The sequence below is a fragment of the Nomascus leucogenys genome, chromosome 1a (assembly GCF_006542625.1).
Source record: "Nomascus leucogenys isolate Asia chromosome 1a, Asia_NLE_v1, whole genome shotgun sequence".
NCBI classification, from domain to species: Eukaryota; Metazoa; Chordata; class Mammalia; order Primates; family Hylobatidae; genus Nomascus; species Nomascus leucogenys.
In genome coordinates this window covers 93535709-93824066 of record NC_044381.1, presented here as the reverse complement: position 1 = coordinate 93824066, position 288358 = coordinate 93535709, and the positions used below count along the sequence as shown (strand labels likewise).

General features: G+C 44.4%; 3 protein-coding genes, 3 non-coding genes and 3 pseudogenes across 10 annotated transcripts; 5 read left to right on the top strand and 4 right to left on the bottom strand.

The window, feature by feature from the left end:
- Positions 1 to 17673: 17673 nt before the first annotated feature.
- On the bottom strand, positions 17674 to 18195 carry LOC100603071 (annotated as a pseudogene).
- Positions 18196 to 36836: 18641 nt separating this feature from the next.
- LOC115836033 lies at positions 36837 to 36940 on the bottom strand. Its single transcript, XR_004031035.1, has one exon. It is a non-coding gene; the product is annotated as a U6 spliceosomal RNA (small nuclear RNA).
- A 29485-nt stretch (positions 36941 to 66425) lies between these two features.
- On the top strand, positions 66426 to 134588 carry SNX6 (sorting nexin 6). 2 transcript variants are annotated; one of them, XM_030813313.1, is made up of 14 exons: positions 66426 to 66488; positions 66645 to 66692; positions 87041 to 87145; positions 88362 to 88472; positions 90791 to 90912; positions 93044 to 93167; positions 98544 to 98639; positions 103301 to 103406; positions 110060 to 110135; positions 114758 to 114797; positions 120124 to 120210; positions 127983 to 128142; positions 128225 to 128310; positions 132826 to 134588. In XM_030813313.1, exons 1-14 carry the CDS (start codon positions 66447 to 66449, stop codon positions 132877 to 132879), a joined length of 1257 nt encoding a protein of 418 aa, XP_030669173.1. In that variant the 5' UTR covers positions 66426 to 66446; the 3' UTR covers positions 132880 to 134588. The 2 variants fall into 2 exon arrangements, with proteins under 2 accessions (XP_030669173.1, XP_030669181.1); XM_030813321.1 differs by lacking the exon at positions 88362 to 88472.
- LOC101176340 lies at positions 126534 to 127325 on the top strand (annotated as a pseudogene). The gene has a single exon (XR_001115182.2). The product of XR_001115182.2 is annotated as a 40S ribosomal protein S19 pseudogene (transcript).
- Positions 134589 to 139845: 5257 nt separating the features above from the next.
- On the top strand, positions 139846 to 140009 carry LOC115836097. Its single transcript, XR_004031093.1, has one exon. It is a non-coding gene; the product is annotated as a U1 spliceosomal RNA (small nuclear RNA).
- Positions 140010 to 143012: 3003 nt separating this feature from the next.
- On the bottom strand, positions 143013 to 143176 carry LOC115836095. Its single transcript, XR_004031092.1, has one exon. It is a non-coding gene; the product is annotated as a U1 spliceosomal RNA (small nuclear RNA).
- Positions 143177 to 150032: 6856 nt separating this feature from the next.
- On the top strand, positions 150033 to 224953 carry EAPP (E2F associated phosphoprotein). Of its 3 annotated transcripts, XM_003263694.4 has the most exons (6): positions 150033 to 150234; positions 153803 to 153984; positions 155551 to 155646; positions 159910 to 160027; positions 164585 to 164695; positions 176974 to 177619. In XM_003263694.4, exons 1-6 carry the CDS (start codon positions 150161 to 150163, stop codon positions 177248 to 177250), a joined length of 858 nt encoding a protein of 285 aa, XP_003263742.2. In that variant the 5' UTR covers positions 150033 to 150160; the 3' UTR covers positions 177251 to 177619. The 3 variants fall into 3 exon arrangements, with proteins under 3 accessions (XP_003263742.2, XP_030669159.1, XP_030669155.1); XM_030813299.1 differs by lacking the exons at positions 159910 to 160027; positions 176974 to 177619 and adding an exon at positions 224748 to 224953; XM_030813295.1 differs by lacking the exon at positions 159910 to 160027.
- On the bottom strand, positions 206963 to 207738 carry LOC100592985 (annotated as a pseudogene).
- A 7198-nt stretch (positions 224954 to 232151) lies between the features above and the next one.
- SPTSSA (serine palmitoyltransferase small subunit A) lies at positions 232152 to 258812 on the top strand. The gene is made up of 2 exons (XM_003263692.4): positions 232152 to 232354; positions 256456 to 258812. Exons 1-2 carry the CDS (start codon positions 232243 to 232245, stop codon positions 256557 to 256559), a joined length of 216 nt encoding a protein of 71 aa, XP_003263740.1. The 5' UTR covers positions 232152 to 232242; the 3' UTR covers positions 256560 to 258812.
- The last annotated feature ends 29546 nt before the right edge of the window (positions 258813 to 288358 follow it).

Here is a 288358-nt window from a genome sequence, read left to right as displayed (position 1 = left end):
GCCTCCCAAGTAGCTGGGACTACAGGCATGCACAACCATGCCTAATTTTTTTTTTTTTTTTTTTTTGTATCTCTTTTGTAGAGACCGAGTTTCCCCATGTTGCCTAGGCTGATCTCCAACTCCTGGGCTCAAGCTGTCCCCTCACCTCCGCCTCCCAAAAGTGCTAGGATTGCATGCGTGAGCCACCACTTCAAAAGCTCAAATACTGCTTTTGAAGACAGCATGAGTTTATGGATGTTCTGTCTCCTTTCAGCCCATAAAGAAGTCTGAGGCTTTTCTTTTGCTCTGGAGCATCCAACTAATTGCTTTATTTCCCTGTAGAATTAGAGGAATCATCCCTCCACTTAAATTTCCTCTCATAATGCAATTTGGCAAATTAAATCTCTAAGCCTCAGTTTTTTAACCCATAGTATGGGAACGGTAATATCTGTTTACCATATGTTTCCTGAGCACTAAATATGGAAATGGTTTTTGAAAACAGGAAAATGCTATGTAAATGTAACAATCTGTTTAAACTATTCATTCTTAATTACTGTATGTAAGTAGATAAATATTAAATGTTTTCCTTAAAAGTAAGATGTATTACAAATCATTGAAACTCTATTTTTGTAACTTCCGTGTGTGTACATATATATATATACACACATACACACACATTTTTTTTTCTTTTTTTGCACAAGGTTTCACTCTATTACCCAGGCTGCTATGCAGTGGCACAATCATAGCTCACTACAACCTTGAACTCCTGGGCTCAAGTGATCCTCCCACCTCAACCTCCTGAGCAGCTGGGATTATAGACATGCACCACCATGCCCAGCTAATTTTTTTTTTTTTTGAGACAGAGTCTCACTCTATCACCCACGCTGGAGGGCAGTGGTGTGATCTCAGCTCACTGCAGCCTCTGCTTCCTGGGTTCAAGCAATTCTCCTGCCTCAGCCTCCCGAATAGCTGGGGCTACAGGCATATGCCACCACACCTGACTAATTTTTGTATTTTTAATAGAGATGGGGTTTCACCATGTTGGCCAGGCTGGTCTCAAACTCCTGACCTCAGGTGGTCTGCCTGCCTCAGCCTCCCAAAGTGCTGGGATTACAGGCATGAGCCACCATGCCCGGCCTTCCCAGCTAATTAAAAGAAAAAATTGTTGAGACGGGGTCTCAGTGTGTTGTCTAGGCTAGTCTTGAATTCCTGGCCTTAAGCAATCCACCCATCTCAACCTCCCAAAGCACTGGGATTATAGGTGTGAACCACTGGGCTGAGCCTATTTAGCGTATATATAGAGATGGGGTTTCAACATGTTGGCTAGGCTGGTCTTGAACTCCTGACCTTAGGAGATCCGCCCACCTTGGCCTCCCAAAGTGCTGGGATTACGGGCTTGAGCCACTGCACCAGCCCTATTTAGTATATTTTTAAAGTAGCATCTTTCAAGAATATTTGAAAAACAATCCTAAGATTGTTTTCTAAAAAAGCTCATGCTCATAAAAATCTAAAAAGTTGTATATTTCAAAGATGTTCTGAAATATTTCAGTATTGTAAACTTATGGAATCTGTGCCAAACAAGGATTGTATAGACACAGAAAGCTGGTGTCTCTTAATCCTTTTCCAGAAACTTGGATATATCCCTCCCCTACCCATCTTTCTAAGAAGAGATAGTACTTTATGTTATAGTGGTTAAGTCCTAGGACTTTGGCATTGGATTGCTTGGTTGTTTACATAGAGCCCTTTAACACTTAGTAATTGTATGGTCTTAGACAAATCATATAACTTCTTGGAAGCTTAGTTACTACATCTATAAAATGGGGATAATTGTACTCTATCTCATAGGATTGTGAGCATAACTGAAAGCACTTGGAATAGTTCCTAGCGCATAATAAGGGCTCAGTAGGATGATCCTAAGATTTACAGTCCAAACCAGAACACTTTTTGAAAATGAAAGGGAGAGCTATTAATTATGCCAAGAAAAGAGGCTTGAGATAGGCCAATCCCAAGCAAACCAGGAGGTGTTTTCCAGAAGTATAGGCTAATATTAAAATGTAATACTTAAATAGAATGAACTGTATGAAAGACTCAAGATCACCATTTATTAATTTTAATTATATAATGTATTAGCATACTGACTTGAGGATCTCACGAAGTATATGAGTGGTCTTAAGTAAACCTCGGAAAGATCGAATTTGGCTTTTTAAGACTTTTTAATAGCTTTCCTTCTGACTTTTTTTTTTTTTCGAGATGGAGTCTTGCTCTGTCGCCCAGGATGGAGTGCAGTGACGCGATCTTGGCTCACTGCAAGCTCTGCCTTCGGGGTTCACGCCATTCTCCTGCCTCAGTCTCCCGAGTAGCTGGGACTACAGGTGTCTGCCACCACGCCCGGCTAATTTTTTGTATTTTTAGTAAAGATGGGGTTTCACCGTGTTAGCCGGGATGGTCTCCATCTCCTGACCTCATGATCCGCCCGCCTCGGCCTCCCAAAGTGCTGGGATTACAGGCATGAGCCTCCTTTTGACTTTCATACTTGTAAACTGTCAGATATTATATTTTGCTACTATCAGTATGCTTTGTCTATAGCAGCTTCTGCTAATAGTTGCTTTTCATCTCATGTGGATTTGGAAAACCAGGTTTGTTATAATTACGTATAAGCAAATAAATAGGCCCAGAGTGAAAGCTTGAGAGCAAAATGCCTGAACACATGAACCTTATTTTTTGGGGCTGTTTGAATAACTTTGTGGTGTACTTTCAGGGTTTGGGTTGTTTTTTGTTTGTTTTAATAAAAGGTATGTAAAAGAGCTGAACTGTAAATAGGTATTACTGTATCTCAGGGAGGTGTCTGCAGTATTATTAGTATTTAAGGAAATCATACTTGCTGTTGACAGTACCTGTATCATTAAAGGCTCACAAAGAAATTTGTTCCTGTTTTTTTTTTTTTTTTTTTTTTTTTTTTGAGACGAGAGTCTTGCTGTGTCACCAAGACTGGAGTGCAATCTCACCTCACTGCAACCTCCACCTCCTGGGTTCAAGCGATTCTCCTGCCTCAGCCTAGTGAGTAGCTGAGTAGCTGGGATTACAAGCACCCGCCGCCACCCCAGCTAATTTTTGTATTTTTAATAGAGACAGGGTTTCACCATGTTGGCCAAGCTGGTCTCAAACTCCTGACCTGAATTGATCCACCTGCCTCAGCCTCCCAAAGTGATGGAATTACAAGTGTGACCCACTGTGCCTGGTCAAGAGAAGGTTTATTGATGTATTTTTTTTTTTTAGATTATTGAAACAATAAGTTATAAAACAAGAATTTGATAAGCTAAGTACTCTTAAAAAATTAAATGCCAGCTGGGCACGGTAGCTAACACCTGTAATCCCAGCACTTTGGGAAGCCAAGGTGAGTGGATTGCTTGAGTTCAGGAGTTCAAGAACAGCATAGGCAACATGGCAAAACCGCATTCTACAAAAAATACAGAAATTAGCTGGGTGAGGTGGCGCAGACCTGTGGTCCCAGCTACTTGGGAGGCTAAGCCAGGAGGATCACTTGAGCCCAGGAGAGCCAGATTGTGCCACTGCACTCCAGCCTGGGCGACAGAGCAAGACCCTGTTTCAAAAAAAAAAAAAATGCCAGTTGACTTTTTATTTTTTTCGTTTAGTTTATTAGATTTTCTTTTCCTTTCTTTTTTTTTTTTTTGAGACAATCTCACCCTGTCACCCAGGCTGGAGTGCAATAATGTGATCTTGGCTCACTGCAACCTCCACTTCCAGGTTCAAGCGTCTCATGCCTCAGCCTCTGGAGTAGCTGAGATTACAAGTGTGTGCCACCACGCCCGGCTAATTGTTGTATTTTTATTTATTAATTTTATGTATTTATTTTGAGACTGAATCTCGCTCTATTGCCCAGGCTGGAGTGCAGTGGCGCGATCTCAGCTCAATACAATCTCCGTCTCCCAGGTTCAAGCGATTCTCCTGCCTCAGCCTCCCACGTAGCTGGGATTACAGGAACGCGCCACCACGCCCAGCTAATTTTTGTATTTTTAGTAGAGACGGCGTTTCACCATGTTGGCCAAGCTGGTCTCGAACTTCTGACCTCAAATGATCCGCCCACCTCGGCCTCCCAAAGTGCTGGGATTACAGGCATGAGCCACCTCGCCCAGCCTAGATTTTCTTACATGTACTCTAGACATGTTCACCAGGAAGCAGCTTTGATTACCCTTTATCTAGACATTTTTCATTTACTCTTGACTTCTGACAGCTAATTTGATTATGCATACATAGCAATTTAGTAGTTTATCTGGCTTTAGAGAAAAATTTGAAACAGATTTTCATTCAAATGAGTAGTCATTTTTCCCTTACATGTGAAAAAGCACTTATGTTAATGGTATATTATTGGGGCACATTTTCTCTCATTTTGTGTGTTCTTAATAGTGGAATTTCAAATATTTCCCTTGAAACTTGATAGTTACTGAGTGAATTACAAAATTCTTGGGTATGTAGCCCAAAGCCTCCTTAATATGTGTTCCTGTGAGCTGATGGGGACTTCATTTTTTTTAAACTACAAACTAAATCACCAGGCAAAGAGAAAGGCAGTTCTCAAACTGGCATAATTAGACCTAGTTTTACTTTTAATTTTTATTTATTTATTTGAGACAGAGTTTTGCTCTTGTTCGTTGCCCAGGTGGGAGTGCAATGGCCCAATCTCGGCTCACTGCAACCTCTGCCTGCCAGGTTCAAGTGATTCTTCTGCCTCAGCCTCCTGAGTAGCTGGGATGACAGGTGCACACCACCACTCCTGACCTTAGGTGATCCGCCCACCTCGGCCTCCCAAAGTGCTGGGGTGACCGGCGTGAGCCACCATGCCCAGCCTAGACCTAGTTTTATAAAAGGTAGAAATGGGCCAGGCATTGTGGCTCATGCCTGTAATTCCAGCTACTCAGGAGACAGGTGGATCACCTGAGGTCAGGAGTTCGAGACCAGCCTGATGAACATAGCAAAACCCCGTAACTACTAAAAATACAAAAATTAGCTGGGTGTGGTGGCTTGTGCCTGTAATCCCAGCTACTCAGGAGGCTGAGGCAGGAGAATCACTTAAACTTGGGAGGTGGAGGTTGCAAGGAGCAACCTGGGCCACAGAGTGAGACTCTGTCTCAAATTAAATAAATAAATAAATATAATAAATAAACATAAAAGGTAGAAATGGCAGCAGAGTATTTTGTTCCAGAAATCATAAAACTTAACGTACTACACAAGAAATAAGATGATATGAAAGGTGTCTTATGTCCTGATTCATGGAATAAATGGAATAGAGTTTTATGTGAAGATTAATGTTTTAACCTTTTATATGTAAAACAGTAATAGATCAAACATGGAGAGAAAAAGTGAGATTCCCTTTACTCATGACTGCTTATTGATGACAATTATATTATGAAGGAATATATAGATATGAGAGAGGGAAAGGGATAATAGGCTAACAAAACAGGTGTTAACCATTTTCCTAATTTGAAATATATTCAGATTTTATTATTTTTGTTTTTTAATAGAGATGGGGTTTCGCCATATTGCCTAGGCTTGTCTTATACTCCCAAGCTCAAGCAATACACCCACCTAGGCCTCCCAAAGTGCTGGGATTATAGGCATGAGCCATTGCACCTGGTTATATTTAGATCTTAAAATGTGGCTGGGTGCGGTGGCTCAGGCCTGTAATCCCAGCACTTTGGGAGGCTTAGGTGGGCGGATCACTTGAGGTCAGGAGTTCAAGACCAGCCTGGCCAACATGGTGAAACACTGTCTCTACTAAAAATACAAAAATTAGCTGGGTATGGTGGCACGCGCCTGTAATCCCAGTTACCCAGCAGGCTTAGGCATGAGACTCTCTTGAACCCAGGCGGCACAGGTTGCAGTTAGCCGAGATCACACCACTGCACTCCAGCCTGGGCAATTGAGGGAGACTCCGTCTCAAAAAAAAAAAAAAAAAAAAGATTTAAAAATGTACCTGGGGACCAGGCGCAGTGGCTCATGCCTGTAATCCCAGCATTTTGGGAGGCCAAGGCAGGCGGATCACTTGAGGCTAGGAGTTTGAGACCAGCCTGATCAACATGGTGAAACCCCGTCTCTACTAAAAATACAAAAATTAGCCAGGCACAGTTGTGCTCACCTGTAATCCTAGCTACTCGAGAGGCTGAGGCACAAGAATCGCTGGAACCCGGGAGGCAGAAGGTTGCCATGAGCCGAGATGGCGCCACTGCACTCCACCCTGGGCAACAGAGTGAGACTGTCTTAAAAAAAAAAAAAAAAATTAAAAAGCAAAAAAAGTACCTGGGTTTCTTTTTCTTTAGGCTTAAAAGGAAAACAAAATTGTTGATTAATTATTTTAAAAAATACTATTATATATTGAGTCATGTGTCTACTTTCAATGTTTGCCATAGTAGAATTATTTATTATTAGGAAGTTGACTGCAATACTTCTCTCATTATTATTATTATTATTATTTTGAGACAGAGTCTAACTCTGGAGAACAGTGGCACCATCTCAGCTCATTGCAACCTCCGCCTTCTGGGTTTCAGCTATTCTCCTGCCTCAGCCTCCCGAGTAGCTGGGATTACAGGCGTCCACCACTACGCCCAGCTAAATTTTTGTATTTTTAGTAGAGATGGGGTTTCACCATGTTGGCCAGGCTTGTGTCGAACTCCTGACCTTATGATTTGCCTGCCTCGGCCTCCCAAAGTGCTCAGATTACTAGCATGGCCAGCATTTTTTCTGAGCGAGTCTCACTCTGTGACCAGCTGCTATAATTGTGATCTCGCCACCACCTGTCCGGGCTCCCCCCATAAGGTGGCTGGGGATTAACAGGCCATTGAGCCATCACACCCGGCCATCTCATTATTATTATTATTATTACTATTATTATTATTATTACTATTATTATTATTATTATTATTATTATTATTTTGAGATGGAGCCTTGCTGGAGTGCAGTCGCATGATCTCAGCTCACTGCAACCACCACCTCCCAGGTTCAAGTGATTCTCCTGCCTTGGCCTTCCTGAGTAGCTGGGATTACAGGCGCGCACCACCATGCCCAGCTAATTTTTTGTATTTTTTAGTACAGACGGGGTTTCACTATGTTAGCCACGCTGGTTTCAAACTCCTGACCTCAAGTGATCCGCCAACCGAGCTCGGCCTCCCAAAGTGCTGGGATTACAGGCATGAGCCACGGCGCTTGGCCCTCTCCTTATTTTTTTTGACTTCAAAGCAGATCCTGTTTATTTTTATTTTGAAAGCATTTAAATACTTCATTGTTGGCCAGGCGCGGTGGCTCACGCTTGTAATCCCAGCACTTTGGGTGGCCGAGGCGGGCGGATCACGAGGTCAGGAGATCGAGACCACAGTGAAACCCCGTCTCTACTAAAAATACAAAAAATTAGCCGGGCGTGGTGGCGGGCGCCTGTAGTCCCAGCTACTCGGAGAGGCTGAGGCAGGAGAATGGCGTGAACCCGGGAGGCGGAGCTTGCAGTGAGCCGAGATTGCGCCACTGCACTCCAGCCTGAGTGACAGAGCGAGACTCCGTCTCAAAAAAAAAAAAAAAAAAAAACTTCATTGTTTTGTTTTTGTCTACCTGCTAGAGAAAAATGTTTTATATTATATTTATCACAGTATAGCAGTTCTTAAGAAATACCATGTGACTGATTTAGATAGGTGTCTTATGCTCTGGCTGTAAAAAAAAAAAATGTTTTGGGATTAATTCAAGTGTCATTCAGTAACATTGCCACAACAAACAAAAAAGCTTCCTGTTCTGAGCTGGATGTTTTCTTTCTTTCTGATTTCCTCTTTGCAATATATTAAATAAGTAAATAGAATTCTAGAAAATGGGCCGGGCATGGTGTCTCATATCTGTAATCCCAGCACTTTGGAAGGCCAAGGCAGGCAGATCACCTGAGGCCAGGAGTTCGAGACCAGCCTGGCCAACATGGTGAAACCCCGTCTCTACTAAAAATACAAAAATCATCTGGGCGTGGTGGTGAACGCCTGTAATCCCAGCTAGTCAAGAGGCTGAGGTGGAAGAATCGCTTGAACCCAGGAGGCAGAGGTTGCAGTGAGCCGAGATTGCACCATTGCACTCCAGCCTGGGCGACAGAGAGAGACTCTGTCTCAAAAAAAGAAAAAAGAAAATGACCCTTGGGTTAAAAACACAGCCTAGGCCGGGCGCGGTGGCTCACGCCTGTAATCCCAGCACTTTGGGAGGCCGAGGTGGGCGGATCACGAGGTCAGGAGATAGAGACTATCCTGGCTAACATGGTGAAACCCCGTCTCTACTAAAAAATACAAAAAATTAGCCGGGCGTGTTGGCGGGCGCCTGTAGTCCCAGCTACTCTGGAGGCTGAGGCAGGAGAATGGGGTGAACCCGGGAGGCGGAGCTTGCAGTGAGCCAAGATTGTGCCAGTGCACTCCAGCCTGGGCCACAGAGTGAGACTCCGTCTCAAAAACAAAACAAAAAAAACAAAAACACAGCCTAATGATATTCTCATAGAACATCCTAAAAATGGGCTAACTGATATGATTATTATCATTAAGTAATATGAATGATATTCTTCTGGGTAACTCTCAGAAAATTGTATTTATTTTTTATTTCAAAAATAACATGTTTTGTAGGGAACCTCTGCAAAATATAGAAAAGAACAAATAAGAAAGCTAAATCATGAGTTAGCTTTAAACACTACAAATTACTTGTGTTAAGCTATTATGACTAATAGGAAGATTCCTGTAGTTAAAACTGGTTTTAAGTTATCAATATATGCTGGTAAGAGGGAAACTTTACTCAAATATTGTTTGTGCAGATTCCTTAGTATTTTTCATCCCAGAAAGAACTGTTGTGGCTCTAGTCACAACAGATTTGAATCTTGAAAATTATGCATTGCACCTACCTGAATGCTTGCTGCATGACTTAGTGCCATCTATCATTAATATCTGAAACTACAAAATTTTCTTCTGTTTATTGTGCCATTGGGAATTGATAATAGACATTTTTGTTTTTTGTTACATTGGGAATTGATAATAGACATGATTTTTACTGTTCCCCAAAGGAATTATTTTACAAAATAAAGTTTCCAATATATCAGGATTCTACTTTTCGCCTTGTATTTGTATGATAAAGTTTAATAGTTGCTAGTTCCTAGTGCACAGTGTAAATAATCCATCCTCTAATCTACTTTGTCCCTTTCATATAAAGATGTAAGATAAAACATAATGTATACATTTTGCACTAAGCCAGAAGCACTCAATCTATATTTGATGAAAAAGTGATATTTACTAATTTGACTCAAATTATGCAGATCATACATTGACTAATTGGCTCGTGGATATTTAGTCTTCATTTAACTAAGAGTTTACATTTTGTGTGCTGTTCCAGCAAAGTCTGGTAATCCTTGTGATTAAAGAAACATGATTTATGTTTGCTGTGGAAAAACATGATCATCCTGGCTACTATGAATCATTCTGGAAACATCCCATCTGTTTCCCAATTACTCAGCTCAGATCATTAGATCAAATTCAGTTCAGTTCAACAAACATGAAGCACCTTTCTTGGTCTCAAAAAGCTTTCCATGATATACGGAAGGCAAGTAAGCACATAAACAAATAATTATGATATAATACAATGTGATAAATACAACCATATATTACTACTAGATTTAGAAGAGGGAGTGCTTAACTTTGGAGTTGAAATGGGCTTGGAGAAGGCCTTCCAGAAGTAATGTTTGAGCTGGGTTGTAAAGGATGATAGAGTTCACCAGAAATCAGTATGAAATGATTGTCCTAGAGAAAAAAAAACTCGCAGATGCCTTGCAAATGTTTCATTACAGCTGTGGTTGAGTCAAGCATTAGGCACTGTGATGAGAGAAGTGCAGGAGAGGTGGGTATGAGCTAGATCATTGAGGACCATGGATACCATGTGAAATTGTGTGCTAAGGAGCTGGTGCAGGATTTTAAGCAAAGGAGTGGTATGATCTTTCTGAAATACAAACCTGATTGGTTTATGACCATGATAAGAATATGTGTGAGGAGGACGGCCTAGCGCGGTGGCTCAAGCCTGTAATCCCAGCACTTTGGGAGGCCGAGGTGGGCGGATCACAAGGTCAGGAGATCAAGACCATCCTGGCTAACACGGTGAAACCCCGTCTCTACTAAAAATACAAAAAATTAGCCGGGCGTGGTGGCGGGCGCCTGTAATCCCAGCTGCTCGGGAGGCTGAGGCAGGAGAATGGCAGAAACCCGGGAGGCGGAGCTTGCAGTGAGCCGAGATCGCGCCACTGCACTCTAGCTTGGGCGACAGAGCAAGACTCCTTCTCAAAAAAAAAAAAAGAATATGTGTGAGGAGAAAGAAATTGGAGGCGATTAAGAGGCCTAAATCAAGGCAGTGGCAAATACATTTGGGGTAGGTGGATTTGAGAGGTATGTAGGAGAAATGACAGGACTTGATTAATTTCAAAATTAAATGAAAGGATGCAGAGCTTTAATAATTATTTGGAAAATATTGACTACATTTTTAGTATTGTTGACATTTAGGATCATTTAAGCTTCAGAATTGGCTCAGGAAATTTATAAATGTGGAAAGAAAAATATATTAAAAACATTTTTTTTTTTTGAGACAGTCTCCCTCTTTCGCCCAGGCCGGACTGCAGTGGTGCTGTCTCGGCTCACTGCAAGCTCCACCTCCCGGGTTCACGCCATTCTCCTGCCTCAGCCTCCTGAGTCGCTGGGATTACAGGCGCCTGCCACCGCGCCTGGCTAATTTTTTTGTATTTTTAGTAGAGACGGGGTCTCACTGTGTTAGCCAAGATGGTCTTGATCTCCTGACCTCGTGATCCGCCCGCCTCGGCCTCCCAAAGTGCTGGGATTACAGGCGTAAACCACCGCGCCCGGCATTAAAAACATTTTTAATGAAGATAACATTTTGATAGCATGAAATAAATCATTGACTAGGAAAATCATATGTTGTATCTGAATTTAGATTTGTAAGCCTGCTTTGCAGCAACATGTAACAATGGTTTCAATAGGTAAGAAATTTTTGGCCAGGCGCGGTAGCTCACGCTTGTAATCCCAGCACTTTGGGAGGCCGAGGTGGGCGGATCACGAGGTCAGGAGATCGAGACCATCCTGGCTAACACAGTGAAGCCGCGTCTCTACTATAAATACAAAAAATTAGCCGGGCGAGGTGGCGGCCGCCTGTAGTCCCAGCTACTTGGGAGGCTGAGGCAGGAGAATGGCGTGAACCCTGGGGGCGGAGCCTGCAGTGAGCCGAGATCACGCCACTGCACTCCAGCCTGGGCGACAGCGAGACTCTGGCTCAAAAAAAAAAAAAAAAAAGAAATTTTTAAAACTACCATAGCTGGGCCGGGCGCAGTGGCTCACGCTTGTAATCCCAGCACTTTGGGAGGCCGAGGCGGGCGGATCACAAGGTCAGGAGATCGAGACCATGGTGAAACCCCGTCTCTACTAAAAATACAAAAAAATTAGTGGCGGGCGCCTGTAGTCCCAGCTACTTGGAGAGGCTGAGGCAGGAGAATGGCGTGAACCCAGGAGGCGGAGCTTGCAGTGAGCCGAGATTGCGCCACTGCACTCCAGCCTGGGCGACAGAGCGAGACTCCATCTCAAAACAAAAACAAAAACAAAAAAAAACAAACAAAAAACTACCATAGCTATAGCATCTTTGAAATGGAATATCCTATAGTTTAAAAAGTCATGGTTATATTTTCTGTTATTCTATGCTTTTGCTTTTACTGTAAAACTTGTCTGTCCACATATAAGCCATGGCCAAATTCCTCTATCAAATTTTTTTATGCATTTTTAACATCATGGAGGTTAATACAGATTCTACATTGAGATGAATACTAAATTTAACTAGCATATTGTCAGCATTTCCCCATCTGGTGAAATTTTCCGAAAGTTGATTTTTTTTTTTTTTTTTTGAGACGGAGTCTTGCTCTGTCACCCAGGCTGGAGAGCAGTGGCCCGCTCTCGGCTCACTGCAACCTCCGTCTCCCAGATGCAAGCGATTCTCCTCCCTCAGGCTTCCAAGTAGGTGGGATTACAGGCATCCACCACGATGCCCAGCTAATTTTTGTATTTTTAGTAGAGACAGGGTTTCACCATATTGACCAGGCTGGTCTCGAACTCTGACCTCAAGTAATCCACCCGCCTGGCCTCCCAAAGTGCTGAGATTACAGGCACAAGCCACCGCGCCCAGCCGCTGTATATCAAGTATTTTAGAAAGAACTTAATTTAGCAATGTTCTTTTATCATACAATCTGCTCATTAGAGAAAACCTGGCCTACTCTTCGCTGGTGATAGAAAATGGAATTTTCAGGTCATTTAAAAGATCACTTTCTATTAAAGAAGATTTTTAATCCTCACTAGTAAATACAAGCTATTTATAAACACAATGTTTACAACACAATGTTTATAAAAACACAATTCCTTTCGCAAGTACCATCCAGAATCAAAAGTTCCTCTTTTTTACCTCCTTGTAATTAACCATATTGTTTTTTCATCTTGCTTTTATGATAAATAAGTTCACTTTTCTGAGAGGCCTTGCACTCATCAGGAAGCATTTATTGAGTGTCTATTTGTAGAACACTGTCCTGGTCATCCTTAGAAATAAACTTCTCAAGGGCACTTTTATAATCCGGTTGCAGAGACAAAATAGACCTGTAAACTAGTAAGTATACAGTGATAAGCAATTGCATAAGCAGTAATGGAATGCAAGGAAAAAAAAGGATCCAAAAGAAGAGATTTTCTAGAAGTGAGTTTTATTTTATTATTTATTTATTTTTTGAAACAGGGTCTTGCTTATCACTCAGGCCAGAGTGTGGTTGTGCCATCACAGCTCACTGCAACCTAAAACTGGGCTCAAGCGATCCTCCCACCTCAGCCTCCTGAGTAGCTAAGACTATAAGTCCACCACTATGCCTGGCTAATTTTATGTTTTATTTTTTTAGAGATGGGGGTCTCGCTTTGTTGCCCAGGCTGGTCTTGAACTCCTGGGCTCAAGCAATCCTCCTACCTCAGCCTCCCAAAGTGCTGGGATTATAGGCATGAGCCACCGCACCCAGCCTAGAAGGGAGTGTTAAACAGCACTTAGAGGAAATAAATGGCATTTCCCTTCAAATATCGAGTATTTATTTATTTACTTATTTATTTATTGAGACAGAGTCTCACTCTGTCCCCCAGGCTGGAGTGCAGTGGCTACATCTTGGTTCATTGCAAACTCTGTCCCCCAGGTTCAAGTGATTCTCATGCCTCACCGTCCTGAATAGCTGGGACCACAGGCGTGCACCACCATGCCCAGCTGATTTTTGTATTTTTAGTAGAGACAGAGTTTTGCCATGTTGGCCAGGCTGGTCTTGAACTCCTGGCCTCAAGTGATCCACCTACCTTGGCCTCCCAAAGAGCTAGGATTACAGGCATGAGCCACTGAGCCCAGCCTAGAATTGTTATTTGAAATGTTCCAACAGGCTTTCTTCACTAAGAATCTCCTTAGTATCAAGAACAAAAAGGGCCTTTTTATCACCACTTCCATTAAATCTTTTGGGAGAAGGCCTAGGGCCAAAGTAAAAACCAATTGTGAGCTCCGTGTTCCACATGGGTATTGTCATGGACTCATGAGTTTCTACAGACCTTCCTAACCTTTTTCCAAAGATCCTTTGGCCATCTGGTAAAGACTATGAACTCCTCTTCAGAATAATGTTTTTGAATAATATATATTTTTATATTAATATATAAAACTTGTGATACCACAATACATATGTTTCTTTAACAAATTACATAATATTTAGTGGCAGTCTGATAACTACCATTAATATGCAGATGAACGTAAATAACACTTGGAGTTACTCTGCAACAACATAACATGACATGAATATGTCAGAGATTTCTTTTTTTTCTTTTTTTGTTTGAGATAGGATCTTGCCTGTCACCCAGGCTGGAGTGCAGTGGCATAATCATAGCTCACTGCAGCCTCCACCTCCTGGGCTCAAGTGATCTTGCCACCTCAGCCTCCCAAGTAGCTAGGACTACAGGTGTGTGCTACCATGCCTAGCTACTTTTTATCTTTATCTTTATTTTATTTTTATTTTATTTTATTTATTTTGGTAGAGATGGGGTTTCACTATGTTGCCCAGGCTGATGTTGAATTCCTGGGCTCAATCAATTCACCCACCTCAGCCTCCCAAAGTGCTAGGATTATAGGTGTGAGCCACTGCACCTGGCCTGTGTCAGGGATTTCTATCCATGAGGGAACCATAGGTACTACTGATAGCTGTGGCTTATTGCCTATACACATAATTTAAGGAAAGCTAGGTTTTGGTCAGTAGCTAATTAAATTAAGATGGAATTTTTGTGGGGTTTTTTGTTTGTTTGTCTGTTTGAGACAGGGTCTCATTCTGTCACCCAGGCTGGAGTGCAGTGCCATGCCTGGCTAATTTTTTAAATTATGTGTAGAGACAGGGGTCTCACTGTTGCCCAGGCTGATCTCAAACTGCTGGGCTTCAGCAATCCTCCTGCCTTGGCTTCCTAAAGTGTTGGGATTACAGGCATGAGCCACCACGCCCAGCAAGATGGAGTTTTTGATGTAATTATTTCCATGGATCCGTTGGTGGTCCAGAGACCCCAGGTTAAGAAACTCTGTGTCTTAGCAATTACCTGAGAAGCCCCAGAAAGTAAAAGACTGAGTGGATAGAGCTCAGGACCTCTCAAATCCATTTCAGTTTTTTAAAAATTGCTTTTATTTCATTTTATATATAGAATTCCATATATGATTTTATTCAGAATAAAAATGATTTCTGGAGCTAAATAATGTATAATTTTGAAAACAATCATAGGCCAGGATCAGCGGCTCACGCCTGTAATCCCAACACTTTGGGAGGCTGAGGTGGGAGGATCACCTGAGCCCAGGAGTTCAAGACCAAGCTGGGCAACATAATGACTCCCTGTCTCCACAAAAACTAAAAAATTAGCCAATGTGGTCACATGCACCTGTAGTCCCAGCTACTTGGAAGGCTGAGGTGGGAGGATCACTTGAGCCCAGGAGTCAGAGGCTGAAGTAAGCTAGGAGTGCATCACTATTCTCCAGCGTTGGTGACAGAGTGAGACCCCTTCTCTTAAAAAATAAGTAAGCACTTTTTAAATAGATATATGAAAAAAAAAAACTGATTCTCTGCTTACCTTGAAAAAAAAGCACCTTTAAACTGATTTCTTTTGTCTTAAGCACATTAGTGTACCATCAAGTTTATAACCCTGGAAATAGAGATTGGAAATCAGTAGTATATAGTTAAAACCGTGGAGCATCAATAAGACGCCCAGCAAAAATTTGTGAGTATCGTAGAAGAAGAGAAACAATCCAAGATGGGCAAAGGAAGAGAAGCCTAGAAAAAAGGAAAGAATTGTCAAAGAGGTAGGAGGAGAACATACCTTCCGTGATGTTACAAAGCAGAGGGTGCCAAATGTTGCAAAGATGTCACATACAATGGGGACAAAAAAAATACACTGAATTTGGCCCTACGAAGGTCAGTGACCTTTCCTGTGGTATTTTCAGCAGGCGAAGGGCAGATACCAGATTGAAAATGGCTTGAAGACTGAATAAGAGATGAAGCAGAACAGTGTGGTATAGACCAGTGCTTTTCAAATGTCTACGATGAAGCACATCTTTAATTTTCAATCTGTCATAGATTGACAACACGGTCCTACTGTTCATGACTAGTATGCAGCTTGCACCAGATGCAACGCATCCCTAGAGCTGGGCAACAACCAAATTGGTCTATAGTCTATTCAACCTGACAATTCCACTGGTTCCAGGTTTGGATGTCATGGCCGTGTCAAATGGCTGTAAAAGTTTCTAAATGCTTATTGTCAACTCTGTACAGTAGGAGAGGTTTTATTTTAAGAAGTTTATCTGTTGGGTTTTTTTGTTTTGTTTTGAGACGGAGTCTTGCTCTGTCGCCCAGGCTGGAGTGCAGTGGTGCAATCTCGGCTCACTGCAACCTCTGCCTCCCAGGTTCAAGCGATTCTCCTGCCTCAGCCTCCTGGGTAGCTGGGATTATAGGCACATGCCACCACACCTGGCTAATTTTGTATTTTTAGTAGAGACGGGGTTTCTCCATGTTGGTCAGGCTGGTCTCGAACTCCCTACCTCAGGTGATCCGCCTGCCTTGGCCTCCCGAAGAGTTTTTGTATTTTTAGTAGAGATGGTGTTTCACCATGTTGGCCAGGCTGCTCTCGAACTCCTGACCTCAGGTAATCCACCCGCCTCGGCCTCCCAAAGTGCTCGACTGAAGACATGAGCCACCGTGCCCCACCAATAAGCTTATCTGTTAGGGAAGAGAGAGCAACAGCTACCCTCCAGGGCCTTGGAAGGAAGAGATGTTTCTTTTTTTTTTTTTTTTTTTTGAGATGGAGTCTTGATCTGTCACCCAGGCTGGAATGCAGTGGCACAATCTCGGCTCACTGAAACCTCCACCTCCCGTATTAAAGTGATTCTCCTGCTTCAGCCTCACGAGTAGCTGGGACTACAGGCATGCACCACTGTGCCCGGCTAATTTTTGTATTTTTAGTAGAGTCGGGGTTTCTTTCTTTTTTTCTTTTTGAGACCGTTTCACTTTTGTTGCCCAGACTGGAGTGCAGTGGCATAATCTTGGCTCACTGCAACCTCTGCCTCCCGGGTTCAAGCGATTCTCCTGCCTCAGCCTCCTAAGCAGCTGGGATTATAGGCACCTGCCAACACGCCTGGCTAATTTGTTGTATTTTTAGTAGAGATGGGGTTTCACCGTGTTGGCCAGGCTGGTCTCAAACTCCTGACCTCAGGCGATCCACCCACCTCGGCCTCTCAAAGTGCTGGGATTACAGGCATGAGCCACTGCGCCCAGCTTTGAGACGGTGTTTCACCATGTTGGCAAGGCTGGTCTTGAACTCCTGACCTCAAGTGATCCTCCTACCTTGGCCTCCCAAAGTGCTGGGATTACAAGCATGAGCCACCACGCCAGGTGGCTACTTTCTCTGAGTATCTCCTAATGTTCTTCATGCTTTGCATTCTTTTCAACCCTTAATTTGGATCACCAGCGCCTAAAATCGTTTTTGGTACATAGAAGGCATTCAAATTAAAAGGTTTTTGCAGAAATGAATGAACTTTCATGTGAACCGTGGACGAAGAGGTCCTGTGTTTCTAGATTTTACAGTAGAAAATCCTGCCTCACTTAGCCTCTTTATTTTGCCCCTAGGCAGAGATTTCTCAGGGAGAAATCATCTGGGAGGCCCATCGTCTTTTCATAGTCTTTGAGTGCATTAAAGTGTTCCCCTCTGTTTTCAAAAAAAATTTTTTTTTTTTTTGAGACGGAGTCTCGCTCTGTCGCCCAGGCTGGAGTGCAGTGGCGCGATCTCGGCTCACTGCAAGCTCCGCCTCCCGGGTTCACGCCATTCTCTTGCCTCAGCCTCCCGAGTAGCTGGGACTACAGGCGCCAGCCAACACGCCCGGCTAATTTTTTTGTATTTTTAGTAGAGACGGGGTTTCACCATGTTAGCCAGGATGGTCTCGATCTCCTGACCTCGTGATCCGCCCGCCTTGGCCTCCCAAAGTGCTGGGATTACAGGCTTGAGCCACTGCGCCCGGCCAAAAAAATTTTTTTAAAGTGAAAATATATACATATATTTAGAATTAGCCAGCTGGACTCAATTTAGAGGATACCAATTTTTTGGCAACATCCAAAACATCGCAATCAGGAGCCAGTCAAACATATGCCTTCTTCTCTCCATCAGGCCGAGCCAGTCAAACATATGCCTTCTTCTCTCCATCAGGCCCAGGGTGACCTGGGCCGCATCAATGTCACAGACCTTCTTCACAGCCTGTTTGATCTGGTGCTTGTTGGTTTTAACATCCACCCTGAACACACGTGTGGTGGTGTCTTCTATCTTCTTCATGGCGGACTCAGTGGTCCGCAGAAACCTGATGATGGCACAGTGGTCAAGCTTGTTTCTCCTGGGGGCGCTCTTCCGAAGATATTTGGGCTGCCTCCGGAGTCGCAGTGTCTTGGGCCTCCGGAAGGTGGGTGACGTGCGGGTCTTCTTTTTTTGTGTGGATGTGGACACCTTTCAACACTGCCGTCTTGGCCTTTAAAGCCTTCGCTTTGGTTTCGGCTTTAGGAGGGGCAGGCACTTCCTTCTTCGCTTTCGGCGCCATCTTGTGAAAAGGGTCGTGTTTTCAAAAATTATATCCCTGACTTTTGCTCAATAGGAACTGTACTTTGAGGTTTTTCTTTTCTTTTCTTTTCGAGACGTAGTCTCGCTGTGTCGCCCAGGCTGGAGTGCAGTGGCGCAATCTCGGCTCACTGCAAGCTCCGCCTCCCGGGTTCACGCCATTCTCCTGCCTCAGCCTCTCCGAGTAGCTGGGACTACAGGCGCCCGCCACCACGCCCGGCTAATTTTTTTGTATTTTTAGTAGAGACGGGGTTTCACCGTGGTCTCATCTCCTGACCTCGTGATCCGCCCGCCTCGGCCTCCCAAAGTGCTGGGATTACAAGCGTGAGCCACCGCGCCCGGCCTTGAGGTTTTTCTTTCAAAATTGGTAATGGATTTGCCTCTGGGTTTACCTTCCTTTCCCTCTTCAAAGACATACATTAACAAAGGACTATCAGGTTTGGGACCATGCCAATGAAACAGAAAAAGTTCCCTTGTCCCCCCTTGCAGGGCGTGCAGTGGGGGTGTGGCTCGCTTCTTCAGTGCTCCGATACTCAGACTTCTAGAGGAGCATACAGATGGGCAGGCTGTGGGGCTCTGACCCCACAGCAGCGTCTAGGGGTGAATATTTACAGCTCCTGAAGCCCCAGTGGGCGTGTGTTACAGAATGCTCTTTTAGTTTTGCTATCTCTAGGCAGCTTGTGTTAACCAGCTCAGTTAGACCCTCTACCTTGTCGCAGGATAGAGGGCTTTCTGTATCCCAGGTTCTTGCCTTGGTGTACCTTCCGAAGAATCGGATCACAAATGGGCTTGGAGAATGAGTACAAGGTTTTATTGAGTGGCAGTAGCTCTCAGCAGATGGGGGAGCCAGAAGGGAGATGGTTTTTCCCTGGAGTCGGGCACGCGCTCCTTCGACTACCCCAGCTGAACTCCACGTTATTCTGCTGGTCAGTGGCTAGCCTGCATGCTGGTGACTGTTGGTGCGTTCCTCTAGATGTCCAGCTGCCTGTGTATTCCTCCACTGAAGTACTCCTCTCCAGGTCCAGCTGCTTCTGTCTCTGCCTTGCTAGCGTCTCGGGTTTTTATAGGCACAGAATGAGGGCGTGGCAGGCCCAGGTGGTCTTAGGAAATGCAACATTTGGGCAGGAAATGCCTGTCCTCACCTAGGTCCCTGGGGGTGGAGCCCTAGCCAGGGACTACGCCCTCCTCTCCGCAGCACTTCCCTTCCCTTCTATGTCATTTAAAGGGACCAAGCTCTTCCCTTCCCAGCACTCTCCTTCCGTATCACCATAACCACAGAAGAAAGAGGATTTACCTCCATAGAGCTCAAACCTTAATATTTTAGCATAAAATGTTTTAGCATAAAAGAACTCTAGTGGTTCATAAATCTCTTCACTTTCTTCTGTCTCTAACTGGACTGATTTTCAAACATCCCTCTTCTTTTCTCATCTAAAGCATTGCCCCTAGCCCAATGGACTGATTTTCAAACATCCCTCTTCTTTTCTCATCTAAAGCATTGCCCCTAGCCCAAACAGTGGAACTCAAATCTGTCCCTGGAAAAAATGAGAATGGTGACATAAAATGTGAGCAATGGCTGGACGTGGTGGCTCATGCCTACAATCCTAGCACTTTGGGAGGCTGAAGCAGTGGATCGCTTGAGCTCAAGAGTTCGAAACCAGCCTGGGCAACATGGTGAAACTCCATCTCTACAATAAATACGAAAATTGGGGCAACAGAGTGAGACTCTGTCTCAAGTAAATACATACATACATACATACATACATACATGCATACATACAGTGCGGGCAACATGATCAGGAGTCAAAGAAAAGTGGACAATTTCAGTCATTGATTGGGAAAACATTTGTTGAATACTTAGTATGTACCAAACTCAGCACTGACTCCCAAGTGTGTAGTTTCCCTCCAGGGACACATAAAACTCAAATCCAGACAGATGTGGCAGGATTGGTTTCTATGTTTAAGTGTTCAGAGGGACTTTTTCAACCAAAGCAACTGGAAGACTTTTTGCAGCATGTACCACTTACATAGCTAAAGCACATCCTATAGTAGATTTTTAACCTTAAACAGACATTGTTTAACAGGTTTAAAGAAGAAGCAGGAAAACAGGAAAATCCCAGCGGGGTGTGTGTGTGTGTGTGTTGTTTGGGAAAGGGGTGGTGGAAGGTGATTAAATGCTAACTTTCATACTTTTTGGAAATAAGTGGTGGTTGAATTTATGGCTTAATCAATAAGGGTTATTTTGGCTTTTTTCCCTGTTCTGGGGTAAGGAAGACCTCAACCTTTACTCTGCATCTGGTCCTTAGCATAAAGTACTTACTCTGGGCCGGGCGCGGTGGCTCACGCCTGTAATCCCAGCACTTTGGGAGGCTGAGGCGAGCAGATCACAAGGTCAGGAGTTCGAGACCAGCCTGGCCAACATGGCGAAACCCCATCTCTACTAAAAATACAAAAAATAGCCAGGCATGGTGGCGGCGCACGCCTGTAATCCCAGCAACTCTGGAGGCTAAGGCAGGAGAATCTCTTAAACCTGGAAGATGGAGGTTGCAGTGAGCTGAGATCGCTCCACTGCACTCCAGCCTGGGTGACAGAGCGAGATTCTGTCTCAAAAAAAAAGAAAAAGAAAAATGTATTGCCACATTAGAGGTGATGGTTGTTGAAGTGTGTGGTGTGCATATATTTGTCCATTCATTTAAAAACAATTTGGTGAATACATTCTCTATGTAGCATCCTCAACTGCCCTAAAAGAGCTTTCAGAGAAGAAACAAAATGCAGATGGTCCCAATTTAACCATGGTTTGACTAAACGATTTTTCAACTTTTACAATGGTGAAAGTGACATGCATTCAGAACCCTTCCAGATTTATGATGGTATTGCATCCAGATAAATCCATCATAAATTGAAAGTTTTTGACTTAAGATATTTTCAATTTATGATGGGTTTATCCGAACATAACACCATCGTAAATGGAGGAGCATCTGTATATGTCAATGGCCATAACACAAAGAGGAAAGTGTTCGTGCTGCACTTTAGATAATACGCTATGTGTTTTTGATGGTACAGTATTAATTCCATTAACTTGACTGTAAATAGCTCAAGGCCATTTAGAAATACCACATGAATAGAGGGAAAGTCCACTTCATTTACTTTTCACAAAGACAAATTGGGATCTTATTGATCCCCTTTGTAGCAAATGATCAAGCTAGAGAAATTGGGGGAATATTAAATAAATATCACTTTGGCATAAAAGGCTATGTCACATTAAAAGTGTATTTTTGTAGCATATTGATTTCTCACATGCAGTTACTTAATTCTTAGAGAACCTTCTGTGAAGGCTTATTATACCACAAAAGACATGTCTACACCAGCAGGCAAAATTACATGGTAGAAAAGCCTGGCTTTTGCCGTCAGATGTGTTATTAGAATGCTTGCTCCTGCTTGGCCAGGTGCGGTGGCTCACGCCTGTAATTCTAGCATTTTGGGAGGCCAAGACGGGTGGATCACGAGGTCAGGAGATCGAGACCATTCTGGCTAACACGGTGAAACCCCGCCTCTACTAAAAATACAAAAAAATTAGCCGGGCGTGGTGGCAGGTGCCTGTAGTCCCAGCTACTCGGGAGGCTGAGGCAGGAGAATGGCGTGAACCCAGGAGGTGGAGCTTGCAGTGAGCCGAGATCACACCACTGCACTCTAGCCTGGGCAACAGAGTGAGACTGTCTCAAATAAAAAAAAAAAAAACAAAGAATGCTTGCTCCTGCTTTATACTAGGTGCATAACCTTGGACAAAGTGTCAACTCTTCTGGGTGCCAGAGTCCTCGTCTGAAAACAGAAATAGTACTACCTCTAGGGTTGTTGGATAATCAACAATCAATAATAGCTTTTTAAAAAATTGACACATTGGCTGAGTGCTGTGGCTTACACCTGTAATCCCAGCAATTCAAGAGGCGGACTCTAGAGGATCACTTGATCCCAGGAGTTGGAGACCAGCCTGGGGAACATACAGAGACCCTGTCTCTATAAAAAGTTAAAAAGTTAGCTGGGGATGGTGGCGTGCACCTGTAGTCCAAGCTACTTGGAGAGGCTGAGGTGGGAGGATTGCTTGAGGCCAGGAGGTTGAGGCTGTAGTGAGCTGAGATGGTGCCACTTTTTTTTTGTTTTTTTTTGTGTTTTTTTTAATCAACTTTTTTTTGTTGTTTTTTGTTTTGTTTTTTGTTTTTTGAGATGGATTCTCGCTCTGTTGCCCAAGCTGGAGTGCAGTGGCATGATTTCGGCTCACTGCAACCTCCGCCTCTCGGGTTCAAGCAATTCTCCATGCCTCAGCCTCCCAAGTAGCTGGGACTGCAGGTATGCCCCACCATGCCTGGCTAATTTTAGTATTTGTAGTAGAGATGGGGTTTCACCATGTTGGCCAGGCTGGTTTCAAACTCCTGACCTCAGGTGATCCACCCACCTCAGCCTCCCGAAGTGCTGGGATTACAGGCATCAGCTGCTGCACCCAGCCCGTTGTCTCTTTTAAATGTTAAAAAATAAATATGGCCGGGCACGGTATGCAATTACACCTGTAATCCCAGCACTTTGGGAGGCCGAGGAGGGTGGATCATGAGGTCAGGAGTTCAAGACCAGTCTGGCCAACATAGTGAAACCCTGTCTCTACTAAAAATACAAAAAATTAGCCGGGTGTGGTGGTGTGTGCCTGTAATCCCAGCTACTCTGGAGGGTGAGGCAGGAAAATCACTTGAACCCAGGAGGCGGAGGTTGCAGTGAGCCAAAACCACTCCATTTATTTTGAGACTCTGTCTCAAAATAAATAAATACATAAATACATAAACAATGCTGTTATGAATCTTTGTGTACAAGTTTGTGTGTGTGGTTGTATGTTTTCATTTTTCTTAAAAATATATGTACTTATCTGTTATATGCTAGTAATATGATAATTATGTTCAACTTTTTTTTTAAGAGACAGGGTCTTGCTCTGTCACCCAGACTGGAGTACAGAGGTACGTACAATCATAGCTCCCTGCAGCTTCCAACTCCTAGGCTCAAGCGAGTTTCCCACCTTGACCTCCCCAAGTGCTGGGATTACAGGTGTGAGCCACCGTGCCTGGCCTGTTTAACTGTTTGAGGACATTATTTTTATTATGAAAATTTTCAAAAGCTGAAAGAACGGTACAGAGTACCTGTATCTCTCCATTTAAAGTCAATAATTGTTGACATTTTTTCAGATTCACATCCCCATTTCTCTCTCTGATTTCATTTTTTAGAGCCAGCACTCTTAACTACTAAATTACATTTGTCCCCAATTAAATGAGTGAACATAGGTAAAATAGTATAATCCTTGGCCAATAATGGCTACTCAATAACATAAATTCCCTCCTCTCCTCCTTTCCTCAATACTTAGAAATGTAGGATCTGGAGCTGCAAGCTCTACATCAAGATAAGAGAAGTGAAAACTGAATTAGATTCATGAACCTCCCTGTCCGCAGTGTTCCTGGACCAAGGTCAGTGAAACTAGGAAAGTGGCCATCCAAACTGTGATGATTCAGGGGTTCAACTGCTGGTTGATTTTACTAGGGTGAGATAACTAGGAAGGGCAAAATATATTCTATGAATAGTTAAATTAGCAGGGGGAAAAAAAGAGTCCAAACCATCACAACTGTTTTTTATTTCAAGGTAGCAGGAACTTCAGCTCACACATATGCAAACAAACCTAAAGCAAAATTTAAAATCTCATATGCTAATGCAGTCTTTTTCACATTCCTCCCACTGAGTGCCCGGATGTAAGGAAGGAACCATATAAGTGAACTGACCAGTGCTGAAGTTTTACCAAAACACCAACAGAAAGGGTCAGTTTCTTTCTGGACAGTGATATTGAGCAGGTGGAAAGTATGGCAGCTCGTTACTCTACTTTTCACTGATTTTTGAAAATAATCAACCATAACTTTAGATCCGTGGGGTCCCCAGAACAACTTTCACTCCCGTGAAATCCACATGCTTACAAGAAGCTGTTGGGCTTACTGGAATTTTTATGAATTCCAAACCTGCCAATCATAATTTTTAGGCATCAGACCTTTAGCAGCCACTTCTTATCCAGAGATATTCCTGTTGCAGAGGTTTTCTCCCCATTGTTGAGATAAATCTAGCGAGATTATGAATACTTTTGGTCTTGCAAACACCCAGTTGTGCTGCCTGAGTCCTACTAGATCCAGACCGGACATTCTGAACCCTGGCTGTGCATCAGAAAGAGACCACTATCACTTCTAGCAAAATTAACAATTTCTTAATCTAATCTAATACCTCATCTATATTCAAATTTTCCCAATTGTCTCCATAATGTCATTTTACAGCTCGTATGTTCAAACGAGAGTCCAGCAAAGTCCACACACTGTTTTTTATTCTTAAGTCTCTTATAATCTAGAACAATCTTAAATACCTCCAGCCCCCCCACTTTTTCTTAATGCCATTGACTTGATGAAAAAACTGTCAGTTTGTCCCGTAGAATGTCCTACCTTCTGGATTTGTCCAATGGTTTCCTGGTGATGGCCTGCCCCTGTTCCTCTATTTCTTGTATTTCCTATCATCTGGTAGTTAGATCTAAACGGTTGCTTAGATTCAGGTTACACAATTTTGGTAAGAAATTTTATAGGTTATGCTGTGTCCTTCTTACTGAATCACATCAGGTGCACAAAATATCTGGTTGCTCCACTGATAGTGAGGCCAAGATTGATCAGTGCAGTTAAATGGTCACAGTCTGATCTCTCCCGTTACGAAATTGCGTTTCCCCCTTTGACCAGTAAACTAATCTGTGGACTGCCCTTTGGTCCTTTTATTTACCACCACCATGTGCCATGCTTACAACCTGGAAGATTAAAGGGAAAAGTAACTAAATAAATAATTATCTTTTCTTTTCTGGTTTGAATCAGTAGATTGAAATCATACAATGTTCTCTGATCAACTGGAGTGAAATTAGAATAATAGTATGAAATTTAGGAAATTCACAAATATTTGGAAATTAACTCCTACTTTTTTTTTTTTAGACAGAGTTTCGCTCTTGTTGACCAGGCTGGAGTGCAATCATGCAATCTCGGCTCACCACAACCTCCGCCTCCTGGGCCCAAGCGATTCTCCTGCCTCAGCCTCCCGAGTAGCTAGGACTATAGGCCCCCACCACCACACCCGGCTAATTTCAGTATTTTTAGTAGAGACCAGGTTTCACCATGTTGGCCAGGCTGGGCTCGACCTCCTGACCTCAGGTGGTCCACCTGCCTCGGCCTACCAAAGTGCTGGGATTACAGGTGTGAGCATTCTCACCTGGCCTAACTCCTACATTTCTAATTTTTAATTAAACCAAGATTGAGGCCAGGTGCAGTGGCTCACACCTATAATCCCAGCACTTTGGGAGGCCAAGGTGGGTGGATCACCTGAGGTCAGGAGTTCAAGACCAGCCTGACCAACATGGCCAAACTCCGTCTCTACTAAAAATACAAAAATTAGCCCGGTGTGGTGGCACATGCCGGTAGTCCTAGCTACTCAGGAGGCTGAGGCAGGAGAATCACTTGAACTTGGGAGGCAGCGGTTGCAATGACCCAAGATTGCACCAGTGCCCTCCAGCCTGGGGGACAGGGCAAGACTCCATTTCAAAACAAGCAGACAAACAAACAAGATTGTAAAAACTGGACGAGGCATGGTGGCTCACACCTGTAATCCCAGTACTTTGGGATTGAGGCCAGGAGTTCGAGACCAGCCTTGAGGCCAGGAGTTCGAGACAAGCCTGGCCAACATGGCGAAACTCTGTCTCTACTAAAAATACTAAAAATGAGCCAGGCGTGTTAGCACATGCCTGTAATCCCAGCTACTTGAGAGGCTGAGGCATGAGAATCACTTGAACTCGGTAGGCAGAGGTTGCAGTAAGTGGAGATCGTACCACTGCACTCCAGCCTGGGCAACAGAGGGAGACTGTCTAAAAAAAAAAGATTTTCTAACCCAGCTTCATGACTGGACCCCCTCCTCCAAACTTGCTTCTCTGCCAGTATTCCTGATGCAGAGACTGTCTCTAGTCCTACAAGCCAGAAACCAGTTAGCATCCTGCCACCTCCTTCTTCCTCAGTCTCACCCTTCCTTAGCCAATTGATCACCAGTCCTCAAAATTTTATCTTCTGGCATATTTCAGACTTTTTACTTTTTTCATCCCCCTGGTCTGGGCTGCTGTCATCTCTCACTAGGGCTGTTACGGTTCTTACAGTCTTATCCACCTCCTGCTTGTTCTCCACACTGTAGGCAGAGAAATCTTTCCCAAGCTCAGAGCTCATCCTGTTTACAATCCTTCAATTGCTTTGCGTTTTAGCATAAAGATCAAGATCTTCAATGAGGTCTGCAGGGGCTAATCTGGAACTCCTTCTGCCTCCCAGCTCCTATACCCTCTTGCTTTCTGGGCTACAGCTGCTATAGCAACACTGACTGTTGCTAAAATGCCTTGTGATGTTTCCTGGCACAGGACCTTTGCACTCACTGTTCCCACTGCCGCCAATGCTCTTACGCAGCGTCTTTGCTCAGCTAACTCCTACATTTCACTCAGATCTCAAGCCCAGGATCATTTTCTCAGAGAGATTGTCCATAATCCCTCAGACCAGGACAGGTCTCTCCAGTGGTGTGTGCTGTCAGCATCATGTGCCTTCCCTTCTAATCACAGTATGGATTAATTTTTTTGTGATCAGTGGATTAATGCTTATCTCCCCCACTAGATTGCTCACCCACTGAAGGATGCGACTGTGCCTCTTTTGCTCACCACTCTCCTAGTGCCTAGCACCTCAGCTGACATGTAGTAGGAGCACTCTCTCTCTCTCTCTCTCTCTCTCTCTCTCTCTCTCTATATATATATATATATATATATATATATATATATAAAATTTAAATGTTATGTTAAATGTTAAGTTTAAAAAACATGATGAAGGGCCGGGCGTGGTGGCTCATGCCTGGAATCTCAGCACTTTGGGAGGCCAAAACGGGCAGATCACTTGAGGTCAGGAGTTCCAGACCAGCCTGGCCAACATGGTGAAACCCCATCTCTACTAAAAATACAAAAATTAGCTGGGTGTGGTGGCAGGCACCTGTAATCCCAGCTACTCAGGAGGCTGAGGCAGGAGAATCACTTGAACTCAAGAGGCAGAGGTTGCAGTGAGCCAAGATCATGCCACTGTTCTCCAGCCTGGGCAACAGAGCAGGAATCCATCAAGCAAGCAAGCAAACAAGCAAGCGAGCAAGCGAGAGAGAGAGAGAGAGAGAGAAAGAGAGAGAGAGAAAGAGAGAGAGAGAAAGAGAGAGAGAGAAAGAGAGAGAGAGAAAGAGAGAAAGAGAAAGAGAAAGGAAGAAAGAAAGAGAAAGAAAGAAAAAGAAAGAAAGAAAGAAAGAAAGAAGAATGTGGAGTAAAATTCTTATTTATATATCATTTCCACATATTTTTAAGAAGCAGGATTATTCAGTGTTGTCTTGTTTCCTGCTTTTGACTGAACATTCTATGCAAAAATGTATATCATTTATAGGCAAAAGATATATGTGCAGAGAAAAAGGTTGAACGACAATGTTACTGGTGATTGCTTTTCGTAGATAGGATTTCAGAGGTATTTGATTTCTTCTTCAGACTTTCCATATTTTCCAAATATTTTTACAATGAATACATATGTTTTTATAATTAGGAGACAGCTGTGATTAAGAACTTACACTTTGGTGTTAGCTAGATTTGAGTTCCAGTCTCGGCTCTACCTCGGCGCTGTATTAGCTGACTGACCTGGACAAGTTACTTAACCTCCTCTAAGGCTCAGAAGGATACCTAACCACAAGGTTGTTGCAAGAAGCAAATGACACAATACGTAGAAATCACTTAGCACAATTTCTGGCATATCATCAGTAGTAGCTCTTGTTATAGATTTTGATCTGATAAAAAAAAATGTTAATGTTTAGGCAACTCTGGGCTCACTGCCTACAGGTTAGCCCTGCTCCACAAGCAGCAGCCACTCTAAAAAAATTAATAAATCAAAATTAAAACAAATAAATAGGCTGGGTGCAGTGGCTCACGCCTGTAATCCCAGCTTGGGAGGCCAAGGCAGGCGGATCACCTGAGGTCAGGAGTTCGAGATCAGCCTGGCCAACATGGTGAAACCCCATCTCTACTAAAAATACAAAAATTAGCTGGACTTGGTGGCAGTGCCTGTAATCCCAGTTACTCGGGAGGCTGAGGCAGGAGAATTGCTTGAACCCAGGAGGCGGAGATTGCAATGAGCCAAGATTGTGCCACTGCACTCCAGCCTGGGCAACAGAGTGAGATTCCATCTCAAAAAATAATAATAATAAATTAAATAAATAAATAAATGAAACAAACAAATAAATGTATTACTTTAAATTTTTAAAATAGCCTTTCCTTGGAAAAGAAAAAAAAATGAAAACAAAGTTCATATCTAGTTTCAATTATATTTTCAAAAAAAAAAAATACCAGCCCGGCACGGTGGCTCACGCCTATAATCCCAGCACTTTGGGAGGCTGAGGCTGGCGGATCATCTGAGGTCAGGAGCTCGAGACCAGCCTGACCAATATGGTGAAACCCCGTCTCTACCAAAAATACAAAAATTAGCCGGGCATGGTGGTGGGCGCCTGTAGTCCCAGCTACTCGGGAGGCTGAGGCAGGAGAATGGTGTGAACCCAGGAGGCAGAGCTTGCAGTGAGCTGAGATAGCGCCACTGCACTCCAGCCTGGGCGACAGAGCGAGACTCCGTCTCAAAAAAGAAAAAAGAAAAACGAAAAAATACCCAGATTGTTGAAATTACTGGACCTGGAGGACCAACGGTAGGAAGTAAGGTAATTGAAATTTAGGAAATTAATTACTGAGTCACTTTCTAAAAATAAACCCAAACAACAACCACAACAAACACCTAACACTGCCAGCCTAGAGAGAGGTGAGAAAGCAAACACTGAATGGACTCATACCCTGAAGTGCAGCAGCAGTAGCAGTGCCCCTCACAAATCTTTAATACGGTGATAGTGAGCAGCAAACAATATAGCCAAACTGATTTGACTTGTTTCAAAAACACAGTGGGCAGCAGTGGGATCTGGACAACCCTCTAGTTGATGAACGCAGGCTTAGAGGACCTCAGCTTCTCCGTAGCAAATGGGCAAATTTGTTCTGAAACCCAGCTGATAGCTTTGTAAATTATCTGAGATTGACATGTCGTGTTTCAGTTAGGACGTGTGGAGTGAGACAGACCAGCTTTGTTACTGTATTTGTTAGGTTTTCTCTGGTGGAAAGACTCCATTGGAATCCCAGCTCCACCACTCACCAGCTTTGTGGCTTTGGCTGAAAACCACTCCTGGACTTTGTTTTCTCATTTGTAGATGGGGATGATAATTCCTCCCTCACCAGGAGGCTGTGCAGTTGGAATGTGATAACATATGTGAAAGTCTAAACCAGAGCCTGACAACTGGCAGGACTGACATGTTACTCCCCACCTCCTAGGACGACCCAACCCAAGAGATAGAAGCAACTGAACTGTGTCTGTACCTGAGCAGTTACGGCAGTGAGAGTCACGGCCAACTTCCTCTGTGGGGCCTGTACCCTGCAAACAGGGTTCTGTGCAAGTGGTGGAGGCTTCAGAGAGGGGATAGAGTCAGCCTCTGCCTTCAGGAAGCAACATCACTCACCAGCCCTTTCACCCACTAGACTGTTAATGGAGGTTTTAAATAGAAAATGATGTGATCTTCTTTCTTGAATGATTATACTGCTAAAGTTTCTAAATATAAACTTAAACTATGATATCCCCTACATACACACACACACGGTCCTTATGTCAGAGTGGTGACTGTCCACCTGTCACGGCTTTTTCACAAATTTTTATTTTGAAAAATTTCAAAGATAGAAAAGTTGCAAGTAGTACAATGAACACCACATGTCACCAGATGTTCACGCAGATTTATCAATTAAATTTTACTGCATTTACGTTCTATTTTTTAAAAATCATTTGCTGAACCATTTAAGAGTTAACTATAGACACTGTGACACTTCATCCAAAAATACTTCGGCATGTATCTCCTAAGAATAAAAATATTTATCCTATGTAACTATAAAATAAGTATCTCGGCCGGGAGCGGTGGCTCACGCCTGTAATCCCAGCACTTTGGGAGGCCGAGGCGGGTGGATCACCTGAGGTCAGGAGTTCGAGGCTAGCCTGACCAACATGAAGAAACCCCGTCTCTACCAAAAATACAAAAAAATCAGCCAGATGTGGTGGTGCATGCCTGTAATCCCAGCTACTCGGGAGGCTGAGGCAGGAGAATCACTTGAACCCAGGAGGTGGAGGTTGTGGTGAGCCAAGATCATGCCATTGCACTCCAGCCTGGGCAATAAGAGTGAAACTCCATCTCAAAAAAATAAATAAATAAATAAAAATAAAAGTATCTCACTCAGGAAATTTTACATTAATACAATAGTAGTATTGAAAATACACTCCATATTCAGAATTTCCCAGTTATTCCAATAATACCCTTTGTAGGTTTTTAAAATACAGGATCCAGAAGAAAAAATTAAAAAAAAAATCACACATTTCACTTAATTGTCATGTCTTATCCAGTCGATTTCTGAAATTCAGCCCTTTCCTTTTTGGAGCTAGAGCTGTTGTTTTCCCATTAATTTTATCCACTTCAGTGGGTCTCGTAACTAAATGCAAGCCCCAGTAATTTTACGTCTTCACTTTTGATCCATGTACTTAAAGAAAAAAAAGTGACTTGTATTTAATATAATCCCACCATTTCTCAGTTCTCAGCTTTAAACAATATTTGAATAGAATTGTAATGTTAACAGCATGCGCACAATGACAGATCTGGGCAGTAAAGGTGGGGGCATTCAGCTAAGGGCACATTCAACTCACAGTAATGACCGAATATTCAGGTTACAAGCTGTGGTTGGAGATGAGACCTGAATCTCTCCCTAGGTAAGGTCAAGAAGGATCTACAAAGAGTGAGAGGAGAAGCCGCAAATGGGTAACTTTTCCCAGAGGAGAGAATATTTTGCGAGAAGAACCCGTCTGAATGTTGGGAGACTTCCAGGCCAGAAGAGAAGCAGCAGGGTATGCTGGAGACCCAGAGAAACCAGGGGAGTGGGGTGTCCTCAGAGGTGAGGAAGCAATGGGGTGCACAGATAATGAGAAATAGACAATGAATTTCATCCCTGAGCTGCTTATGGTTTTTAATTCAAGATGTGAATTAGGTCAGGTGCCGTGGCTCACGCCTGTAATCCCAACACTTTGGGAGGCTGAGGCAGGTGGATCACGTGAGGTCAGGAGTTCAAGACCAGCCTGGCCAACATGAAACCCTGTGGCATATGCCTGTAATCTCAGCTACTTGGGATGCTCACTTGGAGAACTGCTTGAACCCAGGAGACGGAGGTTTCAATAAGCCAGTGAGCCAAGATTGTGCCATTGCACTCCAGCCTGGGCAACAAGAGCGAAACTCTGACTCAAAAAAAAAAAGAATGTGAATTAATTCCAAGACCAGGCCAGAAGAGGGGCATTGGGGCCCAGAGCTATGCCAGCTGGAGTCAGATCAGATAACTTTTTGAGGCAGGGTGGAGGCCAGGCCAGAAGCTCAAAGCCCCAGACCTCAGATCTCCTGAGGCAAGACTCCTTTAGGTAAGCAAACAGGAGTAGGCATTGGGAGCTGTGGAGAAGGAGAAACCCAAGCATAATCGTCAGGAAGAGAAGTTGCCGAGGAGCACATAAAGGGACAAACTGGAGGACAAAAGCCAATTTGGTTGGGATGATCAGGGAACAAATGGAAAGAATCTGTGTCCTTGACAACATTGAACCACTGAGTTAACCAACTGCAAAACCGCCCCACTGCTGTACTACTTCTTGATATATAAAATAATAAATTTCTGGATTGTTAAAAAAAAAAGAGGCAAACTAAATCAATAAATTAAGAAACTCCCTAAAAAGCACAGTTTAAAAAAAAAGTCTTAAGAGCCAAGAAAATGAAGTAAAAATATCAAATAGGTGAACATAATGTAGTTACAATAATTATAGCAAATCCACTCAACTTGTTAACTAGCTCTTAAACATATAATTAGATTTAAATGTTTATAAAGAACAAGGTTGTCAGTGAATAATTTGATTTTTATTTTTATTTTTTTTTTATTTTTTTTTTTTTTTTTTTTTTTTTTTTTTTTTTTTTTTTTTTGAGACGGAGTCTCGCTCTGTCGCCCAGGCTGGAGTGCAGTGGCGCAATCTCGGCTCACTGCAAGCTCCACCTCCCGGGTTCACGCCATTCTCCTGCCTCAGCCTCTCCGAGTAGCTGGGACTACAGGCGTCCGCCACCACGCCCGGCTAATTTTTTGTATTTTTTAGTAGAGACGGGGTTTCACCGTGGTCTCGATCTCCTGACCTCGTGATCCGCCCGCCTCGGCCTCCCAAAGTGCTGGGATTACAAGCGTGAGCCACCGCGCCCGGCCTAATTTGATTTTTAAAAGATCAGAGAAAAAAACAGAAAGGCAGGCAAAAGGAAAATCTGGCCGGGCACGGTGGCTCACGCCCGTAATCCCAACACTTTGGGAGGCCAAGGCAGGTGGATCATCTGAGGTAAGGAGTTCGAGACCAGCCCGGCCAACATGGTGAAACCCTGTCTCTATTAAAAACACAAAAATTAGCCGGGTGTAGTGGCAGGTGTCTGTACTACCAGCTACTCGGGAGGCTGAGGCAGGAGAATCGCTTGAACCTGGAAGTGGAGGTTGCAGTGAGCTGAGATCCTGCCACTGCACTCCAGCCTGGGCAACAAAGCAAGACTCTGTCTCAAAAAGGAGAAAATTTATATAACTCTCAGTTTCTTAAGACACATGAATATATATATATATATATATATGCCCACAGTCATGTATTACTTAACCATGAAGAATACATTCTGAGAAAAGCATCGTTAGGCAATTTCATCATTGTATGAGCATCATCAAGTGTACTTACCACAAACCTACTACACACCTAGGCTATACGGTGCAGCTGGCATTGCTTTTAGGCTACAAACCACGTTACTGTGCTGAATACTGCAGGCAGTGGTAACACAATGGTATTTGTGTATCTACAAATATCTAAAAACAGAAAAAATGCAGTAAAAATATGGTGTTATAATCTTTTATTTATTTATTTATTTATTTTTGAGATGGAGTCTCACTCTTGCCCAGGCTGGAGTGCAGTGGCATGATCTTGACTGACTGCAACCTCCGCCTCCCAGGTTCAAGCTATTCTCCTACCTCAGCCTCCCGAGTAGCTGGGATTATAGGCGTGTGCCACCACACCAAGCTAATTTTTGTTTTTTTAGTAGAGACGGGGTTTCGCCATTTTGGCCAGGCTGGTCTCAAACTTCTGACCTCAGGTGATCCGCCCACCTCGGCCTCCCAAAGTGCTGGGGTTACAGGCGTGAGGCACCACGCTCGGCCTATGGTGTTATAATCTTATGAGACCACTGTTGTATATGTGGTTTGTGGTTCACTGAAATGTTGTTACATGGCGCATGCCACTATATACACACACATACGTGCACACATACGTGCATGCACACACACATGCACACACACGTGCACACACACGCACACACATGTGCACTTATATGTATAAGTATATAGCTCTATATATTTATATATACATATATGGGCATATGTGTGTATATATGTGTGTGTATATGTATAGTATACATAATTTGCCCCGTGAAGGAGGCACTGATGAATTTGGAGGCATTCCTGATTATTCAGGTGGTGTGAGCAAGGGAAAGTAGAGTACTAACTGCTGATCATTGAAAAGAGGTTTGAGGTGCTCTTGCCAACTAACAAGAGGATTTTTGCCCGAATAACTAGAATGAGTAGAGCATTCACAATCCATGGTATTAACATGGTTTGAAAGCAGTGTGAGTGTGTCATAGCAGAGGGGGACGTGGCATGCAGTCTCTATTGTCTTGCATCTCTGTGGTAAACTCTTCTCAGTAGATACTGAATAATCAGGGTGAGATTATTAACCCCTTCTTCATCTCTGAGAAATTAACTCCACAGCATTCCAGTTTACCAGTACAAACCTTACTGTAGACTTGTCTACTGGACTGTGAATAAATTCATCGGGTTCTAATTTGCAAGTCAAACTCTAAAATTTCCATCTTCTTGCCTTCAATTTATTTTGAAAACAGTCTGTGCCTGAGTTATGACTAAGGAAGAGAGAATTATATTTTCACCCTCAAATTAATGGAATAACTTTTTTTTTTTTTGGAATAACTGTTTAAATGAAACACCCATATTCCACTTAGAGACTGTAGTATTGACTACTTTCCTATTCTTATGCCTCCTAATTCTTAAGTGGGGGTGGTGGGGACTTTAACAGCTGCACATTTCCAACACAGTCCTCCCTAAATGGTGTCAAATGACTGGGAATGAAGTTTTGGTAACTCTGGATGATTTATGCAGCCACTTAGTCATCGTTGTTCCATCAGGGGAAACAATGAGAGGCTTTTGTTTGTGTTTCTGTGTGTAGGGTGTGAGGGACAAAGAGAAGCAAATTTCATATAATGAAACTTTGGTCCTCTTTTTTTCCTCTCAACAGAGGTCTTTATATTCAAATTACTATAAATATAACATAAAAATAGAATATATACTGCACTGTGGCTCTTTCTACATTGTTTTCATGTATTTGCCTAGAAAGCTGCTTTTTTTCCTTCTCTCTCTCTCTTTCTTTCTTTTTTTTTTTTTTTTTTTTGAGACGGAGTCTCTCTCGCTCTGTTGCCCAGGCTGGAGTGTAGTGGCATGATCTCGGCTCACTGCAACCTCCGCCTCCCGGGTTCAAGAAATTCTCCTGCTTCAGCCTCCTGAGTAGCTGGGATTATAGGCACGCGCCACCATGCCCGGCTAACTTTTGGATTTTTAATAGAGACGGGGTTTCACCATGTTGGTTAGGCTGGTCTTGAACTCCTGACCTTGTGATCCATCCGCCTCAGCCTTCCAAAGTGCTGGGATTATAGGCGTGAGCCACCGCGCCTGGCCCCTTCTCTGTTTTTCAAAAAAAAGTAATGCATGAATAAATTCTAACCATAAAATAATCAAACATTATGGAAGTATGCAGAATAAAAAACCAGTCTCCCTTCATTGCCCTCACCGAACCTCCACCCCCACCATCCAGCCCCTACAAAAAAGATCCTTTTTTAAAAAAAAAGAAAAGAAAAACCTCCATTGCCCTGGTTTTGGGCAGTTTCATAAGAACAGAAGACATATTGCAAGCAACAGGAAAATTCTAAAATATGGAAAATCAGAAATCACTGCAAATGGACCCCACTGTGAAGCATACCCCAGCAAGTGCCAGGGAAAATTGTGGCAGTGTTTGAATGCAGGTCGAGGTAGCTCCTCTGAAGAAAAGGCATGTGGAGCCAAAAATATCTGGGTTTGCTTCTTTCTACCTCTGCCACTAGCTAGCCGAGTATCCTTGGGCAACTTTAGTTTCCCTAGCCATAAGATAGACATGGTCACAGAGGCATGAAATGAGATTGTGTGTGCTGAACACCTGCCAAATGCCTGAATACTAGGTCTTCAGCAAATATTAGCTTTCCTCCAACCTCCAGAAGAACTTTGCTGCATCTGAGGCACCTAACAGTTTATTCCTGGTAAACTTCTAGTTATTTCTCGATGTTTGTGGGGGAAATTATAATCCTATTTTGTACACTGGTGATAAAAGGTGAAAAAGAGCATGGTTTGCTGTCCTGCCAGGCTGCTCAGAGCATGTCAGTGTTTTGCAGGGTTAATTAAAGGCTGATGTGAAAATAGGTCTCCACTACATTTGAGTTCAGGCAATGAATGTGGATTCAGACAAGAGTGCTGAGGATTAAGAAATCCTGGTAGGCCAGATGTGGTGGCTCATGCCTATAATCCCACACTTTGGGAAGCCGAGGTTGGTGGATCGCTTGAGCCCAGGAGTTCAAGACCAGCCTGGGTAACATAGGGAAACCACCACCGTCCCCATCTCTACAAAAATTTTTTAAAAAAATTAGCCAGGTGTGCTAGGGTGCACCTGTATTCCCAGCTACTCAGGAGGCTGAGGTGGGAGGATTGATTGAGTCTTCAGTGAGCTATTATTGTGCCACTGCACTCCAGCCTGGGTAACAGAGCAAGGCCCTGTGTCAAAAATAAAAATAAATAAATAATAAAAGAAATCCTGGCCAGGCACAGTGGCTCATGCCTGTAATCCCAGCACTTTGGGAGGCAGATGTGGGCAGACCACCTGAGGTCAGGAGTTCGAGACCAGCCTGGCCAACATGGTGAAACCCTGTCTCTACTAAAAATACAAAAATTAGCCAGGTGTGGTGGTGCATGCCTATAGTCCCAACTATTTGGGAGTCTGAGGCAGGAGAATCGCTTGAATTTGGGAGGCAGAGGCTGCAGTGAGCTGAGATCACACCACTGTACTCCAGCCTGGGCAACACAGGGAAACTCCGTCTCAAAAATAAAAAAGAAATCCTGATAATCATGGTTATATTATCTCCTGGAAACCTGTATCACTAGGTGACTCATTAAAAGAACAAATTTAATAATGGGGAACACTGATACAAGAACATTGGATTCTCATTATTATTTTAAATATGGAACGTTTCACACATGTGCGTGTCAGCCTGGGCAGGGTCAGTGCTAATCTCCGTATTGTTCCAATTTTTAATATACATGCTGTCGAAGTGAGCATGGATTATTGCTTTTAATAGACTATTTTCTTTATCTTTTTATTTTTTTCTGAGGCAGAGTTTCACTCTGTCACCCAGGCTGGCATGCAGTGGCATGATCTTGGCTTGCTGCAACCTCTGCCTCCCGGGCTCAAGTGATCTTCCAGCCTCACCCTCCTGAGTAGCTGGGACTACAGGCACAAGACACCATGCTTGGCTAATTTTTGTATTTTTTTTGGTAGAGACAGAGTTTTGCCATGTTACCCAGGCTGGTCTCTAACTCCTGAGCTCAAAGCAAATCTGCCTGCCTTGTCCTCTCAAAGTGCTGGGATTACAGGTGTGAGCTACCATTAATAGACTATTGTCTAGAGCAGTTCTAGGTTCATAGCAATATTAAATTGAAAGTACAGAGATGGCCAGGCGCGGTGTCTCATGCCTAGGCGGATAGATCACTTGAGGTCAGGAATTTGAGACCAGTCTGGCCAACACGGTGAAACCACATCTCTACTAAATACAAAAATTAGCCAGCTGTGGTGGTTCACGCCTGTAATCCCAGCTACTCAGGAGGCTGAGGCAGGAGAATCACTTGAACCCAGGAAGCAGAGGTTGCAGTGAGCCGAGATTGTGCCATTGCACTCCAGCCTGGACAACAAAGCGAGACCCTGTCACAAAAAAAAAAAATACAGAGATAACCCATATACTCCTTTCCTAGACATACATACAGAGCCTTCCCCACTGTCAACATCTGCACCAAAGTAGTACCTTTGTTACAATTGATGACACTATATTTACACATCATTATCACCCAAAGTTCATAGTTTACATTAGCATTTAGGCCAGGTGCAGTGGCTCATGCCTGTAATTCCAGCACTTTGGGAGGCTGATGGCGGCAGATCACCTGAGGTCAGGAGTCTGAGACCAGCCTGGCCAACATGGTGAAACCCTGTCTGTACTTAAAAAAAAAAAAAATACAAAAATTAGCCCAGCGTGGTGGCAGGTGCCTGTAATCCCAGCTACTTGGGAGGCTACGAGGTGATAGGTATGTGGTCGTATCTCATTGTTGTTTTAATTTGCGTATTCCTAGGAGAATCACTTGAACCCGGGAGGTGGAGGTTGCAGTGAGCCGAGATCGCACCACTGCACTCCAGCCTGGGTGACAGAGCAAGACTCTGTCTCAAAAAAAAAAAAAAAAAAAAAAAAAAGATTAACTCTTAGTTTTGTATATTCTGTAGGTTTTAACAAATGTATAATGACATGTATTCATCACTATAGTATCATACAGTGTAGTTTCACTGCCCTAAAAACCCTCTATGCTCTGACTATTCATCCCTCATTTTTCCCCAACCCCTGTATTTCTGGTTTTTCCTTTTGTCTTTTTAATTTTTTTTAAGTTTTTATTTATTTTTAATATTGAAACATTTTCGGCCAGGCGCAGTGGCTCACGCCTGTAATCCCAGCACTTTGGGAGGCTGAGATGGTGGATCACCTGAGGTCAGGAGTTTAAGACCAGCCTGACCAACATGGTGAAACCCCGTCTCTACTAAGAATACAAAATTAGAAAAATTAGCCGGGCATGGTCTCGGGCAGTTGTAATCCCAGCTACTCGGGAGTCTGAGGCAAGAGAATCCCTTGAACCCAGGAGGCGGAGGTTGCAGTGAGCTGAGACTGTGCCATTGCACTCCAGCCTGGGCAACAAAAGTGAAACTCCATCTGAAAAAAAAAAAAATTCTTTCTTTCTTTTTTTTTTTTTAGAGACAGTCTCACTAGGTTGCCCAGGCTGATCTCACACTCCTGGGCCTAAGTGATCCTCCTGCCTCAGCCTACCAAGTAGCTGAGACTACAGGCACACACCATTATGCCTGGCTGCCTTTTCTAGAATGTCATATAATTGGAAACATACAATAGGTAGCCTCTTCAGATTGGCTTCTTTCACTTAGTAATATGTATTTAAGGTGCCTCCATGTCTTTTCATGGCTTGATAACTCATTTATTTTCAGTGCTGAATAGTATTCCATTATCTGGATGTACCACAGTTTATCCATTCACCTACTGAGGACATTTTCATATTGCTTCCATGTTTTGACCATTATGGACAAAGCTGCTATAAACATTGATGTGCACGTTTTCATGGGGACATAAGTTTTCAACTTATTTGGTAAATACCTAGGAACACAATTGCTGTATCTTATGGTAAGACGTTTAGTTTTGTAAGAAACAGCCAAATTATTTTCCTAAGGGGCTGTATCATTTGGCATTCCCAACAGCAGTGAATGAGAGTTCCTGTTGTTCCACATCCTCACCAGCATTTGGTGTCCTCAGTGTTGGAATTTTTGCCATTCTAATAGGTATGTGGTCCTATCTCATTGTTGTTTTAATTTGCATATCCCTAGCGACATATGAAAATCTTTTCATATGCTTATTTGCCATCTGTATATTTTCTTTGGTGAGTTTGTTCTGATCTTTTGCCCATTATTTAATCGAGTTATTTTTCTTATTCTTGTGTTTTAAGAGGTCTTTATATATTTTGAATAACAGTCATTTATTAGATAAGTCTTTTGTAAATAGTTTTTCCCAGTCTGTGGCTCATCTTCTCATTCTCTTGAAATTATTTTACAATTATTTGTAAATGTTGATTAACATGGCTATTTGTGAATTCAGAAGCTTCGGTTTTCATTACCAAGAAAATGTTCTACAGTCATCCAACAGGCGAGCTCTTAATAAGCTGAAAGTATCGGCCTGGCAGGGTGGCTCACGCCTGTTAATCCCAGCACTTTGGGAGGCCGAGGCGGGTGGATCACTTGAGGTCAGGAGTCCGAAACCAGCCTGGCCAACATGGAGAAACCCCATCTCTACTAAGAATACAAAAATTAGCTGGGCGTGGGGGCGGGCGCCTGTAATGCCAGCTACTCGGGAGGCTGAGGCAGGAGAATTGCTTGAACCTGGGAGGTGGAGGTGGCAGTGAAGTGAGCCGAGATAGCGCCACTGCACTCCAGCCTGGGCGACAGAGCGAGACTCCGTCTAATAATAATAATAATAATAATAATAATAATAATAAGCTGAAAGTATCTTTCTGGAGATAAAGATTAAGGCACTGACCCCCGACTTCTGGAGGGATCCACTTGCATTTTCTGCAGTCTATAAAGCCTAGAGTGCCCTCTGCTGGTTGCCTTCTGAAAACAAGGCAGTCGATGGTTTCAACTCATTTATTTTTGAAATATCATAATAACCCTTACTCTCCTGTGATTTCTTTATCAAGTGACCTTCTGAAGGCTTATCTCAAAGAGAAAAATCACTATTCTTTAGTAACAACCTGATTCCTTAGTCAGAAGTGTGTCTTATTCCACCCCACCAGCCTGTGGAAAAAGAAAAAGAAAAAAAAGTGTGTCTGATACATCTGCAGCATGTGCAGAATTTTTGAAGTGTGTCTAAGATACATTTTATCTTATTTTATTTTATTTGCTTTTTAGAGACAGAGACTTGCTCCGTTGCCCATGATGGTGTGCAGAGGTGCAATCATAGCTCACTACAGCCTCCATCTCCTGGATTAAAGGTATCCTCCCACCTCACCCTCCCCAAATCCTGGGAATACAGGTGTGAGCCACTGTGCCTGGCCAGATACCATTTGAAATGTGATCAATATGTCTGTTGGTTCCCAAAATCTAAAGTAATTAGCATTTTAGAAGAATAAATTAAAGTAGCCCAGCCCAGACATGGTGGCTCACACCTGTAATCCCAGTGCTTTGGAAGGCAGAGGTAGGAGGATCGCTTGAGCCCAGGAGTCCAAGACCAGCCTGGGAAACATAGTGATACCTCGTCTCTACTAAAAATTTAAAAATTAGCCAGTTTGGCTCTGTGTCCCCACCCAAATCTCATCTCCATGTGTAATCTCCATGTGTGGAGGGAGGGAGGTGGTTGGATCAAAGGGGCGGTTTCCCCCATGCTGTTCTTGTGATAGTGAGTTCTCAAGAGATCTGATGATTTTCCAAGTGTTTGGAAGTCCCTCTTCCTTCTCTCTGCTGCCACATTATGAAGAAGGTACCTTACTTCCCCTTCGCCTTCTGCCATGCTTGTAAGTTTCTTGAGGCCTCCCCAGCCATGCAGAACTGTGAGTAAATTAAACCTCTTTCCTTTATAAATTACCCAGTCTTGGGTAGTATCTTTATAGCAGTGTGAAAACAGACTAATACATGCACACATTAGCCAGGCACAGTGGCTTGCCCCTGTAATCTCAGCTACTTGGGAGGCCAAGGCAGGAGGATTGCTTGAAGCTAGGAGTTAGATCAGTCTGGGCAATACAGCGAGACCTCCATCTCTAAAAAAATAAACACACACACACACACACACAAAAATGTCCCACAGCTCACCTTTCCCTAGAATATTGGTAGCTGGAATATCCAGTCTTGTATACATCACCTCAGAAATCTCTATAAGCAGACAGAGCAAAGCTGTCCTGGTTGAAGTAGAGTTGGGATCTGTCTTTTTCTTCCTGTCCTTTCTCTACATCTCTCACTTCCCAGGTTGTTGGACATTGAGGTACCTCTTGGGAACTGTGGGGTTTTGTGGAACACAGATTGAAAGTCATTATTCTATTTAAAAACCTTCATTTTATACAAAAATTAGCCAGGCGTGGTGGCACGCGCCTGTAGTCCCGGCTACTCGGGAGGCTGGGGCAGGAGAATCACTTGAACCCAGGAAGCGGAGGTTGTAGTGAGCCAAGATTGCACCACTGAACTCCAGCCTGGGCAACAGAGCAAGACTCTGTCTCCAAAAAATCATAAAATTTAAAAATTAAAACCTTCATTTTAGAGATGAGAAAAATGAGGCCCTGGGGTAAACTGCTGATCTGGAATTCAAACTGAAATCTCCCAGTTTCAAACCCCCTTCCTCTCTTTGTTGCATTGTATTGTTTCTCTTTAACTCTGTGAAGATTTATTTGTCCTATGTCTCATTCCCTCTGAGTCCAACCTCCTTGAAAACCAGTTTTACAAACTAATTTATAATTGGATGTTTATGGCCAATAATAGCTTAATAATTTGCTTCCAGGGAGGTGTCTCTATCAAAGCCCCAGGAGGAAACAGATGGCACACCCAAATTAGTGTAACTCAAAGTGGGTTTAATAAAGGTACTATTTACATGTGCATGCAGTGTGTAGGAGAGCCACAAGGCACAGCAGTATCAGGGCTTTTATAATACCACCTTTAGGCCTGGAAGGATGATGGGAGGATGCAGATTCTTCAGAGAGCCATTGAGAGACGCCTTCCTTGAGAGAAGGACCCTTCAGTCAAGGGACCCTAGCCAGCCCAAGACAACCTTTTGGGAAAGAAGCTGGGCAATAATAACACCACCCTCACTGCCCTCTCTTCTTGATCTCTGCTGGGATCTTCATTGGTTGAACTCTACTGAAAGCCAAAGCTGTTGAAGTGATCCACACAGGACAGTGGCCCTACAGAGCAAGGTGAGGAAGGGTGGAGAGTAAATCTGGAAGGCAAATGGAAGATGCACAAAGTTATATACAATTTAGTAAGCAACTGCTGGAGCCAGCTAACGAGGACTCATCTTATGATGGAATCTCAGATTCTGCGGAAAAACAGAGGGAAAACAGTCTTTGAGAGGGAGCTTCCCCAAGTGTCAACTCATGCCACACACCCTATCCTGGGTGGGAGTGAATCTTCCTGTGACCTGTGCTCTATAGTTCTTTAACACAGTTCACATATAGGGACTTTCCAATGGAAGTATAATAGTTTCCTGGGTCCATACAGATGGCTGGGCAATCCATTAAAGCACTGCCCAAGCAAAGAAGGAGAGAGCCATGCTTAGTCAAAGCTGTAATCACAAACTTGAGACATACATTGGTTCCAAGGGTAGAATGGAAGTAAAGTGGTGTAAACTGGAAGGAATTGCTGAACTTCGGATAACTATTTCTTCAAAGTAAGAAAGAATATTTTCCAAAAGATTTCTGTGACGTTAGAAAGGAAAACATTTCAACACATAAACAAACACTTTAGGAGATTTTTACGGTTTTTTCGTAGCTGTTGTTGTTGTTGTTGTTAAGAGACAGGGTCTCTTAACAAAATAAAAGAAAATAAATTTAAAAATAAAATAACATAAATTTTTTTAAAAAGTTAAAAATAAATTTCAGTTTAAGGTATCAATTGTCTCTTTAGAATCAGATTATGAGCTGGGACAGTGGCTCACACCTATAATCTCTAGCACTTTGGGAGGCCAAGGCAGGAGGATAACTTTAGGCCAGGATCAAGATCAGCCTGGGCAACATAGCAAGATCCTGTTTCTGTATGAAAAAATATATAATAATAAATAAATGAATAAGTAAAATCAGTTGATGTTGCTAATGTCTTAAAAATATATATAAAAGTATATATAAGTACATATATGTGTGTGTGTGTACATATATATATATCCTTTTTTTTTTTTTGAGATGGGATTCTTGCTCTGTCACTCAGGCTGGAGTGCACTGATTCAGTCTTGGCTCACTGCAACCTCTGTCTCCTGGGTTCAAGCAATTCTGCTGCCTCAGCCTCCTGAGTAGCTGGGACTACAGGTATGAACCAGCATGCCCAGCTAATTTTTGTGTTTTCAGTAGAAACAGGGTTTTACCATGCTGGCCAGGCTGATCTTGAACTCCCGACCTCAAGTGATCCTCTCGCCTCATCCTCCCAAAGTGCTGGGATTACAGGCGTGAGCCATCATGCCTGGCCTCAGGCAGAGTTGTTTCTAAATGCAGGTCTATGGCTGGCTGCAGTGTCTCATGTCTGTAATCCCAGCATTTTGAGAGGCCATGGCAGGAGGATCACTGGAGCCCAGGAGGTCGAGACCAGCCCTGGCAACATAGCAAGACTCCATCTCAACAAAAAATTTAAAAATTAGCCAAGGATGGTTGTGTGCACCTGTGTTCCCAGCTACTTGAGAGGCAGAAGTCGCAGAATCACCTGAGCCCAGGAAGTCAAAGTTGCAGTGAGCCATAATTGCACCACTGCACTCCAGCCTGGGCGACAGGAGTGAGACCCTATCAAAAAACTAATAATAATAAATAAAATAAAAAAACAAAAACAAAAACAAAACAAAACAAAAATTCCTCGAATGAGTCACATCACTTCCATACCTTCTGTATCAGTAACATGTTATTCTAAAACTTACTGGGTTAGAAAAACAAAAATCATTTATTATTTCTCATGGTTTCTGTGGGTCAGGAAATTTGGAAGAGTTTGGCCTGGAAGTTCTTGCTCTGAGAAGAATGCAATCAGATTTTGGCCAGGGCTACAGTCATCTCAAGGCTTGAGTGGGGCTGAAGGATTCACTTCCAAGCTGACTAATTCACATGACTGGCAAAGTGGTGCTGGCTGTTGGTTGTGCACCTTCCTTCTTCTCCATATGGGCCTTCCTACAAAGGTTACTCAGGGTCCTCATAGGACTGTAGCTGGCTTTTCCCAGAATGAGTGATCCAAGAGACCAAAGCAGAAGCATCAGTGGATTTTATGACAGCCTTGTAAGGCCCACCATCGCTTCTGCTGTATTCTATTGGTCACAGAGGGCCAACTCTAATTCAATATGGGAGGAAACTACACAAGGGCATGGATACCAACAGGCAAGGATCACTGAGGGCCATCTTGGAGACTGGCTATTACAAAACCTAGGCTAACATGAAATCTCCTTAAAGAGTCCTACAAGGCCATTCACCCTTGTCATCAGGAACAAGGACCTGTCAAGTCCTAGCACATCTTTAAGCTTGCTATTTTAGAAGTAAGGCATAGTTCTTAATTGATCTATTTACTCCTAAGGCCCAATAATTAGAGGTGATGGCACAATTCCACTTGGCTCATTTATTTTAATGTTCTTAGAGAAGAAAGTGTTAGTGCCACTGAAAACTATAACATTCTGTGGTTAGGATTACTGACAAATACAAAATTATCTCTAAGTCATCTACATAAAACAATACACATTAAACTAAATATGCATACTTAGAGCAACATAACATACTTCGTAAAATTAAACATATTCAATAATTCAAGTGTGACATTGTCAATATTTAAACTTAAGATTTAGTTAATAGAATTAAATATATCCAATATTTGTCCTCTGCTCTCTCTTCCTAAAACAAGATAAACATACTTTTTTTTTTTTTTTTTTTTTTTCTGAGACAGAGTCTCGCTCCGTCGCCCAGGCTGGAGTGCAGTGGCGCGCTCTTGGCTCACTGCAAGCTCCGCCTCCCAGGTTCACGCCATTCTCCTGCCTCAGCCTCCCAAGTAGCTGGGACTACAGGCACATGCCACCATGCCTGGCTGATTTTTTGTATTTTTAGTAGAGACAGGGTTTCACCATGTTAGTCAGGATGGTCTCCATCTCCTGACCTCATGATCCGCCTGCCTCGGCCTCCCAAAGTGCTGGGATTACAAGGCATGAGCCACCATGCCCGGATTTTTTTTTTTTTTTTCTTTTTTTTTGGAGAGATGGGATCTCAGTCTGCCACCCAGGCTGGAGTGCAGTAGTGCAATCATAGTCTCAAACTCCTGGGCTCAAACAACCCTTCTGCCTCAGTGTCCTGGGTAGCTGGGACAACAGGTGCATGCCACCACACCAGGCTAATTTCTTTTTATTTTAATTTTTTATAGAGAAGGGTCTCATTCAGTTGCCCAGGCTGGTCTCAAATTTCTGTGCTGAAGCAATCCTCTGGTTTCAGCCTCCTAAAATGCTAGGATTACAGATGTGAGCCACTTTGGCTGGCCACAGCATTCTTTTCTATTTCCTCCTATACCTGCTCCCAGCCCAATTCTTAGCATAAAGTTGATGATCAGCTGGACGTGGTTGCTCACACCCATAATCCCAGCTCTTTGGGAGGCCAAGGCAGGTGGATCACCTGGAGTCAGGAGTTCAAGATGAGCCTGGCCAACATGGTGAAACCCCGTCTCTACTAAAAATACAAAAATTAGCTGGGCATGATGGTGCAAACCTGTAATCCCAGCTACTTGGGAGGCTGAGGCATGATAATTGCTTGAACCCAGGAGGCAGAGGTTGCAGTAAGCCGAAATCACGCCACTGCACTCCAGCCTGGGCAACAGAGTGAGACTCCATCTCAAAAAAATAAAAATAAAAATAAAGTTGATGATCATTAAATATTTGTTGAATTGGATTGAGTAATACCAGGAATAAATAATCCCCTAGTCTTCTCTTTGTGATTCCTTCTGAATTTCTGTGGAGTAGTCAACAGTATTATGCTTTAAGCATTACACTAAGCATTTTACATGTATTATTTCATTTCATCTTTATACCAACCTAATAGCAATGGTGCCTTTTAAAAGTCTATTTTAAAGACTACTCTGCATTTATTTAGCAACAATATTAGCAAGATGACTTTTTCTTCAAGATATAGAGAAATGTGCTGTAAAGGACCTAAACAAAAAGCAGATACGCTCTCTCCTTCCATGATATGCTTTTATTGTTCTCATTTTAAAATTCTGAAATGAGTATGTAACTTATAGTTGGTGTGAACATTTAACATCCTGCCTTTTTTGTTTCTCCCAAATGCTGTTGGTGCATTTTTAAATTGCAGAAACATATGATGTCAAAATTGTGGCCCATGTCTCTTACTTCCCCATGGTCTGTTAGAGAATGTGATGACTCTGACAATAAATATGCTTCATAAAGCTGGGCTTACATCCTGTTGTCATTCAGGAACTTGCTGGCTTGCTGCCATACAGATACATTTATCAAATGCATCTGCAGAGTTAAGCATTTTTATTTTTGAGAGCTTAAAGTACTTTAGAAACTCTAGTTTCTATTCTGTAATGAATAGGGGTATAACAAGAAATCTCTTACATGTCAAAGAAAAGACCATTTATTTTCCTGGAAAAGGGCATTGTTTTTCTTCATGTAATAACTTACACATATTGGCTTAAGGATTGTTGTCATCGTCTTCCTCACCACTGCCATCATCATGGTGTACATTTAGCAGGGGAAGAAAAAATCAAAACTGATCCCAGTGCTAGTCAGAACTATTATGGTTTAGGAGCACATTTTAAAAATTAATTATAAAAATGAGGCCCTTTGGGAATAAGTTTGATGGCTTGGGGCAAGTAAAGAAAGAGTTAAACTACTCTATAAGAAATAAATTAGAATCTAAGGGATTGAGACAAGTAAGTTAGCCAGGTGAGGAGGCACTGGGGCTGCAATCTGGCCATGTGTTGTGAGGCCTCCCGAATGTAGTACCCATTTTTTTTTTCTTTTGAAACAGAGCCTCTTTCTGTTGCCCAGCCACTGCAACCTCTGCCTCCTGGGTTCAAGCAATTCTTCTGCCTCAAGTAGCTGGGATTACAGGTGCCCGCCACCACGCCAGGCTAATATTTGCATTTTTAGTAGAGACAGGGTTTCGCCATGTTGCCCAGGCTGGTCTCGAACTCCTGACCTCAGGTCATCCGTTCGCCTCAGCCTCCTAAAGTGCTGGGATTACAGGCATAAGCCACAGTGCCCAGCCTAGGGTGCCTTTTTCTAAATGTGCACAAAGGCACTATAAGGACCAGTAGTGACCCTAAGAGGGACCCAGCACAATGCCTAGAGGCTACAGCGTGAATGGAAGAGACGCAGAATGATTTCTCCATAAATGGGAATGGACCAGGAATTTTTAAGTTAAGAAATGTTAAAATCCAAATTAGGTCAGTCTGCCCCAGAATGTCATCCCCTTTCTGTGGCTCTCTTCCTTCAACAATAATACAGTCTGGATGAGTGGTGCTTCACAGAGAAGAGATTGAGGCAGTCTCCAGTGCCAGTGAGAGGACAAGGTGACGAAAAGAAAGGAGAGACACGGAGCACCGGAGCCCTAGCATTGCTGGAAGCAAGATTTCAGAACCACAGAACGCCAAGAGGAAACTAAACCCCAGAGTATCCTCTGAGAAAACAGGTATTTGAACCAAATGTTATTTGAGTTCCAAAGGACTTGGGAACCTCTATGAAGCTGATATATGTATTATACATGTATAAATGTCATTTAAAATCATTTGAGGAAGTAAGGTCTAAGAGATTAACTAACTTGCTCAGGGGAAAAAGTAACATATCTGTAACTGGAATATGGCTCCTGGGACTTCTGCTTTCCACCATAATGGAGCAAGAGCAATGAGCTTGCCATCCTGGCTGGGCGCAGTGGCTCACACCTGTAATCCTAACACTTTGGGAGGCGGAGGCGGGCCGATCACCTGAGGTCAGGAGTTTGAGACCAGCCTGGCCAACATGGCAAAACCCCGTCTCTACTAAAAATACAAAAATTAGCCAGGCATGGTGGCAGGCGCCTATAATCCCAGTTACTAGGGAGGCTGAGGTGGGAGAATCACTTGAACCCGTGAGGTGGAGGTTGCAGGGAGCCGAGATTGTGCCACTGCACTCCAGCCTGGGCAATAGAGCAAGACTCTGTCTCAAAAAAAAAAGAAAAATTTGCCATCTTGCCTGTAAATTTTTTAAACTGGGCCGGGTGCGGTGGCTCACTCCTGTAATCCCAGCATTTTGGGAGGCCGAGGCAGGCTGATCACGAGGTCAGGAGATCAAGACCATCCTGGCTAACACGGTGAAACCCCGTCTCTACTAAAAATACAAAAAATCAGCTGTGCGTGGTGGCGGGCGCCTGTAGTCCCAGCTACTCGGAGAGGCCGAGGCAGGAGAATGGCGTGAACCCGGGAGGCGGAGCTTGCAGTGAGCCGAGATTGCGCCACTGCACTCCAGCCTGGGTGACAGAGCAAGACTCCGTCTCAAAAAAAAAAAAAAAGTCATTCTTTAACTTTTGTGCTCAAGGTCAGTTTTGCTTTATATCCCCCAGCTTTTTACTTCTTTTGTTGTTGTGTTTTTGAGATAGGGTCTTGCTCTGTTCCTCAGGTTGGAGTGCAATGGGGTGATCTCAGCTCACTACAACCTCTCCTCCCAGGCTCAAGCTATTCTCCCACCCTCTCAGCCTCCTGAGTAGCTGGGACCACAGGTGTGTGCAACCCCCATCTAATTCTTTGCATTTTTTGTAGAGGAAGGGTCTCACTATGTTGCTCAGACTGATCTCAAACTCCTGGGCTCAAGCAATCTACCCACTTCGGTCTCCCAAAGTGCTGGAATTATAGGCATGAGCCACTGTGACTGGCCAATTCCATTTTACTGAAATTCAATTAAAACTATTGTTGGGGTAGGCTGGGCATGGTGGCTCACACCTATAATCCCAGCACTTTGGGAGGCCGAGGCAGGCAGATCACGAGGTCAGGAGATCAAGACCATCCTGGCTAACACGGTGAAGTCCCGTCTCTACTAAAAAATAGAAAAAATTAACTAGGCATGGTGGCGGGTGCCTGTAGTCCCAGCTACTTGGGAGGCTGAGTCGGGAGAATGGTGTGAACCCAGGAGGCGAGCTCACAGTGAGCCGAAATCGCGCCACTGCACTCCAGTCTGGGCGACAGAGCGAGACTCCATCTCAAAAAAAAAAAAAAACTATTGTTGGGGGTGTTGGGGGTCCATTAAGGACTTCTTACTATGCTACTGCTATGGTGGAGTTATTCCTGCCCTTCAGGAGATTTAAATTCTTTGGGATTTCTGCTGACCCTGATTTCCTGCATTATCCCTACCTTCAACTTCGAACTTTTTTTCCTTGTAAATAAACCTCCTTGAATCAGCTTCATTTGTCATCTGTTTCCTATTAAGCCATGATTGATAGAAAGGATCTCCTTGAACTCACGTGGCAGGTGGCAGGTGGCTAGCTGAGGCATGTGCCCCTTCCAGCGTTCAGGGTTATTGCTGCCCAGATCAGGGGTTACAGTTCCCACACTCACTGCCTCAGGATGGGCCACAGGACCTATCTGGGCAGAAATGATGTTCCTGCTGCCAGGCTTTGGCCCACAAGACTGTCCATTTGATCCTGGTGCTCTCTCTGCTCTCACTCAACAGCATCTGCAGCTCTATGGCAAGCATTCTGAATCCTTTTGTGCTGTAGATGCCTGAATCCCTTCTCAGAATAATGCTTGTTTAAAAATAGGCTTTTTAGGGCAGGCACGGTGGCTCACGCTTGTAATACCAGCACTTTGGCAGGCTGAGGCGGGAGGATCACTTGAGGCCAGGAGTTCAAGACCAGCCTGACCAAAATGGTGAAACTCCGTCTCTACTAAAAAATACACAAATTAGCCACACATGGTGGCAGGCACCTGTAATCCGAGCTACTCGGGAGGCTGCGGCAGGACAATCGCTTGAACCCGGGAGGCGGAGGTTGCAGTAAGGTGAGATCGCGCCACTACGCTCCAGCCTGGGTGACAGAGTGAGACCCTGTCTCAAAAAAAATAAAATTAAAATAAGGTTTTTATTTTGCAATAATTTTAGATTTACAAACAAGTTGCAAAGATAGTAAGTACAGTTTCCATATGCTCCTTACGCAGTTTCAGTTTCTCCTAAAGTAGTCATTTTACGATATTATGGCACATTTCCTGAAAGTAAGAGACTAACATTGGTACATTATTATTAACTAGATGCCAGACTGACACTAGTTTTTCCACCAATGTCCTTTTTCTGTTCCAGGATCTAATCCAAGAAACCACATTGTATTTAGTTGTCTCCTCTGGTCTGTGGTAGTGTCTCAATCTTCCCCTTTTTTCATGACTTTGACAGTTTTGAGGAGTATTGATCAGGTATTTTGCAGGATTCCAGAAAAATGATTAAATGCATAAACTAGGGTTATAAAAGAAGGAAATCATATTAAAATATAGGTATTCAAGTTCTTTCATACCAGCCTAAGCAACATAGTGAGACCCTGTCTCCACAAACAATTTTAAAAGGCCAGGCACAGTGTCTCACGCCTGTAATCCCAACCCTTTGGGAGGCCGAGGAGGGAGGATTAATTGAGCCCAGAAAATAGAGACCAGCCTGAGCAACACAGGGAGAACCATCTCTACAAAAAATTTAAAAATTACGCCAGGCACGGTGGCTCACACCTGTAATTGCAGTACTTTGGGAGGCTGAGACGGGTGGATCACGGGGTCAAGAGTTCGAGACCAGCCTGGCCAATGTGGTGAAACCCCTTCTCTACTAAAAATACAAAAATTAGCCAGGCATGGCGGCACATACTTATAGTTCCAGCTACCTGGGAGGCTGAGGCAGGAGGATTGCTTGAACCTGGGAGGTGGAGGTTGCAGTGAGCCAAGATCGTGCCACTGCACTCCAACCTGGGCGACAAAGTGAGACTCTGCCTCAAAACAAACAAACAAACAAACACAAAAAGAAAGTGAAACAGCCTTATTGTTGATATAGAGAAAGTTTTAGTGGTCTGGATAGAAGATCAAACCAGCCATAATATTAAGCCAAAGCCTAATCCAGAGCAAGGCCCTAACTCTCTTCAATTCAGTGAAGGTTGAGAGGGGATGAGGAAGCTGCAGAAGAAAATTTTGAAGCTAACACAGGTTGGTTCATAGGTTTAAGGAAAGAAGTCATCTTTGTAACTTAAAAGTGTAAGGTGAAGTAGCAAGTTATCCAGTAGATCTAAGATAACTGATGAAGGTGGCTACACTAAACAGATTTTCAATATAGACAAAATAGACTTCTATTAGAAAACAATGCCATCTAGGACTTTCACAGCTAGAGAGGAGAACTCAATGCCTGGCTTCAAAAAACAAGCTCTCTTCTTGGGGACTAAACCAGCTGGTAACTTTAAATTGAAGCCAATGCTCATTTACCATTCCAAAATCCTAGGGCCTTTAAGAATTATGCTAAATCGGCCAGGCACAGTGGCTCACACCTGTAATGCCAGCACTTTGGAGGCCGAGGCAGGCGGATCACCTGAGGTTAGGAGTTCAACACCAGCCTGGCCAACATGGTGAAACCCCATCTCTACAAAAGTACAAAAATTAGCTGGGCATGATGGTGGGTGCCTGTAAACCCAGCTACTCAGGAGGCTGAGGCAGGAGAATCGCTTGAACCTGGGAGGAGGAGGTTGCAGTGAGCCGAGATCGTGCCATTGCACTCCAGCCTGGGCGAGAGATGGAGACTCCGTCTCAAAAAAAAAAAAAAAAGAATTATGCTAAATCTAGCCTGCCTATGCTTTATCAATGGAACGAAATGACAAAGCCTGGCTGACAGCACATCTGTTTACAGTATGGTTTACTGAATATTATTTTTTAATTTTTAAAAAATTTTAATCTATTTATTTATTTGGAGACCAGGTTATGAGACTGGCTGACTTTTGTATTTTTGGTAGAGATGGGGTTTCACCATGTTACAAAGGCTGATCTTAAACCCCTAGGCTCAAGTGGTCCACCTGCCTCAACCTCCCAAAGTGCCGAGATTGCAGGCATGAGCCGCAGCACCTGGCCAGTTTACTGAATTTTTTTTTTTTTTTAGACAGAGTCTCACTCTGTCACCGGGCTGGAGTGCAGTGGTGCCGATCTTGGCTTACTGCAACCTCTGTCACCCAGGTTCAAGAGATTCTCCTGCCTCAGCCTCCAGAGTAGCTGGGATTACAGGCACCCACCACTATGCTCAGCTAATTCTTTGTATTTTTAGTAGAGACGGGGTTTCACCATGTTGGCCAGGCTGGTCTTAAACTCCTGACCTCATGATTTGCCCACCTCGACCTCCCAAAGCACTGGGATTACAGGCGTGAGCCACCGCACCCGGCCAGTTTACTGAATTTTTAAAGCCCATTATTGAGACTTACTGCTCAGAAAAAGAGATTTCTTTCAAAATATTACTGCTTATTGACAATACCCCTAGTCACCCAAGGGCTCCGTTAGAGATGTTCAAGGAGATTAATATTGTTTTCATGCCTTTGAACACAATAGCCATTCTGAAGCCTGTGGATCAAGGAGTAATCTTGAATTTAAAGTCTTATAATTTCAGAAATACATTTCATAAGGCTATAGCTGTCATATATATGATTCCTCTGATGGACCTGGGCAAAGTAAATTGAAAACCTTCTGGAAGGGATTCACCATTTTAGATACCATTAAGAACATTCAGGATTCACAGAGGAGGTCAAAATACCAACATTAAATGAAAGTTTGAAAAAAGTTGATTCCAATCCTCATGGATTTAAAAGCTTCTTTTTCTTAAAAGTAATCAGAATCTTTTAGCAATTCAAGACTTCAGTAGAGGAAGTAACTGCAGATGTGGAAATAGCAAGAGAACTAAAATTAGAAGTGAAGCCTGCACCAGATGCTCACACCTATAATCCCAACACTTTGGGAGGTCAAGGCAGGATGATCCCTTGAGCCCAGGAGTTCGAGACCAGCCTAGGCAACATGGAGAGGCTCATCTCTTAACAAATAAAAATAAAAATTTAAAAATTAGCTAGTTGTGTTGGCAGACTCCTGCGGTCCCAGCTACTTGGGAGGCTGAGGCAGGAGGATCACTTGAGCCTGGGAAGTTGAAGGTCAAGATTACGGTGAACCATGATGATGCCCTGCACTCCAGCCTGGGTGACAAGAGTGACACCCTGTCTCAAACAAACAAGCCACCTACCTCTAAAAGTTAATATGATATGAATTCATTTTTTTTTTTTTTTTTTTGAGACAGAGTCTCGTTCTGTCACCCAGGCTAGAGTGCAGTGGCGCCATCTCGGCTCACTGCAACCTCTGCCTCCCAGGTTCAAGCAATTCTCCTGCCTCAGCCTCCAGCATAGCTGGGATTACACTGCACCCAGCTAATTTTTGTGTTTTTTTGTTTTGTTTTGTTTTGTTTTGTTTTAGAGATGGGGTTTCACCATGTTGGTTAGGCATGTCTCGAACTCCTGACCTCCTAATCTGCCTGCCTTGGCCTCCCAAAGTGCTGGGATTACAGGCGTGAGCCACCGTGCCCGGCAAAAAAATTCCATTTTTGACAGTGATCATAAAGATAATTTTTTAAAAATCTAGATTCCAAAATACAGGAAAAAGTGGAAGCGAAAAGTCTTCACACACACACACTTCACACATACACACATGGAAGGAAAAGGGGAGGTAACAACTCTAGAGAAGCAGTAGATGTTTTATTTGGGGGAAGTGTATTCTTTATTCTGAAGGCAGGAATTCTTTCTTCTTTCTTTTTAGAAACACAGTCTCACTCTGTTGCCCAGACTGGAGAGCAGTAGCGTGATCATGGCTCACTGAAGCCTTGAACTTGGGCTCAAGTGATCCTCCTACCTCAGCCTCCCAAGTAGCTAGGAGTACAGGTGCATGTCACTACAACCCAGCTAACTAAAAAAAATTTTTTTAGAGAGATGGAGTCTTGCTAGGCTGCCCCTAGCTGGCCTAGGCTGGCCTCTATCTCCTTGCCTCAAGTTATCCTCCCACCTAAGCCTCCTGAGTTGCTGTGATTACAGGTCTGAGTCACTGTGCCCAGTTGCTGTAATTACAGGTGGGAGCCGCTGCGCCCAGTCAAAATTCCTTTTTTTTTTTTCCTTTTTTTCTTTTTTTGAGACAGAGTCTTACTCTGTCACCCAGGCTGGAGTGCAGTGGCGCGATCTTGGCTCACTGCAACTTCTGCCTCCCGGGTTCAAGCGATTATTCTGCCTCAGCCTCTTGTGTAGCTGGGATTACAGGCATGTGCCACCATGCTCGGCTAATTTTTGTATTTTTAGTAGAGACAGGGTTTCACCATGTTGGTCAGGCTGGTCTTGAACTCCTGACCTCGTGATCTGCCCACCTCAGCCTCCCAAAGTGCTGGGATTACATGTGTGAGCCACCGCGCCCGACTATATGCCCAGTCGAAATTCTTAAAGAGAAATAGTGGATTACTTCCTGCACAGAGTCCAACAATTTTGTAAAATTTTAAAACATTCTTTTCCTATGATTGAAAAAAACACAACTAAGTCTCATATTGCACAGTGGGTGTATTCTTAGCAATATGACTAAAAATAGAATTTTGGGAAATGAAATATTTTAGATGCTTTTGTGACTTAAAAAATAGAGTTATTTCTGGGTATAATTCTTCTGAAAGGTAATTGAAGGGCTTTGGGAATCTTCGATTTGAGCCCCACCTCCTTTTTTTTTCTTGAGATGGAGTCTCACACTCTGTCGTCCAGGCTGGAGTGCAGTGGCCCCATCTCGGCTCACTGCAACCTCCGCCTGAGTAGCTGGGACTACAGGCATGTGCCACCACACCCAGCTAATGTTTGTATTTTCAGTAGAGACAAGGTTTCACCATGTTGGCCAGGCTGGTCTTGAACTCCTGACCTCACGTGATCCACCCACCTTGGCCTCCCAAAGTGCTGGGATTACAGGCGTGAGCCACCACTCCTGGCCATGAGCCCTTATATTAATTTTGCTGACCACTTATGAGTGTCATGTTTTAGGCTCTTTCTTTCCCACATTTTCTCCAGGTCTTATCTCTTGTGCCTCCACTGCAGCTGCGTGATGGAGGAATGAGGTCATAAAATCATCATATTGAAATGTAATTTAGAAATGATTTAATAGACTGCTGCTGTTGTTCTAGGCACGGGGCAAAATTAAACTGTCCTCTATGTCTCTCCCTTTAGGAATTTCCGTTAAAAATAGGCGAAAGTAAGTGTGTTACAGTTCAATAGTCTTTAGCTTCCAGATAGAATCCTTCCAAATATAATTAGAGGTACCGACATTAATCAATAAATCTACATGTGCCCAGAGATTTGGTTTCTGTAGAGATCATGTCACTTCTCCCCTTGGTCTCCAGGCACCAAGATAAGCTGTTTCACTATTGGCACTGATTCCTAGGTCTGAATCCCAGGGAAGTGGAAGTTGATTATTTCTCTAAGAGTGATTTAAATCTCTGGAACATTAGCTTTTCCACCGTCAATCTGCTGAGACATGATTTTTACTTTTTTGACCTTCCAGATATAGTGCTATAGTGCTTGCTTGCTTGCTTATGGATTTATTTAAATAAAATGTGGTTTGCTTTTTTTTTTTTTTTTTTGAGACGGAGTCTTTCTCTCTCCCCCAGGCTGGAGTGCAGTGGCGCGATCTCGGCTCACTGCAAGCTCCGCCTCCTGGGTTCACACCATTCTCCTGCCTCGGCCTCCCAAGTAGCTGGGACTACAGGCACCCGCCACCGCACCCGGCTAATTTTTTGTATTTTTTTAGTAGAGACGGGGTTTCACCGTGTTAGCCAGGATGGTCTCAATCTCCTGACCTCGTGATCCACCCGCCTCGGCCTCCCAAAGTGCTGGGATTACAGGCTTGACCCACCGCGCCCGGCCAGCTTTTATTTTTTAATGCTTGAATCATGGGGGAGATGAAGGAATGATAAGGTTGACAAAATTATTTTGTTCATCTGATTTGGTCCATTAATTGAAGTCAATAATGTTCAATCAAAAAGTTACTAGAAGTCTGGGCATGGTGGCTCATGCCTGTAATCCCAGCACTTTGGGAGGCCGAGGTGGGTGAAATCACCTGAGGTTGGGAGTTCGAGACCACCCTGACCAACATGGTGAAACTCTGTCTCTACTAAAAATACAAAATTAGACGGGCATGGTGGTGCATGCCTGTAATTCCAGCTACTCGAGAGGCTGAGGCAGGAGAATTGCTTGAACCCAGGAGGCAGAGGTTGCAGTGAGCCAAGATTGTGCCATTGCACTCCAGCCTGGGCAACAAGAGCAAAACTCCATCTCAAAAAAAGAAAAAAAATAGTTACTAGCAAAATAAACAGTAGGTAGTTATGTAATTTCGGAGTAGGCAGGGTCTTTTTAGGCATTATCACTAAAATAAGAAATCTAGGGCTGGGTGCAGTGGCTCACGCCTGTAATCCTAGCACTTTGGGAGGCCAAGGCAGGCAGATCATGAGGTTAGCAGATTGAGACCATCCTGGATAACACAGTGAAACCCTATCTCTACTAAAAATACAAAAAACTTAGCTGGGCATAGTGACATGCACCTGTAGTCCCAACTACCGGGAGGCTGAGGCAGGAGAATGGCTTGAACCCAGGAGGTGGAGGTTGCAGTGAGCCGAGATTGTGCCACTGCACTCCAGTCTGGGCAACAGAGCAAGGCTCTACCTCAAAAAAGAAAAAAAAAAAAAAAAAAGAGAGAGAGAGAAATCTAGGCTGGCTGCCATGGCACATGTCTGTAATCCTAGCACTTTGGGAGGCTGAGGCAGGAGGACCACTAGAGCCAGGAGATCAGCCCGGGCAACATAGAGAGACCTTGTCTCTACAAAAAAAGAAAAAAGTTTAAATTAAAAAAAAATCCTAAAGGAGATTCACGGATCTAACTACATTAACTTTAAAAACTTGTGCATGTCAAAAACATCTGTGGTTTTGTGATATATACATCACGCACAATTCCTGACTCGTAACTCCTATAGTCCTTGTTATAATGTTGGGGTACATTAGGCCTCAGGAAACAATCTCTTTCTGACCTTTTCCAGTCCTTCTTTCACTTGCCCAAGGCAGGACTCTAATCTGATTGTGGGTTAAAAGCCCTCATTCCAGAAAGAAGCCCCGCCCATACCCTAGAAGAAGGAATGTTACACAGTGAGGTCAAGAAAAATCTGGACAGGCCTTGTTAGGTTTCGATCATGTGCTTTTTGTCCAGTCACATTTCTACGTGGTTGTCAATCATCCCTATGTAATGAAGCCTCCATAAAAACCCACAAGGATAGGGTTTGGAGAGCTTTCAGATAGCTGAGGATGTGGTGGTTCCTAGAGGGTGGTATGCCCAGGGAGGGCATGGAAGCTCTTCGCCCCTTTCCCCATACCTCACCCTACACATCTCTTCATCTCTGTCCTTGGTAATATCCTTTATAATAAACCAGTAAACGTAAGTAAGTGTTTCCCTAAGTTTTGTGAACCACTCCAGCAAGTTAAACAAACTCAAAGAGGCAACTCCAACTTGAAGCCAGTCAGTCAGAAGTTCCAAAGGTGAGACTGGGGCACCTGGTGTCTTGGGGACTGAGCCCTCAACTTGTGGGACCTGACACTATCTCCAAGTAGATAGTGTCAGAATTGAATTGGAGAACATCCAGCTGGTGTCCACTGCTTGGTGTGTGAGGAAAAACTCAAACACCTTTGGTCATAGAAGTCTTCTATGCTGATTATTGTTGTGGTGATGTGAGAACAGAGGAAAAAACATGGCTTAAAAGAGTTTTCCGGCCGGGCGCGGTGGCTCACGCTTGTAATCCCAGCACTTTGGGAGGCCGAGGAGGGCAGATCACGAGGTCAGGAGATCGAGACCACAGTGAAACCCCGTCTCTACTAAAAATACAAAAAATTAGCCGGGCGTGGTGGCGGGCGCCTGTAGTCCCAGCTACTCGGAGAGGCTGAGGCAGGAGAATGGCGTGAACCCGGGAGGCGGAGCTTGCAGTGAGCCGAGATTGTGCCACTGCACTCCAGCCTGGGCGACAGAGGAGACTCCGTCTCAGAAAAAAAAAAAAAAAAAAAAAAAAAGAGTTTTCCTGAAATAACATCATGATCTAAAATTAAAAGGCAGGCTGGCTGCGGTGACCCATGCCTGTAATCCCAGCACTTTGGAAGGCCAAGGCAGGACGTTCACTTGAGCTCAGGAGTTCGAGACCAGTCTGGCCAACATAGTGAAACCCTGTCTCTACTAAAAAAATACAAAAATTAGCCAGGCATGGTGGCATGTGCCTGTAGTCCCAGCAACTCGGGAGGCTGAGGCAGGAGAATCACTTGAACCCAGGAGGTGGAGGTTGCAGTGAGCTGAGATCGCTCCATGGCCCTCCATCCTGGGCAACAGAGCAAGACTCCATCTCAAAAAATAAATAAACTAATTAATTAAAATAAAATATAACTTTATCATGCCTAACAAAGGGTTTCTTTGTTTCTTTTTTTTTAAACAAAAGACAAGGTCTTGCCCTGTCACCCAGGTTGGAGTGCAGTGGTGGGATCTTACCTCACTGCAGCTTTGACTTCCTGGGCTCAAATGATCCTCCCACCTCAGCCTCCTGAGTAGCTGGGACTGCAGGTGTGCACCACCACGCCCAGCTAATTTTTGGGTTTTTTTTTTTTTTTTTAAGAGATGGTGTCTCATTATGTTGCCCAGGCTGGTCTGGAACTCCTGGGTTCAAGCAATCCTCCCACCTCAGCCTCCCAAGTGCTGGGATTACAGGCATGAGTCCCCATCCCCATCACAAAGGGCTTTTATGTTTAATATATAAAGAGATTTCACAAAGTAACAGTAAAATATATAGGCTAAGAACAGAAATAGTTGCCAGGCACGGAGGTTCACGCCTATAATCCCAGCACTTTGAGAGGCCAAGGCAGGGGGATCATGAAGTCAGGAGATCGAGACCATCCTGGCTAATGCTGTGAAACCCCGTCTCTACTAAAAATACAAAAAATTAGCCAGGCGTGGTGGCGGGCGCCTGTAGTCCCAGCTACTGGGGAGGCTGAGGCAGGAGAATGTCGTGAACCTGGGAGGCGGAGCTTGCAGTGGGCCGAGATCGCGCCACTGCACTCCAGCCTGGGCGACAGAGAGAGACTCTGTCTCAAAAAAAAAAGAAAAAAGCAGAAATAGTTAATTTATAAAAGAAGAAATAACAAATATGAAATTAACAAACAAAAGTTCAAAGTCACTGGTCTTGCAAGAAATACGTATTTGGCAGGGTGCAGTGGCTCATGCTTGTAATCCCAGCACTTTGGGTGGCCGAGGCGGGCAGATCACCTGAGGTCAGACATTCAAGACCAGCCTGGCCAACATGGTGAAACCCTGTTTCTACTAAAAAAATACAAAAATTAGCCAGGCATGATGGCGGGTGCCTGTAATCCCAGCTACTCGGTAGGCTGAGTTGGAAGACTGGCATGAACCCAGGAGACAGAGGTTGCAATGAGCCGAGATTCTGCCATTGCACTCCAGCCTGGGCGACAGACCAAGACTCCATCGCAAAAACAAAAAAACAAAAAACAAACAAAAAAAAAACTCATGCTGGGCCGGGTGTGGTGGCTCATGCCTGTAATCCCAGCACTTTGGGAGGCCGAGGCGGGCGGATCATGAGGTCAGGAGATTGAGACCATCCTGGCTAACACTGTGAAACCCCGTCTCAACTAAAAATGCAAAAAACTAGCCGGGCCTGATGGCGGGCACCTGTAGTCCCAGCTACTTGGGAGGCTGAGGCAGGAGAATCTCTTGAACCTGGGAGGTGGAGCTTGCAGTGAGCCGAGATCGCGCCACTGCACTCCAGCCTGGGCGACAGAGCCAGACTCTGTCTCAAAAAAAAAAAAAAAAAAAAAACCTCATGCTGAAGAATAGAAATATACTTAGTAATATATATGTTGATCTTGATTACGCCAGAAAAATACTATCTGAGGCATAGGCACGGGAAACATTTAAGAGGATATTTGCCAAAACATGAAAAGTGATTTTCTCCAACTAGTGAATTATGAATTATTCATTTTATCAGGACTATCGCATCTAATAAATTTGGACAGTGTCAGATAATACGTCTTTTTTTTTTTTTTTTTTTTTTTTTTAGCCAAGTCTCACTTTGTCACCAGGCTGGAGTGCAATGGTGCCATCTCGGCTCACTGCAACCTCTGCCTCCTGGCTTCAAGCGATTCTCCTGCCTCAGCTTCCCGAGTAGCTGGGACTACAGGTGTGTGCCACCATGCCCAGCTAATTTTTGTATTTTTAGTAGAGACAGGGTTTCACCATGTTGGCCAGGATGGTCTCCATCACTTGACCTTGTGATCTGCCCACGTTGGTCTCCCAAAGTGCTGGGATTACAGGCGTGAACCACCGTGCCTGGCCAATATGTCTTTTTTGATTGCTATTGTACCATGACCTCCTGTTGGCCTTAAAAATGTTTATTTGGTATTTATAAGAGACATTGGTGCTTTCTACCCCACATTCCTTTCCCCTCCTTTCCTTTCTCACAACTCCAGTTTTATCCAGGTGCTCACATTCTTCTTTTTTTTTTTTTTTGGAGACGGAGTCTCGCTCTGTCGCCCAGGGTGGAGTGCAGTGGCACGATCTCAGCTCACTGCAACCTCCGCCTCCCGGGTGCAAACAATTATCTTGCCTCAGCCTCCCAAGTAGCTGGGACTACAGGTGCACACTGTGATGCCCAGCTAATTTTTTGTATTTTAGTAGAGACGGAGTTTCACCGTGTTGCCCAGGCTGTTCTCGAACTCCTGAACTCAGGCAACCCACCCGCCTCGGCCTCCCAAAGTGCTAAGATTACAGGTGTGAGCCACCACGCCTGGCCAACATTCTTCTTTTGGTTTGGGGAGGCTAACCCCAGTCGCAGGCCCAGAGGTAAATCTTTTTTTTTTTTTTTTTTAAGGGACAGGTCTCAACGCTGTCACCCAGGCTGGAGTGCAGTGGCAGGATCATAGCTCAGTATAATCTCAAACTCCTGAGCTCAAGGGATCCCTCCTGTCACATCCTCTTGAATAGCTGAGACTACCGCTCCTGGTTAATTTTTTCTTTCTTTCTTTCTTTCTTTTTTTTTTTTTTTTTTTTGAGACGAAGTCTTGCTCTGCCATCCAGTCTGCAGTGCAGTGGCACGATCTCGGCTCACTGTAACCTCTGCCTCCCTGGTTCAAGCAATTCTCCTGCCTCAGCCTCCCAAGTAGCTGGGGCTAAAGGCGCATGCCACCACGCCCAGCTAATTTTTTGTATTTTTAGTAGAGACAGGGTTTCACCGTGTTGCCCAGGCTGGTCGTGAACTAGTGAGCTCAGGTAATCTGCCTGCCTCGGCCTCCCAAAATGCTGGGATTGCAGGTGTGAGCCACCATGCCTGGCCAATTTTTTTATTTAAAAATTTTTATTATTGCTTATGTATTTATTTTGAAATAAATAACAAACATTTAAAACACAAATAAAACACTTAAAACACATTTATTTATTTTGAAATAAGTAAAAATTTAAAACACTATTAAGTAAAACACTTAAAACACTATTAAAACACACTATTAACTATTTGCAATCATAAGATTTTACTTTCATGTAGCTAAATCTATTACAAGGTCTCACTCTGTCACCCAGGCAGGAGTGCAGTGGTGTGATCGAGGCTCACTGCAGCCTCAACCTCCTGGGCTCAGGTGATCCTCCCACCTTAGGCTCCTGAGTAGCTGGGACTACAGGCGCACACCATTATGCTCAGCTAATTTTTTCTAGAGACACGGTTTCACTTTGTTGCCCAGGCTGATCTCGAACTCCTGGGCTCAAGTGATCCTCCTACCTTGGCCTCCCAAGCAGCTAGGATTACAGGCGTGAGCCACTGCGTCCAACCACAGGGGTAAATCTTGATTGGGCAAAGCCTTAGACTCTAAGCCAGTCATGGTTATATTAGTCCCCTTGCCAGGGATTGTTTAAGAGTGAGGAGGTAACCCATTTCTAGTCCATGAAATACGAGAAGTATATGAGAGGGAGGGGTCGCTTCTGGGCAGGGTTTTTTTTTGTGGGTGGGGGGGAGTTTTTTTTTGAGACAGAGTCTCTCACTCTATCACCCAGGCTGGAGTGCAGTGGTGCAATCTGGGCTCACTACAACCTCTGCCTCCCAGGTTCAAACCATTCTCCTGCCTCAGCCTCTCGAGTAGCTGGGATTGCAGGCATGTGCCACCACGCCCCCTAAATTTTTGTAGAGACAGGGTTTCACCATGTTGCCTAGGCTGGTCTTGAACTCCTGACCTCGTGATCCACCCGCCTTGGCCTTGGATTACAGGCATGAGCCACTGTGCCCAGCCTGGGCAGGGTTTTTTTTTTTTTTTTCTGCTTGTGGATGTTGTTATGTCAAGATGTAAAACCTGGAAATACTGAAGTAATCTTGGATCATGAAGAGAACCAGCCTTGGAATGAGGTTGTTACTGAAGGTGGCAGAGTGGAGAGTTGGAAGAAATCTGGGTCCTTGATGACACCCCATTACCCACTGGTTGTACTATGCCCAGAAACACCTAGTTTCTTGATTTTGTTGTTGTTGTGGTGCTGGTGGTGGTAAAATAACAAATTTCCTTACTGCTCAAGTTTATTTGAATTGATGTTATCTGTTACTTGCAGCTAAAGGCATCCTGATTGATACAGTACATCTTGGAAATAACAGAGTTCAGCAATCTTCCTATAGAGAATTTTACTGTAGCATAACTCCTGTGGAGTAGGAGGAAAAAATTAGGATCCACAGGTTATCCAAAACAAAAAGGGATCTTCTAGAATTTGAGGAAATGAGAAATTGGCAAAAATATGTTTTGGTGAAAACTTCTTTGATCAGAACATAATAAAAGGAAAGGAATTAAACATTTTTCTTCTATAACTAAATAATTGTCATTTTATATTAAAATTTTTTTCTAGAAAAAACTTGATTTTTGTTTGACAAAAATGTTCAAAGCAAGTACTATTTTTTATTTTTAAAATTTAAAAATAACATTCATTATTCTCTAAAATTTTACTCTTTTCTAAAATCTTTCAATACATTTGTTTTTGAAGCACACTATTAACTATTCACAATCATAACATTTTACTTTAGTGTAGCTAAATCTATTAAGTAATCAGACAGCAATTCAGCATAATTAGTTCATTACACTTGCATAGAAGTAGATAATTTCATAGAAATCTATCAAAACAAAATGAAAAATTGATTATTTGGTTACAAATATTAGAAGAGTGGTTCACCTTTAATATCTTCTTTATTTTATCAGTAGCAGAAAAATCTGTCATGTAAACTTTTCTTAACTTCTTTTCTTCCGAAATTCCTTAATTTCTATAACTTGGCCTTTTGACAGTTGTTAGAATCAGTTACGGACAATTCCTTTTTAACATTCACAAAATATAGCTGGAGACCTTTGCTCAGAAAGGAAAGCTCTGGTATTAATTAACAAGTTTATGGTTTCAAGATTGGGTTCTGTACTCGTGTGAGTTTTCAGCTATGAATTATAGCTGCAGTAATTACCATGCCTTTGTTGATAATTTTAGTTGAGTTACTGGTATTTTAGATCCTACCTCTTTTTTTCATAACTAATGATTTTAAAGTTTTGGCATTTGGGAATTACAATGTTTCTGGCCTTTGTTTAATTTTTTTTTCTTTTTTTTTAGATAGGGTCTCACTCTGTTGCCCAGGCTGGAGTGCAGTGGTTCGATATGGCTCACTGCAGCCTCAGCCTCCCTGGGCTCAAGTGATCCTCTCACCTCAGCCTCCCAAGTAGCAGGGACCACAGGTGTGTGCCACCATACCCGGCTAATTTTTGTATTTTTTGTAGAGATAGGGTTTCGCCATGTTGCCCAGGCTGGTCTTCAACACCTAGGCTCAAGCAGTCTTCCCACCTCAGCCCCCCAATGTGCTAGGATTACAGGGGTGAGTCACCACGCCCAGGATGGACTTTATTTAAATGTTGAAATTTAAAACCCTTGGTTAATGATAGGAGGCATTTCAGGTGGTTCTCTGTGGCACTTCTCAACCTTTGTCCACAAGGACGCACTTGGCCTTCCTATCAGTTGTATGTAAATCCCTCTCATTTATTGTAGCTCCACTTCTTTCTCTCCACCTAGGAAGAGCTTTGCAGACATTACCTTTAATCTAAAAACAAACCAATAGGAAATAGTGGCACTTTTAGTCAGTAACAAATTACTGGAACATTCCTCCTGACACTTCATCACACTACAATGACACCACATGATGCCTCATGACTCCCAGTGAAAAAGACTACTTTAGTAGTCACCACAATGCACTGGGAAACAAGAAACAAAAGACAAAAAATAAAGTCCCTCCCCCACATTTTGTAGAGTAACCTTTGTTGGAGCAGTAACTTAACCTTTCTATACTTCAGTTCTGCTTACATACAAAATGAAAGCTACAAGAAGTTCTTATGAAAATATCAGTTACGTGGTTTTTTAAATTTTAAATTTTTATTTATTATTTTCTTTCTGAGACGCAGTCTTTGTCACCCAGGCTGGAGTGTGGTGGCACGATCTTGGCTCACTGCAACCTCTGCCTCCCGAGTTCAAGCAATTCCCCTGCCTTGGCCTCCCGAGTAGCTGGGATTACAGGTGCGCACCACCTCACCCAGCTAATTTTTGTATTTTTAGTAGAGATGAGGTTTCACCATGTTGGCCAGGCTGGTCTTCAACTCCAGACCTCAGATGATATGCCCCCCTTGGCCTCCCAAAGTGCTGGGATTACAGGTGTGAGCCACTGCGTCCGGCTAAAATATCAGTTAAGTTTAATATTGTTTTGAGAGCTTCACTTCAATAAAATAGGATGGAGGGCCTAGCAGAGTAGAGAGGGATTCAAATGTAGAAGGCTTGAAATCGTAGGCTGAGGAATTGAATCGTTATGTAATGGGGGCTTGTAAAGATTACTGAACAGGGTAGTAGGATAATCATCAATATCTGTGTTTTAGGAGGAAAACTGGCAGCAGTGTGTAAAATAGGAGAGAGTGATGGAAAATAGTAGAGTCAGGAGAGTATTGCAAAGCTGTAGACAAGAGTTGACGGTGTTGGTAATTGCTGTGAGAACTGGAAAAATTAGACTAATTAAAGAGGTATGGAGGACAATCAATTGTAGAAGCCATAGGATTTGGTTGGATATGAGGAGTAAGGGAGATAAGGATTTCTTTTTTTCTTTTTTGAGACAGAGTCTTGCTCTGTTGCCCAGGCTGGAGTGCAGTGGCGCAATCTCGGCTCACTGCAAACTCTGCCTCCCAGGTTCAAGCGATTATTTTGCCTCAGCCTCCCGAGTAGCTGGGATTACAGGAACGCGCCACCACGCCCGGCTAATTTTTGTATTTTCAGTAGAGATGAGGTTTCACCATGTTGGCCAGGATGGTCTCGATCTCCTGACCTCAGGTGATCCGCCCACCTTGGCCTCCCAAAGTGCTGGAATTACAGACGTGAGCCACAGCGCCCAGCCCCTAGAGTACGGATTTCAATGGGTTAAGGGTTTCTGGTCTGAACATCTGAAGATGCCTTTCCTTAACTGAATGCAAGCTCAGGAACGTGTGGATTCTAGGATTAAGTATGATTTTCTCCTGTTATTTGAAATGCCTATGGATCCCGTGTGATGCTAACCACCTGGACAGTTAGAGTAGGTGTGGGGAAATTTCTTCGAACAAAGGAAAGGAATATTTTTGTAATGAAAACAGCTCATTTTTATAGTTCGCAACCATTAGTGCCCCAAACTCTGAGGTAGTTATTACCTCGCCAGCAGTAAAAGCTTGATTATAGTCCCTGATTACTGACTGTGTGAAGGTCCTTGTTTCCAGCAACTTCCATAGGCAAAATGATGTTAATTGTGATTAATTATCGTGTGGCATAATACAAAGACCAGATGATGTATTATGGCTTCCGGAGGGCGCCTGCATCGTTTTTCGCTGGAGCCCTCGGGGCAGGGGAACTGGAGAGCTTCCTGGGCGGCCTTTGGCCCTTCCCTGGTCAGAGCCCGCCAGCTGCGAGGTGCCCCCAGCCATGAGGTCTGGGTCTTCAGGCGCTCCCGACTTCGGTGCCTTGACCTTGGACGGAAGGCGGTATTAACCTTCCCTGTTCACGGACTCAAGCGTTCTGCGCCGGGGACGGGGCGGGACCGCCCTTAGGCCCCGCCCCTTCGACTCCGCCTCCGCCTCCGCCTCCGCCCCGCCCCGCCCCGCCCCGCTCCTGGCCGCCGGCTCCCTCCGGCAGCAGGGGGATGCGCGCCTGCGCCGGCCCTCGCCTTGGAGCAGCCATGATGGTGGGTGTTCTCCGCGGCGCCGAGTCCCGGGAGCGCGGTGGGGGCGGCGGGCGCGGGGCGAGCGCGGGGACCGCGCCAGCCTGGCACTAATGTCTCTTTTTGTGTCTCCCCCATCTCATCCTTTTCCCCGGCGCGCCGTGCCCGCCGACCCCACAGGAAGGCCTGGACGACGGCCCGGACTTCCTCTCAGAAGAGGACCGCGGAGTAAGTTCTGCCTCCCTTTGGCTCGCAGGACCCTCCTCCCGAACCTGGGTCCACGGGTGTGGTACGGGGAGGGGTCCCCAGCCGCGCGGCACTCCCTCCCCGTAGTCCTCCTTTCGGTTTCCTCGCTGCACCGCGCCCCACCCTCCCGCAGCCCTTCCTCCCTGGGGGCCGCTAGGTTCCGATTCCCGGGGACCCGCGGCGCTTTCTTGTCCCCCGCCGCTGTTCGGGCCTTCTGGTGGACCTCCACTCCCACCCGGGGCGGGGTGCAGGTGGCGAAGTGGAAGTGGAGGCGGGAGCTGGAACGCCCCCACCCTCCCTCGCCACTTTGGGGCCATTAAAACCCATTCTCCGACCTTCCCAGCGGCACCCTCAGTTTTCACCCGGTGTGGACATCGCGAACTTGCTCCTGCCCACCCTTCTGTCTCTCTCAAATAGTACGGGTGTAGTCTACATTACCATTTTGCAAGGATTTTTACAGTAGCCGAATCAACTCCTGACCGGTGCTCTACTAGATTATGCAAAGTGCAGGTAGCCCGTGGTATCTTTACTTTTTCTAATATCCAACAAATCCTGTCTTTGGCCGGATTTCCTTATTCCCCTTAGCTTCTTTGAGGTATATTGACAAATACTGTTGATAATTGTATATACTTAAGGTATACATTATATTTTAATACACGAATACATTGTGAAATGAGTACCACAGTCAATCTAACATATCCATCACATCACCTAGTTACCAGTTTTTTTTGTGAGAACATTTGAGATCTAAGCAAATTTCAAGTATGTACCTTTTGACCAACATCTACGCTCCATCCCCTCACCCCCCACATACACACCCCGCCAGGCCTTTGATAACCTCCATTCTACCCTTGGTGTTCTGAGGTTAGTTGCGTTCTACTTCAGAAAGAGCCTTCCGGGCTCTGATTCCTCCCTCCCACCCCACTCTCCACCCCCTTTTTCCTTGGCTGAAGGGTGGTAATCTTTATAGTCCCTTGTACAAGTGAGCACTTGGAAAATGTTGATATATGATAATTACCATTCAGCAAGGTTCCATGGTTCCTTCACATTTCACAGCCTGCACTTCAGTTTTCCCTTTTTCTTTTTCTTATCCGTTTTAATGTGAGAGAGACATCTGTTAGTGCATATTTGGTAGGTGATAAAATATTGTGGGATGTTATTGCTGTTTGTAATAACAGATGAGGTAGTTAGTATGAACTGATGACTTTTATAAAGCTTTTATTTATTTATTTGGTTTTATGAGACAGTATCTCACTTTGTTGCCCAGAATGGAGTGCAGTGGCATGGTTATAGCTCACTGCAGCCTTGACCTCCTGGGCTTAAGTGAACCTCCCACCTCAGCCTCCCAAGTAGCTGGGACTACTGGCACGGGCCACCATGCCTAGCTAGGTTTTTGTTTGTTGGTTTTTTGAGACGGAGTCTTGCTCTGTCACTCAGACTGGAGTGCAGTAGCGCTATCTTGGCTCACTGCAAGCTCCGCCTCCCGGGTTCATGCCATTCTCCTGCCTCAGCCTCCCGAGTAGCTGGGACTACAGGCGCCTGCCACCATGCCCGGCTAATTTTTTGTATTTTTAGTAGAGACTGGGTTTCACCGTGTTAGCCAGGATGGTCTCGATTTCCTGACCTCGTGATCTGCCCACCCCGGCCTCCCAAAGTGCTGGGATTACAGTCGTGAGCCACCACTCCCGGCCTGTTTGTTTTTATAGAGACAGGGTATCACCATGTTGCCCAGGCCAGTGTCAAACTCCTGGGCTTAAGTGATCCTCCTGCGATGATAGGCCTGAGTCACTGTGCCCAGCCGAGCTTTTAAATAGTAAGAAAGATGGAGAAGGTGCTGGATACTTTTATAAATTAATTTCTCAGTGTAAACAAAGGCATTATTTAGAATTTCAGGTTAGAGCAAAAGCATCATATAGAATTACTAGTTGGTAAGATTTTTAGTTTCGGCCAGGCACAATGGCTCACACCTGTAATCCCAGCATTTTGGGAGGCTGAGGCAAGAGGATTGTTTAAGGCAGGAATTCAAGATCAGCCTGGGCAACATAGCAACACCCCATCTCTACCTAAAATTTTTAAGACGGGGCACGGTGGCTCATGCCTGTAATCCCAGCACTTTGGGAGGCCGAAGTGAGTGGATCACCTGAGGTCAGGAGTTCGAGACCAGCCTGACCAACATGGTAAAACCCTGTCTCTACTAAAAATACAAAAATTAGCTGGGCATGGTGGCGCATGCCTGTAATTCCAGTTACTCCAGAGGCTGAGGCAGGAGAATCACTGGAACCTGGGAGGTGGAGGTTGCAGTGAGCCGAGATTGCGCCATTGCACTCCAGCCTGGGCAACAAGAGCAAAACTCCGTCTCAAAAAAAAAAAAAGAAAGAAAGAGAAAACAATTTTTTTTTTTTTTTTTTGAGATGGAGTCTGCTCTGTTGCCCAGGCCAGAAGGCCAGACTGCAGTGGCGCTATCTTGGCTCACTGCAAGCTCTGCCTCCCAGGTTCACGCCATTCTCCTGCCTCAGCCTCCCTAGTAGCTGGGACTACAGGTGCCTGCCACCGCACCCGGCTAATTTTTTTTGTATTTTTAGTAGAGATGGGGTTTCACTGTGTTAGCCAGGATGCTCTCGATCTCCTGACCTCATGATCTGCCCACCTCAGCCTCCCAAAGTGCTGGGATTACAGGCGTGAGCCACGGCGCCTGGCCAACAATTTTTTTTTTTAAACTTAGGCAGTCTTGGTGGTATATACCTGTAGTCCTAGCTATTTGAGAGGCCGAGAGCTTGAGAACAGTGAGCTATGGCTTGAGAGAGCCGGGGTGATAGAGTGAGGTCCTGTCTGTAAAAAAAAATTTTTAAATTGTATTTTGGATTTTAAAATAGGGGAAACTAGCAGAGTTACTTAATGAAGTGAGAGGAGTTGATTATAGCACAATTAAACTGATTATTCTAAATATAAAGCATATGACCTTTAGATAACTTTATGTCCTATTTTTGGGGTCTACTAGCGTAAGCAAACAGGATTTGCTTTCTTGGAGGATCTTAATAATGTTCATTAAAAATATTAATTTTTGAGTATGTTGATGATGTGAAAAGTGTTTTTTGGTGAATATTTGTGTTCATGGCTTTATGCCTTCAGGAAGATTTGCTCATGGAACTGGAAGCCCTTAAGTAATTTGTCCAGAACTAGGAGTCCGCGACCATGCCTGGCTAATTTTTTGCAGTTTTTTTTTTCAGTAGAGGCGGGGTTTTACCTTGTTAGCCTGGATGGTCTAGATCTCCTGACCCTGTGATCTGCCCACCTCAGCCTCCCAAAGTGCTGGGATTACAGGCGTGAGCCACCGTGCCTGGCCCCAGAAACTTTTTCATGTATTACAAAATTAAAGGGAGAGGAAGACAAAAGAGCACGCCTGACTGAGATGTTCTTATAGAATCCTGTAGATGAAAATTTTAATATGGAAATGGAAAAAAACATGAATTAGAGCGCTTTTAGAACATCAGGATGGATATGTACACTTGCCCAGTTCTTCCTTATTTTTTTCCCGTGGAACTGGGTGAATCATAATAATTATATAATTATAGGTGGGCACAGCATAATCATTGTTTCATTATATTTATATTTCATTATATTTCATCATCCCTGTAAAGCCTTTAGTATCCCCCTTTTTCTAATGAGAAATCCGAACTTCAGAGAAACTAAGTTAGTAGTCTGAGGTCACACAGCAACAAATGGGAGAGCTGGACTTTAAACCACATTTCTGATATCAGAGCCACTGCACAGGTTTCTCAAAATGGCCTCGAAATACTTGCATTAGAATTACCTGGGGCGTTTGAAAATCAAAGTGAAAGTTTCTGGGTGTCACCTCCTCACTAAATCAGAATCTCTTAGGGTAGGGAATATACAGTATTGAAAACCGTTGGTCACACTTTAATCTCTTCAGCCCCACCTCTACATACGGGCAGATAACTGCATTTTTTTTTTTTTTTAATTTTTTTGAGACAGGGTCTCGCTCTGTTGCCCAGGCTGGAGTGCAGTGGCATGATCTCGGCTCACTGCAGCCTCTGCCTTCGGGTTCAAGCAGTTCTCCTGTCTCAGCCTCCCGAGTAGCTGGGACTACAGGCACATGCCATCATGCCCAGCCAATTTTTGTATTTTTAGTAGAGGCAGGGTTTTCACTATATTGGTCAGGCATGTCTTGAACTCCTGACGTCAGGTAATCCACCTGCCTCAGCCTGCCAAAGTGCTGGGAGTACAGGCGTAAGCCACTGCGCCCAGCTGATAACTTTTTTTTTTTTTTTAAAGACAGTTTCACTCCTGTCGCGTAGGCTGGAGTGCAATGGCGTGATCTTGGCTCACTGTAACATCCACCTCCCGGGTTTAGGTGATTCTCCTGCCTCAGCCTCCTGAGTAGCTGGGATTATAGGTGCCTGCCACCACGCCTGACTAATTTTTTTGTATTTTTAGTAGAGACAGGGTTTCACCATGTTGGCCAGGCTGGTCTCGAACTCCTGACCGCAGGTGATCTGCCCGCCTCGGCCTCCCAAAGTGCTGGGATTACAGGCGTGAGCCACCGCGCCTGGCCGATAACTGCTTTTTTGACAAGCGCCCAAGGAGTTCTCTGTTTGTGCACTGAAATTTGATTACTGCTGCACAAAGTTATCCTGCTGTTTCCTCATTTTATGAATAGAAATATCTGGCCTGTTTAAATTTCCTTACATTGTGTTTGTCCTGATAGAAATAGATTACCATAATTAGAACTTTTAGGCATTGCATTTTTAGTTTAGATCATCTTGTTGAGCCTTTTAAGAAAGGGAGTTTTGGCCAGTCACAGTGGCTCACTCCTGTAATCCCAACACTTTGGGAGGCGGAGGCGGGTGGATCACGAGGTTGGGAGTTCGAGACCAGCCTGACCAACATAGTGAAACCCTGTCCCTGCTAAAAATACAAAAAATTAGCTGGGCATGGTGGCAGGCACCTGTAATCCCACCTACCCGGGAGGCTGAGGCGGGAGAATCACTGGAACCCAGGAGGCGGAGGTTGCAGTGAGCTGAGAGCATGCCATTGCACTCCAGCCTGGGCAACAGTGCGAGACTCTGTCTCAAAAAGGGAGTTTTGACAGAGAAAAAGCATGAAGTACATATTGATATGAGTTGCAAAGGGGACAGCACATTCAAAAATAATAACTAGCATTTCATGTAAAGCAGGAAGTAAGCAAATTTTTTTTTTTTTTTTTTTTGTCTAGACGGAGTCTTGCTCTGTCGCTAGGCTGGAGTGCAGTGGTACAACCTTGACTCACTGCAGCCTCCGCCTCCCAGGTTCAAGCTATTCTCCTGCCTCGGCCTCCTGAGTAGCTGGGACTACAGGCACACGCCACCACGCCCAGCTAATTTTTGTATTTTTAGTAGAGATGAGGTTTCACCATGTTGGCCAGGATGGTCTCGATCCCTTGACTTCGTGATCCACCCGCTTCAGCCTCCCAAAGTGCTGGGATTACAGGCGTGAGCCACGGCATCCGGCTACAAGTAAGCAAAATTAAAGGTAGTGTTTTTAAATAAATCTTTAAGCAGCCGTACATTTTCATCATGATATTTCGATTAGAACAGAATCTTAGCGCCCTAAGAAAACATTGTTTTGGCCTAGCGCAGTGTCTCATGCATATAATCCCAGCACTTTGGGAGGCCGAGATGGGCAGATCACCTGAGGTCAGGAGTTAAAGACTTGCCTGGCCAACATGGTGAAACCCCATCTCTACTAAAAATACAAAAATTAGCTGGGCGTGATGGCTGGTGCCTGTGATCCCAGCTACTTGAGAGGCTGAGGCAGGAGAATCACTTGAACCCAGGAGGCAGAGGTTGCAGTGAGCCAAGACCATGCCATTGCACTCCAGCCTGGGCGACAAGAGCGAAACTGTCTCAAAAAAAAAAAACAGGAAAATACTGTTTTGTGAGAAATTTAAAAAGCAGGCTTCAAGAATACATAGTATTGAAAAATATTGGTCACATTTTCTTCTCTTTAGCCCTACCTCTATATAATAGGTTTTTCTTCCCCAAATAAAGGACAGTAACATATTATTTAGTAAACAAATGAGCCCTTTGAATTGGACACATTTTTTTTCTGATGTGCTTGTTAAATAAGAACAGTGCATGCCAGAGTGATGGCATGGTTCTCTTTGCACTTGATTTCAATTCTAAATAATATGTTTATTGTTTTCAAGAATTACTTTAGGTGGAGTAACTGCTTGTTCTCCTGTACTCTTAGCCTTGCTCCTACCTCTGTATTCCTTATCTTCATTAATAGCATCACTTTCCAGTTGTGCCGGCAAGAAACTCTGAGTCATATCCTTCATTTTTATATCAGAACAGTCATTGAGGCCAGTTAATTTCACCTTGGAAAAGTTGTTTATCCCATCTTTCATGTGCATGGTCCGATTTAAGCTCCTTGCTTCTTCCTGCTTGGATTGTAGCAATACCTCTCCTTAGTCTCTGTCTTTAGTCTTTCTACTTTCCAATTCAGTCGTCAAATTACTTATATTACTAAAATGATTAAACCATATAGCACCTTAGTGAAAAGGACTTCCTTGGACCCCATTTTTTTGGGGGGTAAGGTCCAAACTCCTTAGGCTAACATTCAACTCTGTTCCTAACCTTTTCTCACTGGCTTCATTTCTTAATATCCCCTCCCCTATATTCTAGTCTACTCCCCATTGCCCAAGTACATCTACACTTGACTGTTTTATGCATGCATTTCAGTGTTTTTTTTTCCCCTCACCTTTTCTTTCACTTGAAATTCAACTTGAATTTGGTCCAGATGCTTGCATTTTGTTTTGCACCTGCACACTTTTTAGCTTAAACACATGCCACATTTATTGATAGTTATTTCACATAAAAATGTGACATATATTATGTTGGCTGAGGATTAAAAAGATGAATAAGACAAAGTTCCTGCCCTGAGACCATCACAGTGTAGTGAAGGAGATAGGGTTATAATCCCTTGTGATAAAGTGTATGGGAATACAAAGTAAAAGTGTTCAACTTTAGGGGAAGGGGTAGTAATAAAGACATAATGATAGTTACACACTTACATAGCATTCACTGCATGTCAGGGACTTTACATATAAACTCAATTCTCAAATCCCTATGAAATACACCTACTGTTATTCCTATTTGGGAAAGCAAAACTGAGTTGCAGAGACATTAAATAACTTGCCCAAGGTCATACAGCCAGTAGGAGCTGTGGTCAGATAGGCAATCTGGCTCTAGGGCCTGGCTCTTAACCACTGTGCTATTGGTCTGCTTTCCAACAGGGAGGATGGCATGTGTTGGTAATTTGGTTCCTCCTAGAGCACCTGTTCTTACTGGAGCAGAGGTTGCAAAGGTACATGCAGCTAGTACAGACAGAGTATATAGTGCATAGTGAAAGACTCCAGGCGGTGGGAAGTACTGAGGAATTTTTTTTTTGAGACAGAGTCTTGCTCTATTACCCAGGCTGGAGTGCAGTGGCGCGATCTCGGCTCACTGCAAGCTCCGCCTCCTGGGTTCACGCCATTCTCCTGCCTCAGCCTCCCGAGTAGCTGGGATTACAGGCGCCTGCCACCACGCCCGGCTAATTTTTTTTTAAATATTTTTAGTAGAAATGGGGTTTCATGGTGTTAGCCAGGAAGGTCTCGATCTCCTGACCTCGTGATCCGCCCACCTGGGCCTCCCAAAGTGCTGCGATGACAGGCGTGAGCCACCGTGCCTGGCCAGTACTGAGGAATTTTAAGCTAGGAAAGACATGCCCAGGCCGGGTGCAGTGGCTCATGCCTGTAATCCCAGCACTTTGGGAGGCCGAGGTGGGCAGACCACCTGAGGTAAGGAGTTCAACACCAGCCTGGCCAATGTGGCAAAACCCCAACTGTACTAAAAATACACAAAAAATTAGCCAGGTATGGCGGTGAGTGCCTGTAATCCCAGCTACTAGGGAAACTGAGGCAGGAGAATCGCTTGAACCCAGGAGGCAGAGGTAGCAGTGAGCCAAGATCACACCACTGCACTCCAGCCTGGGCGACAAGAGCGAAACTCCATCTCAAAAAAAAAAACAAAAGGGAAAGACATGCCCAGGTGAAAATAGCATTGTAGATTATTCTAATATAGAGGATAGATTGATGCTTCCTTTCAGAAAGCAAAGAAACCAGTTAACAGGCTAATGCAACAGTCCAGATGAGAAATGACAAAGGTAGAACCAAGGCAGTGGAAGAGCGATGAAGGAAGGGATGTAGTAAAGAGATGTTTAGGAGATAGAATAGACAGGACATAGTGACTGAATAAGTAATACATGGGCTGGGCAAGGGAGAAGGAGAAAACATAGAATATAGGAAGGAAGAGCAGGGTTAGAGGTTAGGTCATTAAGTCTGGTTCCAGGTATGTTGGATTTAAAGTGCCTGTGAGGCATCTAACCCGCCCCCACCAAACTAGAATGTAAGATCTGTAAGGTTGAGGGTTGTGTCTCTTCACTGTTGTCTCCCTAACATGTAGGACAGTGCTTGATACGTTGAGGGCACTCGGTTGTTTAATAAGTGAATACATCCAGGTGGCTATGTCTCGTTGGTAACTTGAAATTCAAATTGGGAACTCAGAATAAAAAGTCTGAATTGGAGATATAATTAGGAATTATTAGTTGAGAATGGCTGATATTTCCAACATTAGCTAGCACCCAAGGGAAACCAGCATTTAAGGACCAGAGCAAAGATGATTGCTTAATGGCGCTGAGAGGGGTAGGAGGCGAATCAGAGGAGACTTCAGAAGTTGAGAGAAGCTGGCGCAATGGCTCATGCCTATAATCCCAGCGCTCTGAGAGGCTGAGGCAAGAGGATCACTTGAGCCCAGGAGTTTGAGACCAGTCTGGGATCTGTAGAGAGATCCTGTCTCTACAAAAACTAAAAATTAGCAGGGTGTGGTCACACATGCATTTAGTCCTAGCTACTTGGGAGGCTGAGGCGGGAAGATTGCTTGATCACAGGAGTTCGAGGCTGTAATGAGCTATGATTGTATGACTGCATTCCAGCCTAGGTGACAGAGTGAGATGCCCGTCACCATTTTCTTTTTTCTTTTTTTGAGGGAGAGTCTCACTTTATCACCCAGGTTGGAGTGCAGTGGCACAATCTCAATTCACTGCAACTTCTGCCTCCCGGATTCAAGCAGTGTCTTGTGTCTCAGCTTCCTGAGTAGCTGGGATTACAGGCGTGCACCACCACGCCCAACTAATTTTTGTATTTTTAGTAGACACAGGGTTTCGCCATGTTGCCCAGGCTGGTCTCAAACTCCTGGCCTCAAGTGATCCTCCTGCCTCAGCCTCCCAAAGTGCTGAGATTACAGGCATGAGCCACCATGGCCGGCCCCATCTCCAGTTTTAAAAATAATGATTTTTTTTAAAAAGTTGAGATAGTTTTAAGAAAGGAGTGGTCAGAATAATACCAAGGCAGAATACTGCAGAGAGGCCAAGAAGACTGAAAAATATCATTGGTTTGGAAATTAGGTACTCATGTAAAGAATTTTGTTTTTGTTTTTGTTTTTGGACATAGTCTTGCTCTGTTGCCCAGGCTGGCATGCAGTGGCACCATCACAGCTCAATGCAGCCTCGACCTCCTGGGGCTGAAGTGATCCTCCCACCTCAGCTTACCAAGTAGCTGGGACTACAGGCATGTGCCACCAATGACCAGCTGTGAGGCAAAATTTATTTGTAAAAAGGTGTGTTGGTGGGCCTGAGAGAATAAACAGCTGCTGGCATTTATTTCTCTGGGCTGAAGGAGGCAAGTTCACTTGTTGAGGGTGGGGTGTAATGTGGTAGTAAAAGTTGGAATTGTTGCTGCAGGGAATCAAAAGCGGAGCTGAGCAGAGTTGAACAGGAGTGGACTGCTGAGTGGTTTTCAAAGAGCACATGCAATTTGGAGACCATTAATTTGAAATGGAACAGTACAAACAATGGTGACTTTTCTCTAGCCATACTCAGCAGCCCAAATGTAAATGTTGCAGATTATATTGATCTTGAGGCCAGGTGGCTCATGCTTGTAATCCCAGCATTTGAGAGGCTAAGGTGGGAGGATCGCTTGAGCCCAGGAGTTCAAGTCTAGCTTGGGCAGCATAGTGAGACCTCATCTCTATAAAAAAATAAATAAATAAAAGTAGATCCTGAGTATGGGAATTTGTGAGCCAGGTATGGTAAAAGAGCAGTGAGAGTTGAAGGGACCAGCAGGAAAGGTATTGGAATGGCATTCGTGGAGTGGATTGGAAAAGGAGTGAAGCAGAGGGAGTGCCGACAGACTGGAAATAAATGGAAAGATCACAGGACTGGAGGTGTTGATGAGGTTACATTGTACATGTGGTAAAAGTGGTGGGGAGAAAGCAGGAGGCAGTTAATTTTATATTATATAAGATTGATTGTCTTCTTCATTGCAAACAGATTTCTTGAAGGCAGGGCTTTTTGTTCACTTTAAATCTTCCACAATACCTGGGACAGTTGTTTGTGTATAAGTGCTGAAAAAAAAGTTTATTAAATAGCCGCATATTACTGTATTGCCTAGAGAGTCAAGCGTTTATATTTATTCTATCTATCTCTCTCTCTCTATGTGTGTATATATATATATATATATATATATATATATATTTTTTTTTTTTTTTTTTTTTTTGTGACAGAGTTGTGTTCTGTCACCGAGGCTGGAGTGCAGTGGTGTGATATCAGCTCACTGCAACCTCCACCTCCTGGGTTCAGGTGATCCTTCTGCCTCAGCGTCCCGAGTAGCAGGGACTACAGGCATGCACCACTGCACCCAGCTAATTTTTGTATTTTTAGTAGAGACAGGGTTTCACCATGTTGGCCAGGCTGGTCTCGGACTCCTGACCTCGTGATCTGCCCACCTCGGCCTCCCAAAGTGTTGGGATTACAGGCATGAGCCACTGCGCCCGGCCAATCAAATTTTACTTCTGTCATGTGGTTTTTAATTGATCGTACTGTAATTACCTGAAAATAGTTTTGTAGCCCAGTTGTGGTTACCACCTTTCTTTCCTCTTCCCTCCTTTACGTTCCACAAATATTTGTCAAGAACTTCCATTGGGAATATAGCAATGAACAAAACAGACAAAAACCTGTGTCTTCATGGAGCTGAATTACAGTCATGAAGAGACATTTTTAAAAAGTAAAGTATATTAGGTTTTGAATAAGCATTGTGAAGAAAAATGAGGGAGGAGTAGGGATTTTTGGGCTGGGAGGGGAGGATGGTTTGAGCTGCACTTTTAGATAGGGTGGCTAGGAAAGGCCTTCATGAGGAAGACTTAAGGACTTGAAGGAAGTGAGCTATGCAGATACGTATCTGGGGGCAGTGTTCCAGGCAGAGGGAAACAGCGGGTGCAAAGACTCCCTGAGACAGCAGCATGTTTGTGTGTTCAAAAAACAAGGAGGGCCAGGTGCAGTGGCTCATACCTGTAATCCCAGCACTTGAGAGGCCAAGGTGGGTGGATCACCTGAGGTTGGGAGTTCGAGACCAGCCTGGGCAACATGGTGAAACCTCATCTCTACTAAAAATACAAAAATTAGCTGGGCGTGGTGTCGCACGTCTGTAATTCCAGCTACTAGGGAGGCTGAGGCAGGAGAATTGCTTGAACCAGAGAGGCGGAGGTTGCAGTGAGCCGAGATCGCACCACTGTACTCCAGCCTTGGCGACAGAGCAAGACTCCCTCCCCCCTGCCCCCCCCCTCCCCGAGAAAAGGAGGCCACATGGCAGGACTATAGTGAGCCAGAGGAGTGGTAAATTAGATGATATCAGATGGAGATTTTATAGTGCCTGGTAGGCCACTGTAAGGTATTCAGTTTTTCTTCAAGTGGAAACTCCTTAGATTTTAAGCAGAGAAATGATTTCTAGTTTAATGATATCATAGTGGTGGCCCTGTAGGGAATAAATGTATAAGGGGCAAGGGCTAAAGTAAGAGATCAGTTGGGAGACTGTTTTAAGAGTCAAAGTTATTTTCTTTCTTCCTTCCTCTTTGCCCCATCCCATCCACTCATCCATCTCTCTACATTTGCTTTGCTGTCAAAATGTGAACAACTGACTTCTTAGGGGTGTTCTAAGCTAGATACTTCATAGTACACTAGTCAGTATAGTAACTAGTAGTGAATGTCTTCCTAAGTCTTTTTGGAGGCGGAGTCTTGCTCTGTCCCCCAGGTTAGAGTGCAGCGGTGCAATCTCAGCTCACTGCAAGCTCTGCCTCCTGGGTTCAAGCGATTCTCCTGCCTCAGCCTCCCAAGTAGCTGGGACTACAGGTGCCTGCCACCACGCCCGGCTTATTTTTTGTATTTTTAGTGGAGACGGGGTTTCGCCGTGTTAGCCAGGATGGTCTTGATCTCCTGACCTCATGATCCGCCTGCCTTGGCCTCCCAAAGTGCTGGGATTACAGGCGTGAGCCACCGCGCCCGGCCCAAGTCTTTTTTTTTTTTTTTTTTTTTGAGACAGGGTCTCACTCTGTCACCCAGGCTGGAGTGCAGTGGCACAATCAGCCCACTGCAGCCTCAGCCTCCTGAGTAGCTGGGACCACAGATGTGCATCATTATACCCAGCTAATTTTTAAATTTTCTGTGGAGACTAGATCTCACTATGTTGCCCATGCTGGTCTCCTGGCCACAAGTGATCCTTCTGCCTTGGCCTCCCAACGTACTGGGATTACAGGTATAAGCTACCGCGCCCAGCCTTTTACTAAGTAATTATATGTGGAACAACAGGTCACAGGTCAGGGTCTTTAAATTGTTCTTCTAATGATACTACATTTATGTTACTTAATCCATATTTTTTTTGTTATAATCTTTCTCTTGACCAGTGACACAAATGTTTAACCTAGTCAGCCTCTGACAAAAGACAGTCCGATGTTTATTGTTCCAGAAAAAGATTAAGCCATTGAATGTACTCTAGTTAGAAATTTCTTAAAACTGAACTCATTCGTTGCAGAAAGTTGATTAAATTTTTTTTACCTGAGACAGTCTTGTTCTCTTGACCAGGCTGGAGTGCAGTGGTGCGATCTCGGCTCACTGCAGCCTCTGCCTCCTGGATTCAAGCAATTCTCCTGCCTCAGCCTCCTGAGTAGCTGGGATTACAGGCGCCCACCACCATGCCCGGCTACTTTTTTTTTTCTTTTTTGTATTTTTAGTAGAAACAAAGTTTCACCATGTTGGCCAGGCTGGTCTCAAATTCCTGACCTTGTGATCCTCCCGCTTTGGCCTTCCAAAGTGCTGGGATGACAGGCATGAGCCACCACACCCAGCCGATTAAATTTTTATGAAACGCAAGTTGCTTGACTCCGGTCCTTAATAAAACCCTCTAAAATGACTGACTTTTTGCTAAACTGAGAAGAAAATCTGCCTGGACAATTTGTGTACATTTTATCTAATGAACACTAAATCTCACACCTGTAATCCCAGTGGTTCGGGAAACCAAACGGGGTCAGGGGGAGGATCACGTGAACCCACGAGCTCAAGACCAGCCTGGGCAACATGGTGAGATCGCATCTCAAAAATTAGCTGGGCATGGTGGTATGCGCCTGTAGTTCCAGCTACCTGGAAGGCTGAGATGGAATGATCGCTTGAGCCCAAGGAGTTCGAGGTTAAAATGAGCTATGATCCTGCCACCGCATTCCAACCTGGGCAACAGTGCAAGACTCTGTCTCTTTAAAATTAAAAAATCTATAGTATATTGTATCAGATTTAAGGTGCAGTTGATTGAAAGACTATCTTTTTTTTATGTACCACTAAGAAAAAAAAATGTTGCTAGTTAAATTGTAATTTGTCATCAATTGAAAGACATTCCTGGCTAGGCATGGTGGCTCACACCTGTAATCCCAGCACTTTGGGAGGCTGAAGCAGGTGGATCATGAGGTCAGGGGATCAAGACCATTCTGGCCAACATTGTGAAACCCCGTCTCTACTAAAAATACAAAAATTAGCTGGGTGTGGTGGCGCATGCCTGTAATCCCAGCTACTCAGGAGGCTGAGGCAAGAGAATCACTTGAACCTGGGAGGTGGAGATTGCAGTGAGCCAAGATCACGCCACTGCACTCCAGTCTGGTGACAGGGCGAGACTCCACCTCAAAAAAATAAAAATAAAGACATTCCTATTTCAGATATGTTATAACAAATATGCATCTAGAATTGATGAACCATGATAGCATGTTAACTTTTCAGTGATATTTTATACTGATGGTGGGGGGTGATTTTATTTTGGGGACTGGCTTTTCCATTATACATCTTGTTTATTAGAAATAGGATAGAAATAGGCCAGTCATAAGTCCTGTTGCAGGCTCACGCCTATAATCCTAACACTTTGGGAGGCCGAGGAGGGAGGGGATTGCTTAAGCCAGGAGTTTGACAGTATAGTGAGCAATTATTGCACTGCTGCACTCCAGCATGGGCAGCACAGCGAGACTCTGTCTCAAGGAAAAGAAAAAAGGAAAGGAAAAGACAAATGGTAGATTGAGTTAATAGCTCTTAAGGCAATATATAAATGGATAACATGCTTTAATAAGGTATACAAGAGAGAATTTAGCCAGGTGTGGTGGCTTACGCCTATAATCCCAGCAGTTGGGGAGGCTGAGGTGGGAGAATCACTGAAGTCCAGGAGGTCGAGAGCAGCCTGGGCAACATAGGGAGACCCTATCTCTTAAAAAATAATAATAATTAGCCAGATGTGGTGGTGTACACCTGTGGTCCCAATTGCTTAGGAGGCTGAATCAGGAGGATCACTTAAGCCTGTGAGTATGGTAGGTGGCCTATATATTTGTTAAAACTCTTTAAATATATGCTGAAAATCTGTATTTTATTGTATGTAAGTTATGCCTAAATAAGTAGAATTCAAGACCAAAACTGTTAAGTGGATAGTACAGGGATATTTTATATAGCTAAAAGTTACAATTTAAGAAACCAAGTGTTGTGCTATCAAAAAAAAAAAACTAAACAATAAAGGGAAACAGTATATTTAGTATAGAAGGATAAGGAAATGGAAGAGAAAGAACTGTTTTAATAACTTGGAATAATCTTAAATTGGAAGAATAAATAACATCTTCTCAAATGTAGATATCTGTGAAAGGTATGCTTCCAAACTGATAGATCAGTAGTTAAAAAAAAAAAAAAATCTGAAAGCAAAAGTGTACATAGAGATAGGAATCTGGAAAAAAAAATTTTGAAATAGGGTCTTACTGTGTTTCCTAGACTGGAGTGCAGTGGTGCAGTCATAGCTCACTGCAACCTCAAACTCTTGATCTTCCTGCCTCAGCTTCCTGAGTAGCAGAGACTACAAATGTGGGCCACCATGCCCAGCTAATTTTTTTATTTTGTAGAGGGACAGGTCTTGCTATGTTGCCCAGACTGGTCTCAAACTCCTGGGCTCAAGTGATCCTCCCACCTTGGCCTCCCAAGGTGCAGGGATTCCAGACATGAGCCACCTTGGCTGGCCAAAATATTTCATATAAATATTAAGAACAACATATTAACAGCTGAGAGGAAATTTTGACAGAATATAAAGGCAAGGAAAATCCTGAAAATGTCTGCTGGTGTATTCAGTTACAGATTTTAAGGGCCTTTGCCTGACGTTCCTGTTTTGATAGGCCTGGGATTCTGTTTCTGGTTTTGAAGTTTTTTTTTTTTGAGACGGGGTGTCACTTTGTCACCCAGGCTGGAGTGCATTGGCAGTTTCTTGGCTCACTGCAGCCTCAACCTCCTGAGTTCAAGCAGTCCTCCTGTCTCAGCCCTCCAAGTAGCTGGGACTACAGGTGTGTCCCACCAGGCTGGGCTAATTTTTGTTTTGGTTATTGTTTTCGGGTTTTTTTAGAGACAGGGTTTTGCCATGTTGCCTAGATTGGTCTTGAACCCTTGAGCTCAAGTGATCCAATCGCCTCAGCCTCCCGAAGTGTTAGGATTAGAGGTGTGAGCTGCCATACCTGGCCAGATTCTGTTTTTTTTGGTTTTGTTTTTGTTTTGAGACGGAGTCTCGCTCTGTCTCCCAGGCTGGAGTGCAGTGGCACCATCTCAGCTCACTGCAACTTCCACCTCCCAGGTTCAACCGGTTCGCTGCCTCAGCCTCCTGAGTAGCTGGGATTACAGGTGCCTGCCACCAGGCCCAGCTAATTTTTGTATTTTTAGTAAGAGACGGGGTTTTACTATCTTGGCCACATTGGTCTTGAACTCCTGACCTCGTGATCCACCCACCTCGGCTTCCCAGAGTGCTGGTATTACAGGCGTGAGCCACCACATGTGGCCCCAGATTTTGTTTTTTTTTGAGATGGAGTCTCGCTCTGTTGCCCAGGCTGGAGTGCAGTGGCACGATCTTGGCTCACTGCAAGCTCCACCTCCCGGGTTCACACCATTCTCCTATTTCAGCCTCCAGAGTAGCTGGGACTGCAGTCGCCCGCCACCACGCCCGGCTAATTTTTTTGTATTTTTAGTAGAGACGGGGTTTCACTGTGTTAGCCAGGATGGTCTTGATCTGCTGACCTCGTGATCCGCCCGCCTCGGCCTCCCAAAGTGCTGGGATTACAGGTGTGAGCCACCGTGCCCGGCCAGATTCTATATTTTTAACAAGCAACAAGGTTGATGCTTATTAGGTGTGTTTTGGGAATGCTAGACGAAGCAATGAAAACGTAAGAAGTGGAGAAATGCTACAGTTACTATTCCAAAACCTGTATGATAAATGGACTAGTTTCCTGCGGCTGCTGTAACAAGTTACCACAAACTTGATGGCTTAAAACTACATAAATTTATTCTCTCACAGTTCTGAAGGCCAGAAGTCAGAAATCAGTATCACTGAGCTGAAGTCAGAGAAGTCAGGATGTCAACCTGGCAAGGCCAGCTCTCCCTCCGGAGGCTCTAGGGAAGAATTCGTTGCCTCCTCCGGCTTTCAGTGGCTACCAGCAGCAGCAGTCCTTGGTTTGTGGCTGCATTACTCTAATCTACCTCCATGGTCACATGACCTTCTCATTAGTTATTGGAGTATTTTTTTCTGTGTCAAATTTTTTTTTTTTTTGGATAGAGTCTCACTCTGTCACTGGAGTGCGGTGGCGTGATCTCAGCTCACTGCCAGCTTCACCTCCCAGGTTCACACCATTCTCCTGCCTCAGCCTCCCGAGTAGCTGGGATTGTAGGTATGCGCCACCACACCCAGCTAATTTTATATTTTTAGTAGAGACGGGGCTTCTCCACGTTGGTCAGGCTGGTCTCGAACTCCTGACCTCAGGTGATCCGCCTGCATCAGCCTCCCAAAGTGCTGGGATTACAGGCGTGAGCCACCAGTGGTGCCTGGCCTCTGCCTTTTATATATAAAGATAACATCCTGGCTTGGCGTGGTGACTCATGACTGTAATCCCAACAACTTTGGGAGGCTGAGGCAGGTGGATCACCTGAGGTCAGGAGTTGAAGACCAGACTGGCTAACATGGCAAAACCCCATCTCTACTAACAATACAAAAATTAGCTGGGCCTGCTTGTACGTGCCTGTAGTCCTAGCTACTCGGGAGGTTGAGGCAGGAGAATCACTTGAACATGGGAGGCAGAGGTTGTAGTGAGCCAAGATGGGGCCACTGCACTCCAACCTCAGGGGACAAAGTGAGACTCCATCTCAAAAAAAGATGACGTGATTGCCTTTAAGGCCCACCTGGATAATCCAGGATAATCTCAAAGTCCCCATCTCAAAATCCATAATTGAATGACATCTGCAAAGTCATTTATTGACATATAAGGTAACATTTACAGCTCCTAGGAATTTGGATGTAGATACCTCCTGGGGAGCCATTATTCAGCCTACCACAGTAAACATCTTAAAAGTGGCCTGGCCTGGCTCAGTGGCTCACGTCTGTAATCCCAGCACTTTGGGAGGCCAAGGTGAAAGGATTGCCTGAGCTCGGGAGTTCAAGACCAGCCTGGGCGACATAGTGAGACCCTGTCTCTATTTAAAAAAACAAAAAGCGCCTGAATATGATTAAAGAAAAAAAGGAGGCCAGGCACGGTGGCTCACGCCTGTAATCCCAGCACTTTGGGAGGCCAAGGCAGGTGGATCATGAGGTCAGGAGATCGAGACCATCCAGGCTAACACGGTGAAACCCCGTCTCTACTAAAAAAAATACATCCCAGGCATGGTAGTGGGCGCCTGTAGTTCCAGCTACTCGGGAGGCTGAGGCAGAATAATGGCGTGAACCCGGGAGGCGGAGCTTGCAGTGAGCCGAGATTGCGCCACTACACTCCAGCCTGGGTGACAGAGCGAGACTCCGTCTCCAAAAAAGAAAAAAGGAAATAGATTTCTTTTTTTTTTTTTTTTTTTTTTTGAGATGGATTCTCACTTTTTTGCCAGGCTGGAGTGCAGTGGCACAATCTCTGCTCAGTGCAACCTCTGCCTCCCAAGTAGCTTGGGACTACAGGTGTGCGCCACCATGCCCAGCTAATTTTGGTATTTTTAGTAGAGATGGGGTTTCACCATGTTGACCAGTATGGTCTCAATCTCTCGACCTCATGATCCACCTGCCTTGGCCTCCCAAAGTGCTGGGATTATAGGTGTGAGCCACCGCACCCGGCGCCCCCCTCCCTTTTTTTTTTTTTTTTTTTTTTTCTTGAGACAGGGTTTGGCTCTATTGCCCCGGCTGGAGTGCAGTGGCATGGTCTCGTTTCACTGCAACCTCCACCTCTTGGGCTCAAGCCATTCCCCACACCTCAGCCTCCCAAGTAGCTGGGACTACAGGTGTACAACATGTGCCCGGCTAATTTTTGTATTTTTTGTAGAGATGGGGTTTCGCCGTGTTGGCCAGGCTAGTCTCAGATTCCTGAGCTCAAGCAATTCGGATGCCAAGGTGGGTGATCAGGAGTTCAAGACCAGCCTGGCCAACATGGCAAAACCCCTTCTCTACCAAAAACTACAAAAATAGCTGGATGTGGGGGCGCACGCCTATAATCCCAGCTACTGAGGAGGCTGAGGTGGGAGAATCACTTGAACCCGGGAGTCAGAGGTTGTAGTGAACAGAGATCACCACTGCACCCCAATCTTGGTAACAGAGTGAGACCCTGTCTCAAAAACAAAAAATAAAATTTTATGTATATAAATATATACATGTATATATATTTGAAATCATTGAGTAAACAATTTTGTATTTGCATTCAGCATTTTGTTCATTTACAATATAATTAAAATTTGAGATACTAATGACCAGGTGAGATTCTCTAAGTCCTAGGTTTTACAACTAGAGTACTGTCTTTGAAACAGTCTCTTTCATGTCTTTGCAGCTGGCTAAGACTTGTCTTTGAGTGTTTTGACTCTTTCCTAAGTCTCAAAATTACCCAAACAAGTTACAGTATTTATTGTTTAAAGAGTAAGAAAAACAGATGAAGTTTAAAAATTATAAGTAGAAGAGTCTTCTTATAGATGAGAAAGTGGAAGCACTAAATAGGGAATATGTTTATTTCTTCAAATGTAGTTTATGGAGTTATTTATTGAGTACTTACTGTATGTTAGTATTTTTCTTAGTGCTTTACATTAATATATTTAATAGTTTCATTGTATATTCCTGAATATAGAGAGGCAGGAGTTAAAATTGTTGCTTGATAGTCTTTTTATTTTTCTTGTGCTTCAAGGCAGACACATTCCTTAATTTTAGAGCACTTGAACTTAGATGGACCACTTTCTTGGAAAATAGGTTTTTTGTTTTTTTTTTTTGAGACAGATTTTTTTTTGAGATGGTTTTGGTCTGTCATCCAGGCTGGAGTGCAGTGGCACGATTGCTGCTCACTGTAGCCTTGACGTAGGCTCAAGCAAGCCTCTTGCCGCAGCCTCCTGTGTACTGAGACCACAGGTGTGCACCACCATATCTGGCTTTTTTGTTTTTTTTTTTTTTTTTTTTTTAATTTTTGTAGAGACAGGGTCTTGTTATGTTTCCCAGGGTGGTCTTGAATTCCTGGGCTCAGTCAGTCCTCCTGCCTCAGCCTCCTAAAATGCTGGGATTATAGACGTGAGCCATCACATCTGGCTGAAAAGAGTTTTCTTTTTGAAATAAACTGTAACTAAACTATAATAAATCGTGATTAGCTCAGTGACTTACGTAAAGCAGAATATAGTTGAATACTATAAAATGAAAATTCTAGAATTGAATACTATAGAATTAAGGTTAATAGCGTTGCCCAAAGCAACTGCTTCAAAATGTATATAATATGTATGTTAAATGGACATGAGTACCTCTTAGACTTAATAATCTTTTGTTATTTTTGTTTTGTTTTTGCATTGTCTTGTCTGAGAGAAAAAATGAAATTATATAAAAGCACATGATTTTCATTAAGATACTGGTTTTTTTCTAGCTTAAAGCAATAAATGTAGATCTTCAAAGTGATGCTGCTCTGCAGGTGGACATTTCTGATGCTCTTAGTGAGCGGGATAAAGTAAAATTCACTGTTCACACAAAGGTAAATGTGATTTTGTACTTTCTATTATTTTAGCCATTTATTATAATACGTATGTGATATGTTGACCGGGACTTGGGTTTTAAACATAATTGGAAAGAGACTATTTTAACAAAAATAGGTGTAGGAAAATGTACTTTTTTTAGATTAATGTTCTGAGAATCAGAACCTAGACAGAAGGCAAATTTAATTTTTTTCCAAATTTTTATTAGTATCTTTTACCATTCTTGTTACTTTCAATTTCATTGTTCTTTCTGTTAGTCAAATTACTGTCTTACAAATAATTATTATTACTATTTTTTTTGAGACAGAGTCTCTGTTGTCCAGGCTGGAGTGCAGTGGCGTGATCCTGGCTCACTCACTGCAACCTCCGCCTCCTGGGTTCAAGCAATTCTTCTGTCTCAGCCTCCTAAGTAGCTGGGACTACAGGCACAAGCCACCGCGCCCGGCTAATTTTTGTATTGTTAGTAGAGACGGGGTTTCACCTTATTGATCAGGGTGGTCTCGAACTCCTGACCTCAGGTGATCCACCCACCTTGGCCTTCCAAAGTGCTAGGATTACAGGCGTGAGCCACTGTGCCCAGCCACAAATTATTATTTTTATTAGATTTCAGTTCTTGAGCACATTTTCAGATTGCAGATTTCTTTCCTTTGTTTGAATAGTTGAGTTTGATATATATTAATGACATAACTTTTAAGTAACTGTAGCAGTACAATATAAGTCTGTCAACTTACTTTCCCAGCAGTCCGAAGATAATTTTGTCCAGATAGCTCAGAGTTTTATGGTAGACTTTAAAGGGCACTAATGATCTTGAAATAAGATGAATTTTTTTTAATGATAGAAAATATTTATTAAAAACTTTTTAAGGCCACAGTGGCTCATACCTGTAATCCCAACACTTTGGGAAGCCGAGGCAGGATGATCGCTTGAGTCCAAGAGTTCAAGACCAGCCTGGGCATCTTAGTGAGACCTCATCTTTACAAAAAATCAAATTAGCCAGGTGTGGTTCATACCCGTAGTCCCAGCTACTCAGGAGGCTGAGGTGGGAGGATTGCTTGAGCCTGGGAGGTTGAGGCTGCAGTGAGCCGAGATTGTTCCGCTGCAGTGAGCCGAGATTTTTCCACTGCACTCCAGCCTGGTGGCAGAGCAAGACCCAGTTTCAAAAAAACTTTTTAGTGTAAATTTGATTTTTATTCAAGAAAATCTCTATCTTTACAGAGTTCATTGCCAAATTTTAAACAAAACGAGTTTTCAGTTGTTCGGCAACATGAGGAATTTATCTGGCTTCATGATTCCTTTGTTGAAAATGAAGACTATGCAGGTTATATCGTAAGTATTGAGACTCCATTTTAATTCCATTTTCTAGGAGGTTTTAGGTACTTCATTATGTTTTGGAATCTTGTTCAGTATTTTTTGTGAACTGTTTGTTTTGTTTTGTTTTTGAGTTGGAGTCTCACTCTGTTGCCCAGCCTGGAGTGTAGTGACGCAGTCTCGGCTCACTGCAACCTCTGCCTCCTGGGTTCAAGCAATTCTTCTGCCTCAGCCTCCCAAGTAGCTGGGATTACAATAATGCACCAACACACCCAGCTAATTTTTGTGCTTTTAGTAGAGACAGGGTTTCACCATGTTGGCCAGGCTGGTCTTGAACTCCTGACCTCAGATGATTTGCCCACCTTGGCCTCCCAAAGTGCTGAGATTACAGGCATGAGGCACCGTGCCCGGCCCTGTTATGTTTTTTTAGAGACAGAGTCTCACTTGTGTCGCTCAAGCTGGAATGCAATGGCGTGATGTTTGTTCCCTGCAACCTCTGCCTCCTGGTTTCAGGCAATTCCCCTGCCTCAGTCTCCTGAGTAGCTGGGATTACAGGCACCCACCACCATGCCTGGCTAATTTTTGTTGTTGTTTTTTTAAGTAGAGATGGCATTTCACCATGTTGGCCAGGCTGGTCTCGAACTCCTGACCTCAGGTGATTCCCCCTGCCTTGGCCTCCCAAAGTTCTGGGATTACAGGCATGAGCTGCCACACTCAGCCTGATATGTTTTTTTAAATTGTCAGTTATCAAACGCCGCACTCAACCTGATATGTTTTTTTAAATTGTCAGTTATGAAACACGTTTGATTACCACCTTTTATCCTGAAGTGTTTTCTTAGGGCATATGGGGTATGTTACGTTCCCTCATTTAAACTTAATATCTTACCGTTTGTTAGAATTGAAATGGGCTTGTCCTAGGGATTAAGGAGATGTTACAAACCATAATGGTTTTAAAACCATGGTTGGGGCTGGGCGCGGTAGCTCATGCCTGTAATCCCAGCACTTTGGGAGGCCGAGGCGGGTGGATCATGAGGTCAGGAGTTCAAGACCAGCCTGGCCAAGATGGTGAAACCTCGTCTCTACTAAAAATATTTTTAAAAATTAGCCAGGCGTTATGGCAGGTGCCTGTAATCCCAGATACTCGGAAGGCTGAGGCAGAATTGCTTGAACCTGGGAGGCAGAGGTTGCAGTGAGTCAAGATCCCACCACTGCACTCCAGCCTGTGTGACAGAGCGAGCCTCTGTCTCAAAAAAGAAAAAAAACTGTAGTTGGACAGATACTTAAGAGTTGGAAGTCTCGGCCGGCCACGGTGGCTCACGCCTGTAGTCCCAGCACTTTGGGAGGCCGAGGTGGGTGGATCACCTGAGGTCAGGAGTTTGAGACCAACCTGACCAACATGGAGAAACCGCATCTCTACTAAAAATACAAAATTAGCCAGGCATGATGGCGCATGCCTGTAATCCCAGCTACTCAGGAGGCCGAGGCAGGAGAATCACTTGAACCCAGGAGGCAGAGGTTGCAGTGAGCCAAGATTACGCCATCGCACTCCAGGTTGGGCAACAAGAGCAAAACTCCATCCCCCCCCCAAAAAAAGAAGAGTTTGAAGTGTCTTTAAGAGGTTAACTAGGCCAGGCACGGTGGCTCACGCTTGTAATCCCAGCACTTTAGGAGCCTGAAGTGGGTGGATCACCTGAGGCCAGGAGTTCAAGACCAGCCTGGCCAACATGACAAAACGCCATCTCTACCAAAAATACAAAAATTAGCTGGGCGTGGTGTCGCGTGCTTATAATCCCAGCTACTCCAGCCTGGGAAACAGAGCAAGACTCCATCTCCAAAAAAAAAAAAAAAAAAAGAAAGATTAGATAACTTTTTTTATTTTGGAGACAGGGTCTTCCTCTATCACCCAGGCTGGAGTGCAGCGGTACGATTTTGGCTCACTGCAACCTCCAACTCCCGGGTTCAAGCAATTCTCATGCCTCAGCCTACCGAGTTGCTGGGATTACAGGCGCCTGCCACCAGGCCCAGCTAATTTTTGTATTTTTGGTAGAGATGGGATTTCATCATGTTGGCCAGGCTGGTCTTGAACTCCTGACCTCAGGTGATCTGCCCACCTCGGCCTCCCAAAGTGCTGGGATTATAGGCGTGAGCCATTGCGCCTGGCCTAAACTTAATTTCTACAACTAGTCAAGTTCTCCAATTTGAATTTGGGTGTTCCTGGTGTTTAGCTCATTCTGGATACCCTTAGCTTTCCCAGACACAGTGTTTTATGGTGGCAGTAGTACAATGCTTCAAGAAATGAAAATTTCCTTAAAATTAGTGATTTGGTCCTGTTACAGATTCCACCAGCACCACCAAGACCTGATTTTGATGCTTCAAGGGAAAAACTACAGAAGCTTGGTGAAGGAGAAGGGTCAATGACGAAGGAAGAATTCACAAAGATGAAACAGGAACTGGAAGCGTATGTGATTTTTTTATTTTTTTATTTTTTTTTGGTTGTCGTTGCCTTTGTTAATTGTGCCTGCTTTAATGCCTTTTTTGTTGTTTTCTGATATCCCATCATTTTAATTGTTTCACCATGGAGACCCTTTCTGGAAGATGCAGGTTTAAGTCATACAACCAGTATTAATGATCATGATCAGAGCCTACAGGAAAATTATAGAATAATTGTCTCCACTGTAAAATTATTTAAATTCATGTTTGAAATAGACCCTGAAAGTTGAAAGTGGAAGATCCAAAAGCTTCTTTTAAAAAAGTAAAAGGTCCAGTCTGTCTTTGGACTTAGGGGAAAAAGAAATAGAGAACATGACTTTTTAAAGTAGAATAGTCATTGTTTTTTTTTTTTTTCTATTTACAAAGCCTTAGTCACTACCAACCTAGTTCTCTTTTTTCAATATGGACATATTGCCATACTTCTCAAAAGAGAATGTACTGAGCAACTGCATATATTCTGTTTTCTTAAAAACTGCATATGTATGTAGTGTGAATTATCACAGTTTTTTCAAGAATCTAATACATTTCTAGTATATATGAAACTAATAGTCATTTAATGAAAAACAGTTTTTAACTATTCTGTAGTTACTTTGCTTCTATATTCTTTTCCCTTTGGGCAGAAGCCACAGGCAGAGAAAAGAAGAAAGGGAAATTATGTACAGGTTGAGTATCACTTACGCAGAATGCCTGGGAGTGCATTTTGGATTTTAATTTTTTTTTGGAGTATTTGCATTATACTTACTGGTTGAGCATCCCTAATCTGAAATCTGAAATGTTCTGATGAATATTTCCTTTGAGCATCATGTCTTTGTTTAAAAAATTTCAGATTTTGGAGTATTTTGGATTTCAGATTTTCGGGTAGGGATACTCAACCCATATTTCGTTTTTAGTGTATTTGCTGAAAACACAGAATCTTTCTCCTTTCATTAAACATTTGGAGTACTTTTGGATTTGCTGAATATGTTTCTCTATTTTGAGAGTTGTACAAGGAAATAATTTTCCTTAGTTATCACCTCTGTCACTTTTTCTGGTCATTTCTCCCCTTCATGCATTTCCTCTTCTCTCCCTCCGCTAGTTTTAGTTTTTAGTTATATATTCACACTGCTACTATACTCCTCTTCAGGATGCTAAACTCTTGAAAAGATGAATCAGCAAAGCAGGTCTTGGATGCAAGCAGTGGTCTGATAGCAGACAGATATATATTCAAAGTTTATAAGACTGAAAACTGGAAATGAGCAGAGCACATTAATATCAAAGAATCTGTGATTTTCCAGTGGCCCTGATCATGATTCTTTTGTGGTCTGGTTAGGGGTTGGATAACAGAGAACCTTGGGTTTATTCTACTGCTACCTCCATCCTCTGCATCCTTCTTTTTTGTCTTCACTGAATGACTACCCTCACAGAGATCAAACTTCTCCCAACATTGGTCCTGCTGGTTTGCTGGTATGTAAAACTTATCCTTCTTGCACGTAGTTGAAGCAAGAATATCAGGCCTTTTCCTTGAATGTTTTTTTTTTTTTTTCCCCCAAACTGACATGTGTTACTTTGTGATCTCTGGGATTCACTGCTGGTAGTAAAATATTTTAAACACATTTCTTTGGTGTAATGGCAAAAAAAATCAGTTTCTTCATGGTGTGTTTCTTGTATGTTTGGGTAATTAGATGAAAATAATTATTAACGTTGAAAATATGCTCACTGAGGTTTGGGTTTTAATTTTTTTTGTACTAAGTTGTTTAAAAGCAGTAATTAGATATTGAATCATTAAGATCTATCAAATAATTTGTGGCATACTTTCTGTAGAGCTGAGAACAAGCAGCCCTATAGTTAACTTTAACATCAACTCGCAAAAGTAAGAAAAATTTGTAAAACTTAAAAATATTAACATTTAGATATAAATATTATTAACTGGCATGAAACCTTTTTCAAAGCTGGGTTTTATGTATTAACAGTTCAACTAAAACCCTTGTTTACATGAATTGTATCTTTGTATCTCTAATTTTGCATTTGGAATAATCCAGAGTATTTTCTGAAAAAAATGGTTGCAGGTGACTTTTTATTTGATGGAGTTTTTTACCTTTAATTTTGTATATTGTTTCTAGTGAATATTTGGCAATATTCAAGAAGACAGTTGCGATGCATGAAGTGTTCCTGTGTCGTGTGGCAGCACATCCTATTTTGAGAAAAGATTTAAATTTCCATGTCTTCTTGGAATATAATCAAGATGTGAGTATCACATTGATTGGTGGTCAAGTTTTCTTTTCTTTTTTTTTTTTTTTTTTGAGACGGAATCTCGCTCTGTCTCCCAGGCTGGAGTACATTGGCATGATCTTGGCTCACTGCAAGCTCTGCCTCCCAGGTGCACGCCATTCTCCTGCCTCAGCCTCCCTAGTCGCTGGGACTACAGGCGCCCGCCACCACGCCAGGCTAATTTTTCCTGTTTTGTAGTAAAGATGGGGTTTCACAGTGTTAGCCAGAATGGTCTCGATCTCCTGACCTCATGAGCCGCCCACCTCGGCCTCCCAAAGTGCTGGGATTACAGGCGTGAGCCACCGCACCCGGCCCAAGTCTTCTTTTTAAAGAGTCATTGGAAAAGGCAAGAGTAGTTAGAAAAGGCTCAAGGCCTTTTTTTTTTAGAATGTTTGTGTTTTTCTTTTTTTTTTTTTTTTTTTTTGGAGACAGTCTTGTTCTGTCGTCCAGGCTGAAGTGCCGTGGCACAATCTCTGCTCACTGCAACCTCCTCCTCCCAGGTTCAAGTGATTCTCGTGCCTCAGCCTCCCGATTAGCTGGGACTACAGGCTCATGCCACCATGCCCAGCTAATTTTTTTTTTTAATTTTTTTTTTTTGAGACAGAGTTTCGCTCTTGTTTCCCAGGCTGGAGTGCAACGGCGTGATCTTGGCTCACCCACAACTCTGCCTCCTTGGTTCAAGCGATTCTTCTGCTTCAGACTAGCTGAGATTACAGGAATGCGCCACCATGCCAAGATAATTTTAGTATTTTTAATAGAGATGGGGTTTCTCCATATTGGTCAGGCCGGTCTCCAACTCCCGGCCTCAGGTGATCCGCCCACCTTAGCCTCCCAAAGTGCTGGGATTACAGGCATGAGCCACTGCGCCCGGCCTAATTTTTGTATTTTTAGTAGAGACGGAGTTTCACCATGTTGGCCAGTCTGGTCTGGAACTCCTGACCTCAGGTGATCCACCCACCTCAGCCACCCAAAGTGCTGGGATTAGAGGCGTGAGCCACGCCTGGCCTGTTTGTATTTTTCAAGGTAGTTTAAGTGACACTTTTTCAGTAGTAATGCAGTTATTTCAGTAGAACTTGAGTAGATTAATTGACAGAATGATAGTTAAGCATGTTACTAGCCAGGCATGGTGGCTCATGCCTGTAATCCCAACACTTTGGGAGGCCGAGCCAGGCAGATCACCTGAGGTCAGGAGTTTGAGGCGAGCCTGGCCAACATGGTGAAACCCCATCTCTACTAAAAATACAAAAATTATCTGGGCATGGTGGCGGGCACCTGTAATCCCAGCTGCTCGGGAGGCTGAGACAGGAGAATCACTTGAACCTGTGAGGCGGAGGTTGCAGAGAGCTAAGATCGTGCCGTTGCACTCCAGCCTGGGGGACAAGAGTGAAATTCCCATCTCAAAAAATAAAAATAAAAAATGAAAAAATCATGTTACTACAAGGGATACTGATTTTTTTTGTAATCCTCAATTGCAAACCTCTTAAGAAGTAGGGGCCAGGCACGGTGGCTCAGCCTATAATCCCAGCACTTTGGGAGGCCAAGGTGGGTGGATCACGAGGTCAGGAGTTTGAGACCAGCCTGGCCAATATCGTGAAACCCCGTTTCTACTTAAAATACAAACATTAGCTGGGCTTGGTGGTGCATGCCTGTAGTCCCAGCTACTTGGGAGACTGAGGCAAGAGAATCGCTTGAACCCGGGAGGCGGAGGTTGCAGTGAGCCAAGGTCATGCCACTGCATTCCAGCCTGGGTGACAAAGCGAGACTCTGTCTCAAAAAAAAAAAAAAAGAAAGAAAGAAATACGGTTATCACATTAACTAATGTTTCTTAAATTTGAGTTTGGAGTCTTCTGAAGCCTTGTAGAGAATTCCAAGGAGGTGATTGAGCTAAAGAATTCCAGATTTGGGTAAATTATTGACTCTGGATCTGTTTAACTGACCATTGGTGCTGATCCCTCCTTATTTTTTCCTTCCCTGCCTAAAAACTCTTTTTTTTTTTTTTTTTTTTTTTGGGACAGAGTCTCTGTTGCCCAGGCTGGAGTGCAATGGCACTATATCAGCTCACTACAACGTCTGCCTCCCAGGTTCAAGCGATTCCTCAGCGTCCATCTCCTGAGTAGCCACCATACCCGGCTAATTTTTGTATTTTAGTAGAGACAGGGTTTCGCCATGTTGGTCAGGCTGGTCTCAAACTCCTGACCTCAGGTGATCTGCCTGCGTTGGCCTCCCAAAGTGCTGGGATTACAGGTGTGAGCCACGGCATCCAGCCAAGGTGGTTGCACTTTAAAGATTTCTTCATTCATAGTGCTGGCAAAAAATTTTTTACTGAATGACTGATACAAATCTTCGAACCTGTGTTTGGATGACAAGATTAATTCATAATTTTCGCAGAAAATAAATACAGCATAGTGCTCATGTACAGGTTAACCTCAAGATCAAAGAATTTGGGCCAGGTGTGGTAAGTCACACCTTTAATCCCAGTTCTTTGGGAGGCTGAGGCAGGAGCATTGCTTGAGCCAAGGAGTTCGAGACCAGCCTGGGCAACATAGTGAGACCCTGTCTCTGTTTTAAAAAAAAAAAAAGAAGAAGAAAGAAAAATGCCGGGTGCGGTGGCTGATTCCTGTAATCCCAACACTTTGGGAGGCTGAGGCAAGGCATTCACTTGAGGCCAGGAGTTCAAGACCAGCCTGGGCAACATGGTGAAACCCGTCTTTACTAAAAACACAAACATTAGCTGGGCGTGGTGGCGCTTGTCTGTAATCCCAGCTGCTTGGAAGGCTGAGACATGAGAATCACTTGAATGTGGGAGGCGGAGGTTGCAGTGAGCTGCGATTGTGCCATAGCATGGGTGACAGAGTGATATGCTGTCTCAAAAGAGAAAAAAGAGAAAAGAAACTAAAGTTTTTGAGTAAGGGTGAGATGCTCAAAATTTGATTTTAGAAAGCTGTCCCAGGCAACAGAATGGATTGGAATAAGATGAGAATTATTAACTAATACTTCAGTCTAGGAAAGAGATGATGAAGACTTTTAACTAGGAGAGTAGATGTGGAAAGGGACAGTTTTAAGTCATTTGCTGTTAGAATTTGAGTTATGAGAAAAAGGAAGTTATAAAAATTTCAAGATTTTAATGAGAAGTATGGAATTTTAGGGAACATGTCGGAGTCAGAGAGAGTGTTCGGATGAAGGAGCCACAAATCAAAGAGGGAAGACAGAAATTTTGGAGATGAGATTTTTTTTTTTTGAGTTAGAGTCTTCCTCTGTTGCCCAGGCTGGAGTATGCTGGTGCGATCTCAGCTCAGTGCAACCGCTGCCTCCCAGGTGCAAGCGATTCTCCAGCCTTAGCCTCCCAAGTAGCTGGGATCACAGGCACGTTTCACCATGCCCGGCTAATTTTTTTTTTTTTTTTAAGATGGAGTTTCGCTCTTATTGTCCAGGCTGGAATGCAATGGCATGATCTTGGCTCATGGCAACCTCTGCCTCCTGGGTTCAAAAGATTCTCTTGCCTCAGTCTCCCTAGTAGCTGGGATTATAGGCGGATGCCACGACGCCCAGCTAATTTTAGTATTTTTAGTAGAGATGGGGTTTCACCATGTTGGTCAAGGCTAGTTTCGAACTCCTGACCTCAGGTGATCCACCAGCCTTGGCCTCCCAAAGTGCTGGGATTACAGGCTTGAGCCACCATGCCCAGCCCAGAGATTAGATTATAACGAGCACTGTGTTAGACTCAACTAATGTGAAGTTACAGTTACAGTCTCCATGTAAGGAAATGATGTGGGCAATTGGATATAACATATAAGGTTAAGGAAAGAGCTTATGGGTAGTATTCTAGTCTGTTTGGCTGCTATAACAAAATACCTTAGACTGGGTAATTTATAAACAACGAAATTTATCATTTACAGTTCTGGAGAATGGGAAGCCCAAGATCAGGGTGCTAGCAGATTGTGTGTCTGGTGAGGGCCCTCTGCTTCATAGGTGGCCCTTTGTGTTGTGTCCTCACATAGCAGAAGGAAGGGGCAAGAGGGTAACATTCCCTCAGCCTCTTATAAGGACTAATCCCATTTATGAAGGCTCCACCCTCATGACCTAATCACTTCTCAAAAGCTCCACCTATTTTTAAGAGGTGGAGTCTTGCTGTATTGCCCAGGCTGAAATGCAGTGGCTATTCACAGGTGCAGTTGTAGCATATTGCAGCCTCAAACTCCTGGCGTCAAATGATCCTCCCACCTCAGCCTCCCAAGTAGCTGGGACTCCAGGCACGAGCCACTGTGCCTGGCTCAGGCCCACCTCTTAATTATCATTACCTTGGGGGTTAAGCTTCAAGATATGGGCCAGTCGTGGTGGCTCACGCCTGTAATCCCAGCACTTTGGGAGGCCAAGGTGGTTGGATCACCTGAGGTCAGGAGTTCAAGACCGCTCTGACCAACACAGTGAAATCCCATCTCTACTAAAAATAGTCAGGCATGATGGTACATGCCTGTGGTCCCAGCTACTCGGGAGGCTGAGGCAGGAAAATTCCTTGAACCCAGAAGGCAGATGTTGCAGTGAGCCGAGATCACGCCACTGCATTTCAGCCTGGATGACAGAGGGAGACAGTGTCTCAAAAAAAATTTTTTTTCACCATATGAATTTTAGGGGGACACATACGTTCAGACCATAGCAGGTAGTGATAGAAATCTGTGAGTCATTTACATAAAGGTGGGCATTGAAGCAATGGAAGTATACGGGAATTAGATGGATTGCTCCTTTATGGGGCACCCTGATACAGCAAGTGCTAAGAGTCAAAGAGTTAGCTGCTGCTTGTTGGTTTTGCCCTTGGATAACCATTCATGTTCAAAGTCATCTTTTCTGTGTCCCTTGTGCTATAAATTGCTGACCCCAAAAGCCAGACAAGAGATATTTGGATGAGTTCAGAGTTCCAAATGTATAGGATATATATTCAGAGTTATTGCAGAATCATACAATGGTATATTATGCCGCAGTAAATTTCACGTTTAAAGGAACTCGTGAGCTAAAATTTTGTCTATTAAAATTTTATATAGCAGTGTTTGACAAAATATGGTGAGAGGGCTTCTTGCAACAGAATTATCAGATAATGCTCGTAAAATGTGAAATATCTAGGCCTTCTTGTAGACCAGCTGAACCTGAATCTTTGAGAGTCCTGAATATCTATATTATTACCGAACTCCTTTTTTATGCCCTAAAATTTGAAAATCATTGATGTGCATGATGAAATTGCCACTTTATTAATATTAAAAACTAGGATCCTTTTGAGATTGCCATTTAAATGTCAAAGAATAAAGGAGGCACTGCTTTCCATTTGTAACCTTAAAAAATGTTAAATTACCTTTCTTTCAGTTGAGTGTGCGAGGAAAAAATAAAAAAGAGAAACTTGAAGACTTCTTTAAAAACATGGTTAAATCGGCAGATGGAGTAATCGTTTCAGGAGTAAAGGTAAGATTTTATTTGATTAACTGTGGTATTAGTTGAGACTTCTTTTAAAAGGGAGATTGAGATTTCAGATGTGCAGAATTAGAGTAAAAGACATGTGGACGGTTAGAATCTTTAGTCCTATGAACAGGAGGAATCTCCCTGACCTAGATTCCTCTCTTTAGAGCATTCCCTTCTGCAACGGATGAGAAGTCTTAAGGCAAGGGAATTTGCCCAACTGGAGCCCACACCCCTTCCCTTCACATCAGACCAGGTTCCAGGTTTCTAGAATCCCCCGTTTCCCTACCCAAATCCCAAGCCTTGCAGTTCCTACGTGGGCAACTTCTTGAGTTTATGCCATTCATATGTATTCCATGAGTGGTTAAGGGGTTACCATGGGGCAGGTGGGTGGAGGGGAGGGACAGTGTGCAATTTGGAATGTCCACCCACATGCACATGAAGTCCTCCTAGATGCAGGACAGAGCTGCAGAGTATACCAAGAGGTACTGCTTCTGTTTTTACATTTAATATTTAGCTTTGGAAATGTTAGGGGCGGACCTAGGTTCAGCTTTGGAGTTAGAAGATCTCGATTGAGGCCGGGCACGGTGGCTCACGCCTGTAATCCCAGCACTTTGGGAGGCCAAGGTGGGTGGATCATTTGAGGTCAGGAGTTTTCGAGACCAACCTGTCCAACATGGTGAAACCCTGTCTCTACTAAAAATACAAAAATTAGCTGGGCGGTAGTCCTGCGTGCCTGTAATCCCAGCTACTCGAGAGGCTGAGGAACCTCGGAGGCGGAGGTTGCAGTGAGCTAAGATTTTGCCACTGCACTCCAGCCTGGGCGACAGTGAGACCCTGTCTCTGTTGTCCTTGAGAAAAGTTACTTTCTTTTCTTTTTCTGGATCTCAGTTTTTCCATTTTCTCTCTTTTTTTTTTTCTGAGATAGAGTCTTGCTCTGTTGCCCAGGCTGGAGTGCAGTGGCATAATCTTGGCTCACTGCAACATCCGCCTGCCAGGCTCAAGCAATTCTCCTGCCTCAGCCTCCTGAGTAGCTGGGATTACAAGCACATGCCACCACGCCCGGCTAATTTTTGTATTTTTAGTAGAGACAGGGTTTCACCATATTGGCCAGGCTGGTCTCGAACTCTTGACCTCATGATCTGTCTGCCTCGGCCTCCCAAAGTGCTGGGATTAAAGGTGTGAACCACTGCGCCCAGCCAGATTTTCCATTTTCAAAATAGGGTTAATAATACTACCTACCTTACTTACTTATTAAAAAGATTGAATGAAATAATATGTGTGGAAAACACGTATATTTGTCTTTTTTCTTTTCTTTTCTTTCTTTTTTTTTTTTTTGAGACAGTCTCGCTCTGTCGCCCAGGCTGGAGTGCAGTGGCGCGATCTTGGCCCACTGCAAAGTCCGCCTCCTGGCTTCACACCATTCTGCCTCAGCCTCCCGAGTAGCTGGGACTATAGGCGCCCGCCACCACACCCAGCTAATTTTTTTGTATTTTTAGTAGAGATGGGGTTTCACCGTGTTAGCCAAGATGGTCTCCATCTCCTGACCTCGTGATCCGCCCACCTTGGCCTCCCAAAGTGCTGGGATTACAGGCGTGAGCCACTGCGCCCAGCCAAAAACACCTATATTTTTCTTTTTTTTTTTTTTTTTTTTGAGGAGTCTTGCTCTGTCTGTCGCCCAGGCTGGAGTGCCGTGGCGCGATCTCGGCTCGCTGCAGGCTCCGCCTCCCGGGTTCACGCCATTCTCCTGCCTCAGCCTCCTGAGTAGCTGGGACTACAGGCGCCCGCCACCTCGCCCGGCTAATTTTTTGTATTTTTAGCGGAGACGGGGTTTCACCGTGTTAGCCAGGATGGTCTTGATCTCCTGACCTCGTGATCCGCCCGCCTCGGCCTCCCAAAGTGCTGGGATTACAGGCGTGAGCCACCACGCCCGGCCAAAAACACCTATATTTTTCTTAATGATGTTCTAAAAATGGTATGAGAGTTGATTTATCTGAAGATTCTTACGATTAAAATATGAGAAAAATGTTTATATTATCAAGCAAATACTAGGAAAAAAGGAATGCTGTTTTGTCATCATTGCCTGTTTTTATAGACACATCCATAATAAAATCGGTGTGTAGAGTATTATTTGATTTATACCCTGATTTTTCAGAAACAGGTCAGTGGATACTTGACAGTGCATGTTCTGTGGCTGCTTTCCAAGGACTCAGCTTACTTCCATTTGATGCTGCTTATGCATTAATAACCATTTTTCTTAGCCATTAAATGTAAACCACTATGTTGATTATAATTTTGATAATTTTATTAATAGAGTAATAACATTTTTGAACACTTATAATGTGTTGATTGGTAGCCCACATTTTCTTGTGTGATCTTCACAACAACCTTGCCAGTTAGTTTTATCCATATTTTTACAATTAAGAAAACTGTGGCCGGGCACAGTGGCTCACGCCTATAATCCTAGCACTTTGGGAGGCCAAAGCAGGCGGATCACCTGAGGTCGAGAGTTCGAGACCAGCCTGACCAACATGGAGAAACCCTGTCTCTACTAAAAATACAAAATTAGCCAGGCATGGTGGCGCATGGCTGTAATCCCAGCTACTCGGGAGGCTTTTGAGGCAGGAGAATTGCCTGAACCCCGGAGGCGGAGGTTGCAGTGAGCCAAGATTGTGTCATTGCACTCCAGCCTGGGTGAAAGAGAGAGAACTGTTACGTATTATGAATTATGAATTTTATTTTAATATTTATTTTTTATTTTATTTTGTGTTTTGAGACACAGGGTCTTGCTCTGTTGCCTTAGGCTGCTGTGCAGTGCCCCAATCTCGGCTCACTGCAACCTCTGCCTCCCAGGCTCAGGCGATCCTCCCACTTCAACCTCCCAAGTAGCTGGAACTATAGATACATGCCATCACACCCAGGTCATTTTTGTATTTTTTGTAGAGACAGAGTTTTGCCGTGTTGCCCAGGCTGAACTCCTGGGCTCAAGTGATCTGCCCACCTCGGCTTCCCCAAAGTGCTGGGATTACAGGTGTGAGCCACTGTATCCAGCTGAATTACAGATTCAGTGAAATTTTGTCAGTACTAACTCTTGCTGCTTGTGTTCTGTTGATATGGGTCTCCAATTACATCCTGTCAGCTGATGCTTTTTCATTTAATGATTGGTAATGTAGAAGGGAGTAAAATACTATTAATTTTATTTTTGTGCCAGGTGCAGTGGCTCACTCCTGGAATCCTAACACTTTGGGAGGCTGAGGCAGGTGGATCATTTGAACTCAGGAGTTTAAGACCAGCCTGGGCAACATGACAAAACCCTGTCTCTATAAAAAATACAAAAATTAGCTTGGCGTTGTGGCATGCACCTGTAGTCCCAGCTACTTGGGATGCTGAGTCAGGAGGATTGCTTGAGCCAGGGAGGTTGAGGCTGCAGTGAGCCATGTTTGCACCACTGCAGTCCAGCCTGGATTACAAAGCAAGACTCTGTCTGAAGATAATAATTTAAAAAAAAAGGTTGAAGACAGTGGTTAATGATATTGTTGCTCTCCGATAGTTTGGCCAGGTTCCTCAGTGCAGTCAGAAAGGGCCTTAATGACTAAGGCTAGACAGCCTTCAGGAATGGCCAGTAGAATATATAACAGGCTAAGAAAAATAGATTTTCACTTCTGTCCACCAGAATTGTTTTCTTTTTCCTTAAAAGCAATTGATCACTTCTGCTGGCAATAGTATGTTTATTGAAGAGCAAAATTGTAGAGGCAGATCATAAATAAGAACATGTTTCAGAGTACAATATGTAAGGCCAAGTGCAGTGGCTCACGCCTGTAATCCCAACACTTTAGCAATTTGGGAGGCCGAGGCGGGTGGATCACTTGAGGTCAGAAACTTGAGACCAGCCTGGCCAACATGGTGAAACCCTGTCTCTACTAAAAAATACAAAAATTAGGCTGGGCGTGGTGGCTCACATCTGTAATTCCAGCACTTTGGGAGGCCGAGGTGGGCGGATCATGAGGTGAGGAGTTTGAGACCAGCGTGACCAACATGGTGAAACCCTGTCTCTACTAAAAATACACACACAAAAAAAAATTAGCTGGGCTTGGTGGCGCTTGCCCGTAGTCTCAGCTACTCAGGAGGCTGGGGCAGGAGAATCACTTGAACCCAGGAGGCTGAGGTTGCAGTGAGCTGAGATCGTGTCACTGCACTCCAGCCTGGTGACAGAGCGAGACTCTGCCTAAAAAATAAAAAGAAAAAAAATTAGCTGGGTGCAGTGGTGCGCACCTGTAGTCCCAGCTATTGGGACGCTGAGGCAGGAGAATCGCTTGAACCCGGGAGGCAGAGGTTGCAGTGAACCAAGATCACGCCACTGCACTCCAGCCTGGGTGACAGAGTGAGACTCCATCTCAAAAAAAAAAAAAGAGAGTACAGCATGTGAACTTGGACCTATATGGGGAGCACTAAGCCTTCAGTTACAAAGTCGTAGAAGATTTCTTACCTGATAGATAGAAATGCATGTCTATTAAAGCCTTGTTGGTGAAATTAGTATAATAACGTCTGACTGAGGATAGCTGTGCTATTTTACTGATGATCTTTTATATTTATAATGATAAAGTTATTTACATATAAAACTAAAGCAAATAAGTGAAAAAAGTTTATATTTTCTTTTGATCTTATAGGACGTAGATGATTTCTTTGAGCATGAACGAACATTTCTTTTGGAATATCATAACCGAGTTAAGGATGCATCTGCTAAATCTGATAGAATGACAAGATCCCACAAAAGTAAGATTTTTCTGTGGCTAAAGCTTATATCTTTTAATGGAATAATTATAAAGTTCATATGATAGTTTGAAAAAGTCTTAATATAGAGCAGTAGTTCTCAAACTGGTCTGTTGGAGCCTAGGCTCCATGGCCCTTTTATAGTGAGCCTGTGAGGTCAAAACTATTTTCAGCTGGGCACAGTGGCTCACGCCTGTGATCACAACACTTTTGGAGGCTGAAGCGGGAATATCACTTGAGCCCAGGAATGCAAGACCAGCCTTAGCAACAGAGTAAGACCCTGTTTGTATTGCACCAGCCTAATATAAAAAATAAAATTAGCCAGACGTGGTGGCGCATGGCTGTGGTCCCGGCTACTAGGAAAGCTAAGCTGGGAGGATGCCTTGGGCCTGGGAGGTCAAGGCTGCAGTGAGCTGTGATTGATCATACCACCACACTTCAGTCTGGGTGACAGAGTGAGACTGTCTAGACAGCAACAAAACAACAACTTTTTATAATGATACTATGATAGTTTTTGCCTTTTTCACCATGTTGACATTTACACCAATGATGGATAAAGCTGCTGCTGCGTAATTACATACAAATCAAGTCAGTGGCAACAAACTGGACTAGTAGTCTCTATTCTTTCTGGCCATGCACTTGCATTATTATTATTATTATTATTTGTTTTTTTTTTTTTTTTTTTTTTTTTTTTTTTGAGACAGAGTCTCTGTCGCCCAGGCTGGAGTGCAGCGGTGCAATCTCAGCTCACTGCAACAACCTCAGCCGGCCGAGTTCAAGCAATTCTCCTGCCTCAGCCTCCCAAATAGCTGGGATTACAGGCACCTGCCACCGCGCCCGGCTAATTTTTGTATTTTTAATAGAGATGGGGTTTCACAGTCTTGGCCAGGATGGTCTTGAACTCCTGACCTCATGATCCACCTGCCTTGGCCTCCCAAAGTGCAGGGATTACAGGCATGAGCCACCGCACCTGACCACTTGCAATTTTTAAAACGTGACTTTCACTTAAGAATGCCCTTGATGAAAGAGTAAAAATTGATTGTAATCTCTACCCTTGAGTATACATTTTTAAATATTCTGAGTGATGAAATAGGAGGTATGTGTAAAGCACTTTGGCTACATACTCAAGTGTGATGGTTCTCTAGAAAAGCATTTTAGTGATTGAGTTGTGATTGAACTAGCTAATTTTTTCATAGAACACTACTTTAAAGAATGATAAACTGTTTATGAATATTTGGCAAATGTTTTCTCAAAAATCAACTAATTATTTAAATTACAGGAACCTGGCCAAAAATCAATCCGTTATTTCAAGGAAAACAAAGATAGTATTTGTTGCCAATGATAAGTCAAGCTTCAAGCAATAATTAGAATTTTGGGAAACTTTCTCTCTCTGACCACGAGCTTACTTCCCAATAGATACTGGACTAGTCTCTATGTTCTTCCCTGCCATGCACTTGCAATTTTTTTTTTTTTTTGAGGCGGAGTCTCTGTTGCCCAGGCTGGAGTGCGATGGTACGATCTCGTCTCACTGCAGCCTCTGCCACCCAGGTTCAAGCAATTCTCCTGCCTCAGCCTCCCAAGTAGCTGGGATTATAGGCGCCTGCCACCGTGCCTGGCTAGATAGGCCAATAAAGACCTATATAGAGATTGATGATGATACTAGTGAATGTGATTTTTTTACAAATTGTACATTGAATTGTGTCACCACTTAGAACATCTGCATAATTCATTGGACCAATGTTTTCTAAACGGCCAAGTGCATAATGCTACAAAACCATATATGTAAAAGAACCACTCAATGTGCAAAATAGACCAGTGAGGGTTTTTTTTTAAACAGCTTTGTTGAGTGTAATTGATATCAGTAAGCTGCAGTAATGAAAGTGTACAATTTGGTAAGTTTTGGCATGTGTGAAATCCTTAGCACAATCAAAATAATGAACAGACACATCACCCTCCAAAGTTTTCTTGTGGCCTTTTGAAATCTCTGCCTCCTGCCCTATCCCCAGGCAGCTGCTGATCTGCTTTCGGTCACTATAGTTTGTATTTTCTAGTATTTTATATAAATTGAATCATACAGTATGTATTCTTTATTGTCTGGCTTTGAAACGCAAAAAACTGTTTTGAGATTCATCCAACTTGTTGTGTATATCGATAGTTCATTTCTTTTTGTTGCTAAGTAGTGTTCCATTGAATGGATATACAACAATTATTTATTTCTAGCTTTGGCTATTACAGATACAATTTATGTGAGCAATTTCTATGTAACTTTTTGTACAGACATGCTTTCTTTCTCTTGGGTAATACCTAGAAGTAGAATGCCAGAGTCATGTGGTAAATGAATATTTAACTTTTTAAGAAACTACCAAATTTTTTTTCCACAATGATTGTACCATTTTGCATTCCCATGAGCAGGGCATGAGAGTTCCAGTTGCTCCACATCTTTGCCAACAAGGATAGTCAGTCTTTTTTTCCCCAGTGGAATTTGAAATCTTTTTAACTTATTCAAGTAGGTCAGTGGTGGTAACTCAGTGTGGTTTAGATTCGTATTGTCCTAATGACTGTTGAGATTCAACATCTTTTCTTGTGTCCTTCGTTCAGCTTTATTCTTTTCTTTTTTTTTTTTTTTTCTGAGACGACGTCTTGCTCTGTCGCCCAGGCTGGAGTGCAGTGGCACAATCTTGGCTCACTGCAAGCTCCACCTCCTGGGTTCACGCCATTCTCCTGCCTCAGCCTCCTGAGTACCTGGGACTACAGGCGCCCGCCACCACGCCCGGCTAATTTTTTGTATTTTTAGTAGAGACAGGGTTTCACCATGTTAGCCAGGATGGTCTCAATCTCCTGACCTCGTGATCTGCCCACCTCGGCCTCCCAAAGTGCTGGGATTACAGGCATGAGCCACTGCTCCTGGCCCCAGCTTTATTCTTGTTGGTTTTTTTTGTTGTTGTTGAGACAGGGTCTCGCCCTGTCACCCAGGATGAGTGCATGCACCACCATGCCTGGCTAATTTTTGTTGTTGTTGTTGAGGGGGTAGAGACAGGGTCTTGCTATGTTGCTCGGGCTGGTCTTGAACTCCAGGACTCAAGCAGTCCTCTCACCTTGGCCTCCCAAAGGGCTAAGATTACAGACATGAGCCACAAGACTCCATTTTTTTTTTTACCCTAGACAAAGTCTCTCTCTGTCTATCCAGGCTGGAGTGCAGTGGCACAGTCTCGGCTCACTGCCCCCCCACCCCCCTCTCCTAGGTTCAAGTGATTCTCATGCCTCGACCTTCCCCATAGGATTACAGGTGTGTGCCACCGTGCCTGGCTAATTTTTGTATTTTTATTAGAGATGGGGTTTTGCCATATTGCCCAGGCTGGTCTCGAACTCCAGGTTTGAAGTGATCCGCCCACCTCAGCCTCCCAAAGTGCTGGGATTACAGGTGTGAGCCACTGCGCCCAATCCCAACTTTGTTATTTATCAAAGTTGTTTTTGACCCTTCTTAGAATCTTTGTTTTGTTTTTTATTTTTGTGAGACAGTCTCATTCTGTTGCCCAGGCTGGAGTGAGTGGCGTGATCTCAGCCCACTGCAACCTGCACCTGCTGGGTTCAAGCAATTCTGCCTCAGCCTCATGAGTAGCTGGGATTACAGGCACCCACCACCAAGCCTGGCTAATTTTTGTATTTTTAGTAGAGATGGGGTTTCACCATGTTGGCCAGGCTGGTCTCAAACTCCTGACCTCAGGTGATCTGCCTACCTCGGCCTCCCAAAGTGCTGGGATTACAGGCGTGAGCCACCGCCCTCAGCCCTAGAATCTTTATATTTTCTTTTTCCTTTTTTTGAGACAGAATCTCACTGTGTCACCAAGACTGGAGGCTGGAGTGCAATGACGTGATCTTGGCTCACTGCAACCTCCGCCTCACAGGTTCAGGCAGTCCTCGTGCCTCAGCCTCCTGAGCAGCTGGGACTACAGATGCATGCCACCACACCTGGCTAATTTTTGCATTTTTAGTAGAGACAGAGTTTTGCCATGTTGGCCAGGCTGGTCTCGAACTCTTGACCTCATGTGATCCACCTGCCTCAGCCTCCCAAAGGAGGGAGCGATTACAGGTGTGAACCACTGCCCTCAGCCCTAGAATCTTTATATCTTCATATGAATTTTAGAATCACCTGTCTTTTTCTACACAAGTGCCTGCTAGGATTTTGACTGGGATTGTGTAGATTCTGTAGATTAATTTAGAGAGAATTGACATCTTAACAATATTGATCCTTCTGATACATTAATATAGCATATTTCCACTGAGTCAGGTCTTCGTTAATTTATCTCAGCAGTGTTTTGTAGTTTTCATTGTATAGATCTTATATGTCTTTAGTCAGATTGGTTCCTGATTATTTGGTTTTTTATGCTATTATAAGTGTTATGTTTTATTAGGCTGGAGACAGTGACTCAAACCTGTAATTCCAGCACTTTAGGAGGCTGAGGTGGGTGGATCGCTTGAGCTCAGGAGTTCGAGACCAGCCTGGGCAACATGGTGAAACCCAATCTTTGCAAAAAAAATAGGCCGGGTATGTTAGTTCACGCCTGTAATTCCAGCACTTTGGGAGGCCGAAGGAAGGGATCACCTTAAGTCAGGAGTTCGAGACTAGCCTAGCCCACATGATGAAACCCCATCTCTGGCCGGGCGCGGTGGCTCACACCTGTAATCCCAGCACTTTGGGAAGCCAAGGCGGGCGGATCACAAGGTCAGGAGATGGATACCATCGTGGCTAGCACGGTGAAACCCTGTCTCTACTAAAAATACAAAAAATTAGCCGGGCGTGGTGGTGGGCGCCTGTAATCCCAGCTACTCGGGAGGCTGAGGCAGGAGAACGGCGTGAACCCGGGAGGCGGAGCTTGCAGTGAGCCGAGATTGTGATTGTGGCACTGCACTCCAGCCTGGGTGACAGAGCGAGACTCCGTCTCAAAAAAAAAAAGAAACCCCATCTCTACTAAAAATACAAAAATTAGCTGGGCATGGTGGCGTGCCCCTGTAGTCCCAGCTACTTGAGAGGCTGAGGCATGAGAATTGCTTGAACCCGGGTGGCGGAGGTTGCACTGAGCCAAGACCCCACCACTGCACTCCAGCCTGGGTGGCAGAGTCAGGCCTTATCCCTCCCCTGCCAAAAAAAAAAAAAAATTAGCCAATTGTGGTGGCATGTGCCTGTGATCCCAGCTACTTGGGGGGCTGAGGTGGGAGAATCACTTGAGCCCAGGAGCTTGAGAGTGCGGTGAGCCATGATCATGCCACCGTGCTCATGTCTGAGCAACAGAGTGAGACCCTGTCTCCAAATAAATAAATGGTTGTTTTTGGGTTTTTTTTTTTTTTTTTTTTTTTTTGAGATGGAGTCTAGCTGTATCGCCCAGGATTTTTGTCTCCAAAATCTTATATGCCTTTGTTTTTTTTGTTTGTTTGTTTGTTTTTTTGAGATGGAGTCTCACTCTGTCACCCAGGCTGGAGTGCGGTGGCAAGATCTTGGCTCACTGCAACCTCCACCTCCCAGGTTCACGCCATTCTCCTACCTCAGCCTCCCGAGTAGCTAGGACTACAGGTGCCTGCCACCACACTCGGCTAATTTTTTTGTATTTTTAGTAGACATGGGGTTTCACCGTGTTAGCCAGGATGGTCTTGATCTCCTAACCTCATGATCCGCCCGCCTCGGCCTCTCAAAGTGCTGGGATTACAGGCATGAGCCACCGCGCCCGGCCTTGTTATGTTTTTTAAAATTTCAATTTCAAATTGTTCTTTGCTAATACATAGAAACACAGCATATTTTTTCAACATTGATCTTATATCCTGCAACCTTGCTAAATAAACTCACTTGTTAGTTCTAGTAACTATTTTGTAGATTCCTTAGGATTTTCTACATAGATGATCATGTCATGTCTATTAATGAAGAAAGTTATACTTCTTGCTTTCCAGTTTTTTTTTTTTTTTTTTTTTTTTTGAGACAGGGTCTTGTTCTGTTGCCCAGGCTGGAGTGCAGTGGTGTGATCTCGGCTCACTGCAAGCTCCGCCTCCTGGGTTCACCCCGTTCTCCTGCCTCAGCCTCTCAAGTAACTGGGACTACAGGCACCCACCACCACGCCCGGCTAATATTTTGTATTTTTAGTAGAGACGGGGTTTCACCATGTTAGCCAGGATGGTCTCAATCTCCTGACCTCATGATCCACCTGCCATGGCCTTCCAAAGTGCTGGGATTACAGGCGTGAGCTACTGCGCCTGACCTCCAGTTTGTTTTTTTGTTTGAGATGGAGTCTCGCTCTGTCACCCAGGCTAGAGTGCGGTGGTGTGATCTTGGCTCACCGCAACCTCTGCATCCTGGGTTCAGATGATTCTCCTGCCTCAGCCTCCCAAGTAGCTGGGATTACAGGCATGCGCAACCACACCTGGCTGATTTTTTAATTTTTGGTAGAGATGGGATTTCACCATGTTGGCCAGGCTGGTCTCAAAACTCCTGACCTCAGGTGATCTACCTGCCCCAGCCTCCATTACAGGCATGAGCCACCATGCCTGTTGTTTGTGTTATTTTCTTTACTAGAGTGTCTCATATTACACATTGTTTGAGAGGTAATTGCTCAGTAAGTATTTTTAAATCAATGAATAGGTATACTAAATTCTTAAAACTTTCTCCATAGGTGCTGCAGATGATTACAATAGAATTGGTTCTTCGTTATATGCTTTAGGAACTCAGGATTCTACAGATATATGCAAGTAAGTATTCTAATTTAAAACGTGAAATAGGCCGGGCCCGGTGTCTCACGCCTGTAATCCCAGCACTTTGGGAGGCAAAGGTGGGCGGATTAAGACGTCAGGAGTTCAAGACCAGCTTGACCAACACGGTGAATCCCTGTCTCTACTAAAAATACAAAAATTAGCCAGGCGGGGTGACGTACACCTGTAATCCCAGCTACTCAGGAGGCTGAGGCAGGAGAATTGCTTGAACCTGGGAGGCGGAGGTTACAGTGAGCTGAGATCCCACCTTTGCACTCCAGCCTGGGCAACAGAGTGAGACTCCATCTCAAAAAAATAAATAAATAAAACATGAAATATAGCTGGGCACAGTGGCTCATGCCTGTAATCCCAGCACTTTGGGAGGTGGAAAACCTGAGGTCCGGAGTTCAAGACCAACCTGGCCAACATTGCTAAACCCTATCTCTACCAAAAAATACAAAAATTACCCAGGTGTGGGTGGTGTGTGCCTGTAATCCCAGCTAGCTACTCGGGAGGCTGAGGCACAAGAATCACCTGAACCCGGGAGGTGGAGGTTGCAGTGAGCCAAGATCATGCCGCTGCACTCCAGCCTGGGTGACAGAGCAAGACTGTCTCAAAAAATATATATGAAATATAAATAAAGCAGAGAGAATTTTCTATTGGCAGCCTGGACGCACACAATACTTTTGGTTTTTATTTTAGTTTTTGTTTTGAAACAGTGTCTTACTCTGTCACCCAGGCTGGAGTGCAGTGGCACGATCATGGCTCTCTGCAACATTCTTCTTCCACGTTCAAGCAGTTCTCCCACCTCAGCCTCCAAAGTAGCTGGGATTACAGGTGCCTGCCACCATGCCTGGCTAATTTTTGTATTTTTAGTAGAGACGGGGTTTCACCATATTGGCCAGGCTGGTCTCAAGCCCTTGACTTCAAGTGGCCTGCCCGACTCAGCCTCCCAAACTGCTGGGATTACAGGTGTGAGCCACTTCTCCCGGCCAACAATACTTCTAATACAAAACTTTTGGAATATTTTTGTCAAAACACATTGATAATAAGGACCTCCTTTAAAAACTTGGGTTGAGGGCTGGGCATGGTGGCTCACGCCAGTATTCTCAGCACTTTGGGAGGCCGAGGCGAGCAGAACACCTCAGGTCGGGAGTTCGAGACCAGCCTGACCAACATGGAGAAACCCTGTCTCTACTAAAAATACAAAATTAGCCAAGTGTGGTGGCAGGTGTCTGTAATCCCAGCTACTTGGGAGGCTGAGGCAGGAGAATCGCTTAAACCCAGGAGACAGAGGTTGCGTTGAGCCGAGATCACAGCATTGCACTCCAGCCTGGGCAACGAGCAAAACTCCGTCTCAAAAAAAAGAAAAAAAAAATTTGTGTTGATATTTTTTCTCTTCCCTTTCTGTCCTATTTTTTAAATCTGAGAAATAAAAATCGACTTTACTCTCTCTCTATATATATATTTTTTCTTCCTCCTCTAACTGTGTTTTATTTATGAAAATGGGCTGATGTGTGTGTAAGAGAGTGGAAGAACAGAATTTACGTTAGTGTTCTTAAGTTTTGATAAAGCTTATAAATAAGAACTGCCATTTGGGAATTAGAATATATATGTATGTATGTATATGTGTTTATATATTTCATTGGAGGTCAAATTGATCCCGCCACCCGCCCCTGGCAAGATGGTATCTTGCTCTGTCACCCAGGCTGGAGTGCAGTGGCACGATCTCTAAAAACACAAAAATTAGTTAGACGTGGTGGTGCACACCTGTAATCCCTGCTACTTGAGAGGCTGAGGCGTGAGAATCACTTGAACCTGGGAGACAGAGATTGCAGTGAGCCAAGATCACACCACTGCACCCCAGCCTGGGCGGCAGAGCAAGACTTGATCTCAAAAAAACTAAAAATTAAACATATTTTTAAGAAGGAAAACTATTTTCATAGTCCATGCCTTTCTCTAAACCACATCCTTGACCTTTTGTTTAGTATATTCTGTCTCAGATATTTAAAAGTCACGCTTTTTGGCAAAGCAAGGTATGATAGCTTACACTAATTAAAATGCCACTGGCCGGGCACAGTGGCTCACACCTGTAATCCCAGCACTTTGGGAGGCCAAGGCAGGCGGATCACCTGAGGTCGGGATTTTGAGACCAGCCTGACCAACATGGAGAAACCCCGTCTCTACTAAAAACACAAAATTAGTTAGGTGTGGTGGCGCATGCCTGTAATCCCAGCTACTCGGGAGGCTGAGGCAGGAGAATCGCTTGAACCTGGGAGGCAGAGGTTGCAGCGAGCCGAGATTGTGCCATTGTACTCCAGCCCGGGCAACAAGAGAGAAACTCCGTCTTAAAAAACAAAAAAAAAGCCAGTTTCCCAAAGAGTTAATTCTTATCAGGAAGAAGGAATAAAAGTCAACCTTGCCATCTGTTCTCTTAACGTAAATCTGTCAAAGCAAGTTCTTTTGAGTGAAAGCAAAGTTCATAAGATTGTTTTTGCTTGGAGTAGTATTTGCCCTAATTCATTTATAATGTCATTTTAATTACATATTTTACAGAATACTTGAACCTGTGCCCTTTTTTTTTTTTTTTTTTTGAGAGTGGGTCTTGCTGTGTGGCCCAGGCTGGCATACAGTAGCTATTCGCAGGTGCAGTCATAGAGCACTGCAGCCTTGAACTCCTGTGCTCAAGCAATCCTCTTGCTTCAGCCTCCTGAGTAGCTGGGACCACAGGTTTGCACCAGAACGGGGTGACAGAGTGATAGCGCATCTCAAAAAAAAAAGAAAAAGAAAAAAATGAATAACCAATTTCTACTTAAGAATTTATTTTCACTTTTAACTAATAGTTTATCTGTCAAATGCTGATACCAACTAAAAAATATCCCAGCACCAGACTATTTTTTTTGTAGTTGTTGTTGAGACGAAGTCTCGCTCTGTTGCCCAGGCTGGAGTGCAGTGGTACAGTCTTGGCTCACTGCAAGCTCCACCTCCCGGGTTCACACCATTCTCCTGCCTCAGCCTCCCGAGTAGCTGGGACTACAGGCATGTGCCACCACACCCGGCTAATTTTGTTTTGTATTTTTAGTAGAGACGGTGTTTCACCGTGTTACCCAGGATGGTCTCCATCTCCTGACGTCATGATCTGTCCACCTTGGCCTCCCAAAGTGCTGGGATTACAGGCGTGAGCCACCGTGCCCGGCCAAACACCAGACTATTAAAGGGTAGTTTAATTACAGGATTACGCCACCGTGCCCCACTAATTTTTTGTATTTTTAGTAGAGACAGGGTTTCACTGTGTTGCCCAGACTAGTCTCAAACTCCTGGCCTCAAGTGAGCTGCTTGCCTCAGCCTATTTGCTAAAATGAATCTTGATAAATTTTGTTGACTGGGCACGGTGACTCACACCTGTAATCCCAGCACTTTGGGAGGCCAAGGTGGGCAGATCACTTGAGGCCAGGAGTTCGAGACCAGCCTGGCCAACATGGTGAAACCCCATTTCTATTAAAAATACAAAAATTAGCCAGGCGTGGTGGGCACCTGTAATCCCAGCTACTTAGGAGGCTGAGGCAGGAGAATCATTTGAACCCAGGAGGTTGAGGTTGCAGTGAGCCGAGATGGCGCTACTGCACTGCAGCTGGGACAAGAAAGCGAGACTCAGTCTCAATAACAACAACAACAAAAACACATTTAATGTATGGCTTAGGCTGTCGTCTTGAAGTGGGGCCCGGCACTCTGGCTCACACCTGTAATCTCAGCAGTTTGGGAGGCCAAGGCGGGCAGATCACTTGAGATCAGGAGTCCAAGACGAGCCTGGACTCAAGCCATCCTTCCACCTTAGCCTCCCCAATAGCTGGAACTACAGGTGTGTACCACCACACCTGGCTAATTTTTAACCAGGTGAAAACTTGTCTCTACTAAAAATACAAAAATTAGCCAGGCATGGGGGCAGCTGCCTGTAATCCCAGCTACTCAGGAGGCTGAGGCAGGAGAATCACTTGAACGCAGGAGGCAGAGGTTGCAGTGAGCTGAGGTTGCGCTGCTGCCCTCTGGCCTGTGCAACAGTGCCACACTCTGTCTCAAAAAAAAAAAAAAAAAAATCAGGGCCGGGCGTGGTGGCTCACACCTGTAATCCCAGCACTTTGGGAGGCCGAGGTGGGCGGAACACAAGGTCAAGAGGTCAAGACCATTCTGGCCAACATGGTGAAACCCCATCTCTACTAAAAATACAAAAATTAGCTGGGCGTGGTGGCGGGCGCCTGTAGTTCCAGCTACTCGGGAGGCTGAGGCTGAAGAATCGCTTGAACTTGGGAGGCGGAGGTTGCGGTGAGCTGAGATTGCGCCATTGCACTCCATTCTGGGCAACAAGCGTGAAACTCCATCTCAAAAAAAAAAAAAAATCAAATGAACAGATAGTCTATCTGTAAACAGATTTCAAGTAATCTGTTTTATTGGTAGAAGTACAGGGAGATTTTTGTCAAACTAAGTGAAGTCTAGTTAATAAGGCTATTGAATATAATTGCAATGAGACAAGGTGTTATTAATATGGTTTGGGAGCATATTCTCATACATTTGAAATGGAAAATTACTTTGAATGTAGCATATGATGAAAATATTTTCCTTTCCAGGTTTTTTCTCAAAGTTTCAGAACTGTTCGATAAAACAAGAGTAAGTACTGAATTACAGAGATACACTGCATAATATTGTGCCCAGAGAGCTCATGTTAAAGGTTTTTACCACAATTCATAAAATTTTTTTGAAAGAGTAATCACTATTGGCTGGGCGCGGTGACTCATGCCTATAATCCCAACACTTTGGGAGGCCGAGGTGGGCGGATCACGAGGTCAAGAGATCAAGACCATCCTGGCCAACATGGTGAAACCCTGTCTGTACTAAAAATACAAAAATTAGTTGGGCGTGGTGACGCATGCCTATAGTCCCAGCTACTCGGGAGGCTGAGGCACAAGAATCGCTTGAACCCGGGAAGCCAACGTTGCAGTGAGCCGAGATCGCACCACTGCACTCCAGCCTGTCGACAGAGCGAGACTGTGTCTCAAAGAAAAATAAAGAGTAATCACTATTAACTGTTTGGCGATTTAGATCTCTGCATGTGGTAATATTTAACTTGCTGTGGTTCTGTTTAACTCTATTGAGGAAGGTGAGTGTACTTCAGAAGGATGATGAAACATTTCGATTCCATTGGGAGTTTTTCAGGAAATTTCATTTTTTGTTATTGCCTTTAAGTATTTGTATAAAAGTTCATATTCTTCTGTATGCAGTGACTTAACACTTGTAATCTCAGCACTTTGGGAGGCTGAGGCAGGAGCATCTCTTGAGTCCAGGAATTTGAGATCAGCCTGGGAAAACATAGCAAGACACCGTCTCTACAAAACGTTTAAAAATTAGCCAGGTGTGGTGGTGCAAACCTGTAGTCGTACTTGGGAGGCTGAGGCAGGAGGATGCTTGAGCTCAGGAGTTTGAGGCTGCAGTGAGCTGTGACCGTGCATCTGCACTCCATCCTGGGTGACAGAGTGAGACTCTGTCTCTTAAAAAAAAAAAAAAAAAAGTACCTTCTGGAACAGATAAACAAATTAATTAAATACTATATACCAATAAGAATAAAGGAACCAGGCCAGGTGGGTCACGCCCATAATCCCATACATTGAAGGGTGAGGTGGGAGGATCAGTAGAGGCCAGGAGTTCGACCAGCTTGGGCAATGTAGCGAGACTCCCTCTCTACAAAAGTTACCAAAAATTAGCCAGGCATGGTGGCGCACAACTGTAGTCCTAACTACTTGGGAGGCTGAGGCAGGAAGATTCTTGAGCCCAGGAGGTCAAGGTTATAGTGAGTCATGATTGTGCCAGTGTACTCCAGCCTAGGTGACAGAGACCCTGTATCAAAGAAAGAAAGAAAATAAATAGAAAATTACCAGCAACCCAGATGACCTGCCTCCTCCTCATCTCTTCAGCTGCCTTTCAAGGCACTGCCAGTAGAGATTCGGGTTTTTTGTTTGTTTGTTTTTGAGACGGAGTCTTGCTCTTTCACCCAGGCTGGAGGCTGGAGTGCAGTGGCACGATGTCGGCTCATTGCATCCTCCACCTCCCAGGTTCAAGCGATTCTCTTGCCTCCTGAGTAGCTGAGATTACAGGCATGTGCCACCACGCCAGGCTAATTTTTGTATTTTTTAATAGAGACAGGGTTTCACCATGTTGGCCAGGCTAGTCTCAAAGTCCTGATGTCAAGTGATCTGCCTGCCTTGGCCTCCCAAAGTGCTGGAATTACAGGCATGAGCCACTGTGCTTGGCCCGGCCCCTTTTTTATTTTTATATGTGATATAAATGCATTTGCAACATGTATTATTTTTCTTTTTTTCTTTTTTCTTTTTTTTTCTTTTTTTTTGGTAGAGACAGGGTCTTGCTATGTTGCCCAGGCTGGTCTCAAACTCCTGGCCTCAGGTAGTCATTCTGCCTCAGCCTCCCAAAGTGCTGGAATTACAGGTGTGAGCCACTGTGCCCGGCTTATATTCTTTTATGTCTGTTTCATGTGCTCAACATTATATTCAAAGGAGTAAACCATGTTGTTGCACATAGATGTAGTTCCTTTATTCTTTTTGTTTTAGAGATGGGGTCTCACTCTGTCACCCAGGCGGGAGTGCACTTGCATGATCATAACTCATTGCAGCCTCAAAGTCTTGAGCTCAAGCATCCTCCTGCCTCAGCTTCCCAAGTAGTTAGGACTACAGATGTGTGTTACCATGCCTGGCTAATTTTTGTAGAGAGGGAGTCTCACTACATTGCCCAGGCTTGTCTTGAACTCCTGGCCTCTTTTGATATTCCTGCCTCACCCTTCAAAGCATTGAGATTACAGGCATGAGCCACCTGGCCTGGTTCCTTTATTATTCTTGTGGTATAGTAGTTTATTTGTTTATCTGTTCTACTGTTGATAGGCATTTGGATAGTTTCTAGTTTGGGCTTCTTTATAACAATACTGCTGAACACAAATATACAATTCTGTTGGGTATATATAACTAGGAGGGGAATTGATGGATCATACGATAACCATGTGAAAAGCTTCAGCAGAAACTGCAAAACTTTCCCATAATGATTGTACCAATTTGCATGCCCACAAGAATGAGTATGAACGTTTAGGTTGTTCTACAAGCTTGTTAAAACTTAGTATTTTCTACCTTTATAATTTTTGTCATTCTGGTAGGTGTATAGTTGTTTTAGTTTAACCTTTTTTTTTTTTTTTTTTTTTGAGATAAAGTCTCGCTCTGTTGCCGGGCTGGAGGGAGTGCAGTGGTGCGATCTTGGCTCACTGCAACCTCTGCCTTCCAGGTTCAAGCAATTTGCCTGCCTCAGCCTCCGGAGTAGCTGGGACTACACGTGCATCCCTCCATGCCCAGCTAATTTTTGTATTTTTAGTAGAGATGGGGTTTCACCATGTTGGCCAGGGCGGTCTTGATCTCTTGACCTCGTGATCCACTCACCTTGGCCTCTCAAAGTGCTGGGATTACAGGCATGAGCCACCACACCTGGCCCCTTAACTTTTTTTTTTTTTTTCTTTTTTGAGACAGATCTCACTCTGTCACCCAGGCTGGAATGCAGTGGCATAATCTTGATTCACTGCAACCTCCGCCTCCCGGGTTCAAGTGATTCTCCTGCCTCAGCTTCCCAAGTAGCTGGGATTACAGGTACACATCACCATGCCCAACTAATTTTTGTACTTTAGTAGAGATGGGTTTCACCATGTTGGCCAGGCTGGCCTCGAACTCCTGACCTCAGGTATTCCACCCACTTCAGCCTCCCAAAATGCTAGGATTACAGGCATGAGCCTTATTAAGGTGCCGGCCTTACTTTAACTTTTTATTTTGGCGATAATTTCAGACTTACGGAAAAGTTGCAGAAAATAGTACAAGAATTCCTGTAATGCATCACCCAGGTTTCTGAATATTAACATTTTCCCTTTTGTTTTTTTTGTTTGTTTGTTTTGAGACAGTCTTGCTGTCACCCAAGCTGGAGTGCAGTTGCACGATCTTGGCTCACTGCAACGTTTGCCTCCTGGGCTCAAGTGAGTCTCATGCCTCAGCTTCCCAAGTACCTGGGATTACAGGCATGTGCTGCCACTCCTAGCTAATTTTTGTGTAGGCGGGGGTTTCACCATGTTGGCCAGGCTGGTCTCGAACTCCTGACCTCAAATGATCACCTGTCTTGTCCTCCCATAGTGCTGGGATTACAGATGTGAGCCACTGCACCTGGCCAATATTAACATTTTCTACATTGCTTAAAGTTCTTACATTCCAAAAAGTCCGTCTTCATTCTGTTTTGTGTCCTTTATGCATACCTGTCTCTTTTTTTAGTATAAGAATTATTTTTAATATAGTCAATACTGTTACTAATGATTCCCCCTTAATGTCATCAAATATCCAGTATATACATTTTCCCAATTGTCTCATAAATGGCTTTTTATTATAGTAGAGGTTGTTTGAGTCAGGATAGAAACAGGGTCCCATGTATTGCATTTGGTTGATATAATAAATTTTTTTCATCCTCTGTCCCATCATACTGAAGAGGTATCTTTTTAGTCTGACATGGCTACTTCCCCTTCCATCTCACCTCGAACATACCACTTCTGGTTATTACTCTGTGGTGTCTTCAGGCACATTTTACTAATGCTTTGACTGCATTTTCTGGTTGTCCTCAGCAGGAGGATTAGATTGAATTACCTAGTCTGCCATTGCAAGCCTTCATTCCTTTAAAATTATGTGTACATATCAATTACAATTGAAATGAATAGAGGCTGGGCACAGTGGCTCACATCTGTAATCCCAGCACTTTGGGAGGCCGAGGTAGGTGGATCACCTGAGGTCAGGAGTTCCAGACCAGCCTGGCTAACAAGACAAAACCCCGTCTCTACTAAAAAAAAAAATACAAAAAAATTAGCCAAGTTTGGTGATGTGCACCTGTAATCCCAGCTACTAGGGAGGCTGAGGCAGGAGAATTGCTTGAACCCAGGAGGCGGAGGTTGTAGGGAGCTGAGATCATGCCACTGTACTCCAGCCTGGCAACAGAGCGAGACTCCGTCTGAAAAAGAAAGACATACCTAGAAAGTTTTTTTTTTTTTTTTGAGACAGAGTCTCACTCCGTCGCCCAGGCTGGAGTGTAGTGGCTCAATCCTGGCTCACTGCAACCTCAGCCTTCTGAGTAGCTGGGATTATAGGCATGAACCACCATGCCTGGCTAATTTTTGTATTTTTAGTAGAGACGGGGTTTCACCACGTTGGTCAGGCTGGTCTCGAACTCCCAACCCCATGATCCGCCCGCCTCGGCCTCCCAAAGTGCCAGGATAACAGGCATGAGCCACCGTACCTAGCCTGAGAAAATATTAATGAAGGTAAAAGATCATATTGAAACTCATTATAGAGTCTGGGCATGGTGGTTCACACCTGTAATCCCAGCGCTTTGGAAGGCTGAGGCAGGAGGATCACTTGAGGTCAGGAGTTTGAGACCAACCTGGCCAACGTGGTGAAACCCCTCCTCTACTGAAAATACAAAAGTTAGCCAGGTGTGGCGGTGCATGCCTGTAATTCCAGCTACTCGGGAGGCTGAGGCAGGAGAATTGCTTGAACCTGGGAAGCAGAGGTTGCAGTGAGCCGAGATTGCACCACTGCATTCCAGCCTGGGTGGCAGAGTAAGACTCTGTCTCAAAAAAAAAAAAAAAAAATATGGTGTCCTTCCATAAACTCATGAGTCTCATTTGATCTGATCCTTATTCTGTTCATTTTATGTGAGAGTTGCAAAGAAAAGTAACAGGCTAGTAGAAGCAAAAAGGGAAGGAAAACTCGATAAAATAGGAATGGAATACTATAGTTAAAACTTCAATTTTTCAAACTATAATAATAGTTAAAATTAAGTAGGAAATTAAGTAAGAAGGAAACCACTGAGAGTAGAATGTAGTTGTTGATTAAATATTCAATTTTTTCCTTCTTTTCAGAAAATAGAAGCACGAGTGTCTGCTGATGAAGACCTCAAACTTTCTGATCTTTTAAAATATTACTTAAGAGAATCTCAAGCTGCTAAGGTAATTTTAATCTTTTTTTAAATGAGCCATTTTACAAACAGCCATTTCTTGAGAGTTTGTTAGACTTCAGATTGTTAATGATGATTTATCTCCTTTATATGATTTTAAATTATATTTTCAAATATGAATTTTATTTCTCCTTTTAGAAATTGTATATATGTGTATAATTGTACATATTTCATGTGGGAAACCCCACATAAAAGTCTCCTCTTTATTATTATATTTCTGATATAATCTAGAACTTTAAAAAAATGAATTTGTGGTCAGGTGTGGTGGCTCACGCCTGTAATCCCAACACTTGGGGAGGCCGAGACCAGAGGATCACCTGAGGTCAGGAGTTCAAGACCAGCCTGGCTAGCATGATGAAACCCTGTCTCTACTAAAAATACAAAAATTAGTTGACGTGGTGGCAGGTGCCTGTAATCCCAGCTACTTGGGAGGCTGAGGTGGGAGAATCACTTGAACCTGGGAGGCGGAGGTTGCAGTGAGCTGAGATCACATGATGTGCCATTGCACTCCAGCCTAGGCAACAAGAGCGAAACTCCGTCTCAAAAAAAAAAGATGAGGCCGGTGATGGTGGCTTATTCCTCTAATTAATCAGTACTTTGGGAGGCTGAGACGGGTGGATCACCTGAGATCAGGAGTTCGAGACCACCCTGGCCAACATGGTGAAACCCCATCTCTACTAAAAATATAAAAATTAGCCAGGCATGGTGGTGGCCGCCTGTAGTCCCAGCTACTCGGGAGGCTGAGGCAGGAGAATTGCTTGAACGCAGGAGGTGGAGGTTGCAGTAAGCAGAGATCACGCCATTGCACTGCAGTCTGGGCAACAAGAGTGAAACTCTGTCTCAAAAAATAATAATAATAAATAAAAAGAAAAAAGAGCTGGCCGGGCGCAGTGGCTTACATCTGTAATCCCAGCACTTTGGGAGGCCGAGGCGGGAGGATCACCTGAGGTCAGGAGTTCGAGACCAGCTTGACCAACATGGAGAAACCCCAACTCCGTCTTAAAAAAAAAAATGAATTTGGTATATTTCTTCAGGTAAAATGTCTTGGAAAACAAAAGTAAAACCCTGGAATAACAGTTGTATTGCTAAAGGATTTCTTTCTTTTCTTTTTTTTTTTTTTTTTTGAGATGGAGTCTCACTCTGTCACCCAACTGTAACCTCTTGCTTCTGGGTTCAGGCGGTTTTCCTGCCGCAGCCTCCTGAGTAGCTGGCATTACAAGCATGTGCCACCACACCCAGCTAGTTTTTGTATTTTTAGTAGAGGCAGGATTTTCCTATGTTGGCCAGGCTGGTCTCAAACTCCTGACCTCAGGTGATCTGCATGCCTTGGCCTCCCAAAGTGCTGGAATTACAGGCATGAGTCACATATTGCGAAAGGATTTCTTTTCCTTTTTTTTTTGGAGGTAGACTCTAGCTCTGTTAACACAAGCTGGAGTGCAGTGGCTTGATTGCAGCTTACTGCAACCTCCGCCTCCCGGCTTCAAGTGATTCTCCTGCCTCAGCCTCCCAAGTAACTGGGATTACAGGCGCCCGCCACCACGCCCAGCTAATTTTTGTATTTTTAGTGGCGATGGAGTTTCGCCATATTGGCCAGGCTGGTCTTGAACTCCTGACCCCGTGATCCCCCCACCTCGGCCTCCCAAAGTGCTGGGATTACAGGCGTGAGCTACCACACCCGGCCGCAAAAGGATTTCTAATTTGGTCTATGCAAGTCCTCCATTGAGCGTGAGAGTGCCATAAAACAAAACTATGTTTTTTTATAAGGCAACTCATGTTTCCTTTTAAAAAGCCATGTGCTGCCGGGTGCAGTGGCTGACGCCTATAATCCCAGCACTTTGGGAGGCCGAGGAGGGTGGATCACAAGGTCAGCAGTTCGAGAGCAGCCTGGCCAACGTGGTGAAACCCCGTCTCTACTAAAAATACAAAAATTAGCCAGGCATGGTAGCAGGCGCCTGTGATCACAGCTACTCCAAAGGCTGAGGCAGGAGAATCGTTTGAACCCAGGAGGGGGAGGTAGGTAGCAGTGAGCTGAGACCGTGCCATTGCATTCCAGCCTGGGTGACAAAGCGAGACTCCGTCTCAAAAAAAATAATTAATTAAAAAAAAGAAAAGCTGTGTGCAAGACTAAAACACTAACCAAAAACAATTTTTTTTTTTTTTTAAGACAGAGTCTCACCCTGTTGCCCAGGCTGGAGTGCAGTGGTGTGATCTTGGGTTATGGCAACCTCTGCCTCCTGGGTTCAAGCCATTCTCCTGCCTCCGCCTCCTGAGTAACTGGGACTACAGGCACTCGCCACCATGCCCAGATAATTTTTGTATTTTTAGTAGATACGGGGTCACCATGTTGGCCAAGCTGGTCTCGAACTCCTTACCTCAAGTGATCCACCAGCCTCAGCCTCCCAACGTGCTGGGATTACAGGCATGAACCATCCCGCCTGGCCTCAAAAAATTTTTTTGGCTGGGTCCTGCGACTTGTGCCTGTGATCCCAACACTTAGGGAGGCCAGTGTGGGAAAATCACATGAGGCCAGGAGTTCAAGACCAGCCTAGGCAACAAAATGACATTCTGTGTCTACAAAATGACATTCTGTGTCTACAAAATGTTTTAAAAATTAGCTAGGCCATGGTGGTGTGTTCGCGTAGTCCCAGGGGAGGCTGACACAGGAGGATTGCTTGAGCCCAGGAGTTCAAAGCTGCAGTGAGCCATGATTGCCGCTGTATACTCTTGCCTAGACAACAGAGTAAGACCTTGTCTTTAAAAAAAAGTTAACACAAGGCCGGGCGCGGTGGCTCACACCTGTAATCCCAGCACTTTGGGAGGCTGAGGCGGGTGGATCACGCGGTCAGGAGATCAAGACCATCCTGGCTAACACGATGAAACCCCGTCTCTACTAAAAAATACAAAAAATTAGCCGGGCGTGCTCGTGGGCTCCTGTAGTCCCAGCTACTCAGGAGGCTGAGGCAGGAGAATGGCATGAACCCAGGAGGCGGAGCTTGCAGTGAGCTGAGATCACGCCATGGCACTCCAGCCTGGGTGACAGAGCGAGACTCCATCTCAAAAAAAAAAAGTAACACAAATAACTGAAAAGCACTGAAAACTTAGTGGATCAGATAACCCAAATTCAATGTTAATTTGTGAATTGAGATATTGTACACAAAATTCCCACCTGATCACTGATGCTGATAATTTTTATTAAATTATCTATAACCCTTTAACTTTGAATTCTTAGGTACTTATAAATACACTGTTCATATCAAATTATATCTTATAAACTATTTACATTGGATGGACAGTGGTAAAATACTTTTGGAGACTTTAAATTATCAAATGTGGTTGTTTTTTGTTTTAATTTTTTGCAGAGACAAGTGTCTCACTATGTTGCAAACTCCTGGGCTCAAGTTATCCGCCCGCCTCGGCCTCCCAAGGTGTTGGGATTATAGGTGTGAGCCACTGTTCCCAGCCAAATGTGGTCGTTAATAGATAACAATTTCTTAGTAACTTTAAGAAATAATTAAAATTTAGTTGTCAGAATTAAAACTACAACAAGGTACCACTATACACCTTAATTAGAATGGCTAAAATGAGAAAAATTCCGGCAAAGATACATAGCAACTTAAACCATCATGTACTGTTAATAAGAATGTGGTGCACTTCCTTGGAAAACTTTCATAGTTTCTTAAAAGACGAAATATACTATCCAGTGATCCAGTCAATTCACTTCTAGGTATTTACCCAAGAGAAATGAAAGCAGGGCTGGGCGTGGTGGCTCACCCCTGTTATCCCAACACTTTGGGAGGCCAAGCCAGAAGGATTGCTGGAGGCCAGGAATTCAAGAGCAGCCTGGCAACATAGCCCGATCCTATCTCTATTGAAAAGAAGGAAAGAAAGAAATGAAAGCATATGTCCTTACAGGTGTTCACAGCAGCTTTGTTTGTAACAGCTGAAAATTGACAACACAAATATCCAATAGATGATGAGATAAACACATTGTTATATAGCCATACAATGGAATAGTACTCAGTAATAAAAAGAAATGTGCTATGGATGCATGATATGTGCCCACCATTATAATATTATACATAGTATTTTTGTTGTCCTAAAAATCCTCTGTGCTCTCTCCATTCATCCTCCTTTCCCCCAATCCCTGGCAGCCACTGATCTTCTTACTGTCTCCATAGTTTTACTTTTTCTAGAATGTTATGTAGTTGGAATCATGTAGTATATAGTGTTTTCAGATTGGCTTCTTGCATTTAGTTACATGCACTTAAGTTTCTTCTATGTCTTTCCGTTTTTTGTTGTTTTTTTTTTTTTTGAGATGGAGTCTCACTCTGTTGCCCAGGCCGGAGTGCCGTGGCGCGATCTCGGCTCACTGCAATCTCCACTTCCCGGGTTCATGCCATTCTCCTGCCTCAGCCTCCTGAGTAGCTGGGAATACAGGCGCCCGCCACCACACCAGGCTAATTTTTTGTATTTTTAGTAGAGAGAGGGTTTCACCATTTTAGCCAGGATGGTCTTAATCTCCTGACCTCGTGATCCACCTGCCTTGGCCTCCCAAAGTGCTGGGATTACAGACGCGAGCCACTGCACCTGGCCTCTTCTATGTCTTTTCATGGCTTGATAGCTCATTTCTTCTTAGTGCTGAATAATATTCCATTGTCTGGATGTAACACAATTTATATTCTCAGAATATATGAAGAACTCTTAAACTCAATAAAAAGAGAAGGCTGGGGCCAGGTGCGGTGGCTGATGTCTGTAATCCCAGTATTTTGGGAGGCCGAGGGGGGCAGATCACGAAGTCAGGAGATCGAGACCATTCTGGCTAACACGGTGAAACGCCATCTCTACTAAAATACAAAAAAATTAGCCGGGCGTGGTGGTGGGCGCCTGTAGTCCCAGCTACTCGGGAGGCTGAGGCAGGAGAATGGCGTGAACCCGGGAGGTGGAACTTGCAGTGAGCCAAGATCGCGCCACTGCACTCCAGCCTGGGTGACACAGCGAGACTCCATCTCAAAAAAAAAAAAAAAAAAAAGAAGGCCAGGTGTGGTGGCTCATGCCCGTAATCCCAGCATTTTGGGAGGCTGACACGGGTGGATCACAAGGTTAAGAGTTCAAGACCAGACTGGCCAACATGGTGAAACCCTGTCCCTACTAAAAATAGAAAAAAATTAGCCAGGCATGGTGGCAGGCGCCTGTAATCCCAACTACTCGGGAGGCTGAGGTGGAGAATTGCTTGAACCTGGGAAGTTGCCCTGAGCCGAGATCGCACCACTGCACTCCAGCCTGGATGACAGAGCACGACTCAGTCTCAGGAAAAAAAAAAAAAAAATGTGAGATACCACTTTATACCCACAAGGTGGCCTTCATTTAAAAAAAAAAAAAAAAAAACAGATAAGACCAGGCACGGTGGCTCACACCGTAATCCCAGCACTTTGGGAGGCAGAGGCGGGCAGATTACCTGAGGTCGGGAGTTCAAGACCAGCATGACCACGGAGAAACCCCATTTCTACTAAAAATACAAAATTAGCCAGGTGTGGTGGCGCATGCCTGTAATCCCAAGGTACTCTGGAGGCTGAGGCAGGAGAATTGCTTGAACCCAGGAGGCAGAGGTTGCAGTGAGCTGAGAACGCCATTGCACTCCAGCCTGGACAACAATAGCGAAACTCCATCACCAAAAACAAAACAAAAAGAAACCCAAAAAAACAGATAATAAGTGTTGGCAAGGATGTGAGTGAGGAAATTTGAACTGTCATATGGTGTTGGTAGGAATGTAAAATGTTCAGCCACTATGGAAAACCATATGGCAGTTTCTCAAAGGTTTGATGTAGAGTTACCATATGACTCAGCAATTTCATTCCTTAATAGTGAGAAATGAAACCATGTCCACATAAACACTTGTATGCAAATGTTCACAGCAGCATTATTAATTATATCCCAAAAGTGGTAATAAACCAAATGCCTATCAACTGATGAATTAATGTGATATAGCCATACAGTGAAATACTATTCAGCAATAGAAAGGAGTGAAATATTGATTTGTGCTACAACATAGATGAACTTGAAACATGTTAAGTGGTAGAAGCTAGGCACAAAAATCACACGATTCCATTTTTATGAAATGTCCAGAATAGGTGAATCCCCATCTCTACTAAAAATACAAAAATTAGCCAGGCTTGGTGGCACACGCCTGTAGTCCCAGCTAGTCAGGAGGCTGAGGCAGGAGAATCGCTTGAACCCGGGAGGTGGAGGTTGTAGTGAGCTGAGTTCACACCACCGCACTCCAGCCTAGGCAACAGAGTGAGACTCCATCTCAAAAAAAAAAAAAAAAAAAATGTCCAGAATAGGCAAATCTGTAGTAGGCAGCAAATTAGCAGTCACCTAGGGATATGGGGATATGGGCACACATGGAGAAATGGCAAGTGGCTGTTAATGGGCATGGGGTTTCTTTTTGGGTGATGAAAGTGTTCTAAAATCGATTATGGTGATCCTTAATTCTGTGAGCTTGCTAAAAACCATTGAATTACATATTTTAAATTGTGAGTTATGTGGTACATGGACTATCTCATTAAAGCTGCTACTTAAAAAATGGGCTGAGCCCTTTCCCCTGGCTGGCAGCTCGCAGGCCGGGCCGCATGATGCCTGGAGTTACTGTAAAAGACGTGAACCAGCAGGAGTTCGTCAGAGCTCTGGCAGCCTTCCTCAAAAAGTCTGGGAAGCTGAAAGTCCCCCAATGGGTGGACACTGTCAAGCTGGCCAAGCACAAAGAGCTTGCTCCCTACGATGAGAACTGGTTCTACACGTGAGCTGCTTCCACGGCGTGGCACCTGTACCTCCGGGGTGGCGCTGGGGTTGGCTCCATGACCAAGATCTATGGGGGACGTCAGAGAAATGGCGTCATGCCTGGCCACTTTAGCCGAGGCTCCAAAAGTGTGGCCCACCGGGTCCTCCAAGCCCTGGAGGGGCTAAAAATGGTGGAAAAAGACCAAGATGGGGGCTGCAAACTGACACCTCAGGGACAGAGAGATCTGGACAGAATCACCGGACAGGTGGCAGTTGCCAACAAGAAGCATTAGAACAAACCATGCTGGGTTAATAAATTGCCTCATTCGTTAAAAAAACAAAACAAAACAAAACAGGCTGAGTGCAGTGGCTCGTGCCTGTAATCCACTTTAGCAGGCCGAAATAGGGGGATCACTTTGAGGCCAGGAGTTTGAGACCTGCCTGGGCAACAGCGAGGCCCCGTCTCTACAAACATCTTTAAAAATTAGAATAACTTTGGGAGGCCGAGGCGGGTAGATCACAAGGTCAAGAGATCGAGACCATCCTGGCCAACATGGTGAAACCCCATCTCTACTAAAAATACAAAAATTAGCCAGGCATGGTGGCGTGCGCCTGTGGTCCCAGCTACTCGGGAGACTGAGGCAGGAGAATTGCCTGAATCCGCAAAGCGGAGGTTGCAGTGAGCTGAGATCGCGCCACTGCACTGCAGCCTGGTGACAGAGTGAGACTCCGCCTTAAAAATAAATAAATAAATAAATAAAATAACTTCAGAGGTTGTGGTGAGCCAAGATCACGCCATTGCACTCCAGCCTGGGCCACAAGAGCGAAACTCCGCCTCAAAAAAAAAAAAAAAAAAAAATTGGAGTAACTGGCATGTGGTATTCACTGTGTGTTAGCTCTGATGGTTGTGGTGGTGGTGACAGTGGCTGGGTGTGACTACTGGAAACATGCAGTATATATACTATTGTGAAGCATTCTGTTTTATAGGATCTCCTGTATCGAAGGTCTAGGTCACTAGTGGATTATGAAAATGCTAATAAAGCACTGGATAAAGCAAGAGCAAAAAATAAAGATGTTCTGCAGGCCGAAACTTCCCAACAATTATGTTGTCAGAAATTTGAAAAAATATCTGAGTCTGCAAAACAAGGTACTGTTAAGTTAACCTTTAATCACAAGGTATGCTTTATGACTATTATGTAAATTAAATAATCCTAATTTCTTGTTCACAGAACTTATAGATTTTAAGACAAGAAGAGTTGCTGCATTCAGAAAAAATTTAGTGGAACTGGCAGAGTTAGAACTGAAGCATGCAAAGGTAGTGTTGTAATAAAGATTTAATAATTTAAGTTACATGTAATTTAGAAATGAATCACTTATGACGTTGATAATTCTTTAATGTCAATTCTCATAGGGATACTGTGACAACTATTCCTGAACTGGAATTACATTTTCCAAGATTATTTCACTGCTTCAAAATAGTTGGTCTGGGGTTTTTTGTTTTGTTTTGTTTTTTTGAGACAGAGTCTCGTGCTGTTGCCCAGGCTGGAGTGCAGTGGCACGATCTCAGCTCACTGCAACCTCTGCTTCCCGGGTTCAAGCGATTCTCACGCCTCAGCCTCCTGAGTAGCTGGGATTACAGGTATGTGCCACCACACCTGGGTAATTTTTGTATTTTTAGTAGAGACAGGGTTTCACCATGTTGGCCAGGCTGATCTCGAAATCCCATCCTCAAATGATCCTGCTGCCTCAGCCTCCCAAAGTGCTGGGATTACAGACACGAGCCACTGTACCCGGCTAGTCTGGGGTTTTTTTGTTCTGTTTTGTTTTGAGACCTCTGCAACCTCTGCTTCCCAGGTTCAAGCAACTCTTCTGCCTCAGCCTCCCGAGTAGCTAGGACTACAGGTGCGTGCCACCACACCTAGCTAATTTTTGTATTTTTAGTAGAGACAGGGTTTTCACCATGTTAGCCAGACTGGTCTCGAACTCCTGACATCAGGTGATACACCCGCCTCGGCCTCCCATAGTGCTGAGATTACAGGCATCAGCCACCATGCCCAGCCAGGTTTTTTTTTAATGTATTTAATTATGTTTTAGAGCTGGAGTCTTGCTATGTTGTCCAGGATAGCATCAAACTCCTGGGCTCAGTTAATCCTCCTGCCTCAGCCTCCCGAGTAGCTGGGATTACAGATTTATGCCACCATGCCTGGTCCTCTGGTCTTTTTTTACATTAGTTGTTTACTTTGAATTAAGCCTCTTCTTCTAGTTAATATAAAGTTTGGCCTAAACCTTAGAGTAATTTTAAGAATAGAGAATCTTAGAATTGAGAGGGATTTTAAAGATTATTTAATTAAAGTAAAAATAATATCTATAACGTCTCCAATGGTCAGCTCTGAAAGAATCTGATACCTAATATGGAAACCAGTATCATTTTTTGACTAGTTGTTTTTTAAAAAGTCTTTCTTAATAAAAACAGGCTGGGCGCGGTGGCTCACGCCTGTAATCCCAGCACTTTGGGAGGCCGAGGCGGGCAAATCCGGAGGTCAGGAGATCAAGACCATCCTGGCTAACACAGTGTAACCCCGTCTCTACTAAAAATACAAAAAATTAGCCAGGCGAGGTGGCGGGCGCCTGTATTCCCAGCTACTCGGGAGGCTAAGGCAAGAGAATGGCATGAACCCGGGAGGTGGAGCCTGCAGTGAGCCGAGATCGCGCCACTGCACTCCAGCCTCGGCGACAGCGAGACTGTCTCAAAAAAAAAAAAAAAAATTTTGCTATTTTTGTTTTTTGATTTCTTGGTCTAATAACCCTGTCAAAATGTTTTGATAAGTTTGGCATTATTACTCTTACTGAGCCTGAGATGGTTTCTAATATTCATTGTTTTTCTTTTTTTAAAAAGAGAGGCCAGGCACAGTGGCTCACGCCTGTAATCCCAGCACTTGAGGTCAGGAGTTTGAGACCACTAGCCAACATGGCGAAACCCCGTCTCTACTAAAAGTACAAAAATCAGCCCGGCACGGTGGCTTACGCCTGTAATCCCAGCACTTTGGGAGGCTGAGGTGGGTGGATCACGAGGTCAGGAAATCGAGACCATCCTGGCTAACATGGTGAAACACCATCTCTACTAAAAATACAAAAAACCGGGCATGGTGGTGGGCGCCTGTGGTCCCAGCTACTTGGGAGACTGAGGCAGGAGAATGGCGTGGACCCGGGAGGCGGAGCTTGCAGTGAGCCAAGATCGTGTCACTGCACTCCAGCCTGGGAGACAGAGTGAGACTCTGTCTCAAAAAAAAAAAACAAAAACAAAAAATCAGTCGGGCAATGGTGGTGCATGCCTGTAATCCCAGCTTCTGTGGAGGCTGAGGCGAGATGATCGCTTGAACCCGGGGGGGTGGAGGTTGCTGTGAGCCGAGATTGTGCCACTGCACTCCAGCTTGGGCGACAGAGTGAGATTCTGTGTCTAAAAATTAAAGAGGTCATGAACTACCAGAAGTTTTGCTATAGGTCAGGGGTTGGCAAACTACAGCCCATCTGCTTTTGTAAAGTCTGTGAGCCAGGAATGGTGTTCCCATTTTTAAATGGTTGGGCTTTTTTTTCTTTTTTTAAGGTAGAAGAATATGTCAGTCGGGCGCAGTGACTCACGCCTGTTATCCCAGCACTTTGGGATGCCAAGGCAGGCAGATCACGAGGTCAGGAGATCGAGACCATCCTGGCTAACACGGTGAAACCCCGTCTCTACTAAAAATAACAAAAAATTAGCCGGGGGTGGTAGTGGGCACCTGTAGTCTCAGCTACTCGGGAGGCTGAGGCAGGAGAATGGTGTGAACCCGGGAGGTGGAGTTTGCAGTGAGCCGAGATCACGCCACTGCACTCCAGCCTGGGTGACAGAGCAAGACTCCTTCTCAAAAAAAAAAAAAAAAAGAATATGTCATGACATGTATTAAATGTACTAATTATGAAATTCAGATTAAGTATCCATAAATAAAATTTTATTGGAATGCAGCCAAGCTCATTCATTTATGCTTTGTGGCTGCTTTTACGTAATAGCATACTGGAGTTGTTGAAACAGCCTAAAATACTTACTATTTAGCCTTTTACACAAAAAGTTTGCTGAGTCCTCCTATAGATTGATGTCAGTGTCCAGTTTCCAGATTCTATATATATATATATATTTTTTTTTTGATACAGAGTTTCACTCTTGTTGCCCCAGGCTGGAGTGCAGTGGCGTGATCTCAGCTCACTGCAACCTCCGCCTCCCGGGTTCAAGCGATTCTCCTGCCTTAGCCTCCCGAGTAGCTGGGACAAAGGTGCGCACCACCACGCCCAGCTAATTTTTGTATTTTTAGTAGAGATAGGGTTTCACCATGTTGGCCAGGCTGCTCTCAAACTGCTGACCTCAGGTGATCCACCTACCTCGGCTTCCCAAAGTGCTGGGATTGCAGGCGTGAACCACCGCACCTGGCCAGATTCTATACTTTTTCAAGTTCTTTCTGACCTGAGTTCTCTGTATTTATATTTCTGATAACTGTTCTATTAACAGTAGTACTCAACCAGAGGTGATTCTGCCCCCCAGAGGACATTTTGCAATATCTGGAGACATTTGTGGTTATCACAACTGGGTGTTCTGTGGTTACTATCAGTACATGGTGGGCCAACGATGCTGTTAAAACATCCTACAGTGAAGGTTGGGTGCCGTGGCTCACCCCTGTAATCCCAGCACTTTGGGAGGCCAAGGCAGGCAGACTACGTGAGGACAGGGGTTCAAGACCAGCCTGGCCAACATAGTGTAACCCCGTCTCTACTAAAAATACAAAAAATTAGCCAGCCTGTGGCACGTGCCTGTAATCTCAGCTACTCAGCAGGCTGAGCCAGGAGGGTCACTTGAACTCAGGAGGCAGAGGTTGCATTGAGTCAAGATCATGCCACTGCACTTTAGTCTGGGTGACAAAGCAAGACTCCATCTCAAAACAAAACAAAGGCCAGTGCAGTGGCTCATGCCTGTAATCCCAGCACTTTGGGAGGCTGAGGCAGGCGGATCACCTGAGATCAGGAGTTCAAAACCAGCCTGGCCAACATGGCAAAACCCCGTCTCTACTAAAAATACAAAAATTAGCTGAGCATGGTGGCAGACGCCTGTAATCCCAGCTACTGGGGAGGCTGAGGCAGGAGAATTACTTGAACCCAGGAGGCGGAGGTTACAGTGAGCTGAGATGGTGCCATTGCACTCCAGCCTGGGCAACAGAGTGATATTCCATCTCAGAAAAAAAAAAAAAAAAAATTTACTGAAGAATATGGTATGTAGAAAGTATTATTGTATATGAAACAAATTATGTAATTTTATGTATTTAACCCTTTATGTGTATATAATGAATGGCTATTTTTAAATTTCTAATATATCGATGAAGTCATATGACTTCTAACACTAAATATTTTTTCTTTCTTTTTTTTTTGAGACGGAGTCTCACTCTGTCGCCCAGGCTGGAGTGCAGTGGCGCGATCTCGGCTCACTGTAGGCTCCACCTCCCGGGTTCATGCCATTCTCCTGCCTCAGCCTCCCGAGTAGCTGGGACTACAGGCACATGCCACCACGCCCAGCTAATTTTTTGTATTTTTTAGTAGAGATGGGGTTTCATCGTGTTAGCCAGGATGGTCTTGATCTCCTGACCTTGAAATCCACCCACCTTGGCCTCCCAAAATGCTGGGATTACAGGCGTGCACCCCCGCGCCCGGCCTCTAACACTATATTTTATGTGGTTTCTAACTGTATTTTCAGTAGGAGTCTTCTGAATTGTTTGAAATAAAATTTGTAATTTATTTTTTCTTCCTTTTTTAGGGTAATCTACAATTGCTGCAGAACTGCCTGGCAGTGTTAAATGGAGACACATAAGCCACACTCTGCCTTCCTGTTAAAAAGGGCTGCCTTCCTTCACATTTTATTTTTGTTTTCTTAATGATGTTAAGCATTTATGCTCACTGGAAACAATCAAAAAGCAGCTGAAAAAGTGCATCAACTCCTCTTTTTCTGAGAAACATGGAGCAGCGCACGCCCAGGCGATGCCAGTCTGTGTGCTGTGATGCCGCACTGTGTTCCCCACCACAGTGGTCCATCATCATGCACTCGTCATACTCAGAAGTCCAAAGTTCATTCTTCTTTAAAGTAGCCTCTATAACTCTGTTTATTTTATAAATAGTATTCCTTATGGCTGCCAATCTTACTTACCTTTAAATAATTTCTGAAGTTTAACCTTTTCAGAATGCATTGTTCAAACAAGATAAAGATTGCCTTTTTTGAATTTTTTTAATTTTGTTTTTAAAAGCATATACCACCTTAGTTCATTCATGTATCCTGGTAAAGCATCTTAATCAGACTTATTTTTAATTACTGAATATTTCTTAGAAGTTTTGGGACAGATTTTATGTAATCTTTATAAGTATGATTTCTGAAGAAAAGCAAATGCATTAGTATGTTTGCCTTAAACTTGTAGACTAAACCAATTATTGTAAAATAAACAGCGATAACAGTGATAGTTTTTAACTCTGTGGTCATTGTATCAGTCTGGAAAATGTGGAGTAGCTGTCATAAATCTACTCCTGTATTATGCTTTACAGTGCAGGTCTTAGTTTTTCTTTTTTCTCATTTCTTTTGAAATGGCATCTCGAACAAAGCCCACCAATCCCTTTACAAAAGAATGAACTGCTCCTCTGTGTGTACTTCACAGAAGGTGGAATCGGACAGCGGCAGGTTAGCGACAGTTATTCCTGAAATACAGGAGCAGAGTACAGTCTGTTGTGGTTTCCCGGATTCCGCGCCTAGCTCAGCCAATTAAGCATGAGACATATGCCACTGAGCCACTTAGTAGTTACGCGAGTGGATAGATTGGTATGTAGAGGGAAAGAGGTCTGCCGTAAAGAACAACACTTGTTTGTCTGTGGGGAAAGAAAAGTGAAATACTTGAGATGAAAGTTGGCATACAAACAGGATACTATCGCCAGTAGTTATATTACAAACATTATCGGCCTTTCTAATGTGAATGAACGTTAGAAACATTATTGTCATTCCTAGTTTAAAGTTAAGGTTGCGTGGTTGGATTTTTCCCCTGTCTTTTTCTAATTTTTCTACCATTTGGAGACCATAGGCATTTGGGCCTGTCACCCCTTGGATGGGTTCCTAGTTTACATTTTTCTGAACCCTCCTGAGCGCCCGTTCTTGGTCTAATCCCCAGTCGTGATGATTCCACACTTCCTCAGCAGCGTGTTCTCTTGCCTCATTCATGAGCTGGTCAGTGTTCCGTCTCTTTAACTGGCATGTTCCCCAGTGCTGTTTGAACTGTTGAGTTTCCGTTGCTGGCTGAGTGCGTTTTGTCCTTCACGTAACCTTCACTGGTAAAAATAAGCCCATGTGATGTCCACCAGTGGATGAATGCCGGACCGAGAGCCCTAGCTTCCGGATCCAGGTCTAGCCCCTTCGTCTGCTGCTCTGTGGCCCAGGGCAGGTTTGCGTGACCTCTGCCTCAGTTCTCTCCTCTAAAGGACATATCGACCTACCTCACAGGGGTGTTGTGAGGATTAATAAATGTTGGTACTGTGCTCTGGAAATGTGAAAATGCTGTGTAAATGTTAAGAAATACTGAGGATAGGGCCAAAAGCTATACAGTGTTTCACTTAACCATTTGCTGTTCTGTATTTACCAAGGTGGTCTTTTCTGGGGAAGGAAGTAGAGTGGAAGGTGCATCCCTTGGTCCCTGGTTTACATTGTGAGAGTGCTTATTGTGGGAACGCACTCTAAAAAGTGGGCGTAGAATGAAAGCAGCAGTCCAGTGGTCCTCCCTTTGCTGTAGTTTCACTTTTCTTGCTTCAGGTTACAGCAGTCACCTGAAATCTGAAAATACTAAATGAAAAGCTCCAGAAACAATTTATGTTGTAAATTTTAGGCTGTTCCGAGTAGCGTGATGAAATCTGTTGCCGTCCTACCTGGAACATTGAGTCGTGCCTCTGTCCAGTGTGTCCATGCTGTATACACTGTCCCCCATCAACCGCTAAGTAGCCGTCTTGGTTGTCAACGTAACAGATCACAAGAAGATTGAGGTTGGGTGCGGTGGCTTACCCCTGTAATCCCAGCACTTTGGGGGTCCAAAGTGGGAAGATTGCTTGAGCCCAGGAGTTCAAGACCAGCCTGGGCAACTAAGCGAGATCCTATCTCTAAAAAAATTTTTAAACAACTTTTTGGCTGGGCGCGGTGGCTCACGCCTGTGATCCCAGCACTTTGGGAGGCCAAGGCGGGCGGATCACGAGGTCAGGAGATCGAGACCATCCTGGCTAACACGGCGAAACCCCGTCTCTACTAAAAATACAAAAAATTAGCCGGGCGTGGTGGCGGGCACCTGTAGTCCCAGCTACCCGGGAGGCTGAGGCAAGAGAATGGCGTGAACCCGGGAGGTGGAGCTTGCAGTGAGCTGAGATGGCGCCACTGCACTCCAGCCTGAACGACAGAGCGAGACGAGACTCCAGCTCAAAAAAAAAAAAAAAAAAAAAAAAAAAAAATTAGCTGGGCGTGGTGGCGGGTGCGTGTAATCCCAGCTACTCGGGAGGCTGAGGCAGGAGAATCACTTGAACCCGGGAGGCAGAGGCTACAGTGAGCCAAGATCGCGCCACTGCACTCCAGCCTGGGCAACAAGAGTGAAACTCTGTCTCTAAATAAATAAAATAAAATAAGATAAAATAAAATAAAATAAAATAAAAAATGGCATGTCATATAAAAATGAGGGGAGAACGCTATTAGGTAGGATTTAACTTTGGCTACAGGTAACTAAAACAATGAGCAGCTTAGACAGGACTTAAATTTAAGGGGTAGCAGTTTGGGGCTGTCGGCCAGGCTATTCACCAGGCGGCCCCTCCTCCGTCTGCTCTACCATGCCAGGTGTAAGGTCTCCCGGCCATGATTGTTGCTTCCAGGTACCAAGGCGGCCGCTACACTCCAGGCCTCAGTCTGAATTCCAGGTAGAAAAAGGGGGTAGGGACAAAGACTTCCTTCAAAAAGTGGCTTGGCCTTTTTAATCTCCTGGAGATGCCCTTTCCGGGGACGTGTGTCTAACTGGCCAGAACTGTGTTGTGTGATGAGGAAGTTGAGCTGTTTTAGCTGGGTGTGTTGATCCTGTGGACAAAATCAGGGTCTGTTAGTAAGACACGAGTGGCCACTGCAGGATACCCTGCGAACAGCACAAAATGAGTCTGGACCTGAGAAACAGTAAAACTGACCTGTGATTAGAGGTTTAGTTTGTTGTTGTTGTTGTTGTTTGTTTTTTGTGTGTGTTTTTGTTTTGTTTTGTTTTGTTTTTTTGTGACGGAGTCTCACTCTGTCGTCCAGGCTGGAGTGCAACGTCGCGATCTCGGCTCATTACAACCTCCGCCTCCTGGGTTCAAGTTTTTCTCCCGCCTCAGCCTCCCGACTAGCTGGGATTACAGGAACCCGCCATCATGCCCAGCTAATTTTTGTATTTTTTAGTAGAGAGGAGGTTTCACCATGTTAGCCAGGCTGGTCTTGAACTCCTGACCTCAGATTATCCGCCCATCTTGGCCTCCCAAAGTGCTGGGATTACAGGCGTCAGCCACCGCACCCAGCCCAGAATTTTTTTTTTTTTTTTAATTATTTTACATCAGAGGCCGGGCACGGTGGCTCACACCTGTAATCGCAGCACTTTGGGAGGCCGAGGAGGGCAAATCACGAGGTCAGGAGATGGAGACCATCCTGGCCAATATGGTGAAACCCCCGTCTCTACTAAAAATACAAAAATTAGCTGGGCGTGTTGGCGCGCACCTGTAGTCCCAGCTACTTGGGAGGCTGAGACGTGAGAATCACTTGAACCCGGGAGGCGGAGGTTGCAATGAGCCGAGATCGCGCCACCGCACTCCAGCCTGCTGACAGAGCGAGACGCCATCTCAAAAAAAAAAAAAATTTTATATATAAAAATATAAATTTATATTTATAAATATAAATTTATATATATATATAAATATATATATATATATCTCATTAAAAGAAAATCAAATGAGTCTAGAGAGTTGGTTGTGGCCCTAGGACTTGTAACAGGACACGTAAACTCTGGGGCTGAGGCTGCCATTGTGGGTGGCCTTTGGGGGTTCTATGCGCTGATGCTGAGCAAGCAGAGAGAAGCAAGAGTTTGGAGCAAACAGAGAGAAGCAGGGAGGCTTTCCGTGACCCCCTTGTCTAACATGTTAAGCCCTCAACCACAGCCTTTTCTCTCCATGCCCTCTTCTCTATCCGTTGGTCCACGTTTTTCCCCCTTCTGCTTCATATTATTGCTTGTCTGCTCACTGTCCGTCTCCCCGTTCCATTTCTCTGTTGCTTCACGAAAAGACCACCCTCAAAACGTAAGGGCTTTGCAACAACAATGATCATTCATTTGTATCCCAAGTCCGCAGTTTTGATGTTCTGCTCCCTGATGCCTCGGGTCTCGGCTGGGGATTGAAACTGTTTCCACGCATTTCTCTCCACAGAGCCTCGGGCTTCCTCACGACACGGCAGCCTGCGTAGTCAGCCTTCTTCCATGGCGGCGCAAACCTCCAAGACGATTCCGGGAGACCCGGATGGGAGCTGTAAGGATGCCTCCGACCCAGCCTCGGGAGACCCTGGACATCACTTCTCCCACATGCCGTTGTGCAAGGTAGTCACTAAGGCCAAACCAGATCCAAGGAGAGGGGAATTGGACTCTACTTCTCAATGGGAGAAGTAGTAAAGATAAGAAACTTCTCAGGTTACTGCCCAAAAAAATCGGCTGGGCGCGGTTGCTCACGCCTGTAACCCTAGCACTTTGGGAGGCCGAGGCGGGCGGATCACCTGAGGTCAGGAGTTCAAGACCAGCCTGGTCTACTAAAATACAAAAATTAGCCGGGCGTGATGGCGGATGCCTGTAATCCCAGCTACTCGGGAGGCTGAGACGGGAGAATCGCTTGAACCCGGGAGACGGTGGTTGCAGTGAGCCGAGATCACGCCACTGCACTCCAGCCTGGGCGGCTGAGCGAGATTCCGTCTCAGAAAAAAAAAAAAAAAAAAAAAAAAATCGAGGACGGCTCACCATCTAAGCATAAAACGAAGGTTGAACAGATTACATAGAATATCTCAGATCGTGTGAGTTGACTATAAAACGTAACAGTGGCCAGACGTGGTGGTTCCCGCCTGTAATCCCAACACTTTGAGAGGCTGAGGTGGGCAGATCACCTGAGGTCGGGAGTTCGAGACCAGCCTACCAACGTGGAGCAACCCCGTGTCTACTAAAAATACAAAATTAGCCGGGCGTGGTGGCGCATGCCTGTAATCCCAGCTACTCGGGAGGCTGAGGCAAGAGAATCACTTGAACCCGGGAGGCGGAGGTTGCGGTGAGCCGAGATCGCGCCATTGCACTCCAGCCTGGACAACAAGAGCGAAACTCCGTCTCAAAAACTAATAATAATAATAATAATAATAATAATACAAATAATAATAGTGTATTTACAGATTTTCCCGTGTTTAAAAATGGTTGGTTGTCCAGCGTTATACACTTAACTCGACCAGTGCACGGTTTGCATAGTGGACAACTTTGTACTTTGTCCTGATTTTTTTCCCTCAGAGTAAGAGGCTTGATTCCCGCCCCCCCGACTCCACCCGGTCCCCCTCCTTTAGGTTTTCCTAGGTTTCGTCGCCGCGTATCTTAGTTACAGCCATTTCTGACAGGCCTACCAGGGAAGACGCTCAAGGAAAACGATGTTCTGTCCAGCCGCTTGGGGAAATCTTAGTGCTTAATGTTTAACCGGGGGGGGGAGGAGGGGAACCTCATAATAGCTGCGCCCTGTGGGGAAGACTTCTGTTGAGCTGGCGAGAAGAGAAGGGGCCGAAACTTGCTTTTTGCTGAAAGGAAGGTGGGCCCAAACCCGAGCCCTGCCCGGCCCAGACGCTAGGTCCCTCGGGGACTGGGCGGTGGGGCCGCAAGCTCTCTCTCTCCCCCCCTCTTTTCTTCCTTCTCTCTCTCTCTCTCTCTCTGTCTTCTCTCTCCTCTCTCTCTCCTGTCTCTCTCTCTCTCTTCTCTCTGTCACTGTCTCTCTCTCTCAGTCTTCTCTCTCTCTTTTCTCTCTCCTATCTCTCTCTTTCTGTCACTGTCTTTCTGTCTCTTCCCTGTCACTGTCTCTCTCTCTCTGTCTCTCTCTCTTCTCTCTGTCACTGTCTCTCTCTCTCTCTTTTCTCTCTCCTGTCTCTCTCTCTCTTCTCTCTGTCACTGTCTTCTCTGTCACTGTCTCTCTCTGTCTCTCTCTCTCTTCTCTCTGTCACTGTCTCTCTCTCTCTCTGTCTTCTCTGTCTCTCTCTTCTCTCTGTCACTCTATGTCTTCTCTCTCTCCTCTCTGTCTTCTGTCACTGTCTCTCTCTCTTCTGTCACTGTCTCTCTCGCGCGCGTGCTCTCTCTCTCTCTCTCTCTCTCGTCCTCTCAGGTCTCCCTTTCAGGTCCCAGACTCCCGGCCGCGCGCCCACTTGCGCCCACCCAGCCCCGGAGACACCCAGGCCTGTCCCGCGCCGTCAGTAGGTCCCCGGTCCGGGAGCGGGAGAGACCGGAGCGCCGGGGACTACCCCAGCGGGGGCGTGGCGTATGCAGATGAGCACGGCGCGCGGAGGCTGCCGGTCACGCTCGGCCTGGGACCCCCACGTCCGGCGCGCGGTATCCGAGTGCTGTCGGGGTCTTCCCCTAGCGGCGAAGGTGGAGTGAGGGGGCTGGAGAGGGTGAGGGGGCTGGGGCCGCACGAGAGAAGTGACCGTGTGTTGAGAGTGTGGTGGGCGCGAGGGTATGAGAGGAAGCAGCACTAGTAGCTCATACTTACCTGGCAGGGGAGATACCATGATCACGAAGGTGGTTTTCCCAGGGCGAGGCTTATCCATTGCACTCCGGATGTGCTGACCCCTGCGATTTCCCCAAATGTGGGAAACTCGACTGCATAATTTGTGGTAGTGGGGGACTGCGTTCGCGCTTTCCCCTGATTTTTTGAAGTTATCATAAAAGCAGATTGTAAATGGGTTCCTGGATTAAAGCGAGTGGTGCTCAGAATGCCAGCGGGTGAACGGCGTGCTCGTGCTTTTTGTGTTTAGTTTGCTGTAGTGGCGGCGGCTGTTGCTTTTTTTCCCACCCCAGGTAAGGGCGTTTAGCAACGCAGTAATTACGCTGTTGGTTTCTGTTCTCCCGGGTGTTCTCGTGAAAACGTCACGATCTCGTTCTCTTTCCAGGTCCAAGCCGCGTTTTTTCTGTGAGTTTGGGGTGTGTAGAGGAAAAGCCAGACCTGCTTTCTCTTCCCTGGGGAAAATACCCCAGGATCTGTTAACCGCTGGCAGAAACGCCAGAATACGAATGGGCAATTAATCCTGCTACAGGCAAGTATCCATAGGCTTAGAAGTTTAGGAAGGACCTGTCGGGGTTGAGTTACCCACCGAGGGGGAGATCGAGTCCATGCGAGCTGCTGATCCCACCCAGGCAGGTGCTGGGCTTGTTGGCAGCAGGGCCTTCTGGAAGGACTAGAACGGAGTCATCCCCCTCCCAAAGAAGCAGGCGTGTCATGCATGACAGTGAAGGCCGGACTACGAGGCCCTCAAGAACAGGAGACTCTGGGTCCTCGCTAACGGCCTTGGGAGACCACGCAAGACTGGTCAGAAAAGCCATACAGAAAGGCTTTTCATGGGCCAGGTGCGGTGGCTTAACGCCTGTAATCCCAGCACTTTGAGAGGCCGAGGCGAGCGGATCACGTGAGGCCAGGAGTTCGAGACCAACCTGGGCAACATGGTGAAACCCCCGCCTCTACTAAAAATACAAAAATTAGCCGGGCGTCGTGGCGCGTGCCTGTAATTCCAGAGGCTGAGGCAAGAGAACTGCTTGAACCCGGGAGGCGGAGGTTGCACTGAGCCGAGACTGCGCCACTGCACTCCGGCCTGGGCGACAGAGCAAGACTCTGTCTCAAAAAAGAATTAAAAAAAAGTAAATAAATATAAATCAGTCAATACAGAAGTAAATTCCCACAGATAGGAGACAGGGGGACACTATCTTCCTTGATATTTACCTTTTGAGTCGGTGGCTTCAAGGCCCTCAAGGGAAAACCTTCCTAGGTTGTAAAACTGGCAAGAGGCTTATTTAGCTGTTAAGATGACTCACGTAGGCCGGGCGTGGTGGCTGACACCCGTAATTTCAGCATTTTGGGGGGCCGAGGAGGAAGGATCGCTTGGGCCCAGGAGTTCGAGGCCAGCCTGGGCAACATAGGAAGACACCGTCTCTACAAAAAAAATAAAAATAAAAAAAATTAAAAAAATAAGTAAATAAATAAATAAAATTAGCCACTTAGCCATGTGTGGTAACGCAAACCTATGGTTCCAGCTAAGGAGGAAGGCTGAGGCCGGAGGACCGCTTGAACCCAGGAGTGAGTTCGAGGCTGCAGTGAGTAAGCTAGGATAACGCCACTGCACCCCAGCCTGGGTGACAGAGAGAGACCCTGCCTCAAAAAGCAGAGACTCACGCCTCAAAGGAAGGGGAAATGTCTCTTTTCCTTATGGCACCAGGGGCACATGTTTTTTTCTTTTTTGAGGCAGGCTCTTGTCACTCGGGTGGGAGTGCAGTGGCGCCATCACCGCTCACTGCAGCCTCCTCCTGCCTTCTGTTTTGTTTTGGTTTGGTTTGGTTTAATTTGGAGACGAGATCTCTTGCTGTGTTTCCCAAGCTGGTCTCCAACTCCTGGGCTCAAGTGATCCTCTCGCCTCGGCCTCCCAAAGCGCTAGGATTACAGGCGTGAGCCACCGCGCCTGGCCTGTATTTACCCTTCTACTACACATATCCCGGGGGTGCTGAAGTCTGGGAAGGCTTGGACATAAGGGTCTTAAGACAGCAAAATGGCCACATTATAATTGGAGGAAAGGTCCATGTCAGGATGGTGGCCCTGAACATCAGAGTCTCTTGTTTCCTCCTGGGGACATGTGCAGAGGCTGTCAGGAGACTCTCCTGAAAGCATTCATGAAAAGCCTTTTTCTTTCTTTTTTTGAGACGGAGTCTTGCTCTGTCGCCCAGGCTGGAGTGCAGGGGTGCCATCTCGGCTCAGTGCAACCTCCGCCTCCCGGGTTCAAGCAGTTCTCTTGCCTCAGCCTCTGGAATTACAGGCACGCGCCACGACGCCCGGCTAATTTTTGTATTTTTAGTAGAGGCGGGGGTTTCACCATGTTGCCCAGGTTGGTCTCGAACTCCTGGCCTCACGTGATCCGCTCGCCTCGGCCTCTCAAAGTGCTGGGATTACAGGCGTTAAGCCACCGCGCCTGGCCCATGAAAAGCCTTTCTGTATGGCTTTTCTGACCAGTCTTGCGTGGTCTCCCAAGGCCGTTAGCGAGGACCCAGAGTCTCCTGTTCTTGAGGGCCTCGTAGTCCGGCCTTCACTGTCATGCATGACACGCCTGCTTCTTTGGGAGGGGGATGACTCCGTTCTAGTCCTTCCAGAAGGCCCTGCTGCCAACAAGCCCAGCACCTGCCTGGGTGGGATCAGCAGCTCGCATGGACTCGATCTCCCCCTCGGTGGGTAACTCAACCCCGACAGGTCCTTCCTAAACTTCTAAGCCTATGGATACTTGCCTGTAGCAGGATTAATTGCCCATTCGTATTCTGGCGTTTCTGCCAGCGGTTAACAGATCCTGGGGTATTTTCCCCAGGGAAGAGAAAGCAGGTCTGGCTTTTCCTCTACACACCCCAAACTCACAGAAAAAACGCGGCTTGGACCTGGAGAGAGAACAAGATCGTGACGTTTTCACGAGAACACCCGGGAGAACAGAAACCAACAGCGTAATTACTGCGTTGCTAAACGCCCGTACCTGGGGTGGGAAAGAAAGCAACAGCCGCCGCCACTACAGCAAACTAAACGCAAAAAGCACGAGCACGCCGTTCACCAGCTGCCATTCTGAGCACCACTCGTTTTAATCCAGGAACCCATTTCCAATCTGCTTTTATGATAACGTCAAAAAATCAGGGGAAAGCGCGAACGCAGTCCCCCACTACCACAAATTATGCAGTCGAGTTTCCCACATTTGGGGAAATCGCAGGGGTCAGCACATCCGGAGTGCAATGGATAAGCCTCGCCCTGGGAAAACCACCTTCGTGATCATGGTATCTCCCCTGCCAGGTAAGTATGAGCTACTAGTGCTGCTTCCTCTCATACCCTCGCGCCCACCACACTCTCAACACACGGTCACTTCTCTCGTGCGGCCCCAGCCCCCTCACCCTCTCCAGCCCCCTCACTCCACCTTCGCCGCTAGGGGAAGACCCCGACAGCACTCGGATACCGCGCGCCGGACGTGGGGGTCCCAGGCCGAGCGTGACCGGCAGCCTCCGCGCGCCGTGCTCATCTGCATACGCCACGCCCCCGCTGGGGTAGTCCCCGGCGCTCCGGTCTCTCCCGCTCCCGGACCGGGGACCTACTGACGGCGCGGGACAGGCCTGGGTGTCTCCGGGGCTGGGTGGGCGCAAGTGGGCGCGCGGCCGGGAGTCTGGGACCTGAAAGGGAGACCTGAGAGGACGAGAGAGAGAGAGAGAGAGAGCACGCGCGAGAGAGAGACAGTGACAGAAGAGAGAGAGACAGTGACAGAAGACAGAGAGGAGAGAGAGAAGACATAGAGTGACAGAGAGAAGAGAGAGAGAAGACAGAGAGAGAGAGACAGTGACAGAGAGAAGAGAGAGAGAGACAGAGAGAGACAGTGACAGAGAAGACAGTGACAGAGAGAAGAGAGAGAGAGACAGGAGAGAGAAAAGAGAGAGAGAGAGACAGTGACAGAGAGAAGAGAGAGAGACAGAGAGAGAGAGACAGTGACAGGGAAGAGACAGAAAGACAGTGACAGAAAGAGAGAGATAGGAGAGAGAAAAGAGAGAGAGAAGACTGAGAGAGAGAGACAGTGACAGAGAGAAGAGAGAGAGAGAGACAGGAGAGAGAGAGGAGAGAGAAGACAGAGAGAGAGAGAGAGAGAGAAGGAAGAAAAGAGGGGGGGAGAGAGAGAGCTTGCGGCCCCACCGCCCAGTCCCCGAGGGACCTAGCGTCTGGGCCGGGCAGGGCTCGGGTTTGGGCCCACCTTCCTTTCAGCAAAAAGCAAGTTTCGGCCCCTTCTCTTCTCGCCAGCTCAACAGAAGTCTTCCCCACAGGGCGCAGCTATTATGAGGTTCCCCTCCTCCCCCCCCCGGTTAAACATTAAGCACTAAGATTTCCCCAAGCGGCTGGACAGAACATCGTTTTCCTTGAGCGTCTTCCCTGGTAGGCCTGTCAGAAATGGCTGTAACTAAGATACGCGGCGACGAAACCTAGGAAAACCTAAAGGAGGGGGCCGGGTGGAGTCGGGGGGGCGGGAATCAAGCCTCTTACTCTGAGGGAAAAAAATCAGGACAAAGTACAAAGTTGTCCACTATGCAAACCGTGCACTGGTCGAGTTAAGTGTATAACGCTGGACAACCAACCATTTTTAAACACGGGAAAATCTGTAAATACACTATTATTATTTGTATTATTATTATTATTATTATTATTATTAGTTTTTGAGACGGAGTTTCGCTCTTGTTGTCCAGGCTGGAGTGCAATGGCGCGATCTCGGCTCACCGCAACCTCCGCCTCCCGGGTTCAAGTGATTCTCTTGCCTCAGCCTCCCGAGTAGCTGGGATTACAGGCATGCGCCACCACGCCCGGCTAATTTTGTATTTTTAGTAGACACGGGGTTTCTCCACGTTGGTAGGCTGGTCTCGAACTCCCGACCTCAGGTGATCTGCCCACCTCAGCCTCTCAAAGTGTTGGGATTACAGGCGGGAACCACCACGTCTGGCCACTGTTACGTTTTATAGTCAACTCACACGATCTGAGATATTCTATGTAATCTGTTCAACCTTCGTTTTATGCTTAGATGGTGAGCCGTCCTCGATTTTTTTTTTTTTTTTTTTTTTTTTCTGAGACGGAATCTCGCTCAGCCGCCCAGGCTGGAGTGCAGTGGCGTGATCTCGGCTCACTGCAACCACCGTCTCCCGGGTTCAAGCGATTCTCCCGTCTCAGCCTCCCGAGTAGCTGGGATTACAGGCATCCGCCATCACGCCCGGCTAATTTTTGTATTTTAGTAGACCAGGCTGGTCTTGAACTCCTGACCTCAGGTGATCCGCCCGCCTCGGCCTCCCAAAGTGCTAGGGTTACAGGCGTGAGCAACCGCGCCCAGCCGATTTTTTTGGGCAGTAACCTGAGAAGTTTCTTATCTTTACTACTTCTCCCATTGAGAAGTAGAGTCCAATTCCCCTCTCCTTGGATCTGGTTTGGCCTTAGTGACTACCTTGCACAACGGCATGTGGGAGAAGTGATGTCCAGGGTCTCCCGAGGCTGGGTCGGAGGCATCCTTACAGCTCCCATCCGGGTCTCCCGGAATCGTCTTGGAGGTTTGCGCCGCCATGGAAGAAGGCTGACTACGCAGGCTGCCGTGTCGTGAGGAAGCCCGAGGCTCTGTGGAGAGAAATGCGTGGAAACAGTTTCAATCCCCAGCCGAGACCCGAGGCATCAGGGAGCAGAACATCAAAACTGCGGACTTGGGATACAAATGAATGATCATTGTTGTTGCAAAGCCCTTACGTTTTGAGGGTGGTCTTTTCGTGAAGCAACAGAGAAATGGAACGGGGAGACGGACAGTGAGCAGACAAGCAATAATATGAAGCAGAAGGGGGAAAAACGTGGACCAACGGATAGAGAAGAGGGCATGGAGAGAAAAGGCTGTGGTTGAGGGCTTAACATGTTAGACAAGGGGGTCACGGAAAGCCTCCCTGCTTCTCTCTGTTTGCTCCAAACTCTTGCTTCTCTCTGCTTGCTCAGCATCAGCGCATAGAACCCCCAAAGGCCACCCACAATGGCAGCCTCAGCCCCAGAGTTTACGTGTCCTGTTACAAGTCCTAGGGCCACAACCAACTCTCTAGACTCATTTGATTTTCTTTTAATGAGATATATATATATATATATAATAAAAAAAAAATATAAATATATTATATATTTTTTTTTTTTTTGAGATGGCGTCTCGCTCTGTCAGCAGGCTGGAGTGCGGTGGCGCGATCTCGGCTCATTGCAACCTCCGCCTCCCGGGTTCAAGTGATTCTCCCGTCTCAGCCTCCCAAGTAGCTGGGACTACAGGTGCGCGCCAACACGCCCAGCTAATTTTTGTATTTTTAGTAGAGACGGGGGTTTCACCATATTGGCCAGGATGGTCTCCATCTCCTGACCTCGTGATTTGCCCTCCTCGGCCTCCCAAAGTGCTGCGATTACAGGTGTGAGCCACCGTGCCCGGCCTCTGATGTAAAATAATTAAAAAAAAAAAAAAAATTCTGGGCTGGGTGCGGTGGCTGACGCCTGTAATCCCAGCACTTTGGGAGGCCAAGATGGGCGGATAATCTGAGGTCAGGAGTTCAAGACCAGCCTGGCTAACATGGTGAAACCCCCTCTCTACTAAAAAATACAAAAATTAGCTGGGCATGATGGCGGGTTCCTGTAATCCCAGCTACTCGGGAGGCTGAGGCGGGAGAAAAACTTGAACCCAGGAGGCGGAGGTTGTAATGAGCCGAGATCGCGACGTTGCACTCCAGCCTGGACGACAGAGTGAGACTCCGTCACAAAAAAACAAAACAAAACAAAACAAAAACACACAAAAAAACAAACAACAACAACAACAACAAACTAAACCTCTAATCACAGGTCAGTTTTACTGTTTCTCAGGTCCAGACTCATTTTGTGCTGTTCGCAGGGTATCCTGCAGTGGCCACTCGTGTCTTACTAACAGACCCTGATTTTGTCCACAGGATCAACACACCCAGCTAAAACAGCTCAACTTCCTCATCACACAACACAGTTCTGGCCAGTTAGACACACGTCCCCGGAAAGGGCATCTCCAGGAGATTAAAAAGGCCAAGCCACTTTTTGAAGGAAGTCTTTGTCCCTACCCCCTTTTTCTACCTGGAATTCAGACTGAGGCCTGGAGTGTAGCGGCCGCCTTGGTACCTGGAAGCAACAATCATGGCCGGGAGACCTTACACCTGGCATGGTAGAGCAGACGGAGGAGGGGCCGCCTGGTGAATAGCCTGGCCGACAGCCCCAAACTGCTACCCCTTAAATTTAAGTCCTGTCTAAGCTGCTCATTGTTTTAGTTACCTGTAGCCAAAGTTAAATCCTACCTAATAGCGTTCTCCCCTCATTTTTATATGACATGCCATTTTTTATTTTATTTTATTTTATTTTATCTTATTTTATTTTATTTATTTAGAGACAGAGTTTCACTCTTGTTGCCCAGGCTGGAGTGCAGTGGCGCGATCTTGGCTCACTGTAGCCTCTGCCTCCGGGTTCAAGTGATTCTCCTGCCTCAGCCTCCCGAGTAGCTGGGATTACACGCACCCGCCACCACGCCCAGCTAATTTTTTTTTTTTTTTTTTTTTTTTTTTTTTGAGCTGGAGTCTCGTCTCGCTCTGTCGTTCAGGCTGGAGTGCAGTGGCGCCATCTCAGCTCACTGCAAGCTCCACCTCCCGGGTTCACGCCATTCTCTTGCCTCAGCCTCCCGGGTAGCTGGGACTACAGGTGCCCGCCACCACGCCCGGCTAATTTTTTGTATTTTTAGTAGAGACGGGGTTTCGCCATGTTAGCCAGGATGGTCTCGATCTCCTGACCTTGTGATCCGCCCGCCTTGGCCTCCCAAAGTGCTGGGATCACAGGCGTGAGCCACCGCGCCCAGCCAAAAAGTTGTTTAAAAATTTTTTTAGAGATAGGATCTCGCTTAGTTGCCCAGGCTGGTCTTGAACTCCTGGGCTCAAGCAATCTTCCCACTTTGGACCCCCAAAGTGCTGGGATTACAGGGGTAAGCCACCGCACCCAACCTCAATCTTCTTGTGATCTGTTACGTTGACAACCAAGACGGCTACTTAGCGGTTGATGGGGGACAGTGTATACAGCATGGACACACTGGACAGAGGCACGACTCAATGTTCCAGGTAGGACGGCAACAGATTTCATCACGCTACTCGGAACAGCCTAAAATTTACAACATAAATTGTTTCTGGAGCTTTTCATTTAGTATTTTCAGATTTCAGGTGACTGCTGTAACCTGAAGCAAGAAAAGTGAAACTACAGCAAAGGGAGGACCACTGGACTGCTGCTTTCATTCTACGCCCACTTTTTAGAGTGCGTTCCCACAATAAGCACTCTCACAATGTAAACCAGGGACCAAGGGATGCACCTTCCACTCTACTTCCTTCCCCAGAAAAGACCACCTTGGTAAATACAGAACAGCAAATGGTTAAGTGAAACACTGTATAGCTTTTGGCCCTATACTCAGTATTTCTTAACATTTACACAGCATTTTCACATTTCCAGAGCACAGTACCAACATTTATTAATCCTCACAACACCCCTGTGAGGTAGGTCGATATGTCCTTTAGAGGAGAGAACTGAGGCAGAGGTCACGCAAACCTGCCCTGGGCCACAGAGCAGCAGACGAAGGGGCTAGACCTGGATCCGGAAGCTAGGGCTCTCGGTCCGGCATTCATCCACTGGTGGACATCACATGGGCTTATTTTTACCAGTGAAGGTTACGTGAAGGACAAAACGCACTCAGCCAGCAACGGAAACTCAACAGTTCAAACAGCACTGGGGAACATGCCAGTTAAAGAGACGGAACACTGACCAGCTCATGAATGAGGCAAGAGAACACGCTGCTGAGGAAGTGTGGAATCATCACGACTGGGGATTAGACCAAGAACGGGCGCTCAGGAGGGTTCAGGAAAATGTAAACAAACTAGGAACCCATCCAAGGGGTGACAGGCCCAAATGCCTATGGTCTCCAAATGGTAGAAAAATTAGAAAAAGACAGGGGAAAAATCCAACCACGCAACCTTAACTTTAAACTAGGAATGACAATAATGTTTCTAACGTTCATTCACATTAGAAAGGCCGATAATGTTTGTAATATAACTACTGGCGATAGTATCCTGTTTGTATGCCAACTTTCATCTCAAGTATTTCACTTTTCTTTCCCCACAGACAAACAAGTGTTGTTCTTTACGGCAGACCTCTTTCCCTCTACATACCAATCTATCCACTCGCGTAACTACTAAGTGGCTCAGTGGCATATGTCTCATGCTTAATTGGCTGAGCCAGGCGCGGAATCCGGGAAACCACAACAGACTGTACTCTGCTCCTGTATTTCAGGAATAACTGTCGCTAACCTGCCGCTGTCCGATTCCACCTTCTGTGAAGTACACACAGAGGAGCAGTTCATTCTTTTGTAAAGGGATTGGTGGGCTTTGTTCGAGATGCCATTTCAAAAGAAATGAGTAAAAAGAAAAACTAAGACCTGCACTGTAAAGCATAATACAGGAGTAGATTTATGACAGCTACTCCACATTTTCCAGACTGATACAGTGTCTCGGTAGGAGGCAGGAACCCGAGTTCTTGGTTCAGATACAAGGTTAGAAACAGTCTCCGGATGGAGATCAAGTGGCTGTCATCTGCCTGTTCCCCCAAGTATCGAGTGGGATCAGTTGAGGGCTGAGCAAAAGTGGGGACTGGGAAGATGACGAGAAAAGATAACTTTTCGTAGATTGTCGAGGCCGAAGTCAGACTGAGGAGTGAACAGTGTGAAGGAGAGGTTGAGAGCCTCACAGTGTGGAAGACATAAGTGTTAGAGGCGAGGTTGGAGGGATGCGGGTGCTGGTGTCTGAGGACCTATTGGATTTCGGGCTGTGTGTCCCTCAGCGTCTAGATTCCTGCTTCGTCGGTGGTGAGACACTGCATGTAGCGTGTTCACCTCAGAGACTGTCACTTATGAGGGTGCCCATCATTATTATTTTTGGTGACAAGATAGCTGCTATTTTCCCGTAAGCAGAAGCTGCGGAAGAAAATGGTGGGATTAAGACCCGCCCCCGTCCCGTCCCCGCCCCTTTTCGCTCCTGCTCCGCCCCTTCCCCACCTTCTACCTGCCCCCCTCGCTGCTGTCGGTCTGCGCGGGCGCGCAAGGGGGACTCGGAAGTTCAGGCGGAAGTGGCGTCAAGGTCGCTTTAGGGACTGAACTTGCAGTGTAAACAGAGACGCTGCAAATTGCTTGTGGACGGTGTAGGCCGCTGCAGGCCACCATGAACCGGCTTCCGGATGACTACGACCCCTACGCGGTTGAAGAGCCTAGCGACGAGGAGCCGGCTTTGAGCAGGTGGGCCCCTGCCCTACCCTGGCCCCCGAGGATTTGGGTCGAGGCCTGGCTTTGGTCGCCTCCATTCGTTGCGCCTGCCGAGCCTATGCAGACCGTAGCGGCTCGGGAGCCTGTCGTGCCTGTCACTTGTGCGAGGCCAAAGGGCTTTCCTGATGGGGTCGCGCAGCCCCGGGGGAGGCGGGGCCGATGTCGCCTGTAGGAAGAGGGATATTCCGGAATCACGGGGGACCGCGTGTAAATCTTCAAAAGCAATGAGATCGAAACTTGTCTCTGCAGCTTAGTAGCAGAGTGACGGAAGGCAAGTCACTTATCCTCGATTACTCACCTGTAAAATTGAACTGTAATAACATAGTTGTATAACCTATATAACATAGTATAACACACTATGTTTGTTGTGAGGGTTACAGGACTTAATGTGAAGTTTCCATCTTGAAGACTAAACTGCCATAAACAGAAATAAGGGAATATTGAACAGCCTTTTTTTATTTTTTTTTTTTTTTTTTTTTTAACAGGGACTGTTTTATGCTTGCTCTGAGCTACAGAGGTAAATCGTAAGGTCCTTGTCTTCCAGAGGCTCGTAGTATAATAAGGGTAATAAGATAAAGTATATATATCTTGGCAGAGCATTGTAGAGAATATTGACCTGAGATAGGCACAGAAGAAGGTTCGTGGGATTTCCAGAAGGGTGGGCTTTATTCTACCAGGGAAACTTGAAGCTATTTTGCCAAGATATTTCCACACAAATTTAGTTATTTCTTAAGCTGTCAGCAGATCCTATTCTTAAACTTTAAAACATTCATTCTGCCCAAAGAAACTTTCTGTGAAGCCATGCTTTCATTAACAACGTTGGCTGGGTGTGGTGGCCCATGCCTGTAATCCCAGGACTTAGGGAGGCTGAGGCAGGAGAATCTCTTAAGCCTAGTAGTAAAGGAACAGCCTGGGCAACATAATGAGACCTCATTTCTTAAAAAAAAAAAAAAAAAAAATCAAAATAACATTGTTTCCTCATATTGTCATGGGGAGACATTGGATGCATGGGAAATCAGACTGCTGTTAAGATTTCTTTTGTCAGGAGTGAGGATAGATACCAGGATTCCCTGTGAAAAGAGTTTCAGTTAATGGGTCCTGTCTGTGAAAGGAGGTATATATATATATGCATGTCTCAATTATTTATTTATTTATTTATTTTGAGACAGAGTCTCACTCTGTCAGCCAGGCTGGAGTGCACTGGTGCAATCTCGGCTCACTGTAGCCTCCACCTCCTGGGTTCCAGCAGTTCTCCTGCCTCAGCCTCCTGGGTAGCTGGGATTACAGGCACATGCTACCACACCTGGCTTATTTTTTGTATTTTTAGCAGAGATGGGGTTTCACCACATTGGCCAGGCTGGTCTCGAACTCCTGACCTTAGGCAATCTGCCTGCGTTCAGGCTCCCAAAGTGCTAGGATTACAGGCGTGAGCCACCGAGCCAGGCCTGTTGTATCATTTCTTTAAGGAAGCTTTATAATCCTGTGACAGTTGCCACTGGTAAAGTAACTGTAAAGATAAATATTATAAAAACAAAACAGTGTTATCAGACAGTATTGCCTGTTGTAGGCTCTGAGCCAAATGGTTATTATTTTAAAAAGGGAGATTAGTGTTAGAGAAGTGTCTGTCAGGATTTAATTTTACGCTGTTTATAAGCTAATACATTGTAGCCTGTTACTGTTTCACGGTAGCTGACTGAAGACATGAGACTCCTGGGTCAAAGATAAGACTACACATAGCACAGCAGGCAGCATGAGCATCATGTTTGTGTGGCTTGCTCTTGCTTGTCAACCCTACAGGTATTACGCTGAGGGTCCTAGAAGAATGCTGCACATTCAGGGGGTTGGCATCGTGGCTAAAGAATACTTGAGCTTGGAGAATCCACCTCTTTCATAGCAGACAGTAAATACATCTGCTCTTTGTCCTGGAAGGAGACATTATCTCATTCCTCAAGGTTGTTCGCTGCAAACACAATCCTGAGAAATGGCTGGAGTGAACAGTGGTCAGAACCTTGCATTCTTAGCATACTTAACTTGCATATCCAGGGTCCATGATGTATTATTGCCTTTCCCAGCAGTGCTGAAAACTGAGACTTTGGTTGAAATAATCACAAGGATTGAAGAAAATTTGTAGAAAAAATAACTCTCACTTTGTGATTCAGTTTTTAAAAATTAAACATTTTATTTTGAAGTTTTCGTAGATTCACATTCAGTAATAAGAAATAATACAGGTGTGGTGCAGTGGCTCACACCTGTAATCCCAGCACTTTGGGAGGCCAAGGCAGGAGAATCACTTGAGCTCAAGAGTTCAAGACCAGCCTGAGCAACATGATGAAACCATGCCTTTACCAAAAATACAAAAAATTAGCTGGTATGGTGGCGCATAACTGTGGTCCCAGCTACTCGGGAGGGTGAGGCGGTTGGTTGGCTTGAGCCTGGGAGACGGAGGTTTCAGTGAGCCAAGATGGCACCATTGCATTCCAGCCTGGGCAACACAGGGAGACCCCCATCTCAAAAAAAAGAAAAATAATACAGAGAGATCCTGTGTACTCTTTCCCCAGTTTCCTCCAGTGTTAACATACTACAAAACTGTAGTGCAGTATCACAACCAGGATATCTATGTATCTATATATCTATCTATGTATTTTTTGAGACGGATTCTGAATCCTGTAATCCCAGCTACTTGGGAGACTGAGGCAGGAGAATCGCTTGAACCCAGGAGGTGGAGGTTGCAGTGAGCAGAAATCATGCCACTGTACTACAGCCTGGGCGACAAGAGCGAGACTCTGTTTCAAAAGAAACAAACAAACAAACAAACAAAAAAACCAGCCTGGGCAACATGGCGAAACCCCATTTCGACAAAAATTAAAAAACAAAACAAAACAAAAAAACAGCTGGGAATGGTGGCATGTGCCTGTAGTTCCAGCTACTGGGGAAGCTGAGGTGGGAGGATTGCTTGAACCGGGGAGGTGGAGGTTGCAGTGAGCTGAGATCATGCCACTGCACTCCAACTTGGGTGACAGAGTGAGATGCCATCTCAAAAAAAAAAAAAAAAAATTAAAAAAGATTGGAAATATGCAGAACTGGCTTATTGAGAATAGCTATATGTAATATATAAGTACATCAAGTACAACCATGTAGTACTTAAAATTGTTGTTGGACAGTGAGATGCTGGGAGTTTTAAATATTTTAATTTTTTTTTTTTTTTTTTTGAGACAGAGTCTCGCCCTGTCTCCCAGGCACCCAGGCTGGAGTGCAGTGGCGCGATCTCGGCTCACTGCAAGCTCCGCCTCCCGGGTTCACGCCATTCTCCTGCCTCAGCCTCTCCGAGTAGCTGGGACTACAGGCGCCCGCCACCACGCCCGGCTAATTTTTTGTATTTTTAGTAGAGACGGGGTTTCACCGTGGTCTCGATCTCCTGACCTCATGATCCACCCGCCTCGGCCTCCCAAAGTGCTGGGATTACAAGCGTGAGCCACCGCGCCCGGCCCAATTATTTTAATTTTTAAATATTCATATTCTTTTTGATTTAAATGTATGCTAGCTCTGAGGATGAAGTGGATGTGCTTTTACATGGAACTCCTGACCAAAAACGAAAACTCATCAGAGAATGTCTTACCGGAGAAAGTGAATCATCTAGTGAAGATGAATTTGAAAAGGAGATGGAAGCTGAATTAAATTCTACCATGAAAACAATGGAGGACAAGTTATCCTCTCTGGGAACTGGTAAACTTTTGGTTCAATTTTATATATATTTTTGTAAGCTCTGTAAGGGCAGGAATCTTATTTGTGCTCTTCTGTGTCCCCAGCACTTTCAATAGGTGCTCAGTAAATATTTATTGAATGAAGGAGTAAATGTATTTGGCAGTCTGAGCTACAGTCTTCTTTTTCTCATTTAAAAAAAAGTTATTCATTTATTTATTACTTTAGATTCAATGTCTCATTCTGTCACCCAGGCTGGAGTACAGTGGCATGATCATAGCTCACTGTAGCCTAAAACTCCTAGGCTCAAATGATCTTCCCACCTCAGTTTCTTGAATAACTGAGATTACAGGCGTGTACCACTGTGCCCAGATAATTAAAAAAAAAATTGGGGCCATGCACGGTGGCTCACGCCTGTAATCCCAGCACTTTGGGAGGCCGAGGCAGGCGGATCACGAGGTCAGGAGATCGAGACCATCCTGGCTAACACCATGAAACCCTGTCTCTACTAAAAATACAAAAAATTAGCCGGGCGTGGTGGCAGGTGCCTGTAGTCCCAGCTACTTGGGAGGCTGAGGCAGGAGAATGGCGTGAATCCAGGAGACGGAGCTTGCAGTGAGCCAAGATCACGCCACCGCACTCCAGCCTGAGTGACAGAGCGAGACTCCATCTAAAAAAAAAAAAAAAAAAAATCTGTAGCGACTGGGTGCAGTGGCTTACACCTGTAATCCTAGCACTTTGGGAGGCCGAGGTGGGTGGATCACTTGAGGTCAGGAGTTCGAGACCAGTCTGGCCAACATGGTGAAACCCTGTCTCTACTAAAATACAAAAAATTAGCCGGGCGCGACGGCAGGTGCCCAATAATTCCAGCTACTCGGGAGGGTCAGGCAGGGGGATCATGTGAACCTGGGTGGCAGAGGTTGCAGTGAGCTGAGATCATGCTACTGTACTCTAGCCTGGGCAACAGAGTGAGACTCAGTCTCAAAAAAAAAAAAAAAAAAAAAAGCCAGTAGGACTCTTCACTCTTCAGCATTGATTTCCACCCTGATATGCTATGTATTAGCTGGCAAAATCTGAAAGCATATAAAAATATAATAAAAACTAAAGTAGATGCTAACTAAGAGGAATTAGGGATATGGGTATATGATGACATAAGTATAGGTAATGTCATGGCCTTGGGCACAACTGAGGAGAAGAATGTGTCCTTGACTCATTCCTCCTGCCTTCCTGTTTCCTAATGTTTCTTAGAACAAAATGTTTGTTCTATGTTCTGCACAGTATACTATATGACTGAAAGGTAGAGATACGTGTGCTGGCAACCTGAAGATACAGCTATTTTATTTAATGAGATTTGTGGGAAGGGAGAGAGAAGAATTTTCTCAAGATTTGGAACATTTTAAGGAGGACCAGTTCTCTGTAACTGTATAGGGCATAGACATCGAGTAATTCACTGATGTGAAAATATGTCACCATCAAATGAGATTGTGAATGAGTTGATATTGCTTTGAGGTAATGGAAGAATATACGGAGTTTTTCGTCTTGTGAATTATGTGTGATTTAGTCTGTAAACTTTACTTCTGGTTTGAATAGGATCTTCCTCAGGAAATGGAAAAGTTGCAACAGCTCCGACGAGGTATTACGATGATATATATTTTGATTCCGATTCTGAGGATGAAGACAGAGCAGGTAAGTAACCTATTTACCAGGTTTAGCAGTTACATTTTATAAAAAAAGTTTGCCTAACAATTATTGGATGTTAGGATTTCCCTCTGAGTTTGGTCTTTTAAGAAATTATAGCTGGGCATGGTGGCTCACACCTGTAATCGCAGCACTTTGGGAGGCTGATGCAGGCAGATCACCTGAGGTTGGGAGTTTAAGACCAGCCTGACCAACTTGGCGAAACCTCATCTGTACTAAAAATACAAAAATAAGCCGGGCATGGTGGCGCACGCCTGTAGTCCCGGCTACTTGGGAGGCTGAGGCAGGAGAATCACTTGAACCTGGGAGTGGAGGTTGCAGTGAGCTGAGATCGCATCACTGCACTCCAGCCTGGGCGACAGAGTGAGACTGTCTCAAAAAAATAAATAAATAAATAAAGTGGATGCCATTGATGTGAAAACAAAAGCAGGATTGATTAGTAAGAAAAACTGGGGGCTGGGCGTGGTGGCTCACGCTTGTAATCCCGGCACTTTGGGAGGCAGAGGTGGGCAGATTGCCTGAGGTCAGGAGTTCTAGACCAGTCTGGCCAACATGGTGAAACCCCATCTCTACTAAAAATCCAAAAATTTAGCCCGGCTTGGTGCCACGCACCTGTAATCCTGGCTACTTGGGAGGATGAGACAGGGAAGTTGCTTGAACCAGGGAGGTAGAGGTTGCAGTGAGCTGAGATCGCACCACTGCGCTCCAGCCTGGGTGACAGAGTGAGACTCCGTCTCAAAAAAAAAAAAAAAAACAAAAAAAAAAACCTGGGGATGCAGGCATGTGAGGACATGGCACCAACAGTGGTGCTGCTTGGGTGTACCTAGGGAGTGAGAGAGAGTGTGTCCCAAATCAATACCTCCCCTCCTCAGGGCTTTTGCCCCCTCTTCCTTTAGGTTCCCTATAGCAGCAATATTTGTTTTCATGTCTGCAAAGAGTTTCTATGTTTTAATCCAACTGCAGAATTTTTTTTTTTTTTTTTTTTTGAGATGGAGTTTCACTCTTGTTGCCCAAGCTGGAGTGCAATGGCGCCATCTTGGTTCACTGCAACCTCCACCTCCTGGGTTCAAGCAATTTTCTTGTCTCAGCCTCCCGAGTAGCTGGGATTGCAGGCGCCTGTTGCATGCTTGGCTAATTTTTTGTTTTTTTAGGAGAAACGGGGTTTCATCATGTTAGCCAGGCTGGTCTCGAACTCCTAACCTCAGGTGATCCAGCCACTTCAGCCTCCCAAAGTGCTGGGATTACTGGTGTGAGCCACCGCGCCCAGCCTCCTCCTGCAGAATTTTTCTTAATGTGTTGCTTTTTAATCAGCCCCTATGTTCTTCAAAATTGAATTTTTCTTTTTTTTTTTTTTTTTTTTTTTGAGACAGGGTTTTGCTCTGTTTTCCAGGCTGGAGTGCAGTGGTGCGATCTCAGCTCACTGCAAGCTCTGCCTCCTGGGTTCACGCCATCCTCCTGCCTCAGCCTCCCGAGTAGTTGGGACTACAGGTGCCCGCCACCATGCCCGGCTAATTTTTTTTGTTTGTTTGTTTTTTTTGAAACAGAGTCTCGCTCTGTTGCCCAGGCTGGAGTGCAGTGGCACAGTCTCGGCTCACTGCAAGCTCCGCCTCCCAGGTTCACTCCATTCTCCTGCCTCAGCCTCCCGAGTAGCTGGGACTACAGGCGCCCACCAGTACGCCCGGCTAATTTTTTGTATTTTTAGTAGAGACAGGGTTTCACTGCGTTAGCCAGGATGGTCTCGAACTCCTGATCTCAGGTGATCCACCCATCTCGGCCTCCCAAAGTGCTGGGATTACAGGCGTGAACCACCACGCCCGGCCAATTTTTTGTATTTTTAGTAGAGACGGGGTTTCACTGTGTTAGCCAGGATGGTCTTGATCTCCTGACCTTGTGATCCGCCCACCTTGGCCTCCCAAAGTGCTGGGATTACAGGCGTGAGCCACTGGCCCAGCCTCAAAATTGACTTTTTTATAAAATTTGAGCAAGGTTGAACATAACAAGAGCTAAAACTAATTATTTCAGTAATTACAATGAAATATTCAAATAACAAATTTCTGTGGTAAAGAACAATATTATACTTTTATGCATTGTTACTTAAATATTGACCTGTTAGAATGTATGTATTTGTTTGTTTATTTATTTATTTTGAGACGGAGTCTCAATCTGTTGCCCCCAGGCTGGAGTGCAGTGGCGTCAGCTCACTGCAAGCTCTGCCTCCTGGGTTCACGCCATTCTCTTGCCTCAGCCTGCCAAGTAGCTGGGACTACAGGTGCCCGTTACCACGCCCGGCTAAATTTTTGCATTTTTAGTAGAGATGGGGTTTCACTGTGTTAGCCAGGATGATCTCGATCTCCTGACCTCGTGATCCGCCTGCCTCGGCCTTCCAAAGTGCTGGGATTACAAGCATGAGCCACCGCGCCCAGCCTTTTTTATTTATTTTTTAGGCAGAGTCTCACTCTGTCACCCAGGCTGGAGTGCGGTGACGCAGTCTTGGCTCACTATAGCCTCTGCCTCCTGGGTTCAAGCGATTCTGGTGTCTCAGCCTCCCTGGTAGTTGGGACTACAGGCACACGCTACCATACCTGGTTACTTTTTGTATTTTTAGAAGAGACAGGATTTCGCCATGTTGGCCATGCTGGTTTGAAACTCCTGATCTCAGATTGTCTGCCCGCTTTGGCCTCCCAAAGTTCTGGGATTACAGGCATGAGCCACCACTCCCTGCCTGCTAGAATACATTCAAAAAGTCTAGTGTATGTAGGTGGCCATAGTTTTTTTTTTTTCTCTTTTTTTTTTGTTTTTTTCCTCTTCCTTTCTTTTTTTTTTTTTGTAGAGATGGGGTCTTGCTTTGTTACTTAGGCTGGTGTCGAATTCCTGGCTTCAAGCGGTCCTCCCAAAGTGCTGGTATTACAGATGGGAGCCGCTGTGTCTGACCTCATACTGTTGTTTTTTTAATTCGCTTTTGAAATATTTTTGTTCTAATGTTAGTAGCATTTTATGTATATATTCATACATCATACATTTCTATTCTTGGCTTGTGTTGAGTGGCTCTTTTGACTCTCTTTTTTGAATTCTCATTGTTTGAACTTAGTCCTTGAGATACCAGTTTTGGGTAAATAAACAATTTTTGCCTCCTCTGTCACTTTAATGCCTTATTAGTTGGAGAAGAACTTTATTTTTTAAATTTTTGTTAAATTTTTTACTTTTTTAGAGATAGGTCTCACTCTCACCCAGGCTCCAGCAGTGCAGCAGTGCAATTAATAGCTCACTACATCCTCAGACTCCCAGGCTCAAGCCATCCTCCCAGCTCAGCTTCCCTAGTAGCTAGGACTACAGGTGTGCCTGGCTAATTTTTAATTTTTATTTGTGTAGAGATGGAGTCTCATTATGCTGGCCAGGCTGGTCTTGAACTCCTGGTCTCAAGTGATCCTCTCGTCTCAGCCCCTCAAAGCTCTAGGATTATAGGTGTGAGCTACCGCACCCTACCTGGACAAGCACTTGTTTAGATGAAGGGTTTTTTTTAACTTTTTTTTTTTTTGAGATGGAGTTTTGCTCTTGTTGCCCAGGCTGGAGTGCGATGGCGTGATCTCGGCTCACCACACCCTCCACCTCCTGGGTTCAAGTGATTCTCCTGCCTCAGCCTCCCAGGTAGCTGGGATTATAGGTGCCTGCCACCACGCCTGGCTAATTTTGTATTTTATTTTATTTTTTTTCTTTTTCTTTGAAACGGAGTCTCACTCTGGCTGGAGCGCAGTGGCACGATTTCGGCTCACTACAACCTCTGCCTCCTGGGTTCAAGCAGTTTTTCTGCCTCGGGCCCCCAAGTAGCTGGGATTACAGGTGCCTGCTACCGTGCCCAGCTAATTTTTGTATTTTTAGTAGAGAGGCGGTTTCACCGTGTTGGCCAGGCTGGTCTCGAACTCCTGACCTCAGGTGATCTGCCCGCCTCGGTCCCCCAAAGTGCTGGGATTACAGGCATGAACACCGCACCTGGCCATAATTTTGTATTTTTAGTAGAGACGCGGTTTTGCCACGTTGTCCAGGCTGGTCTCGAACTCCTGACATCAGGCGATCCACCCACCTTGGCCTCCCAAAGTGCTAGGATTACAGGTGTGAGCCACTGCGCCTCTCCCTTTTTTAACTTTTTAGGGAAAATATAAATAAATGTGTAGCTTGGGAAATGAGACTCTTCATTTAAAGAAGTGTGAACTTGACACATGATTCTTAGCCATATCCTAACATTTTCAAAATTAGTACAGGTGACCAAGAAAAAAAAGAAGAAACAATACAAGATTCCAACGAATGACGAATTACTGTATGATCCTGAAAAAGATAACAGAGATCAGGCCTGGGTTGATGCACAGAGAAGGGGGTAAGAACTTAAAGCTAATATTTAGAATCTTTAGAAAAAAAGATTGAAAGATGATTTTTACTACATTCACATTTTGAATATATGTGTATATGTTTACACAAACACATACACAACACACACAAACAAAAAAGAGGAAAAAACTGCGCAATAGTTTATTTTGAAAATAACCAGCAAATTTTAGTGAGACAATTTTTTTTTAATTTTTTAAATTCTTATTAATTTTTTTGAGACAGAATCTTGCACTGTCACCTGGGCTGGAGTACAGTGGCGCGATCTTGGCTCACTGCAACCTCCACCTCCCGCGTTCAAGAGATTCTCCTGCCTCAGCTTCCTGAGTAGTTGGGATTACAGGCAGCTGCCACCACACCCAGCTAATTTTTTGTATTTTTAGTAGAGACCGGGTTTCACCATGTTGGCCAGGCTAGTCTCGAACCCCTGACCTCGTGATTCACCCGTCTCGGCCTCCCAAAGTGCTGGGATTATAGGCGTGAGCCACCGCATCTGGCCCAACAATTTTTTTTTTTTTTTTTAAACTTGTTGAATTTAGGCTGCGTTAGTCATTCTCTCCCTCAAGAAAAACTGACGTTTTTTTTCAGATGCTGTTTTAAATTACTTTGAGATTAAGAGTTTATGTGGATGGGCTGGGGTGGTGGCTTATACCTGTAATCCCAGCCACTTTGGGAGGCCGAGGCGGGTGGATCACCTGAGGTCTGGAGTTTGAGACCAGCCTGGCGAACATAGTGAAACCGAGTCTCTACTAATACAAAAATTAGTGGGGCCATGGTGGCACACACCTGTAATTCCAGCTACTCAGGAGGCTGAGGCGGGAGAATTGCTCGAACCTGGGAGGTGGAGGTTGCAGTGAGCTGAGATCACGCCACTCAACTCAGCCTCCCAACAGAATGATACCATGTCTCAAAAAAAAAAAAAAAAAAAAAACCTTTTGTGGATGAAGAGCAGATTTAGCAAATTGTTCTTTTTAACTACTTACAAATTTGATTTTTAAAAATTGAGATGAGGCTGGGCATGATGGCTCATATCTGTAATCCCAGCACTTTGGGAGGCCAAGGCGGGCGGATCACTTGAAGTCAGGAGTTCAAGACCAGCCTGGCCAACATGGCGAAACCCTGTCTCTATTAAAAATACAAAAATTGTCTGGGCATGGTGGTGTGTGCCTGTAATCACAGCTACTGTGGAGGCACAAGAATCGCTTGATCCCAGGAGGTGGAGGTTGCACTGAGCTGATATTGTACCACTGTACTCCAGCCTGGTCGACTCAGTGAGACTGTCTCAAAAAAAAAAAAAAATTGAGATGAGGCTACTCTAGGTACACTGCTTATGGGGTAGCCCTGCTCTGCAAGGAGCAGTTAAAAATTTTTTTTGAGATGAAATTCACATAGCAAAAGTACCCACTTTAAAAGTGAACAATTCAGTGGCATTTAATACCATTCACAATGTTGTACAGCCATCACTTTTACGTAGTTTCAACCATTTCATCATCCCAAAAGGGAACGCTGTACTGTTAGGTAGTTTCCCTACCCTTCCCCTCAGCCCCTTGGCAGCCACTGATCTGTGCACTGTCTCTGTGGATTTGCTTATTTTAGATATTTCTTATGAATGGGATATTATACAGGATGTGACCTTTTGTATCTGGCTTCTTTCACTGGGCATAGTGCTTTTTAAGTTCATCTACATTTTAGCATATGTCAGTACTTCTCTACTTTTTATGACTGAATAATATCCCATTGTATGTATATACCACAATTTGTTTATCCTTTCATCCACTGAGGGATGGATGTTTGTGTTGGTTCCACACCCTTCGCCGCCACCTTTTTTTAAGAGATGCCTGGGCTGGAGTGCAATGGTGCAGTTATTGCTCATTGTAGCCTCAAACTTCTGGGCTCTAGCACTCCTCCTGCTTCAGCTTCCTGAGTAGCTGTGACTATAGGCACACACCGCCTCCCGGGTTCAAGCACTCCTCCCACCTCAGCCTTCCGAGTAGCTGGGACTGTAGGCACACACCACCTGGCTAATTAAAAAATTTTTTTTAGTAGAGAGGTCTAGCTGTGTTGCCCAAGGTGATCTTGAACTCCTGGCCCCAGGTGATCCTTCTGTCTTCACCTCCTGTGCTGGCATTACAGGTGTGAGCCATTGTGCCAGGCCATTTTTTTTTTTTTTTTTTTTGAGACAGAGTTTTGCTCTTGTTGCCCAGGCTGGAGTGCAAATGTGATCTTGGCTCACCGCAACCTCCTCCTCCCAGGTTCAAGCGATTCTTCTGTCTCAGCCTCTCGGGTAGCTGGGATTACAGGCATGTGCCACTGCGCCTGGCTAATTTTGTATTTTTAGTATAGATGGGGTTTCTCCGTGTTGGTCAGGCTGGTCTCGAACTCCTGACCTCAGATGATCCACCCGCCTCGGCCTCCCAAAGTGTTGGGATTACAGGCATAAGCCATCGTACCCGGTCTTTTTTTTTTTTTTAATTTAAAGACAGGGTCTTGCTCTGTTGCCCAGACTGTAGTGCAGTGATGCTGTCATACCTCAATGCAGCCCTGAACTCCTGGGCTCAAGTGATCCTCCTGCCTCAGCCTCCTGAGTGCACGCTTGTTTTTTTTGTTTCTAATTTAATTTTTAATAGACACGAGGTCTTGCTGTGTTGCCCAGGCTGATCTTAAACTCCTGGGCTCAAGCAATCCCCTCCTACCTTGGCCTCCTTAAGTGCTGGGATTAAAGGTGTGAGCCACCATGCCCGGTTTATGCTTGTTTATTTTTATTTTCATTTTATTTTTTTTATTTTCTTACAGAGACAGGGTTTCACCATGCTGCCCAGGCTAGTCTCAAACTCCTAGGCTCAAGTGATCTGCCCACCTTGGCTTGGGATTACAGGTGTAATTCCAGCCTGGCTCTATGCTTGTTTTTGTTTTTGTTTTTTTGGGACAGAGTCTCGCTCTGTTGCCCAGGCTGGAGTGCAGTGTCACAATTTCGGCTTACTGTGACCTCCACCTCCCGGGTTCAAGCAGTTCTCTGCCTCAGCCTCCCAAGTAGCTAGGATTATAGGTACCCGCCACCACGCCTGGCTAATTTTTGTATTTTTAGTAGAGATGGGGTTTCACCATGTTAGCCAGGCTGGTCTTGAACTCCTGACCTTGTGTCCACCCACCTCAGCCTCCCAAAGTGCTGGGATTACAGACGTGAGCCACCGTGCCCAGCCTGTATGCTTTTTTTTTAATGTAGCTTTACTGTTTTTAAAAAATTCATGGACTTTTATTTTTGGTACGCTTGTCACAATTAATGGACTAATATTGATACATTATTATTTTATTTTTTATTTTTTATTTTTTTGGAGACGGAGTCTCGCTCTGTCGCCCAGGCTGGAGTGCAGTGGCGTGATCTCGGCTCACTGCAAGCTCCGCCTCCTGGGTTCAACCGATTCTCCTGCCTCAACCTCCTGAGTAGCTGGGACTACAGGCATGTGCCACCACGCCCAGCTAATTTTTGTATTTTTTAGTAGAGATGGGGTTTCACCATGTTGGCCAGGATGGTCTTGATCTCTTGGCCTTGTGATCCGCCCGCCTTGGCCTCTCAAAGTGCTGGGATTACAGGCGTGAGCCACTGCGCCCGGCCTTGATACATTATTAATCAAAGTCCATAATTTTAAAACATTTCCTTAGTTTTTATGTACTGTTGTTTTTCTGTTTGAGGATCCTGTGTAGGATAGTACATTACTTTTAGTTATCGTGTCTCCCTAGGCTCTTCTTGACTCTGTCAGTTTCTTAGACTTTCCTTGTTTTCAGTGCCCTTAATTACTTTGAGGAGCACTAATCAGGTACATGTAGGAGGCCCCTCTGTTGGAATTTTTCTGCTGGTTTTTCTCATAATTAGGATGGGATTATGAATTTTTATGAGTAAGAACATAGAAGTAGAGAGTCATTTTCATCACATTATATCAAGAGTACATACTACCAACCTGAGTTTTGTGTGTTGATGTTGACCTTGATCACCTTGCTGACCAGTGTTAACTTTCTCTACTGTAAAGTTAGTCTTTTACCCCGCCTTACCATACGGTACTCTTTGGAAGGAAGTCACTGTCTCCAACCCAGACTTAAGGACTAGAGAGTTATACTCCACCACTGTGAGGGAAGAGCATCTTTATAGATTATTTAGAATTCTGTATGGGGATTTGTCTCTTCTCCCCCATTTATTTATTTATTCAGTACATTTATATTAGCATGGACTCGTGGGTATTTATTTTATACTTTGGGTTGTAATCCAATCCTACTTTATTTTGTTGCTCAGTTTGTTTCAGCTTTGGCAGTTGGTGACTCGTTCAGTTGGCTCCTGTTTCCCTTTGTCATAACCACCTCACTGTTTTGTTTTTGTTTTCTTGATTACTTCCTTCTTTTCTGGCACTAAAAGATGCTCCAGGTTCATCTTGTGTTCCTCTTTCCTAGAATTAGCCATTTCTCTGAAGAGTACTGGTTCTTTTTATTGGAAAATGACACTAGAAACCAAGATCTGGTTTTAATATGTTTTTCTCCCCACTTTCTTCTTCTGTTCTAGTTACCATGGTTTGGGACCATGGAGGTCACGTCAACAACAGCCTGTTCCAAATAGTGATGCTGTCTTGAATTGTCCTGCCTGCATGACCACACTTTGCCTTGATTGCCAAAGGTAATGGACGAAGGACACACACACACACACACACACACACGTATTTTGTTTAAATCAGAAACAGACTTTTTTTTTTTGAAGTCAGAGTCTCGCTCTGTTGCCCAGGCTGGAGTGCAGTGGCACAATCTCGCCCCACTGCAGCCTCCGCCCTGTGGGTTCAAGCGAGTCTCCTGCCTCAGCCTCCCAGGTAGCTGGAATTACAAGTGGCCACCACCATGCCTGGCTAGTTTTTGTGTGTATATAGATCTAGATCTACATCTAGATATATATATATATAGTTTTGTTTTGTTTTTTTGAGATGAAGTCTCACTCTGTCGTCCAGGCTGGAGTGTAGTGGTGCAATCTTGGCTCACTGCAACCTCTGCTGCCTAGGTTCAAGCGATTCTTCTGCCTCAGCCTCCCAAGTAGCTGGGATTACAGATGCCTGCCACCACACCCGGCTAATTTTTGTAGTTTTAGTACAGACAGGGTTTCACCATCTTAGCCAGGCTGATCTTGAACTCCTGACCTTGTGATCCACCTGCCTTGGCCTCCCAAGTGCTGGGATTACAGGTGTGAGCTACCATGCCCGGCCTTATTTTTGTATTTTTAGTAGAGACAGGGTCACACCATGTTGGCCAGGTTGGTCTCGAACTCCTGACCTCAAGTGATCTGCCCACCTTGGCCTCCCAAAGTGCTGGGATTACATGCGTGAGCCACTGTGCCCAGCCCAGAAACAGACTTTTGAGGTACTCAGGAATTCTGATAAGGTTCTGTACTTAGATTCTTGGTGCTGTGTGACTAATCTTTATACAATTAATTTTGATTATATATAGTTATATTAAATGTAGCTTTTATACTTTTAAAGCTGGGCACAGTGACTCATGCCTGTAATCCCAGTGCTATGGGAGGCTAAGGCGATCACTTGAGCCTAGGAGTTTGAGACCAGCCTAGGCAACATAGTGATACCTCATCTCTACAAAAAATAAAAAAATAAAAAATTAGCTGAGTATAGTGATGTATGCGTGTAGACCCAGCTACTCAATAGGCTGAGGTGAGAGGATGGCTTGAGCTCAGGAATTCAAGACTGCAGTGGGCTGTGACCACCATTGCACTCCAGCCTGGGCAACAAAACAAAGGTGAGATCCCCATCTCTCTCTCAAAAAAAAAAAAAAAAGGTATCTTTTCTAGTGCAAAATAGCAGCATAGGAGCAAACTGGCTTTCCTTCCCCCTGCAGAATACCAAAACCAAATATACAGCACTGAAGCTATCACCACCAGTGTCCCAGATCTCAATATAAGGAGGAGACAGTTTCTAGGGCCACAGAGAAATGAAAAAAACTTAAAGCAGACAGTAAGAGAATTGTTCTTCCATATCTGCTTATCCTTCTCCACAATCTCTCTGGCACCAAGTGAGCAGAAAAATTCCCTGAGCTCATGATTTTTACGTTAGAAAAAGTAAGATTGAAGTGTACAACCAGCTTCTTTACCTTTTCAAGTTCTCTGGTAAGAGATCTGTCCCTGCCTCAACCCATAGGAAACACTGAGAGTGCCTGGAGGAAAAAATATCCCTGAGGATAGCCAGAGACAAAGAAGGATAGCCAGAGACAAAGCCAGGTCCCAAGTGTGAACCCCTAGCCAGCATTCCCATCCTACTGGGATATCCCTATCCTCTTTGGGACCCCCCCCCCGCTTCATTTGGAACAGGCAGCATGCTCAGTGTTTACTAGAACTGAGGCTTAAAGTGCCATCTAGTGCCAAAAAGGAAGCAATGACGTAGTGGGAAGAAAGGAAAAAGAATATCAACATGCAAATTGCAAATTACAAAGAATCTCTAGGTAAACATATCTAATAACCAAAAAAAGCAAAGCAGAGAAGACTAGAATAAATAACTAATCCTTCAATACAAAGACGCACATTTACATCCACAAGACACAGTAGCAAATGGAACCATGACCTCTTCAAATGGACAAAACAAGGAATCAGTGACTGACCCCTTATCACATATCACATATCACAATACTGTGATATGTTAACTCTCTGACCAAGAATTCAAAATAGCAGTTTTAAGAAAACTGAGTGATCTCCAAGACAGACCAGGCAATTCAGAAATTTATCAGAGAAATTTAACAAAGAGATCGAAATAATTTAAAAAAAAATTATGGGCACAGTGGCTCATACCTGTAATCCCAGTACTTTGGGAGGCCAAGCTGGGAGGATGGCTTGAGGCCAGGAGTTTGAGACCAGTCTGGGCAACATAGTAAGACTCTGTCTCTACAGAAAACGAAAAAAACTTAGTTGGTGTCTTGGCATACGCTTATAGACCCAGCTACTTTGGAGGCTGAGGTGGGAGGATCACTTGAGTCCCGGAAGTCAAGGCTGCAGTGAGCCATGATTGTGCCACTGTACTCCAGAATGGGTGGCAGAGTCAGACTCTGTCTCTAAAAGAAGAACAAAATAAAATACAACAGAAATCTGGGAACTCGGCCAGGCACAGTGGCTCACGCCTGTAATCCCAGCACTTTGGGAGACCGAGGCAGGCCGATCATGAGGTCAGGAGATTGAGACCATCCTGGCTAACACGGTGTAACCCCGTCTCTACTAAAAATACAAAAAGTAAGCTGGGCATGGTGGCACGCGCCTATAGTCCCAGCTACTTGGGAGGCTGAGGCGTGAGAATAGCTTGAACCCAGGAGGCGGAGGTTGCAGTGAGCCGAGATCATGCCACTGCATTCCAGCCTGCGCGATGGAGTGAGACTCCATCTCAAAAAAAAAAAAAAAAAAAAAAAAAAAAAAAATCTGGGAACTCTGAGAAATACATTTGCTGAACTAAAAAATTCATTAGAGGCTCTCAACAGCAGAAAGGATCAGCAAAAGAAAGAATCAGTGAGCTTAAAGATAGACGGTTTGAAAATGCACAATCAGAGGAGAAAGAAAAGGGATGAAGATCTCCTACAAGATATAAAATATTATCTCAAAAGATTAAATCTAAGAATTGGTACTCAGGAGGGAGTAGAGCAAAAGCTAGGGGTAGAAAGCTTATTCAAAAAAATAATAGCAGTAGCTGGTGATGGTGGCTGACACTTGTAATCCCAGCACTCTGGGAGGCGAAGGTGGGTGCATCACCTGAGGTCAGCAGTTCGAGACCAGCCTGGCCAACATGGTAAAACCCTGTCTCTACTAAAAATGTAAACAAATTAGCTGGGCATGGTGGTGCATGCCTGTAATCCAAGCTACTCGGGAGGCTGAGGCAGGAGAATGGCTTGAACCCAGGAGGCAGAGGTTGCCGCGAGCTGAGATCACACCATTGCACAACAGCCTGGGCAACAAGAGCAAAACTTGGTCTCAAAAATAATAATTGTAATAATAATAGCAGAAAATGTTCCAAAACTTGAGAAGGAGATATTTATGGCCAGAGAACACAAAACACATTTGACTCAAATAAAACCACCCCCAGGCATATAACAATAAAACAATAAAACTGTCCAAAGGTTATGGACAAAGAGAAGATCTTGAAAAGAGCGAGAGAAATGAAGCAAATAACATATAAAGTGCTACAGTTCATCTGGCAACAGACTTCTCAGTGGAAACCATACATATCAGGAGGGACTGGAATGAAAAAAAAAAAATGCCAGGCGGGGTGTGGTGGCTCATCCTGTAATCCCAGCACTTTGAGAGGCCAAAGTGGGCGGATCACTTGAGGCCAGGAGTTTGAGACAAGCCTGGCCAACGTGGTGAAACCCCTCTGTACTAAAAATATTAAAAAAATAGCTGAGCGTGGTGGCATTTGCCTATAATCCCAGCTATTTGGGAGGCTGAGGCACGAGAATTGTTTGAACCTGGGAGGCACAGGTTGCAGTGAGCTGAGATTGCACCACTGCATTCCAGCCTGGGGGACAGAGTGAGACTGTCTCAGAAATAAAGGGCCAGGTGTGGTGGCTCATGCCTGTAATCCTAGCACTTTGGGAGGCTGGGGTGGGCGGATCACCTGAGGTCAGGAGTTCAAGACCAGCCTGGCCAACATGGTGAAATTCTGTCTCTACTAAAAATACAAAAATTAGCTGGGCGTGGTGGCGCATGCCTATAATCCCAGCTACTGGGGAGGCTGAGGCAGGAGAATTGCTTGAACCAAGGAGGTGGAGGTCACAGTGAGCCAAGATCATGCCACTTCACTCCAGCCTGAGTGACAGAGTGAGACTCTGTCTCAAAAAAAGAAGAAAAAAAGAGAGAAAAGAAAGAACTGGGCCAGACATGGTGGCTCATGCCTGTAATCCTAGCACTTTGGGAGGCTGAGGTAGGTGGATACCTGCGGTCAGGAGTTCGAGACCAGCCTGGCCAACATGGTGAAACCCCATCTCTACTAAAAATATAAAAAATTAGCTGGGAGTCGTGGCGGACACCTGTAATCCAAGCTTACTCAGCAGCCTGAGGCAGGAGAATCACTTGAACCAGGGAGGTGGAGGTTGCAGTGAGCCAAGATTGCGCCACTGCACTTCAGCCTCGGTAACAAGGGCGAAACTCTGTTTCAAAAAAAAAGAAGAAAAGAAAGAACCTTGTTATATCTGTAAGTTTTTTTTTGTGATTTCATGATAACCATAATACAAAAACCTATAATAGATTCACCACAATCAAAAAGCAATGAATTAAAACATACTACCAGAGAAAATCACTTAATCACAAAGGAAGACAGTAAGGAAGGGAAGAGTTACAAAACAACCAGAAAAAAAGCAGCAAAATGCCAGTAGTTGTATTAGTCTGCTCTTGCACTGCTATAAGGAAATACCCGAGACTAGATAATTTATAAAGAAAGAAATTTAATTGGCTCACAGTTCTACAGGCTGTATAGGAAGCATGGCTGGGGAGGCCTCAGGAAACTTTTTTTTTTTTTTGAGAGGGAGTCTTGCTTGTCACCCAGGCTTTAGTGCAGTGGCACGATCTTGGCTCACTGCAACCTCCACCTCCCAGGTTCACACAATTCTCCTGTCTCAGTTTCCCAAGTAGCTGGGACTACAGGCACACACCACCACTCCTGGCTAATTTTTGTATTTTTAGTAGAGGTGGAATTTCACCATATTGGTCAGGCTGGTCTTGAACACCTGACTTCAGGTGATCCACCCACCTTGACCTCCCAAAGTGCTGGGATTACAGGTGTGAGCCAGTGCGCCTGGCCAGGAAACTTTTAATGATGGCAGAAGGCAAAGGGGAAGCAGGCACATCTTACATGGCCAGAGCAAGAGGAAGAGAGAGAGGGGAGGTGCCACATACTTTTAAACAATCAAATCTTGTGAGTACTCACTATCACGAGCAGCACGAGGGGGAAAATCTGCCCTAAAGATCTAGTTACCTCCCACCAGGTCCCACCTCCAATGTTGGAGATTACAATTTGACATGAGATTGGGGCAGGGACACAGACCCAAGCCATATCAGTAGCAAATGCTTACTTACCAGTAGTAACACAATGTAAATGGACTCACTTCTCCAATTAAAAGGTAGATAGTGGCCGAATGGATCAACAAACAAGACTCAACTATATGCTGCCTAGAAGAAACTTGCTTCACTTGTAAGGACACGTGGACTGAACACGAATGGGAAAAGATATTTCATGCAACTGGAAACCAGTATAAGAATAGCTGTCCTTAAGACAGACTACAATCAAGGACTGTAAAAAGGAAACAAAGAAGTTTACTATATAAAGGGGTCAATTCAGCAAGAGGAATTTATATAACAGTACAAATATCTATGCAGCCAACATTGGAACTCCCAGGTATATAAACATTAATAGATCCAAAGGGGCTGGGCGCAGTGGCTCACGCCTGTAATCCCAACACTTCAGGAGGCTGAGGTTGGTGGATCACGAGGTCAGGAGATTGAGACCAGCCTGGCCAACATGGTGAAACCCCATCTCCACAAAAATACCAAAATTAGCTGGGCATGATGGTGGGTACCTGTAATCCAGCTTCTCAGGAGGCTGAGGTGGGAGAATCACTTGAAGCTGGGAGGCGAAGGTTGCAGTGAGCCAAGATCGTGCTATTGCACTGCAGCCTGGGTGACAGAGTGAGACTCCATCTCAAAAAAAAAAAAAAAAAAAAAAAACTCTAAAGGGAGAGATACAATACAGTATTAGTATTGCAATACAATAATAGTAGGGGACTTCAACACTCCACTCTCAGTAATGAACAGATCATCCAGATAGAAAACCATAAAGAAACATCAGAGTTAAACTACACAGTAGACCAAAGAAGCCTAACTGACATTTACAGAACATTTCACCCAAATAATCTAATGATACACCTCAAGGGACTAGAAAAGCAAGGACAGACCAAATCCAACATTAATAGAAGGAAAGAGGCTGGGCGTGGTGACTCACACCTGTAATCCCAGCACTTTGGGAGGCTAAAGCAGGCCGATCACGAGGTCAGGAGTTTGAGACCAGCCTGACCAACCTGGTGAAACCCTGTCTCTACTAAAAATACAAAAATGAGCCAAGTGTGGTGGCGCCCACCTTTAATCCCAGCTACTCAGGAGGCTGAGGCGGGAGAATCGCTTGAACCTGAGAGACAGAGGTTGCAGTGAGCTGAGATCACACCATTGCACTCCAGCCTGGGCGACAGAGCGAGACTGTGTCTCAAAAAAAAAATTACTTAAATAAAATAAAAGGAAAGAAATAATAAAGATCAAGGCAGGAATGAATGAAATTGAGACCCCAAAAAACCCAAACAAACAAGCCAGAAGATTAATGAAATTAAAAGTTGATAATTTTAAAAGATAGAATCGACAAACCTCTCAGAAAAAAAGAGAGAAGGCCCAAATAAATTAGAAATAGAAAAGAAGGCATAACAACTGAGACCACGGAAATACAAGGAATCAGGCTAGGCACGGTAGCTCATGCCTGTAATCCCAGAACTTTGGGAGGCCAAGGTGGGCAGGTTACCTGAGGTCAGGAGTTCAAGACAAAACTGACCAACACAGTGAAACCCTGTCTCTACTAAAAAATACAAAATTAGCCAGGTGTGGTGTTACATTCCTGTAATCCCAGCTACTTGGGAGGCTGAGGCAGGAGAATCACTTGAACCCGGGGGACAGAGGTTGTGGTGAGCTGAGATCACGCCATTGCACTCCAGCCTGGACAACAAGAGCAAAACTCCATCTCAAAAAAAAAAAAAAAAGAAAAAAGAAAAGAAATACAACTGGCCGGGCGCGGTGGCTCATGCCTGTAATCCCAGCACTTTGGGAGGCCAAGGCGGGCGGATCACAAGGTCAGAAGATTGAGACCATCCTGGCTAACACAATGAAACCCCGTCTCTACTAAAAATACAAAAAAATTAGCCGGGCATGGTGGCAGGCGCCTGTAGTCCCAGCTACTAGGGAGGCTGAGGCAGAAGAATGGCGTGAACCCAGGAGACGGAGCTTGCAGTGAGCCGAGATCCTGCCACTGCACTCCAGCCTGGGTGACAGAGCGAGACTCCGTCTCAAAAAAAAAAAAAAAATACAAAAAATCATTAGACACCATTACAAACTATTATATGCCAACAAATTAGAAAACCTAGAAGTGAATAAACTCCTGAACACATATAGCCTACCGAGATTGAGCCATGAAGAAATAGAAAAACAACAAACCAATAATGAGTAATGAGATCAAAGCCATAGTAAAAAGTCCCTTATCAAAAAAAAAAAAAAAAAAAAAGCCCAGTACCCGATGGCTCAAAGAACTAATACCAATTTTACTCAAACTTCAAAAAAAAATTGAGCAAAACGTTGGAATACACATTTCTCAAAAGAAGACACAGAAATGGCCAACAAGTATATGGAAAAAATGTGCAACATCACTAATCATGGATGGAAATGGAAGTCATGGAAATGGAGATCAAAATTACAATGAGATATCTCACCCTGTTTCGAATGGCTTTTATCAAAAAAACAGGGAACATGGGATGCTGGTGAGGATGCGGAGAAAGGGGAACCCTTGAACACTGTTGGTGGGAATGTAAATTAGTATAGCCACTATGGAAAACTGTATGGAAGTTCCTCAAAAAACTAAAAATAGAACTACCATATGATCCAGCAATTCTGCTACTGGGTATATATCCAAAAGAAAGGAAATCAATATATCAAAGCAATATCTGTGCTCTCATGTTTATTGTAGCACTATTTATAAGAGCCAAAATATCTACCTAAGTGCCCACTGATCTGCAGGATGAATTATAGTTTAAAATCTATTGTAAAGAAAGTTATTGTATATTTCAAAATAGCTAGAAGAGAGTAATTCAAATGTTTCTGGCATAAAGAAAAGATAAATATTGGCTGGGCATGGTGGCTCATGCCTGTAATCCCAGAACTTTGGGAGGCTGAGGCGGGCAGATCACTTGAGGTCAGGAGTTCGAGACCAGCCTGGCCAACATGATGAAACCCTGTCTCTACTAAAAATACAAAAATTAGCTGGATGTAGTAGCATGCACCTGTAATTCCAGCTACTTGGGAGGCTGAGGCAGGAGAATCGCTTGAACCTGAGAGGCGGGGGTTGCAGTGAGCTGAGATCACACCATTGTACTCCAGCCTGGGTAAGAGTGAGACTTTGTCTTAAGAAATAATAATAAATATTTAAGGTGATGGATCTCTCAATTACACTGATTTGATCTTTACAAATTATATGAATATGTTAAATTATCACATGTACCCCCTGAAAATATGTGCATCTATGATATATCGATAAAAATTTTTATTAGTAGCTTTTTTAATAAAGCACTTGCCAGTGCTAATAAGGATTTGGTGAAACTGCATATGTGTTTTACAATGATATAACACCTTAAAAGAAAAACTATATTTCTACTCACAGCACTTCTGACACCAAATGTGTGGGGCTCCTCCCCCCATATCAAGCAATCTTCAATTTTCTGTGGACACTGAGTGTCCTACAATATAATTCTGACACTACCTGGAGTTAGTGCAGAACCCACAGGTTGAGATCAGTCTTAATAAGACTGCCCCCACCACTTCAGATGCCATTGTAAGTAGGAGGTCCCCAGGTTACCCATGCCTCTTATCTGATTGTAAATTAGGGGTTCCTTTTTTTTTTTTTTTTTTTTTGAGACAGGGTCTCGCTCTGTTGCCCAGGCTGGAGTACAGTGGCACCATCTCCGCTCACTGCAACCTCCGCCTCCTCGTGCCTCAGCTTCTCGAGTAGCTGGGACTACAGGCATGTGCCACCACACCGGTTAATTTTTGTATTTTTAGTAGAGATGGGGTTTCACCATGTTGGCCAGGCTGGTTTCAAACTCCTGGTGTCAAGCTATCTGTCCACCTCGGCCTCCCAAAGTGCTGGGATTATAGGCATGATTTTTTCTTGTATTAGTAGCCTTATAAGTGGCTGGCTTAGTACATGTTCTGAATGAAATTAACTGAAAATAAATAATGATACGGGTGGTCGATTTGTTTTAGGAACTAATGAGTAACCAGTTGTAGTTTATTCTTATTAGCTGGCTTGAGGTTTATGATGATTTGCAACAATTTTTTACTGTACATATGAGCCTTAAGCGTTTTGCATATAAGTTAACACAGACTATGTTTATGAGATGAGGTCTTTGTACTTAAGCTGCCTGTCTTCCAGTTAAACCATAACACAGGGTGCCTATATTCAAAAGTTTCTTCATGATCTAATTGGCCTTGGTGAAAATTATGTTCCATATTAATGCAAGGTTTCAATACAATGGAGTAATTTTTTTTTTAATGAAAATTTTATTTAAAGTTTGGGGAAATGATTTAAGACTTCTTAGAGTGTTTTTTTTTTTTTTGGGATGGAGTGTCGCTCTGTTGCCCAGGCTGGAGTGCAGTGGCGTGATCTCCGCTTACTGCAATCTCCGCCTCCCGGGTTCAAACAATTCTCCTGCCTCAGCCTCCTGAGTAGCTGGGATTACAGGCATGTGCCACCATGCCTGGCTAATCTTTGCATTTTTAGTAGCGATGAGGTTTCACCATGTTGGTCAGGCTGGTCTTGACTTCTTGACCTCGTGATCCACCTGCTTCAGTCTCCCAAAGTGCTGGGATTACAGGCGTGAGCCACCACACCCGGCCTTCCTTGGTGAGTGTTCTTTTTTTTTTTTTTTTTTGAGACGGATTCTCGCTCTGTTACCCAGGCTGGAGTGCGTGCAGTGGCGCGATCTCAGCTCACTGCAAGCTCTGCCTCCCGGGTTCACGCCATTCTCCTGCCTCAGCCTCTCCGAGTAGCTGGAACTGCAGGCGCCCAACAGCATGCCCGGCTAATTTTTTGTATTTTTAGTAGAGACGGGGTTTCACCGTGGTCTCGATCTCCTGACCTCGTGATCCGCCCGCCTTGGCCTCCCAAAGTGCTAGGATTACAAGCGTGAGCCACCGCACCTGGCCTGGTGAGTGTTCTTTAAGAAGACAGTTTAGGCTGGGCCTGGTGGCTCACACCTGTAATCCCAGCACTTTGGGAGGCTGAGGTGGAAGGATCGCTTGAGGCCAGGAGTTTGAGACCAGCTTGGGCAACATAGGGAGACCCCCCTCTCTACAAAAAGAAAAAAATTAGCCACACATGGTGGTGTATGCTTGTAGTCTTAGCTAATTGAGAAGCTGAAGTGGGAGGATCACTTGAACCCATGAGGTAGAGCCTGCAGTAAGTCATGATTGTGCCACTGCACTCCAGCACTCTTGCTCTGGGCAAGAGAGTGAGACCTTGTCTCAAAAAAAAAAAAAAAGGAAAAATTTAGAAAAAATGATTTGTTCTGATGCACAAGAGATACAGAGAAAGGGAAAAATATAAACATGTGATAAGGGATTCTTAGAGATCTGAGACAGATGTAGTCATGCAAGCACATACACAGGAAACTAGAACTATTTATGTTTGAAGATATTTCTGAAAGATTAGATTATTTTTCCCTGAGAAGTGCCCACTTGCACATTCTTACTTCCTGGTGGTTATGGTGGTAGTGAAGGTGAAGATTAATATTGGGAGCTAGTGAGTGCACAGTTTGAGCTCACTGTTTTTAGCCAGATAGATATTTTTGTTGCATGAGGTCTAAGGGGAAAAAAAAAACAACTTACTAAGTGGGAAAATAAGTAGGAAAATATTACGTATATGAGGTGAACAAAGTGGGGGGATGGTTTCTGGATGAAACTGTTCTACCTTGGATCATCAAGCATTAGTTAGATTCTCATAAGTAACATGCAACCTAGATCCCTTGCGTGCACAGTTCACGATAGGGTTCACACTTATAAGAATCTAATGCTGCCGCTGATCTGACAGGAGGCAGAGCTCAGTTGGTAATGCTTGCTTGCCCGCTGCTCACCTCCTGCTGTGCTGCCCAGTTCCTAACAGGCCACAGGCTGGTACCGGTCTGTGGCCTGGGCTTTGGGGACCCATACGTTAGACTGATTAAATATATAATAGCTAAGAGTAGACATTATAAAGTCAGAAGCTCCTCAAGCTTTTAAACCTGTAGCTTTTACTAAAATGTTGACCACAACGGCACCATCTATAATGAGAAGAGGGCAGAGTCTCAGGCCACAATGTGAAAAGACAGTAGTCAAAGATTATTGTACATTACCTGGCAAGTTTCCAACAACTTTTGTCTAAGTTTGAAGAGCAAATATTTTTTTTCCCCCTGAGATAAAAGTTACTTTTTTTTTTTTTTTTTTTTTTTTTTTTTTTGAGGCGGAGTCTCACTTTGTAGCCCAGGCTGGAGTGCAGTGGCACAATCTCGGCTCACTGCAAGCTCCGCCTCCCGGGTTCACGCCATTCTCCTGCCTCAGCCTCTGGAGTAGCTGGGACTACAGGCACCCGCCACCGCGCCCGGCTAATTTTTTGTATTTTTTTTTTTTTAGTAGAGACGGGGTTTCACCGTGGTCTCGATCTCCTGACCTTGTGATCCACCCACCTCGGCCTCCCAAAGTGCTGGGATTACAGGCGTGAGCCACCGCGCCGGCCAAAAGTTACTTTCAAAAAGCAGAAGGAAAGAGGATACATTTCTTCTTTATACTGTTATATACTAAAATGTTTCTTCTGCCTGGTGCAGTGGCTTGTGCCTGTAATCCCAGCTACCAGGGAGGCTGAGGCAGGAGGATCACTTGAGGCTAAGAGTTCAAGGCTGCAGTGAGCTGTGTTCGCAAGTTTTAATTATTCTTAAAACAACTGTTTAAAATGTCTTTATACTTGCTGTTTTGTTCCTATGTCTTTTCTTTGGTTGGTATTTCAGTAAGTTTTTGGTATTCTCAAATTTTATCTAAATGGATAAACTATTAACATAGAACATAAACCCCAATTCTCCATTTCATTTTTCTCTTAGGCATGAATCATACAAAACTCAGTATAGAGCAATGTTTGTGATGAATTGTTCTATTAACAAAGAGGAGGTTCTGAGATATAAAGCTTCAGAGAACAGGAAGAAAAGGCGGGTCCATAAGAAGATGAGGTCTAACCAGGAAGATGCTGCCGAGAAGGCAGAGACAGATGTAGAAGAAATCTATCACCCAGTCATGTGCACTGAATGTTCCACTGAAGTGGCAGTCTACGACAAGGATGAAGTCTTTCATTTTTTCAATGTTTTAGCAAGCCATTCCTAAACAGCCCAACTGGCATTTAATTACCCAATACTGTATATAAGGCAAATATGGACAGTTACTTTCCTCCTGCCTGTTCATATCCTTAAGTGACACTGAGGAAGCAGTGTTTCTCTTTTTAAAGGAGAATAGTTGTCAACCTTCATTCATCTCTTACATCTCTCACCCTCTCCTTTTCTTTTCTTTGATTTTCCCCCTTATTGATGGGACTGATATTCATTCTGTTTTTGATGAACATTTGGAAACTGGGGCTTTTTATTAAAGCTCTTTAGAATTAAAATGTTCTAGAATTATAAGCAATCTTTGTTTCTGAGTGTTATTTTTATTTTGGATATAGCTTTGATGTAATTAAACTGGAAACTCTTTCCTGAATTGTCTGTATTGTTTTTGCTAAGATGTATCTTTATTCACCCCCACCCCACATGATGAATGACAGTATTTAGTAACTGTTAACAATTGCGTGGAGTAGGCCAGTAGCCTTGGTTCCTGCCTGTAATCCCAGCACTTTGGGAGGTCAAGGCGGGTGGATCAGGAGTTCAAGAGTTTAGGAGTTTGAGACCAGCCTGGCCAACATGGTGAAACCCTGTCTGTCTCTACTAAAAATAGAAAAACCAACTGGGCGTGGTGGTGTGCACCTGTAATTCCAGCTACTCGGGAGGCTGAGGCAGGAGAATTCCTTGAACCTGGACGGCTGAGGTTGCAGTGAGCTGAGGTCATACCACTGTACTCCAGCCTGGGTGAGAGATTAAGACTTTGTCTCAAAACAACAAAGAAACAAACAATTGCATGGAGTAGGTACTGTCAGATGCTTTAAGTAATAAAGGTCCTTTTCTGAAAAGGAGTACACTTACCAGTATTCTAAACTTAATGAATGCACGTTTTAAAATATAAATTTATGGTGAGGGAAAGCAACCTCCCTTTCTGACTAGACTTAAAAATTCTGGCCGGGCATGGTGGCTCACCCCTGTAATTCCAGCACTTTGGGAGACCTAGCTGGGCTGATCACTTGAGGTCAGGAGTTCCAGGGCAGCCTGGCTAACATGGTGAAACCCCATTTCTACTAAATATACAAAAATTAGCCAGGCCTGGTGGTGGGCGCCTGTAATCCTAGCTACTTAGGAAGCTGAGGCAGGAGAATCACTTGAACCTGGGAGGCGGAGGTTGCAGTGAGCCGAGATCTTGCCACTCCACTCCCGCCTGGGTGACAGAGCAAGACCCTGTCTCAAAAAAAGAAAAAAAGAGAAAAATAATTTTGCTCTCACCTCTTGTGCCTACTATTTATTACTTCTGTTGCAAACAACCAAGATATAGTTTTTTGGGGTATTAATATAAAAACCATCAGTGGCAGCTTGAGGGGAAATTGCATTGTAGGCATCTGTGTATTTTCAGTCTTTAAAAGAATGATATGGCTGAATGCAGTGGCTCATGACTATAATTCCAGCACTTTGGGAGGCTGAGGAGGGAGGATCACTTGAGCCCAGGAGTTCAAGACCAGCCTGGGCAACACAGCAAGGCCCTGTCTCTACAAAAAAAAAAAAAAAAAAATTAAAAATTAGCTGAACGTGGTGGTGTGTGCCTATAGTCTCAGCTACTTGGGAGGCTGAGGTGGGAGGATCACGAGCTTGGGAGACCAAGGCTGAATTGAGCTTTGATCATGCCACTGCATTCTAGCCTGGGTAACAGATTGAGGCCCTCTCTTAAAAATGAAAGAATGATATGATTTGGGCTGTTTCTCCCAACCTCAGGTGAGCCTCCCGCCTCGGTGTCCCAAAATGCTGGGATTATAGGCATGAGCCACCACGCCCAGCCAGAAAATGTGTTTTAACTCAGGCTCTGCTATGCTAATCTTGGACAAGTCTGTTCCTTTGAGGCCCAGTTTTCTCATCTATAAAATGAAAATACTAGAAAAGAGCAGTAGTCTCCTACAGAGATCAGGTGTCAACAAAGCTTGAGGGGGACCTCTGCATATTCCATAAGAGAAAAGATGCTTTCCTCACCTCCTACCCTTCTATGTTTTCTACAAGCTATGTGTAAAGAGAGCTGGAACCAGTTATGGAGTGTTTGTATGAATGAGGTAGGGACAGAAAACTGATAGTTTCTAAGGAATCTCCAATGTCTTATACCTATTGTACTTAGGCCAGGCATGGTGGCTCATGCCTGTAATCCCAGCACTTTGGGAGGCCGAAGTGGGCGGATCACCTGAGGTCAGGAGTTCGGGACCAGCCTGGCCAACATGGTGAAACCCCGTCTCTGCTAAATATACAAAAATTAGCCGGGCTTGGTGGCACGTGCCTGTAATCCCAGCTACTTGGGAGGCTGAGGCAGGAGAATTGCTTGAATCCAGGAGGCAGAGCTTGCAGTGAGCTGAGATTGCATCACTGCGCTCCAGCCTGGACGACAGAGCGAGTCTCTGTCTCAGAAAAAAAAAAAATAGCTATTGTACTTCATAATTTTTATAATATACTTATATCTATTTGATTGAAAGCAATATATATACTTTATTTTTTCATTTTTATTTTTTATTTTATTTAATTAATTTTTTTTTGGAGATGGAGTCTCGTTCTGTTGCCAGGCTGGAGTGCAGTGGCATGATCTCGGCTCACTGCAACCTCTGCCTCCCAGGTTCAAGTGATTCTCCTGCCTCAGCCTCCCGAACAGCTGGTACTACAGGCACATGCCACCACATCCAGCTAATTTTTGTATTTTTAGTAGAGATGGGGTTTCACTGTGTTAGCCAGGATAGTCCCGATCTCCTGACCTCATGATCTGCCTGCCTCGGCCTCCCAAAGTGCTGGAATTACAGGCATGAGCCACTGCACCTGGCCCTTTTTTTTTTTTTTTTTTTGACAGAATCTTGATCTGTCGCCCAGGCTGGAGTGCAGTGGCGTGATCTCAGCTCTCAGCTCACTGCAACCTCCACCTCCTGGGTAGCTGGGACACCTGGCTGATTTTTGTATTTTTAGTAGAGATGGGGTTTCACCATGTTGGCCAGGCTGGTCTTGAACTCCTGGCCCCAAGTGATCCACCTGCCTCGGCCTCCCAAAGTGCTGAGATTACAGGCGTGACGGCACCCGGCCTCTATTTTTATTTTTTTATTTTATTTTTTATTTGTCTATATTTTTTGAGACAGAGTTTTGCTCTTGTGGCCCAGGCTGGAGTGCAATGGCACGATCTCGGCTCACTGCAACCTCCGCCTCCTGGGTTCAAGCAATTCTCCTGCCTCAGCCTCTCAAGTAGCTGAGATTACAGGCATGCACTACCTCACCGAGCCAATTTTGTATTTTTAGTAGAGATGGGGTTTCACCATGTTGGCCAGGCTGGTCTGCAACTCCTGACCTCAGGTGATTCACCTGCCTTGGCCTCCCAAAATGCTGGGATTACAGGCATGAGCCACCTTGCTCGGCCTATTTTTATTTTTTATACATTCTTTAAATGTTTCCATTTATAGCCAGGTAATACACTGCAGAATAGCACTACCAGTCTATTACTTGTAATCTGTGTTTGCCATATCATACTTTGCAAGATCTTCTGTATTACTGTCATTGCAAGCCTTACTTCCTTTCCAGGTCCCCCCCAACCAACAACCACTCCTCCATCGCACCCTCATCCCACTTCTACTGGAAAGTTCTCAGTGGTTTTACCCATAAACATCACTTTGGACCAGCACAGTGGCTCATGTCTATAGTCGTAGCACTTTGGGAGGCTGAGGCAGGAGGATCCCTTGAGCCCAGGAGTTTGAGGCCAGCCTGGGCAACAGGGAGACCCTATCTCTATATAATACAAACACAAATAAAAAATCACCTGGGCTGGGCACGGTGGCTCACGCCTGTAATCCCAGCACTTTGGGAGGCTGAGGCGGGCAGATCACGAGGTCAGGAGATAGAGACCATCCTGGCTAATACGGTGAAACCCAGTCTCTACTAAAAATACAAAAAATTAGCCAGGCATGGTAGTGGGCGCCTGTAGTCCCAGCTACTCAGGAGGCTGAGGCAGGAGAATGGCGTGAACCTGGGAAGTGGAGCGTGCAGTGAGCCAAGATTGCGCCACTGCACTCCAGCCTGGGCGACAGAGCGAGACTCCGTTTCAAAAAAAAAAAAATCACCTGGAGCAGACCACGTGCAGTGGCTCACACCTGTAATCCCAGCACTTTGGAAGGCCAAGGCGGGTGGATTACCTGAGGTCAGGAGTTCGAGACCAGCCTGACCAACATGGGGAAACCTTGTTTCTACTAAAATGCAAAAATTAGCCGGCCATGGTGGCACGTGCCTATAATCCCAGCTACTCAGGAGGCTGAGGCAGGAGAATCACTTGAACCCGGGAGGTGGAGGTTGCAGTGAACTGAGATCACACCACTGCACTCCAGCCTGGGCAGCAGAAGAAGCCTCCATCTCAGAAAACAACAACAACAACAAAAATTAGTCGGGTGTGGTGGCAGTTGCCTGTAATCCCAGCTACTCAGGGAGGCTGAGGCAGGAGAATGGCTTGAACCCGGGAGGTAGGGGTTGCCGTGAGCTGAGATCATACCACTGCACTCCAGCCTGGGCAACAGAGCCCATCTCAAAAAAAAAAAAAAAGAAACAAAAAAGTGAGGCAGGAAATCACAGTGTCACTCCAGTTTGGGTGACACAGCAAGAGCTGTCTCAAAAAAAAAAAAAAGATTTCTCTTTCTTTCTGAATTCATTTTGATAAATGACCATTTATCAGGATGATTTATCAGGATTTTATGTAATTAATATTAATTTTTTTGAGACAGAGTCTCATTCTGTTGCCCAGGCTGGAGTGCAGTGGTGACATCTTGGCTCACTGTAACCTCTGCTTCCCAGGTTCAAATGATTCTCCTGCCTCAGCCTCCCGAGGAGCTGGGACCACAGGCTTGTGCCACCATGCCTGGCTATTTTTTGTGTTTTTTGGTAGAGACGGGGTTTCACCATGTTGGCCACGCTGGTCTCGATCTCCTGACCTTAAGTGATCAGCCTGCCTCAGCCTCCCAAAGTGCTGAGATTACAGGTGTGAGCCATCGCACCTAGCCAATTTATCGGGATTTTAAAGGAATTTGTTCATTTCTTCTATGTTTTCGAATTTATTGAATAAAGTCGTTCATACCTTTCTCTCATTATCTTTAATATCTGCTGGATATGTAGTTGTGCCTTCGTTTTCCCTTTCTAATATTTATGTCTTCTCTTTTCTTCCTTGATTGAATTTCAGTCTTATTTCATTAATTTTTAATCTTATCTGTGTCATCTCCTTCATTCTCGTCAATTTGCATTTATTCTGTTGTTCTTTTCCAATCTTCTTTTTTTTTCTTCTTGAGACAGAGTCTCCCTCTTGTCGCCTAGGCTGGAGTGCAGTGGTGCAATCTCACCTCACTGCAGCCTCTGCCTTGTGGGTTCAAGCGATTCTTCGGCCTCAACCTCCCAATTAGCTGGGATTACAGGTGCTCGCCACCAGGCACAGCTAATTTTTGTATTTTTAGTAAAGACGAGGTTTCACCATCTTGGCCAGGCTGGTCTCAAACTCCTGACCTAAGGTGATCCGCCTACTTTGACCTCCCAAACTGCTGGCATTATAGGTGTGAGCCACCGCACCTGGCCTCTTCCTATCTTCTTAAGGTGGATGCTTAGCTCATTTTCAGACTTTCTCTTTTTTAATGTAAACATTTAGGGCTATAGGTTTTCTCTCCTTTCATTGCATCCCACATGTTGTATATATAGTCTTTTTGTTCAGTTTCAATTATTGTTATTTTTCAATTATGATTTTAAAGGTCATTAGTTATTGAGAAGTATTTTTATAATTTCTTTTTTTTTTTTTTTGAGACAGAGTCTTGCTCTGTTGCCCAGGCTGGAGTACAGTGGCGTGATCTCTGCTCACTGTGCAACCTCTGCCTCCCGGGTTCAAGCAATTCCCCTGCCTCAGCCTCCCGAGTAGCTGGGATTACAGGCAGCTGCCACAATGCCTGGCTAATTTTGTTTTGTATTTTTAGTAGAGATGGGGTTTCACCATATTAGCCAGGATGGTCTTGATCCCCTGACCTCGTGATCCACCCCTGTCGGCCTCCCAAATTGCTGGGATTACAGGCGTGAACCACCATGCCCGGCCTTTTTTTTCTTTTTTCTTTTTTTTTGAGACAGAGTCTTGCGCTGTTGCCCAGGCTGGAGTGCAGTGGCGCGATCTCAGCTCACTGCAACCTCTGCCTCATGGATTTCAAGGGATTCTCCTGCCTCAGCCTCCCAAGTAGCTGGGATTACAGGTGCCCACCACCAACCCCAGCTAATTTTTTGTATTTTTAGTAGAGATGGGGGTTTCACTCTGTTGGCCAGGCTGGTCTTAAACTCCTGACCTCATGATCCTCCCGCTTCAGCCTCCCAAAATGCTGGGATTACAGGTGTGAGCCACCATGCCTGGCCTTCTTTTACAATTTCTAAACATATATAGAACTTTAAAAATGTATCTATCTTTTGCCAGGTGTGGTGGCACGTGCCTATAGTCCCAAGTATTTAGAAGACTGAGGCAGGAGAACTACTTGAGCCCAGAAGTTCGAGGTTCTAGATGATAGATTATTTGTTTTGAATAGAGACCATCTTTAGTATGCTATAACTTATTTGAAATTTTTTGAGACTTTATTATCTAGTTCTGAGTTTTTTTTTGCTTTAATACCCCCATTTAATTAATAATTAATTAATTTGTTTTTGAGATGGAGTCTTGTTCTGTCACCCAGGCTGGAGTGCAGTGGTATCATCTTGGCTCACTGCAACCTCTGCCTTCCTGGTTCAAGTGATTCTCCTGCCTTAGCCTCCCAAGTAGCTGGGATTACAGGTGCTCACCACCAGGCCCGGCTAATTTTTGTATTTTAGTAGAGACGGGGGTTTTACCATGTTGGCCAGGCTGGTTGTGAACTCCTGACCTCAGGTGATCCACCTGCCTTGGCTTCTCAAAGTGCTGGGATTACGGGCGTGAGCCACCGTGCCCGGCCAGATAATTGTTGATATTCTTCTTTGGTACTACATGAAATCTTAACAAGTATTACTTTCTTTAAGGTTTGATGCTTAAAGATGTTTCCAGAGCAGATTACTGTGTGATTCCTACTGCACTAGGTTGGGAAGATCTGCCCTCAGTGTTGGTGGGCACCATCCGATTGGCCCAGAAAGAACAAATACAGAAGACAATTTGGTCTCTCTGAGAGCTGGGACAGACTTTTCTTCTGCTGCCGTGGACATCAGAAACTTGACTGCATGAATGTGTGTTATCACAATGTTGACTATTTTTTTTTTTTTTTTTTTTGCACAGAGTCTCACTCTGTCGCCTAGGCTGGAGTGCAGTGGTGCTATCTCGGCTCACTGCAATCTGCGCCTGCTGGGTTCAAGCGATTCTCATGCCTCAGCCTCCCGAGTAGCTGGGATTACAGGCACCTGCCACCATGCCCGGCTAATTTTTGTATTTTTTTTTAGTAGAGATGGAGTTTCACCATGTTGGTCAGGCTAGTCTCGAACTCCTGAGCCCGGCCACAACGTTGACTTTCTGTGAGTAAGCAGTGTGCGTGTATGTGACAACGCTGAAACTTCCTCAGTAAAGGAGGAGAGAGCCAGGTGCAGTGGCTCACGCCTGTAATCCTAGTACTTTGGGAGGCCAAGGAGGGCAGATCACCTGAGGTCAGGAGTTCGAGACCAGCCTGATGCACTGCACTCCAACCTGGGCTAGAGGCTGCTGTGAGCCGAGATGGTGCCACTGCACTTCAGCCTGTGTTGTGACAGAGCGAGATCTGTCTCAAAAAAACAAAAAAAGAAAAAGAAAAAAGAAGAGACGTTCTTTTTCTTCTTTTTTTTTTTTTTTGAGATGGAATTTTGCTCTTCTTGCCCAGGCTGGAGTGCAATGGCACGATCTCGGCTCACTGCAACCTCTGCCTCCTGGGTTCAAGCAATTCTCCTGCCTCAGCCTCCTGAGTAGCTGGGATTTACAGGCGCCTGCCACCAAGACCAGCTAATTTTTGTATTTTTAGTAGAGACGGGGTTTTGCCATGTTGGCCAGGCTGGTCTTGAACTCCTGACGTCAGGTGAATCTCCTGCCTCAGCCTCCCAAAGTGCTGGGATTACAGGCATGAACCACTGTGTCCGGCGAGATGTTCTTTTCATACATCTGCATTTGTGATAACATTTCTCCAGATCACCAGGCACGGTGGCTCATGCCTGTAGTCCCAGCACTTTGGGAGGCCGAGGCGGGCTGATCACCTGAGGTCAGGAGTTCGAGACCAGCCTGACCAACATGGAGAAAACTCGTCTTTACTAAAAATACAAAATTAGCCAGGCGTGGTGTCACATGCCTGTAATCCCAACTACTTAGGAGGCTGAGGCAGGAGAACTACTTGAACCTAGGAGGCAGAGGTTGTGGTGAGCCGAGATAGGGCCATTGCACCACTCCAGCCTGGGCGACAAGAGCGAAACTCTGAAAAAAAAAAAAGTCTCCAAATCTTGGCTGTTTGGGTGACCGAATATGTGGTGGTGACCCATCAAGGTTTTTGATTGATCTCATCAAAGACTTAAGTTGTTCGTCATGGTATTTCAGATGACCGCAGTTATAAAGCTGGGTGCACACAATTACCAACTACAGTGATGTGTGTTTATATGTTTCCCATTTCGACCTATTTCTTTATGAATACGGCTTGTCTGCTCATAACTGTTATGTCCATACAGCTGTTGTTAGTATATCTGAGGGTTTATACTAGTAAAAAAGTGAATGTTATTATTGTCTGTTTTATCGTGTAAGTGGTTTATGAAGCCTTCTGTTGTGTTTTTATATATTTCTTTTTTTTTTTTTTTTTGAGACTGAGTTTCGCTCTTGTTGCCCAGGCTGGAGTGCAATGGCGCAATCTCGGCTCACTGCAACCTCCACCTCCCAGGTTCAAGCAATTCTCCTGCCTCAGCCTCCTGAGTAGCTGGGATTACAGGCGTGCACCACCACTCCTGGCTAATTTTTGTTTGTATTTTTAGTAGAGACGGGGTTTCTCCATGTTGAGGCTGGTCTCGAACTCCTGACCTCAGGTGATCCACCCACCTCGGCCTCCCAAAGTGCTGGGATTACAGGCATGAGCCACCATGCCCAGCCACATATTTCTCAATAAATCCCCCTTAAAGACTTTTAAATGATTTTTCCCAGAATTATATTTGTAAGATTTTGATCTTTTAGAATTTCAACATTCAGGATGATGGCATTCAGGACTGTGCCTTTCAGGACTCTGATTGACTCCCCACCCATAGGACTGCTGAGTGTCCTCACTGCTGGCTTCGCCTGGAGTCTAAGACCAAGACGAAGGTACAAACTGCAATGTCTTTTATGATCTAGGCTTGGAAACAACACACTGTTACTTCTGCCTCATTCTGTTGGACATAGAGTACAAACATGATTCCAAGTGGTAAGGTGTGTAAACTAGTAAGTGAATTCCAGGAAGCAAGGATCACTGGGGCCATTTGGTGACTGGCTACCACAATAACCTTCCAGCTTATCTGAATGGAAAGTTGTAATGACTCTTGTAAACCTTATCTAAAAGGGTTTAACTTATCCCCTACCTTGGGAATGTGATATGCTGATGTTTATTCACTGTATGAGGAGTCTTCCATTTCTCCTATGTTCAAAGTGCATCCGAAACTCATATAATTAGAAAGACCATTTAAAAATGGGTTGAAGTTTATCTTTTTGTTTGTTTTGTTTTGTTTTGTTTTGAGACAGAGTCTCGCTCTGTAGCCCAGGCTGGAGTGCAGTGGTGTGATCTCAGCTCACTGTAACCTCCGGCTCCCAGGTCCTGGTTAAGCGATTCTCCTGCCACAACCTTCTGAGTAGCTGGGATTACAGGTGTGTGTACCATACCCAGCTAGCTTTTGTATTTTTAGTAGAGATGGGGTTTCACCATGTTGGCCAGGCTTGTCTTGAACTCCTGACCTTGTGATCTGCCCACCTTGGCCTCCAAAGTGCTGGGATTATAGACATGAGCCACTGTGCCCGGACTTTGTTGTTTTTTTTGTTGTTGTTGAGACGGAGTTTCACTCTTGTCGCCCAGGCTGGAGTGCAATGGTGGGATCTAAGCTCACTGCAAACTCCACCTCCCAGGTTGAAGCAATTCTCCTGCCTCAGCCTCCCAAGTAGCTGGGATTACCACGCCACCACCCCCGGCTAACTTTTGTATTTTAGTAGAGATGGGGTTTCAACATGCTGGCCAGGCTGGTATCGAACTCCTGACCTCAGGTGATCCACCTGCCTCAGCCTCCCAAAGTGCTAGGATTACAGGTGTGAGCCACCATGCCCAGCCCTGTTTTGTTTTTTTAAATGGGTTGAAATTTAACAAAGTCATTTTTCAGTTCCATAGTGCAGAAATAGTCCTTGACAGGATTTTACTGTAGTCTGATACATAGGGGATCAAGCAGTAGATCTGTTGGCTCTATGTCTTTTTTGTTTTTTGTTTTTTGAGACAGAGTCTCGCTCTGTGGCCCAGGCTGGAGTGCAGTGGCGCGATCTCGGCTCACTGCAAGCTCTGTCTCCTGGGTTCACGCCATTCTCCTGCCTCAGCCTCCCGGGTAGCTGGGACTACAGGCGCCCACCACCACGCCCGGCTAATTTTTTTTTTTTTTTGTATTTATAGTAGAGACGGGGTTTCACCGTGTTAGCCAGATGGTCTCGATCTCCTGACCTTGTGATCTGCCCGCCTCGGCCTCCCAAAGTGCTGGGATTACAGGCTTCAGCCACCATGCCCAGCCGCCAAGATGGTCTTAATCTCCTGACCTTGTGATCCACCTGCCTCGGTCTCCCAAAGTGCTGGGATTACTGGTGTGAGCTACCGCGCCCGGCCAGCTCTGTCTTTAAAGAGGGCACAGTTTATAATCATCATGAAGGGGTTTCAGAGACATATGCCGCCTTGTGAAAGCTCTACAGAATATCAAATGTATGAAACAGGCCAGGTGTGGTGGCTCACACCTGTAATCCCAGCACTTTGGGAAGCTGAGGTGGGCAGATCACTTAAGGTCAGGAGTTCGAGACCAGCCTGACCAACATGGTGAAACCCCTGTCTCTACTAAATACAAAAAATTAGCTGGGCGTGCTGGTGTATGCCTGTAATCCCAGCTACTCGGGAGGCTGAGGCAGGAGAATTGCTTGAACCCGGTAGGAGGAGGTTGCAGTAAGCCAAGATTGCACCATTGCACTCCAGCCTGGGCAGCCAGAGCGAAACTCCGTCTCAAAAAAACAAAAAAAAAGAAAAAAAAAAAAAACAAACAAAAAAACCCGGCCATGCTCAGTGGCTCACTCCTGTAATCCCAACATTTTGGGAGGCCGAGGGGGGCGGATCACCTGAGGTCAGTTCAAGACCAGCCTGACCAACATGGAGAAACCCAGTCTCTACTAAAAATACAAAATTAGCCGGGCATGGTGGCTCATGCCTGTAATCCCAGCTACCTGGGAGGCTGAGGCATGAGAATCAGTTGAGCCCGGGAGGCGAAGGTTGCGGTGAGCCAAGATCGCGCCATTTCACTCCAGCCTGGGCAGCAAGAGCAAAACTCCACCACAAAAAAACAGAAAACAAAAAACAAAACAAAAAAAACCCCAAATTTTTAAAAAATGTATGAAACAGATAAATTAAGAATGGTATTTTAAATACAGGAGAGTTTTAATTATTTTAAGTTTGAGAGCAATCTTCTGCACGTACATTTCTTTACAAATTATGAATTTTTAGGTATAGTGTTTATTTATTTTTTGAGATGGAGTTTTTGCTCGTCGCCCATACTGGAGTGTAATGGCATGATCTCGGCTCACTGCAACCTCCACCTCCTGGGTTTAAGTGATTCCCCTGCCTCAGCCTCCTGAGTAGCTGGGATTTACACGCACACGCCACCACGCCTGGCTAATTTAGTTTTTGTAGTTTTAGGAGAGATCGGGTTTCACCATGTTGGCCCGGATGGTCTCCAACTCTTGACCTCAGATGATCCATCTGCCCCAGCCTCCAAAAGTGTTGGGATTACAGGTGTGAACCACCACGCCCATCCGGGTATAGTGTTCAGAATCAGAACGAATTAAGAATTAATATTGGGGATAAATATGTTGGCGACTCAATGCTCAGAAAAGATATATGCAAATTAAGGTAAAGCATCAGGAGATTGGAACATTCACTAATCTTCCTGCCCTTAGAGATTTTAGTAAATTTCTCCTGTATCCTACTTTGTACAGTTGAAACTCTTTCCCCTGCTCAGTGAATTCCTGACATTGCTACCCCATGGTTCTATTTCCTCTTGTTTTTTTTTATTGTTGATTTGACCCTATGCAGCAGTTTTAAACACACACACACACACAAACACACACCCACACACACACACACACACACACTCAAACTAAGCATGTTCTGAATTTAGTAACTTTACTAAGGTTTAGGGAGGGATATTTACAAGAAAGGAATTCCATTGCATGGCCCCTGGAAGACTGTCTGACCCCTCTGGGTATTCTCAGTCTCCAAATGCTTCTCTCCAAGGACTTCTTTGTCAAAAGCAAACAGAATCAAGAGCTTCCTTTTTGCCTTTCTTTCAGGTCCACACCCAATATCACAATTGTAGTGCACTGGTTCTTAAAGTGTGGTCCCCAGACCAGCAGAATCAGCACCAGCTGGGAATTTGTCAGAAATGCAGACTTGGTTCAGATCCAGGCCAACTGTTTCAGAAATTCAGAGTGATTTAGGGTGGACTCCAGTAGTCTTTTTAACAAGTCCTTCAGTGATTCTGATGTATCCTAAAATTTGAGAACCAATGTAGAGCACAGTTTTCTAAAAAAGCATGTCAAAGAAGAAAGCTGGAGAACATTTGCATATTCACCTTAATACAGATAATTGCTCCTATCACCTCCCAGCTTTTGGTCACTGCTTTTAGTTAAGTGGGGTGTGTTTCACCTACTTTTAGGGCCAGAGCAACCCTGGTCCCAAGCACACTCCTGGTGTGGAATTTTGGCTTTTGGCTTGTTGGTGCCAGATATGAATGGTATGGTCTTTGCTCTTGATCCTATTTCTCCGCCAAAGCTGAGGGCTTGCTATATCATAAGACTTTGAGAGTTGTTGTAGAATCTGAGGTTCTACAGTGTGGATTCACCCACAGTGAGAACGTGAATATCTTTGATGAATACTTACAGATGACTCATCTATAAAGGGCACAGAAATATCTTGAGCTAATATTCATCGTACGGGGCAGAAATATCGTGGAAGGAAAAATTGCAATGTCCTTATCACAAATTCATGGACTGAGGAGGATATTGCAAAGCTCTGAGCTCTGGGCCTTGGGCTCTAGGAATCAGGTTTGTTCAGAATCTTATCTGTCTATCATTTTCTTAATGGTCCTACTTTTGGGATTATGCCTAGAAAATTTTTCCTTGCCATTTTTTTCTTTTATACTTCTTTTATCTGTTTTTGTTTTTCGTATATCTCCTTGGTCCACTTGGAATTTATTTTGGCTTGAAACTGCATTAAATGTGTAAATGTGGAGAGCACTGATATCTTCATAATATCATGTTTTCCATCTGCTATGTCCTCTCATTATTCAAATCTATGTCTTTCGGTTTTTGTAGTACATTCATAAAAGTACCATACAAGTTTATTCCTAGGTGTTTGACATTTTCTTTTTTATTTTTGGTGGGTTTTTTTTGTTTTTTGTTTTTTTAACAGAGTTTTGCTCTTGTCACCCTGGCTATGGTGCAATGGCATGATCTCAGCTCATTGCAACCTCTGCCTCCCAGATTCAAGCGATTCTCCTGCCTCAGCCTCCTGAGTAGCTGGGATTACAGGTGTGCACTACCATGTCTGGCTAATTTTTGTATTTTTAGTAGAGACGGGGTTTCACCATGTTGTCCAGGCAGATCTTGAATTCCTGACCTCAGGTGATATGCCCGCCTTGGCCTCCCAAAGTGTTGGCATTACAGGTGTGATCTACCGCGCCCAGCCTTTTTTTTTTTTTTTTTAAGACAGGGTCTTGCTCTGTTGCCCAGGCTGGAGGGCAGTGGCATAATCGTGGCTCACTGCAGCCTCAACCTCCTGGGATCAAGCAATCCCTTCACTCAGCCTCCTGAGTAGCTGGAACCACAGTCGTGCAGCACCATACCCAGCTAATTTAAATTTTTTTTTGTAGAGACTGAATCTTGCCATATTACTCAGACTGGATTCTTTCTTCCTTCCTTTCCTTCCTTTTCTTTCTTTCTCTCTCTCTTTCTTTTTCTTTTTCTTTCTTTCTTTTCTTTCTCTCTCTCTCTCTCATTCTTTTTTACTATTTAAAATAGAATTTTTCCATTATATTTTCAAAAGTACCACACATTTTTATAGTTTATCTGTCATTATTATCTTTTGGCTTTTGCCATTACAAATGGGATCTTTTGTCCATTATATTTTCTTTCTTTCTTTTTTTTTTCTGAGACAGAGTCTCGCCTGTTGCCCAGGCTGGAGTGCAATGGTGCGATCTCGGCTCACTGAAACCTCCGCCTCCCGGGTTCAAGCAATTCTCCTGTCTCAGCCTCCCGAGTACCTGGGACTACAGGAGCCTGCCACCACGCCCGGCTAATTTTTGTATTTTTAGTAGAGACGGGGTTTCACTTTGTTGGTCAGGCTGGTCTTGAACTCCTGACCTCAGGTAATCCACCTGCCTCGGCCTCCCAAAGAGCTGGGATTACAGGTGTGAGCCACCGCGCCCGGCCTGTCCATTATATTTTGTAACAGGCTATAGTTGGAGGAAAGCCGTCAATTGTTGTAAATTGTTGCTGTACTTTTCAAATTAGCACCTTGCTGAACTTCGAGTTTGAATAGTTTTTCAGGTGATTCTCTTGGGTTTTCCCCTCCTCCCCTGCAGGCAGCGCTTCTCCATTGGTGTCTGGGTTATTGCACTTCCCTGTTTCTCCATGAACACACTCATCTTTGTTGCCTCCTCCTCCCTCCTCTTTTCCTTTAGACTTTTGCATTTTCCAAGTTTCAGTGTTTCAGCCTTGTACACAACACACCGTCTCTTCTTCAGAGAGTTCATCCACTTTTTAAAAAAGTTCCATCCTCAGTGTTAATGACTCTCAAGTCTATTTTGAGCCTTGACTTTAATTTTGAATGTCCAAAAGCATAATAGATTTTCCAAGGATCTCGCAAAATCTTATCTCCAATGAATGAACTAGCTACTCTAGGATTCCTCTATTCCAGTTGTAGTATCCACTCCCTATCTGTGTAGGTTTAAACATTTTTTAATTTATTTGATTCTCTATTCTTTGTTTCTTGTTTTCACTGAATCATCAAGTCTTTGTTTATTTTATTTATTCCTTTAATCCTTTATTTATTTATTTACTTACCTATTTTTGAGACACAGTTTCCCTCTGTCACCCAGGCTGGAGTGCAGTGGTGCGATCTTGGCTCACTGCAACCTCTGCCTCCTAGGTTCAAGTGATTCTCTAGCCACAGCCTCCCAACTAGCTGGGGTTACAGGCATCCGCCACCATTCCTGGGTAATTTATGTATTTTTAGTGGAGACAGGGCTTCACCATATTGGCCAGGCTGATCTTGAACTCTTGACCTCAAGTGATCCTCCAGCCTCGGCCTCCCAGTTGGGATTACAGGCGTGAGCCACCACACCCAGCCTCTTCTTCCTTTAAAAGGTTCCTAGGCCGGGCACGGTAGCTCACACCTGTAATCCCAGCACTTTGGGAGGCCAAGGCAGGCAGATCACCTGAGGTCAGGAATTCAAGACCAGCCTGGCCAGCATGGCAAAACCCCGTCTCTACTAAAAATACAAAAATTAGGCCAGACGCGGTGGCTCATGCCTGTAATCCCAGCACTTTGGGAGGCCGGGGTGGGCGGATCACCTGTGGTCAGGAGTTCAAGACCAGCCTGCTGCACTGCACTCCAGCCTGGGCTACAGAGTCAGACTCTATCTCAAAAAAAAAAAAAAGAAAAAAAAATTAGTCAGGTGTGGTGGCAGGTGCCTCTAATCTCAGCTACTGAGGAGGCTGAGGCAGGAGAATCACTTGAACCCGGGAGGCGGAGGTTGCAGTGAGCTGAGATCGCGCCACTGCACTCCAGCCTGGGCAACAAGAGCAAAACTCCATCTCAAAAAATAATAAAAATAGAATAAAATATAATGTTCCATACTCATCTACTTTTTCGTCTAGTCAAACACCGAGTCCAGGTTATTTTCATCCTTTGTGGACCATTACAACCATCTTTCAACTGGTTTTCTTGCTCCCAACCTCCCCTCCATTCACAGCTTCATCTGTTCATAATGAATTGAGTTCCTCCTGTGCATCAGGTGCAATTTACAGATCAGTGACAGGGGCTCTGCTCTCAATGAGTTGGGAGGAACAGGGAAAACAGGTAAACCAACAACCCCAATATTGTGGTTGGCGTGTGCCATGGCACAAATATAACACCAGGTGGCCGGGAACGGTGGCTCACGCCTGTAATCCCAGCACTTAGGGAGGCCGAGGCGGGTGGATCACTTGTGGTCAGAAGTTCGAGACCAGTCTGGCCAAAATGGTGAAACCCCACCTCTGCAAAAATACAAAAAAAATTAGCTGGTCATGGTGGCGCATGCCTGTAATCCCAGTTATTTGGGAGGCTGAGACAGGAGAATCACTTGAACCCAGGAGGCGGAAGTTGCAATGAGACAAGATCGTGCCATTGCACTCCAGCCTGTGTGACAGAGCGAGACTTCATCTCAAAAAAAAAAAAACACCAGGTGCCACCAGAGTAGAGAAGAGAAGGATTAGGGACAGCTTTCAAGAAGAGAGAATGTTTGAGCCAAGTCTTACAGGATTAGTAGGAATTGGCCAGGAATTCAGCCCTGTGAGGCTAACTTTCTTTGACCAAACTCTGAGAAATTTTGTTCTCTGAATGCAAATTTTCCATGTATATATTTTCAAGACAGAGTCTTGCTCTGTTGCCCAGGCTGGAGTGCAGTGGTGCAGTCATGGCTCACTGAAGCCTCTACCTCCCAGGCTCAAGCAATCCTCCCCATCAGCTTCCCAAGTAGCTGGGACTATAGGTGTGCCCCACCATGCCTTGTTAATTAAAAAACAATTTTTATTTTTTAGAGACAAGGGTTCACTATGTTGCCCAGGCTGGTCTCAAATTCCTGGGCTCAAGCAATCCTCCCACCTTGGCTTCCCAAACTGCTGGGATTACAGGTGTGAGGCACCATGCCTGGTCCCATATCTTACTTTTAAAGTGGACTTTAAGGCTCTTAAAATGCTATTTTCACATTTTAATAATTGTAATTCAAGGACAGAATTAAATTTTAAGCTAACAAATGACTATACTTATTAAGAAACTGAATCTCAGGCATAAATTTGCTAAATGTTTTTCCCTGCAACATATGTATAGTCATATCCCAAATACTATACTAAACAGATTGTTAAGTAGCCTTTTTGAGACCAGCAGGGTTCTCATAGATTGCGATGCAGTCCTAGCCCATTCAGGGACAGACTTGGAATCTGAGAAAGTCAGGTTTATTAACCCGTTGCAATCAGGTAGACCGTACACCAGAGGACCAAAGGACAGTTTTTTGTTTTTCTGTGTGTGTGTGTGTGTGTGTGTGTGTGTGTGTGTTTTGAGAGGGAGTTTTACTCTTGTCCAGGCTAGAGTGCAGTGGCACGATCTCAGCTCACTGCAACCTCCGCTTCCCAGGTTCAAGTGATTCTCCTGCCTCAGCCTCCTGAGTAGCTGGGATAACAGACGCCTGCCACCACGCCTCGCTAGTTTTTGTATTTTTAGTAGAGACGGGGTTTCACCATGTTGTCCAGGCTGGTCTGGAACTCCTGACCTCAAGTGATCCGCCCGCCTCAGCCTCCCAAAGTGCTGGGATTACAGGCATGACTCACCAAGCCTGCCCCCAAAGGACAGTTTATGTAGGATTTGGGGGAAGGGTGGAGATAAACTTTAAATGAAGCAGTGTTTTGAAAGCTCAAAGCAAAACAGGGCTTGTGTAAAAGAATCAATGTCAGGCCTGAACTGCAAAATGCCCTTAGAGTGTTGTTTCCTTGGAAACTGCAAAGTTTAGATGAGGAATGCTGTGTCCACAGATCCCCATTCGGAAACCTTGGACGTGGGTTGTCAATTAAGTCTGCTTCTGTGTATTAAGGCGACTTAGAGTCACCTGGCCAAGAGTGGAATATTTAATTCTTACTGATGGAATTTCAAACAGCAAAGTTTCTGATACTCTGTGATTTCAGAGAACAAAGGCTTTCAGTAAGAGAGCAGTGGTCAAAGAAGACAATACTTTACAGCTGGGTCATTGGGAGAGACGCTTTCTTGCTAATTTTGTAGATGCCTTCATGTGTGTCTGTTATCCTAATCAGGGCAGGGCAGATAATTTTAACTTTCTCAGTCCTACCAATTTTTCATCACTGCTCATGTTACAATAAAGCAGGATCTGTAGACGAAACCAAAGCTGCCTGAGCGAAGCCTGTGGCTGGTTGGCCTCTGTTGCTGGCGTGGGCTGCTTGCCTTGCAGGGGTAATGGAATTGTGCGTAATGCTTACGTGTCTGGGCTGTGAGCTTCTTGAGACCTGGGCCTTTCAAAGATTCCATTTGTTCTACCAGTTCCCGGCACACACTGTTGAGACAACTCAGAGATGAGTCATCCGGGTTGCTCCCAAGTTTTTACTGATCTGCAACTCTCAACAGATCCAAGATGGGGCTAGTGAGGCCACCTGTCTCCTGACCAACTTGTCCTCACAATCCCAAGGGCAGTAAAGGCGCTAATGACTCCGGTTGTTGCTTGATTAGCAAAGAATCATTTGCATATGTGTCAAAATCGGCTAACTTGAGCCTTCACGCAGAGCCTTAAGCCATGCTGTGAGCTACTTGCAGAATCTCTGGCCCCGCCTGCAAAAGCAAGGCCTCTCCTTTAGTGATGGAGGTGTGGCACTAATGCTTCCTCTTTGCACAAGCTCTGATGGGAAAATGTGATAATGCTCTTCCAGAACATCCTTAAATAAAATGCAAACAGGTAAGCAATAGTCATTAATTTCTCAAAGTTAGCACTTACAGATTCCAAAAGAAGTAGTCTCATGTTTAAATGAATTCTTAACATCTTAGACCACCTTGGTGTGTAATTCCTCTGTGTTGACACAGAAGTAGCTAACATTAATGACTTTAAAGGCTCTCAAATGAAGTGGCTTTTCCTGTCTCTTGTTCTTGTGTTTTTGTTGGTTTGTTTTGCTTTTGAGACAGTTTCCCTCTGTTGCCCAGGCTGGAGTGCAGTCACCTGATCTTGGCTCACTGCACCATCCCCCTCCCAGGTTCAAGTGATTCTCGTACCTCAGCCTCCTGAGTAGCTGGGGTTACAGGTGCCTGCCATCAGACATGGCTAATTTTTGTATTATTAGTAGAGACGGGTTTTCTCCATGTTGGCTAGGCTGGTCTTGAACTCCTGATCTCAAGTGATCTGCCTGCCTTGGCCTCCCAAAGTGCTGGGATTACATGTGTGAGCCACTGCGCCTGGCCTTTTGTTTTGTTTTGCTTTTGATAGAGTTTCGCTCTGTTGCCTACGCTGGAGTGCAGTGGCTCAGCCCACTGCAACCTCTACCTCCAGGGTTCAAGCAATTCTCGTGCCTCAGCCTTCCAAGTAGCTGGGATTATAGGCGTCAGCCACCATGCCCAGCTAACTTTTTTTGTATTTTTAGTGGAGAGGGGGTTTTGCCATGTTGGCCAGGCTGGTCTCCAACTCCTGGCCTCAAGTGATCGGCCCGCCTCAGCCTCCTACTGCTGGGATTACAGGCGTGAGCCAATGCGCTAGGCTCTGTTCCTGGGTCTGTAAATTGCCAAACAGGTCTGAGTTTCCCAGGGTTCCCATGCCTGTGCAGAAATGCCAGGTTTTGCAGGGCTTTAGGGACTAGGGCCAGAGTAATCTCTTTTCTTCTTTTACTGAGTAAGCTGCTTTATAAAGTAACTTCTGCTTTTTATTTTTTGAGATGGAGTTTCACTTCTTGTCACCCAGGCTGGAGTCCAATGGCATGATTTCAGCTCACTGCAACCTCTGCCTCCCAGGTTCAAGAGATTCTCCTGCCTCAGCCTCCCAAGTAGCTGAGATTACAGGCATTAGCCACCACACCCGGCTAATTTTTGTATTTTTAGTAGAGACAGGGTTTCGCCATGTTGGCCAGGCTGGTCTTGAACTCCTGACCTCAAGTGATCTGCCCGCCTCGGCCTCCCAAGGCGCTGGGATTACAGGCGTGAGTCACTGCACCCGGCCAACTTTGGCTTTTAAGTGTTTAGCTTTTGGTTCAGAATTACTTAATTGAATCAAACATAGTGGTCCCTGCTTATTAGTCCCTGCTTCCCCCTTTTCTTCTTTTTTACCTAATAAAACCCTGCTTTACTCACCCTGCAGACCATCTGCAAGCCTCAGTTGTCCTGGCCATGGGATGGACAAGGACCCCATCTTTAGCTGAACTAAGGAAAACTTCTGCAACACAAGGCTGCCAAGATGGCTTTTCTTTTCTTTTCTTTTCTTTTTTTTTTGAGACGAAGTCTCGCTCTGTCGCCCAGGCTGGAGTACACTGGTGTGATCTCAGCTCACTGCAACCTACACCTCCTGGGTTCCAGTGATTCTCCTGTCTCAGCCTCCCAAGTAACTGGAATTACAGGCGTGCATCACTACGCCTGGCTAATTTTTGTATTTTTAGTAGAGACGGGGTTTTGCCACATTGGTCAGGCTGGTCTGGAACACGTGACCTCAGGTGACCCTCCCTCCTCAGCCTCCCAAAGTGCTGGGATTACAGGCATGAGCCACTGCACCCGGCAAGACAGCTTTCCTCTAGATGACATGTGATAAATAATTCCTAGGGATGATCACGGTCTGTCAAAATATATCATGTGCCTTCCTAGAGATTCCCACAGAGCATTACACGGATGACACGGACTTGCATGAAATGTGCCTTCCCCAGTGTGTTTTGTTTTTGTTTTTTTGAGACAGGGTCTTGTTTCGTTGCCCAGGCTGGGGAGCAATGGTGCAATCAGAGCTCACTGCCGCCTCAAATTCTCTGGCTCATGGAATCCTCCTGCTTCAGTCTCCTGGGTAGCTGGGACTACAGACGTGTACCACCACACCTGGCTAATTTTTTTTCTTTTTTGTACATACTGTGTTTTGTCATGTTGCCCAGGCTAGTCTCAAACTCCTGGGCTCAAGCAATCTTCCTGCTTTGGCTTCCCAAAGTGCTGAGATTACAGGCATTAGCCACAGTGCCTGGCTCCACTGTGCTTTGAATATGTGAAAGTTGTCAGAATCAAAATGGAGCCACTAATATTGACTGGGTGCAGTGGCTCATGCCTGTAATCCTAGCACTTTGGGAGGCCAAGGTGGGCGGATCACAAGGTCAGGACTTTGAGACCAGCCTGACCAATATGGTGAAACCCTGTCTCTATTAAACACACACACACACACACACACACACACACACACACACACACACACACACAAATTAGCTGGGTGTGGTGGCGGGCACCTATAATCCCAGCTGCTCAAGAGGCTGAAGCAGGAGAATCACTTGAACCCGGAAGGCAGAGGTTGCAGTGAGCTGAGATCGTGCCACTGCACTCCAGCCTGGGTGACAGAGTGAGACCCGTCTCAAAAACAAAACGAAACAAAACAAAAAACAAAAAAAAAATGGAGTCACTAATATTAAAACAAAAACAAAAACAAAACCTCTGACAAACAGAGCTGGGGAAGGCCAGGAAGAGAAATTCTCATGTTCCTATGCCTAATAACAAAATCTATCACAGAAGACTGCAAAAGTCCGGGCGCGGTGGCTCACGCCTGTAATCCCAGCACTTTGGGAGACCGAGGCGGGTGGATCACAAGGTCAGGAATTCAAGACCAGCCTGGCCAAGATGATGAAAACTCGTCTCTACTAAAAATACAAAAATTAGCCGGGCGCGGTGGCAGGCACCTGTAATCCCAGCTACTCAGGAGGCTGAGGCAGGAGAATTGCTTGAACTCAGGGGGCGGAGGTTGCAGTGAGCCAAGATCATGCCACTGCACTCCAGCCTGGGTGTCAGAGTGAGACTCTGTCTCCAAAAAAAAAAAAAAAAAAGACTGCAAAAACCACAATCTTGCACAAAGGCCATCACAACGTTACACACAAAATACTTCTGCAAGGACATCTGCCCAGCAACTGCCTGTTCAACCTTGAAGTGGCATCACCCTTGTTACTGATCTTTGTAGGCAAGGATAATTACCTTAAAACAATTGTGTAATCCTCACTTTTTCCTTTAACAGCCTTTGTGTTCTTTTGCTTCCCTCAATCCATACATAGATTACTATGGTATGTGTATTCCCACATTATTCCATGTGTGTCCAGTCTTTTAGCTTCCCTGGACCACATTTGAAGAATATTTGTCTTGGGGCCACACTTTTTTTTTTTTGAGACGCAGTCTCGCTGTGCTCTGTCGCCCAGGCTGGAGTGCAGTGGCGTGAACTTGGCTCACTGCAAGCTCCACCTCCCAGGTTCACACCATTCTCCTGCCTCAGCCTCCCCAGTAGCTGGGACTACAGGTGCCCGCCACCACGCCCGGCTAATTTTTTGTGTTTTTAGTAGAGACGGGGTTTCACCATGCTATCCAGGATAGTCTCGATCTCCTGACCTCGTGATCTGTCTGCCTTGGCCTCCCAAAGTGCTGGGATTACAGGTGTGAGCCACTGCGCCCGCCTGTAAATTTTTAACATATAAACAGTTATAAACATAAAATAGTACTCAAAAGGAACAAAAACAGCATTTCCCTCCCCTAGACATGATCCTGTTGCTCAGAGGTATCTACTTCCAATTCACTTTTTTTTCTGGTATTCACTTTCTCTATCTAAATAATATGTTTATAATATGGATTCTTGATTCATATTACTTTAGTTAATTACATTTACATTTACTTTATATTATGGTCAGAAAGAAACCTAGAACTCTTCTCTACCCTGCCTTCAACATGACTATAGTACAGGCTTTCTTTTTTTTTTTTTTTTTTTGAGACAGAGTTTTGCTCTTGTTACCCAGACTGGAGTACAATGGTGCGATCTTGGCTCACTGCAATCTTCGCCTCCCGGGTTCAAGTGATTTTCCTGCCTCAGCCTCCCAAGTAGCTAGGATTACAGTCGTGTGCCACCACACCCAGCAAATTTTGTATTTTTAGTAGAGGCAGGGTTTCGCCATTTGGCCAGGCTGGTCTCGAACTCCTGACCTCAAGGGATCCACTCATCTCACCCTCCCAAAGTGCTGGGATTACAGGTGTGAGCCACTACACCTGGCAGTAGAGGCTTTCTTTCAAAAATTGATATCAAGTGATTACATTATGGGTGAACTAAGCAACATAAGTTGATTATCATTCCTTTCTTTTTTTTGAGATGGAGTCTCGCTCTATTGCCCAGGCTGGAGTGTAATGGCACAATCCAGGCTCACTGCAGTCTCTGTCCTCTGGGTTCAAGTGATTCAGCAGAGTAAGACTCTGCCTCAGCCTCCTGAATAGCTGAGATTACAGGTGCTTGCCACAACACCAGGCTAATTTTTAAATTTTTAGCAGAGATGGGGTTTCACTGTGTCAGCCAGGCTGGTCTCGAACTCCTGATCTCAAATGATCTGCCCACCTTGGCCTCCCAAAATGCTGGGATTACACGCGTGAGCCACCGTGCCCAGCCTGAAACCTTTATATTTTTAATCCATGGCGTTTCCCCTGTGCCATCCAATGTAAATATAATATGACACTATTTTTAAAAATATGTGTATCAGAATAATTAACTTTTTTCAGTTTCTTTTTTTCTTCTTTCCTACACAACATGAATGTATTTTTTCAGTTTCTTGAATTTATTTTGTGTTTACTGTGAGCAAAAACATAGTTGATACTGTCAGAATAATTAATTTTATTCTTAATTACTTTGGGAAACTGTATGCTTATTGTTCTGATGCTAATCTTGCTAAAACATTCTTAGAACTTTTCTTTTCTTTTTTTTTTTTTTTCTGAGACGGAGTCTTGCTCTGTTGCCCAGGCTGGAGTGCAGTAGCTTGATCTCAGCTCACTGCAACCTCCACCGCCTGAATTCAAGCAATTCTCCTGCCTCAGCCTGCCAAGTAGCTGGGATTACAGGGTCGTGACACCACGCCCGTTTAATTTTTTTTTTATTATTTTTTATTTTTAGTAGAGACGGGGTTTCACCATGTTGGCCAGGCTGGTCTTGAATTCCTGACCTTGTGATCTGCCCACCTCACCCTCCCAAAGTGCTGGGATTACAGGCGTGAGCCACTGTGCCTGGCCATGGACTCTTCATTCTTTTACTTATTCATTCAACAAGCATTTGCTGAGTCTATTTTTGTTCCTGGCACTGCAGGGGACATAAAGATGAAAAAGTCTAGGGCTTGTCATCCAGGAGCTCACTGAATGGTGGGTGCAACCCCTGGGTAGACTGTGACAATGCAGGTAGCAGGATGCTGCAGGGGAGGGGTGTGCTAGGGCCTGTGTCCTTGTTCAGGGAGAAAGGGGTGCTTGGGGCCTGAAGGAAGTAATAAGGGCAGCATGAAGGAGGAGACAGTGGAGCTAATCCTTAACAGATGAGCTGGAATTCACCAGGAGGACTCAGGTGCTTCCCGGCACAGGGAAGTGAGAAAGAACGTGTTCCACAGAGAGGAGTCATAATTCAGTGTGCCGGGTGGTCAGAGGCCAGAGCAAAAGCGTGAAGAACCTTGCCTATCCTACTGAGATGATGGAAAATCATAGAAAGTTTCTAGGACGATACACTCAGGCAGCAGTGAAGAAGGATAGGGTTAGAAGACAGAGGAAGATGAGGTATGAGGCTAATGCAGCTCATTGCACAACATGGGGGTGGGGAGGCTCTGTGGGAGGTGCCTGAGGGGAACAGGCACACCTTCCCCACTGATTCCTAGAGGGAGTTGAAAAGCTGTTGTTTTTCAACAATACAGGTGTGGGTGGCTCACGCCTGTAATCCTAGCACTTTGGGAGGCCGAGGCAGGCAGATCACCTGAGGTCAGGAGTTTGAGACCAGTCTGGCCAATATGGCGAAACCCCATCTCTACTAAAGATACAAAAATTGGCCAGGCGCGGTGGCTCACACCTGTAATCCCAGCACTTTGGAAGGCCGAGGTGGGTGGATCACGAGATCAGGGGTTTGAGACCAGCCTGACCAACATGGTGAAACCCCGTCTCTACTAAAAATACAAAAATTAGCTGGGCGTGGTGGCGGGCGCCTGTAATCCCAGCTACTCAGGAGGCTGAGGCAGGAGAATTGCTTGAACCTGGGAGGCAGAGGTTGCAGTGAGCCGAGATCGCGCCACTGCACTCCAGCCTGGGCTACAGAGCGAGACTCCGTCTCAAACAACAAAACAAAACAAAAATTAGCTGGGCATGGTGGTGCATGCATTTAATCCCAGCTACTCGGGAGGCTGAAGCAGAAGAATCGCTTGAACCCAGGAGGGAGAGCTTGCAGTGAGCCGAGATTGCACCACTGCACTCCAGCCTGGGTGACAGAGCAAGATTCCATCTCAAAAAGAAAAAAACAAAACAAAACAAAAACCAACCAAACAAAAAAATTGTTGTAACTCTCAGAAATGTGTTAGAACTATCCGGGCCGGTCACAGAGGCTATCGCCTGTAATCCCAGCACTTTGGGAGGCCGAGGAGGGCGAATCACGAGGTCAGGAGATTGAAACCATCCTGGCTAACAGTGAAACCCCGTCTCTACTAAAAAATACAAAAAATTAGCCAGGCGTGGTGGCGGGCACTTGTAGTCCCAGCTACTCAGGAGGCTGAGGCAGGAGAATGGCGTGAACCCAGGAGGCAGAGCTTGCAGTGAGCTGAGATCCAGCTTGGGTGACAGAGCGAGACTCCACCTCAAAAAAAAAAAAAGTGTTAGAACTATCCAATATGGGAACCATGTATATATATATATATATATATATACACACATACATATATATACATGTTTCCCATATACATATATATGGTGAAATATATATACATATATATGGTGAAATATGTATACATATATGGTGAAATATACATATATAACCATATACACACATATATACCATATATACACACATATATACCATATATATACATGGTGAAACATAACCCACAGTTCCACGTGCTCTTCGAGAGCGTTAACAATTAAACATTTTTCATCAAGGTGGAAAATGACAAACTAGTTTCCGCCACCCTCCACCGAACCAAAACACAGGCTGCACCTTTGGCTCATACAGGTGAGAACCAGTGGTTAACCTAAGATATGGCCTGGGAAGAAAGGAGAGAGGTGGCAGGACAGTGGAGTCATCCAATGGCTAGGGAATGATTACATATCTTGGTCAGTAATCTAAAGTGAAGGTAGAGGCAGAGGGAGGAGTCTAGGAGAATTCCTAAACTTCTGGCTTGGTCACTAACTTTTGAAATTGCCTTTTGAGTTCCTGTATGGGCCAAGATCAGTTTCACGACTTTATCATGAGAAACGTTTCATGACTTTTTTTTATGCATTCAAGAAAGCATGAACCAGTTTGGTAACCTACACGAATCATCAGATTATTCTCTAATTGACTTTGGGATATTTATAAAAAAGGACCTACTTTCAAAGGATAAGATTTGCCCCCAGTAAGGATTTGTAACAGAACATGCTCACGCTCTGTCCCTTTTTTCAAAAAATGTTTTCTTCTCTCATGTGGAAATGGGAAAACATTTCTTCATTGGAAAAATGTAGTCAAAACTCAGCCTTTGACTTAGCCAAGGGGCTTGCCATTCTGAAGAGGCCGGGACCTTTCGAGTCCTGGATGTCTCTGGCTCATGCAGTTTCCTCCGTCTGGAATGTCTCCACATGGCCCCCTCCTCACATTTCCAACTTTAGGCTGGGGAATCCTACACACCCTTCAAGGCCCACGTTAAATGTCATCTCTTCCATCAGGCCTTCCTAACACCCAGACATTTCAGGCAGAAAAAAATCCCTGCCTCTTCTGGACTGTTTTCCCTACTAGCCTGTGCCTTCTTTTAATGGAGGCCCCTCATGCCCATCTCTCAGTTGCCATCATTCACAAACCTGGGATACAGCATTTTTTTTTTTTTTTTTTTTTTTTGAGGCAGCATCTCACTCTACCCAGGCTGGAGTGCAGTGGTGTAATCATAGCTCACTGCAGCCTTGAACTCTTGGGTTCAAGTGACCCTCCTGCCTAAGCCTCCTGGGTAGCTAGGACCACAGGTGTAAACCACCACACTTGGCTAAATTGTATTTAATTGAACTAATTAATTAATTAATTTATTTTTTGCAATGGAGTCTCACTCTTGTTGCCCAGGCTGGAATGCAGTGGTGCGATCTTGGCTCTCTTCAACCTCCACCTCCTGGGTTCAAGTGATTCTTCAGCCTTAGCCTCCTGGATAGCTAGGATTACAGGTGCCCGCCAGCACGCCCAGCCAATTTTTGTATTTTTAGAAAAGACGAGGTTTCACAATGTTGGGCAGGCTGGTCTCGTACTCCTGACCTCTGGTGATCTGCCCACCTCAGCCTCCCAAAGTGCTGAGATTACAGGCATGAGCCACCGTGCCTGGCCTACACTTGGCTAAATTTTAAATATTTTTTTGTAGAGATAGGGTCTTGCTATATTGTCCAGGCTGGCATTGAACTCTTGGCTTCTAGCGATCCTCCCATGTTGGCTTCCCAAAGTGCTGGGATTACAGACATGAGCTGCCATGGCCCAACATAAATGTAATTCCTTTGGTGGAGTTGTGGAGGATTCGGAAATGTAGTAACTGACGCTCCATCTGTCTGAGAGGGTTGGAACCCAGAGGCCACTATTAGGAGGCTACAGGAAGGTGTCCAGCCTGGGGGCAGAAGCTCTTAGCACCTGGCACCGGCAATAGGTAGCCATCAGGGAGCACTGAAATGAAGGTAGGGTGAGCTGGGGTTTAAAGCCAGGATAATTGCCTCCGGGAGGCCTGGAAGGGCAAGGGAGACAGGGACCAAGGCAGGAACTTGGCATGGAGTCAGGGATGTGGGGAAGGCAAAGGGCTACTGGGATGGTTTAATTGAGGACTTAGGGACCAGAGATAAGGCATTATCCGAAATGTGAGGAAAAGGTTGGGCATGTCGGCCAGGCGAGGTGGCTCACACCTGTAGTTCCAGCACTTTGGGAGGCTGAGGCAGGCAGATCACTTGAGGTCAGGAGTTCGAGACCAGGCTGGCCAACAAAGTGAAGCCCCATCTCTACTAAAAATACAAAAATTAGCTGAGTGTGGTGGCGCAGGCCTGTAGTCCCAGCTACTTGGAAGGGTGAGGCAGGAGAATTGCTTGAACCCAGGAGGTGGAGGTTGCAGTGAGCCAAGATCGTGCCACTCCAGCCTGGATGACAGAGCGAGACTCCGCCTCAAAAAAAAAAAAAAAAAAAAAAGCCTGGGCGCAATGGCTCACACCTGTAACCCCAGCACTTGGGGAGACCGAGGCGGGTGGATCACAAGGTCAGGAGTTCAAGACCAGCCTGGCCAACGTGGTGAAACCTTGTCTGTACTAAAAATACAAACATTAGCTGGGCGTGGTGGTGGGCGCCTGTAATCCAAGCCACTTGGGAAGATGAGGCAGGAGAATCGCTTGAACCCAGGGGGTGGAGGTTGCAGTGAGCCAAGATTGTGCCATTGCACTCCAGCCTGGGCAACAAAGAGGGAAATTCTGTCTCAGAAAAAAAAAAAAAAAAAAAAAAAAAAGCCTGGGCACGGTGGCTTATGCTTGTAATCCCAGCACTTTGGGAGGCTGAGGCAGGCGGATCACTTGAGGCCAGGAGTTCGAGACCAGCCTGGCCAACATGGTGAAACCCCATCTCTACTAAAAATACGAAAAAATTAAGCTGGGCATGGTAGCGCTCGCCTGTGACCCCAGCTACCGGGGAGCCTAAGGCACAAGAATCACTTGAACCTGGGAGGCGGAGGTTCCAGTGAGCCAAGATCACACCACTGTACTCCAGCCTGGATAACAGAGCAAGACTCTGTCTCAAAAAAGGAAAAAAATCAAGTGATGGGCTGGGCGCCGGTGGCTCACACCTGTAATCCCAGCACTTTGGGAGGCCGAGGCAGGTGGATCATGAGGTCAAGAGATCGAGACCATCCTGGACAACATTGTGAAATCCCATCTCTACTAAAAATAAAAAAAGGCCGGGCGCGGTGGCTCACACCTGTAATCCCAGCACTTTGGGAGGCCGAAGCGGGTGGATCATGAGGTCAGGAGATCCAGACCATCCTGGTTAATACGGTGAAACCCGTCTCTTCTAAAAATACAAAAAATTAGCTGGGCGTGGTGGCGGATGCCTGTAGTCCCAGCTACTCGGGAGGCTGAGGCAGGAGAATGGCCTGAACCCAGGAGGCGGAGCTTGCAGTGAGCCGAGATCGCGACACTGCACTCCAGCCTGGGCGAAAGAGCGAGACTCTGTCTCAAAAAAAAAAATAAAAAATAAAAAAATAAAAAAATTAGCTGGGCGTGGTGGCGCGCACCTGTAGTCCCATCTACTCAGGAGGCTGAGGCAGGAGAACCACTTGAACCCGGGAGGCAGAGGTTGCAGTGAGCCAAGATCACGCCACTGCACTCCAGCCTGGGTGACAGTGAGAGACTCTGTCTCAAAAAAAAAAAAAAAAAAAAAAATCAAGTGATGAGTCAAATCGTTGGTGCAGACTGCTGCTGTTACTACATTTTGGAAGAGCAGAGAATCATTAAACTCCATTAAATTTTTTTTTTTGGTGAAAAGATATACATATTTAGAATTAGCCAGCTGGACTCAGTTTAGATGATCCCAATTTTTTTGGCAACATCCAAAACATAGTAATCAGGACCCAGTTGAACATGTGCCTTCTTCTCTCCATCAGGCCGAATCAGGGTGTTGACCTGGGCCGCATCAATGTCACAGAGCTTCTTCACAGCCTGTTTGATCTGGTGCTTGTTGGTTTTAACATCCACCCTGAACACAAGTGTGGTGGTGTCTTTTATCTTCTTCATGGCGGACTCAGTGGTCCGCAGAAACTTAATGATGGCACAGTGGTCAAGCTTGTTTCTCCTGGGGGCGCTCTTCCGAAGATATTTGGGCTGCCTCCGGAGTCGCAGTGTCCTGGGCCTCTGAAAGGTGCGTGACGTGCGGGTCTTCTTTTTTGTGTGGATGTGGACACCTTTCAACACTGCCGTCTTGACCTTTAAAGCCTTCGCTTTGGCTTCGGCTTTAGGAGGGGCAGGCACTTCCTTCTTTGCTTTCAGCGCCATCTTGTGAAAAGGGCAAATTCCATTAAATTTAAGAAGGAAAACTTGAGCTAAATCTGGAAGAACATGATTTAACATAATTTGGACACTTAGAGGCAAGTGGGGAAGAAATTCCTGGCATAAAGGTAGGGGCAAGCATGTGGTGTTTATGAATGGAGGAGTCTTTTGTGGATGTGGGGGCCACCAGCATGTGTGGAGACTCTAGTAACCAGGAGATTGCAGTCTGAGGGTGGAGTTCCTACCAGATGCAAAAGAAAACAGGGGCCCTGGGCCGGGCGCGGTGGTTCACGCCTGTAATCCCAGCACTTTGGGAAGCCATGGTGGGTGGATCACTTGAGGCTAGGAGTTCGAAACAAGCCTGGCCAACATGGTGAAACCCCGTCTCTACTAAAAATACAAAAATCAGCCGGGTGTGTTGGCCTGTGCCTGTAAACCCAGCTACTTGGGAGGCTGAGACAGGAGAATCACTTGAACCCAGGAGGTGATGGTTACAGTGAGCCGAGATCACACCACTGCATTCCAGCCTCAGTGACAGAGCAAGACTGTCTTTTTTTTTTTTTTTTTTTTTGAGACGGAGTCTCGCTCTGTCGCCCAGGCTGAAGTGCAGTGGCGCAGTCTCGGCTCACTGCAAGCTCCGCCTCCCGGGTTCACGCCATTCTCCTGCCTCAGCCTCTCCCAGTAGCTGGGACTACAGGCGCCCGTCACCACGCCCGGCTAAGTTTTTGTATTTTTTAGTAGAGACAGGGTTTCACCGTGATCTCGATCTCCTGACCTCGTGATCCGCCCGCCTCGGCCTCCCAAAGTGCTGGGATTACAAGTGTGAGCCACCGCGCCCGGCCTAAGACTGTCTTAAAAAAAAAAAAAAAGATCAGGTGTGGTGGCTCACGCCTGTAATCCCAGCACTTTGGGAGGCTGAGGCGGGTGGATCATCTGAGGTCACGAGTTTGAGACCAGCCTGACCAACATGGAGAAACCCCATCTCTACTAAAAATACAAAATTAGCCAGGCGTGGTGGTTCATGCCTGTAATTGCAGCTACTCGGGAGGCTGAGACAAGAGAATCGCTTGAACCAAGGAAACAGAGGTTGCAGTGAGCCAAGATTGTGCCATTGCACTCCAGCCTGGGCAACAAGAAAGATACTCCGTCTCAAAAAAATAAAATAAAATAAAATAAAAAATTAAAAAAAAAAAAGGAAAGAAAAGAAAACAGGGGCCCTTATGCTTTGTGAGCAAAAGAATGATAAGGACAGCCATTTGTTAGGGAGGTGATGTGAGCTGTTCATTGAAGCCTACGGATCCTGGAGTCCTGTAATTGCCAGAAAACTTTGATAATCAAATCAGAGCCGAAGACAAGGTGGGAAAGGCCTGTGGCCAGGATTTCTAAGTCAGTTTGTGTGCTGGGGAGCCTTGAAACCACTGCCTAGATTCATGTCTTCCTTGGAACATCAGATTCACTTGGGAGCTTTTGGGGGAAGATATATATTGAAACAATATGTATCATATATTGAAACAATATGTATCATATATTGAAACAATATGTATCATATATTGAAACAATATGTATCATATATTGAAACAATATGTATCATATATTGAAACAATATGTATCATATATTGAAACAATATATTATATATATTGAAAATATGAACCCCAAATATCTGAGACAGGTCCCGGCAATTTAGAAAGTTCATTTTTCCAAAGTTAAGGACCTGTGGCAAGGCGTGGTGGTTCATGCTTGTAATCCCAGCACTTTGGGAGGCGGGAGGATCACCTGAGGTCAGGAGATTGAGACCAGCCTGACCAAGACGGTGAAACCCATCTCTACTAAAAATACAAAAATTAGCTGGGCATAGTGGCACATGCCTGTAATCTTAGCTACTTGGGAGGCTGAGGCAGGAGAATCACTTGAACCCAGGAGTTGGAGGTTGCAGTGAACCAAGATGGCACCACTGCACTCCAGCTTGGGTGACAGAGCAAGATTCTGTCAAAAAAAAAAAAAGGATGCATGCCTGTTAGAAATACAAAAAATGTTAGATAATCGGTTCTGTGAAGAAAAGTCAGCACAGAGACAAAAGATCTCTCAGCAAGGACATCTTTACTTGGAAGGGTGCTCAATCGCAGATGGAACAATGGCGAGAGCACACTTGAACAAAGGAAAAGCAGACATATTTATCCCTTAGGCGTTTGGATCATCCTTACTGCTGGGTCCTGCATCCATTGGCTGGAGTGGGACCTCACAATCTTAAACTGATACTCGATTTGCCAATAACCTGAAACTTTCCTAAATAGATAAGTGCAAGGACAAAGAAGTTGCTTACGAAAGGTTTAAGGAAGCAATAAATTTCCAAATAAGGAAGGGACATAGGCTGTGAGCTGCAACATGTCTGTGAGCATGTCTAACAGTTACATAGAATAGGGCTTAACAAAGAGTTATTAGCACAAAGTAAGGAGGCTTGAAGAAAGTTAGTCTTTAAAAGGAACTATTATTTCTAACACTTATGTTTTATTCTTTAACAAGAAGGGGAACTTTGAAGAGGAAACTTTTATGTTCCACAATGCCCATGACACAGCCTCAGGAGGGCCTGACAATATGTGCCCAAGGTGGTTGGGGCACAGCTTGGTTTTATACATTTTAGGGAGACATGAGACATCAATCAATGTATGTAAGATGAACATTGGCTAGGTCCAGAAAGGCAGGACAACTCTAAGCGCTGAGTTATCTACCTATGACCTAGGAGGGGGCTTCCAGGTCATAGGTAGATAAGAGACAAACTGGTGCATTCTTTTGAGTTTCTGATGAGCCTTTCCAAAGGAGGCAATCAAATATGAATTTATCTCAGTGAGCAGAGGGATGACTTTGAATAGAATGAGAGGTGGGTTTGCTTCAAGGCTAAGGTTAAGGTTTGCCCTAAAAGTCAAGTTCCCAGCTTGACTTTTCCCTTTTAGCTTAGTGATTTTGGGGTCCCAAGACCATTTCACAAAACTATATATATATATAACTATATATATAAAACTATATATATAAAACTCTCTCTCTCTAAATATATATATAAAACTATATATATAAAACTGTATATATATAAATATATATATAAAAAACTATATATATATAAAACTATATATATATATAAGTCTATACCTCTATACCTAGCCAAAGGCCTCAAGGGAAGGCTGTCTTCCGGCCTCATGGGGTACCTCAGTGAGCGGTAATGAGTAAGAGGATCAGCTAAGGTATTCTTCGTGGAATTGATGGGGAAGTTAAGGAGATTTAGGACTTGTCACAGTGCTGAAGGTCGGGGCTAGCACTGACTGGGGCAGCAGAGCCAGGAAATCTCCCTCTATTTTGTGTTGACTTTTTTTTTGAGACGTAGTTTCGCTCTAGCTGCCCAGACTGGAGTGTAATGGCGCAATCTTGGCTCACTGCAAGCTCTGCCTTCTGGGTTCAAGCAATTCTGCCTCAGCCTCCTGAGCAGCTGGGATTACAGGCATGTACCACCATGCCTGACTAATTTTTGTATTTTTAGTAGAGACAGGGTTTCTCCCTGTTGGTCAGGCTGGTCTCGAATTCCTGACCTCAGGTAATCCGCCCACCTCGGCCTCCCAAAGTGCTGGGATTACAGGCGTGAGCCACCGCACCCAGCCTGTGTTGACTTTTTTACTACTGCCATCAAATCTGCAATCCACTTAAAGGAAAAAAAGAAAACTCTCGAGTGTGGTGGTCACCTGTATAGTCCCCACTATTTGGGACGCTGAGGCAGGAGGTGAGGATAGGAGAATCACTTGAGCCTAGGAGCTGGAGGCTGCAGTGAGCTATGATCGTACCAGTGCTCTCTAGCCTGAGTGACAGAGCAAGACCCTGTCTAAAAACAAAACAAAACAAAACAAAAAAACCCAAAATCTCACTCAACTATGGAACTATGGACATGTCATTTTAGAACAATGCCCAAATGTCAATTTATGCTATGGTAAAAGCTCCAGCTATTGTTGTTTTGGAGAAATGGTGGTTTTTAGGTAATCAAAAAGTTGTGTTACTTAAGACTTAAATTTGTGGACCTGAAGGGATTGTTAATATAAACAGGCCTGGTCAAGCGATCATACAGATGCCAATTTTGATTTTTTCCTGGGTTACTTAGAGAGGTTTAGAAGAAAATGGCTTGAGTGAAGTAGTTAAAATGAGAACAATTTGAGGTATAACAGATTGTAGGATATCATACTTATTTGCCCATGTTTTTCTCAGAACTTCAAGCTTTCTGCTCCCAACCTCTACCATTATGAATTTTCACAATACTATTTCATGCATGTAAGGTAAACAATACAGTATCATGTAAAGTAAAAAGTGATCTCCTTTCTTTCCTCAGTATCCCTGTCCTCAGGATTAGTAGCTGATAACTATTGTGTATTTTTTTATTTTTCTTTTTGAGTTAGGGTCTCGCTCTGTCATCCAGGCTGGAGTCAGTGGCACAATCATGTCTTACTGTAGCCTCGACATCCCAGGCTCAATTGATCCTCCCACCTCAGCCTCCCGAGTACCTGGGATTACAGGCATGTAACACTATGCCTGGCTAAGTTTTAAATTTCATGTAGAGACAGGGTCTTCCTATGCTGCCCAGGCTGGTTTTGAACTCCCAGGCTCAAGTATACTCCTGCCTTAGCCTCCCAAAGTGCTACGATTACAGACATAAGCTACTTCACCAGTTCTCTTACATATTTTTAAAGGACATACTATGGGCCCCTAGGCAATTTCCCAGCCACTGGGAGACTCTGGAGATAATGGTATACAAGGTTCTAGGCCTCCTACATCTTTCTTTTAACAAACATTCATCCATTCAACAAATACTTGAGTACCTCTTTTACGCCAGGCATTGCTCAAGACATTGGGGTACCTCAATGCACAAAACTGACAACGTGTTCATAGCATATATCCTGTTCTGCAAGTCTGTTGCCTTTAACTGTACCTCTTTTTTTTTTTTTTTTTCCACTCTTGTTGACCAGGCTGGAGTGCAACGGCGCAATCTTGGCTCACTGCAACCTCTGCCTCCTGGATTCAAGTGATTTTCCTGCCTCAGTCTCCCGAGTAGCTAGGACTACAGGCATGCACCACCACACCTAACTAATTTTTTTGTATTTTTAGTAGAGACAGGGTTTCTCCGTATTGGCCAGGCTGGTCTTGAACTCCTGACCTCAGGTGATCTACCCACCTCTGCCTCCCAAAGTGCTGGGATTACAGGCATGAGCCACAGCGCCCGCCAGCTGTGCCTCTTAGACATCAATGCATTTTATTTTATTTATTTTTTAAGGACAGGATCTCACTATGTTGTCCAGGCTGCTTTTGAACTTCGGGCCTCAAGTGATCCTTCTACCTTGGGCTCCTGAGTATGAGTAGCTGGGATTACAGGCACATGCCACCACACCTGGCTCATCCCATGTTAGTTCAAAATGGACCCAACTCATTCTTTTTTTTTTTTTTTTTTTTTGAGACGGAACCTCGCTCTGTCCCCCAGGCTGGAGCGCAGTGGCGTGATCTCGGCTCACTGCAAGCTCCGCCTCCCGGGTTCACGCCATTCTCCTGCCTCAGCCTCATTAGTAGCTGGGACTACAGGTGCCCGCCACCACGCCCAGCTAATTTTTTTTTGTATTTTTAGTAGAGACGGGTTTTCACCATGGTCTCAATCTCTTGACCTAGTGATCCGCCCTTCTCGGCCTCCCAAAGTGCTGGGATCACAGGCGTGAGCCACCGCGCCCGGCTGACCCAACTCATTCTTTTTTTTTTTTTTTTTTTCGAGACAGAGTCTCGCTTTGTTGCCCAGGCTGGAGTGCAGTGGCGCGATCTTGGCTCACTGCAACCTCCGCCTCCCGGGTTCAAGCGATTCTCCTGCTTCAGCCTCCCAAGTAGCTGGGACTACAGATGCGTGCCACCACACCCAGCTAATTTTTTGTATTTTTAGTAGAGATGGGGTTTCACCATGTTAGGCAGGATGGTCTCGATCTACTGACCGAGATTGTGCTGAGATTACAGGTATGAGCCACTGCGCCCGGCTAACTCATTATTTTCAAAAGTTTGCCCATTGTATGAATGTATCATAATTTATGTAATCCCCTATACTGTACATTTATACTTGTGGCCTATTTTTTTGCTATTACAAATGTATTAACACAGAGACATTTTTATGTTGTCAACAATTAATATGACAATCCTGCCTCTTGGGCAGAAATGATCTGGTCTGATAAACCCTGACTGTGGAGCAGATGCCAACCTCTGGGGCTGGCTTTTCAAGACTGGCCACCTGATTTTCTGAATAATAAGGGTTTGGAGGGGCCTCAGGGTGGGTCAGAGGAGAGCTGGAGGCTGAAAAGGCAGATCTTTAGAGGATTTTCCAGGGAAATGCCGCTGAGAGATGTGATGTCCTACCTGTGTTTCTGCCTCCCCTGGCACAGCTGCAAAAATCCCTGCATCCTCACTGTGACTGGGTTCCTGGTGGAATCCCCTGAAGGGGTGAGGTTGTGTGTTGAGGTTGGTGCAAGGTGGAACCCGAGTCAGTCTGCAGCCACATCCTGGGTTCCATAAACAATGTTTATGTGCTTTTGGTCACCAGGATGGATTTATTGCCTTAGGGCAGATTCTCAGAAGTGAAATTTCTGGTTCTTATACAGGTTGCCAAATCACACTCTTTCGGGGATTTGCAATCAATTACACCTTTATTAATAGTGATTAAAATACTCCTCCACCTATAATAACAATGACTATCGTTTTCACCTTCGCCATTCTGTTAGAATAAAAATAACATCTAATCATTGCTTTAATTTGAATTTCTTGAGTTATTGCTGATGTCAAGCATCTTTTCATGTTTATAAGTTGTATTTATTTCTTCCGTGAAACACTCGTTCATTCATTTCTATTGTCTTTTTTTTTTTTTTTGAGATGGAGTTTCACTCTTGTTGCCCAGACTGGAGTGCAATGGCGCCATCTCGGCTCATCGCAACCTCCACCTCCTAGGTTCAAGCAATTCTCTTGCCTCAGGCTCCCGAGTAGCTGGGATTATAGACATGCACCACTAAGCCTGGGTAATTTTTTTTTTTAGACGTAATCTTGCTCTGTCGCCTAGGCTGGAGTGCAGTGGTGAGATCTCGGCTCACTGCAACCTCCACCTCCTGGGTTCAAGGGATTCTTCTGCCTCAGCCTCCCGAATAGCTGGGACTACAGGCGTGTGCTACCACGCCCGGCCAATTTTTGTATTTTTAGTAGAGACGGGGTTTCACTATATTGGTTAGGCTGGTCTCGAACTCCTGACCTCATGATCTGCCCGCCTCAGCCTCCCAAAGTTCTGGGATTACAGGCATACGCCACCATGCCCAGCTAATTTTGCATTTTTAGTAGAGACGGGGTTTCTCCATGTTGGTCAGGCTGGTCTTGAACTCCCCACTTCAGGTGATCTACCCGCCTCGGCCTCCCAAAGTGTTGGGATTACAAACATGAGCCACGGCGCCTGGCTCTTTTGTCTATTTAAAAATATAGTTCATCTATTCTTGTTCTTTTTTTAGACTCTTGCTTCTCTCTGCATTTTTTTTTTTTTTTTTTTTTTTTGAGACAGAGTCTTGCTCTGTCACCCAGGCGGTAGTGCAATGGGGAGATCTAGGCTCACTGCCACCTCCATCTCCTGGGTTCAAGCAATTCTTGTGTCTCAGCCTCCTGAGTAGCTGGGAGTACAGGCATGCTCCACCACACCTGGCAAATTTTGTGTGTGTATGTGTGTGTGTAGTTTTAGTAGAGACGCAGTTTTGCCACGTTGGCCAGGCTGATCTTGAACTCTTGACCTCAGGTGATCCAATAGCATCAGCCTCCCAAAGTGCTGGGATTACAGGTGTGAACCACCATGCCTGGTTTTTTTTTTTTTTTTTGGAGTAAAGTCAACATTAACAAAGATTCTGTAGGAAGACAGAAGGATTTATGCCACTAGTTTATCTTTTCTACTGTTGATTTGTAAGAATTCTTTGTATATTATTAGGAATATTGGAGCCAGATTATTATTATTATTTGCTTGCTGGCCCAAAGTTACTAGCTTCTGTCTCTTTTCTTTTTAATTTATTTTTATTTTTTTATTTGGCTGGAGCGCAGTGGCACGATCTTGGCTCACTGCAACCTCTGCCTCCTGGGTTCAAGTGATTCTCCGGCCTCAGCCTCCCGAGTAGCTGGGACTACAGGGGCATGCCACCACGCCCGGCTAATTTTGTATTTGTAGTAGAGACAGGGTTTCACCATGTTGGTCAGGTTGGTCTCGAACTCCTGACCTCAGGTGATCCGCCCGCCTCAGCCTCCCAAAGTGCTGGCATTATAGGCCTAAAATATATATATACATTTTGAGATGGAGTCTCACTCTGTCACCCAGGCTGGAGTGTAATGGCGTGATCTCGGCTCACTGCAACCTCTGCCTCCCGGGTTCAAGCAATTCTCCTGCCTCAGCCTCTCAAGTAGCTGGGACTACAGGTGCCTGCCACCACACCTGGATAATTTTTGTATTTTTAGTAGAGACGGGGTTTCACCATATTGGCCAGGCTGGTCTCAAACTCCTGATCGTGTGATCCGCCTGCCTCGGCCTCCTAAAGTGCTGGGATTACAGGCATGAGCCACTGCGCCCGGCCAGGCCTAAAATATTTTTTAAAGAGACAGAAGCAGGCTGGGTGCGGTGGCTCACGCCTGCAATCCCAGCACTTTGGAAGGCCGAGGCTGGCAGATCATCTGAGGTCAAGAGTTCAAGACCAGCCTGACCAGCATGACGAAACCCTATCTCTACTAAAAATACAAAAATTAGCCAGTCATGGTGGTGGGTACCTGTAATCGCAGCTACTCAGGAGGCTGAGACAGGAGAATCGCTTGAGCTTGTATGCGGAGGTTGCCGTGAGCCGAGATTCTACCACTGCACTCCATCCTGCACAACAGAGTGAGACTCTGTCTTAAAAAAAAATTATTTAAATAGCTTTTGGGGTATAAGTGGTTTTCTGTTACATGGATGAATTAAGTAGTGGTGAATTCTGGCCGGGCGCGGTGGCTCAAGCCTGTAATCCCAGCACTTTGGGAGGCCGAGGCGGGCGGATCACGAGGTCAGGAGATCGAGACCATCCTGGCTAACACAGTGAAACCCCGTCTCTACTAAAAATACAAAAAATTAGCCGGGTGTGTGGGCGGGCGCCTGTAGTCCCAGCTACTCGGGAGGCTGAGGCAGGAGAATGGCGTGAACCCGGGAGGCGGAGCTTGCAGTGAGCCGAGATCGCGCCACTGCACTCCAGCCTGGGGCACAGAGCAAGACTCCGTCTCAAAAAAAAAAAAAAAAGTAGTGGTGAATTCTGAGATTTTAGTGCACCTGTCACTTGAGTAGTGTACATTGTGTCTAATATGTAGTTTTTCATCCCTAGTCCCCCTCCTATCCCCCACTTCTGAGTCTCTAAATTCCATTATGTCACTCTGTATGCTTTTGCGTACTCATAGCTTAGCTCCCACTTATAAGTGAGAACATACTGTTTTTGGTTTTTCACTCCTGTGTTAGCATAATGGCTTAGCATAATGACTCCACCTCCATCCAAGTTGCTGCAAAAGATGTTATTTCTTTTTATGGCTGAGTAGTATTCCATGGTGTATATATGCCACATTTTCTTTATCCGTTCATTAGTTGATGGGCATTTAGGTTGGTTCCACACCTTTGCAATTGTGAATTGTGCTACTATAAACATATATGTGCAAGTGTCTTTTTCACATGAAGTCTTTTCCTTTGAGTAGATACCCAGTAATGGGATTGCTGGATGGAATGGTAAATCTACTTTTAGCTCTTTAAGGAATCTCCATACTGTTTTCTATAAAGGTTGTACTAAGTTACATTCCCACTAGCAGCATATAAGCATTTCCTTTCCCCTATGTCCATACCAACATTTATTGTTTTTTTGACTTTTTAATAATGGCCATTTTTGCCAGGTGCGGTGGCTCATGCCTGTAATCCCAGCACTTTGGGAGGCTGAGGGGGGCGGATCACCTGAGGTCGGGAGTTCGAGACCAGCGTGACCAACATGGAGAAACCCCGTCTCTACTAAAAATACAAAATTAGCCGGGTGTGGGTGGTGCATGCCTGTAATCCCAGCTACTCAGGAGGCTGAGGCAGGAGAATTACTTGAACCTGGGAGGCGGAGGTTGCAGTGAGCCAAGATCATGCCATTGCACTCCAGCCTGGGGCAACAAGAGTGAAACTGTTGCAAAAAATAAATAAATAAATAAAAAGAATGGCCATTTTTGCAGGACTAAGGTGGTATCTCTCTGCGTTTTTTTTTTTTTTTTTTTTTTTGAGACAGAGTCTCACTCTGTCGCCCAGGCTGGAGTGCAGTGTTGCGATCTCGGCTCACTGCAAGCTCTGCCTCTTGGGTTCACGCCATTCTCCTGCCTCAGCCTCCCGAGTAGCTGGGACTACAGGCACCTGCCACCACGCCTGGCTAATTTTTTGTATTTTTTTTAGTAGAGGCGGGGTTTCACCATGTTAGCCAGGATGGTCTCGATCTCCTGACCTGGTGATCCACCCGCCTCGGCCTCCCAAAGTGCTGGGATTACAGGCGTGAGCCACCGAGCCCGGCCCTCACTGTGGTTTTAATTTGCATTTCCCTAATAATTAGTGATGTTGAGCATTGTTTCCTTATGTTTGTTGGCCATTTGTATATCTTCTTTTCAGAAATATCTATTCATAGTCTTTGCCCACTTTTTGATGGGATTGTTTTTTCCTTGCTGTTTTGTTTGTGTTCCTTGTAGATTCTGAATACTAGTCATTTGTTGTATGCATAGTTTGCAAATATTTTCTCCCATTCTGTGGGTTGTCTGTTTACCCTCCTTATTTCTTTTGCTGTGCAGAAGCTTTTTATTTTTTATTTATTTATTTATTTTTGAGACAGAGTCTCACTCTGTCGCCCAGGCTGGAGTGCAGTGGCGCGATCTCGGCTCACTGCAAGCTCCACCTCCCGGGTTCACGCCATTCTCCTGGCTCAGCCTCCCAAGTAGCTGGGACTACAGGCGCCCGCCACTGCGCCCGGCTAATTTTTGTATTTTTTAGTAGAGACGGGGTTTCACCATGTTAGCCAGGATGGTCTCGATCTCCTGACCTCGTGATCCACCTGCCTCAGCCTCCCAAAGTGCTGGGATTACAGGCGTGAGCCACCGCGCCCGGCGTGCAGAAGCTTTTTAGTTTAATTAGGTCTCATTTACTTATTTTTGTTTTCATTGCCTTTGCTTTTGGGGTCTCAGTCATGAATTCTTTGCCTAGGCCAGTGTCTACAAGAATTTTTCCAATGTTGTCTTCTAGAATTTTTATGGTTTCAGGTCTTAGATTCAAGTCTTTGATCCATCCTGAGTTGATTTTTATATAAGGTGAGAGGTAGGTGGTGCAGTTTCATTCTTCTACACGTTGGCTTGCCAGTTTTCCCAGCACCATTTATTAAACAGGGTAGCCATTCCCCGGTTTATGTTTTTGTATGCTTTGTTGAAGATCAGTTAGCTTTACATAATTGGCGTTATTTCTGGGTTCTCTTTTCAGTTCCATTGGTCTATGTGGAAGCCAGATTATTTTAATGAATATTCTGCAGTTGATTTCCCTTTTCTGTAATTTCCTTCAGTTTCCTACGTTGTGTAATCACATTTAATATATTTTTCAATTATTTCAGTTTGATTTTAGTTTTCTGTTTTTTTGGAGACGGGGGTCTCACTCTTTTACCCAGGATGGAACGTAGTAGTGTGATCATAGCTCACTGCAGCCGTGAACTCCTGAGCTCAAGTGATCTTCCTGCCTCAACCTCCCAGTAGCTAGGACTACAGATGTGTGCCACCATGCCTGGCTATTTTTTTTTTTTTTTTTTTTTTTAGTTTTTGTAGGGATAGGGGTCTTGCTTTGTTGCCCAGGCTGGTTTTGAACTCCTGCCCTTGAGCAGTTTTCCTGAAGCACTGGAATTACAGGTGTAAACCATCATGCACAGCCTAAAAGAGGAATTTCTAATGAATCTCTGAAGCTCTTCTTATTGTTTGAATTTTGGGAGAAAGGTTTTTTTCCCTGGCTTACTCTGCTTATCTAAAGACTTTGAAACAACTCTGACATCTTCAAAATGTGTTGACATTTGTTGAATTTCAGCATTAGTAGCTTAGTCTGTTCTCACACTGCTGATAAAGACATACCTGAGACTAGGTAATTTATAAAGGAAAGAGGTTTAATTGACTCACATTTCCACGACTGGGGAGGTCTCACAATCATGGCTGAAGGCGAATGAAGAGCAAAGTCACGTCTTACACGTCAGCAGGCAAGAGAGAATGAGAACCAAGCGAAAGGGGAAACCCCTTATAAAATCATCTGGTCTCATGAGGCTTATTCACTACTAGGAGAACAGTATGGAAAAAACTGCCCCCATGATTCAATTATCATCTCCCACTGGGCCCTACCCTTGACATATGGAGATTATTACAATTCAAGGTGACATTTGGGTGGGGACACAGCCAAGCCGTATCAGGAGCCAACTACCATGAAGATTTATTTTGGGAGGGTATCAGAGAGTCTAATTCCCAGAACTCATTAGATCAATGACAGATAATCCAACTTTATTGTACACATAATTCATAAAATTATAATGAGTTAGGGCTGGGCATGGTGGCTCATGCCTGTAATCTCAGCACTTTGGGAGGCCGAGGCTGATGGATCACAAGATCAGGAGTTCAAGACCAGCCTGGCCAACATGGCCAAACCCTGTCTCTACTAAAAATACAAAACACAGCTGGGTGTGGTGGCTGGCACCTATAATCCCAGCTACTCGGGAGGCTGAGGCAGAATTGCTTGAACCTGGGAGCCAACATAACGTGCTCCAGCCTGGGCGAGAAGAGCAAGACTCTGTCTCAAAACAAAAAACAAAAAACATGAGTTAGGGCAGTGTCAGACAATCCAGCCTTTATTGTACATATAATTTCTAAACTTATAATTAGATAATATATAATGTGATATAGAATGATATGGGACATCTGCTCCTAAGTCCCTGGCCTATGTAATACACATTCCAGATGGGAATGAAGTTAAGCAGTAGGAAGCTCAGCATTCCAGCGTCAATGACACAAAACACTAATTTGCTTTAATGACCAGATGTGCAATTTAAGCAAATAGTTGGAAACCACTTCCACTTTAAATTTGTTCGAACTCTTTCAGGACCTTAAATTGATTCAGTTATGTCCAGCTCAAATAGCACAGTCTAAAAACTATTTGATATAATTTTCAGAGTTATAGAAGAGAAGTTATTTTACTTTATCAAATTATTATTTTATAGAATTCTGCCTCATAGTGGACTGCTAATTCATCATCTCTCTCTAAAATAGCCAAATCACCTACATATGAATTTTAGACTTTAGGTAAGCACCCTAAAATTGCTGGTCACCTGTCAAAATGATTCCCTTTTCACAGCAAGTTTCCATGGCAAATTATTTTATATTCTATTCTATCTGTATCCCCAGAGGTTATTATAAAGGATACAAAGAATGACACAATGGGCATGGACTGATATTTTTTTGCAACAGAAAGGAGGCTAACTGTGAAATCACTACTGTATTTGGATGTGGAAATTAGAATGAGTCAGAAGTAGGAGATGTTATGTGAAACTTGTTTAAATAGAGCCTCTAGTTTACATTCATTTGCTAAAGAGATGGGCTGGTTCAAGACTGATGGCATCTGACAGGGCACACTTGGTTCTTGCTCTTGGACATCCCTTCCTCCAAACAGCAGAGCCCCACCCTTCCAGCCAAACACTGCACCTCCAGGCCTTCCCCTTCTCACGGCAGCCTCAGTGCCTCAGCCTCCTCAGCCTCTTCTTCAACCACTAGCTTCTTCAACTTCTTCAGCTTCCTCAGCTTTCTCTGATTCCCCAGCCTCCACATCTTTTTTGGATCCTTGGAGTCTCAGCCTCTTTGTCTCCTTGTATCCTCAGCCTCCGAATTCTCCAGCCTCGGCTCCTTGGTCTCCCCCGTTCTCATCAGCTTTTGCAGTCTGGACCTCCCTCCCTCAGCCTCCTCTTTGATTTATCTGGGTATTTGAATGAACTCTTTGCATTTATTTCTGGTGGGAAGAGGACAAAATCCTGCCACCCTTCTCCTCCCACAGGTCTTTAGATAATGCATTTTGCAAGGAAAATCAAGTTTTCATTTTCCTGAAGATTTGAGGTCAGAGTAGGGGCTGATGGTGCTGACAGTAAAGCCGCTGTGTGGTGGGATAAAAGCCTTCACTGCCAGCTGCTCATCTAGAAAATCACCTAAAGGACTGGCATCTAGACTGTCAGCTGACATCAGGGGTCCTCGTCTACCAGGACATCCTCAATTGCTCCTTGGTTTCTCAGAAGTGACTAGTGAGTAGGCTAGTGCCAAAGGAGTGTTAGACATCAGGCCTTGAAGGCCGGGTGCGGCCTCAGCTGGGCGTGGTGGCACGCGCCTATAATCCCAACTACTCATGAGGCTGAGGCAGGAGAATCACTGGAACCCGGGCGGCAGAGGTTGTAGTGAGCCAAGATCGCGCCACTGCACTCAAGCCTGGGTGACAGAGTGAGACTCCGTCTCAAAAAAAAAAAAAAAAAAAGAAACCAGGCCTTGGGGCCTGGCATACAGTAGCTAAGTGGTTAGCTACTGTATGTATGGTGGTTAGATAAATCTTCTTGGAACTCCTGTATCTTGAATGAAATTACCATATTTAGCCATAGTTCAATGTGTTTACCTTTACACAGAAAATTGCTGAGAGAAACTCCAAATTTGATTCTGCCCCCCGCCACCTCGCTGCCTTTTTTTTTTTTTTCGAGATGGAGTCTTGCTCTGTCGCCCAGGCTGGAGTGCAGTGGCGTGATCTCGGCTCACTGCAACCACCACCTCCTGGGTTCATGCAATTCTCCTGCTTCAGCCTCCTAAGTAGCTGGCATTACAGGCGCCCACATCACACCCAACTAATTTTTGTATTTTTAGTAGACATGGGGTTTCACCATGTTGGTCAGGCTAGTTTCGAACTCCTGACCTCAAGTGATCTGCCCATTTCGGCCTCCCAAAGTGCTGGGATTACAGGTGTGAGCCACCTTGCCAGCCCGTGCCCCACCCCCACACCCTTTTTTTTTTTTTGAGACGGAGTCTCACACTGTTGCCTGGGCTGGAGTGCAGCGGTGTGATCTTGGCTCACTGCAACCTCCGCCTCCCAGATTCAAGCGATTCTCCTGCCTCAGCCTCCCAAGTAGCTGAGATTACAGGTGCCCACCACTATGCCCAGCTAATTTTTTGTATTTTTAGTAGAGGCGGGGTTTCATCATGTTGGCCAGGCTGGTCTTGAACTCCTGACCTTGTGATTTGCCCACCTCGGTATCCCAAAGTGCCAGGATTATAGGCATGAGCCACCGTGCCCGCCTTTTTTTTGAGATGGAGTCTTGCTGTGTTGCCCAGGCTGGAGTGCAGTGGCACTATCTCGGTCACTGCAGCCTCCACCTCCTGGGTTCAAGTGATCCTCTTGCCTCGGTCTCCTGAGTAGCTAGGACTACAGGTGCACGCCACCACTAATTTTTGTATTTTTAGTAGAGACGGGGTTTCACCATGTTGGCCAGGCTGGTCTCGGACTCCTGACCTCAAGTGATCCACCTGCCTTGGCCTTCCAAAATGCTGGGATTATATGCATGAGACCGAGCCTGGATGATTCTGTTCCATTTTGAGGCACATGCATTTGCTGAACTCTTCTTATTCCACAATGAGAGCCTATTTGAGTAAAATACATATAGATGAAATGTTGATAATGTTGATAGTAGTTCTGTTTATTTTATTTGTGCCTTTCAGTATTTGCTATAATAAAAAATGCATAGAAGTTTTAGCAACCTTTTACTGTGTTTTGAGACATTGTGTAATATATCTCGAGGGTTTTCTTTCGTTTATACTCAAATTTACTAGCCTTGCTTGATCTTTTTCCTCCCTATATCAAGCGACCAGATCAGCACTTTTTCTGCCCTGGGAACCAAATGTCACCCCTGCTTTTCCATCTGCTGGCCCTGGAACCCTCTGGCTTTTCATCTCCTCCTTTTCTTTCTCGTTCCCCCACAAACAGTTCCCTCACTGCTCCTGGAATAGCTCAGCTGTGTCCCGGCAGGAGGGACTCAGGCCTAGAACCCAGAGGTTACTGTGGCTGTCAGTCTAGGAATATCATGAACACCTAGCAGGCAGGGGGAATCCCATATTTTGTGGCCTTCCTGTGTGCACGTGTCTCCTACACTGGGCTATGAACTCCTCAAGGGCTGGCTCTGTGCTACCTGCCCTACCACTCCCACAGCCCCTGGCAAAGGTAGGCCCTTAATACAGTTAATACAGTTTTTTTTTTTTTTTTGAGATGGAGTTTCACTCTTGTTGCTCAGGATGGAGTGCAATGGCACAATCTCTACTCACTGCAACCTCTGCCTCCCAGGTTCAAGCGATTCTCCTGCCTCAGCCTCTCAAGTAGCTAGGATTACAGGCACCCGCCACCATGCCCAGCTAATTTTTGTGTTTTTATTTATTTATTTAGAGAAGGAGTTTCGCTCTTGTTGCCCAGGCTGGAGTGCAGTGGAACGATCTTGGCTCACTGCAACCTTCGCCTCCCAGGTTCAAGCGATTCTCCTGCCTCAGACTCCTGAGTAGCTGGGATTACAGGCTTGTGCCATGACGCCCGGCTAATTTTGTATTTTTTTTTTTAGTAGAGGCAGGGTGTCTTCATGTTGGTCAGGCTGGTCTCAAACTCCCGACCTCAGGTGATCCGCCCACCTCGGCCTCCCAAAGTGCTGGGATTATAGGCGTGAGCCACCGCGCCCAGACTAATTTTTGTATTTTTAGTAGAGATGGGGTTTACACCATGTTGGCCAGGCTGGTCTCAAACTCCTGACCTCAGGTGATCTGCCTGCCTCAGCCTCCCAAAGTGCTGGGATTACAGGCGTGAGCCCCCGTCTCTGGCCAGTACAGCCTTAAACTTAATTACATCATCATTTCCATAGGCCATATGAACGTATTTCTTTTTAGACCATAGACTCTCTGAGAGCAGAGGTCATGTGACATTGGTCTTTCTGTAACTTGGCACTGGCTCAGCCACTGTATTTTGGGCACAAGGCAGTGGGCAGTAGGTGAAGGGGTTGGTGGAACTACTGGGTAATTGGAACTGAAAAGACAAGTGAAAGCTTTCAGGATACAGACAACATGAAATAGTTTTCTGAAAACCTGTCATTTTTTTCTCATAGGTTGGAAATACTTTTAGTATAGAAGTTTTCTTGGATCTGAAAGTACGAGATGAGCCACGGTTAATAAACAGGGATAGCCAGCGGCAGCAGGTAAGCCACGTTTGGGTGACAATAGTCAGCTCACGCACTTGAGAGTGAGGTTGTATGGGGACATGTCCTAACAAAGGAGGCAGACCTGAGACACTTGGAGTAATGACTTGTTGTCACCCAGGGACAGAAACAAGGGGTGGGGGGAGGAAAAGGGAGGTAAAACTGGTATGCCATTTCTGGCCTGAAAATCAAGGTTCTTTCTGTCATAAACAGGAATGAGAAAGGTGGAAAGAAAAGTTAGTTTGTGGTGCAAGATTAGTTTGTGTCCTTGAACTTCAGTGTCCATTATTAAATAGGAGCCGTACTTGCTCTGCGGAAATGAGATAATGAAAGCACTTTGTAAACTAGGAAGGACCAGATGATTGTAATGTGTTAGTGATAATCGTTATCATTTTAATTATATTTAAATACATCCTGCCAGCAGGTAGAATAAAGACCTGAATGAAGTGCTATTTGGGATCCAAAGGGAGGGCCGAGCCACCTGAGGAAGCAGGCATGAACGGGGAGAGGCAGAGGAGCCAACAGATCTTTAGGAATGCAGAAGAAAATAGGTTTTTTCAAAGGAGTCCAAGGAGCAGTGAGAACTCCCGGAGAAGTTTGGATAGTGCATTGTGGTAGAAACCAAGACTGTGGGGAGTTTTTAGAAGGTAGAAATGTTCAGTAGTGGCTGGGCACGGTGGCTCACGCCTGTAATCCCAGCACTTTGGGAGGCCGAGGTGGGCAGATCACCTGAGGTTGGGAGTTCAAGACCAGCCTGGCTAACAGGGTGAAACCCTGTCTCTACTAAAAATATAAAATTAGCCAGGCGTGATGGTGCGTGCCTGTAATCCCAACTGCTAGGGAGGCTGAGGCAGGAGAATCGCTTGAACCCAGGAGGCGGAGGTTGCAGTGAGCCGAGATCATGCCATTGCACTCCAGCCTGGGCGACAGAGTGAGACTCCGTCTCAAAAAAAAAAAAAAGAAAAGAAAAAAAAGAAATGTTCAGTAGTGTGAAATGCTGCAGAGAGGCTGAGTAAGAAGATGATTAAACTTCATTGAATTTGGTTTGAAGGAAGTTTTGGTAAACTTGAGGAAATTGTTTCAGTAGGGGGTAGAGAGAGAACCCAGATTTTGTATGTTTTGGAGGGGTGGTTGGACTAGGTCTTAAGGTACCCAACGAGAGGAATGGTGGCTTTAGGTATCACCACAACTGCAGGTACTTCACAGCCAAAAAAAGATAGCTTAATTTTGTAACTCTCATTCCAAAATAGGATTTGGACCAGCAAAGTGGGGAGAAGTAGTTCAAAAGGGGCAGACAGATTAGCTGAGAATGTTTGGAAGGTGCAGGAAAGTGGAAGAGGAGAGAGAGGAGACTCTTGATCTGTGACAGAAAGTGACAAAGTCCAAGAGGAGGGCATAGCTTTACAGATTAGAGATAACTCTTATGAGGCTGGGAGAAAATGTGGGGTGGTAAGTGTAGGGTGGTGATAGTTGTGAGGAAGGGGAGGGCTTGTAAAGGATGTCTGGAGGATCTCAGAGCATTGGGAGAGCACAAGAGAGGCAGAGCAGGAGGGAGGCTGCCCACTGAGTGCAGAGTAAGAGAGAATTGGATAGAAGTGGGCAGTTTAAGAAGAGAGGCTGTGAAACTGTCCTGGAAAAAAATGCTAGATATTTAGCAAATGTTTCTTGTACTATAAAAAGCATACAAAAATTCAAAAACACAAATATCTTTTTTTTTTTTTTTTGAGACACAGTTTCACTTTGTTGCCCAGGCTGGAGTGCAGTGGCCCGATCTTGGCTTACTGCAACCTCTGCCTCCCAGGTTTAAGCGATTCTTGTGCCTCAGCCTCCAGAGTAGCTGGGACTACAGGTACATGCCACCATTCCTAGCTAATTTTTGTATTATTAATAGAGATGGGGTTTCGCCATGCTGGCCAGGCTGGTCTCAAACTCCTGACCTCGAGTGATCCACCTGCCTCAGCCTCCCAAAGTGCTGGGATTATAGGCTTGAGCCACCATGCCCGTCTCAAATATTTATTGTTCATACCCAACTAAAAACTGTTGATTTTCACACAATTCTGAAAATATATAGTAACTAGATCCTTAATAAATGCTGGTTGAATTAAGGTCTATTTATTAGATTTCAGCTAGGCACTGACCTTATTTATGAATACAACTATGTGGCTGTGTGTGTGTGTTTAAGTTGCTGCAGTTGGCATTCTATTTTTTTATTTTATTTTTTGCATACCCAACTCAGACCTAATTGTGCCAGTAGCTTTGACCCAGGGCTCTGCTTTGAAGAGGTTGGCAGCCCTGGGCTGACGTGCTTTCCTATGCCCCTTCTCCTTTCTGGGCAGAGCGCCCGAGTTTGGGCAGTCTTCATGGGCTATTGGTTGCTTCCATCACCTGCCTCACCTGCTACCTCAGGGCTGAGCTTCGCAAATGCACAAAATGACTTCTTACTAACATGTATTTGAAAGACTGAAAGTGAGTCAAGGTCCTGGTTTGCTGATTAGACAGCAATCAGTGGTTGCCCCATAGTTCTGGAAACCACTTGGGGCCTGCTGGTGTCTGTCCTGATGCTGCTGTAAGTCAGATGTTGAGGTCAGCCTGGCCCACTTTGCCATCAGCACTGCGTTGCTAAGGTACCAATGTTCTGCCTTCCCATTCTGCCCTGGTATTTCCCTCTTCCAGGCACATCCCTGCAACTGAACCCTTCTTGCCAACCCTCTCTCTCTTGCCCCCAACTTCACTTTCCTGTATAAACAAAGACTCCTCTACTGTCACCCTCTTTGGGAACACTCTATCTCTTTCTTTTCCCCTGAACTAAGTCCTCCTGCCACAGAGCTGGGGGTGGGACTGGGGGTGGGGCGGGATTGGCTTTCTTCTTGCTCTCCAGTACTGCCTCCTAACCAAAACCATGTGCCACTGGGCTGTGCCCCCTTCATCCACCTGTCTCCTAAGTTTTTCTCTTTGCCCACTGAAGACTTTGACATTTGCTTTATAGACGTTTCCTCTCGACACTTAGTCCTTCCATCATCCTGGACAACTTTATCTTTCCTGTGGTCTTTACTATCCCCTCCACTCCACTTTAGCTGCCTATCCCATGGTCACAACCTGTGCCTGGTCACTGTCTAAGACTGGCCTATTTCTGTACTCCTAAGCTTCAGAAGCACAGCCGTGGCCCTCCTCCTCCAACATAGACTCTCTCCCATGCACCTACTCCTACAGTTTCCAACCTCACACAGCTCTGGACTACTCCATTTTATCTTTCTATCATTTACTTCCCTCTGTGACCTAATTCTCCTAGTCATTATTTCAATTATTCTCTCTCCATCAACCTTCTTGCTTGTTTCTCCATTGTATCCATCCAGCAAACCCTGCCTTGGAGGAAGTCTCCTGATTCAACTTCTCTAGTTCTATATATACTCAGTACTTGTGTATTGTTGGTAAAAACTGTGTGGTTTTTCTGCCTGACAATCCTTAGGCAGCTTTAGGAACCTTCTCCTGTCTCCCTTTTTCTTTTTCATACCCTCCACACTTCAACGTCTTGCTCACTCTCAACAAGAGGCCTTTATTTTTTCACTAAGAAAACTGATGTTATAAGGTAGGGAGTTCCTTAACTTACTTGTCTGTGTTTATGTCCATCTGGCTCCCATCTTTCCATCTTCCTTCTCTTGGGGAAAGAGCTACCAGTTCCTGTTTATTAAGGCTTTGGATCTGGTCCCCCAGCCCACCATCTTTATCCATATATTTACTCTAAGCCCGTAAACTTGCTTACCTCTTTCCCATCTGAAAATGAAACCGAACCGAAACCCTTGCCACCATTCTGTCTCCTTCCCTTCACAGGCAAGCTTCCTGCAAAACTAAGCCTGAATTAACTGTCTTCATTGTTTTACTTCCTGTTCTTTCCTCAGCCTTCTATAATCTGGCTTCTGTCCTATCATCATTCCACAATGAAATGCTGAGTCATCAATCTAGCCCCATGTGGACAAAACAAGTTGGCGCTTCCTTTCCTTATTTTGCTTATCCTCCCTGAGCCATTTGTTCTGCTGGCTGTCCCTTCCTCCGTTAGCTTCTCCTGTATGTCTCTCCTCATTGCTGTCAAATCTCAGGTAGCTCCTTTCCTGTATTGGCTTCCTTTGGACTCTCATTGGCCAAATGCCAGAATCTCTGGGTTTATTCTGTACTCTGCTCTTCCCGTTCTATGTGCTTTCCTTGGGTGACCTCATCTGCTCTTCTGGCTTCAATGACCGCGGACATACTGAAAATTCATATGCCTCTAGTTCCATTCAGGCTTCACTTCTGAGTTCCAAACCATGTGCTCAATTGTCCCCCGGACACCTCCACTTAAATGTCCCTCAGCTACCTCAGACATAGCTTCATCCTAAAAAAATCAATATCTTTTCAGCCAAACGTCTTCCCTCTGATTCTTTGTATTGTCATCATCCGGGATCTCAGCCTCTTTTCCTCATTTCTAGTCAGTCACCAACTTTAGTGAGATGAGGTGGTAGGGCTGGTCTCCAAGAGACACGCAGTGGATTGGGAGCTACTAACAGTGAGGACAACCACCTGGCAGAAATGGTGCTAGGGAGAGGGCCCAGTAAAGGAAGGGTGGCTATGGGTGATGCTTCCAATCCTGGGTAAATTTTACATAGCATCACCAGATGCTGGGGGTAGTTGGAGTTCTCGAGGAAAAAGGAACAGAGCTTGCCTGTGCCTGAACAGGAACAGGGACAGAAAGAAGTCCAAAACAGTTAAGTCTGAAAGTAGGAGGGCACGTGTACCTGCGTCTCTGAGGGGTAAGGAGGTTTCAAGTGTTTGTGGGTTCTACCTTTGTGATGTCTTCCCAACCTGTTTTTTTCCTCGGTAGCCTCCAGGCTACTACCCACGCCCAAGTCTTGTTCCGAAAGCATTTTTTTTTTTTTTAAATGGAGTCTTGCTCTTGTTGCCCAGGCTGGAGTGCAATGGTGCAATCTCGGCTCACTACAACCTCCGCCTCCTGGGTTCAAGCAATTCTCCTGCCTCAGCCTCCCAAATAGTTGGGATTACAGGCACCCACCACCATGCCTGGCTAATTTTTTGTATTTTTAGTAGAGACGGGGTTTCACCATGTTGGCCAGGCTGGTCTGCAACTCCTGACCTCGTGTGATCCACCTGCCTTGGACTCCCAAAGTGCTGGGATTACAGGCGTGAGCCACCGCACCCAGCCCTGAAAGAAAATCTTATTGAAGTTGTTGGCTCTAGTAACTTTTGGACATCAAGTTAAAAATTTCTTAGTTTCTCAAACAAGGTCCCCCAGAATATGGTCCCTGTTTGCTATCCAGGCCCATCTCTTGCTACTGCATACACATTCTTTTTGCTCCAGCCACATGGAAGTTCTTCCAGTCTTCTAAAAACGTCACAACTTCATCCTTAGAATGTCTGTCTCAACCTCTCTTCCCCAAGCTCATTCATTCTTCCATTTCTGCTTGTCCTTCAACACTCAGTTCAAGCACCATTTCCCAGAAGCCCTTCACAAGCCCAATCTGATTTTGTCTGGGCTATCTTCGTATCCTAAAGGATAGGATCCACAAAAATATCATTTACCACACCTCACTGTAATCCATTAACTTACCCCTCTTCCCCAGTAGACTGGGTACTTTATGAAGGCAGGTCTCAGTCTATCTGGCTTGCTATCCCAATATCTGGCACTTGATATTACTTACTGTTTTCTTTCTTTTCTTCTCTTCTCTTTTCTCCTCTCTCTCTCTCTCTGTCTCCCTTCTTTCCTTTCTTTTCCTCTGCCACCTAAGGTGGAGTGCAGTGGCACCATCCTGGCTCACTGCAACCTCGACCTCCCGTGCTCGAGCATCCTCCCGCCTCAACCTCCTGAGTAGCTGGGACTACAGGTGCACGCCACCACCCCTGGCTAACTTTTTGTTATTTTTTATTTTTATTTTTTTGTAGAGACGGGGTTTCACCATGTTGCTCAGGCTGGTCTCGACCTTCTGGACTCAAGCGATCCGCCAGCCTCAGCCTCCCAAAGTGCTTGGATTACAGGCATGAGCCACGGCGCTTGGCTGGCACTTGATACTTTTTTTTTTTTTTTTTTTTTTTGAGACGGAGTCTCGCTCTGTCGCCCAGGCTGGAGTGCAGTGGCGCAATCTCGGCTCACTGCAAGCTCCGCCTCCCGGGTTCACGCCATTCTCCTGCCTCAGCCTCCCGAGTAGCTGGGACTACAGGCGCCCGCCACCACGCCCAGCTAATTTTTTTGTATTTTTAGTAGAGACGGGGTTTCACCGTGGTCTCGATCTCCTGATCTCGTGATCCGCCCGGCACTTGATACTTTTAGTGAATAGTTATTTACCATGAAACTTTTAAAGTTTAGGCAGTAGGCTATTTAACCTGGAAGACTTTTAACATTTAAACAGCAGGCCATTTAATTGTGGCAGTTCACATGCTACACCAGTGTATGGAGCTCCTGGTGGCCAGTGCAATGTTGCTGGCCCATCTGGCAGTGGGAAAATCTGGGCATCCAGGAGTGCATCTCTAGGAAGTATCACCAGCCCTCACACCAATCTCAAGCTGCCTGTCATCTGCAGAACTCACTAGATCAGCGCGCTTCTGGCCTTGACCCACTTGGTGGTTACCTACAGCCACTAAGAGGTGGGCAGATAGATATTTTTGGTAAGTGGTCTCTGGGTTAGGGAGTGCATGGGTTATGTCCGTCCAGGTGGGTGTGTTTGTGTGTGTGTGCATGGGTGGGGGAAGGGAGGAAGGAGGCCGAATGTGCATCCCTTCTACAAGGACGCCTTTCCAGACCTCCTTATTAGGTGGCGTTCTCCTCCTCACCCTCTCTCAGCCCCTTATTCTCCTCTTACACGGATCACGACTTGATTAATGCTTGTCTCCCAGCTAGGCCGCCAGCTGCACAAGGTAAGGAACCGAAAGCATTCCGGTTCTCCCTGGCAATCCCCCTTCTCAGAAGGATGCCTGAGGCATAACAAGTGTTCCAGAAATATTTCTTCCGCAAGCGCTCTGGGCCAGTCTGGATGGACTGAGCGCCCGCTGGGCTGCGGGGGCCCCGGGACCCCGACCGGCACTGACGCCCCGCCCACCACCGGCCGGCCCGGGCTGGGTGGGGCGCGGCCGGGCGCTCTCGCGGGGACCGTTCTCCGGCTAGCGTGGGCGATGCCCGGGCGGGGAAACGGGAGGGGACGACGCGACGCGAGGTAGCGGCCTGGCCAATGAGCGCGGATCGGGCGGGGCTCGGGGCCGGCGGCCCGGGCGCGCGCGGGGCTGGGCGTGCCGCGGGTGACGGCGGGGCCGGGCGGGCCAATGGGCGCTGGGTGGCGGGCGGGCGGGCCTGGCGGCCGGGGGCTTTAGGACGTGAGCGGGCGGCCGGCCGGACAGACTGACGTGTGAGCTGCATCGCGGGAGGCGCATGGCGGGGATGGCGCTGGCGCGGGCCTGGAAGCAGATGTCCTGGTTCTACTACCAGTACCTGCTGGTCACGGCGCTCTACATGCTGGAGCCCTGGGAGCGGACGGTGTTCAGTATCCTGTCCCGGCCGCGGGCGCGGGGGCCGGGCTGGGGGCGCGGGCCGCGGGGCTGCATTTCCCAGGCCCCGGGCCTGGGGTGGAGGTTGGAGCGGCGGCCCCGCTGGTCTTGTGCGCGGAAGCCGAGGGGCAGGGGGAGGTCTGGGGGCCGAGGGCGGCGCTCGCGGGGTTAAGTGGGGGGTGGGGGAGATGAGAACTCTTGAGATCCGGGGTCACCTGTGAGTCGCTGGACCCAAGGGGGAAGCGTCTTGATTCCTGGAGGAAATCTCCGGGGGTGATGTGTAACCCGGTGTGTCGTCTGCACTTCGGCCGCAACTGCCTTTGGTTCAGTCCCCTGTTCCTGTAGGAGGCGGGGATCATGTAACAGTGGAGCACATCGCTCCCGGCTTGGACGCCTTTGACCTTTAAGTGTTCCTGATTTAGTTGGCTTTGGGTCTACCAAGAATTCTAATCAGTTAACCAGCTTTTAAGCCAGGTTCTGAATTTGTAGGCATGACACTCCAGTAGTTTTTGAAAGCAGTTTAAGTTATTGTATCTTTCTGGTCTTCAAGGTGGGGAGTTTTAAAAGTGTATTTATTGCTTCTTTGCACCGTCCGTAGAAGTCGGCCCGAAAAGTGGTGCAATTTGTGGTTAGTTGTCGGTAGGGTTTGAAACTGTGTTTTGGTGGATAGTTAATAAATTCTTGTTAATGACTGTTGAGTGGTTACTATAAGCAAAGCATTTGTGCAAAGCACGTTGTCTGTATCTTAACTCATCTAACTTTGAGAACTTCAATTAATAACTCAGGGTTGTGAAGATAGGCTCCCTGAAACTCTGATGTTTCTTGTCTCTACTTGTCCATATTGACATCGTTTGATGATATTCTTGCAGATTAAATACTGATAATGAATGAGATGTAACTTTTAAAAAACTCAGGCCAATACAAAACAGGTATTTCACAAAACATGTTTAGTGTATCCACGTTCTCTCCTTTTCAGTGTGGTTTAGTTGGAGTAGCTTACTTCAGAATAACTTTGCGAATGCATTGTTGCATTCCAGTGAGTGACTGAGGTAATTTCATTCCAAGCCTTATCAAGTGTGTTTGTTTTGAAATAGCTTAAGGTTGTACTCAAAGCTGAGTCTTTTGTTTAAGCACTTTTGAGGAATTTGAGATGCTTTCAAAGCAGTTTATTTATTTATTACTGTTGGCATTTCTTTCCAAACCTGGAATTTAAGAACCAGAATGCATATTTTGGATTTAGACTCTGAATATAGTTTGCTTTGATTTCCCGCACCATTTATTTGTAGCTGCAGTTTGGTCTCTTTAGGGCTCGCAGGGTCATGCCTTGTAAAATATATACGTAAATGCATATTTAATAGAAGTCTCTCAGTAGAAGCAAGTATATCTTGACTGACATAACACATCCTAAAATTAATTTAAACATGCTGGGTTAAATTGAAACGCTTTAAATCAGAGGTTGAATGTAGAGTGCACTATTAGAATCTAGTATAGATTTTACACCTAAAAGCTTTTACACCTAAAATCTAATATAGATTTTACACACTAAAATGCTACAGTTATCAATGATGTTAAGATTTTTCTGTTATGTTGCAATAGTGATAGTGTCCTATAAATAACTAGGTGATGGCTTTTTTGGGGGATGGAGAAATAAATTATGAAATGAAATATAGTGCCTTGGTAGATATTTGCCTTTAATGTTTTTGAGTTACCATTGGATTAGCGACAAGTAGTTTCGATTTTTTTTTCAAATAGGTGAGAACTGCAACCAACTGACATCCAGTATTATAGAACCTTATGATTTTAAACTTAGGATACAAAAAATCTTATTTCAAATTTCACGTTATTGAATTAACTCAGGTTAGAAATGCAATCGTTTGACATAAGCCAGTCTTGAATTACTATCAACTGTTGTATTTATATTTTTCCACTTCAACTTCTACAATCATTTAAAACTATTTATCTGATAGTTTGGAACATCAGTTTGAGATTGAATCCTCATTTTAGCTTGGTGGAAAGAACTGAATGAGAAAACTGGATTTTTTTCCCCTACTTGTCAGGAGGCTTACTCTGAAGTAGTTTGAATTTCATAAATCCATTAATGATTAGTAAGCTTCACCCAGAACTAATTTGTGGCCAGCTACATGGTTTTGGAAAGAGGCATACTTTCTACAGCTTAAACATTCAACTTAATCATCAATCCTAGAAACCTAAAATTTAGAGAAATTTGCCTCTGCCTGTCTGAAAATTTGTCTCCGAGTTAGAAGTCCTGAACAGAGGAAGACTTTAGATTGATTTTCTTTTCTTTGTGTGTGCGTGTGTGTCTGTGTGTGTGTGTGTGTGTGTGTGTGTGTGACAGAGTTTTGCTCTTGTTGCCCAGGCTGGAGTGTAATGTCACGATCTTGGCTCACTGCAACCTCCGCCTCCCAGGTTCAAGCGATTCTCCTGCCTCAGCCTCCAGAATAGCCGGGATTACAGGCGCCTGCCACCACGCCTGGCTAATTTTTCTATTTTTAGTAGAGATGGGGCTTCACCATGTTGGTCAGGCTGGTCTCGAACTCCTGACCTCAAGTGATCTGCCTGCCGCAGCCTCCCAAAGTGCTGGGATTACAGGCATGAGCTACCACACCTGGCCAGAGTAATTTCCTGTTTTTTCTTTTTCTTTGTCTTTTTTTTTTGAGACGGCGTCTCGCTCTGTTGCTGAGGCTGGAGTGTGGTGGCGCAGTCTTGGCTCACTGCAACCTTTGCATCCCGGATTCAAGTGATTCTCCTGCCTCAGCTTCCTGAGGTAGCTGGGATTACAGGTGCCCACCACCACACCCAGCTAATTTTTGTATTTTTAATAGAGTGGGGGTTGGGGGTGGGGTGGGGGGGGTGGTTTTACCATGCTGGCCAGTCTGGTCTCAAACTCCTGATCTCAAGTGATCTGCCTGCCTTGGCCTCCCAAAAGTGCTGGGATTACAGGTGTGAGCCACCGCGCCTGGCCCAGATTAATTTCTTAAAGAGGATAGATGCATTAGTTTACATTTCCTTGCTATATAATGCATTTTTAAAAATTTGAAGTTGTGGGCCGAGTGTGGTGGTGGGTGCCTGAAATCCCAACTATTCGGGAGGCTGAGGCAGGAGAATCACTTGAACCCGGGAGGCGGAGGTTGCAGTGAGCCAAGATCACGCCACTGCACTCCAGCCTCAGTGACAGAGCGAGACTCTGTCTCAAAAAAAAAAAAAAAAAAAAATGAAGTTGTAATTTCAGGGGAAATTGATAACGTACTATCACTATACTTTCCAGGGGCATCCTTGAGCATCTGAATGAATGTTTAGAAATTATTTGCTTCTCGACTTCCCAAATCAAATAGCTAGAAGTTAGTTAAAAGCTGTTGTAAATTGAAAGTCAATCTTGGCCGGGTGCAGTGGCGGTTCACCAGTTTGGCTAACATGGTGAAACCCCATCTCAACAACAACAACAACAAAAAAAATTAGCCGGGTGTGGTGGCGCACGCCTGTAGTCCCAGCTACTCTGGAAGCTGAGGCAGGAGAATCGCTTGAACCCAGGAGGCAAAGGTTGCAGTGAGCTGAGATCGTACCACTGCACTCCAGCCTGGGCCACAGAGCAAGACTCCATCTCAAAGAAAAAAAAAAAAAGAAAGTCAGTCTCAGGCCTGGTGCGGTAGCTCACACCTGTAATCCCAGCACTCTGGGAGGCCAAGGTGGGCAGATAGCTGGAGTCCAGGAATATGAGACCAGCCTAGAAAACATGGCGAAACTCTTGTCTCTACTAAAAATGCAAATATTAGCCGGGTGTAATAGTGTATGCCAGCTACTTCGGTGGCTAAGGCACCAGAATCTCTTGAACCCAGGAGGCGGAGGTTGCAGTGAGCTGAGATGGCGCCACTGCACTCTACCCTAGGTGACAGCCTGTTCAAAAGAAAAATAAAAATCTCAATTGCATATAAGTATTTTTGAACTTACCTATGTAAGGAAATTGCGATTTACAAAAAAGATTTTAAGATGTGTTTTTAAGGAAAAGCGTCTATTGGGTCAAGTCAGACACATTGTATAGTTCTTGAAACAGTAAGATTTATAAGTAAGTTTTGTAAATTCTTCCTCACTAGGGCCTATATGCTAAGTTTTCTTTTACCATCTGTCTTTTCTATTCTTTCTTTGTTTTTTTTTTTTTTTTTTTTTTCCGAGACAGTCTTGCTCTGTCACCCAGGCTGGAGTGCAGTGGTGCGATCTCGGTTCACTGCAACCTCTGCCTCTGGGATTCAGGCGATTCTCCTGCCTCAACCTCCCGAGTAGCTGGGACTACAGGCCGTGCCACCATGCCCGGCTAAATTTTTGTATTTTTAGTTGAGGTGGGGTTTCACCATGTTAGCCAGGCTGGTCTTGAACTCCTGACCTCAAGTGATCCACCCACTTCAGCTTCCTGAAGTGCTGGGATTGATTACAAGCATGAGCCAAGATGCCTGGGCTACCATCTGTCTTCTGATGAGACATTTGAAGTGATACATTAGCTTTTGGTTTGTCAAGGAATATTTGAACTTTTTCCATGTGCAGACATGTTTCTGTCTTACAGAGAAATAGGACATGACACGTGCATTAAGACAAAAGGTAACAATAAAAAAGAATCTGGTAAGTGCCAATTAGTATTACAGTATATACTGCAAAAGGAGACCTACCATAGACTGGAACCACTGACCTCATCTCAGGAGGAGACATTTTTAACATACCTTTCAAAAGTTTCCTTTCCCTACTGGCATCCCAAGGTGGGAAAGAAAAGACCAGGTTTTGTAACCAAGACAGGCTTTTGTAACAGTAAGACACGCCCTGAAGTACCTCACTGGATAACATTGTAACCATTCCTGTTGAGAGTTGAAAAAATTAAAAATAGTTTGTTAAAATAATTTGAATCAACTTTGGGAGGCTGAGGTGGGTGGATCACCTGAGGTCAAGAGTTCAAGGCCAGCTTGGCCAACATGGGGAATTCTTGTCTCTACTAAAAATACAAAAATTAGTGGGGCATGGTGGCTGGCCCCTGTACTCCCAGCTACCTGGGAGGCTGAGGCAGGAGAATTGCTTGAACCTAGGAAGCGGAGGTTGCAGTGAGCCAAGATTGTGCCATTGTACTCCAGCCTGGGCAAGAGAGCAAATACTCCGTCTCATAATAATAATAATAATAATAATAATAATAATTTGAATCAGAAGCATGCTATTTTAATCTTTTTTCTTTTTCTTTTTTTTTTTTTTTGAGATGGAGTCCCACTGTGTTGCCCAGGCTGAAGTGCAGTGGCGCGATCTTGGCTCACTGCAACCTCTGCCTCCTGGGTTCAAGCGATTGCCCTGCCTTGCCCTCCCGAGTAGCTGGGACTACAGGTGTGTGCCACCATGCCCGGCTAATTTTTGTATTTTTTAGTAGAGACAAGATTTCACCATGTTGGCCAGGCTGGTCTTGAACTCCTGTCCTCAGGTGATCTGCCTGCCTTGGCCTCCCAAAGTGCTGGGATTACAGGCATGAGCTATTGCGCCCGGCCTAATCTTGTTTTATTAATTAAAAAATAAAGTCATATTAGTCTATAATCACTGGGCTATATTTGCCCATCTCTCTGCTGCTGCTGATGTTTCCATGGCATTTTATTTTCAGCAAGATGTGGGCAGTTTTTTGGTTTATGTTAGGAATTAGATTCCCCCTGAAAGACAGTTCATGTGTCTTGAAAACATTTTTTTCCCACTTTTAAACCACAGTGCTGGGCACACAAATAATGCTAAAAAACAGTTGTTTATATATTGATTTGTTATTTTATTTTATTTATTTATTATTTTTTTGAGGCAGGGTTTTGCACTTGTTGCCCAGGCTGGAGTGCAATGGCGTGATCTTGGCTCACTGCAATCTCTGCCTCCCGGGTTCAAGTGATACCCCTGTCTCAGCCTCCCAAGTAGCTGGGATAACAGGCATGCGTCACCACGCCCGGCTAATTTTTTGTATTTTTAGTAGAGTCGGGGTTTCACCATGTTAGCCAGGATGGTCTCGATCTCCTGACCTTGTGATCCGCCTGCCTCCGCCTCCCAAAGTGCTGGGATTACAGGTGTGAGCCACTGCACCAGACCACAAATTTTAAGCTGTATGTTATTTTCAGTAGCAACTAAATTATTTTCTTAGATTTTTACTGTATCCTCAGATGCTTACAACTTAGAATTAAAAAGCACTTTTTTTTTTTGAGATGGAGTCTTGCTCTGTTGCCCAGGCTGGAGTACAGTGGCATGATCTTAGCTCACTGCAACCTCTGCCTCCTGGGTTCAAGCAATCCTCATTCCTCAGCCTCCCGAATAGCTAGGATTATAGTTGCACGCCACCATGCCTGGGTAATTTTTGTATTTTTAGTAGAGACAGGGTTTCACCATGTTGGCCAGGCTGTTCTTGAACTCCTGACCTCACGTGATCCTCTCCCCTCGGCTTCCCAAAGTGCTGGGATTACAGGTGTGAGCCACTGTGCCCGGCCGAAAAGGACTTTTTTTGCATCTCAATATACTAGAGTAATTAAAGTATTTGGGAGTTTAGAAAATATGAATTTTAAGTTGTAAATAAAATAGATTATACATCTTTATGGTTGAAACGCAAAAGATACAAAAAGGTAGTTGGTGACACAGCCTTCCACCCCTGCCTGGGCCACCCTAGGACAACCAGTGTCAGCAGTTTCCTATGCATCTCTCCTGAGATATTCTGTGAATATATAAAAAATATACTCCTTTTTTTTTTTTTTTTCTTTTTTTGAGACAGAGTTTTGCTCTTTTGCTCAGGCTGGAGTGCACTGGCACGATCTTGGCTCCTTGCAACCTCTGCCTTCCAGTTTCAAGCAATTCTATTGCATCAGCCTCTCCAGTAGCTGGGATTACAGGCGCCCACCACCATACCCAGCTGATTTTTTGTATTTTTTAGTAGAGATGGGGTTTCACCATGTTAGCCAGGCTGGTCTCAAACTCCCGACCTCGTGATCCACCCGCCTCAGCCTCCCAAAGTGCTGGGATTACAGGTGTGAGCCACCGCGCCCGGCTTCTATTTTTTTTTTTTTTCTCAAGATGGAGTCTTGATCTGTCACCTAGGCTGGAGTGCAGTGGCGCAATCTTGGCTCACTGTAGCCTCCGCCTCCTGGGTTCAAGCAATTCTCCTGCCTCAGCCTCCCGAGTAGCTGGGATTACAGGTGCCTGCCACCACACCCAGCTAATTTTTGTATTTTTAGTAGAGAAGGGGTTTTACTATGTTGGCCAGCCTGGTCTGGAACTCCTGACCTCAGATGACCTACCCACCTTGGCCTCCCAAAGTTCTGGGATTACAGGCATGAGCCACTGCACCTGGCTGGGAAATGTACAATTGTAAGATTAGGAAGTAATGTGGGAGAAGTGAATACATTTATAAGGGAGGATGGGAAGGACAACCAGCAAACCACAAGAATTCTCAGACAGATCAAGCTCTGGGAGTACAGTGGAAGCAGACCACCTTTAACTGGATTCTCCTTAAACTATCCTAACCTCCTGGAAAGTTGTCTTGTTACCTCCAGGGCCCCACTGCTTTAGTTTGAAGAAAACTGCTCTAGCCTGTTTTACATATTAGCCTTTATATTTGGCTGAGTCAGTGAGAATGTTAGGATATCTCTTAACTGTACTCCTTAGAATATTAACCTTTTCTTTAGTAGTTTTTGGTTGGTAAAGGTTGAAAATAATGAAAACTGTGCTTAACAAGAACTAAATGGTCTATACCAGACAGGCAGAGAAAGTCGTGTTTGGGTTCATGGCAGTGGGAACAGACCACACAGTGATATTCTGCAGCAGTGTTTTCAGCATGTGATTCTAGTGATTTGTGAGTAGTGATCACTATAGGTCCTGTCTCCATTTTCTTAAAGACTTTATGATTCCTCCAGACTATGAGTGTTGCAACATTTGTGGCACATAGGAGCTAAGATAGATTTTTTTCCCCCTAAAACAGGGTCTTGCTCTGTTGCCCAGGCTGGAGTTCAGTGGCTGGCATGATCTTTAGTTCACTGTACCCTTGAACTCCTGGGCTTAAGTGATCTTCCCGCCTCAGCTTCCCAAGTAGTGGGGACTACAGGCACACACCACCATGCCTGACTAATTTTTAAATTTTTAGTAGAGACAGGGTCTCACTATGTTGCCTAGGTTGGTCTTGAACTCCTGGCCTCAAGCAGTCCTCCTGCCTCAGCTTTCCAAAGTGCTGGGATTACAGGTGTGAACCATCGGACCTGGCCTCTTTTTTTTTTTTTTAAAGAACAAACCCTAAATGCTCAAATTTAGTAATTTAAGCTATGTGTTCTAGAAGATGTACTTGATAGAGGATATATACTTTTTATAAATGGGAATGTTGAAAAAATAGTAGTTATGATCAATAGTTATGAGAAATAGAAGTTTTACTAATACAGGGGTTTTGGTCAGCATGTATTATATATGTTTCTGAAAAATTGCAAAATAATAGGGTTTATGGGAAAATAGTGTTGAGTCAGACCACTCAAAATGTATGCAATGTAGTAAGCAAGCACTAACAGACACAATACTTGGCATCTTGAGGGAATAACTTGGATGTCCCAGACAGGCGGGCAGCTCAGCTTCACTGGAAGCTGCCCGAGGGGACATGAACAAAGCATGGACAAAGTTGAATGGAAATGTCAGCAGTAGGTGCTGATGTAATACAGACAGTGTGGGCTGCCATTGCGGCAGTGTAGGGGCAGTGCCACCTTCCACACTAGCTGAGAGCTGTGCTACCCTGGAGGTGCCTTTCTCTGAAGAGGGAGACTGGGTGAAAATGAGAATTTCTAATTTTCTTAAAATAGAGTTAAAAGGACTTCTGCTTGTATAGCAGCTGAGTTGAGAGATGTTTCCTGCTGAAGGTGATACAGTTGACCCTTGATCCACTTGGGGATTAGGAGTACTGCCCCCAGGCCCTCATCCTTACCCTGCAGACAGTTGAAAATCTGTGTACAACTTTTGACTCCCCAGAAACTTTACTAATAGTCTACTTTTGACTGGAGCCTTACTGATAACATTAACAGTCGATTAACATATTTTGTATGTTATATGTATTATGTACTGTATTCTTACAGTAACGTAAGCTAGAGGAAAGAAAATCATGAGGAGGAGGGGTTGGTCTTGCTGTTTCAGGGGTGGCAGAGGCAGAAGAAAATCCATGTATAAGTAGACCTGCACAGTTCAAACCCGTGTTTTCAAGGGTCACCTAATTATTTTCCCACTAATCTGCTCCCCTAAATGATGAAATATCCCATATGAAGGAATACAGCTCCTATACTGTACTAGTCATATGTGAGTTATCTGATGTTACAGAAACATGTACTGTAGCAGAACAGATTATATTTCAGAGCAGACTGGGAAATTTTTCCCCCGTAACATTGGGACTTCCAATCTTCCTGAGGGTAATAGAAGCTCAAATTAATAAAGATGTGCCGGAGACACCATAACCTTAGTGTCTCTGGGATTAGAGCTACAAACCATTTCCAGCATTTTAGTCCACAGTGAAAAATTTTCAGTTCGTGATCATTACTCATTTCAGCAGCATGCTTTGTTGTTTGTTTAGTTTTAAAAGAGCTTGTCATCAAGTTGTAGTTTCTAAAAACAATTTTCATACTTAGGTTTGTATAATTAGCACACTATAGAAAGCTTAGAGAATGGATTTTCCTTGCTAAACACTAACTTCTGATGGTGATGTGCTATCCTTTAACATGACCCTTGAATATCAAATTGGTTGACATACAGAGGACTGTGACAGTATAATATTGTGAAAGTATAGTATTTTCCACTTGCTTCAATGTAAGAAAACTGGAAAAGTATCAAGAGATAGTCGCTATATCTAGGAAAAATTAACTTTCTTTTTTTTTTTTTTTTTTTGAGATGGAGTCTCACTCTGTTGCTCAGGCTGGAGTGCAGTGGCGCGATTTTGGCTCACTGCAACCTCTGCCTCCCGGGTTCAAGTGATTCTCATGCCTTAGCTTCCCGAGTAGCTGGGATTACAGGTGTGCGCCACTGCGTCTGGCTAATTTTTGTATTTTTTTTTTGGTCTGACCTCAGGTGATATGCCCGCCCCGGCCTCCCAAAGTGCTGGCATGGGATTACAGGCATGAGCCGCCACGCTACGCACTTTCTTTACATTTCTGTTGGTGATGATCTGCAGTTTTTTGAGGTCAAAGGAAAAGAAAATTACAGTAATAAGGAAGCTTTCCTGTTTGGGGCTTCATTCAGTAGCCTGCAGCTGCTTTCACTTAGGGCTTTGATTGCTTTTCAGTAAACAGCATATGATAATACTTCGTTAAATGCTTTGTTTTCTTTTTTCATTAAGATGATTTCTTAGATTTATCACAACTCGAGTATTTCTAAGGTTAAATAGCATTTTAGAATTGATTTTTTTTTTTTTTGGAAACGGAGTCTCGTTCTGTCGCTCAGGCTAGAGTGCAGTGGTGTGATCTCACTGCAAGCTCTGCCTCCTGGGTTCACGCCATTCTCCTGCCTCAGCCTCCCGAGTAGCTGGGACTACAGGCACCTGCCACCATGGCCGGCTAATTTTTTGTATTTTTAGTAGAGACGGGGTTTCACCGTGTTAGCCAGGATGGTCTTGATCTCCTGACCTCGTGATCTGCCCGCCTTGGCCTCCCAAAGTGCTGGGATTACAGGTGTGAGCCACCGTGCCCGGCCTAGAATTGATTTTACAAAAGAAATTTGATTAATATAGGATTGGATTGCCTTAAATGTTGTTTTAGCTTTGCTTTTTAATGTGACTAAATCATTTAGTCACATTTAATGTGATCTAATGTGACTTAAATCACTGAAATTATTTAGAGTAGTGAAGATGCATAAGTCATACCCACTGGAACAAAGGTCTATGACCTTTTCCCAATAAGAAACTACCTTTAATTTTTCCAGAGTCTTGTGATTAGATTACTAAAGTGGGTGATGATAGTTTAGAGTTACTGATTGGAACAGGAAATGTTAGTTCCTATGGTTTTGTTTCTAATGTACTGTATTTATATGTAAAGCATTTCCTCTCTTTATTACAGGACTTTTTTTTTTTTTTTTTAAGTTGCTGATAATGGCCTTTTTATGGGCCAAAAAAAAAAAATCTTTATTTCTTTCCTAGCTTGCTGGAAACTTAGCTTATGTTTAGGAGATTCCTCTTAAAGAAAGAGAAAACAACATACAGCTTCTATATATGGCTTCACATCGGCTTGCTTTTATGTCCATGGAACCCATAAAATATTTATGTTATGCCCAGGTTTTGAATAATATCTGATTGTTCATTCAGCCCTTGAACAAACATTTATCTTCAGCACCTGCACAGTATCCTGTCACGTTATTTGCTCAGTTCTGGGATGGTTCATGAAGCAACTGCTTTACCAAGCAATGTACTATGGCTGGAAGCAAAGGCTCAGTAGAGGTGCTCTGTCAAACACTTAAAAGTCAGTGTTTAGAGACAAGTCATGAACACAAAACAGAAAAGCCCATTTTTTAGTTTTTGAGGTTGTATTCTGGATTGCACTTTGTTTTCTATTGCTTGAGTCATGGAACCCCCTCTAGAATATAGACCTGATTAATTTGTATATAGCTGCTGGCACTTATGCAAACAACAAGAAGAGCTCGGTAAATAGAAAGATTACTCTATTGCTTTGTATATTACCTTCCAATATATGTGTATTGCATAAAACTGATTAAGTTTTACATTTTTTCTTTGTGTACAAGTGAAACAGAAGATTGCTTTATGGACGATTGACAGGTGGTACCTAAATGTCCTCTTCAAACAAGTGGGATCCTAAAATGTTAATGAAAGAAAGGACCTCATTTTATGAAGAAACTCAGGTCCAGAGAGGTTGTGTCATCCCAGGATTACACTGTAAATTAATAACAAATTAGTAGCAGGATGAACTTGGGCAAACATAGGTCTGAGTCATGATGTTAAATGCGCAAACCCTCAAATAACAGTTTTAATGAGGATTACATTGCCTTCTCTTGCAGAATAGGTTCGATTCTGAATTCTCACAACCCCGAAAGATAGGTGATGTGTGTCCACATTTTATTGATAAGGAGACTAGTGTTCAGAGAGCTTTTGACACAAACAGGGATGGCAGAGTTATGACTCAAACCTGGGTCTCCTCCAGTGCTGTACTGTTTCTCCTAGCCATTTCTTAAAACTCACAGTGTGTCAAGGATACTTTAAATTTTGAGAGGCTTGTTACAGAATGAGATGGATTGCGAAATCTATACCAGATAGCAAATTATAGCCAGTATACTCTGTTATGTATATGTTTAGCTTTGTGAGAGCACTTCCAAGTGTCACAATAAAACCAATGCCTAGGTCGGGTGTGGTGGTTCATGCCTATAATCCCAGCACTTTGGGAGACTGAGGTGGGCGGATCACCTGAGGCCAGGAGTTCGAGACCAGCCTGGCCAACATGGTGAAACCCCTTCTCTACTAAAAATATAAAAATTAGCTGGGCATGGTGGCACGTGCCTGTAATTCCAGCTACTCGGGAGGCTGAGGCAGAAGAATCACTTGAACATGGGAGGTGGAGGTTGCAGTGAGCCAAGATCGCGCCATTGCACTCCGGCCTGGATACAGAGCAAGACACTGTCTCAAAAAAAAAAAAAAAAAAAAAAGGGAGGCCGGTGTGGTGGCTCACGCCTGTAATCCCAACGCTTTGGGAGGCCGAGGCGGGTGGATCACGAGGTCAGGTGATCGAGCAGTTAAAATTTTTGTTTTTTTTTCAATACAGGGTGTCACTCAGTCTTCCAGGCTAGAGTGCAGTAGTGTGATCTCGACTCACAGCAACCTCTGCTTTCTGGGCTTAAGTGATATTCCTGCCTCATCCTCCCGAGTATCTGGGACTACAAGTATACATTACCATGCCTGGCTAATTGTTTTTTTTTTTTTTTTGTAGAGACAGGGTTTGCTATTGTTGCCCAGGCTGGTCTTGAACTCTTGGCCTCAAGTGATCCTCCCACCTTGGCCTCCCCAAATGCTGGGGTTACAGGTGTGAACCACCACACCCGGCCTGCATTTTTTGATTATTAGAAGTTCCTCACTGTCCTGTTACCTGCTTGTTCACTTACTGCGTCCCTGTATAGCTCATTTATTATTTTTTTAAAAAACTTTTTATCTTTTTAGATAGAGTCTCACTCTGTCATCCAGGCTGGAGTACAGCCGTGTGATCTCAGCTCACTGTAGCCTCAACCTCCCAGGCTCAGGTGATCCTCCCACCTCCGTCTCCAGAGTAGCTGGGACTACAGGTGCATGCCACCATGCCCAGCTAATTTTTTAATTTTTTTGTAAAAGAGATGAGGTTTTGCTATGTTGCCCAGGCTGGTCTCATATTCTTGGTGTTAATGGTGGAGGGTATCCCGGTTCTTGGTGTCTTGAACAAAGAATTGGTCAAAACGCACAAACAAAGCAAGGAAGGAATAAAGGGTTTTATTGAAAGTACACTCCATAGTGTGGGAATGGGCCTGAACATAGGGGCTCAAAGGCCCGGTTACAGAATTTTGGCGAGTTTAAATACCCTCTAGAGGATTCCATTGGTTACTTGGGGTATGCCCTGTGTAAATGGAGAGGATGAAGTAAAGTTACAAAGTCATTTACTTGGCCTACACCCTATGGAGAGGTTATTTCTTGTCATAGCTGAAGTGTGAATTGGCCTTATGTTCTCTGCCTCCAGACCCTATTTTCCTGCCTCATCTCCCCACTGAGAGATGTGATCCCCATAAATCTTTATGGGAGGCAGAGGGACCAATGTTATTTTTCTGTAACTACTTCATGCTGCCTTGGGGCCTAGTCCCTACCTATTGGGGACCACGGAACTCTCGCCCTGCTCTATCTAGTGAAGGTAGGGTAGCTTTTTTTTTTGAGATGGAGTTTTTGCTCTTGTTGCCCAAGCTGGACTACAATGGATGGTCTTGGCTCACCGCAACCTCCACCTCCCGAGTTCAAGCGATTCTCCTGCCTCAGCCTCCCAAGTAGCTGGGATTACAGGTAACCCACCACCATGCCCAGGTAATTTTTGTATTTTTAGTAGAGATGGTGTTTCACCATGTTGACCAGGCTGGTCTTGAACTCCTGACCTGCCCACCTCAGCCTCCCAAACTGCTAGGATTACAGGCCTGAGCCACCATGCCCTGCCAGCAGGGTAGCTTCTTGATGGCCAGGGGTGGTGTCTTCACCTGGAATTGGCTGGAACCTTTGCTGCATGATCATCTGAAGCTTGATGGTCTCTAGGTGAGAGGGAATGAATTTCGTTAAAAGATTTAATGGGAACTTCAGAGTTGGATACCTATGCTGTCAGAAATGTTTGTTACAGAGATTTGCAGAAGAAAAAACAAAACCTTGTCTGTTCTAGAACCCATATCTTTCCTTAAAGTCTTAGCACAAACAACCCTGTTTTGGTTTGGTTTGGTCTGTTGGGGCCCAGTGCATGAACTTAGTCCAAAACAATGGCCTCCCAGAATTTTGTTGAAAAAATTCCGCCTTTTTGTTCAGGTTCTCACTTAGGTGAGAGTATGACCAAAACTTAGGGCCGTAGCACCACTCTCAGTTACCATCATTTTCGTTTCCAGTCTCAGCACATCATTTATAGGTTAAGTCCTCATGGTTGCACATTTCCTTCAGCTCTTGTCATTCCAGTTGAAGAGAGATCATACGACATTCTAGAGATGGCTGCATGCAAGCATTGAAAACCTTTCAGAGAATACAGCACTCCAGGGAGACGATTATTAAGACTGTTGGGAGGATAATACCAAGGGTTCGGAGTATGCTCCTTACCCGGGTCCCCATACCAAACCACCTAAAATTATGTAGATTAAAGAATGAGCTGGATGAAGAGTCTACTTGCTTGACCAAATGGTCTTTTTTTTTTTTTTTTTTTTTAAGTGATGGAGGCTCACTCTGTCCCCCAGGCTGGAGTGCCATGGCACAATCTTGGCTCACTGAAACCTCCACCTCACAGATTTAAGCGATTCTCCTGCCTCAGCCTCCCGAGTACCTGGGATTACAGGTGCCTGCCACCACGGCCGGCTAATTTTTGTATTTTTTAGTAGAGATGAGGTTTCACTATGTTGGCCAGGCTGGTCTCGAACTCCTGACCTCAGGTAATCCACCTGCCTCAGCCTCTCAAAGTGCTGCGATTACAGGCATGAGCCACTGCGCCTAGCTGACTAAGTGGTCTTTTCATTAATCCCCTACAACTGAATTTTTATAACCTGCATTCTATGTATTTCTCGATAGGCCACAGGTGCCAGCAGCTGCACAGATAGCAACCCGGCTTGATTATCAGATAGCCCTAGCAACGCTGTTTGACTGTATGCAAACAAACACATTACCGTGAATTAAGAATATTCACAAATAGTTTGCCAATTTTGGAGAAATTAGGCAGAGAGAGAGAAAAATATGACTCAAATTCTATTTATGAAAGTATACTCAGCTGGGGCCGGGCACGGTGGCTCACGCCTGTAATCCCAGCACTTTGGGAGGCTGAGGCGGGCGGATCACGAGGTCAGGAGATTGAGACCATCCTGGCTAACACAGTGAAACCCTGTCTCTACTAAAAATATAAAAAATTAGCCAGGCGAGGTGGCGGGCGCCTGTAGTCCCAGCTACTTGGGAGGCTGAGGCAGGAGAATAGCGTGAAGCCCGGGGGGCGGAGCCTGCAGTGAGCCGAGATTGCGCCACTGCACTCCAGCCTGGGCGACAGCGAGACTCTGTCTCAAAAAAAAAAAAAAAAAAGAAAGTATATTCAGCTGGGCACGGTGGCTCATGTCTGTAATCCCAGCACTTTGAGAGGCCGAGGCAGGTGGATCACCTGAGGTCAGGAGTTGGAGACTAGCCTGACCAACATGTGAAACCCCATCTCTACTAAAAATACAAAAATTCCCCGGACGTGGTAGTGGGCACCTGTAATCCCAGCTACTTGGGGGGCTGAAGCAGGAGAATCCCTTGAACCTGGGAGGCAGAGGTTGCAGTGAGCCAAGACTGTGCCATTGCACTCCAGCTGGGTAACGAGCAAAACTCCATCTCAAAAAAAAAAAAACAAAAACCACACACATCTAGACATGTATACACACAAAGGAAGATCCAATAGCTTGGAACCTTAGCTATGAGATAGCAATACAAGCTTGGCGGTTTTACTTTGCCCGAAGAGATAATCCAAGGAAGGCTGTGAACCAAAATTTCAGGTAAAGCAGTCTCCATAGCAGTTTGTGTTTTAAAGGCCAAACCTCCCCAGACTCCAAGGAGCACTGGGGCCAAACAGTAGCAAAGGAGCGTGTCACCTGTTAACCAGACCCTCTGCTTAGAACTGCAGCACAAAGGCCTGGATACATGTAACACCATTCCACTCTCCCATTCAACAGTAAACTCCAGATTCCAAACAATGTTGGGGCCAAACAGCATTCATTGCAACTGCGAGAGTAAATTCTAAGGAGGGCCTAGTATTACACCTCAGAACCTCTGCCAAGAGCATCCCCTTTGGGCAGGTTGAGGTCTGCAGGACCCCTGGAGCAGCCTCCTGTGGGGTCCAGTCTTGGAGTGCCAGATGTCTCTGACCTTAGGTGGGCACCGGTGCCACATGCAGATTTTCCCCTCCACAGCCTACTATGAGCTTTAGAAGAATAGCCATAAACTGTAATGAGAACTGGATGCTGGGTGGGCCTTTTCCTTAGCCAGTTGAGTATGATAAAGGAAAAATTTAGTGTAAGAAAAGAAAATTTAAGTCCCCTGAAAAATGGATGAGTTTGCTCCAAGCTGCGCCACATGTAGGGATCAGGGACCATGTGTGGAAAAGATAAATAGTCCAGGGCAACTATAAACAGGTGCTGGGGCCTCACGAGGTAGCTCACACCTGTAATCCCAGCACTTTGGGAGGCCAAGGCGGGGGGATTGCCTGAGGTCAGGAGTTTGAGACTAGCCTGGCCAACATGGTGAAGCTGCGTCTCTACTAAAAATACAAAAATTAGCCGGGCGTGGTGGCGGGCGCCTGTAATCCCAGCTACTTTGGAGGCTGAGGCAGGAGAATCGCTTGAACCTGGGAGGCGGAGGTTGCAGTGAGCTGAGATTGTGCCGCTGCACTCCCGCCCGGGCGACAGAGTAAGACTGTCTCCAAAAACAAAAAACAAGAAAGCTGCTGAAGGACTGAAAAAGAAAGAAAGGAAAAAAAAAAAAAGGAAAAAGACCCAGGTTTCTTAAGCGAACTGGGTGGTGGTAGTTAGGCTTCTCCACATGGAAACCCCTTAGTTTCACTGGCCATGGCCAGAAACCTGCAGTTGCTTCCATGTTTAGGTGCTACCCACATGGGTCCTGGGTGGGAAAGGAAAAGAGAGAGAGAGAGATTCCCCTGCATGGAGCAGAAAAGAAAAGGAGAAAGGAGAAAAAAAAATCCCAAACTTTGGGCTTACCTCTTCTCCTGGCTGGCTTGCCAAAATATGTTAACTGTGGAGGGTGTCCAGGTTCTTGGCGTTATGAACAAAGAATTGGTCAAAATGCACAAACAAAGCAAGGAAGGAATGAAGGGTTTTATTGAAAATGAAAGTACACTCCACAGTTTAGGAGCGGGCTTGAGCATAGGGGCTTAAAGGCCCTGTTACAGAATTTTTGAGAGTTCAAATACCCTCTAGAGGATTCCATTGGTTCCTTGGGGTATGCCCTGTGTAGATGGAGAGGATGAAGTAAAGTTACAAAGTGTTTACTTGGCCTACACCCTATGGGGAGGCTGTTTCCTGTCATAACTGAAGTGTGAATCGGCCTTACGTTCCCTGCCTCCAGACCCTATTTTCCTGCCTCACTGGTCTCAAGTGATCCACCTGCTTTGAGTTCCCAAAGTGTTGGGATTACAGGCGTCAACTGCCTTGCCTGGCAACCTTTTTTTTTTTTTTTTTTTTTTTTTTCTGGGAGACAGGGTCTCAATCTGTTACCCATGCTGGAGTGTGTATACAGTCTTGAACTCTAGTATCTTGTATTTTAACCAGGCAAAAAACTTCTTCAAGTTTTAGGCTGGGCGTGGTGGCTCACACCTGTAATCTCAGCACTTTGGGAGGCCAAGGCGGGTGGATCATGAGGTCAGGAGATTGAAACCATCCTGGTTAACACGGTGAAACCCCGTCTCTACTAAAAATACAAGAAATTAGCCGGGCTAGTGGCGGGTGCCTGTAGTCCCAGCTACTCGGGAGGCTGAGGCAGGAGAATGGCGTGAACCCCGGGGGGCGGAGCCTGCAGTGAGCAGTGAGCAGTGAGCACAGCCTGCAGTGAGATCGCACCACTGCACTCCAGCCTGGGTGACAGAGATTCCCTCTCAAAAAAAAAAAAAAAAAAAAACAAGTTTTGATAAGTTATTGTTTCACTTAGAATTAAAAAATTGTGCTTTTATTATAGGCATGTAAAACATTTAAAAGCTTGACAATTTAATGTTCACAAAATCGAGCTTAAGTTTCAGATTCTTTATTTTTATTTTTATTTTTGGAGACGGAGTTTTGTTCTTGTTGGGCTTGAGTGCGGTGGCGCCATCTCGGCTCACCGCAACCTGCGCCTCCTGGCTTCAAGCGATTCTCCTGCCTCAGTCTCCCAAGTAGCTGGGATTACAGGCATGCGCCACCACACCCGTCTAATTTTGTATTTTTAGTATACGGGGATTCACCATGTTGGCCGGGCTGGTCTCAAACTCCCGCTCAGGTGATCCACCCGTCTCGGCCTCCCAAAGTGCTGGGATTACAGGTGTAAGCCACCGTGCCCAGCCAAGTTTCAGATTCTTGATTTATAGTGGAATAGTCCTTGTTAGGCTAATATATGCATGTTATTTAAGTGATATATTCTCCATTCTAAATTGAAGAATTAGTACCATAAAGACTATGTAACATACATATTCAGATAGCTGATTTATAGTAATCCTGCTGGAGTTGAAATTGAGCCAATGACCTTAAGATCATTACTTTACCATTTTCATTTGTTTGGTGTATATATTTATAAGGTTTATATAAAAGCTGTAAAAAAGCAAAATTTGTTCTTAAGTACAGTATTGCCTGGAAACAGTTTTTGTCTTTTCTGTAGTCATTATCAAGTTTGTCAGCCACAATAATGTGAGGAATATGTAGAAAGCACCATAATGAATCTAGTCACATGAACATCTCTATTCATCAAATGTCTATTTAGTATGTTTTTTTGTTAGATGCTGGAGATACAAAAATAATATTATTTCTCTGTTTAAGGAGTTGATAATTTGAGTGAGATAAGTACATCTACAAATAGGTAATGTCAGGTGGTAAGTGCTGTGTTACTCACTTTCATACAAAGTATTAAAGGAGCTTTATGAGCATTAAGGAATAATTAGTTCTGCCAAGGGGTTGGGGGAAGAATGGGAAAAATTATGAATGCCAGGGAAGGCCTAAGGCCTAATACAAGAGGATTGATAACTACTGAGCTCCTAGAATTATTAGGTTTTACTAGGGGGAATAGGGCTTTTCATATGTAGGAAAGTATATAGTGCAGTGGTTAAGAACACAGGTACTTGGACTGTTTTGGTTTGGAACTGGCCTCTGCAGTTTGTTGGGGAGGTTACTGGAACTTGATGAAGTGCTTAACTAGTACCAGACACACACTAGACATTCACAAAGTGAAAGCTGCTGCCGCCACTGTTATTCTTACTTATATTATTAATAAACAATAAGCAAAGCCAGAGCAGCATGGAAATACATAATGTTGTTTTCTGAGACTTTTGTAATATGACTGCAAGTAGGATACGTGTATATTAGGGAATGGTTTGGACTGTTGGGAAGTACAGTGGAAAAGTAGCATGGTAGTTGTGGTTGGTCCTCCCCTAGGTCTCCTTTCTTTTTTTTTTTTAAGTTTATTTTTGTTCTTGGTAGAGACATTGTCTTACTATGTTGCCCAGACTAGTCTCGAACTCCTGAGTTCAAGTAATCCTCCCACCTTGGCCTCCCAAAGTGCTAGAATTACAGGCATGAGCCACTGCACCTAGCTTAAGTCCCCTTTAATAGCTGATGTACCCCCCCAGCCTCCGTGAATGTTGGCTGCTAATGACTTATAGCTCCCCCTTTCTCTAGAGTATTGTCCTCTGCCAAGCAGCTTTCTTGCTTAGGTGGATTTTCCGTATCCCGCCCTATAACCAATGATTGACAGATAAGGAGATACAAAAGGTCGGGCCCTTTGTGTCAAAGCAATGCCAACTATATGGTATAATTTATGCTCCAGAGTGCCCTGTGGGAGCTGAGACTCTGTCCCTACTTAGCTTATTTCCCCTGCTCTATTCTACCGTCCTCACTCCCCTTCTGATAAAATTCCCTCAATAAATAGCTTGCACAAGAATGCCTGTCTCGATCCTACAGTCCCTATCTACTTCTGTGGATCCTAAGACTTGGGGCTAGATCAGAAAGTCCTTGAATACTTGCCTTAGAATCCTATAAGTGCTGTCTTATAGGCATTGGAAACCTAATGCATTTTAAAAGGATCATTCTAGTAAAGAGGGACATGGAAAGTGGCTAGAAGCCTAAGATGGGAACTTTCTATCATCTAAGTAAAGGATGATAGATGCCTTAATCATTTATCATTGATTAAGGTTAGGGGAGGTGAGATATAAGAGTCATTTGTAGGGGTTGGGGAAGAACTGAGAAGTCATAGATAATTTGAATGTGGGGAGAAGGAATAAAAAACCTAGACTGGATGACTTGGCAAATAGTTGTGTCAATCGACAAAATAGGACTCGTAGGAAGGGGTAGTTTTGGAGAAGGTTAATGAGTTCAGTTTGAATTTAAGTTACCTTGTTGAATGTCATAGATGGAAATGTACGGTAAATAGGTAGAAATATCTGTCTGCAGTATGGAAGGTGAGGTCAGGTTGACAACATGAAGGTACAGATTGGACATCCCTAATCTGAAAATAAGAAGTCTGAAATGCTCCAAAATCCAAAACTTTTGAGCAACAACATGACAGTCAAAGGAAATGCCCATTGGAGCATTTTTGATACTGGATTAGGTATGCTCATCTGATAAGTATAATGCAAATATTCTAAATTTTTAAAAAAAATCTGAAATTTGAAATACTTCTCATCTCAAGCATTTAGGATAAGGGATACTCAACCTGTAGTTGTTTAAGTTATGAGGGAATGTGGGGCCCAAGACAAAATGATGGGAATTCCATTTTATCATCTGGAACATTTTCAGCCGCAAGTAACAAAACTGAACCAGCTGCTTTAAGAGTAAAGGGGATTGGCCAGCCAGGCATGGTGGCTCACACCTGTAATCTCAGCACTTTGGGAGGCTGAGGTGGGAGGATTGCTTGTCCCCAGGAGTTCAAGACCAGCCTGAGCAACATAGGGAGACCCCATCTCTACAAAAATAATAAAGAAATCAGCTGGGCGTGGTGGTGTGTGTTTGTTGTCCCAGCTACTTGGAAGGCTGTGGTGGGAGGATTGCCTAAGCCTGGGAGGTCGAGGCTGTGGTGACCTATGATTGTGTCACTGCACTCTAGCCTGGACAATAGAGTGAGACCTTGACTCAAAAAAAGTAAAGGGGATTTATTAGTTTAGTATGTAAAAATCCAGTGGTAGTGTGGGATTCAGGGTTTTTTGAGGCGGATTCTGACTCCATTTTTCTGTGATTATTTTTGTCCTGCCACCTTTTTGAGTCAGCTTTGTTCTGAATCTTGCTTTCCTCATGGAGGTAAAGTGACTCCAGTGATTGCGAGATTCCATCAGCAAGCTGCATATTCTAGGAGAGAGCATCTATGTTCCTGAATTCCTGGCAGAATTCCTAAGCTTTGAGCTGATTAATCAGTTTTGACGTAGGACATTGTTAACAAGAAAAAGAGATCCCTCTAATTGGTTAAGACCAGTCAGGGGTTATCCATGAAGATGGGTTAGTCCAACCAAAAGGGCATGGCTGCTATACTAGGAGGAGAGGTAGAGTGGATGTTTGCAAGGAAAGCACAAAGTTCACCCTTATCTATCATCCATCATAAAGGAAAGAGCCAGTGAAAAACAGGGAAATGGTAAGAGAGATTAAAAGAGGGCCTTAGAAAATATCTCAGCCCAGAGTAGAGTTTTGAAGAGTGGAAAGGGTTGTTTTATTTTGTTTTCTGTTTGTTTTTTGAGACAGGGTCTGGCTCTGTTGCTCAGGCTGGAGTGCAGTGGTGCCCTTCCAGCTCACTGTAGCCCTGAACTTCTGGGCTCAAGTAATTATCTCACATCAGCCTCCAGAGTAGCTGGCACTACAGGCATAAATGGAAAGGGTTTTGAAGAAGAAGGACTAAAACAGTGTCAATTCAAACAGCCTTTGGATTTGGTGGAGACCACCAGTGACCTTAGAACAATGCCTACAGTCTGGAGGAGTAAGAATCAGATGGTGTGTTGGTGATGAACAAATATATGTCAATGATACAGAAGCAGCAAATGTATATATTTTTCTTTCTCTCTCTTTTTTTTTTTAAGGAATTAGTAAATAGAAGGTGGCAGTTTAAGGAATAACTGGATTAAGGGAGGTTAAAAAGTAAATTGTAAAAAAAGTTTGTGAAAGACTTTCTGCCCTTGTTTGCTGGATGAAGAGAATGAGTTTATGGCTTGAGTCAGGCAGTCTTGGTTTGACCTCTGGCTCTAAAGACAGCTTCCTATATGGCCCTGAACAAGCTACTCAGTTTTCTCAGCTTCTGATTAGTGATGAACATAATAAACATTTCATAGGAAAGCTGTAAGGGTTAAGTAAGATAATGTAATTGTGGAAGAGGTTTGTCAACTAACCTGTTATACAAATATTAGTTGGTAGTAAGCACATTGTTTATTTAAACCCTATCTTCTCATAAAAGAATGTAAGTTATTTTAGAAATAATAGTATGTATAGCTGAAAGGTATGTAGAGTTGAGAAAGGGGAAAGGCAAGTGAAAGAGGAGAGAGAGAATAATGAGATATGAATGAATTAATAAAGCATGACCCCAGTTCAAAAACAGTTATTCCTCTTAGCATCCTATGTAACTGTGCAAAGCCAAAAGCCCTTAGGTTAGACATAATTTTTGCTAGCAGTATTTTGTGTGGCCCCAGAGGGAGGCCTCTTGTTGACTTCCATATATATACAGTTTCAGTTCCTTTTGTAATAAAAAGGAACACAATACAAAAAGGTTATTGTTTAGGTTATCAAGATTACCTTTATTTGAAGTTGTTGCAAATAGTAGCAATAGTGATAATAATGTTTAATAGTGATAATAGCAGTAGCAGTTGCTCTCATTTTATATATCCCTAAGCTAGTGTATGATTAATTTTAGCTTTGTCTGACTCTAAAAATACTTTTAGCCACATTCTAGTCTAATTCTAAAATTCTTTGATCATACATTCTTATTCGTTAAGTTGGTAGATCTTTTACAGTCATTAAATAGAATTTTGTTCTTGTATATTTATTTCTTAGGTAGAACAATATCACATTCTATGCTTCACTTTAAGCAGTCCTGCCAGGCGCAGTGGCTCACGCCTGTAATCCCAGCACTTTGGGAGGCCGAGGCGGATGGATCACCTGAGGTCAGGAGTTCGAGACCAGCCTGGCGAACATGGTGAAACCCTGTCTCTACTAAAAATACAAAAATTAGCTGGGTGTCGTGGCGGGCGCCTGTAATCCCAGCTACTCAGGAGGCTAAGACAGGAGAATCACTTGAACCCAGGAGGCAGAGGTTGCAGTGAGCCGAAATCGTGCCATTGCACTCCAGCCTTAGGTAACAAGAGCAAAACTCTGTCTCAAAAAAAAAAGAGAGAGAAAGAGAAAAAAAACATTTTAAGCAGTCTGATGTTTTCAACTACACAGGGAGAATAACAGTACTTACTTTATATGGTGATAGTAAAGATAGAATGAGCTAAAAACACAATAAAACAACACCAGCTTAGGATGGTGCCAGGCATGGTTGTTAGTGGCTAGTATTATCATTCTTGTTATTTTTTTATCAGTGCTTGATATAAATGAGAAAGCACTAAGTGAATGGGTACTTCAACATAAAAGAGTTGTTGAAAACGTGGAGATTTAGTTTTGAATAAATTAATAATAATAAGTTTCCTTAACTACAACTCAGATTCCATGCTGGTTTCCATTGTGGGGATGGCACTATACACAGGATACGTCTTCATGCCCCAGCACATCATGGCAATATTGCACTACTTTGAAATCGTACAATGACCAAGATGCGACCAGGATCAGAGGTTCCTTGGGGGAAGACCCACCCTACGAAGTTGGAATGAGACCATCAGATGTGATAAGAAACTCTTCTAGATGTCAACATAACCAACCTTATAAAGACTAAAATTCATGAGTAGAACAGGAAAATCATCCTGACTCATGTGTTGTGTTCTTTATTTTTAATTTTCAAAGAGGCCCTTGTATAGCAGTTTTTGTCTATTTTAACATTGTAGTCATTTGTACTTTGATATCAGTATTTTCTTAACCTTTGTGACTGTTTCAATATTACCCCCGTGAAAGCTTTTCTTAATGTAACTTTGAGTACATTTTAATTGCCTTCTATTTTTAAAACTCAAAATCATTAGTTGGGCTTTACTGTTCTTGCTATTGTATGGCATATACATCTGCCTGGATATATTTCTACTCTTGACCAAAGTTTTGTAAGAACAATATAAGATTTCGGGTAGGGGTATGGGGAGGGAAGATATTTTATTGAGAACTACTTACAAAAGATTTATCTGTAAGCTTGAACTCAGGAGTACAGTTTTAGCTATCTAGACTCTAACAGCTTTTGCTTTAAAATTATTAAAGTGTTTCTTAATGAAAAAGAAAAGATCTTGCTAAAGTTAAAATAAGGAACATTTCACCTTTTAAATGTTTAATTCTTATGTGGACTTATTTCCAGAAAACTTTGGTGATAATTCTTGAGACAAAAGGTGGTTAAGTAGCATTATTATGTAATGCTTATATACCATAGAGTTTTTAATAGAAGAGAAATCCATTTCCTCCGAGGGTCATCATTAACGATGTACTTCCTTAAATTTAGTTTAATGATTGTAATGGGTGCTGCATTTGCACATTGCATTAAGTTATGATGAGACGAATTGTTGTTAAAAATTATAGCAAAAAGAAATGTAAACTTGGTTAAAATCCTTTCACTCTTTGTATTGTTTTTTTTAAGGTTTTTATTCCTTAAATGTAAACTACCTAATTTTTTGATGTAAATACATTAAATTCAAAGAGAAAAAAAATCAGCTGATGTAGCAGTATATCTTTTCCTTGATGGTTAAATATTGATCTAGTTATTTATATTGCTGAATTATTTTCTGTGGAGGACCAGATAAGCAGTAAGTATGTCTTATCCTATATGTTTTGCAACATAAAAATATTGCTAATTAAAAAAAATTAGGCATTATGTGTGTTGCTGGTTTTTTTTTTTTTTTTTTGAGACGGAGTCTTGCCCTGTCACCCAGGATGGAGTGCAATAGCATGATCTCGGCTCACTGCAACCTCCATCTCCTGGGTTCAAGTGATTCTCCTGCCTCAGCCTCCTGAGTAGCTGGGATTACAGGCACCTGCCACCACGCCTGGCTAATTTTTTGTATCTGTAGTAGAGACGGGGTTTCACTATGTTGGCCAGGATGGTCTCAAACTCCTGACCTGATCCGCCTGCCTCAGCCTCCCAAAGTGCTGGGTTTACAGGCATGAGCCACCGCGCCCGGCCAAAATTGAGGTATTTTTTGCCCTACATTTTAAGGACTAGATTTTGAAGTATTTTATAGTCTAGAGGTCTCAAGTAATATATACGTGTTTAATATTTTTAGAGTCAATTGATACCACAATTAGATAGGAGTAGTGAGAATAATATGGAATTACTTGGTTTGAAGTAGTTAAAAATTGGATATGGTTATATCTGAGCTGTAGTCATATTATCTCAAGAAAAGTAATATGAGGATTTAACATAAGATTTGTTCTATTAATGCCCAAATTTGGCTTTCCTCTACTATCCCCCATAGAGAACCACTAACAAGTGGATGTCTAATATTCCTCTGGTGAGTTGAAGGCAGGAGAAGTTGAAAATCATTAGTTTCAATGGGTATCCAGGTGACCTATCCTGGCCCTCTACTCAGAAACCTGCAATGTGTCTTCACTCTTTGCTGAAATTCATTAAATTGCTGTTGTATAACTGATGGTTATTATGAACACTGACCTGTGAGACATATGGAAGATAAAGTTTAGTCTTACAGGAAATCTTGAGGAGAGTCAAAAGAGAAATGGGAGCATGTTTCTTGAGAGGTGATCAGAGAAGTTTATGCTCACTGTCTGATGCAAATGTCTGGTCTATTTGTTAGTAAATAACAAACAGGGAAATCATTTTCACTTTTTGTTTAAAATAAGGTATTTACAAGCATACCTTGTAGTTATTGTGGGTTCAGTTTCAGACCACTGCAATAAAGTGAATATCTCAATAAAGTGAGTCACATGAAGTTTTTTGATTTTCCCCTGCATATAAAAGTTACATTTACACCATCCTGTAGTCTATTAAGTGTGCAATAGCATTATGGCTAGAAAAAAAAAAAAAAAAATCCCAATGTACCTATCTTAATTAAAAAACTATTTAATGCTGAAAAAAGCTAATGATTATTTGAGCCTTCAACAAGTCATAATTTTCTGTTGGTGGAGGAGGGTCTTGCCTTGATGTTGATGGCTGCTGACTGATCTGGGTCATGGTTGCGGAAGGTTGGGGTGGCTATGGCAATTTTAAAAAATGAGACAACAATAAAGTTTGCTGCATTGATCGACTGTTCATTCATGAAAGATTTCTCTGTAGCATGTAAGCTATTTGATAGCCTTTTACCCACAATAGAACTTCCTCCAAAATTGGAAGCAATCCTTTCAAACCCTGCTGCTGCTTTATCAACTAAGTTTATAAAATATCCTAAATCCTTCGTTGTAATTTCAACAATGTTCATAGCATCTTCACCAGGAGTAGATGCCATCTCAAGAAACCACTTTCTTTGCTCATCCATAAAAGGCAAAACCTTGTCTGTTCAAGTTTTATCATGAGATTGCAGTAATTCACTCACATCGTCAGGCTCCATATATAGTTCTCTTGCTATTTTTAGCACATCTACAGTTAACTTCCTCCACTGAAATTTTGAACCCCTCCAAGTCATCCATAAGAGTTGGAATCAACTTCTTTGCAACTCCTGTTACTGTTGATATTTTGACCTCCTCCCATGAATCATAAATCTTCTATTATAATGGCATCTAGAATGGTGAATCATTTCTGAAAGGTTTTCAATTGACTGCCTAGGTCCATCAGAGTAATTACTACCTATGGCAGCTATAGCCTTACAAAATGTATTTCTTAAATAATAAAGACCTCAAAGTCAAAGTAAATCCTTGATCCATGGGCCACAGAATGGATGCTATGTTGGCAGGCATGGAAATGATATTAATCTACTCGTACATCTCTATCAGAGCTCTTGGGTGACTAGATGCATTGTTAATGAGCAGTAATATTTTGAAGAGAATCTTCAAAATAGTAGTAGGTCTCAACAGTGGGCTTAAAATATTTAGTAAACCATGTTGTAGACAGATGTGCTGTCACCAGTCTTTATTGTTCCATTAATAGAGCACAGGCAGAGTAGATTTAGCATAATTCTTTTTTTTTTTTTTTTTTTTTTTTTTTTTGATACGGAGTCTCTGTCACCAGGCTGGAGTGCAGTGGTGTGATCTCATTTCACTGCAACCGCCGCCTCTCGGGTTCAGGCGACCCTCCTGCCTCAGCCTCCCAAGTAGCTGGGACTACAGCCGTGCACCACTGCACCCAGCTAATTTTTGTATTTTTAGTAGAGACGGGGTTCACCATGTTGGCCAGGATGGTCTCAATCTCTTGACCTCGTGATCCGTCCACATCGGCCTCCCAAAGTGCTGGGATTACAGGCATGAGCCACCATGCCCGGCCTGATTTAGCATAATTCTTAAGGGCCCTAGGATTTTTGGAATGGTAAATAAACATTAGTTTCAACTTAAAGTTACCAGCTGCATTAACCCCTAGCAAGGGTCAGCCTTTGAAGTTTTGAAGCCAGGCATTGACTTCTCCTCTCTAGCTATGTAAATTCTAGAGGGTGTCTTCCAATATAAGGCTGTTTTGTCTACAGTGAAAATCTTTTATTTAGTATAGCCATCTTCATCAATGATCTTAGCCGTAGCTGCATTATTTGCCACATCTTCCAAATCCGCATTTGCTGCTTCACCTTGCACTTTTATCTTACAAAGACGGCTTCTTCCTTAAACCTCACGAACCAACTTACACTAGCTTCAAACTTTTCTTCTGCAGCTACCTCACCTCTCTCAGCCTTTGTAGAATTGAAGAGAGTTAAGGCCTTGCTCTGGATTAGCCTTTAGCTTAAGGGAATATTGTGGCTGGTTTGATGTTTTATCCAGTCCACTAAAGCTTTATTTATTTTCAGCAATAAGTCTGTAATACTTTCTTGCCATTCGTGTGTTCACAGGAGTAGCGTTTCTAGCTTTAAAACAATTTATTACTATTTTTCCCTATCTTTCAGCAGCCTGGAACATTTCTAGCTTTTGATTTAAAGTGAGAAATGTGGCCAGGCACAGTGGCTCGTGTCTGTAATCTCAGCATTTTGGGAGGCTGAGGCGGGAGGACTGCTTGAGCCCAGGAGTTAGAGACAAGCCTGGGCAACATGGCACGACCCCATCTCTACAAAAACTAAAAAAAAAAAAAAATTAACCAGGCATGGTAGTGTACACCTGCAGTCACAGCAAGTTGGGAGGCTGAGGTGGGAGGATCGCCTGAGCCTGGGAGGTCGAGGCTGCAGTCAGCCATGATCGCACCACTGCACTCCAGTCTGGGTGACAGAGCGAGACCCCCGTCTCAAAAAATAATAAATAGAGAGATGTGTGACTCTTATTTTCACGTGAATATTTAGAGGCCATTGTAGGGTTATTAATTGGTCTAATTTCAATAGTGTTATGTCTCAGGGAATGAGGAGGCCTGAGGAGAGGGAGAGAGACAGAAGAACTGCTGGTCAGTGGAGCAGGCAGAACATACACAACATTTATCAATTAAGTTCTCCTGTTAAATAGGGATGGTTTGTGGCACCCCAAAACAATAACATCACAGATCACCATAACGGATATAATAATAATGGAAAAGTTTGAAATGTTAAAGGAATTACCAAAATGTGACACAGAGATATGAAATGAGCACTCGAGGCTGGAAAAATGGTGCCATAGACTTGCAGGGTCGATTGAGAGCATTGCTACGAACCTTCATCATGTAAAAAATGCAATGTCTGAAGCACAACAAAGTGATGTGCAATAAAATGAGGTATGGCTCATTAGATAATTCTCCATGGACCACTAGTGTTTCTGTATATCTTATAAGCAGATGTACTGACTGCATAATTTTTCAAGGATGTTTATATGATAGAGAAGATAGAGATAGTATCTCCCTCCAAAATGAAGGGCAGGTATATTTAGAGCCTTGGAAGATAGAAAGTGTCTCTTTCTGGACCAAAGGGCATTATAAAAGCCTTAGGTTCCCTATGCTCAGGGTTCCTTTCCTGTAATGCAACCATCTGCATGTACAGATATCACCTGGTCTTTGCATTGCCCTGTGGGAACTGGGGCTTGGGAACCAGAACAAGAAAATGTTGATATTTTGACTATTTCTGTGAGTAATAAAGTTCTTTGTCTCTAACCCTGAATCTCATGTCTTCTGCTAGCATCTACAAAGCTGTCAGACTAGCTTGCAAGTAGAGTAGACTCTCAGCCTCTTCATAGTTTTTGACAGTTTAGGTGATGAGGATGGGATGCTGGCAGATGTGGTCTTCTGGAAGAGGAGGGATAATGGACCCACAAACTAGGTTTGAGGATGAGACAACTTGGATCAAGAGGTAAATGCATTTGCCTAATTATTGGGTGAGTTAAGAGCATAAGGATCCTTAATATCCTACTTGTTAATTAATAGTTAGGGGCTGTACAGTGAGAAGTAGGATGAAAACAGCAGCCTAAATGGTGCCTCAGTTGTTACTCTCTTCTGGGCAGATAGAAAAAGGAATCTTATGACAATGGGACAACAGGTGCCATGGTCTTGGACTAGGGGCAATGGTAGCTATGGCTACTAAGCTAAAGAATCCCCAAAGTGGAAATAAATAATATAAGCAGTGAGGAGGTGCTATTCAATACAGACCTTTGGGTGGTCCAAAAACCTCAGAAGCTCATTCAGATGAGCTGTGAGTGAGGGCCACTTGAAATTGAATGCAAAGCCTCAATTTTCTCAAAGAAAGCTGCTTTTCTTCTGTGCCCTTGACCTTTTCTTTGCCTCCTACCCAGACTTCAGCTTTATTAAGGAGAAAGATAATTAAGAGTGAGACCTGGTCAGGTGCAATAGCTCATGCTTATAATCCCTGCACTTAGGGAGGCGGAGGCGGGCGGATCACTTGAGTTCAGGAGTGAAAGACCAGTCTGAACAATGTGGTGAAATCCCGTCTCTACAAAAAATACAAAAATTAGCCAAGCATGGTGGTGCACACATGTAGTCCCAGCTACTTGGGAGGCTAAGGTGGGAGGATTGCTTGAGCCCAGGAGGTTGAGGTTGCAGTGAGCAGTCTTTGCACTGCTGCACTCCAGCCTGGGTGACAAAGCAAGACCCTGTCTCAAAAAAAAAAAAAAAAAAAAAGATCCAATAGGCACTTACGCACTTGCTTGAATATGCTGGGGAACTGTAGAGGAAAAAAATTCAAACTTTATGGTGCTGTTGCATATAACTACTCAAGGCATTAGTCTTTGCAGCTGCTTGGGAAGAAGCGGCACCTTAATTCAACTGACGGGATTTGGGCAATTTTTGCAGTGAAGAGAAATTAAGTGACCCTGTTGCAAGCGGCCCTTTGGGTCTGTTTAGTGTACTGTTGTAGCTTCCACTGATGAATCTATAATTGGTATCAATGTTTTACATGATTGTAATTTGAATGCTTATAAGTGCCAGAGGTGATTCTACTGATTGGGAAGAGACGCTGTATTAGTCTGTTTTCATGCTGCTGATAAAGACATACCTGAGGCTGGGAAATTTACAAAAGAGATTTAATTGGACTTACAGTTCCACATGGCTGGGGAGGCCTCACAATCATGGCGGAAGGTGAAAGGCACGTTTCACATGGCAGCAGACAAGAGAATAAAGCTTGTGCAGCAAAAAAATCCCCCTTATATAATCATCAGATCTCATGAAACTTAATCACTATCACGAGAACAGCACAGGAAAGACCTGCCCCCATGATTCAATTACCTCCCACTGGGTCCCTCCCACTACACGTGGGAATTCAAGATGAGATTTTGGTAGGGACAGAGCCAAACCATATCATTCTGCCCCTGGCCTCTCCCAAATCTCATGTCCTCATGTTTCAAAACCAGTCATGCCTTTCCAACAGTCCCCCAAAGATTTAACTCATTTCAGCATTAACTCAAAAGTCCACAGTCCAAAGTCTCATCTGAGACAAGGCAAGTCCCTTCTGCCTATGAGCCTGTAAAATGAAAAGCAAGTTAGTTACTTCCTAGACACAATGGAGGTACAGACATTAGGTAAATACAGTCATTTCAAATGAGAGAAATTGGCCAAAACAAAGGGGCTACAGGCCCCATGCCAGTCTGAAATCCAGCAGGGCAGTCAAATCTTAAAGCTCCAAAATGAGCTCCTTTGACTCCATGTCTCACATCCAGGTCACGCTGATGCAAGAGATAGGCACTCCTATGGTCTTGGGCAGCTCCATCCCTGTGGCTTTGCAGGGTATAGCCTCCCTCCTGGCTGCTTTCATGGGCTGGCGTTGAGTATCTGCAGCTTTTCCAGGCACACGGTGCAAGCTGTTGGTGGATCTACCATTCTGGTGTCTGAATGATGGTGGCCCTCTTCTCACAGCTCCACTAGGCAGTGCCCCAGTAGGGATTCTGTGTGGGGGCTCCGACCCCACATTTCCCTTCTGCATTGCCCTAGCAGTGGTTCTCCATGAGGGCCCTGACCCAGAAGCAAACCTGCCTGGGCATCAGGAGTTTCCATCCAGCCTCTGAAATCTAGGTGGAGGTTCCCAAACCCTAATTCTTGGCTTCTGTGCACTCACAGGCTCAACACCATGTGGAAGCTGCTGAGGCTTGAGGCTTGTACCCTCTGAAGCCATGGTCTGAGCTCTACGTTTGTCCCTTTTAGCCGTGGCTAGAGTGGCTGGGATGCAGGGCACTAAATCCCTAGACTTGGTTAAGCTTCAAACTGATGGTACTCATTGAGTTGCTGCCACTGTTCAGCCTCAGTGCCAGCTCTGCAGAACCAAACATGGGTGGGGTTGCTCCATTCCCTTTGTAGAACTCAAGGCTATTCTCATATCTCTGGCCAGTGTTCCTTTTGATAAAGCTTATTATATTTTTACTGACCTCTGGGCTATAGCCAAAGGCCTGGGAGTTTAGTCTGTCACTTGGAAAACTACAGATTGGTAGATTAAAGGCACGCTCTCTGGGGCTGCAAAATGTGGTAATAAATCACAGTTAAGCTGTTGGGTCACTCATGTAGATGTCTAGAGGAAGGGCCAGTTCTCTGGTATCAAGCTGCTGATCAAGACTGCACTTCCAGATTGCTCCCATTTCTGACTAGATCCATCATTGTATTGGACATGGTGACCTATCTACCACTGTAGGTTTGGCATAAAATAAAGGACCCTGTTTCTGATGCAGAAGCTACCTGAAAGGCAGACTTGTGAAAGTGTTGCAGTGAGGGGGCGTCACATAGCATGAGCCATCATCTCCATCTCCCCACACCTTGTTCTTGGCAGATTGACTACATTAGACTTCCGATCTATTCTCAGGGCTACCCATTGTGCTGCAATGCTGTTGGTACTTTTTCAGTGATGGTTACACAAGGGGGATTTTCACTGCACAAGCTCTCTTCTCTTGTCTGCCACCATGTGAAACGTGCCTTCACTTTCCTTTCAACACAATATTGCTGTTTTAACCTGATCAGCAGATTCCAGCTATAATATTGTAGCCCTTGAAACTAATCTGTGTCATGTGTTTGGCCCTCTGGGCCTTTGCAGCTTGACAATGGAGTGGGTTTGTTTTTTTTTTTTTCCACAAAAGCTACTCAACAAAGTGCTGACAGTCAAGGTATTTGATGGACATTCCATACTCCCTACCATTCACAGGCATCTGATATTGAATACTGGAATGGCCTCTTCAAAAATCAATTCAAATAGAATTTTACTCTAGCTCTCTCTTCTCCTTCTGGGCCATGTACCTTAATTAGGCAGTTTGGTCACTGAATGTGGCTATGCTCAGAAAGAGATCACCTCTCAGCCACTTCCTGGTTAATGATCAGGATGACCTATTGCTATTTTCAAATTTGGATTCCTCCCTGTTAGAAACAAAATGCTTGTTCCTTGGTGCCACAAAGAAATAGCACTTGAACATAAATGTAATTTTCTCAGCAAGGCAATTTTTACTTCTATAGAAGGGTGTGACTCATGAATGGAGTAATGGTGAGAGGACACCTGAGCAAGAGAGGGGAAGGGGTTCTTATTCTTGATGCAGGTAGCCTCTACTGCTCTGTCATTCCGCTATTGGCTAGGGTTGGACTATACAGACTGAGCTAATTCTGATAGGCTATTTTAAAGAGAGCAGGGGTATGAGACAGAGTGGCGGGGTGAGTAGTTTGGCAGGAAGGACAGTTAGGAACAGGGAACTAAAGGTGACTTAGGCCAGAGCAGGTGACCAGGGGTGACTCAGGTCAAAGCAGGTGACTGGGATGAGTCAGGACGGAGCAGGTGACCAGGGGAACAGATGTGAACTACTGATTAAAACTGGTGGAAAAGGTTTTTTACTGAAACTATGAGGAAGGTAAACTTTAAAATGGAGGACAAAGAACTGAACATACTGACATAATGATTCTTTAAAGAGAATTTTGGAACTCATTGTATCCGACACTCCCTGACCATGCTGCTTTTTCTGTTCACCAATGGCAGTCCCAGGACAGTGGGTTGGTAGACCAGCCAGAAAGGGGCCTAGGGATTTCAACTTAATTCTGGCTCAGTCCCCTGGATTCTCTAGTTGAGTTGCTGTGACTCTGTATCATGAGGTTAGTCACCACTTGGTTGAGTACATTTGCTTCATGAGTCACCCAGTGGCTCATGCAGGCCTAAGTAGGTGGCGTGAGTCTCTGTAAGTTTTATAAAATTGCCTTATCCCTTTTGTACCTGACTCTTTTGGATGAAAGGTCTGGGTATGAGTAGAGATGATTGGAAAAAGGTGAATGATAACTATTGGAATAGGACAAGCTGATTTTATAGTGATGGAGAGAAAGCAACTCCAATACATGAGGGGAGAATACCTTAGAGGCCAGGAGTGGGAAGAAGGATCTCTAATAATGTCCTTCAGAGCCACCCCTGGGTCTTTCCTCAGGAAGAAAAATGCCCAGATGCAGCTCTCCCAAACTGTTGCAAACACTTTAAATGGTGAAACTGCTGAATCTGCCATCCTCCACGATGGTGCTGTCCATGATTTTGATTGTCATTCCCCTTCACCTTAGCAAGAATCTATCAGATAAAGCAGAGGATTGCCCCATTTTCTGTATCTCCCATGCAAGACATTGGTTAACACCGCTGGATGTCTTTCTCACCTCCCTTCCCATAGCTATTGCTTAGTCATTCTGTGGGGTGAATGAGCAACACCTGTCTGATGGCATAGATAATTAGGACAGTTTGAACTGACAGCCCTCAGGCAATTTCTGCAAAAACAGGGACTAGCCTCAATTATTCACACTGAACCAGGAATCCTAAGGCTTACCAGCTTGCCAGGAGGCCAAGTTGGAGGAACTGTCAAACTATGCCCTCTGAATGATGTATGTCCCACTTAGGGAGACCAACAACACTTTCCTTCCAGGGGCACTCTGTGTGCCCTCAGGTCTTTATTTCCTGTGTGGAATCCAGGAGTTATTTTGTCTCCCCTAAAAACACCTTAGAGGTAATCGTAAGATCCCTTTAAGTGTTTAAGGAAGCACCACTGACAAATCATGTGGCCCTCAGATGACCACAGAGATCTCTCCAAAATGAGGCTTTTCTTAGGTAATGAAGAGATCTCTGCAGTAAGATAACAGATTCTTAGGCTGGGCATGGTGACTCATGCCTGTAATCTCAGCACTTTGGGAGGCCGAGGTGGGCAGATCACTTGAGGTCAGGAGTTCGAGACCAGACTGGCCAACATGGTGAAACCCGTATCTACTAAAAATACAAAAACCAGCTGGCCATGGTGGCGTGTGCCTGTAATCCCATCTACTCGGGAGGCTGAGGCAGGAGAATCGCTTGAACCCGGGAGGTGGAGGTTGCATTTTGCCGAGATCGTTCCACTGCACTTCAGCCTGGGTAACAGGGTAAGACTCGGTCTCAAAAAAAAGAAAAAAAAAAAAAAAGAATCAAACAGATTCGTTATTTATGTATACTTTGCTGGCAGTTATCCCTATAACAGTAGTCATCCAATTAGAAAAGTGAAGTGGTAAAATTTTCACTGAAGTTTTCAATGACATGCCTGGACCCTGAAAGGAAAAGCAGGTCAGCCTCAGCTCACTAGCCATGGTTGTTATGAATGAAATAATTGCCCCAGACTTTCTTCTCAGGTGAAGTCTGTGCAATCTCTGCTATATCTTGCTGTGCCAGGATTAATGCCTTAGGCCAAGTGAAAAGGTCAATATAGAAACAAAGAGAAAGCCATTTGGCTTTCTAAGTAAACCATGATGGTGTATGGGATTTGTTAAGCTGATTGGGACCAGGACCCTGGGGGCCATGGCTGAGGTTAATACTGCAGGATTGCCTCATCTTGCTGTACAAAGTGCTGTTGATAAGAGTCTTAATTAAATGCTGTGTGAGACAAATGGATTTGGTCCCAACCTCTGTTAAATTAATTAGAGTGGCTGATGGAGTGGCATAATATGGGAAAAAGTTCCAGGAGCCACTACTGTATGGAAACTATACAGTCTTATGGCTACTGTTGGGAAGAAATTCTCTCTGAGTCTTTTGCATGTCTGCATGTCTTGTGAACGGTGACATTTGCACTGATTGTCTTTGTTCCATACTATCTCCTCAAGGAAGCTTGTATAGGAAACAGCCTTGGAAGACAGATAGTGTCTCCTTCCAGAACAAGGAGCAGGTTTGCTTAGAGACTTGGAAGACAGATATAATGTCTACCTCTGAAACAAATGGCAGGCGTACTTACTGTTTAGTCTAAAAAGATTAGGGTTCTTTAAGCTTGGGGTCCTCTCCTGCAATGAAACCCATTGCATGTGTAGATGTCCTCTTTGTGCTACGCTGTGGGGTTTGGAGCATACAAGAAAATGCTAGTACTCTAGCTACAGAACTTTGGGAGGCTGAGGCGAGCAGATAGATTGGGCCCAGGTGTTTGAGACCAACCTGAGCAAAATGATGAAAACCCATCTCTACCAAAAAAACAAACAAAATAACCACCAAAATTAACCAGGCTGAGGTGGGAGGATGGTTTGAGCCCAGGAAGCAGAGGCTGCAGTGAGCTGAGATCATGCCACTGCACTCCAGCCTGGGCAACACAGCCAGACCCTGTCTCAAAAAAAAAATTACATATCTTGTTTTTGGTATCTAGTATCTAATTTATTATTTGCTGTCATTCCATAACAAAAATATAAATAGCTTTATTTTTCTTAATTTTAAAATAATATGAGCTTATTGTAAAGTAAATTTCAGAAAAATTGGATGGTACGTATTACACTTTGTTAAAATCATCATATTAATATTGTAATAACTACTTATTGTCAAGAACTATTATGTGCAAGTGGTTTACACACAGAATGTAGTCCTGTGTGGTAGGTGTCATCTTTCTTTTTTTTTTTTTTTTGAGACAGAGTCTTGCTCTGTCACCTAGGCTGGAGTGCAGTGGTGCGATCTCGGCTCACTGCAAGTTCTGCCTCCTGGGTTCACGCCATTCTCCCACCTCAGCCTCCCGAGTAGCTGGGACTACAGGCTCCCGCCACCACGCCCAGCTAATTTTTTGTATTTTTAATAGAGACGGGGTTTCACTGTGTTAGCCAGGATGATCTCGATCTCCTGACCTCGTGATCCGCCCACCTCGGCCTCCCAAAGTGATGGGATTACAGGCGTAAGCCGGCCAGATGTCATCTTTCTTTACAGATAAAGAAAGCAAGGCTCACTGAGACTTTCCAAAGGTCATATACTAAGTGATGAGGTGGGTGCAGATTTATGTGTATAGCTGTTAGGGTAGAAAACTCTGTGCTTCCCCCTGGTAAGTGGTTCCCAAACAAAATGATCATCCTTGGTAATTCTGATTCAGGAGATCTATGATGGGGCCTGGGAATCCCTCACAGGTTGATTATGCTGTGAGGTATGTAGTTCCACAGTATCAGCCTCCTTTTCTTAATTTAGAGAAGAGTACAAGCAGGCCTGACTTAATTTTTGATGATTTCACTTAGGGTGCCAAGTTGCTTGTACCCATGTTTTTGCTTCTGCCAGCAAACAGCCTTAAACATGTAAGCTTACCTCCACATATCTGCTTGCTAGTGCTTTGGGCAAGTCCGACTGTTGTTAAGGTCTCAATATGTCTCCAGCATCGTTTGCTCCTCTGTGGCCCACCTTCTAAAGATCCTGGGCATCTTGGTTGCAGAGGCTGTGGATACTCAAGCTGTGGGCTCAAGTTGAAGAGAAAAGAGGAAGAGGTGAAAACTAAGTTAAGCAATGTTAGGAAATAAAAGAAGGAAGAAAGAAAGAAGGGGAGACAGGAGAAAGAGAGAGAGAGAGAAAAAAAAATTTGACAAATGAAGGAATATTTTGTAATAATAGAGTAATGAAACCCATTTTTTTCTTGTGTGGGTGATAATCCATTTCTAAAGGCAGTTTTATTAGTGGCATCCCAAACATATATTTTAAACACTTTAAAATGTCAGATAAAAGGAAACAGAACTCCAATGATACGTTAGAGAAGACAGGTTTGGACTAGTGCTCACATGGAAAGATTTACATTCTGTGGTACCAGGGTCACCTTTAGCTTTGAGGTCTCTGCATTGGACCACTGCTTAAACTAAGGTTTGGCAGTGTGAACAGCTCTGAGGTGAGGGATTGCAGGCTAAAATGTTTAGTCAGTATGAGGGTTGGGGTATGCATTTTCAACGGAAGGCTGTTCACATACTGTCTACATGCAGGGTGGAGTTGCTGGTGCAGAGCAATGGCAGCCCAAGAATGCAGGTGCCCCATCTATTTCAGAGGCATAAGAAGGACCAACCACCTGATTATTAGTGTCTATGTATGCTAAAGGACTGTGAGGAGCAGTAAGTTGCCCTTCAAGCTCCTTGTTCTTTCTTGTTCTGTAAACAACCTCTCCTGCCTTTGCCACGCCCAGACATGCCTTCCCGCCCAGACATGCCTTCCTGCCTAATTGGTAACTGAACAGCCTCTCCCTTCCTGCCTAATTAGCCCTATTCAATTTACAGCAGTAGCCAATCGGGTCAGCTTAGATTGCGCGGTCCAACCCCAGCCAGTAGGGGAAGGATACAGAAACAGGAGCTCTGTCAGGGTTAAAAACCGCTTCCCTCTTCTGTTTGGTGTGCTCTGTGATTACCTCAGATGCAGGTAGCACCCTTCTGCAGAAGTAAATTGCGTTGTTGAGAAAACTTTTTGCTTGAGTGCTGGTTCTTCTTTGCAGCACTGAGCATCCATTTCTAACAGGGCAATATGTAATACATGAACCATTTTGTAATTTCTTGAGATACTCATTGAATGATCCTTACTCTCCAAATATCTTCTTACACTTAATTGCCAAAAATGTTCTAAAACTGATCAAACCCAGTGTTAGTACAAATAGAGAGAAATGAGGGTTGTTATTCATTGTTATGGCTGGGAATGAGAACTAGAACAAGCATTTGGAAGGTAATTTAGTATTACTAAATGTTTGTATTATTTGATCTAGAAGTTACACCTTCCTCAAGTTTATAATGATAAATGTACAAGAAAATACGTACATTTTTGTTTTATTTATTCTCCTACAGAAAGGAATATTTGTTTTTTTTTTTTTTTTTTTTTTTTTTAGACGGAGTCTCGCTCTGTCACCCAGGCTAGAGTGCAGTGGCCGGATCTCGGCTCACTGCAAGCTCTGCCTCCTGGGTTTATGCCATTCTCCTGCCTCAGCCTCCTGAGTAGCTGGGACTACAGGCGCCCACCGCCATGCCTGGCTAATTTTTTGTATTTTTAGTAGAGACAGGATTTCACTGTGTTAGCCAGGATGGTCTCGGTCTTCTGACCTCGTGATCTGTCCCCCTCGGCCTCCCAAAGTGCTGGGATTACAGGCGTGAGCCACCACGCCTGGCCAGTGAATAACTTTTTATATTTAATGTACTTGGGTGTTCTTGGTATTCCTTTTTTTTTTTTTTTGAGACAGAATTTTGCTCTTATTGTCCAGGCTGGACTACAATGATGTGATCTTGGCTCACTGCAACCTCCGCCCCTGGGTTCAAGTGATTCTCCTGCCTTAGCCTCCTGAGTTGCTGGGATTACAGAAGCCTGCCACCATGCCCAGCTAAATTTTGTATTTTTAGTAGAGACAGCGTTTCTCCATGTTGGCCAGCTGGTCTCAAACTTCTGATCTCAGGTAATCCCCTGGCCTTGGCCTCCCAAAGTGCTCAGATTACAGGTGTGAGCCACCAAGCCTAGCCTCATATTACTATTATATGGATCTGGATATTCATTTTCCTCTCCAGATTTGGGAAGGTTTCTGCCATTGTTTCTTTAAATAAGCTTTCTGCCCCTTTATCTGCTCCTCTTGGCCTACCACAATTGTATATTTATTTACTTGATGGTATCCGGTAAGTCCTGTAGACCTTCTTCACTCTATTTAAATCATTTTTTCTTTTGTTCCTCTGGGTAATTTTAAATGATCTGTTTATATGCTCACTTATTCTTTGTTCTCCTTTATTGAGTGTGCTATTGAAGCTCTCAATGGAATTTTTCAGTTAATCGTTATATTCTTTAGCTCCAGACCATCTGTTTGGCTCTTTTTTATGGTTTCTGTATCTTTGTTGAACTTCTAATTTTGTTCGTGTATTGTTTTTCTTTTTTTTTTTTTTTTTTTTTTTAACAGAGTAGCACTCTGTCACCCAGGCTGGAGTGCAGTGGCAGGGTCACAACTCACTGCAGTCTTGACGTCCTGGGCTCAGGTGATTCTTCTGCCTCAGCCTCCTGAGTAGCTGAGACTACAGGCATGTGCCATTGTGCCTGGCTAAGTTTTTGTATTTTTTGTAGAGACAGGATTTTACCATGTTGCCCAGGCTGGTCTCAAACTTCTGGACTCAAGCAATCTGCCTGTCTTGGCCTCCCAACATTTAGGATTACAGGCATGAGCCACCACAACTGGCCTCCTAATTTTGTTTAGTTGCCTATCTGTGTTCTCTTGTAGCTCACTGAACTTCTTTATTTTTATTTTTTTGAGGCAGAGTCTTGCTCTGTTGCTCAGGCTGGAGTCCAGTGGCATGATCTCAGCTCACTGCAACCTCTGCCTCCAGGGTTCAAGTGATCCTTGTGTCTCAGCTTCCCAAGTAGCTAGGATTACAGGTGCATGCCACCATACACAGCTAATTTTTGTATTTTTTGTTAGCCAGGCTGGTCTCGAACTCTTGGCCTCAGGTGATCCACCCGCCTTGGCCTCCCAAAGTGCTGGGATTACAGGTGTGAGCCACTGTGCCTGGTCTGAACTCATTAAAGGTGATTGTTTTGAATTCTTTATCAGGCAGGTTGTAGATCTCCATTTCTTTGGGTTTGTTTCTGGTGCTGTATTTTGTTCTCTTGGTGGTGTCATGTTTCCTTGATTATTTATGATCTTTGTGTTCTTATCTTGGTGTCTCTGTGTCTGAAGTAGATACCTCCTCCAGTCTTAACAGGCTGGCTTTGTCAGGGAAAGCCCTTCACCAGTTAAACTGTCCAGAGGTTCTGGGCTGGCAGAGTCTGTGAACAGGTTTGCTGATTGAGTCCCTGGGTGAGCTGGCCAAATGCCTAGGTCAGTGGGCAGATGGGCCTGGTACCCAGATCTACAAGAGCTGGCCTGGGGTGGGCCTTGGGGTAGGTCAGGAATTTGAGTCTATTGGTGTAGATCTAGAGCCTGGGTCTGCAAGGGTGGCCTGGTGCTGGAATTGGCTTGGAGCTTGAGTTTGCAGGAGCAAGCCTGAATCCTGGGTCTGTAGGGGACAAGCCTGGGGCCTGAGGTCATGGAGGCTGGCTTGATACTGCTGTTGCCCTAGAACCTAGGCCCACAGGTGCCAGCCTAGAGCTTTGCTTCACAGGTACTGGCCTGGTACCTGGGGCTGCAGAGGCCAGTCTGGAGCCTGGGTGCGTGAGGGCCAGCCTAGTGCTTATGTTCACTGGGGTAACCCTGGCATTGGGGTCTGCAGTAAAATTAAAATTAAGTGCTCAGTTTACTCTCCTTCTCCACACAGAGGTTACCTCTCTCCATGCTGCACTATGTAGGCTTAAGGTAGGAGTGAAGTGAGTAATGTAAAATTGTCCTTCTGACTCTCTTCAATGCATCTTTTCTTATTTATATATCTTACTTAGGTGCTGTAAACTCTCACCTGGATTCTGTAGCTCTTGTGAAATTATTTTTGTGTGTTGATGGTTGTCTAAATTGATGTTTCTGTGAGGGAATGAGCACTGGAAATGTCTTTTGTTTTTTTTCTAATCTTTAAAGCCACATTCAAAGCACTGGAAACTTCTATTCCATTGTTTTGCTGATATCACTTGTAGAAATCAAGATAGTAAATTTTATGTTATGTGTTTTACCACATGAAAAATTGGAAAAAAATTGATGACATTTTAAATAAATTTAAGGAGAAAATATATAAGATAAAGTACCATTTGAAAAAAATTTACTCAGATAATTTACCCTCTTGGTCTTTATTTCTTTTCATATTTTTTTTTTTTTTTTTTTTTTTTTGATCAATGATAATAATCAATCCTCTATTGAAAAAAAAAAAGAAAGAAAAAAAAATAAAGATAAAAGGAAAAAAAAAAATTAGAGTATGACTCCAGGTAACCTTTTTTGTCGCTGGTTGGTTGGTTTGTCTGTTTATTTTTCGTTTTTTCATATGTTTCACCATGTTGGCCAGGCTGGTCTCCAACTCCTAGCCTCAAGTGATCAACACGCCTCGGCCTCCCAGAGTGCTGGGACTACAGGCCTGAGCCACCACGTCCAGCCCCCACATTGCGTCTGGCCTCCGTGGTAGACCTCCCAGACGGGGCGGCTGGGCAGAGGCACTCCCCACATCCCAGACGGGGCAGCCCAGCAGAGGCGCTTCTCACTTCCCAGACGGGGCGGCCGGGCAGAGGCGCTCCTCACTTCCCAGACGGGGCGGCCGGGCAGAGGCGCTCCTCACTTCCCAGACGCGGCGGCCGGGCAGAGGCGCTCCTCACTTCCCAGACGATAGGCGGCCGAGCAGAGATGCTCCTCACTTCCCAGACGGGGTGGCGGCCGGGCAGAGGCACTCCTCACCTCCCAGACGGGGCGGCTGGGCAGAGGCTGCAATGCCAGCACCCTGGGAGGCCAAGGCAGGCGGCTGGGAGGCGGAGGCTGCAGCGAGCCAAGACCACGCCACCGCATGCACCGGCACCCAGCACCAGTGAGGAGACTGTCTGCAGTCCAGCACTCGGGGGAGGGGAGAGCTCGGGTCAGGAGCTGGAGACAGCTGGCCATGGCGAGGCCTAGCAAAGGAAACAGGGGGGGGGGGCGGGGGGGGGGGGGGGGGGGGGGGGTGGCGCGGATCCAGGGGAGGGGAAGAAGGGGGGGGGGGGGGGGGGGGCAGTACTGGATTTCTACCAGATTTTATTTCCCTTCAGCCTGAAGATTCAGCCTGAAGAACTGCCTTCCACGTTTCTTATAATGAAGAGCTATGGAGACAAATTCTCTCAGATTTTTTCTTTCTAAGGATGTCTTTATTTTTTCTTCATTTTTGAAGTGTATTTTCACTGAATAGAGAATTCTAGATTGACAGTTCTTTTTCTTTTAGTACTTTCAATATATTTCTCTGTGTCATCTGACTTTCATTATGTCTGAAGGAAAGTCAACCTTCGCTTGTATCTTTTCCCACCTGTATATGATGTATTTACCAGCCCCCTTTTCTGGCTACACTTTTTTTTTTTTTTTGAGACGGAGTCTCGCTCTGTCACCAGGCTGGAGTGCAGTGGGCGATCTCGGCTCACTGCAAGCTCTGCCTCCGAGTTCCGCCTTCTCCTCCTCGCCTCTCCAAGTAGCTGGACTACAGCCCCCCCCCCCTTTTTTTTTTTTTAGAGACGTTTCTGTGTCTCGTCTCTGACTTTTCCCTTTTTTTTTTTTTTAAAGACAGGTTCTTGCTCTGTCAGCCAGGCTGGAGTGCAGTGGTGCATTCATAGCTCACTACTGCCTTGAATCCCTGGGCTCAAGCCATCCTTTCACTTCAACCTCCAAAGGAGCTAGGACTATAGGTGCATGCCACCATGCCCAACTAATTTTTTTTTTTAATTTTTGTAGAAAAGGGGTCTTGCTGCGTTGCCCACAGCAAGTCTTGAAATCCTGTGCTCAACAGCTCCTCATGCCTCAGCCTCCCAAAGTGCTGGGATTGCAGGTGTGAGCCACTGTGCCCAGCAGGCTGCACTTTTAAGGATCTGCTTTATACTTTGGATTTTCAGAAGTTTCATTTTGATACGTCTGCATGAGTTCTTTACATTTATTCTGCTTGGAATGTATGAAAAATTTTGAACCTTTGGATTGCTGTCTTTTATCAAGTTAGAAAAGTTCTTTGCTAGTATCTCTTTAAATATCTCTTATGCCTCATGTTCTCCTGCCTCTGCCACTGGAACTCCAATTACATGTATGTTGAACCATTTGATATTGTTCCACAAATCTGTTCTTCTTTTTTTTTTTTCCTCACTTTTCTTTCCTCTTTGTGCTTCAGCTGGGTGCTTATATTGACCTGTTTTCTGGCTCCATGATCCCATCCTCTGCTTTGTTTAATCTGCTCTTACACACATCTAATGAACTCCTCACTTATGATGCCATAATTTTCCTTTCTAGCATTTCCATTTGGGTTTTCTTTTTATAGTTTCTATATATCTCTTGAAATTCTCCATTTCTTCAAACATTTTGTCTATTTTCCCCAAAAGATATTTTAACTATAATTATCTTAAAATCTCAGTCTGATAATTTCAACATCTGCCACATCTCTGTGTTTGTTTTTGTTGATTTTTTTATGACCATACATCATATTTTCTTGTTTTTATATGTCTTGTGATTTTTAATTGCATTCTGGGCACTTAATATAAAAGATAGTAGAGATTGAAGTAAATAATATTTACCTTCAGAAAGCAGCACACCCTTTGTATATCACCCTTCTACAGTGGGGAGAGAGTCAATTTGATCTGTTGTTGAGCTGGATATGCAAAATTTTGAAGTTTTAGTTTACTACAGGCCTTAAATGTTTTGTGGTTGGGATCTGGATTTTTTCTTTAGCAGGACCTGTATCTTAGTACTGGTGAGCTACCATAAATCTTTTGCTTCATAGCTCACCATCAACTTGTGGAGCTATTGAATATCTCTCCTTGTTCTACAGACCAGCTGCCCACCTTTTGGGTTGCTGAGGACTCTCTTTTGCTGTTAATTCCTGCCATTTCATCCTGATTTTTATTTTTATTTATTTATTTTGAGATGGAGTCTCACTCTGTCATCCAGGCTAGAGTGCAGTGGCGCAATCTTGGATCATTGCAACCTCCCCCTCCTGAGTTCAAGCCATTTTCCTGCCTCAGCCTCCCGAGTAGCTGAGATTACAGGTGTGTGCCACCATGCCTGGCTAATTGTGTGTGTGTGTGTTGTGTGTGTGTGTGTGTGTGTATATATATATATATATATAGAGAGAGAGAGAGAGAGAGAGAGAGAGAGAGATGGGGTTTTGTTATATTGGCCAGGCTGGTCTTGAACTCCTGGCCTCAAATGATCCGCCCACCTCAGCCTCCCTGGGATTACAGGTGTGAGCCACCATGCTTGGCCTCATCCTAATTTTTAAAAAGGTTTTCCTGAAATAATCTTTTAGTTAGGAGCCTGGAAAGTAAAAGCCCACTTATATTATTTACTATAAAGTTTAGCTAGCAGAAGAAACCATATTTCCAGAACATTTTTCCCCTTAAGAGTCTTCTCTATTTTTACTATTATTTTGTCAGCATAAATATAAAAAAGTAATTAAGCCTAGGATACATAAAAGTATTGTGATTTTTAAAAACTTATGACAAATAGTAGTGCAACCAGAGTTTTTTAATTTTATTTTTAATTGACAAATAAAATTGCATATATTTGTTGTGTACAACATGGCGTTTTGAAAATGTATACATTGTGGAATGGCTCAATCAAGCTAATTAACATACGCATTATCTCACTTATATTTTATGATAAGAACACAAAATCTATTCTCATAATGTTTTTCAAAATACAATAAATTGTTATTAACTATAGTCATAATGTTGCACAGTAGATCTCTTGAACTTATCTCTCCTATTGAATTGAAATTTTGTATCCATTGACCATTTCATCACTCACTCCTACTCCCTAAGCCACCAGCATCCACCATATTATAATTTGACATGTTGGTGTGATACATCACAATATTCTGGCAAAAAATTATACTTAACAACTGAAAGAATACCACAGCAGACAAAGTGTCACTCGGTAATTAGAAATACATGTAGGCTAGTAAGACTTTGAGATATAGTGAAAAATGATAAACCTAGCATTTTCAATGGATCACTTTAGTAGACAATAGCGTCCAGCAGTAGAGGGGAAAAGCAGTGGGAGATTGCCAAGTGGTAAAATGTGAAACTTTGAAAGTTTTCATGCCCATGTGCTTCTAGGTTTATGCCTGTAACCCCAGCACTTTGGGAGGCTGAGGTGGGTGGATCACTTGAGGTCAGGAGTTCAAGACCAGCCTGGCCAACACGGTGAAACCCTGTCTTTACTAAAAATACAAAAAAATTAGCCAGCATGGTGGCGGCATGCACCTGTAATCCCATCTACTTGGGAGGCTGAGGCAGAAGAATCACTTGAACCTGGGAGGTAGAGATTGCACGAGCTGAGATCATGCCACTGCACTCCAGCCTAGGTGACACAGTGAGACTCAGTCTCAAAAAAAAAAAAAAAAAAAAAGAAAAAAATTCTTGTTGGTACAATGCTAGGTATAAAAACTTCAGTGTACATAAATATAGAAACCACTTATGCTAATAAAAATTCACATAACTATTCTGTAAGAAAACCGGAAATACACAGAGTACACAAAATTATTCATGGATCAAATCACAGCTACTTTTACTATAGTACTAGCCATGAGAAGATTTTAAAAAATAACTTTTAGTTGGAATATTTTCAGTCATTCTGAAAAGTTGAAACATGGTACAAGTAACACATACATAGTTGTTACCTAGATTTACTAATTGTTAATGTTTTCTTACAATTCTAAAAAGTTACAACACATCTTTTATTTGGGAAGTTCAGAATTAGAATTCGTTTCTCTTTTTTTTCATAGTTTTTTTGTTTTTGTTTTTGTTCAGAAATTAGTTACAGAGACAAAAAGACACTATGACAGAATTAGTCAGTGCCAAACTCATGATATCTGCTACTTGTGACCCTTTCCCATGCATTTAGGGCACGGGTTCTTATGGATCATAGCAAGAGAAGAGGAGGAAAAATGAGAGAATCTTTCTTCTATAGAGTATCTTTTCCTCCTTTTTGATGAGTACTTGCTGGTCTGAAGAATTAACCACGTGCATCAAGGCAGGGTGAATTCAATTTTCTGCTTATCAAGTGAAAAAACTTCAGTCTTTTCGAGGTTGTTCTGGTATACTGTATTATCCATCAGAAAGTTCACTATGATTTTGGATTGTTATATTTCCCACAAACCTGTCTTCAGGATTAATAGTCTACAGCACTTTCATTCAGATCAGAAGAATTGGTGCTGGGGGATTTATGATATGTAACCCAATTTTCCATCACCGTATTTTTGACCTTGGCCTTATAAGTTGTAGCCCATACAAAGCAATTGATTGCTACCCTATAGAGGCAAATGACCCTTTTAAATTCTAGAACAATAGCTAATAAGTTCTTGATAATTTTGACTTATCCTCTGTCAGCTGTGACTGCATGCATCTCTCTGAATCTGCCTTGGATTGATGGATGCAACTCGTATGACAGGAGCCAGTTCCAGTGGCTTTCTCCTTTCTGCTTAGCCCCACCAGAGCTCCTGGAGTGGGATTGATGAGGTCATTTTTCTTTCACTGTGGGCTTCTATAATGAAATATGGTAAAAGTTCATCTTCTCTTGAGCATGGCATTTTTTCCTTGTCAGATCTGCAGTCTTTCTTTTACTGAACGAATTTATTATCTACAAAAGCAGTGGCCTTGTACTTCCCTTTGGATTCAAAGAGCTCTGGAATGGCTAAAAGGAGTTTTCTTCTAAAAATTTAGTAGAGAGTCAGCTCTTTCTTTAGCCAAGACATTTGGTCTCCCTTTTAATGAATTTGAGAGAAACATAAATGCGTGTTATTGGTGACCTCTGGAATACTTCAAACTGTCTCATTCTTCAAGCATAGTTGAGCAAACCTCTAGGCAAGCCATGTTAGGAGAAACGAAAGCTAATTTTTCTATATGTCCCAGGGTCGATGGATACCTTAGTCAGTAGTAGAAATGAGGATGGGATAGTTTGGATCCCTCTCATTTAAACGAATCATCACTTACGAATTTATGGAACCCTCAGAGTCAAGCTCTTTTTGCTTCTGGCTTGTCTGAAGTGAGAGCCCACTAGCATATAAAGTATTGGATCACGAATAATACTGGATTTAATATTAATATGTGAAAGCAGCTGCTGCAAGAAGAGAAGATCTTATTTCCTGATGTTCAGCCCTGCCACAGTTATACATATTTATATATTTTTCCCATTGGCTTTTTTGCTTGGGAGTACGTCAAATATTACAATCTGAACCCATATTTGTATTTGCGTTTGCATAGATTTATTGCCTAAATCAAACTATATTAAACATTTCTTGGGTACAGGAAAATGAAGACTCCTTACGTTTAAAAAAGGCAGCATGTTTTGGTTGTCTTACTAAATGTGTGGCCTTTTGTTGTCAAAGATGATGTTGATTGCAACATGGTAATTGGTTCTTAGGCAACATCTTACGTATGATACAAGATACCCTACTATTAGTGGAAATGGAATCACAGCAATCATAATGACTCGAATGACACTGGGTCTTATCTCACCCACTCCAGCCGGACTTCACCATGTAAAATATTTCTGGGAGTCCCAGGAGGCATCTACCATGTGCTCATCAATTAACACTCTCCAGTTGCTGCCATTGCTACTGTTTTGCCACCTCCATAGAATCCTCTTTGGGTCCTGCTGTCTTGTTTGGTCCCAGTGCTTTGTGTCTGAGTCTTGCATCCTGACATTGCCCCTGATGCCGCAGAGTTTTCACAGAGCCAGAGCTGTGTGACATCTGTGAGGTGAGGAAGAATGTCCTTGCACCTTGGAGCTTGGTGTTGGACTCAGCTAGAGGGTTCACAAACCACTGTGTGTGCAAGCATACCAGGAGCGCTCTTTCCTTTTTATGGTACCTGTTTTCATAGGACCTAGATATGAAGAGCATTAACTGTCTAGTTAGTCAACGATTATTGCTTATGTACGTAGCAATTTGATAAGCCCTATAATTATCCATTAAGACTTATTCTATAAGCCCTTTAACAAAATTATTATTATTATTATTATTATTATTATTATTATTATTATTTTGAGATGGAGTCTTGCTCTGTCGCCCAGGCTGGAGTGCAGCGGCGCGATCTCGGCTCACTGCAAGCTCCGCCTCCCGGGTTCACGCCATTCTCCTGCCTCAGCCTCCAGAGTAGCTGGGACTACAGGCGCCTGCCACCACGCCCGGCTAATTTTTTGTATTTTTTAGTAGAGATGGGGTTTCACCGTGTTAGCCAGGATGGTCTTGATCTCCTGACCTCGTGATCCGCCCACCTCGGCCTCCCAAAGTGCTGGGATTACAGGCGTGAACCACCGCGCCTGGCCTAACAAAATTATTTTATCTGTACAAAGTAGATGCTGTAATTATTTCTATTTTATAGACGAGGACACGAAGGCTTCAAGAGGTTGAATAATTTGCTCAGTGTTACCCAGCAAACACTGCAAGTCTAACCTCAAAGCCTACTATCTTCTTTGTTTTTTTTTGAGACGGAATTTTGCTCGTTGCCCAGGTTGGAGTTCAATGGCACAATATCGGCTCACCGCAACCTCCACTTCCTGGGTTCAAGCGATTCTCCTGCCTCAGCCTCCCAAGTAGCTGGGACTAAAAGGCATGCACCACCACGCCCGGCTAATTTTGTATTTTCAGTAGAGATGGGGTTTCTCCATGTTGGTCAGGCTGGTTGGGAACTCCCAACCTCAGGTGATCCACCCGCCTTGGCCTCCCAAATTATTGGGATTACAGGCGTGAGCCACTGCGCCTGGCCAAAGCCCATTATCTTAATCACTAAATCTAAATACTTTCCTTGGCATCACCCCAGCCTCTAATAACGGAAGATTTTTTTTAATTGTTAATTTTTGTGGGTACGTGGTAGGTGTATATATTTATGGGGTACATAAAATATTTGGTATAGGTAAACAACATGTAATCATCACATCAGGGTAAATGGTGTATCCATCATGTCAAGCATTTATCCTTTTCTTTGTGTTACAAACAATCCAATTATACTCTCTTATTTAAAAATGTACAATAGGCTGGGCATGGTGGCTCATGCCTGTAATCTCAGCACTTTGAGAGGCCAAGGTGGGTGGATCACCTGATGTCAGGAGTTCGAGACCAGCCTGACCAATATGGTGAAACCCTGTCTCTACTAAAAATACAAAAATTAGCCAGATGTGATGGCATGTGCCTGTAGTCCCAGCTACTCAGGACACTGAGACAGGAGAATTGTTTGAACCCAGGAGGCAGAGATTGCAGTGAGCCGAGATCATGCCACTGCACTCCAGCCTGGGCAACAGAGTGAGACTCCGTCTCAAAAAAAAAAGTGCAATAAATTATTGTTGACTGTAGTCATCCTGTTGTGCTCTCAAATACTATATCTTATTCATTCTATCTAACTATATTTTTGTACCCAATAACCACACCCCCCTGCCCCTGACTACCCTTCCCAGCCTCTGGTAACCATTATTCTATTCTATCTCTCATGAGTTCAATTGTTTTAATTTTTATTAGGTTGGTGCCGAAGTAATCATTACTTTTTTGCCTTTAAAAGTAATGGTGAAAACCTTGATAACTTTTACACTAATCTAATAGCTCTCACAAATAAGTGAGAACATGCAAAATTTGTCTTTCTGTGCCTAGCTTATTCCACTTAACACAATGACCTCTGGTTTCATCCATGTTGTTGCAAATGGCAGGATCTGATTCTTTTTTAATGGCCGAATAGTACTCCATTGTGTATACGTACCACGTTTTCTTTATCCATTCATCTGTTGTTGGAAACTTAGGTTGCTTCCAAATTTTGTGCGTTGCAAATAGTGCTAGAATAAATATGGTGATGCAGATATCTTTTCGACATACTGATTTCCTTTCATTTGGGTATGTACCTAGCAGTGGGATTTCTGGATCATTATGGCAATTCTATTTTTAGTTTTTTTTTTTTTTGAGATGGAGTCTCGCTCTGTCACCCAGGCTGGATTGCAGTGGCTCAATCTCGGCTCACTGCAAGCTCTGCTTCCTGGGTTTGCGCCATTCTCCTGCCTCAGCCTCCCGAGTAGCTGGGACTACAGGCGCCCGCCACCACGCCCAGCTAATTTTTTTTATTTTTAGTAGAGATGGGGTTTCACCGTGTTAGCCAGGATGGTCTCAATTTCCTGACCTCGTGATCTGCCCGCCTCGGCCTCCCAAAGTCCTGGGATTACAGGCATGAGCCACCGTGCCCGGCCCTATTTTCAGTTTTTTGAGGAACCTCTAAACTATTCTCCATAGTTGTTGGCTAATTTACATTCCCACCAATAGTATATGAGGGCTCCTCTTTCTCCATATCCTTGTCAGCATTTGTTATTTCCTGTTTTTTGGGTACAAGCCATTTTAACTGGGGTGAGATGATATTTCATTGTAGTTTTGATTTGCATTTCTCTGATGATCAGTGATGTTGAACACCTTTTCATATGCCTGTTTGCCATTTATATATCTTCTTTTGAGAAATATCTACTCAGATCTTTTGCCCATTTTTTAAATTGGATGATTAGATTGTTTTCTATGGAGTTGAGTGCCTTATATATTCTGGTTATTAATCCCTGGTCAAATGGAGAGTTTGCAAATATTTTCTCCTATTCTGTGGGCTGTCTCTTCATTTTGTGGATTGTCTCCTTTGCTGTGCGGAAGCTTTTTAATTTGATGTGATCCCATTTGTCCATTTTTTGGTTTGGTTGCTTGTGCTTACGGGGTATTACTCAAGGTACCTTTGCCTAGTCCATGTCCTGGAGAGTTTCCCCGATGTTTTCTTGTAGTAGTTTTATAGTTTGAGGTCTTAGGTTTAAGTCTTTAATCCTTTTTTTTTTATTTTTGGGGCAGAGTCTCACTCTGTTGCCAAGGCTGGAGTGCAGTGGTGTGATCTTGGCTCACTGCAAAATCCACCTCCCAGGTTCAAGCAATTCTCCTGCCTCAGCCTCTTGGGTAGCTGGGATTACAGGTACCCACCACCATGCCCCGCTAATTTTTGTATTTTTAGTAGAGACGGGGTTTCACCATGTTGGCCAGGCTGGTCACGAACTTCTGACCTCAAGTGATCCGCCTGCCTCAGCCTCCCAAAGTGCTGAGATTACAGGAGTGAGCTACCATGCCCGGCCCCATAGTTTCCTTTTTTAGTATTTTTTTTTTTTTTTTTGGACAGAGTCTTGCTCTGTCACCCAGGCTGATATGCAGTGGCATGATCTTGGCTCATTTAAACTTCCACCTCCTGGATTCAAGCGATTCTCCTGCCTCAGTCTCCTGAGTAGCTGGGATTACAGGCATGTACCACCACACCCACCTAATTTTTTTTTTTTTTTTGTATTTTTGTTAGAGATGGGGTTTCACCATGTTGGTCAGGCTGGTCTCAAACTCCTGACCTCAGGTGATCTGCCGGCCTTAGCCTCCCAAAGTGCTGGGATTACAGGCATGAGCCACTGTGCCTGGCCCCAGAATTTCTTTTTTTTTGATGTGTCTTTGTCTGGTTTTGGTATCAGTGTAATACTTGCCTCACAAAGTGAGTTTGGAAGTATTTCCTCCTCTGCTATTTTTTTTTTGGAATAGTTTGGGTAGGATTTATATTAGTTCTTCTTTAAATGTTTGGTAAAATTCAGCACTGAAGCCACTGGGTCTGGACTTTTCTTTGCTGGGAGACATGTTACTTTTTTTTTTTTTGAGACAAGAATCTTGCTCTGTCGCCCAGGCTGGAGTGCAGTGGTGCAATCTCAGCTCACTGTAACCTTCATCTCCCAGGTTCAATTGATTCTCATGCCTGAGCCTTCCGAGTAGCTGGGACTACAGGTGCCCGCCACCACACCCGGCTAATTTTTGTATTTTTAGTAGAGATGGGGTTTCACTGTGTTGATCTCATTACTTGTTATTGGTCTGTTCAAGGTTTTAGATTTCTTCATTTTTCAATCATGGTAGGTTGTATGTGTCTAGGAATTTATACATTTCTTCTACTTTTTCCAATTTATTGGCATATAGTTGATCATAGTAACCTCTAGTGATCCTTTGAATTTCTGCAGTATCTGTTGTAATGTCTCCTTGTTCATCTCTAATCTTATTTATTTGGCACTTGTCCCTTTTTCTTAGTTAACCTGTCAATTTTGTTTATTTTTTCAAAAAAACAACTTTTCATTTCAGTGATCTTTTATATTATTTTCTTTGTTTCAATTTTATTTATTTCTGCTCTGATCTTTGTTATTTCTTTTGGAGTGCAGTGGCATGATCATGGCTTACTGCAGCCTTGACCTCTCAGGCTCCAGTGATTCTCCCAGCTAAGCCTCCTGAGTAGCTGGGATCACAGGCATGTGCCACCATGCCTGGCTATTTAATTTTTTTTTTTTTTTTGTAGAGATGTGGTCTTTCCATGTTGCCCAGGTTGGTCTTGAACTCCTGGGCCTAAGTGATCTTCCTGCCTCAGCCTCCCGAAATGCTGAGATTACAGGCATGAGTCCCTGTGCCTTGCCAATATTATTTCTTTTCTTCTACTAATTTTGGATTTTGTTTGCTCTTACTCCTCTAGTTCTTGAAGATACATCATTAGGTTATTTGAAGTTTTGCTACTTTTTTGATGTAGATGCTTGTAGCTATAAACTTTCCTCTTAGTACTGCTTTCACTGTATCCCATAGGTTTTGGTATGTTGTATTTCCATTATCATTTGTTTCAAGAAATTTTTAAATTTCCTTCTTAATTTTTTTATTGGCCCACTAGTCATGCAGGGGCATATTCTTTAAATTCCGTGTGTTTATGCAGTTTCCAAAATTCCTTTGGTTATTGATTTCTAGTTTTATTCCATTGTGGTCAGAAAAGATACTTGATATAATGTCAATTTTTTTGAATTTTTAAAGGCTTGTTTTGTGGACTAACATATGGTCTATCCTTGAGAATGATCTATATGTTTAGGGGAAGAACGTGTATTCTGTAGCCACTGGATGAAATGTTCTGTAGATATGTTACATCCATTCGGTCTATAGTGCAGGTTAAGTCCAAGGTTTCTTTGTTGATTTTCTAGCTAGATGATCTGTCCAAATGCTGAAAATGGGGTTTTGAAGTCTCTAGCTATTATTTTATTGGGATTTATCTCTCTTTTCAACTCTAAAAATATTTGCTTTATATATTTGAATGCTCCAGTGTTGGGTGCATATATATTTAAAATTGTTATATCCTGTGCTAAATTGGCCACTTTTTAATTATATAGTGACATTTTTGGCCTCTTTATAGTTTTTTTTCTTGCAATCTATTTTATCTGATATACATATAGCAATTCCTTCTCTTTTTGGTTTTCATTGGCATGGAACATCTTTTTCTATCCCATCATTTTCAGTTACGTGTATATTTTATTTTTTTATTTTTATTTTTTGAGATGAAGTCTTGCTCTGTTGTCCAGGCTGGAGTTCAGTGGTGTGATCTCAGGTTACTGCAACCTCCGCCTTACAAGTTCAAGTGATTCTCCTGCCTCAGCATCCCAAGTAGCTGGGACTACAGGCGCACCAACCATGCCCAACTAATTTTTGTATTTGTTGTTGTTGTTATTCTTTTTTTTTTTAATTATTATACTTTAAGTTCTGGGTACATGTGGAGAACGTGCAGGTTTGTTACATAGGTATGCATGTGCCATAGTGGTTTCCTGCACCCATCAAGCTATCATCTTCATTAAGTATTTCTCCTAATGCTATCCTCCCTCTAGCCCCCCACCCATGACAGGCCCTGGTGTGTGATGTTCCCCTCCCTGTGTCCATGTGTTCTCATTGTTCAACTCCCACTTGTGAGTGAGAACATGTGGTGTTTGGTTTTCTGTTCCTGTGTTAGTTTGCTGAGAATGATGGTTTCCAGCCTCATCCATGTCCCTGCAAAGGACATGAACTCATCCTTTTTTATGGCTGCATAGTATTCTATGGTGTATATGTGCCAGATTTTCTTTATTCAGTCTATCATTGATGGGCGTTTGGGTTGGTGCCAAGTCTTTGCTATTGTGAATAGTGCTGCAATAAACATACATGTGCTCTCCGTAAAGTATTGCAAGGACAAAAAACCAAACACCGCATGTTCTCACTCGTAGGTGGGAATTGAACAATGAGAACACATGGACACAGGAAGGGGAACATCACACTCCGGGGACTGTTGTGGGGTGGGGGGAGGGGGGAGGGACTGCATTAGGAGATATACCTAATGCTAAATGACGAGTTAATGGGTGCAGCACACCAACATGGCACATGGATACATATGTAACAAACCTGCACATTGTGCACATGTACCCTAAAACTTAAAGTATAATAATAAAAAAAGAAAAAAAGATAAAGTACTACAGTATATATTTCATTGAAAATTGTATACAGTAAATTTACATAAACAGAAATTAATGGTTGTTATACCTGTATATTTTGTAATACTCCTTATGTAGTTGTTCAAATTTACTAACTACCTTGGTACCTGTGATGCATATAGCATTAAATATTTACAAACAATAAAAAAAAATACATGTGCATGTGTCTTTATAGTAGAATGATTTACAATCCTTTGGGCATATACCCAGTAATGGGATTGCTGGATCAAATGGTATTTCTGGTTCTAGCTCCTTGAGGAATTGCCACACTGTCTTCCACAATGGTTGAACTAATTGACACTTCCACCAACAGTGTAAAACATTCTTATTTCTCCACATCCTCTCCAGCATCTGTTATTTCCTGACTTTTTAATGATCGCCATTCTAACTGGCATGAGATGCTATCTCATTGTGGTTTTGGTTTGCATTTCTCTAATGACCAGTGATGATGAGCCTTTTTTCATATGTTTGTTGGCCGCATAAATGTCTTCTTTTGAGAAGTGTCTGTTCGTATCCTTTGCACACTTTTGGATGGGGTTGTTTTTTTCTTGTCAATTTGTTTGAGTTCCTTGTAGATTCTGGATATTAGCCCTTTGTCAGATGGATAGCTTGCAAAAATTTTCTCCCATTCTGTAGGTTGCCTGTTCAGTCTGATGATAATTTCTTTTGCTGTGCAGAAGCTCTTTAGTTTAATTAGATCCCATTTGTCAACTTTGGCCTTTGTTGCCATTGCTTTTGGTGTTTTAGTCATGAAGTCTTTGCTCATGTCTATGTCCTGAACGGTATTGCCTAGGATTTCTTGTAGGGTTTTTATGATTTTAGGTCTTACGTTTAAGTCT

Coding starts and splice junctions, on each gene's coding strand:
- SPTSSA (XM_003263692.4), top strand. CDS start 232,243: ATGGCGGGGATGGCGCTGGCGCGGGCCTGGAAGCAGATGTCCTGGTTC. Junction 232,355..256,455: donor CTGGGAGCGGACGGTGTTCA/GTATCCTGTCCC, acceptor ACTACAACTCAG/ATTCCATGCTGGTTTCCATT.
- SNX6 (XM_030813313.1), top strand. CDS start 66,447: ATGCGCGCCTGCGCCGGCCCTCGCCTTGGAGCAGCCATGATG. Junction 90,913..93,043: donor ATGAAACAGGAACTGGAAGC/GTATGTGATTTT, acceptor TATTGTTTCTAG/TGAATATTTGGCAATATTCA. Junction 93,168..98,543: donor TCTTGGAATATAATCAAGAT/GTGAGTATCACA, acceptor CCTTTCTTTCAG/TTGAGTGTGCGAGGAAAAAA.
- EAPP (XM_003263694.4), top strand. CDS start 150,161: ATGAACCGGCTTCCGGATGACTACGACCCCTACGCGGTTGAAGAGCCT. Junction 150,235..153,802: donor GAGGAGCCGGCTTTGAGCAG/GTGGGCCCCTGC, acceptor AATGTATGCTAG/CTCTGAGGATGAAGTGGATG. Junction 164,696..176,973: donor CTTTGCCTTGATTGCCAAAG/GTAATGGACGAA, acceptor TTTTTCTCTTAG/GCATGAATCATACAAAACTC.